Raw genomic sequence first — 288,358 nt, 5'->3', positions numbered from 1 at the left:
ATTCAATCTCCCTGCCATTAAAGAAGATAATCATAATTTCTCTGCAGGTTTGTTACCAGAAGTAAAGCTAATATGTATAAAATGCCTAGATGCTAGTATTTTAGACAATCTTTAAATTGTGACTCTACTCTGTGCGAGATGCATCTCATTGCCATAAACTCATGGAATATGGAAACATGTGTTGTTTTGTTGGGTTTTTATTCTAATGAAGTCCTTTGCTAGAAATTGTATCATCTGCCTTCAGGTTTCTGGGTCAAAATGAAATGAAAAGCCTTAATTTTTGTTTCTCTGATGAGGGAATCAGAAAGTGGGAAAAGAAGTATTCTAGACCAAAATGATGGGGATGGAGAAAGAAAAGGAATAAAGCAACAAGTATTGCAACACATCTTACCACAGAGATCTGGAATCTTTCTGGTCTACGTGGAAACTAGACAACTTGCTTTTCTAGGAGTATTTATGTTGTTTTAAGTAATGAGGGCTGAATGTGGTGAAAATTGTTCTAGGAGGCAACAACAGAGTGGTAAAGAGAACAGCTACTGAAGTCTGACTTCCCAGTGCTAATGACTCCCCAGTTGTGTGGCTTATGTGAACCCAACTCTTCATCCACGAAATGAGGATCAAAATAGTCTCTACCTCAGAGAGTTGTTGGAAGAATTAAATGAATTAATACAAGGAAAGTATTCAGGATGGCATTAGTAATACACATTAGTTATTACTGCTGATCAACCAAGCACCAAAAAAGAAAAAACTTTTCTATCTGGGGAAAAACAGGCCCTGAAGGGAGGAAATTCAGAGTCAAGATCAATCCTGAGAGTGTTGCAGGTCCTGGCTACATCTCTTTATAAGCTGATTTTCCCCTTCTCCAGCATTTTCCTACAGGTTAAGTCAAAATAAAACAAAAACTAAAGATAGGCTTAAATAAGTCAATTAAAATGCATCTAGAAGTTTGAAAGTAGTAAGTGAAAAGGAATTCAGGGCCCCATTTTTGTCGCAGTTTGCATTTGCCTTATTTGCCTTGTTTAGTTATTGACTGTATCTGTCAGCTTTTGCTGCAATAATGCTGTATAAGAAACAGTCCAAATTCTTATTGGCTTATTAACTAAAATTGTTCTCATGTCTGAGTCTGTGAGGCAACTACCCTGACGATGCTCCAGGTCCATGTCCGTCATTCTGGAATCTACAATATCCCTCACAGGCTGATACACCTGTAGCTACCTAGGATAAGTTCTTCTCATGGCAGAGGACAGAGATACAAGAGAACGCCTCATGGCATAAACAAAGCTAAAATATTACTTGAACAGAAAGTATGTCATATCTGCTTACATTCCATTGGCCAAATCCAATATCATAAGCTGAGCCAACAATTTTGGAACAAAGAAGTAAACACCTCCTGTGCAGGAGTCGTTGGGGTGAAGGTGGTATTTGCTGAACAATAATGCAATCTGTCACACGTGCCAAACTGCCAGAGTCCTATCAAGTTCAAGACCTAGGCTGAGCACTTCAATTCATCTCTTTCTAATAATGTGCGTCTCAAATGTCAAAGTACATCAAAATCATCTGATGACCTGTTAAAAATATAAACGACTGGGCTCTGCCACAGTGATTCTGATTAACAAATTTGAGAATAGGGCCCAAGGAGTATTGTCACCAAGCTCACCAATAATTTCATCATACACCAAGGTTTGAGAATCACTGGGAGACGCCGTGCCTAGAGATCAGAGCGAGTCACTGCTGAGAGCAGTTGCCTCCCTCTTTGTCTTGCTATCCCAGTGGAGAAGGGAAGATAACACAATGACAGCATTCCTGCCTGCAGGGAAAAAAAAAAAAATTGGGGTTTCTGGCGGATGGACTATTGGCTCTCAGTTCTTTTTCTCTCCAGGTTTCCACACCCCTGCCACTTGACTTTGCAGGACCTCCTCCTAAAGTTTCCTACCTCATTAATGTTACCCCTAGCCATATGACTGACTTTGGCCAACAATACATGGGATAGGGTGGCAGTTTCCAGTTCTTGCTTGCCCCCCTGAAATTCACCTTGAGGAGAGTGTCCCCCAGTAGCTGCTGCCTCTCATATGCGGCCCTAGAATTAACACTCATTGACAGATCTAAGTGTAAGAAAGAATTCAGGCCCAGCTGGACCCAACTTGAAACAGAGCTGCCCAGCCAACACCTGCTGGATCAACCAACCTCCACCTGAAAGTTGTATTTATGCAAGAAAAAAAAAAGTATTGCTGTTTTGAGCCAATAACCATTGGGGTGGTTTGTTATTCAGAAAGGCTAATTTACACAAAGTTTAAAAGTCACTTTCTAAGACACTTTCCTCACTTCCCAATTCCAATATCATTTGGGTAGCAGTAGTGGAAACTCAAGCTCCCTACACTGAAATGACGTTTTTTAGGCAAAATAATTCTTGCTCAACAATAATGCAAAATAACATTTTAATTTTTTTGAAACCTTAAGAATTTATACCACTAAAAACATTTTTATCTGAATTTATACTATGTCATTTATTTTAATATACCTGAAGAAGAAAGCAGATGGATGTAGATGAGTGAAATAAAAGAAGAATATTTAGGTCATACAATAGCGCCATTTTTTTTTTCAAAATAGAAACAGATTGTTGTACAGAATCCAGAAATTCTGGTGGAAATACTCTGCAATGGACGCATGTTTTCCATTAACTTAAATATTGTGTTAACCTCAATCAAAAATACACTTTCTTAAGCTGAATACAGAATTTATAGTCTTGAGAAAGGGTGCCTGCCATCTAAATGTGCAAAGGGTCTGATGCAAATGATTCTGTCCCACGTGACTAAGAAGAATTCCTAGTTTATTTTGTTAAAATGAAATAAAAACCTAAAGCAGCATTTATTCTCCTGCCCAACCAAGCATTTTAACATCTTTGAAACCTCCAGAATGTATTTTCCTTTCTTGCTGCTGTCTACTGTCTCAACATCTTAAAAATATGATTTCTCTCTGTTCAATAAAACTATTCGTGATAACTTCTCAGATATAGACAGCCTCGCACCTCTCAAGACTCCTGGTGGTTGGCATTGGATGGCAGTGAACTTTCTGCTAAGCTAGTTGAGTCTTGGACGTGTCATGAAAGATCTGCACTGTTAGAACTTGCCATGACAAGTTGTAGTTTGGGTCTGAGATGCATGCTGGGCTTTGGGGCTAGTGGGAGCACCTCTCTGTGGAGGAGAGAAATGTATTCTACTGAGCAAGGTGGTGCCTTCATGGAGGCTTCAGAGACTGCAGCCAGCTCTGGGTCTTGTCAGTGAATCCATTATTTCTCATGTGCTTCATCTTTGCCCTTTGAAGGGCCAAACAAATGTGAGAACCATTAATCACATCTTGGAGAGAAATGAGAACACACCGTGGAGGGAGGGAAGTAGAAAGCTGGAGGAAGGAAGTGTAAAGGCCCAAATAGATCTTTTGTGAAAACTCAAGGCAAGTAATGAACCCTAATTATTATGAGAAGAAGGTTTCAGGTTAACACTACCAGCCTTCCTCCTTTTGCAGCCAAGCTCTTCCTTTGGTTACTTGCAAAAGGAAGAGTCCCCTACAGATACCCAGGCTGGAGGTAAACAAAGACCAATCTATATTCATTCTGTATGAAATCAACAATTTATGGGATTAGATGAAGTTATTTCCCAGCCTAGAAGGCCATGATGATGAATACAAGCCAGATGGCTGGCAGTGGGTGTGAGAGGTAGATTACCTACTGCGTACAGTGTCTTCAGAAAACTCAGAGTACTTAATGCTAGTTCCCAAAAGACCAAGTTTGGCAGAACAATGCCAGGGTCCTCGTCATTCCATAAATCTCATTTATAGCCTTTAGTCACTAGGACACTTGGCTTCTTTAATTTGACGGTTGCTTCCACAACTGTAAACATAATCCTCTGAATCATTTCCACTCTGAGGGAATGTTGTTTTTAATGCTACCGTAAATTCTACCATAGTACCAATATTTATCATTTAATTTGCAAAGTCTTTAGGCCAACATATGGTCTTTTGTATCATTTCATTGGAAAGCCCAAAATTGTTCAAGTCGGTTGACTTCTTCCTTCCACAGTGGACCCTAACAACTCTAGGTCCATCGATCATATGAATAGTCCTACCCATTTTCTAAAGGGCACAGTGTTTTTCAAGCAGCAGGCACAAACATTAGAGTAGTCCCACTTGCAAAATCTCTCAAGATAAAAGCGTAAGCTCACATTGTTGCTGTTCTCATTACTATTATGCTTTAAACATTTCTCTAGTTCTCTTTCACTTTTTAAAACAAATGTTAAATCATTCGGAATTTTCTTTTGTTGAGTCCTTCTTCCATGAAGTCTCTCCCTCTGCCTCTCTCCCACCCTCTGCCTCACTCAGATTAACAACTGCCCCACGTACCAATCTCTAAGGGAAATGATGTATGACTAGGGTGCCCCTCTGGAGATGAACAAGAAGCTTGCTCCATGGTCTAGCTCAGGGGTCCTCAAACTTTTTAAACAGGGGGCAAGTTCACTGTCCCTCAGACTGTTGGAGGGCCGGACTATAGTTTAAAAAAAAAACTATGAACAAATTCCTATGCACACTGCACATATCTTATTTGAAGTAAAAAAACAAAACGGGAACAAATACAATATTTGTATTTGCATGTGGCCCGCAGGCCGTAGTTTGAGGACCCCTGGTCTAGCTCCTTCCTTATCCACATGGATTTTTTTTTAGTCATTTTTGTCTCCAGGAGCTAGAAAGCATTGATGAATTATGGAAAGTTTACATGCTGTGTATGACTTAGCACATTTAGCTTCAAAACAACTGGCTTGTTCCTCTATGTCTACCACATGCTACAAACAATATAATTCTTTAAATATGATGTTCCAAGTGAAAAATGCATCAACCCCAAAACATTAAAAACTAGGTCCTAATTGGTAGGGGTACCAATTACGTCAGGCAGGCCACAGTCTGGTTCATCCCCACCCAGTGTCCCTCTTTTGAAAAACCCATGATTTATTTAACTTTTTTTAAGTACATTAAAAATCCAAAATGACTGCCAACAAGACTCAGGGACAGGGTATTCATCACTGACGATAGACAGAGGGCAAGTTGAACACAAATATTGCATGATAGAGAGACACGTAGCACAGCCCAACCTTGCTCTGGATATGACTTTACCAGGGGTCCTCAAACTTTTTAAACAGGGGGCCAGTTCACTGTCCCTCAGACCATTGGAGGGCCGGACTATAGTTTTAAAAAAAACTAGTTGGCTGCTAAGCAACACGCAATGGCAGCAAAAACACCCAGAGGGCCGGATAAATGTTTTCGGCGGGCCGCATGTGGCCCGTGGGCTGTAGTTTGAGGACCCCTGCCAGACTCTAAGAACTGCCCTGGCAGAGTAGCTAAGTTAGTTGGAGCATATTCTCAATGCACCCGGGTTTGGGGTTCAATCACTGGTCAGGGCACATGCTGGAGTCAACCAGTGAATGCACAGATGAGTGGAACAACAAATCGATGTTTCTCTCTCTTTCTCACTCTCTCAAATCAATTTTTTTTTAAAAGACTGTAAGGACTGATGATGTATATAAAGGCATTAGGGGTAATTTTCTCCTCTTGATCCTGGGATCAATTTGGTGTTTATCAACTGCTTGCTTTCCAGGTGATAGGCGAATTTTCAGGGATGGATGATCTAACTGGGAGCTGGGAAAGCCACCAACCTGGGGCCCAGCCCATAACTGAGGACTGAGAACAGAAAGCTGAGAACGCATTTGAGCTCCTGCGGTATCGGAGCGTGTTTTTTTAACTTGGAGCGAGAGAAAGTTTTCCTCACCTGCAGAGAACAGAATAAAAATAATCCAGAATGTTATATCTCTGTTAGCTCTTTCCTGCAGGGCCGGGGGCGGCTTCAGGAAGCTTCTCATTTGTGAATCTCAGGCTCTTTCTTTTCTGAAGCCAGCTCCTCCTGCAGGACCAGCAGGGCACTCCACTGCCTTCTGGAACTCACTCCAATGCAGAACAGAATGTTTTCAGGCATCTCCAATGCTTAATCCCAGTTCCAGCGTGTGAGCCTTCAGAGTCAGGGCCAAAGCTACAGCAACCGATAAAGGGGGTAGAACCTGAAACAAACTGACCCAGTGTATCAGTTGGCTAGGGCTGCCGTAACAAAGGACTAGAGCCTGGGTGGAGTAAACAATAGACCTTTATTGTCTCACAATTCTGGAGGCTGGAAGTCTGTTGGCACCGTTGAGCTTTTTCTGAGACCTCTCTCGTTAGCTTGTAGATGGCTATCTTCTCCCTGTGTCTTTACATGGGCTTCCCTCTGTGATTATCTGTGTCCTAATCTCCTCCTCTAATAAGGGTACCAGTCCTATTAGATGAAGGTCCAGCCTAACTGGCCTCATTTTAACTTAATTATCCCTTTAAAGATCCAATCTCCAAATGCAATCACATTCTGAGGTACTAAGGGCTAGGACTTCAACATGTGAATGTTGTGGAACACAATTCAGTCCATAATGCTGGGATCTCTGGTGGACCACTAATTCCCTAAGCTCCCAGCCCCCAGATCAAATGTCCAATTTCCCTTCCTGCCACGATAACCATCTACCTGTGGATCAGGCTCTATTTTATAAGGAATGATGCTGGGCCTGACTGATCGTGACCTTTTGTGTTCCAAAAGCAGTGATATCAGCCGGGGAAGGAAGCAGAAGGATAACAAGTCAGTGACATCACAAAAAGTCACAAAGAGCCATAGCAACAACTCCCTCTTTCTGGTAAATTTAACAAAAGGCAAGAAGGGAACACTAGCCCGGCTTGTGTGGCTCAGTGGTTGAGCGTGGACCGATGAACCAGAAGGTCACGGTTTGATTCCTGGTCAGGGCACATCCCTGCGTTGCAGGCTCAATCCCCAGTAGGGGGCATGCAGGAGGCAGCCAGTCAATGATTCTCTCTCCTTTTCCCTTCCTTTCTGAAATCAATAAAAATATATTTTTTTAAAAAAAAGAAAAACTACATCAAGTGCTCAGGAGACTTAAGACCCTGCTGACTGTCAAAAGGAGACACAGCCTGTAGGTGAGGACTTGCCTCAACCAGTTCGGTCATGCACACTTGGGTTCTTTTAGAGGCCACCAAAGAAGGTTAAGTTGGGGAGAGCTTACTACTCTCCCACAACCTGGCTACAAGATATTAATGGAAACAAAGGTTAGTCCAAATTCCCTCATACAGTCAGACGTTTATTAGCAAAAACGTATAAGCAAGAAAGCCTCCAAGTGTTTATGCAACTTGTTCTACACACTGGATTGTGGTCTGGGTTGAAAAGTTTACCTGAAGCAGACTCAGAAAGTTTCTGAGGCAGGATCCTGTGCCTTGAAGGCACCATGCCGTCAGAGGTCCCTCCAAACCAAGTCTGGACTGAGAACCAGGGTATAAGACCAGTACAGGCCTCTTATACCCTGCCCAAAACAAGAGTAGACGCCAATCCATATGTTCAAAACGTTTCATTTCATCCGTGAGAGCTACAGCCTGTTTCTAACATCCGTCATGCTAATGAACAAACACCAGATCCAGCAATGGAATCCCAAATTTGGAATCAACATGTTAAGTCATAAAGCAGCGCGGTTAGTCAAGAGGATGTGGAACTGTAGAAGCTGCCTCTGCCGTGGCTCCGTTCTCACCAAATGCCGACGCCACCCCTGGACGGTGCGGTCCTGCCAGCGTCGTGTCGGACCACACAAACTTCAAAGCCTAACTAACGGGTACATACCAGATGTCTCAAGGGCTGGACGTGTGTACTGTAAAGTTAATCAGAGGGATTGCAATGCCTGTCGAACACAAAGTCAGACCATAGAAATGGAGGACACACTGACCCGGGTTTAGGTATCCTGGGCCGGATTCTAGGGTGGACGTGCTGGACATACCTTCTCTCGGGACTTCACTTTCCTCATTCAGAAAAGAAAGGATTGACTTAGATCAGATGTCTCAGATTTGTTCTGCCTAACCTTGGGGTTTCTGGAGGAGCTCCAGGAATCCTACGAACTTGCCATTTATATTTTTATATAGTTTAGCCATTTGTAATGTATTTTTTAAAACAGAAAGGAAACACCATAGATATGTAAGCATCTACCAAAATGGAGCAGACTAGAAACTAGTGCTACCAGAAAAGCTTGTATTTATTCAGATCTTGGGATAAAGGTTCTCTTGCCATATCGGCAAATGATATATAAATATATTATAAACGTGTTTGAGGAGATAAACTGTAGTTCCACATTTTTTTTTATTTAGGCTTATGCATGTCAACGCATGTAAAAGTACGTGAGAAAGGACATGACTGCAGGACACATGTAATGCACTCAGATGCCAGGAAAGGCTTAAGGATGGATGCACTCATCACAGCCTGTCAGTTACACAACACAAAACTAATGCTTAATACTTTGTGAACTTATTGTAAGTTCTGGTTAAAGTTTGACTCTTTTAATGTTCATTATAGAGTTATTGTAAGTCTTGGGGTCTTTTTACCTAACTTTTTCTTCTCCCCGGGTAAGAATAAATTCCCTTAAAGACAAAAATAAATAGGCATCACTAGTTAAAGTTTCAAAGAAAATTCATTGACGGCTATGGTGAATTAATGAGGCTCAAGTTAAAATGTGCAAGTGTCCAATTATCACCGGCGGGTGGGTTAAGTAGGGAAAATGTCAATCACAGCATGGTCAAGAAAAGCAACTTGAAGCTGTAACTTGAAGGCAGTAAAGTGTGATGGTACTTTGCCCACGTCTTCCGTGGGTAGCCTAACGCAGCTGAGAGGCTCCTGGCTGGTAGCCAGCAACGAAACAGGACCCTGAGGCCTGCAGCCACAAGGGACTGAATTCTACCAGAAGCTTGAATGAACTTGGAGCCTCCAGATAACAGCCCAGCTGACCAAGAACTTGATTTTGGCCTTGTGAGACCCATAGCTGAGAATCCAGTCAGGCTCATCTGGACTTCTGACCTACAGAACTGAGATAATAAATAGTGTTGTTTTAAGCCATTAATTTTTTCAGTGACTTGTTATGGCAACAATAAAAAACTAATACAACGCCTTTGAAATCCTCACCTGAGTCAAGAAACAGAGCTTTGCCTGACACCCCGAGCCCCCCCATGTGGCCCATCCCAAACACAACCACCTCTTTCCTCACAAAGAAACCACTCTCTTCCTTTACAGTAATTGCTTCATTGCATTTTGTCGCCTTATGGCTGATAGGATAAGCCCCAGGCAATATCTTTAATTTCATTTCACCCAAGTTTTTAAAAAATCAACAGGTCTGTGAAGTTACTTTCAGTCCACAGCGCCCTCTCCATTCCCTTCTTCTCTCTTCAGTGTGTCTGTGTAGAGCCCAGGCTATTTAACCTGCAGAGGACCCTAACCTGGATTTTGTTAATTGCATATTCACAGATCACCAAGTTTCTCTGCCCTCTAATTCCTGCAAATTGGCAGCTGGGTCCAGAGCCTTGATTAGTCTCTGACTTGATCCCTTTGGCAAGACTATAGGTGGAGGTGTATTCTTTCATCAGGAGACACCGTGTCTGCTTTTCTCTCTTGTGATGTTAGCAGCTCACTGCCTAGATCTGTCTTTCACATGTGTTGCAAAATGGTGATATTATCATTCTACTAGCTCTTTTTATTTATTCACTGGAATACTATTTTTTATAAAGAGTAGCGTCTCACTTACTATTTGTTACCCAGTGGAACAGGTCTTATGGAAATGACACAGTAAGTGCTAGGTTCTGTCCCTTTTAAAAAAATCAGTTTCAAGACAAGGAATTGATCCTATCATCTTCCAGAAAGTACTAGTTGATTTTTATTTCAAGAAAAGTGATTTTAAGTATAATAATGTTACATGCAATAAAAATTAATATTTCAAGAAAAAAATATTTTAAATATAATAATATTACCAAAACTGTACCACAAAAGTTATAGGAAATATTAAAAATCTGAAAATAACAGGATTATTTCTATTATATTCTAAAATATTTTTTTCTCTGGCTCTATTTTGGTTCATCAGTTTATGTTGTTCATTATATTCCACAAATGAGTGAGTCATGTGATATTTATCTTTCTCTGACTAGCTTATTTTGCTCAGCATAATGCTCTCCAGGTCCATCCATGCTTTTGCAAATCAATTGATTTTTTTAATGATGAATTTAAGGATTTAAATACATCTGATGGTGTCCACTTTATTAAAGCTCAAAGCATGAGTTAGCCTTACCAAATCGACTCCTGGTGGTCTCTGGCCCTAATGGCTTCCTTGAAATATGGCTGGCAAGTTGCTTTAGGCTAATGTTGTGTATACCCTTCCCCAGAACCTGGAATCAACCATTTCCCCAAGAAGCCCTCGATTCCTATAGTGGAGATAATATTTCAGCACCACAATCTAGGTGCTAGGATTAATGATGTTTTTAAAAACTGGAACAAGCTCAAGTTAGCAATGTACAGTGAGTGATTTTACTATGATTGAACAGCAGGGAAGGTGTCAACAATGATGTTAGAATATGAAGTTTGGACCCAACATGCAAACAAATACATTTTACTCTTTTGAAACTACCTGCGAATATCCAACAAGACGACACTGGAGATAGCTGGGATATTTTTAATGACTTTGTTGAACATTTTGCAATTTCTGAAAATACGTGTTTGCACCAGTGAAGTTTTAAACGGGTTGAAAAATGATTTACTGACTCTTTTCAAATTCCAAATTTTATTATACAGTAATCCAGAAAGTTGCTAAGTATATTCATGATTTGACTTAGAAACAAAATTTCCTATTGCTCTTTTTTCAGTCTTCCTGAATGGTTTACTCAAATAATATAATACACTGGTTAAGTATATAAGTTTAAGAGCCAAAAGTATAGTCATTGGTTAAATTCACTTTTAATTAAAATACTATAACACTCATGTTACTCACGAATCAGTAGACCCTTAAGATTACTTTTAACTGAAATTCTATGACTACCTCTATATTATAAATTCATCTCAGCAAATATTTGTTTAAAAACTACTATTCCAGGTACATGCTAGCTACTAGTGGAGTGGAAAGAAAGGCATAAAATAAAAAAATAAAGCAAAGTAATTGCCCTCAAGAATTGTAATTATAATGTATAGACATATTTAAAATAAATATGAGGTGTATACAATTATTAAAAATCCTAGAAATTATATATATGTGTATAATTTTATATATATATATATATATATCATATAGCCCTGCCAGCATGGCTCAGCAGTGGAGAGTCAACCCATGCTTCAATTACTGGTGGGTGCACATGCCCAGGTTGTGGGCTCAATCCCTAGTAGGGGGCATGCTGGAGGCAGCCAATCAATGATTCTCTCTCATCATTGAAGTTTCTATCTCTCTCACCCTCTTCCTTCCTCTCTGAAATCAATAAAAATACATTTTCTAAAAAATAAAAATATATATACCATATATTCTTTACTATAGGGAAAGTAAAGTAAAAATAGAATTTAGAACAGTATGCAAATTTTTATACAAAAATGTGTTTTTATAATGAAAGTAGGCACAGAACTCTAAAACAAGATAAACCAAAATGCCATTGTATGTTTTTATGTATTTTAAATATTTTACTGTTGTAGTAATTTTTAATAAATATTAACAATTTCTAATTTTAATAAAATGTATAGCATGTTCCACACAAATACTTGTACATGAATGTTTATGGCAGCATAATTCATAATACCCCAAAAGTTCAAACAACTTAAATAGTCATTAACTAATGTCTGGATAAACAAAATGTGGTATATCCATAAAATGGAATAGTATCCTACATAATAAAAGCCTAATATGCAAATCAACCAAATGGCAGAATGACTGGTGGAATGACTGGTAGCTATGATGCGCACTGACCACCAGGGGGCAGACGCTCAATGCAGGAGCTGCTCCCAGCCCTCAGGCCCCAGCTCAGCCAAGGCAGGTGCCAGCAGGGCCTCCCCCCCGACCCCCTCCATCACCCCGCTGGTCACCCCACAGATCGACCCTGATCACCAGCCAGGCCTAGGGACTCTACCCATGCATGAATTTCATGCACCGGGCCTCTAGTTCTATAATAATAAGCAATATGAATACACACTATAACAGAATGAACTCTGAAAACATTATGCTAAGGAAAAGAAGACAGTCACCACTGGCCACATTTTGTGTGCTTCTACATACATGAAATGTCCACAATAGGCAAATCCACAGAGGTAACACAGATTAGTGGTTGCCAAGGGCTGAGGAGAGTGGCTGCTAATGGATACTGGGTTCCTCTGTGGGATGATGAACATGTTCTCCAATTAGATTGCTGTCATGATTGATCAACTTTATGCAATTGCTAAAAACCACTGAAATATACACTTTAAAGAGGGGAAGATTTCATGGTAGTAAATTATATCTCCATTAAAAATGAAAGAATATGCATAACACGAACAGGAACAAAATTCATTCCACAAGTATGTTGCTTTTATACAGATCTATACAAATGAGAAGGTGGGAGGACCAGGAGAGTCTTTACAAACAAGATGGCATTTGTCAGGGGTCTTAGATGTAGAAACATGTCAACAGCCACCCAAATTTGGGCAAGCATAACAAATTATTCAAACTAATGTTACCATAGCAATGAGGGCTTGGCTAACAGGATTGGAACATTTTTAACCTAACAAGGATTCACTTTTAAGTCAGATCAACTGGAGGCTAAAAAATTCTGCCAAATACCAGGTATTGATAAGCCCCCAAAAGAAAGGAATTTTGTAGACTGTATGTGTATTTCTTAACCAAAATTCTGATTCTCCTTCAACACTTCCATCGCTGCATGTTAAAATGATACCCATTAAGCACGCCACAGCCTGCCAAGGGTAAGTACATTTTTATCTTTTGGAAATCACATCATTTTTTATGTGGAGAACGTGCAGAAAAACATGCCTTCTTCTTTCTCGTATTAAACACCGTGAACCCTCATCAGTCCAGCTGATTTACATAATGTATCTTGCCTTGAGCATGGCAGTTACACATTTGCAATCTCAGTCATCTGAGATGCACGTACATCAATCGCGTTTTACACGCTGCTGGAGAGAATGACAAACAGATCTAATTTTGTCTTTTTTTTAACCAGTATTTAACTGAAATTAAAATGTAACATGGGTTTCCCACTCCACTGTTTATGCAATCAAAGGAGAATTGTTTTCGTCCGGCCGGTGTTGCTCAGTGGTTGAGCATCGACCTATGAACCAGAAGGTCACAGTTTGATTCCCGGTCAGAACACATGCCTGGGTTGTGGGCTGGCTCCCCAGTGCGGGGCATGCAGGAGGCAGCTGATCAATGATTCTGTCTCATCATTGATGTTTCTCTCTCTCTCTCTCTCTCTCTCTCTCTCTCTCTCTCCCTCTCACCTTCTCTCTCTAAAATCAATAAATACATATATATTTTTAAGAGAATTGTTTTCCAAAATCTTTTCAGGAAATATGCTCAATTAAAGATTTACTTACAAATCCAGGGATAGTGAGTGGTATAAACAAAACATTGAATCGTTATCAAATACATCTGCTCAGCTAATACGAAGTAACTACAAAGGCACTTCCAATGGTAGATTTTCTGTAATCATTGGTCTGGCCAACAATTTCTTGGACAATTTCATTCCTCAAGCACATTGGATGTTTATATGTACACTCTACAGTTCATTTCCTGTTTTCTTTCCATTCTTTTAATGGTTAATGTACATCTTTGCCTTGATTGTAGTCTGTTCAACATACAGAATTTACACTGACCCTAATTAGCAGGAATGTCTTCTAGAGCTATGAACTACTATCCCATTTAACTAACATACACATCATCTTAGAATGCTCTAAGTGCCATAAGAAAAAACAACAAAGGGGTGCTACAAGAAATCTTATAGGATAGCGCTGAGACATCAGCATTACAAGTTCTTCTCCTTAAAGTTCTCCAAAGCCTCCTTCCATCATTTCTGGTTACATTTTCAATCCTTAGCAGGTACAAAACCAGTCATCATCTGGCCTCCTGAGGGGAGTGGGCTGCAGGATCAGGCAGAAACCGGCTCTCGGATTGGGGTCTCAGATTGCGAGAGGGTGCAGGCCAGGCCCAGGGACCCCATCAGTACACTATCGGGGCCAGAGAGGGACCGGGGAGATCTCTAGGGCGTGTCCAGCCCATCTTGCTCAGTTCTGATCAGCCAGGTCCCAGCAGCCAGCTAACCTACTGGTCAGAGCATCTGCCCCTGGTGGTCAGTGCACATCATAGCAAGCGGTTGAGCGACCTTAGCATATCATTAGCGTATTACGCTTTGATTGTTTGAATAAACGACTGGACACATTAGCATATTAGGCTTTTATTATATAGGATACGTCCTGTACATTATACTTATTGTATATATCACTGAATAAGCAAATAGCTAGAAGCAGATGACACATCGTAACTGTTATAGACTGATGCTATAGGGAATAGAAGGTAAAAACAAACACCAGGTAAGTCAGGATCAGTGATATAATTGTGCAATGAAGCTAAATGGAAGAGCAAATCAACACATCCCAGATCAACCGAACTCAGGAACGTATACTTACAAGGAGCATGCTTGCTTTATGCTAGAAATGTTCTCTTAAAAATAATTTTTCAAAACAAAGAAACTTAGGAAGTCAAAGTCACTGGGTGTTTACCACAGAGAATTCTAAAGCAGTAAAACAAAAACAGATTATGATGGCTGAGGAAATACTGTAGATCACTCTATAACCACATTAAGGGAGAAAAAAAAATGCACTGAGATTGTCCAAAAAATATTCTGAAGATAGTTAACTGGGCCAAAATGCACAGCTAAGTGAATCATCCTGCTGAGTTTGCATATTTTTAGTAGCATTAATATGGGCCAAACAAAAATAAGAAAAGACAAACATGGTTTTTATAAAGTTTCATTTTTATAAACCTCATTTCGAGGTTTGAGGAAGATAAAGATAAAATCGCATACACTGAACTTCAGTCCTGTTTCAGGTCTTATCAAATTTAACAAAGATTTGTTTGCCAAGAATATATGATCAATAGAAGGACCGAGAGTCAAAGACAGGCACACACGTCCCCCCGGAAATGTATTTAGGGAGCGCGTGTTCAAGCACAAGCCTGTCCCTCTTCCTTTCAAGTCTGAGATTGCTAACACTGTGCAGAGGCAGAGGTTCAGGCCGGGTTTGTCATGCCCAGTGGAACGGGAACAGTAAACACTCCGTTGTGCCAAGGATCCTCACGCAAATAAAGTTCATCATTTTACTGTCAAATCTATTATGGCAAAATTCAGACCATAATACTGAGGTTTATCCAATACAGTTTAATAGGCGTGTCAGCAGCTCCTGCGTCCCTTCTTGCTCTCAAGCGCTGACCCTTTCCCATCCTCCCTCCCCAGGGGACCGGTGTCACCTCCACTGTGTAGCTTTCCCCGACTTCTTCCCCACACCCCCACCCCCATCAACTTTGTCCTCATAAGTGTGCCTCTGTTGCAGTTCTCCTCATCACATCAATGGCATTTGAAGTATTGGTTATACTTCAGATTTAAAAAAATAAAAATAAAAAGCCCGTCAGGTGTAGTTCAGTGGTTGAGCATCAACCTATGAACCAGGAGGTCATGGTTAGATTCCAGGTCAGGGCACAAACCCAGGTTGCAGGCTTGGACCCAGTGCGGGGGCGTACAGGAGGCAGCCGACCAATGATTCTCTCTCATCATTAATGTTGCTATCTCTTTCCCTCTCCCTTCCTCTCTGAAATCAATAACAGTGTTGTTGTTTTTTAAAAGGGAGGGTGGGTGGATAGCCCTGAAGAACATCAGGTGAGGTGATGGGAGTGTTTAAGAAAAGGAGGAAAAGGTGAAGGAATTGAAGACTACAAATTGGCAGTTTCAAAACAGTCGCAGGTTATAAAGTACAGCATAGGGAGTACAGTTAATAATCTATACTAATAAAAGGGTAATATGCTAATTAGACCAGGAGACCTTCCAGACGTCCTTCCAGACAAATGTTGGCAGGGCCGAGGCAGAGGCAGTTAGGGGGCAATCAGGCCAGGAGGGGAGAGCAGTTGGGAGTGATCAGACCCGCAGGAGGGGGCAGTTGGGGGGAAACAAGCCAGCAGGGGGGCAGTTGGGGGCAGGAAGACCAGCAGGGGGTGCAGTTGGGGGTGATCAGGCCAGCAGGGGGTCAGTTGGGGCAATCAGGCGGGCAGAGGGGTAGTTGGGGGCAAGCAGGCTGTTGGGGGGGCAGTTGGGGGCAAGCAGTCTGGTGGGGGGAGTTGGGGGGAGCAGGCTGGCAGGGGGGTAGTTGGGGGCAAGCAGGCTGGTGGGGGGGCAGTTGGGGCAATCAGGCCAACGTGGGGGGCAGTTGGGGGCGAGAAGGTTGATGGGGGGCAGTTGGGGGCAAGCAGGCTGGTGGGGGGGCAGTTGGGGGCGAGAAGGTTGATGGGGGGCAGTTGGGGGCAAGCAGGCTGGTGGGGGGGCAGTTGGGGGCAATCAGGCCAGCAGGGGGAGCAGTTGGGGGTGAGCAGGCTGGTGGGGGGGACAGTTGGGGGCAATCAGGACAACAGGGGGGCAGTTGGGGGAGAGCAGGCTGGCATGGGGGGCTGTTGGGGCAAGCAGGCTTGTGGGGGGAGCAGTTGGGGTGAACAGGCTGGTTGGGGGGACAGTTGGGGGAGTAATCAGGCCAGTGGGGGGAGCAGTGGAGGGCCATCAGGCCAGCAGGTGGGGCAGTTGGGGGCAAGCAGACCATCAGGGGGTGATCAAGCCAGCAGGGGGGCACTTGGGGGCAAGCAGGCTGGCAGGGAGGCCAGTTGGGGGCAATCAAGCTGGCAGGGGGGCAGTTGGGGGCAAGCAGGCTGGTGAGGGGGCAATTGGGGGCAAGCAGGCCAGCAGGTGGGGGGGGGGGGGCAGTGGGGGCAAGCAGGCCAGCAGGCAGAGTGGTTAGGAGTGATCAGGCAGGCAGGAGCCAGCAGTCCCAGATTGCGAGAGGGGTGTACAACTGCCGGTTTAGGGATTGGGCCTAAACTGGCAGTCGGACATCCTCCAAGGGGTCCCAGATTGGAGAGGGTACAGGCCAGGCTGAGGGACAGCCCCCCACCCCCGCCATGCACAAATTTCATGCACTGGGCCACTAGTCCTATCTAATAATAGGCAAACATGGTAATTAACCATAGCTCCGACACGCTTCCCATTGGCTAATCAAGGCGATATGCAAATTAACTGCCAACCAAGATGGTGGCCGGCAGCCAGGCAGCTGAAGCAAACAGGAGGCTTGCTTGCTCCAGTGAAGGAGGAAGCCAAGGTTCCCCGCCTGCCACTGCCAGCCTCTGAGCTGCAACTCTAAGCAACTATGTTGCAATTATAGAACCTAAACAAACTCCAGAAACCTGCTTTCAGCCATCCGGGCTTCAGCCAGCAGGATCACAACAGTGTTACAATTATAGAACAAATCAGATCCCTGCTTTCAGCAGCGGAGGTCTCAGAGCTGCAGCCGGGCCTCAGATCTAAAGCCGGCTTTCAGCTCCAGTGACAGCCATAGAAGGTAAATAAATCCCAGAATAAAAAAAAAGAAAAAGAAAAAAAGGAGAAGTTGGGAGCTTCAGTAGCCCACCAGCCTGAAAACGGCCCTCAGCCCCTCACCCAGACTGGCCAGGCACCCCAGTGGGGACCCCCACCCTGAAGCAACAAGATGGCGGCTAATTTGCATACAAAGGCGGGCAGCAGCCAGGCAGCTGAAGCAAACAGCGGGCAAGGCTGCCCACGGTCCAGGACCAGATCTGTGACCCTGCGGGTGGGGGGGCAGCGCTTGAGGCTGTCTGTGGTCTGGGACCCAGATCCATGACCCTTCCCGGTGGGGCGGCAGCTCGCACAGGGGCGGATAGGCCGGGGTTGGGCAGGGCAGGATGCCTGGCTTCTACCCAGCCCCAGGCACTCTGGGCAGGTGAGCAGTGCAGAGAGCCTCTGGACAGGGGAGGCAGGCCGGCGGAGGGCGGCCTGTACTCCCCACATGGCAGTGGTGATAGCTGTGAGCACACCAAGCGGAGCCTACAGGCTGAGCTGAAGTAGCGCCTGCAGGCCATCAGCGCCCAGGAGTGGCTGCACAAGATCCGCCTCCTGGCCCAGAAGGTGCAGGATCACAGGGACAGCCACTGTGGCAGGCCAGACTGACGTCCTCCTGGCCGCACCACGGGGGTTTGCAGATCTGCAAAGCCAGAGGCCTCCGGTGTGCACATCTCCCCCTGGTGTGCAAACATCCCCCAGCACACTGTGACCCTCCTGCACCTGCAACAGTTGCAAATCAAGGCGTGCACAAGTTCCCCCTGCCTCTCCACTGCACTTCCATCAACCCAGCATGCCTAACACCCCCACAGGATGTGCACACATCCCCTCTGATGCACTCACGTCCTTCGGAGAGTGTCTGGGTGCTGAGGGTGGGCGCCTGTGAGATGACAGTGAGAGGGCAGAGTGGTGATGCCCTGTTCCCACGGTGGCCAGTGCAGCTATGAGATCACCTCTAGGGGGTTAATGCAGGTGCTGAGGCGGGAGCAGATGCAGACAGACACACCTGGTGGGCGTGGGCGGCCCTTGCTGAGGTGCCTTTGGTCAGCGTTCAAGATCAAGAACCCAGAGGTGGAGAGGAATTCCGTCCTCTCAGTGAAACAGTGGGATAGTCGGGGCGACTGTAGAGGAGGAATGTGCACTTTGGGTGCCAGCACCCATGAGCGAAGGCTGCCCTGAGTGAGCCTTGCTTGCTTGGGGCCTAGCGCACTCCTGCCAGGCAGAGGGTGACAGGATGTGCTTTTCCAAATTAATGAGGGGAAACGTTGATTCTCCTGCTGCCCACGAAGGTGGAAAGTGAAGTGGGGAGACATGTGGGGAGGGAGCGAGGTTCCCTGTCTGGGGGTTCCAAATTTGTTGTTGGTTTCTTTCACCTCTGACTAGAGATATACAGGGTGTCCCCCCAAAATGTATACACACTTTGAATACCTACTAATTCCAATGGTTTTAAGCATAAGAAAGAAACAACAATGGAGCTGTTATCTGTTAAAAGTGTGGGCACAAACAGGTAGTTGGACATTCCCTGAGGGGTCTCAGATTGGAGAGGGTGAAGCCAGACTGAGGGGCCCTTTTCCCCCCTACCCCAGTGCATGAATTTCGTGCACCGGGCCACTAGTCTATAATAATAAAAGCATAATATGCTAATTAGACCAGACAGCCAAATGACTTTCCTGACATCATTCTGGACATCATTCCTGATGAAGCTGTGGCATCGGGGACAAGGCAGAGCGTTTAGGGGCAATCAGTCAGGCAGGTGAGTAGTTAGGGCAATCAAGCAGGCAGGCGAGTGGTTAGGAGCCAGCAGTCCAGGATTGTGAGAGGGATGTCCAACTGCCGGTCATCCCCTGAGGAATCCCAGATTGGGAGAGAGTGCAAGCGGGGCTGAGGGACCCCTCCTCCCCAACCCCATGCACGAATTTCATGCACCAAGCCTCTAGTAATAACTATGTATGATATCAGATGGGTACTAGACTAGCCTAGTTTTCTAAATGAAGCCTCAGGAAAGAATAAATCTCACCACATTAAGCATCTGTGTGCCAGGTAGCCTATGGGATGTCTTGCTTCCTTTTCCTAATATAGTCTTTTCAATAATGCCGAGGGTAGGTGTTATTAACACCATGATTCAGAAGAAGAAACTCACATGAGGAATTATTAAATACAATATTCCTCACACACACACACACACACACCCCTTACCCACAGTGTCACTTTCTGAGGTTTTAGTTATTCACAGTCAACTGTGGTCCAAAAGTATTAAATGGAAAGTTCCAGGTATGAACAATTCGTAAGCTTTAAATTGTGATGAAATCTCAGGCGGGCTCTCTCCATCCCGCCCCGGGTGTGAATCACCGCTTTGTCCAGCGCCTCCATGCTGCAGGCTCCCCAGCTGTGAGTCACCCAGTAGCCCTTGGTTGTCAGATAAACTGTCACAGATCACAGTGCCTGTGTGCAAGGAACTCTCATTTTACTTAACGGTGAGTGGCCTCAACGCGCAAGAGTGGCGATGCTGGCAATTGGGATGTGCCAAAGGGAAGCCGTATGTACTTCTTTTAACTGAAAACGTGAGTACAGTCCAATAAGATATTTTGAGAGAAAATGAGACCACATTCACATAACTCTTACTACAGTATGTTGTTATGACTGTTCTGTTTTCTTATCTATTATTGTTGTTCCTCTCTTACTGTGCCTAAATTATAAATTAAACTTTATACAGGTATGTATGCATAGGAAAAATCATAGTATACATAGGGTTTGGTACGATCCACTGTCTCAGGCATCCACTGAGGGGACCACTCTACTCTGCTCATGCTTTCGCTGAGGTAAAGAAAGGCCAAAATCCAGGCCCCCGACTCCTGTTCCAGTGATCTCTCCATGGATCCAAGCTAAGTCAGCACTTCCCTGTGGCGGCTCCCACCTCACCTCACTTCTTACGTTCCCCATTCCCAGCATTTTATCAGCATTCTCTGGCCCAGGAAAGAACAGGGTTTATACAGAAGTACATTCACCCTGTATAAATTTATTGGATGCTCTGATTCAGCGTTAGTTACAGAAAAAAGTCACAGTGAAATAACATTATATGTAATGAGGTGAAACATTTTTCCATACTTCTCTTGATATTTTAGACATTATTCTCTGAGGTCAGAACACCACCATTGTACCCTGTGTTCATTGGTTGGAAGTTTATTCGATCATGGTTAATGCAAATGGGTAGCATGTACCTATGACACAATGTCTGCCAATGTCACTTTACAGTTAAAATACTGTCTAAAGCAGTGATGGCGAACCTTTTGAGCTCGGCGTGTCAGCATTTTGAAAAACCCTACCTTAACTCTGGTGCCATGTCACAGATAGAAATTTTTTGATACTTGCAACCATAGTAAAACAAAGATGTATATTTTTGATATTTATTTTATATATTTAAATGCCATTTAACAAAGAAAAATCAACCAAAAAAATGAGTTCGCGTGTCACCTCTGACACGCGTGTCATAGGTTCGCCATCCCTGGTCTAAAGTATTATTTGGGACTTTAAGGGACGGGAGAAATAAGACCTACAAACATTAGTTGTGAGATGAAATTCATGGAAACTTCTGGAGCCTTGGGAAATTAACTAAATGAACTCAGTCTTCCTAGACCAGTAGGAGGAAGCCAGGAATCATTACAAATGCTGGCTTTCTATAAGCTAAACGCAGCTGGGGGGTAAAATTGAGACCACATAGAAAACTCGTTTCCTTCCCATTCTGATTGCTTTTCACTCTCCAACTGCATAGCTTTTGCAATTAAACCTCCTTATGCTCATGAGGCATTTTCTAAGTGCCCTGAGACTTCAAATAAAATGTGCAGCTGGTTAAAAGTTTGCTTTCCTTGTCTCCTGATAGAAATTTATATCGGACTTGGGGCACCCTCTGGGTAAGACACAAGTGATTACGGTGGTAGCTCTAAACTTCTTGCTGAGCAATTTTACTAGATGTTATGTTCTTTTTACCGTGATGTTCAGCATGTTCTAGGAGGTTTGGGCAAATAGGTAGTCCCTTTCTGCTAGGCTTATGAAGTGTAGGTAGGCTTTGAATGGACACAGTGGGGGAAAAGTTGTCTAAAAATCAAATTCTTTCAGGCAAGCTGAATCCCTGCCCCTCCCCCAACTTCCAGCTGTCACCTCCTAGGAAAACAGTTGGCCCTAAGATGTACTAAAATTACTCTTCAGGAATTAAAGCCAATCATTTAACACAAATGATTGGCTTTAAATAAAAATCAGTGACAACGTGTACAAAGTTTCCAAATAAAAATGCCGAATGTAAATGTAACTGAGATTGTCGGGTCCCCATACCAGGGGAAGGAAGCATGTAAAGGCAGCAGGCGTTGATGTTTTCATAGCTTGGCACACTTCCTGGCTGGCTTCTAAGCGCTCTGGCACTTCTAATTTTGCATCCAGAGTCCCTGCCTTGTTCCCTTGCCATGGCTGCTATCGTTCGTACATTCTGGTCTTTCCTCCAGGCACCTCTGGCCCGAAGTCAGCAGCATTGCGTAAGGGGGAAGAGACAGAAAGTGCTCTTCTCACTCCAAGCAGCTTAGCAAATGTGGGGTGTGTTGCTTTGTGGGATTTTTTTTTTAATTTTTTCATGTCCCACCTTGACCTTTCCCGTATCACTGTCATAGTATTAGGACAAGGCTTTAAAAATTAACAACAAAAAAATGTTAACATTTCTTTGGACTCACTCTCTTCTGTAAACTAAAATTTATACATCTATGTACCTTAAGCACAATAAACTATACTGTTGATTTAAGTAATTATTAAACCTTCACTACTTCTCTTCCTCTTGTCCACGAAAAGAAGAGGCAAGATTTTGGAATGATTTCCCCAGGAAACTGCCTTCCTACCTCATTCACTATTGAGCCCAAAGACTTAGAAATAGATTCTAATGGGGTCCTCACGAAAGAAATACAAAAGCAACATGTGCCCCACTAACTGCCTAACTTATTATTTGGTCAACTGATTTAGAGAGCATACACCCAGAATCAGTGCACTGGAAATGAAATTGAAGGGCTGGGCATTGGGTTATCAATTTCAATCCAGCTGTATTCACTTTCTGCCATAACAAATTACGGTAAATTTAGTAGTATAAAGCAGCCTAAATTTATTAACTTGCATTTCTTCAATTAGAAGTCCAATAGGGTCTCATTCCTTTCCAGAGGCTCTAGGAATAAATCCATTCCCTTGCCTTTTCTGGGATCTAAAGAACACCAACATCCCATGACTCATGGTACTTCCCTCAACCTCCAAAGCCAGAAACGTTGCATCTCTAACCATGCTTCTTAGTCACGTCTCCCTTTCTCTGACAACAGCCGGAAGGTTCTCTGCTTCTAGGAACCTTTGTGATTAAGCTGGGTCCACTTGGATCATCCAAGAAAATGTCCTTATCTCAAAGTCCTTCCTAACACATCTGCAAAGTCCTTTTGCCATGTAAGGTAACGTATCCTCAGGTCCTGGGATGAGGACACAGACATGCTTGGGAAGCCATTACTCTGCTCACCACACCAGCTGTCAGAGCTTCATTCCCTGTGGGCAGACTCGTAGCCTCGTTGCTTTACTTTGCAGTAAATCTAACATCTCATGGGAAGGCTCAAGTCTGTCTCTAGATTCCATCTGTTTCCATCTAGAAGAGCTCCTTGGTATGGGCTTGGTTTGGTTTGGTTTTTGTTTTGTTTTGAGCATTCAAAAGTAGTTGGTTGCAACTACAATAGCACTTAATCGGTTTCACAATTTGTTTTCCACTTGAAAGATCATCTCAAAAATCCACAGGACCCGGCTGTATGTTCTGAGAAACTGCTGGCCCCTGCTAGATCACAGTCAAATGTTGCCGTGTCCTATCTCACATGCATCTGGAGGAGGAGTGCTCGTAAGATACGAGATGGCGCCACGGCCGGCAACTTTACTCATCTTGGGAGCGGGATGATGTAGCTGGTTTCATAAACTTTCCTTTCTTGTAGTGTTCAATTCTCTCTAAAATTTGAAGGCTTCTCTCTTACCCATCTTTGAAAGCAAAGAATTTCCTAAACTTTTTAAGAACTAGATGACTTTCCCAGACTTTACACTTATTTTTTTTTCCTCTTCATAGTCACAACCACCACAGAAAAAGAAAGCCTGGACTTTCAAAATAATAACCCCAGTTTACAAAGTTATTGTCTGGAAGCTAAATACTGAATTTTAGGTACTCACTATGAACCACAAAAATAAGTAAAATTGACATGATTCTCCATATCATACTATCACTACTGTATTTTCTTGCTGTTATATGTCCTTTATTCTACCTTGGGACTCTATGCCAATAGGAAACTGCTTTATGCTTTAAGATAAATATAAATGCCCTAGAGACTGAAAGAATAATACAGGACCTTTGAAGAAGTAAATAATCATGTGCACAAAGAATGTGGAAATGATATTTGGATTCTCCAAAGTCTGACCATTCCCAAACTTCTTGGCTTCTGCATCCCTTTACACTCTCAATAATTATGGAGCATCCCAAAGTGCTTTTGTTTATATGAGTTACATCAATTGATATTTCTTATTAGAAATTTAAGTTGAGAAATTTTTAATGCTTATTTATTCATTTTTAAATAGCAATAATAAACCCATCATACGTTAACATAAATAATATTTTTATGAAAAATAACTATATTTTCCAAAAATAGTTTATGAGAAGAGTAACATAGTTCTATATTTTTGCAAATCTCAATTGTGTGGCTTAACAGAAAGCATCAGGACTCTTCTATCTGCTGCTGCATTCAATATATTCAATCTGCTGCTTTGGTTAAAAATATGCTAAGAAAATTCAGATATTTAATTAAGAGTAGGAGAAGTATTTTAATAATCTTTCTAGTTATTTATGGATATTCCTCTTTGGTACTACACCAAAACTCAAAAAGTGGTAGTCGTCAAAGGTTAGCTGCAATGAACATTTCCGATTCTGAACCCTCATAAAGAATGTAGACAAAAGAGTAAATAATATCTTGCCACTATTATGAAAAGAGTTTTGATTTCACGGACCCCATGACTTTATCTCAGGAACTCCTGGAGTTCCCCACCCCCTGCCCTCTAAAACCCACTGCTATGTCTGCTAGGTGAGCAAACTCAAGCTTTCATTGTGTGAAACTCCCTTAAGTCAAATTAAGTCAGGACAGACTCACTCACTTGTAAATAAAGTTTAGTCAGTTATCTCTTCCCAATAAAATGTTCTACCACGTAATATGAAACTTATGCATGGCGTTAAAGAGCTTTCGTTAAAGATCTTTTGGAAATCAAATTTTACTTTGATTTGGTTCCTCATCCTACAAGTGGTTTTGTCTTCCTCTCAAAGGGTACCTTCTCCCACCCATTATGTTACCCATGCTTATACCTTATCTTAGAATTTCCATCAGGGTGTTCCTGGTTATGATCCCCAACCCTGATTATAATCTCCAGGGTATGGAGAAAAATAGCAAGTCATCTTTCATGTGGGTACAGGCTACGCAGGTGCAACAAGGAGTTCAAACCATATTTCCAGAAGGATAGTTACAGCCAAAGAAAATGCGGTAGAAACCATTACAGTGTGTTTTTTAAAGACATTTGTCCCTTGGAAAACTGTAACAGCAAAAATAATACTAGGTAATTAGCAAAACAAAACAAAAAAGATGCTAAAAGTAAATCATAAAGTCTGCTGTTCCTCCTGCAAAGCTGACTCACACACCTGGAATACTGTGACTAATTCTGACAGCTGTATCGCAAAGAAAACATAGCTGAGCTGGAGGAGGTCCAGGGAAGCCAACCAAAATGCTGAAATGAACGGAGGCTTCTCTCAGACAGGAGACACTGAAAAAGGACAGAGGGTTACAGTGATTGAAGCCTTTGAAATCATGAAAGGCGTTAGCATTTAGCATTATTAACCAAATCTACGAATTCTCAAACCATCTTTAACTTGTGGAACTCATGAGTGGCACAATTTTAAATATAAGTAGGTTCAGGAAGGATTTCTGGTGGAAGAGTCACATGGAGGGTGGGACTCTGGAATGCATCTCTCTAACTCAGGGTGGCTGTCATGAAGGACAACCATGCCTGCTCTTAATAAAGTGTTCCCTGGCCCTGGCCGGTGTGGCCCAGTTGTTTGGAGCATCGTCCTGTATGCCTAGGTTGTGGGTTCTGTTCCCCATCAGGCTACATACCAAGGTTGCAGGTTATATCAATCCCCAGGCAGGGCAGGTACAGAAGACAACCAATCAATGTTCTCTCTCACATCGATGTTTCTCTCTCTCTCTCTCTCTCTCTCTCTCTCTCTCTCCCCCCCCCCTCTCTTCTTTTCCCTCTCTCTAAAATCAATAAATGTAACCTCAGGTGAGGATTAAGAAAACAAATAAATAAAACAATACCCCTTGGTGCTGTCTGATAAAATATTTTCCTGTGCTTGTATTTGTGCAGTTAAGTGCAAAGATTATTTTCTAAGGATCCCTTGCTTTCCCATTCTTCTGACCTATGAAGGGTTCTAGCTTTGCATACTCTGTCTTTCTCTCTTCCCCCTTCCAAGAAGCTCCCACTTCTGCCAGGCCGGCTCATTTAGGGTTTCTCTGGGATGTATCAGGCGTATAGAGGGGAGAAGAGCATAGGAAATAGAAAGCTGGTGCTAGGGGAGTTTTCTAGGTGAGACATTTGAAAACTAATGGCCCAGATACACCGGCAGAACACGCCCGGTGGATGGGAGAGAAGTGGGAGGAGGCATTTTAAAAGCATTGCCTCTGAGAGATGTGAGGTATTTAAATTACTTTGAAGCACATGTTGGTTGAGGCGCTGTATTCTTTTGACCAGGGTGTACCCCAGGCTTAACCACACCAGTCAAGACTCTACCAACATTCCCCAGGTGGGCTCCTCTGGTAATGCTCTTCGGGATTCCTTGCTAAAACTCCTGGGATTCTCAGTTTATATTCCTGCTCGACCACATGACACTTTGCAGTATAAAGTGGTTAAATTAAACCCCTTGGAGGACCTCCGAAGGTAGGTAATTGGAGCATAAGAAAGAATCTGTCATCAGATGCCTTTCACTAAGTTCATTACAGATAAAACCAACGCGAAGTGGTTAGAAGCAGAGGTTAAAGTTTCACTCTCTTGGACTTGGTATAATAATGAATTAAACTGCTGGAGTGGATGGCGGTCTGCTAAGAATATGATTTGGAAACAGGAAAACCAACCAACATGCGGTTTAAAGGTAAAATAACACAAGCCTAGCAACACTACGCCTCCCTCTGATTTTATCATGTTCTTTGTGATGGGAACTGTCAGGTGAGTGAGAGAATCTATATACACCTTCTCAAGCAGAGATACTTTCTTGATATATGTGTGGCCAATGAATCACCAAAACACTCGATAACTCAGGCACTGTGACCGCAGCTCAACACCAATACATTTTCTTGAAGAATTAGCCTACTCCACAGATCCAAAAATCGCTCAAAAAAGCAGCCAGTACTAGGGAGGGGGACAAGGAGCCGACGTGAAGAGCGACTCAGAGGACAGCGGGAGCTACAAACACTGAAAACGGAATGGAAAGAAGCCGTTTGCTGTTTTCCCTGTTGGGAAAGAATCCGCTAAGCCTGCTGGGATGCATGTGCTTCGCGTAAAATGCATTTGCTGGTTTTTAAGACTCCGGGTAACATTCCTAAACTAAGAAGCCGCCCAGATTCCGCGTCCTTCATTGAACGGGCTCTGCGCTCTGCGGGGTGGTTTGCGAGGAAACCCTCCTGGCTTAACCGCGTGGCTAACCCACCCGTGTTCCGTGACAAGGTTTTATGGCCCTTCCTCCCGCGGGCGGCGCTTACTACGCCCGGCCAGCCCCAGGGCCTTGTTATTTTTTCACGTTCCTTACAGCCGCTATAAATCCTAGACCCTGGTTTTTAATATGTTCGCCGTTAAAATGTATTAGCTAAAAACCCTAGGTACATTTAATAAAAATCCCAGGCCCTGCCACCCTCCCCTCTGGTGATACGCGCCTTTCCTTCTCAAACCCCACCTTCGCTTTATGGTCTCGGGGGAGGAGGGAGACGCTTTCATTACTGCGTATGACTTCAAGTAAAAAATACTCCGTGAGAATGATCCCTGCAGATGCCAGCGGTGTGTTCGGCTCTCATTTTCCTCTGTTCACCCGGAGCTCTCGGCTGCAAATACCCGCAACTCTCTGTGAGGGAGGGGCCTTCTGGCTGCTGACGGTATTGGCCCCGTGGATCAGCCCTCAGCCTTGGACTGACTGACTGATGATGGGGACTAACTCTCCAGCGTCCTTGCCTTCAGGTGCAACCCTGAGGCATGTTCTACAGCGCCTCTCGGGGGTCCCAGAGGGGGGGAGCCCGGGCGCTGCAGGGTTACCTGCTCAGCGCTGCACCTGTCCCAGCTCCCTCCCCTTCCCTGTCTCAGTGCCCACTCCCTGGAAGGCACTGCCTGGGATTCCCTCCCCACAGAGATTAATTACTTGCACAAAATCCTTATCTCAGGATCTCCTTCTGGGGGAGCCCAACTTGAATCAGAGGGTAAACTGAGCAAGATTCTCTGATGGGAAGGAAAAAGAATCAGCCCAGCCAGTGTGGCTCAGTGGTTGAGCATCGACCTATGGATCAGGAGGTTACAGTTCTATTCCCCGTCAGGGCATATGCCCAGGGTTGTGGGCTCAATTCCCAGTAGGGGGATACAGGAGGCAGCCAATCCATGATTCTTTCTCATCATTGATGTTTTTATCTCTCTCCCTCTCCCTTCCACTCTCTGAAATCAATAAAAGTATTCTTTTTTAAAGAATCAAAACAGAACTTTAAAAACAATTCATCTAAAGGAGGAAACTGATAGGAACAACTTCACTTTAATTCAAGCCTGTCTGTGATATGAACTCACAACAGAACAAGGCAATTTACAAACATTTGACAGGGATCCACAAAAGCTTCCCTGAGGAGATCATGTTTCAAAAAGGTCTCAAAGGATGACTGCAAGTTCATCTGGGGCAGACATGTTTAGAGGACATCCAAGGCCGAGGGACAACAGACTCAAAACCAAGAGAACACAGTGCCCTTGGGGTGAGGGGACTGGAAGAGGTGAAGCAGGAAACTGCTCAGGGCCCTGAATGTGATGCTAAAGCCTAAAAGCATACCTTTCATCTTATGGGAAGAAAATAAATGTTTGATCAGCAAATGAATACTTGACAGTTGTTTAAAAACATAGGAGCAAAGCATATAAGACAGGTTTTTAGAAATAAGAACAGTATAAAACTTTCAAATCTTATACATACATATATATATAAAACCCTAATATGCAAATAGACCAGATGGCGGGACAACTGAACAACCAATCGCTATGACATGCGCTGACCACCAGGGGACGTGTGCGGCACATGTTGGGCGTCGGCAGCAGGTGGCAGAGCACGGAACATGGTGGGCATCGGCCGCGGCAGGATGGTGGAGCAGGTGAGTGGGGGCGCCAGACCAAGATGGGGCGCTGGTTGCTGTCATCTCGGGGAGCCTCTGCTGGTTACTGAAAAGTCTTTGCTCCCACGCACCGCAGTCCCTGCTGCCAGTGCCCAGCACTGGCCCTGACTGCTCGGCGCCATCAGCAGGTGCCGGCCTCATTCACACCTGCTGCTGGCGCCGTCCCCAATTGCTCCGCGCTATCAGCGAGTGCAAGCAGGGCCGGTGCCATCAGCTCATGGGAGTGGCGGCAGAGGGAGCAGGGCTGCCAGCAGACAGGGGACCAGGGACCCAGTAGGAGGGGCCGGGGGGTTGTGGAGGATGGGTAGAGACCCACCCCTGTGCCTACTGCAGCCTCACAGCCCACAGTTCCTTTCAAGGTGCACAAATTCGTGCACTGGGCCCCTAGTTTGTAATAAAGCTAAGTAAAGGCTTTTACTGGTTTAGACCAATTGTGGCAAACCTAACATTTCGGTGTATATGTGTTTGCATAGATTTATACATATGAATATTGACATTTCCCCATAAATAAAAGTAAGTTTTTAGGCAAGATGTATTCCGTGGCCTTAGATTTATAAAATATGTCAGCATGTACTGAAGAACAAAGTTGATCTGCAAAGTTGGTACTTTCCAGCATTACCTGTTACAGTGAATGTTCCATTTCCAATCCAGAAGATCTGGACTCATCCTTAACATCTCCCTCTTTCTCCTCTGCCATGCCCAGCCCAACGAAATCCTACCAATTTAACCTCCTAAACATCTCCTGAGTGTCTCCACTGTTCTCAAGTGCTCTGTCACCACCCAGTCACAGCCATCATCAGCTCTCACTGTGAGGACAGCCCCTTACCCACTTCATTCAATTCTCCCAGCAGGTCACGTCCCTCCACAACTTAGAGTCCTATGTTGGCTTCCCACTGCATCTATATATATAAAAGCCTAAGAGACTGTTGTGACCAGTAGACCGAAGGACTGGTTGACGGGTCGCTATGATGCACACTGACCACCAGGGGGCAGACACTCAATGCAGGAGCTGCCCCCTGGTGGTCAGTGCACTCCCACAGCCAACCTCCCACAGTTCCTCCCCCACCCCCCGTCAGCCGGCTGACCCTGATTGGCCCTGATCAGGACTGGGCGAGACAACCTTGATCAGCCCTGATCACTGACCTGGCCAAGGTAACCCACCTGTGTGCTAATTCATACACCAGGCCTCTAGTTTACTATAAAGGCCCAGAGTAATGCAGCCTCTCCCCGCCCATTCAGCCCCAGCCTCATCTCTTGCAAGTCACTCACTCATTCTCAATGCTCCAGCCACGCCCACACAACTTTAGTTCCCCAGAAAAACCCATAATCCCCAATATCCTGGGGACTTTGCGTGTACAATTGGGGATGATGTGTGTCATAGGCAAGCCACAATTATGGGACCGATATCAGGGTGGTATATTCTTTTTGACAATTCATTTTCCTACAAACCACCCCTTCCAACCACCTACGGTTGCATTTACAGCAAGAATTTATCATCCAAATATTAACAGTAATGTTAGCATTTGTCTCAGTGGTCTAAGATCACAGTGGTCTCAGGCTTCAACTATTTCTAAAATTCTTTTAGGTATTGGATCACTGCTCTGTGATCCAAATCCAGATGACCCCCTTGTGCCAGAGATGACATGGATCTTTAAAACAGACTGAGACAGGTACAACAGAATATCTCAGGAATGGACTCAGAAGTATGCCTTGTGATGCTAACCTCAAGTCAGATTAACTTGCATTATAATTGAAGTAAACTCTAAACTACTGTTTAAAAATCATTGTGTGTGTGCCCTTTCCCAGCTCCCTCTCCTTTACCTATTTAACCCCCAATCCTCCTCTAACATCACTTTCTCAGGTAACCGTCCCTGGCCCCAGATCAGCCCAGATCCCTCTGTTCCATGTTATCCTGATGTTCTACTATTTTCCTTCTCCAGCTGCCGTTATCTACCTGTGTGCTGATTTGATTGTCCACCTTCCTCTCTAGACCACAAGCTCTGTGAAATACATGTAGCAGGGGCTTAAGAAATTATTGTAATAAGTTAACTTGCCTCATGTATTTTATTAGTCACTTTAGATGCATTATCTATTTAGGACCGTGTATAGCTAAAGAATACTAAAGCTGAGAGAATCTTAAATAACTTGCTCAGTCGGTAATGACGAGCCTGAACTTTATTCTAAGTCTGTCTGACTTGAGCTGACACTCCCGACCACCACCCTATTCTGCACGGGAGAATAACAGGTGACGTACATGGACTTGTGTTAGTGTTAAGTGTTGCGAGAATGTTTTTCTACTCAGTATTTTCTGTTATATCATTGCCTTAATATCCCTTCAACAAAAATGGTCTTCAACATGATAGATAATTTTTTCTGAGCTTTATCTTATACAGATTCTAATTTCTAATTAATCTCTTAGCATCCTTCTCCAACTTGGTTATCTGGCTTCCTGCTGTACTATATTATGCCATTCCAGATATATTTTTCCTACTTTATGCCTATGTTTTCCTCTAACTTTTACAAAGCTAGAATAAAGAGGGAAAATGCACTACCATTATGGATTGTCAATTTTGTTCAAAGTATAAATGCATTTTCCGGTACAGGTGGGGTATGGAAAGTGTTTTTAGAATAAGGCAGGAAGGGACGATGAGATGAGGCTGAACTCTATATAGAATCAAGACTAGGAAAACTCAGTTCCAGTTTGGAAACAATGAAACCAGATAATATTCCCAGTTGAAAAAGCAAACATGTTTGAAGAATGCCTACAGCATCATGGGATTGAGAAATATGCAGAAGGCTAAACACAGTCTTTATTTTAAAAAGGAAGAAAATTGTTCGATAACATTTACCCAAAGGAGAGTTCGGTGTGATGGATAAACTTATATAATAACAGAACGACTATGTATTTTCAATATGCTGCTGTTTTGTTGATGAAAGTAGAAGCATTTACGATATACACATACAATTGTGTTAGCTTCAAACAAAAAGTGATTTGAAGAAAGAGAAAATGGGTGAAGTCCCAGTGAATTAAGAAAATCAGGTCAACTTGATTAATGGTAGACAAAGCAGTAGATGAAAATACCAACAATTCTTGCATAATCTGTCACCGATGGTTGGCAACAAGCTCAGGCATGAGCCGTGGGATTGTCCTGGCCCACAATCCTGTGCCTTTTCCCAGAGAAATCTTCTTCTGCCCCACACAGCCAGCTCCCCCCCCCCCCGACCCAGTTCCCCCAAAAAAGGCAATTCTGGCCCTGGCCGGTTTAGTTCAGTGAATAGAGCATTGGCCTGCAGACCAAAGGGTCCCAGGTTCAATTCCAGTCAAGGGCACATACCCGGGTTGTGAGCTCGATTCCCAGTAGGGGGCGTGTTGGAGGTAGCCAATCAATGATTCTGTCTTGTCTTTGATGTTTCTCTCTCTCTCCATCTTCTTCTCTGAAATCAATAAAAATATATATTAAAAAAATAAAGTAACCTATGATGCATGTCTTGGTTTAGATGCCCCCAAATGCAGATCCTGAGATAGAATTGGGGTGCAGTTACTTTATTTGGGAGATGATCTCAGGGAGCACAAGTGGGTCAGTAGGAAAAATGAGACAGGGACCAGGGACAGGAGATAAACTAAACAGAGTGTAGTAAGGAGATGGGTAATGGCTGTGGGCAACTAGGCTTCAGACCCAGAGGGTCACCAGGAGGCACCGTATGAATGGGACTTTATGAAATCCCACACAGCCATCTCTACGCTCCTATACACACACCACCTGCTTCCCAGGTGTTGCAGACTAGCGTGAGGGCTTAGGTTCTGCCAGTTCTCAGATTGGACTCTGCAAGTTCTATCATTCCCAGCCCCAAGCCTCACCTACTATCAGAGGCCAGTCTATTGTTCTGCCAAACAGTACTATCCAGCTACCCCCTGCCTGCAGGTGATTCATCTGAAATCTTGCTTTTCAATCATTATGGATGATTTTTATGATCTGGTCTTCTACCCTTTTTTGTCCCTCTGTTTCCTAAAATAATTTCCAAAGACCGTGTACCTTCTACCTAAGATGACATCTATATTTTTTATCATAAATTTAAGTAGTTGCTAGATGTGACTTGCAGAGAGCTGTAAATATTGAAAAGTGAAATAAGCCAGTCAGAGAAAGACAAATACCATATGATCTCTCTTATATGTGGAATCTAATGAACAAAATAAACTGACAAACAAAATAGAAACAGAGGCATGGGTACATGGAACAGACTGACAACTGTCAGAGGGAAGAGGGGGAATGGATGAAAGAAGGTGAAGGGATTAGCAAAAAACATATGTGCCTAACCCATAGACACAGACAACAGTGTGGTAATGGCCAGAGGAAAGGGGTGGAGGGGCCTGGGTTGAAGGTGGGCAAAGGGTGGGGTAGTTGGGTGGGGAATGGGGACATCTGTAATAGTGTCAACAATAAAAATAAAGTAAAAAATAAAATAAAATAAAACTGTTATCCACTATTTTTAATATTTCCAATGAAATATAAATCCTAAAGGAAACTGATACAATTGCCCATTCAAAAATATAAACAGACAAGTGTATCTTGTTTTATAATGTTCCCTGAAGTCATATTTTCATTTCATTTTCCTCATAGAACTTTATCTTAAATATAATAACATATTATACTTGAAAGAATTTTGCTAAATAAACCTACCTCATAATTGACTGGAAAAAAAAGGATGTAAATTGACATTTATTTTTTAATTTCCTGTGACCATAGAGGTTCAAATGTTTTTAGTTTTTTTCTTTTGAGAAGATATCATTATACTTCTCATTTAGTATACAATTAATTAAAAAAATTACAAATATGTTTAAAATATTGTTAAATAAACATATAAATCCAAATTCTACCAGAAATTCAGTTCTTAATAAAATGAACAGGACTGGTTTGTTTTTCCTAATTATTTCATCTCTTCATGAAAAAAATATTATTTGTTGCTAGAATGGGAAGAGGCCATAATTAATGTCATTCCTCATTTAAAGTAACAGCACTGAAGTTAAAGGGGACAGAGAGCAATCAATTTTTAAATTAAAAAAAAAATAGTAGCTGGAAATGGAATAGATTTTGTAATAGTAACGTCTTTCCATTCTTTGAACTTTTTCAAAGTCACATCCAAATGTAGCACAGTGGTCTGTCATCAGGGATTACTCTGATTAATCCTGAGTAGGTCTTCAGTTCTGTTTAGAGCAAAGACTTTAAAAAATCATCTGAATTATAGGCGGATGTGTTCGCCAGTCCGAGCAGTTTGCTTTCTCAATATCATTATTTCACAGAGTCCCCTGGGTTGGCACTCGGGGTTTATTCACCACAAAAAGAATAGGAGTGAATAAGGAGGGGAAATGGGGAAAGGGCAAGTGTGAAAAGAACACAAGAAGAAACCCCACAGATCTTAAGTGTAGGGCTGGTCCATAGACAAATCCAGTTGAGAAAAGAGGACATGGGCAATTGGACACTGATTTGCTTAGCGCTGCCCATGTCCCAGCATATCCCCTGGGAAAGCCTGAAACCCCAGGGTACGCGCACACACAGCCTGTTCACAGTTCACTGGCCTTGGAGTAGACTGTGACCCCCAAGTCCTTGGGAATCTTGCCTTGTGCAATTCAAAGGCCAGGCTTTTGAAACCTAAACACTGAGAATGAACTCTTAGGTTTGGCCATGCCGTCCTTTAATGAAACCCTAATGTTCTGGCAGCTGCCTGAAAAGGGAAGGAGGAACATGGGGGCAAATAGTTACCCCCAAAAAAACAGTGCATTCGTTAACATCTCAAAGTTGCACCTGGCCACAAATTAAAAGAGCCTGCTCAAAATAACAAGTGCACGGCATGCATCCTGGGTGTTACAGGATTCCCCAAGTCCAAATCATTTGATTTGGGCTTTCAGTTGAGACTTAAGATCAGCATAGAAGAAACGGCAGAGGGCAATAAGTGGGCAAAAATAGGGGTGCTGGAAATCACCAGGATATTCAGGAAAAAAGTGGGACCGTTTTTGTGATGTTCATACAACAGGCAAAGTGGGGGAGGACAACATAGAGAAGTTAAAGGGGACAGAGAAGGATCAATGGAGGGGTCCACACAGATGAAGCGCCTGCATGGCCATCTGTAATGATCTTTAACGTTCACTAATGGCGGAGGCAAAGACCAACAGTCGTTAGCATATTAATGTGAAAAGATATTCAGCAGGACTGAAAATCAACATAATATTGCTCTTCTGTTGGCCAAATGGCTCAAGGCAATCCCCTAAACTGATAATTCTTTTACTCTTTTACCAAACTTTACCTTTGATATGCCTGTATGCATTCCTAAAGGGCAAATGTGTATTCAAGTGAATAAAAAGCAGACGGGACCCAGTTTCAGAAAGCTTCTCCACTAGAGGGAAGTTTTCCGCCTGGCCCCCCATGCCTTCTAAATTCGTATTTCTTCTCTAGTGCTTTCATTTGTGTGTGGCCCCTTCTTCAGATCCTGAACCGTAGCCGTAAGTGGATGCAGCATTCACAACTAAGGCAGAAGAAATGTGGACGGGTCATCAGGACTCTATGCCATTGGAAGTATGTCAGGAAAGTAAATAAAATCCACAGGTAGATAAACTCATAAGAACAGCCTGGCAGGTCTTGCCTTTGTGGAAACTTTCCAGTGATTGGTTTAGATTCGCATGGGTGTTAAGTGTAGCTTTATTTGACATGTAGTGTGTGTATGCTTACATGTGATCATCTGAAACAGCCTACTGCTATTTAATTATATAGCAAGAGTGTGTGGTTTCACGTGGTCTAAACCAGTTGGTTGCTGATGATTTCTCTACTGATTGGTCTATTTATTAAATTAAGAGTTATTCCTTCTATCGCAGGGCAAAGGGGCACACCAAAATGGGCTCCGTTTGAGTTGAATCACCAAAATTTTACCTAGAAATGTAAAAGAAAACAACACTAAAATTTGTTATAACTTTTCTAAGCAATAGCAATAACAATGATAAGGACTTTGTCACATCCTGGCCTTGATATCAACGTTCAGATAGAGATGCTGGGACTCATATTATGACACTGAAGTAAATGTTCTTCCGCAGATGCCTGTGGTGAAGAGAAGAATGCCCCCTCCCCCTGAAAGATGTCCTCATAATTCATCCCCAGACCAGTGAATATGTTGTCTTCCACGGCAAAAGATGAGATAAATCAAGGACCTTGAGACAAGGAGGTTTTCCTTGATTATCTGAGTGAACTCGATGTGACCACAATGGATGTGACCACACGGGTCCTTCAAAGTGAAAGAAGGAGGCGTGAAGGTCAGAACCAAAGGAAATGCGACGGCGGATGCAGAGATTGGAGCGATGTGGGGCCACGAGTGAAGGATGTAGAAGCTGGGAAAGGCAGGAAAACTCATCCCCCAGAGTCTTCAGAAGGAACCAGCCCTGCTGACAACTTGAGTTCAGCCCAGTCAGACCCATTTCAGACGCCTGACCTCCAGAACTGCAGGGTGAAAAATTCGTGTTGTCTTAAACACTCCGTTTGTGGTCATTTGTTACAGTAACAGTAGGAAATGAACATAGTTCCCTAGTTAAATAACAGGTATTCTTACAAATTAACAGTGTAGACATAGCACATATTAACTACACATTAAAATGCAATCCTTTTTAACAATTATCACCTATGACTTTTGATTACCCTATGTAATCTAATGCAGTTATGAAAATAAGTATATTACTTAGGCCCAAAGGAAATTGAGAGAGGAGGGTAGCAGACATTGGGGTTATTAGAAATTATGGACCTCCCTAAAGGGTGGGAAATTTATCAACTGTGCTTTTCTTTTCTACTCAAGAAGTTTACATATGTTTGCCCAAAAATCCAAGAAAATGAAAGCACTCTAAGTATATCTTCAGTGGACAAATACATGCTTTTGGCCTAAATTCATGATGTAGAGAACAGATCAAAGGCCAGAGGTCACTGGAGAAAGGAAAGTATCAGATTTTAAAAATGGATATAACCCAAATAGCACGGGCCAGCTTGAATTTTGGTGAACCTAATGATTTTTTTGAAAAATATCTGTTAGGACTCCTCTCCATGCCAGGCCCCAGGGTAAAACCACAAGCAGGAATTAATCTGTTGTACTTTGTAAAGTCCAAGTGCTGTTTTCCTGTTTTTAACTTAAAAAAACAAAACAAAAAAACAGAACTTGAGCTAGGATGTAAGAGAAGAGATGGAGACAGCACATTTTAACCTCTTCAAGCTGCCAAGCCACGATCCCCCCTCTTTCCCTCCAGAGGGGGTCAGGCAGTGCCCACGCCCCGCCCTCTGGGAGCTGTGACTCCTAGTGAGGGGCAATGCACACAGTGTCCCCTCCTAGACCATGTTTGAAGAATGTCCAGGAGTGGGCAACGCTTCGGGATTAAGTGCACACTCATTTAAATACACTGACCTACACTCATCAGAAAGAATATATGCACCCCTATACTCGTAGCAGTGCAATTTACAATAGCTAAGACTTGGAAACAGCCTAAGTGCCCATCAGCAGATGAATGGATTAAAAAAAAAAACTATAGTATATTTACACAATGGAATACTACACGACAATTAAAAGGAAAGAACTCTTACCATTTGCAACAGCATGGATGGACCTGCTGTTGGATGGAAAGTATTATGCTGAGTGAAATAAGCCAGTCAGAGAAAGATAGGTATCATATGATCTCATTCATATGTGGAATCTAACGAACCAAATAAACTGGTGGTCAAAAATAGACCCAGAGACGTAGAATCATGACAGACTGTGGAACCTCAGAGGGAAGGCAGGGGAGGATGGGTGAGAAGAGATCAACCAATGAACTTGTATGCACATATGCATAAGCCAGGACACAGGCAATGGGGTGGTGAGGGCCTAGGGGCGGGGGGGGGGGGGGGACAGGAACGAGCTGGAAGAGGTTTAAGGGGGGGGGGGAACCTACGTAATACTTTCAACAATAAAGATTAAAAGAAGAAAAAACATAAATACACGGAACTGAGAAGGAACAAGTGAGAAGACCCTAAGGGTGCCCAAATAATCGTAGCCTCATTAGTACTTCCTGGAAAGTCCTTGACCCTTAATAACACTGTTGGCTTCTCTCTCCATTTCTCCCCAAAGTGGCATGGGCATGCCGCTATGATCAGATGGGAAAGCTTGTGCTCCTTTTGAAGTCACCTCCAAGTTCAGCAGCTGCTTACGCCCCAAAATTCCTCCTACACGGCGGTCATCCAAAGGTCCAGCTGAGTGAAGACTGGCTCCCTGTTGGCGGCTGGCAGGAATTAGCTCCTCGTGGCTGTCGGACTGGGGGCCTCAGCTCCTGGCAGTGGGACCTCTCCTTAGGAAGCTTCTAGCATAGCAGCTGGCTTCCCTCCAGAGCCAGGGCTCCAGGTGGGAGAGAAAAGAGGGCGCCAGAAAGATAGTCACTCTCTTTTTGTAACCTGACTCGGGAGCGATATCCCATCACTCCTGCCATGTTGTGTTTGTTAGAAGCAAGTCACCAGGGCCAGCAGAGGAGAGGAGACCACACAGGCCATGAAGATCAGCAGGCAGGGACCAGAGGGAACCTCCCAGAGGCAGACCCCCATGACGGGCAAGTCCTCCTCCCTGGGAGCAGCTTGCCCCCAGGAGAATTGGTAGCAGTGGGGTACACTACACGTGCTCTTTCACACCCGCCAACTGGGTAAATAAACTGAATGAGTGAGGGAACAGTGGAGAGAGGAGCTAATGGGGAAAGGTGAAAGGGAAATAAGAAGGTCTTCTAAATGGAAAGGAACATCAAGAATAAGGAATGAGCAGTCCCCAATACTCACAATACCCTGTTTATACTACAACATCCATTTTACACAGAAAGAAAGTGAAGTGTGGGGAGACTGAGTAACCCACGGTCACACAGATACTGTGTGATGGAGCCTGAATCTTTCAGCACCCAACCCCTGAAAAACTGCCATTCTCTGTATTATAATTATAATTGTACTTCCCCGTGGTCAGAATCTGCTTGGAAACAACCATTTGATTAATTGGACATTGATACTTGCCAGTGAAAATATCTCATTTCAAGAAGGGGAGTAAATTATTTCTTCTGTGTCCTTAAATGTCCCCCAAACGTGAAGTTCTATGACAGGGATGGGACGATCGCTCTGCCAGGAAAGCAGGTGCACACCTGGCTTGGAAGCAAGCGGTCACCGGAGCCGACCGCTGGCCCTGGAGATGCAGCAGAACCCTGCGCGGTGCGGCCGGGGCAGTCAGCCCAGGGCCTGCCAACAGCCTGTAGCACAGGCAGAGGTGGTGACGTCCAAAGGTCTGTCCGGAGCCCGTGGGTGGGATGTGTGCTCCTGAGAGCATGCCAGGTCGCAAAAGCACTGCTTTGAACTTGAAACAAGACACTTGCTTTCATCGGCTATCCGGTCTCTCCTGCCCTTTGTTCTGTGACATCCACTATAGATCGGAGATGGTGACACTGGGCCGCCCCGGCCTTTGAAGTGCAGGGTCTGTACAGCAGCTATTTCCAGTCCTACGTGCTGCACAGAAATATCAAGCCTAGGGACCTTTGTCTCGTCACGATTTTGCAAAAAATTGACCAAAAAACAAAAACATTTTAACCGAAGTATTATGATAGGTGCACTCTCAGATTTATTCACTGGATATTTGAGTGCCCACTGTGTGCCTGGCACTGAGAATAAAACAGAGGACTCATGTGCCACGGCTCAGGATAAAGGAACTGGTGTGAACGTTTCCCGGAGAGACAGGTATAACGAATGTGCCACAGAAACCTGTTTCTCCCTCCAGATCAAATTTCGCTTGTTGGCAATACACAGATTCTTCTAGAATAGGGACTATGCGAGATTGAGGCTCTACGGGGGTCAATTTGCCCTCCGTGCATTTCCTCCCCTGGCAAAAAAATATAGTACAAGTGAGCGGCACGAGTGTTTGTACAATTCACACAGTCTTCACTGACCTGGACACGGCAGAGTTCCTCTTCGGTAACATCGGCTGTTTCCTACCTAAGCATCCTCAAGAGTCTCCATCCGAACGTCCTGTCCATCACATGAAGCATCTAGCGGTCAGCTTTCCCTGGGACATGCGGGCAGGTCGCTGTGGTATTGGTGAAACCAATGAAGCACTGACAGGCGGTTGAACTTGAATTACTCATATCCTCCACCCCTGTCTTACATTCTGTTCTTCTTTTCTCTGTGAGTTACCAATGTTTTGAATTAAGTTCCCTACCCACTTCCCACCCCCAGTTTCTTCACACACAGATTTTTTTTCTTTATCTGACCTTTTAACGACCTCCTTGTTCTCCGCAAGCCGCTGTTATTGTTCTGCCACAGCACCTCCCTACCCAATCCACCAGCAACGGCAGCCCTACTGCTGAACTCTTGTCTCCCTCACGCTCGTATTACAGTGACCTCCATCCACAGATGTCTGCTCTCTCATTTCCCGGTGCGTTTGGGGGCTGGAGACAAGCCATCATCACAGCTCTTTGAAGGAGATATTAACATTAGGTGTTAGAGCAGTCTTCCTAATACTAAAATATTACAGGAGTTGAGATTTCTACATCCCTATTGGGAGTTTAAAATGAAATGGAGCCACCCACATCTTTGTTTCCCAGACCTACCTGCTCATCGAGGGAACATAAAGCAGGTTGTGTTCTGCTAAAGGAGGGACCCACGTTTGCAAAAGAGCCTCCCTGAGTTCAGTGCGGACACTTCAGACCCTCATGCAGAGACACGGTGCATTTATTTATTTTTTTACATATATTTTTATTGGTTTCAGAGAAAGGAAGGGAGAAGGGAAGAGAAAGAGAGAGAGAAAGAGAGTGAGAGAGAGAAACATCAATGATGAGAGAGAATCATTGATGGGCTGCCTCCTGCACACCCCACACTAGGGATCGAGGCAGCAACATGGGCATGTGCCCTGACCGGGAATCAAACCGTGACCTCCTGGTTCAAAGGTCGACGCTCAACCACTGAACCATGCCAGCCAGGCTAGATACATTGCATTTACTTATAAACTAGAGGCCCAGTGCACAAAATTTGTGCCAGGGTAGGGTCCCTAGGCCTGGCCTGTGATCACGGCCGATATTCCCCAGCTGCTGGCAGCCGGTCCAACCCCGCCACGCCCACACTGTCCGCCCAGGCAATTGGGGCCCCAGCACCGTCCACGTCCACTGCCACCCACCCCCAGTTTCTGGTTCCCCATCGGGCGATTGGAGCCTGCTGGCCAGGGGAGGGACCAAGAGGTTGACCGTTCCCACCCGCTCACCGGCCCTGCCCCTGCCTTCACCAGTCGTCCTCTGTGTGTGGGGTGACCAGTGGGGTGATTGGGCCACGGCGCTGTCCAAGTCTCTGCCACTACCCACCCCCGGTTCCCGGTTCCCCATTGGGCGATTAGGACCTGCTGGCTGGAGGCAGCTCCTGCGTTGAGTGTCTCCCTCCTGGTGGTCAGTGCACGTCATAGCCAACAGGTTGTTCCACCATCCAGTCTATTTGTATATTATGCTTTTATATATACATAGATGTCTGTACAACTTTCAGCTCCGACAACATGAGCACACCACTGAAATCTTTTCATCTCCATTTTTCACGGTTGTCTGCCTCAACCTGTCTGCTTTTAGCCATAATCAGGAATTTGGCAAGACAACTTTTTTTTTATTTTTTTAATATTTACAATTTTGAAAATTTGGGTTGTTAAAGTAATTTACCCTGAGCTTCTGCTTATAACGAATATTTCTAAATTATGTACCATGAATTGGAGAGGCAATGAGGAATTTTGACATGGCCTCTGTAATAATTCTGATCAACACCATGCCACAGTTCTCATCAGCGCTAAGCGATCTGCTGCCTGAATATCTCATTGAAATGAGATCTCAGCACTAGGCAGGGAAAAGCTTCATCTTTTCAGCCCAGTCGGTTCCATCCTCTCTATCTGTGACAACCTACGTGGTAGCATTAAGTAAAGGCATCAAACGTGTGTGCCCGCTCATGAAGATGGCTAGTGTGTCAATTAGATGCTGCTATGTAACACACCACCCCACAACATAATGGACCAAAACTAACCATCATTCATACAGCTCAGTGTCTTAGTCCATTCAGGTTACTATAACAGAATTCCACAGGCTGGGTGGCTTGCAAACAGCAAGTATCCTCATAGTTTGGGATGCTGCGAAGTCCAAGACCATAATGCCAGCAGATTTGGTGTCTGGGAAGGGCCTGCTTCCTGGTTCACAGGGCCACCTTCTTGCTGTGACCCCACATGGCGGAAGGGGCAATGGATCTCTCTGGGGCCACTTTCATAAGAGCATTAGTCCCATTCATGACAGTTCCCTCTCAGACCTTAATCTCTTCCCAAAGGCTCCACCTACTAATACCATCACATTGGGGGCTAGGATTCAACATAAGAATCTGAGGGGACACAAGCATGTAGACCGTAGCACTCCTGATTCTGTAGGTCAGCAGCCTAGACTAGAATAAGCTGGTGCTTCTACTCTGGGCTGAGCCACCCCAGGCATCTGAGGTCACCTGTGGCGTGGTTATGTGGCTCTGCTTCCAAAAGTCAGCAGGCGGTCAGCAGGGTCGCTCAGCTCTGCTCCATGTGGTCTCTCCTTCCCCCACAGGCTAGTCTGGGCGTGGTCTCATGACCTTGAAAAGGCCCTAGGAGAGAATGGAAGTGCACAGGTATTTTGAGACTGTCTTCGTTTTCTATTTCTGCACAATAACTACCATGAACTTAGCATCTTAACACAACAATCATTTATTAGCCCACAGTTCTATAAATCAGACCTTCAGCACAACATGACTGTCTTCTCTGCTCTGGGTACCACAAGGCTAAACACAAGTCAGTCTGTCTTATCTAGAGCCTGGCAGGCGGGGGGATATCTGCTTCCAATCTCATTCTCGGTGTCGGAAGAATTCAGTCCTTGTGGTTGTTGGACAGAGGTCCCTGTGTCCTTGCTGGCTGTCAGTCAGAGTTCACTCTCAGCAACCACAGGCTACCCACACTCCTTACCACAAGGCCGTCTCCCAGGCAGCAAGGGCACTCCAAATCCTTCCCATGCTTCGGGTCTCTGACTTCCTCCGGCTCTGGCCTCTAGATCCAGCTTCAAGGACTTACAGTATGCGATTAGGTCAGGCCCATCTGGATAATTCCTTGATCTTAAGGTGAACTGATTTGGAAAGTTACTTATATCTGAAAAGTCCCTTCTGTTATGACATAGCTCATCCTATTCACAGGTGCTCACGGAGGTCAAAGCAAGGAGATTACACAGTCGGGGAGGATCTCTAGGGGTCACCTTGGAATTCTGCCTTCAGCAGAGGCTGGACTCCCCCGGCTCATCATCACTTCTACTACATTCTGAAGACCAACGCAGGGGAGCCCGAGTGCAAACTGTGGGGAAAGAGACGCTACCATTTGATGGAAGGAACTTCAAGTCACCTTGCAAGTGGGCGTCGACACAGGAGGTGGAGGATGGAGACCTTTTGTTTTTCTGCCATCAGCCATACACCGTCCGCCTGAGACTTGCTTTCAGCCATGCCGATAGTGGGTCTTGCTACAACGAGGTGACCTGGAGAGCAGGCCCACTTCTCAAGACGAGGATGAGGACATGGACAGGCAGGCAGTAAAGTCAGGCGCACACTGCCCCTAGGATAGACCAGCCTCTTTTACTTCCTGATCTCTGCCTCCTGCTCTCTCGTCAGCAATAAAACGTCAGGACGCTTTCACGCCACACTTCAGGGGGCTCCAGGGGAGGGACCTTGCTGTTCCCAGCCGGAAACCTGAGCACGTTAATATCCTTTCTAGAAACCCTGCTGACTCTGTTCCCAGAGCAAAGGATGAGAGAGGCAGGTGCAGAGGAAATAAAAGCCGGTGGGAAAGTCACAATGGGCAGATGGGTTTCCTTTCACCTGCTGATATTTCAAGATTCCTGGGGTTTTTAAATGTTACCTTTATCATACGTCCTAGTTCTCCTCTCCCCTCCCTACTTAAGATTGAGGAGCTGGGAAGGTTTACAAGAAGCTCCCCATCAATTCTGCAGTAGAAAGAGATGAGTCCCAACTAATACAAAAAATATATATATTTTTCTTCTGTCCTCAGTGAAGTTATATCTGTTCATTTTTAATGTTTTTGGGGCTTTGGAAGCAAGGCCAGAGAAAACAACACTTCAAGTATCAGCCTCCTTTTTATTTTATTTTTACTTTTTTATGATTTTGGAAGCGTTGAAATCATGGCCTATTTGTGTTTAAATGGTTTTTCAGAGCTTAATTCGTCCGTAGAAGGTTTAAAAAGAAAAAATATAAGCTGCTCTATGATTTCTGGGTTGCCTTGGAAATATGCACCCACTTTGAATGAAAGCTCGTAGGGGACATTTTTTATTTTTTTTTAAGAACTCTCACCAGCTGTATAGAATCGTGCCTTTACATACATCACTTTACTGCTTTCACATCTCAGCCAAATGGGCCACACTTACCCAGCTCTGCATTATTTCACAAGCCCCGTCTGCCAAAACTCTCACAAGTTTCCACTGCTGATTGGAGTCTAGCCAGTGATATGCCCCTAACATTCAAGAAGGGCGAGAGCGAAGCTCAAAATAAAGAACCATTTTCAGGGAGAAACACAGTCAAGAGCAGGTTGAGGAGAGACACAGGGCAGGGAACTGCACTGCAATGGTATCTGTTTGGAGACAGAATCATAGGGGTGCTTGAGGATTGTTTATCAGGTTCTTCACGTGACATTTACTAGTAGGTCATTGTTGCAGGTGGAGAGCTCAGAATAGCAGTAACTTTCAGGCAAATCTGAGCCCCTCTTTACATATTAATCTTTTTGTCACCTTCCATTTATGTATGTGTTAGTGAAGTAGCAACAGACGTGTTTAACTTACTTTTTCAAAAAACTATTAGCTTAGCCGGTGGTCTGTACTATTTCCACATTTAAGCAATAAACCAGTGTTTCTTTTTAAACACCCGACCTTTCTCAGCTAAGTTTGTTGCCAGATCTCCCCAAAAGACAGCTAGTTTATTAAATATGTTTACTGCTGTTATTTAGAGGAGGTGTGGCAACCTTCTGAGTGGGGCGCAACGTTGCTGGTGTGTTTGTCTTACAATGGAAGGCTAAGACAAGATCAAGGGAAAGGAATAGGGACCCGGGTTTTGGTGTGGAGCTGGGGAACGACTCCCCTCTCCCCACCATCGTGCTACTTTCCATCAGTCAGAAAGCCGATCATCTCCTTATAGAGTAACCCTCTGCAGGGACACATGGGTCAGCCTTTCAGAAGCCTGTCTGTGATCCAGGAGACAGCCGCGCGGAGAGACCGGGGCCTGGGCCCTTATTCTTGGGCTTTTTCATCCAGTCACAGCCTGACCCTCTGGTCCCCAAAACAGTAGGGCCTGGGGCCTGTGAAAATCATCCTGATCCCCAGTGTTTCTAACTTATATCATTTCTCACCCCATCATAATGCCCGAACTGACTCTCACATTTAAACAGACCCATGCAATAGAAGCCAACCGCAGCTCAGGCACTTAGGGGACACTTGAGTTTACACTGGGTCAAAACCAACAGCGCCCTCGGGGAGTTTGCTTCCAAGTAATTTGAATGCATTTTTGCTTCCAATGTGTTTTTCCTGGTAGAATGATCAGAAAATGATAATATAAACTAAATATAAAATGTTACCCATAATTCCTCAGAATGGGGGGAGGAGGTTAGCAGTGTTCATGAGAGCTGAAGAACATGGGCGTGAAGGTGCCTTCTTCATGGAATCCTTTTTTAAAATGTCTCAATTGGAGGAAAACGAAGTCTTCAATACTAAAAAGAACTTTGTAAACAAAAATTTGATCTGTCACCCTCTAGAACAGATCAAATCGCACGTTCTGTGACAATGAAAATGAAAATGGTCTATGTCCGCGCTGCCCCAATTAGGTGGCCACTAGCCACATGTGGTTATTTAAATATCAATGAACTAAAACTCAATAAACAACTCAGTTCCTCCGTCACAGCAGCCATATGTTAAGTGTTTTACCGCAACACGAGACTAGCGCCTCCTACAGGACAGCACAGTCCCAAAATCTAAGATGTTTCGGTATACCGTGCAAATACTTATTCAAAGTTTGCCAAATAAGGATGGAAATGGAAAGTGTTCCCCAACAAACCTATAAAGAGCATAAGAAAAAAGTCCACTTTGTGTCATCTGAAGGGTTTTTTTCCCTTTCCATAAAGTTTCAGCCAATAAGTAAACCAAGTTAGCAGTACTTTTCATCCCCACGCCTTGAGCAAACGCTCAAGTCCTCCCAGGAGGGCTCCCTGGATATGCGTTTACGCAGCCTGTCCACAGAAAGCACACTTTCCAAGCACCCAATGTATGCTTTTCATGTGAACTCACCCTTCTGGACCTTGGAGTATATTTATCATGGAAATTCCCCTACACAAAGCCTATCTATATCTTTGCAACCACACTTTCCAAGGCTGCTCCCTGGAGCAGGTTTCTCTATTTAGCTTTGTCTATTTCTACAACCCAGACCAAGCAAGAAAGATGGAAACAGACAAAGTCCTTGATTGTACCGGGCAGCCTCCGGAAGGCCTTTACTTCTCCATGAGAGCTGACATAAAGCAGGGATTCAAACGAGCCCATGTCAGTGTCTCAAGGCCCACCACAGACTTTTGCCTCATTTTCAGTCAATGGGTATCATAGTCCACATACAGACAAGAGAGTTTATTCATAAAGTCATTCATACCAATGTATTCGTACAAAGTGAGGGGATCTTGTGTGACAGAAGAGGTGCCTTTATCCAGCCTCAGTTTCACCCTCAAGGGCTTCCCTCCTATAATGTTCTTATAAGTTTAATATTAAAGTGAGACCAGAAGCTATCAAAAGCACCATTCCGTCTCTCCGTGCCCCTGAAGTGTACCAGCGGACACAATTTGCTTTATTTGCCTGGGGGCTGCCCCAGTGTAGAGAGGTGGGGAATCCCCTAGCACCGTGGTCAGCAAACTGCGGCTCCTGAGCCACATGCGGCTCTTTGGCCCCTTGAGTGTGGCTCTTCCTAAGCCTTAGGAGTACCCTAATTAAGTTAATAACAATGTACCTACCTATATAGTTTAAGTTTAAAAAATTTGGCTCTCAAAAGAAATTTCAATCGTTGTCCTGTTGATATTTGGCTCTGTTGACTAATGAGTTTGCCGGACCGCTGCCCTAGCAGGTCGATCCCCTCAAGGGAATATCTTCAAAGGTAAACCGGTCTGAGGTCGCCAGGGCTCCGTGTGCCCCGAGGTGGCCTTGAGGAGCTCACAATTGCTGGTTTCCGCAAGCTCATCAGCATTATCTAAGTCCGGACCATCTTCACCAAGAGAATTGACATTGTCAATGGTCTCAAGTGAATCACATTTGGAATTAGCCCCTGGGGGACTTGCTTATTAATAAATGCATCATCTCCTTGAGAACTGTTTCATGTATTTTGTGACACACCGGGCACTGTTCATAAATGTATATGTGCATGACCACTAATATAATTACTAATGTAATTTACTCCCTGAGCTGGTTGTTCATTCATAGGCACACACATTACCACCAGGTACTTGAAAAGCATTTGCCCCATTACCTCCATACTGACTTGGCCAGTTCCAAGCACAACCTCCAGCCTAAACCCTTATGACCAAGGTTGAGCCCAAACCAGATGGGGCATGGGATGAACTCAGAAAAAATGAGATATGCCCAGACTCATCCCCAGTATCAAGCTCAAGAGTCAGTCTCCTACTCCACCCAACCAAACATTTTACCTCCAAAAGCAGTAACACAAGGTCATGCTTGAAACATATGTGGAAATAACAGCATTTGAGGAGAAAACCAAAAGTGAGGATGGGCAGAATGTCTATAGAAGAGTTCAAACCTGATGCAGAGAGAGTCTTTCTCAGAGGGACAGCAAGCCCAAGTTTAGAGCAGATGTTGGCAAACTATTGCCCACAGCCAACTCTGCCTGCCTGCTTTTATAAATAAAGTTTTATTGGAACACAGCCACGCCTATTTGTGTCCCGATGGCCTACAGCCGCTTTCCAGAAACAACTGCTGAGTAAAGCAGTTGCCATAGAGACTGCATGGCCCAAAAAGCTGAAAATAGTTACTATGTGGGCCTGTGCAGAAAGTTTGCTGACCTCTGGTTTGGGGTTTTAGATTTTTCTGAAAACAGTCATTATTGGAGTTCCCTGAAGCAACAATTTTTTTCTGTTAAGAAAAGAAATGCAGGGCAATTGAACTGCATCTGTATGTCCATTACAGAGTAACATGCTTGCCTCAGTCTAACAGGCAGTTCTCAGTCCCATTGCCCGGTTGCCCTAAGTTCTGAGAATAATTACTTCTCTGTTAACATTTGGTAAACTTATCTTCAGAAAATTGAAAAAAGGCTGGGAACATCTCTGAGGCTTAATTTCAAAATATGTTTAAATCTAAAGCTGGGATTCTCCGAGTGGGTAGCAAGAATAACAAAGTGTTTGCCTAAAGGCTTTTCAAGGGGACGTTGCTGATTGGTACTTTGTAGTACAGGCCACAGGAGTGAACTTGAAAAACAGGCATAATTGCTTTTCCAAGTTTTCACCAAAAATAATCATTTTTTAAAAGGTTCCAGTAACTTGCCCGCTAGGGAAAGAAGAAAAAGGGGGAGAAAAAAGTAAAGAGGGACAGTGACACAGTGGTTTTGCTCTAAAGTGATCATTCGTGATGTCATGCTGCCATCTACAGGATTTCAGAATTTTTACCCGAACATGGGAGCTGCTCAGCCATGCTGGGATCCGCTGTCTCACACTCAGCCGAAAGTAGCACTCGCCGCTCTGACTCCGCAGCGATGGAGTCAGGCAGCAGCCGTGGTGAGACCTGAAATCCGAGAAAGCCAATTTGTAAAAAAACTGGTAAATTTGGGGGGTAAATAATCTAAGGGCAGTGCTCACTGAGCAGCACGTATAGTAAAACTGTAACAATACAGGTAAGATTAACATGAGCCCTGTGCAAAGATGAGGCACAAATTCCTGAGTGTTCCATATGTAAAAGGAAAAAAAATATATAAGAGGATGGATTAGTTTGCTAGGGCTGCTGTGACAAAGTACCACAGACTGTGTAGCTTAAACAACAGAAAAGTATTGTCCCACAGCTCTACAGGCTGGAAGTTCAAGATGAAGGTGCCGACAGGGTTAATTTTTTCTGAGGTCTTCTCCTTGGCTAGTAGACGCCTACCTTCTCACTGTGTCCTCACAAGGCCTTTCCTCTATACTGTCTGTGCCCCGATTTATTTTTATAAGGACATCAGTCATTAGATGAGCGCCCACCCCAATGAACTCATCTGATCTTAGTTACCTTTTTAAAAACCCAATCCCCAAATACAGTTACTAGTACATCCTGAGGTACTTGGTGTTACGATTTTAATGTATGAATGGGGGTGGGGGGAGCACAATTCAGTCCATAACAAGAACTAATAAATTAAATAAAGTACTTGCTTCTAATGTTTGGGCCTAAAAGGAATGGAATACAGTAAGTAGCAAAGCATTAGGATGTCAAGAAAGAAAATAGAGACGAAGGGAGGAAGGAAGGAAGGAAGGAAGGAAGGAAGGAAGGGAGGGAGGGAGGGAGGGAGGGAGGGAGGGAGGGAGGGGGGAGGGAGGGGCAGAGGGAAAGAGGGAGGGAGGGAGGGAAAATCTTGATGAATGACTAGAGCCTAAATTGGTCCAAACAAGGTCTTGCTTAATTAAGGAATTCACCCATTCTGTGCCTACTAGGAGGAGGAGGAAGACTAAAACAAGAAAAGATGGTAAAAGTTGGATGATTCCAGCAGATAAAACCACTAATCTTGGCCTGATATGCCCGCATCATTCAATAGCCATGTATCGTCCAATTGTGTCTTTTTTTCTTTCCTTATTTTTTTTTTTAAGCATTACAGATGTCCCCTTTCATTTAATAGTGTCTTAAAGCTGCAGTCACATGGCTACCAGGTGCTCTATTGCTCTGAGGCTATCACAGAAACCATACACAAGGCAGATCCCAGAAGAAAACTGCCCCTTAAAGTGTTCTTTTAAATTTACACTGAAGCTTTACCCCAAATTGAGCAAAACAGGAAAGTATGAATTTGCTATTCCTGAAAGGTATTAATGGTCATTTGCTGAACGCTGGTCTGCGTGTCTATTGAAGGGTAGAAGCCCCGGTTGTTTATATGCCCTGGCACAGCCGGGGAGGGAGGCACAGAAGACGGCGCACCGTTCCCACTAAAGCAACGGCCTGCTGTTTCACTGGCCGCTCCTGAGCCCGCCATAACAAACGGTTGCATTTACTCCTCATCTATCATTTCTTCTTAATAAGTGGGACAACAGCCTCCATTTCTTATGATCCCTGCTGTGCAGGAGGTTTGTGGTAGGTCGTCTACGTACATTCTCTTATTTGATAACCACCTTAGCGATTTTTTCAGCCACATAAACGCATTGGACAGAGATCTTTTTTATATAAATGATTATAAAATATGTAAATTACATAGACCACATTTTGTAACCATTTTGTTTTATGCTTTTAGGGAAAATCCACAGGCTGCAAATCCAAGAATTACAAACTGAACAGTGTCATGTTGTTTTTGTCTTGCAATGTGGCAGGGTCGGTATATTCTGGCTGCGGGAATATTATACATCAACTCACATACTGCTTAGATTTTGTTTGTTTTTTTACTAATGGTGTTGAATCATAAAATGCATAGAGTCACAGACAATACAACTGTTAGTCTCCCATTTTCCTAAGACAATAACTGAAGTAGACTAAGCACCACTACTAACAATAACAACAAATGTGGCATTATTCATTTATGGGGAAAGTGCAAATATAAGATAATGCTTACTATGTACAGTTTCAATTGCTACTGCATTGGGAAACGCATGTGATTGTAGTACTTTTTAGCTACAAGATTGAACTTTTGGGTGCGAGCCTTTTGTGGGGCAACACTGCCATCTGGTGGTTTAAATGAGGTATTTCACAGCCGTTGGAGAGAGCGACTCCCAACCCTTGAAAATGTTCGGGTCTCCTTTTTCCCAGGATCTGTAATAGAGACAGCGAATCTGATCTGTACACATCGCATGAGGGAATCTACATGTCATCCAAAGCGTATGCATGAGGTTGTCCCGGCCTTCACTGCCTGAGACCCGGAAAGGGGGGGCCCTGTTCTGCGCCCGCACCTCCCCATTTAGAGGCCTCGGCTCTCCCTGGCTGCGGCCCGCCCTCCAGATCCAGGAGTCCTGGGGCCACGGGACGCGCCTGCCCAAACCCACGCCTTTTTCTTCCTGCTGCCTCGCCCTCTCCCTCACCTCCACCGCCGGTTCCGCTCCCCTGCCTCCTATTAATGCGCGAATGCTCTCATTCCGCCTGAGGTTTTAGTGAACAATAGCTGGCTCCCGCTTCCCAGATATCATTTGCATTAGAGCAGCTTCCCGAAATATTCCGACACACCCCTTCCCGGCAACAGTCACAACGAAGGGGAAGTTCGCAGCGCAAAAGCAGACCCCGGGGACCGCCGCCAGTCTCCCCCTCCCCGGCGCACATCCGCCTGCCGGAGCCCGGGGTCGTGCCCGAGGCGTGGAGCTCTGCTGCCACCTTCAGAGCGCTCGTCATCGCAGCACGTCCTGCGGCTGCTGTTGACGTCATCAAAAACGTCCCCCAAAGCTCCGGCCGTACCAGGTGCGTGGCTTGTAGAGATCGGCTGTGCGCCACCTGCCTACAGGTAGCCATGCCGCGCTGGGCACGTGGAAACTTGTTAAGGGGAAGACCCATGCGGAGTCTTCTTACGATAAGTAAATAAAAGCTATTTAAGTGGGAAGAGGGGGAGGAAGGCTGTCAGAGGAGGAGTCTGTCCGAACCTGGCACAGAGGCAGCTACGACAGCAGTGCCCGGCGTTTCACTTGTGCCATTTCACCCGCCTTGTGGCACATTTTATTTGCTCCTTTATCAAATAATAAAAGTAGCTAACACGCCCTGGCCGGTTTGGCTCAGTGGATAGAGCGTCGGCCTGCGGACTGAAGGGTCCCAGGTTCGATTCCGGTCAAGGGCATGTATCTTGGTTGCGGGCACATCCCCAGCGGGGGGTGTGCAGGAGGCAGCTGATCGATGTTTCTCTCTCATCGATGTTTCTAACTATCCCTCTCCCTTCCTCTCTGTAAAAAATCAATAAAATATATATATATTTTTAAAGTAGCTAACACTCTGTAATGCAGATATATATGTCATAAAAGGTTATAAATGTCATGTTTTACATACATAACGAAACCAGATGGATATACGTGATCTACAACCACCCTACAGTCAGAGCAGCTGGCGCTGGCAGGCGGGTTCTGGGTCCTGCATCACGGTTGCCCTGCTCACACACTCCACTGTCTCATCATCTCCGCGGTGGGTCCTATGATCAGCGCCGTCTATTCACAGAAGGGGAAACGAGGCTCGGAGAAATGGGCCTGTCTGGAGCTCCCCGGCTAGTGCATGGCTGGGCTTGGACTTCAGGCTTGTACATCTGCCTTCGGAATACTAACAGAGAAAAGAGAGAGTAGAGACAAAAGGCGTAAGAACAGTAAAGAGAAATAGAGAGAGAGAGAGAAGAGAGAGGGGGGCAAGAGAGAGAGAGGAGAGATATAAGAGAGGGGAGAGACAAGAAAACGGGAGAGAGAGGAGAGAAGTAGAGAGATGAGAAAGAGAAGACGAGGTGAGAGAGAGGAGAGAGAGAGAGAGAGAGAGAGAGAGAGAGAGAGAGAGAGAGGAAAGAAAGGAGTGAGGAGAAAGAGGAGAGAGATAGAGAGAGGAAGAGGGAAGAGAGAGAAGAGCAAAAGGAGAGATGAAAGCAGAGTAGCTGGAAGCTGCATCCACTCGCTCCCAGATTCAAACTGGATTCACAGCTAAATTACAGAGCAAGCAACTTGACGAACAGCGTGAAGTACAGCTTTTCAGACATATGACCGAGGAGTGCAGAAGCCACAGGAAGGGCCAGCCCCTCACGCAGGCGCGGCAGCTGGGAAGCCGGGGGGGGGGGGGGGGGGGGGTGCGGGGGTGCGGATATTGAGGCTACAGGACTCCTCACCCCGTGAGGACACCGGCACTGGGCAGAGGGAGCCTCGGGGATTGTTGATTCTGACGGATCAGCCAGGACACGCTTTATTGCGAGGAGCGGGGCCTACTTGCTGGAGTGAAGTAATAATTTAATTCTAAGTGGTGGGAATAAATTAACACTTGCAAGAGGCGAGTTTCAGAGTGGGTTTGGGCCTGGCAGGTCCAGGTTCTCACTCCGGCGGGGGGACCTGGTCCCTCCCCAACCCTCCATCCTGCGTGCCTTTGGGCGCCCCACCCACAGGCGCAGTCTCCGCCTCCCCGGTGCCAGGCCGACACCTGCAAAGGTTTCTTCTCCCCTTGGCCTGGCTTGGTCCGTCTCATTCTGGAACCCACCAGAGCACCCAGAAGCTGGATGTGGGGTTGGCTAGATGTGGGGTCAGGACTCAGGAACCGTTTGGAATGGAAGCAGGAGAGACGTCTGTCCCAAAGGGAAGCTTAGGGGCTGGACTTGGGCGTGAGAACAGATGCGGGCAGGAAAGCAGCAGGTTCCACATCACTGGTGGCCCACTGCATCGCTGTGGGACCCAGCCACAGAGAAAGGGGTTCCCCTAGGGCCACGGGCTGCAGACACCTGTCCGGGGCTCTTGCTGTCCCCCCATAATGGCAGAAGCAGCTCCCCTTGCGGGAAAAGCTCTGCTGCTGTTGGGCATCGGGTCCTTGCATCGCAGAGACTGGCCCAGAATAGCCCATGTGCCCGGGGAAGGCACACAGACCTCCTTTGTGCCCCTGGGAGATGGGAGCCCAGAGGTCACACCTGCCCCGGCCACATTAATCAGCCATCCCTGAAGAACAAAACGGCTCCTTCCGGTCTAAGACTAGGGTGCTGGGAAATTCTTGCTCAGTGAAGCAGCCGGAGGCTCAGGGATTATTCCAAACCGTGGAATCCACAGCTTCCCAGAGGCCATTCGGGCTGGAGCATGGGCACCTTTGGGTCTCAGAGACCATGCGGCCCAGAGTGAAACCTCCTGTTGGGAGGTGCAGGTGCTCCCCATCTTCGACTCGTTACCTCTCTCGGCAGGCTGAGGCTGCGAGGGAGGAGGTGCTTGTCTCAACATCCTGGGTGTTAGGAATTAAAAATTCCCAAGGAGCTGCCTCTGCTGCCCAGGTAGCTGTTCGATTGCCCAGCAGCACCGCAGGCTTGGCAGGGCCCGGCTGTGCTGAGCTGCAGGACTGCCCAGGCCTGCCTCAGTGGCTGTCCTGAGACCTGCCTGCCTACTGCTGCCCACTCAGATGGGATGAAGGATCCAGCCAGTCCCAGGAGGAACCACCAGCCCTCAAGAAGGTTGCACCTGGCCTCGCAGGATGGCTCAGTGGTTGAGCATTGACTTATGAACCAGGAGATGATGGTTCGATTCCTGACCAGGGCACATGCCCGGGTTGCAGGTTCGATCCTCGTGTGGGGTGTGCAGGAGGCAGCCGAAACCGGCAGTCGGACATCCCCCGGGGGATGTAGTAGTGCACCAAGCGGCAGGCGGCCAGGGAGGAACCGGAGCCCAGGCCAGGCGCCACACCACGTCCGCTCATCCCGGCCCCACTGCGCCTGCCGCCTCGGCTCAGTAGTGCTGCCGCGGGCGGGAAAGGCTGGCGCCACCACAGCTGCACTCGCCAGCATGAGCCCAGCGTCTTGCGCCTGTCGATCAGCTGAGCGGTGCTCCTGCTGTGGGAGCGCACTGACCACCAGGGGGCAGTTCCTGTGTTGAGCGTCTGCCCCCTGGTGGTCAGTGCGCATCATAGTGGCCAGTCAACCAGTCGTTCGGTCATTCGGTCGTTTCGGCTTTTATATAGATAGAAAGTTCACTAAACATCAAAACAACACACACAAAATGTGGATGTGTACCTACTGGCATGGAAGTTTCTTCCTAATACCAGATGAGGAAGGTTACAAAGCAATGCACGTAGTACAATCCCATGCTTGTGCAAATCAGGTACATGCACAGAAGTAGGATCTACACGAACATTCGTTTATTTAAAAATATTTATTGAGATGTACTATGTGCCAACACGATTTATTTGGAAGACATCTCTACAAGGTACTACCTCATGCAGAGCCCAGCGCATGCACTGCCACCCCAGGTCCTGCACGGCTCTGTGCAACCCCACGTTCGGCATGGTGAGTGGATGAACTGAGGGCAGTAAGGACACCAGTAACACATGATGCACGAACAGTCACTTCACAGGAGAACAAGGTTGACGCGCGTCCTATGAGTGCGGAACTAGACCTAGCTTAGGAGCACTGTGCCCCAGCCTGTCCACAGGTGGGCACTGTGGACAGCACTGTGGACACCTGGAAACACAGCTACCTCTAGAGGACAGACACGGGCCGTGACTGGCGGGGCAGCCCGAGCGTTTGTCGTGGGGCCACAGAGAAGGGTGTGACCGCCTGCAAGACAGAGTGAGCGTCCGCAGGTTTCACAAGAAGGAGTGTTCGCATCGGGTGTGAGCTCCTCGCTCTGCTTTCCTCCAACAAGCTCACACTGCTTCCCAAAGAGAACTTCAACTGTCATCTCCAGATCGGAAAGACTTTTTCTCCAACCTGAAAAAGACAAAGAAAACAAGTCAATCAAATAGCTAATCATTAAAGTTTGATTAACACGCAGTATTTCCTAGTAATAATTTAATATTGGACAAGAGAGTGGCATTCAGGTGCAGAATTTTTTTAAATGACAAACTTTTTAACATAAAGTTACCGAAAAGCAAAGCACAAAACAGGAATCAAAAATAATGAGAGTCCTAGTGGGTTTCGCTCAGTGGATAGAGCGTTGGCCTGTGGACTGAAGGATCCCGGGTTCGATTCCAGTCAAGGGCACATGCCTGGGTTGTAGGCTCCATCCCCAGTAGAGGGCTTGCAGGAGGCAGCTGATCAATGATTCTCTCTCATCATTGATGGTTTTTTCTCTCTCTCTCCTTCTCCCTTCCTCTCTGAAATCAATAAAAATATATTTTTAAAAAATAAACAATGAGAACCCATGTGATGATTTTCTTTTCCCTCCTACATTAAGCCCAGGTCTGAAGAAGAGAATCCATTTCTCAATGGCCTCTGAAGCGTAAGGCCCGCCAACTGCACTGTTTCACTTGTGGGAACAATGGCTCTTCGGTCCTCAAACTGCCACCTGGTCAGACCATGTCCCTCACGCCGCACAGCTGCACACCCAGCGCCTGTGGGCACCACGTGTGTGCCAGGCTGCACGATGGCTCAGCCCTCGGCCCCTTCTCTCCACCCATGGCTCCCGGACACAGAGCGGCAGCCCCAGCCAGTCTGGGCCTCCTCTCACTGACCAGCTGTGTCACAGAACAAACCACTTACCTGCCTGCACCTCCGTTTCCTGTTCTGGAAATAACAGCATCCACTGCCCATCATGGGAATGAGAAAACGATGCGGACAAGGCGTGGCCGTGGCGTCTGGCCAGGGCAGGGAGCGTCCGCCACGGTGGTCACCGCCGCCCACCCCCCGCCCAGCGCCACAACACACGCCTTCACAGCTGAATAGCTTACTCTCTGCACCGTGGGGTCCTGTCTGGAGGTGACAGACCAGCTCAGAGCGACGGACATGTGCCTCCTCCACACTGGGTTTCTCTGCAGCACAATCGAGCCTGTGAGCACATCCCCTGCGTGGACGGGGACGGGCTCGTCCATCATAAACAGCACCTGCTTCCAGTGGGTGGTCCTGCAAGACACAGGGGTGGCATTACTGGAGCCCTCCCTGGGCCCGACTCAGGGTTTCCACAGGGCAGACACAGCCCAGCGAGGACACGGCTGCTGGACACTGCTCAGATCCCGGGAGTGGGGAGGGCGGCTCACCCTGGTGGCCCCGGGGACACTGGGGTGCTCAGGACGCATGGCCAGACACGAGATCCCCGTATGGTGCCTGTTCCCCAGCCCCTCAAAGGGTCAACCCGGCCTCCATATCCCGACACAGCCAGTGTCCACCCCAAGTCACCCAGCTCTTTCTCTGAGCCACTGATGCCCGCGGTTCTAGTTTCCGCAGCTAAGAAGAAATACACACTGAGGTAACTGTCCAAAACACGCTATTTCTGTGAAAGTCAGATTGCTGCGTACAACACACTGTGACATCTGGGGGGAACAGTAACACTCTGGGACCCTTTAAGTTCTGCAGGCTCATCCCCTGACATGTCCTCTCCCCGGCATCCAATGTGGCCCCAGATCATGCCCAGCTGAGGCAACGCACGGGCCACCTCCCTCCGCCACCATGGGGGTCTCTTTCCCTGGCCCTTCAACGAGCTTGAGTCCTCTGGCTGTGCCAGGCCCACCGCCACCCTGTCCCTGCTACCGCCTGCGTGTAGACAACCCACCGCAGACACTCAGGTGGAGACGGGCCCAGGCACACGGCGCTCACCGCTGGCTCCTAGGTGAGCGCTCGCATCTGTGCCGGGCCCCAGAGGACTGGCTGCAGTCCCAGCCCTGCAACCTCCACAGGGCATTCTGGGCAAGCAGCTCTCGGCCTCACTCGCCGGGTCCTTCAGGCCTCAACAGCATAACCACTCCCCTCCCTCAGCCTTGCTCACTCCTAGCTGAGCCCTGTGCCTGAGGGCGTGTCCAGGCAGTTACTGAAAGCCCCACGAAGGCAGCATTTCCACGGGCTGCTGGGTCAGCACCATGAGCAGACGTCGGCCCCGGTGTGGGCACAAGTGTGCGGCCACAAAACGCTGTGTCTCAGGAAACACCTGCCTTCGGCAACAAAGTCTGAGTAAACACCCCTAGAACGCTGCTACCTATGAAAAGCTGCAGCAGCCGGCTGCGGTGGCTCAGCGGTTGGGGTCGACCTATGAACCAGGAGGTCACGGTTCACTTCCCAGTCAGGGCACATGCCCAAGTTGTGGGCTCCATCTCCAGTGTGGGGTGTGCAGGAGGCAGCCCATCACTGATTCTCTCTCATCACTGATGTTTCTATCTCTCTCCCCACCGCCTTCCTCTCTGAAATCAATAAAAATATACTTAAAAAAGAAAAGCTGTAGCAGCGTTTAGGGCAACTGAGAAGACAACGCCTGCTCAACCCCGAGCCCCGCTCTGTTCATCCAGGGGGCCCAGGAGCAGCCTGAGGAAGCCAAGTGCAGGGGCGAGTAGGGGCACAAGAGCCCAACTCACCTCCACCAGCCTGGGCCCCGGCGCCCACCCACTGCACACCTGGCTCCACATGGCAGCTCCCCAGCCCAGGGTCAGCTGGTCTAGAGATTTTAAGTCAACGTTCACTATTACTCGATCTTTAAATTCATGACTCTGTCGTGCTTTTTGTCAGGCCAATAACTTGAAGGCAAACCCTTACGCTCCACGGGCACCCGTGCGCCAGCGGGAGGAGCAGACACTCACGGATGGAATGGTCCCGTGCTCAGCACCAGCTGTGGCTCCTCCTCCTCCAGGTTCTGAAAGCGGACACTGAACCAGGCCGTAAATCCATGCAGAGTGCCGGCTTTCTTGATATCAAAGCACAGCTCGCCTTTCATTGTCTGTGATCAGCCAAACAAAAAGAAAACGGACATGGGTTCATAGGCCCGTGACACAGGCTACCTCAGCTCTCTCTGAGCGAGACTTGGCAACCTCTCCCTCCGCTTGGGCACATTTCACAGATCCCACCACACTGCCGGTACCACCCATCTCAGCAACTATGAAACAAACCTGTCACTTGCTAGTTTAACTGGACACGTCAAAAAACCATTCCCTAATATCCTCCTAGGGAAAGTAGATACTAAAACTTGCATTGTGAATTCAAATGAGCAGATAATCAGAAAAGGGTTCAAGCAATCTGGGTATCATTTGCCTAATTTTCTGCCCCAAAATTCGTGAATACCTTCTCTTCTCAGTTCTTTGCATAAAAAGTTCAAGGCTGGGTCTCTACAATTGTAGCTGAAACTAATTTAAACCTCAAAATTTCAGTTTGCATACTGATTTACCATCTAATTCCCAGTTGGGGTTTGGTGAGGGATGGTTGGTTGTGTTCAAACATTGTCTTCCCCAAAGGGATGGTACTAAACCTACATATGCCCTTATGACAAGAGAAAGTAAGTAAAAGAAAGAACTAAATTTTGTCAAGGATAGCTAAAAACACTTAGAAAAAAATTTTTGTTAAAATTCCATCATGAGCCAAGCCAGTGTGGCTCAGTGGTTGAGTGTTGACCTATGAACCAGGAGATCACAGTTCGATTCCTGGTCAGGGCACATGTCCAGATTGTGGGCTCAATCCCCAGTGTGGAGCATGGAGGAGGCAACCAATCAATGATTCCTTCTCATCATTGATGTTTCTATCTCTCTCCCTCTCTCTCCCTTCCTCTCTGAAATCAATTTAAAAAAATATTTTTTTAAATTCCATCATGAAATTGGATATAATTTATTTGAATCTGAAGATGCTGATATTAAACTTAAATCTTTAAAAATAATGGAAGATGTTAAAGAGGTTAACTAGAAAGAAAATAATGTAAACATATAAAAGAAAATCAGAATAGACCATAAGAAAAAAAGACTATGGGAAAATCAATAGCAAAAAGCGTATAAATCTGTTTCCTTCTATAACAGGTTTCCCGCGTGTGTGCACCAATTGCACAGCCTCACCTCCAGTTCAGCAATCTGCACCGTTCTCATGTCCAGCTGTAATATAGTGCACGGCTCAGAGAGACAGTCTTCTGGTTTCAAAATGTGGTTATACTTGGGCTTCGAAAAAAACTCCTTAATTGCTAACGATCTGGGGAAAAGGTCAGAGCAATTACTCAAAGCCATCACCAACAGCTCCGGTTCGGACACACGTGACAACAGGACATGCCTTTTCTCTTCTGTATTAGCAGGAACTCTACACCACTGTCTGCAGCCCTGAAAGCCCAACTCTGGGCCCCTCCTCACCCCCCGACCCTCCCCACAGGCCAGGCAGCCTGAGTGCAGCAGTGGGTCCCTCCCCCTGACCATCTGCACAGACCAAGCAGCCGGAGTGCAGCAATGAGGCACTTCCCTTTTGCCCTCTTCACAAGGTCTGAACACATAGAAAGCAACCTTCACCATATACCCAGGATACACAGGGTACAGTGTGTGTGTGTGGGGGGGGGGGGGTTTAGAATCTATCCTATATAATAAAAGGTTAATATGCAAATTGACCAAACAGCAGAACGACCAGTTGCTATGACACGCACTGACCACCGGGGGGCAGATGTTCAACACAGAAGCTGCCCCCAGGTGGTCAGTGTGCTTCCACAGGGAGAGCACTGCTCAGACAGAAGCTGGGCTCACGGCTGGGGAGCGCAGCGAGCCTCTCCCGCCTCTGCAGCAGTGCTAAGGGCCCCTTGGGGGATATCCAACTGCCTGCTTAGGCCCACTCCCCTGAGGGCCTAAGACAGCAGTTGGACAACCCCCAAGAGGTCCCAGACTGTGAGAGGGCGCAGGCCGGGCTGAGGAACTCTGCCCCCCCCCATGCACAAATGTCATGCACCAGGCCTCTAGTGTTATTATAAAATACCTTTCATGGATCTTCTATTATACAGCAAATAAAAAATATATTCCTGTTCTAGGTTATTCCTTAATAAATGCAGTGAATCAGCAGGACTGAAGGCACCCTCTTGGGCCTGACTCTCAGGAGACACTGCTGGATCTCCTGCACAGCCCTTTGCATGTCCTTCCCTAACATTCCATTTCACAGGCTGAACCCTGTGTTTGCCAGTAAGTAATCAGTTATTCACAGAAATGTTTCAAAAATTAAGGACAGCAGTAACTTCTGAAATAGCAAATAACGGTAAACATTTTAATAAAGATTCCACTATATGTACATATTTTAATAGTTTTATCAGATGATAAAAACAGGTATGCACTTATAAGGATTAAAAATATATGGCATATTAACACAAAACTCTCAAATCCACACAGAATTAGGTTTTAATGTGTGGTGTGAGAGAAGGGACAATCAACTGTCCCGGGATAACTGGCTGCCTGCCCTCACGCCCACCTCTTCCATAGGCTACAGCTCTGTGCAGCTTCCTGTCCTGTTCTGCTCCTCTGTCTTTTCTGGGCGCAGAATCAAACTGCTTTAACGACACTATCATAGACGTTAATACCTGGCAGCATAAGAACCTCCTCACTGCTCTTTTCATAACCTACCCAGCCCTTCCTAGATGAACTACAGAACAACTCTGTCAGACCTTGCCCCTCCATTCCCTTTGGGCTCAGGGTTGAGGATGCAATGATTCAGTGTTAACTAAGAAAGATTTCATTCGTATGCATTACTATTGTCAACCCCAGGAAGAATATACCTGCTAAGAGCTCCTTGTGGCTACTTGGGCTCAAATACAGAACCAAAGTCTAGCAGTCATTGCTTACAGGGGCCCCTCATGCACTGTGCAGGGACAAGTAGCAGCCTCCAGCACTGCGCTCCTGGGACTGAAACTCAACCAAAGGGCTGAAGACTGCCCCATTCAACGAGAGCTGTGCAATTCTATTCTCATTTGTGTCTTTACTGGCCAATTAGAACTCATGGAGCTGACCACTCAGAACAGTGCTATTTGGACCAATCAAACTACAAATCTGGATTCCTCATTTACATGAAAATAGACCAATAAGGATGGGGGGGCAGAAACCTCTCTCTGTATAAGCCAGCCTCCCTCTGTGTCAGTGGATCACTATGGCTGTGTTTCCCTGGTTGGCAAACTGAGCTGCAACAGGAGCTGTGTTCCCAGACAAGCTGTTTCACTGGATCAAGTCTCTCCTGTACGGCACCCCAAGTTGGGGACTCCTGTTGGCATTGAATTGGCAGCAGTGACCTTCAGTTGAGACTTATTTTTCTTCAATTTTTTAATAAAAAACAAAAGGCCCAGAGGCCCCTGTCTTGCCATCTACTCCCCATCTGCATGTCTAGCAGGCATCCAGGCTCACCTGGCCCTTGCTACAAGAATGGAAGTTTCTTGCAGCTTCTGACAAAGGGCCCTCACCTAACTCCCAGGGCTTAATTACCCTGGCACTCTCAGAAGCAGCAGCCAGCTTACGTTGCCATCCTTCCCCGAGGAGGCAGCATGGCAATGTGAAGGCCTTACCAGGAAATCAAACCTGAAGCTCAACTGTGCAAGTGTGTCATGTTAAAAACCAGGAAAGCAAATGTTCTGATCCTTATTTAAAAGTTATAGCTCTTCGTGGGAACATGTATATGTGTTTTAATGGCCCACGGATTTATAAAGGCCTCATCTGAAAACATTACATTATTTTTCCCATTATATTTGGGACCTTAGATGGCAGAAGACAGTGCAATTCCCATCACAGCTGTTATCAGTTTAAAGGCTTTAAAGGCAACACGCAAAATTCGTAGGCACATGAGTAAATTTAGATAGTTTCGTGGCAAGTTCTGTAACAGAGTACATTATTCTGCCTAGAAACGCCTGCAGCTCACACTGCGGGGGGCCCAGGTGTGCCTGCGGGTGCCTGGGCCCCGGACACTCACTTGAGAGCGCTGAGGTTGAACTCATAGGCGTTGTCCCAGAAGAGAACCTTGCTGCGGTAGTCTTTGTCGGCGCTGCAGGGCACGAGGTGCAGTGCGGCAGTGGTCGGCCAGATGATGCCCCCCTCCTTCAGCCATGCATCCCGGGCGTACAGGATGGACTCAATCATGAACTCAAACTGCATGGGAGGGAGAGACACATGGGAGACGGTCTGGGATCTTTACCAGCTTAACCCTCAAGAGTATTGCCAGCCAACAGGGCTCGGAGGATTTCTTACACCCACACATCAATGCTCACCCCCTATTGCAGCTTGGGTTGAGGTCACATCATTTTGAGTGAGAATTCAGAACTGGGCGTGGCTAACGGTCAGACTAAACCTTCACTCTCGTCCCACCTCGGTCCGTCACTCAGTAGTTACCACGACATGCTTACCCCATGTCGCCTGGACCTGAAGCTTGGTCGTTACCGCATGTGATTTTACAAACAAAACTGGAATCCTATAGCAATTATCTTTTAGTGCTTTTTTTAAAACCAACAAACTATCACCAACTTTTCTCTAAGTTTATCAAGAATCTTCCTAAAGCCTAATTTTTAACGGCCACAGAGTATTCTCTTATATAGTAGACTGCCACAGTTACTAGTATTTGTACTTTTCCCAATTTTCTTCCATTTTAAATGGTGTCATATACATTTTTTAGCATAAATTTATGTAAAAATCTTAGAATACCACTTAAATATTTTCAATGCCTTGTTTTCCTTCAAAAAGCTGTATCAATCTATACTGCCAATAAGAGTCTGACAGTTTCCCCAAAATCTCAATGACACTGGCTATCATGAGCTATTAGGTGATTTCTCAGCCAATTTGATATCTCAAAAATATTTAAGTTATCTCTTTGATTACTAGTGACATTAAACAACATTCATATGTCTGATCTTGTGCTTTTTCATGCCCCCTGGCCACCTGCTTGGAGTTATTTACCTCATACTTTTCTTACTGCCTAGTGGAACTCTTTATGAAACACGGATATTAGCCCTTTGTCTTATAAGCTGCAATTCTTCAGTTTCACTTACCTTTTAATAATCTATAGGTTGGTTATTATAAAGGACACATCTCTGGCCAAACACTTTATTCTATAGTTTCTTTATGGGCTTTGCTTTTAGAAAGACTTTCCCATCCTAACATCAGATAAAATTTTGAACAATTGTTTTATGTTCACTTAAAAAATGCTTAACTCTGTAACCCATCTGGGATTTATTTTAACCTATGGTGTGAAGAAGGACCTAACCATTTTCTGCAAAATAATCCATTGTTTCAGCAGCATCTTCAGACAATTACACATCCTTGCCTCAGTGACTGAAACCCCCCTTATTATAAACTAAATGCATTTATATTTGGGTTTGATTCTGAATTTCTTTGTCCCATGATCTCTCTGTCTCATCACTGTAATCACAACAGAGTAGGAAGATGGGCGGGAGAGGCTGGGGACCTGAAGTCTGAGGAGCTCTGAGAACAGGCCGGGAACCCGAAGAGGATGCCAGGAGGGCAAGAAGTGCAGGAGAGGGGCAGCTGCAGAGAACAGCGGGTTCTGCCTAAGGACATGGGGACATTACAGGTGGGTGAAACTGTGACAGCTCCCAAATTCACAACCTCTCTGTATCAGCGTCACCAACCCTGGGCCAGGCCTAGACCCCACAGGGACCCTTCCTAATAGGATGTCCCCAGGCACCTGCACAAAGCAGCCAGGCCTCCCAGGGCTCTCCACCTTCCAGGGTCCTGTCCTGAGTTTGGTGCCACCCAGTTTGTACTCACTCCTGCGCTCAGTCAGGGTCTATGCCCTCTCTCTCCTACCCCCCAAATCCACACCGCCTCCCTGGAATCCACACTCCCTTCCCCCAACCCAGTCAGAGGCCCCACCTGGAATCCACACTCCCTCCCTGAAACCCACACCTGCACCTGCACCTAGAATGGAGCTGCCAACCCCACAAGTCCCCTGCTGGGCCCCACCAACCACCCCTTCCCTCTTCCCACACCCCCCAGCAGCAACTCCCAGGACCCAATCTGGCCTCCTCTGTCTGAGAGACTACAAACCAGTCAGTGGCTCCAGAGGACAGGGAGCTCACCAGGCCCTGCGCCCTCCCCCACCCCCCCGGCCAGTGGGCCCCTGCCAACACCCCCAGAACACCCCTCCTAGTCTTCCCCTTCTCTGGCCCCTTCCCCTGCAACCTCCCATGGACCCCAACTGCCCTCCCCGACTCTGACACCCCCAGCACCCCTTCCTCAACCCCTAGACCCTGAAGACCTCACCAGCACTGCAGTCCCACTGAGGAATCCCATAGATGACTGATTTCTACTTCACCCCTTAAAAGTCCTGGACCGCAGCTGGCAGCCTAACACATGCACAGAGCACCTAAACCCACCACTGGATCACAGGGACACTGAATCCAGGCCACTGCCCCTGCCAGAGGCTGCTCCATCCCTCCTCTCTTCTCCTCCCCACTTCTCTTCCCTCTCCCCCTCATCCTCCTCTCTCTCTCCCCTCCTCCTCCTCATGTCTCCCACACTGTCCCACCTCCAGTAGCAGAGCTGGATGCTGGCAGCCAGGCATCCCCTAACTGCACTGGGCATGTGGGCGCATCTCCACCACAGGCCGGCTCCCCATGTCCCCATGGCCAGGAGGGACTCAATAAACACTAACTGGTGTTTGGGGGGCAGAGGCCAATGTCCACTTTATGGGTTATCGATGTAGTGAGTCCCTTGCCCCCCATGTATAATCTTAGGAATCCACAGATGTTATTAATAAGCCAAATTATATCATGGATGTTGAGTCTATTTACACTTTATCTTCAGACATCATTTCAACAGGGCTAAAGGCCCAATGGCATTGGCTGACATTTCCCCCAATCTTTACAAGCTATAAGAACTAGTAGCAACACTTATTTAAACGGATCTCTCGCTGGAAACATCAGCCACATTCCCCTCACGGTCACCCAGATGTTATTTCTCTGGATTTTTACAGATGCTAAATTTCAGATTGGGGTGTTTCACTTTAATGTCTTAAATCCTGAGCCAGAAAAGGGCTAGGCAGAGGGTCCAAGGAGAGGGAGACATGTAGGCCCAGCTCCCAGACCTCTCACTGGCCTCCAAGTTCAGGGTCTGTGAGCACATAATGCACTGTGCAGGGGAGGGGGTATATAACCAGAAAACTGTCCACTCCCACCTGGGAGACTCAGGGAGCACCAGGCCGGGTCTCACTGCCGCTAAGCAGGGGGCTGCTGGGAAAAGAGACAATGATGCTGCTTGCATCAAAAATCAGCCTTGTACATTAAACACTGAATATTCCCAGGTTCCCAAAGAGAACAGAGTTTATGTAGATCACTCATGAAAGAAAGAATACCAGATTCTTATAAAGGCATTTTTTTAATCAGTTAAAAATAAGGCACTAAGTCAGGGGTGGGCAAACTTTTTGACTCGAGGGCCACAATGGGTTCTTAAACTGGACCCAAGGGCCGGAACAAAAGCATGGATGGAGTGTTTGTGTGAACTAATATAAATTCAAAGTAAACATCATTACATAAAAGGGTACGGTCTTTTTTTTCAATAGTTTTATTCATTTCAAACGGGCGGGATCCGGCCCGCGGGCCGTAGTTTGCCCACAGCTGCACGAGGCCAACGTTCATATAAAAAAATCCATTACATCTGACCTTAGAGAAAACGTCAAAATTAATCATGATTTGTGAAGAAGATTCCAGAGACCAGCCCAGCCACTGCCCCGCCCTTACCAGCAGGCAGGTCCCCATCCACTCGGACACCAGCACGTCCACCTTCTCCGGCAGCACCACGTCCTCCACCTTCTGCTGGAACACGGTGATGATGTCGGCGAAGCCATTCTGCATGACCAGCTGCCCCGTGTGCTGGGCCATCTCGCTGGCCTCCACCGCGTACACCTGCATGGGGCAGAAGCACCATCAGTGCATGTGCTGGCACTGCTCAGCCTGTCACCACCTCGGCTGAGTCAGAACCTGCATCGGAGAATCGGGCAAACGGCAGGGACAGCAGGAAGGCAGTGTGCCCACGGCAGAAGGGCCAGTGTGCTGCCTGTACAGATGGAACCCCGGGGAGGGAGCTGCATCCTACTCTAACCCCACCTTCTACCTAACAGACCTGGGGCCGCAGGTGAACAGAAGCCTCTGCACCCACACAGGGCCGCCTGCCTCAAGGCCTGCTGGGTAAGGCCAGAACCCAGCTCCTGTTCAAGCAGCAGTAATCCCTAACCGACGCAGGAGGTTCTCGGCTCTCATCTGAGGACAGCCCGACTTTCAGGATACCAGTGGCTTCTGACATCATTTCAATCCAGGTTCTCCACAGAGGGTCCTGAGCACCATGTCCTGGTTCCAACAGGATCTGAACTCAGGTGGTCCCTGCACTGCAGCCTCACCTGTACACTAGGACTTCACATCTGCCTGTGCAAGGGGCTGCAACTCTGCACAGCCCAGGCATGCTTTAAATAAAGAGAGTGAGGTCTGTCCTGTCCCTGCCGAGTAGCCACTGCTCAGGGTAGGGACGACACTTGGACAGTGACCTATACATGTGGGATGCATGTGTTTCTATATTCAAGGGAAATAAATGTTTCAAAAAGCTACACACCATATGCAGCTCACCGGGACATTTCCTATCTGTCCTATCACACCCTGTGCTGTTTGTGGCTCATTAACCAGTGTCATGCCCTCTGACGGGCTCAGCCTGCAAGGATATGCTGCCAACTTTGTCAACACGATGCCTGGTACACGAAGGACATGTCACCGAGACTCGTTCCTACTCACTGCTCTGGGCTGCGCATAATGTGCACAGAAGAGGCTGATGATCCCGGTCCCACAGCCGACATCCAGAATCACTTTGTCTTTGAGGGACGCCCTGTTCTGCAGGATCACGTGGTGATATTTAGTTGTTCGTGGCTGGTCTGTCAACATCTCCAGGTGAAGTTTCTACAGGAAAAGCAGAGTGCGAGTCATTGCCTATAATTAGAGCTGCACCGAGCTGTGGTTTACGGTGGAACATGGGGGCCTAAGTTAACCCTCTCAACCCCACATGTAAACACATGAGCAGTCAAAAGACTAAAATATGCCAACAGAGAAAGAGTAAACAGTGAAGGAATAAGCTGGAAGTTTCTGGACTCCTTCAGCCTCAGTGAGGTGCCTGCAGCTTCTCCTTGCACCGCCCAGCGAGCCAGGTGAGCGAAGAAGCAGACGTGGACCACTAGCAGGCAGAGCAGGCGTCACCCTCCTGATCACGGTTCCCACCGGAGACAAAAGGAACTGCCACATTCCCAACCAGATACAACTTGGCTGAGTACCCACCAAGAAAGGGCGTGGACAAGCCATCGGGAGAGATCCTAGAGGAGAAACACAGGGCCCCACCCCAGAATCCTCTTCACACAGGGCCCAAAAGTCACTCCCACACATAAATCTGTCCCTCATTTGCTTGAAGAGAGTAGAAACTGTAGTTCTGGAGGGAGGTGACAACCCTACTGATCCCTGGGGGTTCAGCTCAAGGCTCTCAGGCATGTACAGAGGAAATAAAACATCTGAAACTCAAGGACACACCCCCTGGGAACTGGGCCAATGCCCAGGAAGGTAGAGGAAGACTCCTCCAGATGGATCATGAAGCCAGATGTCAGTCAGAGCCCTGACTGCTGGAGAGGCTGCACCCACAGCCCCATCCCTGTGCATGAATTTCGTGCACCGGGCCTCTGGTAAATATATAAAAATCTTTTTTTTTAGAACTTTTGTGATTCCATTTTTACAATGAAATAGTTAAGTCACCTGGAATTTACTTGTAAAGAATAAGGAAAAATTTCGACTTGATTTCCCCATAAAAATCCAGCTGTTCCTGTATCAGTTATTGAACCTCCTTTTCTGTTGATGTAGAAATGTATATTTATCTGTTAAATTTCTAGAATCTTTCTGGAATCTGTTGTTTCACTGAGCTGCAGAAAACCCAGCCTACAAACAGCATCGCTTAGAGGGAGACACACAGCCAGGCCACCCAGACTGTTAGGACAAACAGGAGGTCTGAACGGGCCTTCACAAGCCCACCTCGGCTCCTCACAAAAACAAAGGGACGGACATAGGGAGATGGTAGAGTGGAGTCAAGACCCAGCTATCCTGCCGGCAGCTATCACCTCAAGAGAAAGTCAGAGCTAGGATGCGAGGGTGTGCTGGTACCAGGGGAAGGAAACTGGGGTAGCAGCATTAATATCAGAAAAAATACATCCAGAGCAAAGAATGTTTCCAGGGACAAAGAGGATCCATTCATAACACAGGATCCACTTCAGCAAGAGGATATAATTCTAAATACTTTTGTACCTAAAAACAGAGCTTCAAAATACACAAAGCATAAACCAACAGAATGTAACAAGAAATAGACAAATTCACAGTGATGGTCAGACCCTTCTCTCAGTGATTGATAGAAATGGACAGAAAATCAGTAAGGACATAGACTTGAACAACACTATCAAACAACTTAGCCAAACTGATATTTACAGAATGCTTCACCCATCCGTCTACAACAACAATACATAAAAAATATCTAGGAACAGGTTTAACAAGAAAGGTACACAACCTTGTATTATCAAAACCTTAAAACTCTGAGAGACATAAAACAAGGCTTAAGAAATGGGGAGAGTCAGCATAAAACAAAGTTGTCACTTCTCCTTAAATTAATGTACACTTTCATGCAATACCAATTAAAATGCCAAATAATTTTAATTATTTGGGAGGAGAGGACACAACAAATGATAACAAAATTTGTTTCTAAAAAATACACAGCCAAAGCTAGCCATGACAATGCTAAAAAATAAAAGCTGCTCAAGGCCTAGCTCTCCCAAGGTTAAAAAGCTACAATAATGAAAAGCATCTAGAACTACAGAAGAAATAAACAGATCAATGAAACAACAGATTCCAGAAAGATCCTAGAAATTTAACAGATAAATGTGCATTTCTACATCAACAGAAAATGAGGTTCAATAACTGATACAGGAACAGCTGGATATTTATGGGGAAATCAAGTCGAAATTTTTCCTTATTCTTTACAAGTAAATTCCAGATGACTTAACTATTTCATTGTAAAAAATGGAATCACAAAAGTTCTAAGAGAAAGATTTTTATATATTTACTAGAGGCCCGGTGCACAAAAATTTGTGCACTGGGGGGGGGGGGGGGGAGGGGGGTTCCCTCAGCCCGGCCTATGCCCTCTCGCAGTCTGGGACCCCTCGGGAGATAACGACCTGCTGGCTTAGGCCTGCTCCCAGGTGGCAGAGGGCAGGCCCAATCCCTAGGTGCAGCCTCTGGTCGGGGTCAGAGCAGGGCCAATTGGGGAGTTGGGGTGCCTTCCCCTGTCATGCACAGAGCAGGGCGGATCGGGAGGTTGTGATGCCACCCTGTCACGCTCAGGGTAGGGCCCATCGGGGGGTTGGGGCTCCATACCCTGTCATGCACAGAGCAGGGCCAATCAGGGGGTTGGGGCGCTGCCCCCTGTCACGCACAGAGCAGGGCCCATCAGGGGGGTTGGGGCTCCATACCCTTTCACACACAGAGCAGGGTCAATCAGGGGGTTGGGGAGCTCCCCCCTGTCATGCACAGACCAGGGCCGATAGGGGAGTTGGGGCACCGCCCCCTGTCACACTCAGGGCAGGGCCGATGGGGAGGTTATGGCTTTACCCCGTCACACACAGAGCAGGGCCTGTGGATGGCGGGGGGGGGGAGGTGGGGGGGGGGGTTGGGGTGCCGCACCGTCACACACAGAGCAGGGCCGATAGGGAGGTTGTGGCCCCGCCCCCTGTCACACACAGAGCCGCAGGGCGATCAGGGGGTTTGGGCACGCTGATCCCAGTGCCGGGAGGCCTCGCGGCTCCACTGATCCCGGTGCTGGGAGGCATATTACCCTTTTACTATATAGAATAGAGGCCTGGTGCACGTGTGGGGGCCGGCTGATTTGCCCTGAAGGTTGTCCTGGATCAGGGTGGGGGTCCCCACTGGGGTGCCTGGCCAGCCTGGGTGAGGGGATGATGGCTGTTTGCAGCTGGTCACACACCCTTCAGGGTGGGGGTCCCCACTGGGGTGCCTGGCCAGTCTGGGTGAGGGGCTGAGGGCTGTTTTCAGGCTGGGACTGAAGCTCCCAACTGCTTCTTTTTTTCTTTTTTTTTTTTTTATTCTGGGCCAGCTTTAGCTCTGAGGCTCCAGCTCTTAGGCCTCCGCTCCTGAAAGCAGGTATCTGGTTTGTTTCGGTTCTATAATCGAAACTCTGTATCAACTCCAGCTCTGAGATCCCAGTGGCTGAAAGCTGGTTTCTGGGGTTTTGTTTAGTGTCTATATTTGTTACAATGTTTGAAACTGCAGGCTCAGAGGCCGGCAAGGCAGGCGGGTAACGTTGCAGTCCTCCGTCATTGAAGCAAGCAAGCCTCATGTTAGTTTCAAGCTGCCTGGCTGCCGGCCGCCATCTTGGCTTGCAGTTAATTTGCATATCTCACTGATTAGCCAATGGGAAGGGTAGCGGTGGTATGCCAATTACCATGTTTCTCTTTTATTATATAGGACTAGAGGCCTGGTGCATGAAATTCGTGCACGGGTAGGGTCTCAAGGTCTGGCCGGCAATCAGGGCCTTCCTTCTGGCTGCCAGCTGCCAGACGGGGCCTTCCTTCGTTCTACGCCACCCCCTGGTGGTCAGCACATGTCATAATGAGCGATTGAACTCCTGGTCTCTCAGTTGAACTCCCGAAGGGACACTTTGCATATAAGCCTTTTATATATATAGATTTTATATATATATATATATATATATATATATATATATATATATATATGATAGTTATAATCTTGCAGTGAAGAAGGTCTTTAAAACTCACAATGAAAGGAAAGACAAATTAGACTACATAAAGATAAAAAGTTTCATGGGGGGAAAGAGTGGCAAGAGATAAGTATAATACATAAATACAGTCTAAACTGCTTATTTAACATTTAAACCAACAGAAATCAAAAGAGAAATGGGAAAATTGTATGAAAGTTTTCCCAAAAAGGAATACAAAAGGCCAATCCTATATAATAAAAGCCTAATATGTAAATTGACTGAACAGCAGAACGACCAGTTTCTATGACACACACTGACCACCAGTGGGAAGAACCTCAATGCAGGAGCTGCCTCCAGCCCGCAGGCCCCAGGCTACCCCTGCCCTGATCACCCTGCTGGTTGCCCTGCAGAGGGAGATGACTTGTGGCAGCGAGTGGCACCAGGCTGGCCAAGGCGGGTGCCAGCCGGAACCCCCCAATCGCCCCGCCAGTGGCCCAACAGATCAGCCCTGATCGCCAGCCAGGCCTAGGGACCCTACCCATGCTCAAATTTCATGCACCAGGCCTCTAGTAAAATATAAAAGCTGATCATTCTCACTTTTAAAAATGAAAATCAAAAGCATGATACCATATTTCACCTCTAAAATAAAAAACTGTTTCCCTGGAGGGGTCAAGGGGGCAGAGGGAACATATGCAATACTTTCAACAATAAAGGTTTTTTTAAAAATTGCTTCCCCTTATTTGTCGTAGCAACATCTTTACCAATACAGCTCCTAGGGCAATGGAAACTAAGGAGAAAATAAACAAATGGGACTATATCAAAATAAAAAGCTTCTGCACAGCAAAAGAAACCATCAACAAAACAACAAGAAAGCCCACTGCATGGGAGAACATATTTGCCAATGTTATCTCTGATAAGGGTTTAATCTCCAACATTTACAGGGAACTCATACAACTTAACAAAAGGAAGATAAACAATTCAATCAAAAAATGGGCAAAGGACCTAAATAGACACTTTTCAAAAGAGTACATACAGAAGGCCAAGAGAGATGAAAACATGCTCAAAGTCACTCATCATCCGAGTGATGCAAATCAAAACAACAATGAGGTACCATCTCACACCTGGCAGAATGGCTATCATCAACAAATCAACAAATGACAAGTGCTGGTGAGGATGTGGAGAAAAAGGAACCCTCTTGCACTGCTGGTGGGAATGCAGACTGGTGCAGCCACTATGGAAAACATTATGGCGTTTTCTCAAAAAATTAAAAATGGAACTTCTATTTAACCCAGTAATACCACTTCTAGGAATATATCACAAGAAAACAGAAACACCAGAAAGGATATACTAGTATGCACCCTATGTTCATAGCAGTACAATTTACAATAGCTAAGATTTGGAAACAGCCTAAGTGCCCATCAGCAGATGAGTGGCTTAGAAAACTGTGGTACATCTACCCAACGGAATACTACGCTGGTATAGAAAAGAAGGAATTCTTACCATTTGCAACAGCATGGATGGAACTAGAGAGCATTATGTTAAGTGAAATAAGCCAGTCAGAGAAAGATAAATATCACATGACCTCACTCATTTGTGGAATATAATGAACAACATAAACTGATGAACAAAAATAGAATCAATGTCACAGAAACACTGAACAGACTGTCCAACCTATGAGGGAAGGCAGGGAATGAGGGGGTAAGAGATCAACCAAAGGACTTGTATACATGCATATGAGCAAAACCAATGGACACAGATAGTAGGGGGCGGTGAGGGCATGTGCTGGGGGGTAGGAGCAGTCGGGGAGAGGTCAAAGGGGGGAAAAGGAGACTTATGTAATACTTTAAACAATAAAGAATTTAAATTTTAAATTTTAAAAAATTGCTTCCCTTTGATGCTGTGTGGTAGTGAAATAAGTATCCACACACCACTGGTGGGTGTACAATCAGTAAATCTTTTGGGAAGGCGAACTGGCAAAATCCACCAAAGTAAAAAACATACACACCCCCTATGAATTTACCCAATGGAAATTCTAGCAACGTTTAGCAGTATTCGTGTAGGAGGACATCCATCACAGCTCTGCTTGTCATGATAAAAAGCCATTAACTAAGCACAGTCTACCAACATGGTCTTTTTATAAGCAACACAATGCTCTGTAGCTGATATAAAGAACAGACCTTCAAAATAACATAGCTACGTGAAAAGAGCAAAGCGAAAAGTGTGTGTGGAATATTCCTTTTCTGTATGTTTAAAAAACTAAAACTGATATAGCTGAGACCTGGAGGAAGCATGGGCACTGCAGCTGAGAGGAATCGCAAGGTACAGGGGCCTCTCTAGGGTGCGGGTGAGGACCCAGACTCTGGATTTCATTATGTCTTTCGGAAGAGACTGAAAGCTCTAACCATGCAGTCATGCGCGGGATCCCTGCTGAGAAATGCATTGGGCGATTCTGTCGTTCACACATCACAGAGTGCACCAACCCAAACCTAGAAGGGTGTGCTGCTCCAGCCCCCTGCACACCTAAGCCACATGGTACACCACCATCACATACGTGGCCCGTCATTGACGGAAACATCATTATGTGCCACGTCACTGTACATATGTTAACAGTTCTTCATTGAATTTAGCATTGTTTATTGTGAAACATGGCATACCTACAAAAAGTTTATCAAATTCAGTTACAGAGCAACCAACACCAGAACACTGCTAGCACCCAAACGTTCCCATCCCAGCCTTGCTGATCAGAGACCCCGATGACCCACAGCACCCTTCAGGTCCTCAGAGCAGCCAGGTCCCTGATCTCCTTCAGAGTTTCGCTATTGCGTATACTCATCATAAGCAATACCTTTTAATTTTATATAATTGAATCAAACGTTAACTGTTCTTTGATGTCTTCCTTCTTTCACTCCACATTAGGTTTGTAACAATCGATCTGCAAGTATCAGTTTTGATCTAGTTTTGAAATATAAATGGGGTTGTCTGGACCATAGGATTATGGGTCTTTATCCATATTGAAAAAAAAATAGACTAACACGTTAGTTATTTAGAGGTATTATTATTATTGTTGCTATACCCAGTATATCTTTTTTGTATTTTCTTTTTAAAGTAAAATTGATAACTTTTTAAAAATACTGAGAAAGTTCATAATCTCATTGCTCAGATAATATCCCTAAACCAGGAGTCAACTAACACTACAGTCCATGGGCCAATCCAGCCCACCACCTGCTTGTGTATGGCCTGCAAGCTATGGATGGCTTTTACATTTTTAAATGATTTTTAAAAATCAAAACAAGAATATGACACATAAAAATTATATGAAATTCTTGCCGAAACCGTTTTGGCTCAGTGGATAGAGCATCGGCTTGCGGACTGAAAGGTCCCAGGTTCGATTCCAGTCAAGGGCATGTACCTGGGTTGCGGGTACATCCCCAGTAGGGAGTGTGCAGGAGGCAGCTGATCGATGTTTCTCTCTCATCGATGTTTCTAACTCTCCATCTCCTTTCCTCTCTGTAAAAAATCAATAAAATATATATATATTTTTTAAATTATATAAAATTCTAATTTCCGTGTCACAAAGTTTTCTTGAAATACAGCCATGCTCGCTTCTTTATGTTCGGGGACTGCTTTCACACTACGATAGCAGAGCTGAGTAGCCTGGGATCAAAGCGTGTGGCCTAACAAGCCCTGCTCTCAACTGAGATGAGTGGAAGCCCAGAAATTATTTTGACAAGTTAGAGCGTGGCCAGCTGAACAGGCGATCGGAAAGCAATACCAGGGTTCCGTAGCTGCCGAAGTACTCCTCATCCTGCCAGGTGTCCTCGGGGTCACCCTCCTCCAGGTCCTTCCCAAGGTGGTTCGCTGGAATGTACCCACAGTAACCGGCGCGCTCGCCCCACCACCAGTCAGCAGTCGTTTGTCTCAGGATGAGAATTTTCTCTCCTCTCAGAAAACTGAGCTGGAAACACATATGCAGAAGGGAAAATTCAAGAAAAACTTGTAGCTGTCATTTCAACTGTGACTTTGTAATAAATCCCCTATCACTGGGGCCCAAATCCCAGCATTTCAAAAAGAAGTCAATAGGCAATTATACCAAGTGACAACTTACGAAAATGGCGCCAGGATTTAGAGATTTTTGTGGCTAATCTATCTACATGAAAGAAAAGCACAGCTTAATTGGTATTTTTTAAAAGAAAGATTAAACATTTTCAAATGACTTAGGACAGAAATTCTCAACAGCCTCTCCACTGTTACTCAGCTATGGGATAGCCGATGATGTGACTGGAGGCTTCGGCTAGGAAATTCCTGTTACAAAGTAACTTGAATAGGGTGCTTTTATTTTATAACCTTACTTTTCAGTAGCAAGGATAGGTTCTTAATCACAGCTGCCAAGCAGAAACTGAAGCAGGTAATTCCTCCCCCATTCCTCACACAGGTATCCTTCACATCAGGCTTGGGATCACAATTCGTTAGGCTGGGAAGGAAGGATCGACCACTCACAGGACTCACGTGGCTCTAAACATCTGAACACTTCTTTCACTTTAGCATGACTTTCTGAAAAACTGCCTCTGTCATTTCACTAATTCCAAGCATGCTGGAATCCACAGAACATGGACCTGATGCACGCGCTACCTGTGTCTCATCGGTGGCAGAGTAGTCCGCGATGGCCACGAACTCCTCGGGGTGCACACCCTCTGGGAGGTGCTGTTCACAGTGTTCCACAGGTTCTTCTCTCCCCTGCTCAAAGCCAAGGAGAGAACAAGGAAATTATTACGGGCTTCTCTTTCTTTTTTGGGGGGATGGGGGGCGGCGCGGGGGGGGGAGCTCTGGGTTATTAGGATGGTTTGATGAAGATTCAACTGACCCAAGTTTTTATCAAACAATCGGGTGATCCTCACTAGCAGAATTGAGGGGTCTCACCTGCACTCCACCTTCACCTCTTATCTCTAGTACAAAATGATCTGCAACCTCAACAGAACATCAAAGAGAGAAACAAGAAAGAGGCATTTTTAGTGTCTATGAAGCCTGACCATCTGAAAGTGATGCCCAGCCCCAGGAGAAAGAAGTCCCGTCTCTGCCTGTCGCACTGTGGGGACCTCACGGGGCTTGAACACAGCGCTGGACAGGCCTCATGGGCCTCGCTGAAGGCCTAGGGAAGGAGCTGGTGACCTGGCACCAGGTATGTCACCTCACTGGACAGCACTGCCACTGACACATGCTGCTCAGGACCCAGAGGAGGGCCTTACACCTCAAGGACCTGCATGCTGCCCAGCTCCACTTTACAGCACCTGGGCCTGGCCTGGAAGACAGCGCCAAAGGTGGCAGAACCTCCAACTGCTGTCCAGCTCACTGCACCGACTCCATCCCAATATGTACATTTTTAACAAATTTTCCTACACATAAATGTAACTCCCGTGAATTTCCTGTGACTCTTTTGAAAGCACAGGAGTTCACAGTGGAAGATTCAAACTATCTGTAATCTCCATCGCTGGTTAGAGATAGAAACAGTTAACCCATTTATATCCTTCCAGGCTTTTTATCTAAAGTATACCTTTAAACACATGCAGACAGGGTGTTTATTGGGATCATACAATTCTGTCTTGTGACATGTTTCCACTTATTAAATTCTGAATATTTTCCTTCATTATTAAATACACTTCTAAACACATTTCAATATCAGACAGTATTCCATTCTATGAATTTTTAAAACTTATTTATCCAATCTTCTAGTTTTGAACATTTAGACTCTTTTCACCTTTTTACTATTTTGATAGTATAAAGAAACAATATAATTTATTGTGGGATTTATAACATATATAGAAGTAAAATTGTTACAGTAGCACAAAAAATGGGGACTGGTAAATGGAACCAATTTGGAGGATTCTTACATTGTGAAGCGGTCCCAAAAAAGGCTGGTCTAGGTTAAAGATTCATAGTGCAATTTCTTGAGTAACCACTAAAATAATATTTAAATGATACAGCTTAAAAGCTAATGGAAGAGATAAGAAAGAATTACAGGGAAAAAAATGTTACTAATCCACAAGAAGGCAAGAATGGAGAAAGGTACAAAGAAAAAATGCAACGTAAAAAAATAAAAAATAAACACAGCAAGATGGTAGATTTAATCATACCAGTCATCATGTTAAATTTTAATGGACTCAATACTCCAAGTAAAGGGTAGAAATTATCTGACAGAAGAAGAAAGACACCACTATAGGAGAAACACTTTAAATATGAGGAATTAGATAGGTTGGAAATATAAGTATATATTTGCATGTGTGTCATGAAACACTAACCATAAGAAAGCTGGTATAGCAATATTAATATAAGACAAAATAGATACAAGGCAGAAAGTATTAAAAGGTAAAAAGAGACAGATTTCATAAAAATAAAAGGACCAATTAATCTAGAAAACAAAAACTAATCCAAATGAATGCACCAAATAACAGATTCAAAATATATAAAGCAAAAAGTCATAGATCCCAAAGTAAATAAACAAAAAAACAGACAAATCTACAATCACAGCAAAGATTTCTAAAGCTCATCTCTCTCAGCAACTGATAGAACAAGTGAACAAAAAAAAATCAGAAAGGACATAGAGATTTGAATAATACTAATAACCCATTTGTCCTTAATGACATTTGTAGAACACTACACCCAACAATTGCAGAATATGTATTCTTTGCAAGTGCACATGGAACATTAACCAAAAGGCCTGTATGAGTAGGCCATAAAGCAGACGTGAATAAATTTCAAAACAATGGAAATTTACAAAGTATGTTTTATTTTCTGACAACATATAATCAAACCAAAATTAAATAAAAGATAAATAAAACTTCATAAGTGTTTGGAAATAAAACAGTATGTTTCTAAAAAGCCCAGCAATTTTCTAATTTCCATTGTGATATGTTAGAAAGTATTTTAATGGAACAATAATGGAAATACAACATATTTAAATGAGTGAGGGGCAGCTAAAGCAGAGATTAAAAGTTATAGCTTTAAAGCATACATTAGAGAAGAAAGGTTTAAAATCAGTGATCCTAGTTTCCATCTCAAGATGTTATAAAAAGAGAAAATTAAACTCAAGTAGAATAGACTAAAGGAAATAAAAAGCTGAAATCAATGAACAGATGAACAAAGAGAAAGTCAACAAACACAAACTGGTTCTTTGAAAAGATAAAACTGATAAAACCCTAAAAAGATTGATCAAGGAAAAAAAAAAGAGATAAAACACAAATTGTGTATATTAGGCATCTGTTCTGTAATGGAGGGTGCTATTATATTACTAAGATGAATATTACTGAAATAAATTTCAATGCTAACTTAAATGACAATATTTCAGTAAGTCAAATCATGACTCACAAGTAATCAGAAAACTAAAATAACAAGATACCATTTCTAACCCATCAGACTGACCAAAATTTAAAAGCCTGATGCTCTCAAGTGTTAGCACGCACTGTGGACTACGGGCAGACCATTGATCATTACCTAGTAAAACTGAAAACATGCAATCCCTTCCATCCTGCAATGCCATTATTAGAGCACGTGTGCACAAGGAGACAGGTAGAAGGATGTTCACCGCAACACTTTTTGAAATAGAAAAGAACTGGAAAAACAAGTGTCCAACAAAAGGGAAATAAATAGGATGCATACCTGTGGGAAGCCGCCCATTATCTTCACTAGCAGAGAGGTGTGGACTAGAAGCCCAGAAAACTGGTGAACCTTGGGCCCTGGCAAAGGTCAGAGCTATGCACCCACTGTTTAGTCACAGTCGAGACAATGGTAACTGGAGCAACTTCCTGACCAGAGAGTCATGTAAATTGCTACTGATAAGATAGTCTGTCTGTTACTGGAAATTGCCTGCCTAAGGGCTATAGGTGTATCCCACACTGAATAAAAGGATGGCAAGGCCTGAGCACAAGGGAAGTCCTTTCCCTTGCATTGGGCTTCCCACCTGGCCCCCAATATTTCCAAATTATTACTTCTTGTCTCAGCTCTGTCATTTGCACATGGCCCTTCTCCAGATCCCAAACCCTGAACCACGCAGGACGTGGATTCACACGTACCTAATACACACAGACCTATATATATATTTATGAATGTGATACATTCTTATAAGGAACACACTACAGGAGCATCCTAAAGGACTGAACTACTTCTATACATACATTAAGAACAAATCCCCCAAAGTAACATTAGTGGGGAAAACAAGCTGCAAGGTGACACACAGACTATGTCACCATTTAGGTAAATTCTAGAGATGCCAAGATAAGTTATAAAAAGTATAAAGCTGGTGCAGAAGCACAATATCCAATTCATAATTCTTAGTAGTGTTTGCCTCTGAAGGCAAAGGAAGATTGGGCCTGGGGTTGAGAAATAAACTTCATCTGTGGTTTCGTTTTATGTGCTGTATGTGTGTGTGTATTCTAAAGCAAACATGACAAAATGTTAACAAATTTTCACTTCTGAGCAATATGTACTTGATGTTTGCAATCTTACTCTATAAATGTTCAAGTATTTTTTTATATTTCTCAAAAGAAAAATGAGACTACCAAGGAATTAAAACATTTTATAATTGCCCGCCGGTGTGGCTCGGTGGTTGAGTGTGGATCCATGAACCAGGAGGTCCCAGCTTGATTCTCTGCCAGGGCACATGCCAGGGTTGCAGGCTTGATCCCCAGAAGGGGGTGTGCAGGAGGCACCTAATCAGTGATTCTCTCTTATCATTGATGTTTCTATCTCTCTCTCCCTCTCCTTTCCTCTCTCTGAAATCAATAAAAATATATTTTAAATATTTTATGATTAATTTTAAGAAATAAAATGACTCAACTATAAATAAAATTCCTATATATAAAAACCCAAGCCCTGACCAGGCAGCTCAGTTGGTTAGACTGTCGTCCTGATACACCAAGGTTGTAGGTTCCATCCCCAGTAAGGGAACATACAAGCAACCATGAATGCATAAACAGGTGGAACAACAAACCGATGTTTATCTCTCTCTCTCTCTCTCTCTCTCTCTCTCTCTCTCTCTCTCTCTCTCTCTGTCTCTCCTCCCTCCTTCTCTCTCTCTCTCAAAATCAATAAAAATCTTTTTTTTAACCTTAATGAAATTACAACCATTAGAATGCAAGGGAGAAAATGTTAAACTTGACATCACAAACCTGAAATTAATTTCTTTATAAACATTTATTAGAGAATTAATTTGGTGTTTAATTTTACATAATCAATATTCCTTGAAATTTAAGGTGATTTTTTACTGCTAACTTGAATGAAACTATGTGTGTCCCAGGCAAAAAGCAGTATGAGTACACAAATCTTTTCTAATGTATCTGACCTGTTTTAACATACTATGCCTGAGACTTTATTAACAACTAAGAAAATGTGCTTGCTTTACCAGCACCGGTACCAAAAATGGAACCCTAGGTTCGTGGGAAATGTTTACAGTGCCCAATTCAGAATGTCAACTGTAACTCTTACAGACACTGCATTTCCTGCATTTAAGCGCACCATAGTTGGTGGCCACCTTCCTAAATCCAAGGAAAGCGCTATCACTCCTGGCTGATCTCAGCTCTCTGTAATGTTCCCAGTGTTTAAGTACAGGTTCTTACAGACCAGAACTGAACTTACCTGAGATTCACTTCCGGGGCAGTCACCTGATGTTGCCATAGTTCTTTTAGGATCTGCCGCATAGCTGCCACTTTTAATGTTTCATCTTCCTCTCCATTTCTACTTTAAAACAGAGGGAATGAGACAATGATTTGTTACATTGCACAATAATTGAGTTCACCTCCCTTCTAAGGTCCATGAAAAGGTCCTCCACCGCGTGGAAATAAAACGTGTTATGCGTAAAGAATGAAACAGAAGTAAAATTTACAATCGCAATTCGTTACAAAAACAACTGAAAATTTATGAACTTCAAAGAAGTGTGTGTTTTCTTCACCAGTTTGCAAGGTGTTCATCGTATCCACTGGCCAAACGCAGACTGTCAGTTTCTGTCCCATCACTGGGTTGATTGAACACACAGCGCTGTAAATGGGAATCTTTTCTTGGAATGCTGTTGGCTTTCATTCCAATTAAACTTCCCTACCTGCGGCTTCCGAGTATTCCCACTCACGGGAACCAAGGTCTGCATCCTCCGAAGGCTTTTCCTTCTCGTTCTCAATTCTGATTTTTCCAGCGCCAGTGTAGTCCATATTAGACACTGAGGCTGTTTCTTTCAATTCTGTTTAAAATCCGTGCCTCACTTATCAATCAAGACCTAATAATTATTTTGTGACGTTTATCATTACAAATACTAATATACATACGTTACATTTTCATTGGAAAACACTGCACTGGGACCAGGGTGGGTCAGGGCTGGGCGGGGCCGAGTTGAAGGGGCGGGGCCGGGGGCGGGGAAGGGGGCGGGGCCTGAGCCGGGCGGGTGGGAAGACGGCCCCGAGGACCAAGGCTGGGGCGGGGCCGAGTGAAGGCCAGTCCTGCGAAGGGACGCAGGCTCCGTGCGCTGTGGGATGAGTGGCCCAGGATCGTGAGGGGCAGGTGGCCAACGAGGGGAGGCGTGAGAAGAGGAGGGAGTGAAGGGAGGAGGCGGGGCATAGGTGCCGCCGATGAAGGAGTAAGCGGCAAGAAAGTATGACGTCGGCTCACAGCGGGGGGCGGGGGAGGAGGTGAAGGGGGCGCGGAGCCAAGGGAAGTGGGCGTGCCACCGCGAGAGGCGTGGCTCGAGAAAAGGGCGTGGCGGGGGGCGGGGCCCTGTAAGGGGCGGGGCGCCGAGCTGGCAATCGGCCCACACAGCGCGAAGCCCTGAGGTGGGGAAGGAGCCGGGTGGTCTCGAGATGGGGAGGAGGCCCCCGTCCGCTGGCTACGCACCCGCCAAGCGAAGACCTCTCACTTGGCGTGTCCTGCCGATGCGCGGTCCAGCGCCCCGCGCTGCCCACGGAAGACCTACCTCAGCCGCGTTCTCCGCTGAGTTCAGTGTCCACACCGCTAGCTCTGAGGGGCGGATGGTGCCTGGCAGGAGCGCGAGCCGGAGCCACCGCCCTCAGCCCGCGCAGGCGCGATGCGCGCAAGCCGTCAGCGGAGAAGGCCCGCCCCGCGGATGCGCATTCCCTACGCGCCCCTCGGACCCGAGAAGCGGGGCCACGGTCCGCGGCCTGCGCAGGCGCGGTGCTCTCGGGCGCGGCGTGAAATGTCCGGCTCCGGGCGGGAGCCCCACGCAGGCGCACTTGGCGTGTCGTGACTCCCGCGGTCGCGCCAACCCGGGCGCGGCGCCCCAGCCGTGAGGTCCGGTCTCGTGTCTGCGCGGACCCGAGGCTCGGGGGCTGCCCGCCCGGTCGGGAGACGGGGAGCGGGGCCTGCGGGCCCGGCTGGCCCGGGATAGAGACCCGTTTCCGAGGACGGAGATGACAGTCGCGCCTGGACCCAGGACTCCGGTTCTCGTGCTTCTCTGGGAGGAATTCAGTTCGTCTCCCCGTGGGCGCTGTCCAGTGGGAATCGTGTGTCATTCTGTCCACTTGGCGAATGGGAGCAGAGTGATTACGTCTTTATTTCACCCAAAGGAAGTTTTCGATTAAAAGAGAAATAGATGACGTGAGCGTGACTTCGCGATGGCCTCGGGCTGCGGGGCGCGGGGTGTCAGTTTTACGAAATGAAGAGAGGAGCGGAGATGGGAGCTGGCGATGGGTGGGCATGATGAATGCATGGAACACACTGCACTGTGCACTTACAGAAGGTTAAGGTGGCAAATGTGATGGTGTGTGTATTAAAACAGGAACAGGGACACAAAATACCAATATGAGGGATGAAAAAAGAATTCATTGCAGATTCTCTACATTTTTAAAAGGTAATAAACATATTACAAAACTTTTGAAAAAGCTGACAAGTTCCACAGATTTCTTGAAAAACAAATTACCAAAACCGAACAAGAATATTTAGAAAACTTGCATGGTTCTGTGTCTGTTAAAGGAATTGATTTAATAATATGATCTTCTTACAAAGAATACTTCGGTCCCAGATGGTATCACTAGTAAATGTTTCCAAACATATAAGGAGAAAACAATAGCAACAGTTACACAAATCCTTCCAGAAAATAGAGAAAAGTGAAATACTTCCTAGCTGGTTCTATGATGGCTATAAAATGTTAGCAAACACAATCCAGTGAGCCCAGCGGGTGTGGGGCAGTAGCTGAGCCTCAACCTATGAACCAGGCGGTCATGGTGGGATTCTGGTCCAGGCAGATGCCCAGGTTGCTGGCTCCATCCCCAGCAGGGGGCGTGCAGGAGGGAGCCAATCAATGATTCTCTGTCATCATGGGTGTTTCTATCTCTCCCTTCCTCTCTGAAATCAATAAAAATACATAATTTAAAACAATAATAATTCAATGATATATAAAGTGATTATATTTCATAACCAAGTATGGCTTATGTACTATATCACTTAATGAATGTGTCATTTTAAAAAACCTACCCACAAAGGAAGTCCAGCCTCAAATGGTTTCACTGGTGAATTCCATCAAATGTATAAACAAGAAATAACACCATTAGTAAACAAAATTTTAAGAAACTATAGGATGAGGTGGGTGGGAAGAGATTAACCAAAGAACTTACATGCATATATGCATAACCCATGGACACAGACAATAGTGTGGTAAAGGCCTGGGGTGGGGGCGGAAGTGGGCTAGAAGGAGTTAAAGGGGGGACAGGGGACATCTTTAATACTTTCAAAAATGAAGATAAAGTTTTAAAAAATATATGGGATGGACACTTGCCAATTTGTTTTATTAGGCAAACATAATTCTAATACAAATATCTGACATACAGGAAAAAAATTACATACTAATATCCCTCATAAAAATAAATGCAAAAACCCTTAAAGCATTAGCAAATCAAGCCCAACAATATATACTGAGGGTAACACATTATAGCCAAGTGGAGTTTATCCCAGTAATGCAAACTGGGACTAACACTTGAAAATTAATGTAATTCATCATATTAACAGAATAAAGGAGAAAAATGCAATCATTTCAATAAATAAGAAAAAGGATTTGACAAGAACTCCTTCTATCTGTTAAAAGGCATCTATTTAAAACCTATCACTAAAATCATATTTAATGTTATATTGAAGTTTTTATTAGAAACAAGGCATATGTATCCACTTCACTTCTATTCAACATTTTGCAGATGTTTCTTCATGGCAAAATTATGCTCAGAGACTGAGAGTATCTTTGCCAATTATTTAACACTAGAGGCCTGTTGCACGAAAAGATTCGTGCAACACACCTTCCCTCCCCCTGGCTGCCGGCACCGGTTTTCCTCCAGCACCCGGGACCCAGGCCTTCACTCCAGCTGGAGCTGCCTTCAGTCTTCGCTGCTCCGTCCGGAGCTGCCTTCCAGCCCACGCTGCTCTGGCCGGAGCCACCTTCAGTCTTCACTCCGCCGCTTAGCGCCTATGTATGCAAATTAACCACCATCTTTGTTGGTGGTTAATTTGCATACCTCACTGATTAGCCAATGGGAGGCGTAGCGACGGTACAGTCAATTACCCTGTTTGTCTATTATTAGATAGGATAAGTTCACTGCAGAAATTGTAACATAATAATATATCACAAGCCAATACAGGATAATATGTCCTCATAAGTCGATTAAAAAAACATACTCCAGCCCTAGCCAGTTTGGTTCAGTGGGTAGAGCATCAGCCTGCAGACTGAAGGGTTCTGGGTTCGATTCCAGCCAAGGGCACATGCCTGGGTTGCAGGCTCAATCCCCAGCATGGGGCATGCAGGAGGCAGCCAAGCAATGATTCTCTCTCATCATTGATGTTTCTATCGCCCTTCCTCTCTGAAAGAAGTAAAAATATATTAAAATATATATGTATATATTAATATTATATATATTATATCCTATATAATAAAAGGGTCATATGCAAATAGACCAAAAGGCAGAACAACCAAACAACCAATCAAAGTGTAATATGCTAATGATATGCTAAGGCTGCTCAACCGCTTGCTATGACACGCACTGACCACCAGGGAGCAGTCGACTGGTCAACCAGTTGCTATGACATGCATTGAACACCAGGATACAGATGCTCTGACCGGTAGATTAGCTTGCTGCTAGGGTCCTCCTGTGGGAACTGAGCAAGATGAGCCGGACTCGCCCTGGAGCCCTCCCGCGGTTCCTCCCCAGCTTGTGCACCAGCGGGGTCCCTCAGCCTGGCCTGTGCCCTCTCACAATCCAGACCCCTTGGGAGATGTCAGAGAGCTGGTTTCAGCCTGATCCCGCAGGCCACTCCCCTTGGGAGGGCACCAGACACATAGCTCATGGCTAGCGAGCGCTGCTGCATCAGCACGAGCGGGACTGATTGGGCACGAGCCCGCAGCAGGCACAGTAGGGCCAGGATGAGCTGGAGCGGCAGGTAGGAGCTGCAGGCAGCATTGGACCGCAGGTTTCAGTCCAATCCCGCAGGCCACCCAGAGGGACCCCACCTGTGCACAAATTCGTGTACCGGAGTGTATGTGTGTGTGAGTGTGTATACATATATATATATATATTCCAAACCAATGATTTGGAATTATTATAATTTAGATTAATAATACTATTATTCCAGGCAAAGAGGGGATGAAAGAAATTAAGTCCAAATTTAGTTAAAGTAGACCTTTCTACAAGTTGGTTCTCAGAAGAGTTGGTTTGGCCAGCCAACGGCTGGTGTCCAGCTGCCAGCGCTAACTGAAAGTCCCTTGTCACTAGAGCAAGATTCGAGTGGAACAAAGACACCGGTGTTGGCGGGCAAGATGGTGTCTCCTTCACGGGCCGCTGCAGTTTTCATCACTGCTGGCATAGAGCAGCCTGGCCACCCCGAGGTCTTCACAGAACTATTTAGATCAGCAAAAGTAGGCTTTTCCAGACTGAACACTCTCGGTAAGTCCTCACAGACTCTTGGAATTAAAGTTTAAATAAGTACATCATAGTCGCTCCTCCACAACAATTTTGATGACATCATCCTAACACAACCCCATCATGTAAACAAATTCACCCTTAGATCAAAACCACTTCACTTAAGCCATAACAAGGAGATGTGAAATCATAACAAACCAATATACAACCAGAGGAAATCCTGGCTAGCACAGCAAGGCAAGTAAGTCAATAAATAAGTAAAAGGAATAACTATTAGGAAGGAAAACATAAAATTATATACTACTAGGAATGAGACTTACTGATTTACATGTCTTTATCTTTCATATTCTCTATTTTCTTTGGTACCTTTGCTATTTAAATCTCAAAATAATGAATTCATTGCCACCTCCTGGATCATTCTTGTAGGATGGAGATGGCTCAACCTCACAGAAGCATTTTTTAAATCAAAGTGTATGAGTCAGCGCGTTTCCGTAGTGTAGTGGTTATCACGTTCGCCTCACAAAGTGTATGAGTCCTCATTAGTTCAACAATTTTAACACTCAATTGATTAGGTTTTTGTTGTTGTTCATTTAGCTCAATGTGGTTGAATACTGTGTACTATTCTGGGCCCACAAGAGGACAGAGTTATAAAAATGTGTGATGATTACAGAGTAAATTAAAAAATGTTCCCATTGAGTAAAAGAGCAAAGAGGCTAATATAGTAATTTTTTTTTTAACTCTAAACCTGACATGATTTTATGGCAAATGTCCAAGAGTCCTTAAGTTATAAAAAGTATACTCCAGTAAGCGTTCGCGACAGAGTTCCACCAAAGGGGAAAACTGGTTTTTCCTTTTGATGCCTTTTCCTGGCAGCATTCCCTGGGCAAGAAACCGCACACACACACAAAGCAAGGCTGAGGAAAGTGTGCTCCCTGTGCTCTCAGCTCCAGCTCCTTCTCAAAATGTAAAAGAAAAAACAAAAACAAAAACAAAAGCCCTGCTGTTTTGAGCTGGCCCTGACGTTGCCATGGATCCAAAGCAAACCCCAGCAGCTCTGCTCACGCTGGGCTGCCCTTCTGAGAGGGAGCAGCGATTCTGAAATGACTGGTTAGCAACCAAATGGATTCATGGAATTTGGTGTGGTATAAAAATAATAAAACACGATACTCACAAAATACAGATACGCCATCACCACTGGCCGCATTGGGGGCCTCCTGGACTCAGAGTATTCTAAATTAGCCAGTGAGTTCATTCCACACTTCTGGACCGTCGTATGCTGGCGCAGAAAGAAATCTCTGTCCTGTTCTTTGCTTTGCTTTGTCTGCCTTCTGACCCAGGAGTTCACCTGACAGGTCCAGGATCTGTTGTTGTTGTTATTGTTGTTAATCTCACCGGAGGATATCGTTTCCATTGACTTTTAGAGAGAGTGGAAGGGAGGGGGGGAAACAGAGAGAGAAACATCGATGTAAGGGAGACACATTGATGGGTTGCCCCCCACCCCTGTCCCCACCAGGGCCAGGATCTAGCCTGCAACCAAGGTATGTGCCCTTGACCGGAATTGAACCCGTGTCCTCGGGCCGACGCTCCAACCACTGAGCAAAACCAGGTAGGTCAGGTCCAGGTTCTTTTGATAGACAAAAGTATTATCTTTCATGATAACAATGGCATTAACTGAATGGATTAGGCACTTCACGCTCTATACATGTGCATATGCACACGCATGTGTGCAAAATTTCATTTACTCCACCCCCAGTCCTCTGAAGGGTACCCGCTTTTCCACTTTCACTGAGGCTGAGACAGGTTAAGCCGTTTGCTAAAGGTCTCTTCAGAGGCAGGATTTGAACCCAGCCCCTCGACTCCAGCCACAAGCCCTGACCCTTGGCCTCCTGCGGCTGGTAACAGCCTTCTTTAGAACAGGAAAGACAATTGATTCTCCTCGCCTCCACACCAGCAATTACTACAACAGAAGCCTTTGTCCCTTCTCCCACGTCCTTCTAGGACACAGGCGTCCTTTTCTCTCAATGGGCTGGGGTCACTGTAACCAACCTCGTGAGCAGCTTGGTGGCGCATGGCAGTCCTTTGTGCGAGAGAACAATGTTGCTGCCCAAGGCCTTTCTTTCCTCCTGGAAAACTCAAACGGAATGGCTCTTCCTGCCCCCTGAGCAGACCCCCGAGGCCGAGGTCTGCTTACTGAATTCAGCAGCGAAGGTTTGCTGGGTAGACGGAAGGTGGGCTGAGGGAGGAGGAGCCTCTGAGGGGCAGGAGAAGACCTTGGCAGAGGCGTTGTGCCCACTGCCTGGCTGGGGAAGGCACTGCTGCCTGGGAAGTGGGCCCTTTCCCCCCCATGACCAATGCGGACCCCCCACCCCACCCGGCCCAGCTCGGGGAGCCAACCCCTCAGTAGATCTTACCATTAGGCCTGCACGAGGTGCCTTTGGCATTGAGGCAACTGTGGCTGAGACGTGGGAGGGGCTGAGCCTGTCATCTCCTCCCAGGCATCCCCAGCTTTGCAGATGGGAATGCTGGGCGTTTTCCCAGTGTCATGAACACTGACCAAGCAGATGGCTCTTGACCACAGAGACGGCAAAGCCAGGGTCAGGCCGCTGTCACTCACCACAGACACCTTTGTTCCGAGGTCACACACAGCCAGGCAGTGATCGCTATCCAGCAACCAGCCTCTGTCGGTTCTGTCTCCCTAAGCTCTTTTATTATTTGGGAAATAGTACCTATACCTCTTCTGGGTGGGCTATGTCCATTTACAATGTCTTATTATACCACGTGATATTGTGCTATAAGAAATATATATTTGGTCTTCATCCTGGGTCCTAGCACAGCGCTTCTAAAACCTTGTAATTCCCTGGGTGATGGGGTGAAAGGAGCATCTTCTGTTATTCTCAATGAGCCCCTTTCAACCACATTTGAAATGATGCTCATGAGGTGACTCTGTGGGCCCCTAAAGAGCTTCAGGATGGGGTCTGGTCACCAGGGAAACCAACGTTGTGATTAGAGGGTTGGACCTTTCAGCCCCACCCCAGACTTAGGGGTGAGTTACTCACCAATGGCCAGTGACTTTATCAGTCATGCCTACGTATTGGGCCCTCCATAAAATCCCCAAAGGATGGGGTTCAGATAACTCTCAGGTGGGTGAACACATGGTGGAGGTGCTGGGAGAGTGGGGCCCCCAGAGAGATCAGATGCTCCGCCACCCCTCCCCCTGAACCTCACCCCACGCATCTCTTCCATTTGTCTGTTCCCAAGTTACAGTCTTTATGATAAATCAATAATAGTAAGTAAACTGTTTTCCTGAGAGCTGTGAGCTGTTCTAGCAAATTATTGAACCTGGGGAGAGTGTTATGGGAAACCCCAATTTACAGGCAGGCAGGCAGAAGCACGTGTGGCTCTGGACTTGCAATTATGTCTGAAGTGGAGGCAACCTTGTGGGACTGAGCCCTCACCTGTGGTGTCTGCATTAATTCCAGGTAGATGGCGTCAGAGTTGCACTGAATTGTAGGACACCCGCTGATGAAGGAGAATTGGTTAATGTGAGGGGGGGAAACCCACACATTTGGTGTTGAAAGTGTTCTGTTCGTCAAAAACAAACAAAAAACAGATCATAGTACATCAGTTTGGGGATTTTATATATTCAAAAAATAACTACTGATTTCAGACATCAGCACTACTGTTTTCCTCCATTTTGTTCCTGCTGCTAAGTTTACATTTTCCATATAGTATATTTTTAATGTTTTTCTTTTGAAATCATTTTAGACTAACAAACGAGTAGTTAAAAAAAAAAAATAAACCCTTTTATTTTTCTTGTTAACTAATGTATCAGTCTGGGTCCAGGAAGAGACAGGAACCACAGGGTAATTTAAACAGAGCAACTTTAACGTAGAGAATCATGAAACTGGGACAGGACAGTGACTACACAGAGAAATCTCAAGGGCAGCCTACGGTTGAGGAAGAATAACCCAGGGAGAACAGACTCAGAAGGGGCACCCCTCCCCAAGCCTGGGGTTCATACCATGATGAAGAAGCTTGCTGTCTGCCCAGGCCAGAGCTGGTCCACAGGTGCGGGCAGCAGGAACACTTGCGGGGGCAGGAAACCCCCATGGCCCTGAGTGTCCTGAATGTTACTGCCAGGCATTTCAAGAATGCCAGGCCCTTGCCAGGCTTTATCCAGGCTCAGGGCTGTTGCAGGGAGCAACCCTGAGAGAGGAGGGCAAACGATGAATTCATCACCACTTGGTGTGAACGCAGCGAGACCCCCAGCTCAGTGTGCCCCCCTGGGACACGTGCCCCGCATGTGCACGCCCTCATCCAGGCCCATCTGCCTGACAGCCATGGACTCGGGGAACCAAGGCCAACAGGGAGCTCTGGCTACTGGTTCTTCTGTGAGTGAACTCTGACCCAGGAACCTCATGCCTCCTGCCAGCATCTGGAAAACAAGAGCATGCCAACTGGTTAGTGTGAAGCAGGTGAAAGTGCAGCCCTTCACAGCTCTTGACTCAACCCCAGAGAGCACAGGTGAGCCAAGGCAGGGGGTGGGCGCACAAAGGGGGCTGGGGTGCCAGTGTGCATGTGAGCCTGGCCTTGCAGTGACCACATACCAGGAAAGTCATGAGAAACAACTTCCAGGGCACAGGCATGCTGAGGCTGGAGGATGGACATGCAGAGAGAGTGGGGAGCTGATGTGAGTGCAAGTTCTGGACTGTGCTGTGTCCATATCAGAAGAACCAGGGAGAAAGGGCCACTGGGCCCAGTCCAGGCTGCAAGGTCTCCAAGGGCTGCCCTCTCTGGACATGTGGCTGGGGCAGAGCACCACCAGGTGCTGTGAAGGACTGTGAAGGAGTGAGACAAAGCAAAACATGGAAGGAAGCCCCTTCCCCCTTCTAACGCCCTCACTACAAAACTTCACAGCACACTCACTGTAAGGAGTCCCAATCAGAGAGTCTAGTCCAGCCGTGGGCAAACTACGGCCCGCGGGCCGGATCCGGCCCGTTTGAAATGAATAAAACTAAAAAAACAAACAAACCATACCCTTTTATGTAATGATGTTTACTTTGAATTTATATTAGTTCACACAAACACTCCATCCATGCTTTTGTTCCGGCCCTCCGGTCCAGTTTAAGAACCCATTGTGGCCCTTGAGTCAAAAAGTTTGCCCACCCCTGGTAGTCTATGAATACTGTGCAGGTGCTGCAGCAGAAACTCAGACCTGAGAGGTAATACACCCATAACAGCCCAGTCCACTCTTTGGCTACTCAGTGTCCATCAGTAAAATTTCACACACATGTGGACTCCCTTACAATAACTAAATAATTCTATTTCTCCCCTAAAAAGACACAGCCATCTTGTGACACGTGAAGTTCTCCCTCAAATGAGAAGATGCACAGACCCAACAGTCACGACACCCCATCGCTATACTTGGTCCTCAAATTCAGTCATGGCTCCATTGAAAACTCAGTCACCTAAAGATTAAACCAAAATGCTAACCTCCAACAACTTGTTTATAAAAAAAAATTGGGAGGAGAGAGGAAAATGGTTAGGAAATAAACACATGCATATAACAAGCAAAAAAATATACCAAGCGGCTACAGTCCTCATTTCTGTAACTGGTAGTGAGATGAGGTTGTAGGTAACAATCAGGCTTCCTTCCTCAGCTGTCCATTCTTTAGCTCCTTTGCCCTCAGGTAGAACCTGCTCTGGGTACCTTAGTGGGTCGAGTGACCAAACCCTTCATTTCTGAAGGACCTGAGTCTTCAATAGTCTTGCTGTATTTTTTTATTTGTATTTTTTGGTGGTGGTTGTTTTTCATTAACTTTTACCACTGGTCATGAAAGTATTAAGAGATGCCCCAGTTGCCCAGGTGACTCTGACACCATAGTCCTCCTAGCCCCCATTGTGTTGCAGTAACCTACCCCCGCTCCCCGCCTTGGTAATTGGGATCAATCATTCAAGCCAGTAGATTAACCCTTTTTTTTTCTTTTTGTCTTTTTTGGTTTTGTTTTTTGTTTTTTTTTTGGCCTGCTGGTTCCAAGGCGTAAGGAGCCCAAAGTGGCCAGGTGGCAATTTCAGCCTCCAATTCAGTGGGCCCATTACTATGACACCTAGTGGAAGCATTCCCCTCTGGAGACTAAGATCTCCAAACCATTTCAAAGTTGCCAGGACAAGAAACAAAGATTCTGTGAGTAGGTTAGTCCATGTTCTAGTGAGAAGGGCATTCTGGCTGTGGGGACATAGCACCACGTAACGGCCCCTGGTTCAGAGAGTCTATTGTACCCGGTAATATAGAATCCCTTTCAGGACGCTGCCTCCTATCTGGCATCATAACTGACTCTTCAGGAAGCTATTCCACCTTTCAACCACTTCTGAGTTATGGGGCTGAGATAACACCACTCAGTTTCATGGGTATGAGCGCACTGCTGCACTTTCTTTGCTTGAAGTGAGTTCCTTGACCACATGCAATGCTGTCCAGAATGCCTTTACAGTAGCTAAGGCTTTAGTGCGGTCATGGATGCTGGTGCTTCCAGAAGCAGGATGGACAGGGAAGTCAAATCCGCACCCAGAATATATGTCTATTCCAGTGAGGACAGATCTCTATCCCTTCTATGATGGGAGAGGTCCAATGTAATCAACTTGCCACCAAGCATCTGGCTGGGCACCACAGGACTCATCGCTGGTCTCGGCTGCTGGGAGCTCCAAGCCTGGTCAGCTTTGGTGAGTGGAAGGCCATGATGATGAGCACATACACACATCCATGCCTGCCACTTGATCACTTCACTCATGGACACGGTGAGCAACTTCTGGAGCAGAGGCAGTCAGAGCTGGCTGAACAGAGCACTTGGACAAGACATGTCTAGGCACTGTCCAGCTCTGACACAGGGTCGATCACTTTCCAGCTGATTATTCAGAGCCTCTTGGGCAGTGTGTGCCAGTGGATGGCTCTTCCAGAAGCCAAATTTCCAAGTCTGTTCCGTCCAAGTTGCTAATTACTAGTAGCCTTCCCTGAATTAATATACATCCATATACTGGGCACTTCTCACGCCAAGACAACCCAATGTGCGTCTCAAAGTTCAGTCCCTGAGAGGACTTCCCTTCGCCACTGTTTGTAGGGTCCCCTTGAGTGGGGCCATAGTGCTGTGTCTGTCCACTTAGGGTGGGATCAGCATGTCCTGCAGACCCACCTGTGAACAGAGCTCACGTTTTTTCTTCCACAGTCAACTGGTTATAAGAAACAGGCTGGGTGTTCAGGTGGCGCACGGCCCAGAGCATCCTGGAGAAGGAGGGTATGAGCGTACTGCTGCACTTGAAGGTGTTATGTGGGAGGACTTGCCAACAGGGGATCAGGAAGGACAAGGGAGGATTACATCCTATTTCAAAGAAAAGCCAAGAAATACCCCCATCTCCCCCACCGGTACTTCCAGGAGCGTGGTCTAGAGTCAGCCACCACTCTCCAAGAGCCAGCCTGCACCCCTTTGACCTTCAGTTTGTGATTAAAATTGCTTAAGAAAAAAAAAAAAAAAAAGGCTGGGGGTCCAGGCTGGGACAATTCAGGTCCCAAGGCTCACAGCCCCATGCTATTTATTTCCAGGCTATGCTTCTGGGTATTGAATAGACAAGAAGTTTCCAGTAAAACAGATGACAACAGAACAACTGTGTCCACAGACATCTTTGTGTACTGGATCCGTCCGTGGCCACTGTGAACCTGAGTCAGAAGGGCCCTGATTCTGGGTCAGACATCTTTTTATTACTTCAAAGCCAACGTTTTTTGAATTATCACCTAAAGGAATGCATACCTTTTGGGTTTCTGCTTGGAAATGTCTCGGGTATGGTGCTGTTGGAGATGGTGGTGGGAGGCCGGGCCTGGCTTCCCTGTGGCTGGCTGTGGGCCTCAGTCCCACAGAAACTGTACCTTTGCGGAACAGAGTAATTGGACAGGACGTGTCTGTGGCACCGTCTGGCTCTGAAAGCCTGTGACTGTGCGCCCTGGGATGAAGGAGAAGGCCTTGGAGAGTGCCTGGCATGGGTCCTCAATCATATTAAACAAGGACTTTCCCCTAAATGAACCAAGTATCTATTTTGTCCCTGCTGATGTTGAGCTCAGTGGCTTCGTGAGGCAGCCCTGCTTAACTCAGGGTACAGATGTCCACGGGGCATCCTGCCAGCTAGTGGGGGCCAGGTGGGGGGAGCTGGAGACAGGAGAGGGCTCAGGGCCTCTCCACTGGAAACCAGCATGGTCCAGCCTGCACTTGGACGCTCCAAGTTCTTGGCTGAACATTTGTGTTGTTTGAATCCATTAATCTGTCTCTCTCCTCTCCCCACCACCAACCTTGCTTTTAGATGATCATTAATATTCATGTGTAAATTTAAAATAGCACAAAAAGCTGACTCCCCACTTCCTGCCCTGCAGGCCGTTTCTTCCTTGGCCCAAGTGCAGTCCCCGGGTGGCAGCTTGGTCAATGCCGCCCTGTGTGCAGCCACCCCCACCCTGCCCTCGGCCCCCATTGGCTGCCTGGGCCTGCAATGGGACTGCACAAGGGACCCACGCCCAGAGGAAGGAATAAAAGGCCATCCCTCCCCACCATTCCTGCCACTCAGGACGCTGCCGCCAGGAGGTGACCGCGAAGAGCGAAGAGCCACCAAGATCACACGTGAGGGGGGAAAGCCTGCTCTTTGGGGGGCGGGGTGGGCAGGGATCCCAGAAGGTGGGTTGGAGAACTGGGTGGTAGTTCAGAAAGCCCCTTTAGGATAAGTGCAGCATTTCAAAGTGTGGGTTTTACTACTGCGTTGTGGACGTGACGGCCCCAAGCCTAGACAGCGAGAGGTTCATTTTGCCCATGTTTTTATTACCATAAATTGGAGAAACCTCGGGTCTGGTGATTGCTGACAATTCCCCAGAAGTACTGCAAATATCGATTCTCTCCTCTTTGAAGAGGAGGGCTTTTGCTTCCGCAGGGCTGAGGACGGGCAGCCTGATGCTGGCTTAGCCCTCTCTGACAGATGAGTGTTTTCTCCCCTTGCTCCGGCCCCAGCCCTGGGCACGCACTGCTTCTCACTGTTCCCGTTTCCCTCAAAGGGAAATGTCGGGGCCTCTGGGCACCCACTCAGAAATTCCATGAAAACTGAGAGGTCTTTACAAGTGAATTATAAATGGGGTCAAAGAAATCGGGGTTTATGGTGGGTTTAACTTTCATCAGTCCGATCATTTCTCAAGTAGGTAGGGCTCCTTCCTTAGGGGGAACCCTGACATCATGTGCGACGTGGTAAAGCCCAAAACTTCTCTTGTTTTCGACATAAAAAGATTAACACAGGAATAAGAGGCTAATTGAAGCAGGAGTAACATAGAACGAAGTGCAAAAGGAACATGGATATTTGATTTCCATTTCTCTTAAAAGATGAGCTTTACACCATCAATTGTTTCTTAGTCAACGGGAAGAATTTAACAGGGAACATAAATTAATTAACTTCTAGAATGGTTTTAAAGAAAATCACATTTTATGGAGTTTTAAAACATATGAAGTATATTTTCCATGCTTTTCCTTTTAGAAAAATCCCACTAGTCATACTTCATACACACAAAAATAATTTACCTTCCTCTTCCCCCAAACATCATGAATTTTGAGAAGCATCAGGATAATATAAAAGGTTTGGTTTTGTTTCTTTTTATTATTATTGATTTTAGAGAGAGAGAGAGAGGAAAGGGGAGGAGGACATTGATTTGTTGTTCCACTTATTTATGCATTCATTGGTTGATTCTTGTATGTGTCCTGATTGGGGATCAAACCTGCAACCTTGACATATTGGGACAACACTCTAACCAACTGAGGCTTGTTTTGTTTTTGTTTTTGTTTTTTTTAAAAAAATCAATAATTGAAATTTGAGTGCAAAGGATAAGAAAGCAGGAAATGTTAAAGATTTTCATCCACTTGAATTGTCCCATCTGTATATGATATATCTGATTATTAGGGACTTAAAACAAAGTATAATGATAATTAATGGTGTGACTTTAGCAAAAACCAGGCCAAGATGAAAACCCTCATTTCTCTTTCCCTTGGGAAGTCAGAAATAAAAATTTAAATATTTTATTCCAAGTTATTTTTAAGATGTGACATACTCAACATGGGAATGATTTTTCCACAAGTAGATGTAACTCTTGTATTTATCTTTCACTACAATGGTACTAGGATTCTGTAATAAGAAGAATTCAAGGTCTAAAGTTGGTAAATTCCTCTGGCCGAGTGTCTCAGTTTTGTGAAACAACTGAAAAACTGTCCTTTGTAAAATGTGCCTAACCCCCAGGTTTGAACAGGTACTTCTTCAGTTTACGGGCCGTGGTATAAGCTGAGTGCTGAGGGAAGCAGAAGTTTCTGACTTTGGCAACTGCAGAGAAACACTTACGAGGGAATAAGCGGCCTTTCCCCCATTCGCTTGAGGCAGCACCTCCCTGGATCCTAAAGAAAGACCTGGCGGTGGCTCCCGCTGCACTTGCCTGTTCCTGTAGCGGAACCAGCTTACCTGTATAACCTGATAATACATTTTTGTTTCTAGTAGGTCAAAAGTACCTTTCATTGATCTTCTTTTTCAAAAAATGTGTGGAAATTCTACCATATTAATTTTTCCAGTAGATTTTTTTTTATTAAAAAATGAGTTAAATGTACATATTCAAGGAAAGCAAATTCCTACATTTTGTGATCTTTAAAATCTTTTGAAAAGACCTACATTTTTCATGCTACAAGTATTCCTAGTAATACGTATGTGCTGCTGTGTGAATGGAATTCTCCTCCTGTCTTCCAATTGTTTATTGACAGAATATAAGACTACTATTGATGTTTGTACCCTCATTTGGCTCCTCGTCACCTTACTTCTTTCTTATTAATTCTAACAGCTTGCAGCTCTGCTCTGCTCAGCTGCACTGTCACTGACGTAGGGCCCTGCCAGGGCAGAGGGTGCCCACGGTAGGAGGCAGGGATCAATCCCAGAACTCCTTCACTGCTCTGCCTTCATATTTTTAAAAGATTTTTAAACTGATTTTTAGAGACAGAGAAAGGGAGAGAGAGAAACATCCATGTGAGAGTGAAACAGTGATCGGCTGCCTCCTGCACACACCCTACAGGGGATTGAGCCCCAAATCCAGGCATGTGCCCTGACCAGGAATTGAACTAGAAACTTTTCAATGCACGAGACGATGCCCAACCAACTGAACCACATGAGCCAGGGCTGCCTTCATATTTTTGCTGGGGTTTCCCATTGGCCAAACCCAATCAGAAGCCAGAGGGCCTGGCAACTTGTCCAGGTAGCCAACAGGGGCAGAGAAAAGGGGCAAAGCGGGAAGAGTGGGTCTAAAAGGTGGATGGGAGACTGGTGGCCACTGAGCAAGTTCCAAGCTGGACATTGGCGGTGAACCAAGGCTGGCCCAGCCCCCTCCTCGGGGTGGATGTCTGCATAGGTAACATGTTAACTGTTCTTGGTGAAACAAGGCAAAAAGCATGAGAAGGCATCTTTCCTCTGTGGACCCCTAGGATGTCTGAGCTGGAGAAGGCCGTGGTGGCCCTCATTGATGTTTTCCATCAATATTCCGGAAAGGAGGGCGACAAGCACAAGCTGAAGAAATCCGAACTCAAGGAGCTCATCAACAACGAGCTTTCCCATTTTTTAGAGGTGAGTCTTTTTAAAATCGGCAATTTATGCATTTTTCCTCTCCACCTCTAAAACCACCTGTGCACTTCCTCTTCCAGGCAGACAGGCAGGCGATTCTGGGTCTGTTTCAGGACCCCTAGGTTGCTTCTGGAAACTCATTTGCACCCCGTTGTCTTCATTTTCATTGGTTTTGTATGTAGTAGGAACATCAAGAAAAAACTGCTGTCTCAAAGGCAAAAGTACAGATTCCAAATAATGCCGACATTTCTCTGAAAAAATCTAAGGATTTACAGCAGTGATGGCAGAATGGATGGAAAATAGACTCACAACTTATCATGGGCCATGTGCATATAAAGAAGACGTTAAAGATAAGTTTTTGTTTGGGGGAAAATCACTATTTTAGCTTTAGCTAGATGTTTAGCATCCACCTAAGTCAGTGGTCGGCAAATTGCGACTCGGCAAACCGTGGCTCGCGAGCCACATGCAGCTCTTTGGCCCCTTGAGTGTGGCTCTTCCACAAAATACCAGCTCTTCCACAAAATGCCGACTCTGCACATGGGCCACGAAGTTTCAATCGCACTGTACGTGCGCGCCCGCACATGGTATTTTGTGGAAGAGCCACACTCAAGGGGCCAAAGAGCCGCATGTGGCTCGCGAGCCGCAGTTTGCTGACCATGGACCTAAGTGATAAAGATGCCGTTCACTGAGCAAATATTTAGCGACCACTCATTATGTTCACTACTGGGGAGACACAGGCCCAAGGACATGGCCTCTGCTTCGGAAGCACACAGGCTGGCACATCCATGAAGGACCACAACCTACTTGACTGAGCGCAGGAGGCCTGGGGGCTTGCAGAGGGCTTCATGGAATAAGAGACATTGGAGAGGACCCTAACTCAGGAAGCTACATGAGAACTCCTAATGAGCCCTCCTCCCCCACACAGGTCCCATTCTGATCTGTGGTAAAAGAATGCCCAGACACCTCATGGAGGACTCGCTTCCCTACCCACTAGCTCCTGCCCTTGGATCAGCCACCCATCATCTCTATCGCACACCAGTCTTACACCCCCAAGGCAATGAACTGCAATCTGCCTGGTGCCTGACCTCCCCGTAGCACCCAGAACCAAGGTTCTGAAATGACCAATCACACACAGGGAGAAGGCCAGCCAATGCACCAGTGCACGGATGTCTGACCAGGAGCGAATTCCGGGAAAGACACCAGAGCATCCTGAGGGATGGTGATGGTGATAGGGAGCCACCATCCCAGCCAGCTGAGCCTCTCGGTGCAGGACGAGCCCCAGGTTCCAGCATCAGGGCAGCACCCATTGTCTGCAGCTGGCTTGGTTCTCCTGCCCCACCTCCACTCAAACACTCCAAGGCTCTGAATGGCACCACCAGAGCAGAGGAAGTGACTTGCAGGCTTGCTGGGGCGGGGGGGGGGGGGGGGGGGGGAGGGGGAAGGGGGTAGAGGAGGCATCCCCTAGTCTGATTCCGGGACTGATTTCTCAGGCAGTCAAGTCCAAGTGGCAGCTGCCTCACTCACATGTTCAATTATTCAGTCCCACCAATCCTGCCTTCTAACTTAATCGAAGTCCCAGTTACTTCTGTAAAAAGGATTGTTGTGAGGATGAAATAATAGTTTTTGTCAAGTGCTTAACATACAGTGAAAGTTCAAAAACCAGTTAACTGCTACTGATTTTAAAATCTTAACACGTGGTAACCACAATTTATAAAAGATAAGTAATTCAAGGTAAGTATGCCAAGGTGTCATGAACGTTTGTTGGCCTGGCTTTATCAAGGTGATTTTGGTTAGGAGGCAAACCTATAGTATAATTGAAATAATGCACTGCTGCCATCTATCTTCCAACCTATGCTTATAGGTCCCGCCCAACCCCCGCTGGAATCTCAGTTTTTACATGTTTTATTTTTAAAAATATATATTTATTGATTTCAGAGAGGAAGGGAGAGGGAAAGAGAGAGAGAAACATCAATGATGAGAGAGACTCATTGAATGGCTGCCTCCTGCATGCCCCACACTGGGGATCGAGCCCGCAACCTGGGCATTGCCCTGACTGGGAATCGAACCGTGCCCTCATGGTTCAACCACTGTGCCACGCCGGCTGGGCTCAGTCTTTTACATGCTTTAGATTGAAGGCAGCCACTGAACACTACACCAGACTTCCTCAGGCCAACCTCCGCTGCACTGGGAATGGTTCTTCTGAACAGCCTGCACTGATGCTCTTTTTCAGCGAAAATGCCACATTCTCACATAGTTATGGCCCTGCACCCTGTTTGTTCCTCAGAGACTTTGTAAGACTATTCACTTGGCTTCTGTGTTGGGAAGAACTGTCAGAAAATGTTCCATGACACCTAGAAAGCAGCTCAAGTGGCAAAAAGAACACACGGAGTTCACAAATTTAGGGCATGCTAAAGAATTACTTCAACAACAACAACAACAACAAAAATTCAAAACATAAAAATCCATGGAAACCTTCATTGTGGGGACTGCTACACACAGAAACTGACAAATTTAGGGGGGGGGGCAAAAGTTCTTTTTTCCTTTCAAGACGTTTTCCTATAATATTCTCTGGCTGGTCGATATGCTATTCTTCTTTTTTTAAGTATAGTGATAACAACCTGCAGGTTTTCAGATCTTGGTTGTTCCATTCAGTCTTCAAAAATAGCCCAGGTCCCACTGGACCTAAAGTAAGATAGAAAAGGCACAGGCCCCTGGACAACAGTCCTCTGGTCCCAGGAGAAATCTTCCTGGTATTTTGCATTTTATATCTTAGGTTGTTTCTGATACAGATTTTTTAAAGCCAGCCAACTTTTAATCATGTTTTGATGGCCTTAAATTTCATTTAAAAACAAGCTGGGTGACTGATCTCTCGTAGGAAATCAAAGAGCAGGAGGCTGTGGACAAAGTCATGGAAACACTGGACAACGATGGAGATGGCGAATGTGACTTCCAGGAATTTGTGGCCTTCATCGCCATGGTTACCACAGCCTGCCATGAATTCTTTGAACACGAGTGAACTAGAGAAAGCAGCCGCGCTGTTCCTGTAATAGAGGCGAAGGTCACACAAGGAAGCAGAGTAAGGGCTTGCAGGCTAGTAGGAGCTGAGCTTTCTGGCTGTGTTCATAGCAATTAGGAAGCTTCATTTGCTTTGTGAATGAAAAATTGAAAATCTCTTTCCAAGGGCTGTTTTTAATGGCCCCCATCATTACTTCTGCTATATTAGGCATACGTGCTAGCTGACTGGTCCCTGGAACTCCTGGTAATATCATGTAGGAAAGTCAATTCTCAGTCACAAAGCCTAGGCTATACAGAATCCTAACCCAGAAAACACAAAACTGACTACCAAAAAGGATTCTGGACATTTGTGGTTTCCTTACGTCTCCACTTCATTGGAAACCACAAAGCTCTATCCAACCTTTGAAAAGGCTGCCATTTCTTAAAGTTGTTCATCATCAGTGCCAATGGAGCCTAACGTAGTTACATGGTGTGAAAATCATGGTCTCATTTAGGTCCCTTTTGCTGTGGTGAGCTGTGATTACTGAGTAGATATTTCATGCTAACAGTTCTAAATGGGAAAACGTGTCCCATAAACCAACAAGTACTGAAACCTTAGCTCTAATCAACACTGAGAAGCAAAATTCTACCTTCCGTGGAATTCTCCTGATAGGCTCACACTTTGCCGGATCTGTGGGACGGGCGTTTTGCAGGAGGATGGGCAGGTCCAGGACCAAGGTTTGAGACCAGCCTCTCCGGAGATGAGTGCACTGCAAGTAACCTAGCCTCTCGAGCCTCCTCTCCTGTCTGTGCGATGATGGGTTACTACTGATGTGTCTGGTCTGTTGGTGAATGTCACTCCTAACTTGTTTGTGCTGTTGGCAAAGTCAGTGTACTTGGACAGCTGAACTTTATGCTCCTGTATCTACGAATTCAAATAAATCAAGTTTCAAAGAATCGTTACAAATACTAAAAATCACTTCCAGGAAAATTCACATTAATCTTATCCACCTCTTTTCCTGTTCTGTTTTATTTAAAGACACAGACTTCATAAAACCATTGATCGCTTGTATTTGCATTTAATAAAAGAGCACTGTGCTAAGTCTCCGTAGCCGTTAAACATGAAATAAAAACGAAATACCTGCAAAATGGGAAGAGGAGTAAAGTCGAGGGGGCCTGGCTTTCCTCACGGCTGCAGATAGTGCGTTCACCAAGGCCAGGGCGGGTGCACCGGTGGGCACGGGAGACGCGGACCTCACGAAGACTGCGGGGCGCGGAGGGGCGGGGTGCGCAGAGGACAGCGTAGTGGCGGGGGCGGGCGGGGCAGGGAGGAGAGGGAGAGGCGGGGCGAGGGGAGGGGGCGGGGCGAGGGGAGGGGGCGGGGCGTGGAGGGCGGACGGGGCGGGGCAGCACATGGGTCCTCCTGAACAGCTGGGACGACCTTCCCTGGACCAATCGCCACGAAGGGGAGCTGCGATTGGTCCTGCCCAACAGGAACAGGTGGGCTGTGGCGCTCGGGCTGTGGCGCTGGCACTGAGTTAAGGTCTTCGGGTCGCTCCGCCGCTGGCTCAGCTATGCCCCCCAGGCCGGGGTCCCCGTGGTCTCCTTGCCGGAGTCTGGGGGCGCGGGCGGGGGGTTCGTCTCTGTTCTGGCGGGTTTGTTCCCGCGGGGTCACCCTCCAGGACCCTCGGTCTTGCCCGCAGACCCTGTAGAGAAAGCTGGGTGGTGGCTGCCGTTTCAGAAACCCCTCGGGGGTGTTGCCTGCTGGCTGGACTGGGCAAGCTGCCCCTCCGGGAGACCCCAGCTGCCCCTCCGAGGAGACCCCAGCTGCCCCTCCGGGGTGACCCCAGCTGCCCCTCCGAGGAGACCCCAGCTGCCCCTCCGGGGTGACCCCAGTTGCCCCTCCGGGGAGACCCCAGCTGCCCCTCCGAGGAGACCCCAGTTGCCCCTCCGGGGAGACCCCAGCTGCCCCTCCGGGGTGACCCCAGCTGCCCCTCCGAGGAGACCCCAGCTGCCCCTCCGGGGTGACCCCAGTTGCCCCTCCGGGGAGACCCCAGCTGCCCCTCCGGAGAGACCCCAGCTGTCCCGCAGGGCCCCGCAGACAGCCTTCGGCCGAACAGGTGGAGCAGTGCCCACAGCCCAGGGGAAACGCGAAGCCTGCGGTGGAGGAGCCCCTCGCACGGGACGTAGCCAGGGGAGGGCTGGAGGCACCGCCGGAAGTGAGGGCCCCCAGGGCTGGGATGGCTGCAGGTCAGGGGCCAAAGGAACTCGGCCTTATCCCCAGGGGCGTGGGGCCCTTTTGTTGAGCAGAGGAGCCCATTTGTTGGTTCTGCCCTGGCAAGTGCTGTCAAAGGGTCTGAGCCCTGCAGGGGGCGCTCCTGGGCTTTCCAGCAGAGGCGGCAACAGCAGGGGGTCTCTGGAGAGATGGGGTCGGCAGTGAAGAAACTTGGGCCAGTCTGGGAGCTGCTCAGGAGGACCCCAGTGTGAGTGGAGGTCCGGGGCACCATCCGCCGCTCCAGACGGGTCAACCTGGGAGGACCACGGGCCCACGCTCAGGTCCACTCTGCTGTTGCTGCCTTGAAATATTTGGTAATTTATGGACGAGGGGCCTGGCATTTTCGTTGTGCGTTGGGCCCTGCAGATTATGCACCCTGTCCTAGGCCATGGTGGGACACAGGAAGGGGAGCAGGCTGGGGAGGCCAAGAGTGAGTCTGTCGGACTCAGCCCGAGGGCAAGCATAGATACACCCTGTGCACGGAGGGGTCAGGGAGAGGGACGTGGGTGGTAGGTTGGCTCTGAGCTGTAGCGTGTGGGGTGTCTGTACCTGGCCAGCTTGCCTTCAGACCGCGTCTCTACACGTGCTTTCATCACCAGAGGACAGCCCTGCTGCTTTAGCCAGAAATTGAGTAGGTCCTTCCTAGTACCTCCCTTGTCCTTATTGATCCCAAACATCCTAAGATGACTCAGTTCCCAGATGACACCCTGCTTCCTAAGCAGAGGAAAGAACTGGAGTGTACCGGCCAGCAAGGGGCCTGCCGAGTGCAGCTGCTGTGTTTGCCTTCTGACCCCACATCCAGGGGATGGTGTACCTTTACCCCAGGAAGAGACTTCCTCTGCACTGCACAGCCATCCTCAGGGACTCCTGGGGGCTTCCTGGCACAAACTCTGGTGAGCTCCAGGTTGTAAATGTCCATCCTCCTCCTCTGACCTGTCCTCAGCTGAGAGGGACCTGCTCTCACCGAGAGGCACTGTCTGGTTCCATGAATGGGTGGTGATGGTTCCCACATGGGCCACTGGGCGCTGCCTCAGACATCTCTAGGGAGAATCAGGTCCCTATAGAGGGAACTCTGCATTTAAAATGATCTCTATTGACCCAGCTCAGCCACACAGAATTCCCTGTGCCCCCTCAGTTATTTTAATCCACAAGATAGGGCCAAAGTAGCCCAGAGAATGTCCCTGACAGCCGCATTAAGGCTCTCAGGCCAGAGGCGGAGACCGAGCAGAGGATCCCATTTGTTGGTCCTGCATTGACAAGTGTTGTCAAAGGGTCTGGGGCCTGCAGGCACCCAGCCTCCACTCAACCATGTGGACCATCCCAGCATGTACTGCTGTCCCTGCTCCAAGTCTGGGCAACGCAGCTGTCAGACTTTCCTGCCACCGAGAGGAGGCATCCTCATCTCTTTATCGTGAAGGGGGAACATGTGGCCTGGGGTCTCCACAGAGAGCTCCCAGCATGCACAGGGACTTCAGGAAGGCCCTGGATTCCTGAGCCCTGGGCCATTCTTCCCTCTTTCACCCTGGCCCTACCCCGGGGAACAATGGGGGAGGGGCACTGAGGTTGGGCAGGCCAGGGCTCCACCTGCCCCCCTTGCCTTCTCTGGCCCTGGAGTCTCCCAGGGGCCTCTACCAGCTGGCCCTCACGCACAATTGTAGATCATCACCTCCACAGGATTGGTCCTAAGCAGACCATGTCTCCCGCAGCCACCAAAGGAAGTACATTTTCTCCCAGGCCACCTGGGGCCCCACTCTGGATGTCTTCCTTGTGGGCAGTTAATATCCCAGCAGGACACCCCTGCAGCTCCACCCTGCAAGACCCCACCCTCGTCTCCAAGGCAAGAGGGGCCCTTCAACTCTCACACACCAGCTGAGGCCCTGGAAATAGTTCTCAGGAAGCTCTGGGAAGGCCCATAACTCTGTCCCATGAGGCTCCTGGGTTTGATTGCTGTTGTTTCAGAGTTTTTATTTATTTTTAGTTCAAATTTATCAGATTCAAATTCAGTAAAAAAGTTTTGATGAATACAAAAGGTTAAAATTAGGGGTTTAGATGACAATCACATGAGCCTCAGTAGCCAATTTACATGTGCAATTTCTTATTGGTTGCATAGTGTTGAGATTTTCTTGATCAGGATGTTTAATTTTGGAGATTTCATCCCTCTCTGACCCAGACATAACTTGGGTTCTTATCATTGCCTATCTGGCCAGATGAGATTCTGGCACAACCTTTTTCCTCTGTTTGATGAGAAAAGGAGTGGCTTCTTAAAAGAGTGTGAAAAATAAACATCATTCAATCAAGTTGGCAGGAGGCAAAGCAGGGAGGGTTGGGCACAGGCTGGACATGGGGTAGAGCCTAGGCTGAGGCCAGCAACCTCAAGAACAAAGCCCAGTGCCCCAGGCTCTCTTGAAGACCCCCTCACCCCAACCCCCGCATTGAACATGCAGTCCCTGGAAACCTTTCACACAGTGAAGACTGCCCCTGAAATTTTCCCCTCTGAGGGGCTGGGGATAGACACTGGGGAGGAAATGCTGAGTCACATGGGCCCCACAGCTCCTTCCACACAAAACTCTACTGGGGGCCTGTTAAATATCCCAAGTGACAGGTCTCCCAGATCTGGGATGGGGCCGTGTCTGGCTGGTGACTGTTTTAACAAGAACTCGGGTGATTCTCATCCTCAGGAAGTTAGGAAGCACTGGGTTGGTAAGGCAGAACTGTCTGCCTATATGGTCCTTACAGAGGAATTGTGCCCGCCCTCTCACTTAGACTTTGTGCAAGGCATTGGATAGGGAAGACCTCACCATCTTGGGGACCCCTGAGCAGGGACATCACAATTTATATAGTCTTATAATTTACCTTTTTACCAGTACTGTTTTTTTCATGTGAATTGAAATTACCATCTGAAATCACTTGCTTTCAGCCTGAAGAACTTTAGTATTTCTGATAATGTAGGTCATCTAGGAACAAATCCAATCTTTTTACCTGAGAATGTTTTATGCCTCCACTTTTGAAAGATAGCTTTGCTGGATATAAAGTCTTAGTTGAGGTGTTTTTTTTTCTCTGAGTTCTTTGAGTATGTTATCCCCCTGCCTTCTGGCTTCCATTATTGCTGGTAAGAATTCAGCTGTCGATTTACTGGAGTTCTCTTGGCAAGTGATAAGTTGTTTCTCTCTTGCTAGACCCAGGCATCTCTGAGTGACACCCCTGCTTTAGGAGCTGAACACTCCTAAAGTGGAGTGGGGGGCAGTAGCCAGAGGTCTTCTGTCTGCATCTCCTGGAATGGCACCACCAACTTATGAGCTGGACAAGGTCAGTCAGAGCCCCTGTATTCTTGGTGACACTTCATCCAAGGTAGAGGCTGCATCCCATGAGTAGAGGCTGGATGGAAGAGATCTTCTGAGATCAGTCTTGGTTGAGATAACAGATTCTTGGGTTTTTTTACTGAACTTTCATGCAAAGATGTTTTTCATTTGCTGTATGCCTTTAGCGCCATTTCCAAAGGCTTTAAGTGGTTGGCTTTTTAACAGTGATTTTCACCTGTTATTCTGAATAGCATGTTCACAGAGCTTCTCAGGCTGTCGTGCCAGAAACTGATCTTTCCCTACTTTTTAATGTAAAGTAAGTGCTAAACACTGCTCATCTTTGAACTTGTGCTGCACTGTGTCAGCATGCAACAACAGCTGATAGGGGGCCTTCATTCTCCTGCTCTCCATCTGCAGCCTATGGCAGCATCTGGATGTACCCACCTGGAAGCCCAGCTCACTGTTGCTGGGAGTGGCAATGCATCTTCCCTCAAAGCTTCATCTGGTCCCTCATTATCTTTTTCCAGCTTCTGCTTTTAAGTAGTATCTGTAATGATCATTCATTTGGCCTTTTCAGTCACTTGGAGAGTCTGGGGAACAAGATACCCTATACTTAATTGGCACTTAGAATTAGTAATAACCTCTCAGTTTCTCACTTTGCACTGCCCTTGGAAAACTCCACAAGGTCCTTCCTAAACATTTCAGACTCATGTAAATAGATTCCCTCATTAAACTCTGAAAGACAGAGCTGGATGCAGAAAACCGGGGCAGTGAGCACCCAGAGCTTCAAGCCTGGCATGAACTCTTACCCCCACTCCACCTATAGGAAGGAAACCTGAGGCAGGAATTGTAACTGCAGATGTGCACACACACATCTGGGAGGAGGTTCACTGCAGCACTGTTGAAAGAACTATGATGGACAACAGCAATTGAGCAAAAGCTACCTTTAGTCATGACACACCTGTACAGTCATTAAAACATGTAGAAGAATATATGTAACAGATTAAAAAGTCTGTAATTTATTAAGTACAAAAGCTGATTATAAAAGTATATGATTCTAATTTTGTAAAATATGTTAAAAGGAAAAAAATCCCCAAAAGGATTTACGTCAAATACTAATGCTGCTATATTACTCAGAGGTAGGATTATAGATTTTCTTCTTTACACTTTAATGTGCTTTGTAGATTTATTCTGTAAGCATAAATGTTTTTATAGTCAGAAAAAAGTAATGCACAATAAAATCCATCCTATTTGGTATCATTTAAAAAACTTTTTCACACATTTCAAAATGCAGAATTACAAAATCAATAACTTTTATTAACATTATGATATAAAAAATTTTAGTGTGATATACAGAATTCCCAGAGAGTAATCTTAAAACATTTTAATGTGCTTCTTAAAGTCTTAATTTACAAGACACCTTGTTTTACTGACACTGACCTTTCCATACAAAAATTTTACAATATTTGCTACAAAACTACTACATTAATATTAGGGTTAGGTAGTTCTTTCCCCTGCCGGCCATTCTATTATAAGGAATATTTGTTATCTGTATGTCAAACAATAAGTTACACAGACTATGTACATAATTACAATAGATATTACAATTTCAGTATGTTGGAACATAACTAACTGCAGTCCACCACAACAGGCAAACAGAGCACCTGCTACAATGCACCTGCTATTGGTAGCCAAATAAGAGTAAAATGTGAGAGTTAGCCTATTTAGCCAGACCTATTTGGTGCAGAATTTTAAATGGTAGAGAATTAATAACAGCTTTGTTAGGCACTGATTCAGGCTAATTCCAGAAAAACCTGGTTGTTTCTATGAAGCATGCATGATCCATAAACTTTCCCATCCACAGTTCCCCCCAAAACCCAACAACTTCATAACATACTCTTTATTAGCTATATAAAAATACTCTATGTCTTAGATTTGAGCTTCACTTCAAATTCTTAGAAGTTTCTAAAGGATTTTATATTCTCTTTGATTTAGGTTTACTATAATATCACTCCGTTTAGTCATAACTGAATATGGTTTGGCCAAATTTAATAAGCATACAACTCAAAATGTAAAAGCCAGGTTGAGGGTAACCAGGCCCACCTTCATCATGGGGTAAGGCTCTCTCTCCCCAGAGCTAAACTGCACTGAGGATGTGACAACCTCAGACACTGTCATCAATGCTTCCAAATCTGTTAATTTGGGATGAAAATAACTTCCATGTATTGAGAAGAATTTACATTGTGACGTTATGAAAACAAGCATTTAACTAAACAGCATTAAGTTACAAACCTAGGAAAGTGGTTTAAAACTAAATGCTGGTTTATCTTTCCGAAACAGAGTATCTACCTTGACAGCCCCAAATGCACTTACTGAACATTAGTGACAATGTGTGCAGACAATCGGGCACACCTGTTTCAATAAACTGGGAGAGAGGAAGCACCTTGTAACTAGAGTGCCTGGTTTCGGGCCCAAGAGCCAGGGTAGGAGGAGTGGGCAGGTCTTGCTGCCCTTCCCATCAGCCTCTTTGGGCTCTGTTCCTCCCTGTGAATCAGTTGTACTGGGGCCTCAAGTCCTTACTAACTTAAATTCTACATATAAACTTGTCATTTGAAGTGGGAATAAATAATTGCATTTTTTAAATCAAGAACTATATTTTTAGTCTAAAAAGTGCAAACTTGCAATACAGTAGAGAACAAATTGCACACCTGCAATTCCTCATGATACCCATGGCCAGGCCTTTCGTTTCCTTTCCCAGTCACCCTAACTGTTAAAATACTGACATTTATGTTTTTGTAAATGTCCTTGAAGATTAAAATATTCCTTCAAATAATTCAGGAAGTGGCTTCTCAAATAAGATTTGGGGAACTTTGAGACGAATCTCTAAAAGTAGGGTAAGGGGTGCAGTATTTCGTGATGACTGCAGTCCTTTGTCCTGGTGGCTACAGACACACTGCAGTGTCTTCACATGTTCTAACACCTTCACATGGTTCCAACCCCTGGAAGCCTCACATTGGACAGAACCCTGGAGCTGGTGAGAGGTGCTCACATGTTGTAGGCAACATAGATTGGATCCAGCTGGTCAGCCAGGAAGCCATCACGCAAGTGCATGCGTTGCTTCTCACCCCGAGAGTTGATGGGGATCACGCCTGGGTCGACAATGACCACCACACCGACAACCAGGTGATGCTCCTCCAGCACCACATTTGTCACTAGGGCCACTAGGTCCAGTGCGTCCTGCTCCAGCCCGTCCAGCTCCACCACCACAACCAGCAGGTTGGTCCAGGTGAACACGGCACTGCAGGGAGAAGACAGATGGCATCACAGGGCATGGACATCAGCTTCTGAGGACCAACAGATACATGGGAAATGATGCCAAACAGAGGAGAGTAAAAATACAAGTATATTTATTGACACTGCGCTGCTGCTGAACATCGTTCACAATTGAAAGGCCGTCTAGGACTATCTATTCTAATGAAAGTTCTTGCTAAAAATTAGAAGCATTCATTATTTGATGTTGAAAACTGAGCCTCTCCCAATGCAAGCTCCCTACAAAGTGAAGAAATTATGAATCACAACCATTTAAATGAGAAAATTCACATTAAAAGCAGAAACACCAGGAAAACTGTGGAGACCTCACACTTTGCCTGTTCATTCAGGGTCAAACGCTTGGTTTAAAACTGACTAGGAAAAAAGGAAAGCCCAAGCAAAACCAAAGGGCTGCACAAGGGGTCTCTGGTGCGTGTTTCCTAGAGCAGGTCTGGAGAGCCCAGGGCCAGCTCTGGGAGAGGAGGCTTTGCCAGCATGTGCCTGAAATTGGGGTCTGCTAGAAACGTGACCAGGCAGATGGCCCTCAGTCCCTGGCTCTGCCCCAGATGAGGGCCTGGGAGGGACTTGCCCTCCTCTGGGTTCTTACCACTCGGCGATGCTCCTGTGTGCTCGGATCACAGACGTCTCGATGTCGATGGGGTGGTACCGCATGCCTCTCAGCTCCAGTGTTTCATCCAGAGACCCAACCACATAGAGTGCGTCATGTCGCTCTATGAAGGGCACAGTTTGCACACCTCAGAAAGGCACAGTGCAATCTGGGCACCCTCCACACATCTGTGTCAGCCTGAGTCGGGCTCTCTGGAACAGGGAGCTCACTATTCCAACATCACTTAAAACCAAGCTTCCAAATGGGTGAGGCGTGCAGCAGAGCCTGATAAAGGTGCTGTCCATCCCCTTGATTCCAAAGAATTACGTCAATGTGTGAATATATATTTAAAAATAATATTTACTATTTCTGGAAACAAAACAGCATCTACAGGGGCTACCAAAAGTTCTGACTTGATTTGGCTGGCCTGCTGGGGCCTAAGGACTTTGCAGTTATGACGGGTCGTGTGTGGGGAGGGTTACCCACAGCTGGTGAAACATGCAGGTGGCTCTGCCTAGGGCTCTGCCTGGGGAAGGACTTGACAGCATTACCAACAACCCCACAAATTCAGCAGAGGCTGAGGGTCCAAGAACAGTAAGGACGGTCACAAAGGGAAAAATAGTAATTTTCAGAGAACACCACTGCCAGAGCTCATCCTTTACCCCACATCCAAAGATACAAGCTCCTTGCAAGGAGTATGGTGAGTCAGCAGGAATCCCTGAGATGCTGCACGTGCCTGTCAGGCTCACAAGCTGCAGCAGCAGACCCTGTGGGCTGTGGACAGAGCCCCTCACCCCCAACAGTGCTGACACGGGGTCACCATAACCCCTCACCTCCACTGGCATCAGTGAGCTCCGTTCTCCGAAGGAAGCCCAAGTAGCCAGTCCTTGCCCAAATGGTCTGGGTGTCTCCAAAGCTCAGTCGAGCACTGAAGTGGTCAGCATGAAGTGCTTCCTCTCCATGGACAGTGTAGTAGCCTGTGGCATTGTGGGGGCTGCTAACCCAGATCTGTGGGGCCCAAAGGACAAGAATGAGCTGAGCACAGGTTATCATGAGACATCCACTCGCCAAGAAAACTTAAAACACTGCAAAAAGGCAGGGCATTTTCAGTGTCGCTTATCCTGTGAACTAAGTTAAAATTGTAGGTACGGAAAGCAAACAAGTAACTTTCCTTCAAATGGAGCGTTCCTCTCCAGGACTCTGTGATGTAGATGCGCTCACAGGGTGACTCCCGCTCCTCACATCAAACTACTGTTGTCAATGAGGACGGGGAGCGATGTACAGGTCTACATGGGCAAGAGTGATGGAGTGAGGCTCACTGAGTGGGCAAACCCTGCACCAGACTTACCTGTATATGTGTGAATTTATATACATCCATATACTCTCGGGTGCACACATGCTAGCAGTACCCAGTGTATTGGGGCCCCTTGGGGTGTCCTTCTAAATACAGAGCCCATCCAGGACCCACAGTCACCTCCCCAGATCAAGCACCTGGCTCCAGATGTCCCCACAAGGCAGCATCCTAAGAAGAGACAGGGAAGCTGACAGGGGCTTCTGCCACAAGGGGTGGGGCCCAGGTTTGCACAGACCCTCCATGACCATCTTGGGGGCACCATGTTACCCTAACAGGCCTAGGTCCAGTGGCCAGAAGGGAGGCCCCACACCGACCCCACCCAACCCTGGGACTGGCACATCTTCCCATTTGGACATCGAGCAACCCCTGGGAGTCCCCCAGGCTCACTCACACCCTTGTCTCAGTTAGACTGAGACTGGGCAGTGTCTGTATGACTGCCCTTGAGTGCCATCTACCAGGACCCTGGAGGTTGTCCACACCAGAGACCCTGATGCCAGGACATAGGTTCCATGGCATGTCCTTAGGGCCTGGAACTAGGAAGATAAGACCATTCCCATCATAACAGAACCAACGTGGGCACTCAGGCTGTGACCTGCACTCTCCCTGCCACCCTGGCCTCCGGTAGTAAGTCCCACCTGCCTTGTTACACTGGATACATATGCATAAATGCCCATATGTCAATACAATGATTCTTGCACAGCCTGTGTGTGTCCAGGGGACGTGTCCTCAGGAGTAGAGGACCCCGCCTCCCATCTCAGTGCTTGTGCCGTGCCAGGCCCTCCTTCGGGGCTGTGGCTCCTGGCTTGGTGCAGGAACTGTGTTTTAAGACACAGCTGCTTTCTCCATGTTGCGGGTTCCTTTGTGGCTTCTAGGGTCTCCAAGTACCTACAAAACTCAAGGTTTCTCTCTGCTGGTAGGGAACCTGGAGTGGAGACTCATCCCATGGATCCCCGAAATCCTACCCAAGTACTGGGTACAGGAGCACAAATGTGCCTAGAGGGAAAAGGACCAAAGAGCTTGGCAGATGGGAAGAGGTGGAGGAGCAGCTCCTGAGGTGCATGAGGCTCCAGAACCCAACCCCCAGCCTCACCTCTCCCAGGTGTGAGTCTCCAAGGGGCCCTTTGGTCTCAGTGTGTGCGATGATGACTTTCACTCCAGGGAGGATCTGGAAGGAAAACCGTGCCCATGTCAAAGACAACACAAGACTCCAAACTCAATGACATTAAAACCAACAGCCCTCAGAAGCTAATCCAAACAACACAATGTGTACATGTAAGTGATCAGATTTAAAGCCAACCCAAATTTGAATCTGAACAGAAATAAGACTTTAATTGATAAAAATATATGTGAATCTTAACAAAATGACCCTAGTCCCTAAGAATGGACCTTATTTTGGATGTTGTGAGAGGCAGAGAGGCTCTATATAAGCATCTTTTCTACTTGGGATCTTTCAACAAGGCCACTCGAGGACTGCCTGCCTCTTGTGGGGCACACAAGTGCAGAAGGCCACCCAGTCCCACAGCTCAGCTGCGCCCCAGCCCAGCCATGCAAGGACTCTGTCCATGGGTTTCATCAAGCCTCCTAGTTCTGGGCTGGAACTCTAACCTTGAAGAACCCTTCCTGCCCATGACTCAGAGTCAGTCCAACCCCTGGCCACCTGCTCTGTGTCGACTCAGACAGACAGAGGCACCAGCTCATACCCAGGAGCCATGGAAAACATTCCAGGGCAGGTGCCTCAAATCAGGGAACCCCCCCACACCTGGTCCTGGGGAGACTTCACTGGGCTCAGGTCAGACCATGTGGCTGCTCCAGGCATGGTCACCTGTTCTGTGTCCTGTTTCCTCACATACAAAATGATGATGACACTGAGGTCCCCCAGGCAGGTGGGAAGGGATGAGGGGTCAGTTACAGGAAGGGCGTGAGTTTAGGCTGCTGCCTACGGTCAGTGCCAGACCCTCTTCTCCTCCCACTGTTGTTGCATCCTTGCCACACACTACCCGTGGGACAGTCCTGTTTTCCTGAATGCTGCTGGAGCCTCTGACCTCTCTCCATGGGGGCCGCCCCCACCTGAACCCTAAAGCCAGAGCTTTTTCCAGAACACAAATCCCTCAGGCATAACTCATTTGAAACTTAATAATACAGGGGCAATATGCTGAGCGTACAAAAAGGATAAGCAAAGCTGTCCACTGAGCGTGGGCTCCAGCAGTGTGCTCGGAAAGAGATCATTGCCCATATTCACCATTCAGCTGGTCTCCTCCAGGTGATGCTAAAGACAGGCAGGCACATGGGAGTGTGCTTCCACAGCCTTGCACCTCCTCCTCTTCCCCCAGCTCGACTGTAGCTATGCTAGTCTCCCTGTGATGATGCTCCCTCCCCAGGATGTTTGACTAGCTGAGCCCTCTGCCCTGGGTCCCTGTGGCTGCTCCTCCTCTTCCCTAGTACATGCACACGAGCTCCTCTCCAGGCACCTTGCTGCCTCTCCAAAGGGATCTGTAGCCACAGGAGTGTGTAAGCAGTCTTACACAGTCAGGTAGCCCTGTAGGCTGCATGGATTGGGAGCTTCCTGTTCCTGGCCATGCTGGGCACACAGCCCTGCCCACTATCCTGCTGTCTGCTGGCCATGGCACACCATCTTCATCACATGGCGTCATCGGGCCTCCCCTGGTTCTGAGGATGCCTACTCCCCTGGGTCTCTGTCTGCTGACCCATCTCATGGTGCTCACATTTCTTACCTGGGCACCCTCAGATGGCCTCACTCCTCCCACCCCCATCCCTCCCAACCCCTCTATGGGCTCCCAGTCTTCTGGACTGGCTTCAATGGAAAATTGCAAGATGGCTCTAGGACTCCACCCACTGCCCAAGGCCCTGGAGGGAACCACTTTCTGGCTGTCACCTGGGCCAGGGCCTGAGTTGGGTAGCTGTGCTGGTCCTTGTCCAAGACTGTGAAGACACTGGGCCCTGAGCCAAGGGGCCCTATGGCCTCGAGCCCCAGCAATGGGAGTTCCTTCTGTGTTTCTGCACCCGCAGTCCTCCTTTCTTGGCTTTGTGCTTTCGATGTGTGTTGAACTAAGACTTAACCTAGTCCTTGTGTGTGTTTGCAGGGAGGAGGAGGCCTCCTGCGTTAGCCCAGCCCAGCCTGACCACAGCCGTCTGTGTTCATCAGGAGAAGTGCAGTTTCCACTACCTTTCCAGACTCCGTCAATGGCAGACTGTGCGGAGAACCCCGTTCTACCAAACGTACCCTAAAAATTAACAAGGGAAAATTTTCAGAATAAAATTTACTATATAGGTAATGACCTCTAAAAAGGCAACTCATAAGATAATCAGAAATTATCACTATGACAGTCAGTCTCTTGACAATGACCTATTGTAACCTTGGAACAGTGACTTCAGGTGCCCTCGACTTGTCTGGCTCACCTGGCACAACTCAGGGCAGAAGCTTGTTCTAAGTATTTGGGGGGCCGTCCCCAACCAGCTGCCCTGTCCACAGTAATCTGTCTACCTTGAACTGCAGCATGGCCACATTTGAGGGCTCAGACCAGGATCAGAGCTTCAAAGCTGAGAGGGACCCGGACCCCCAGCACATATTTATTGATGTAAAAACTAAGTCCTGTCTTAAAATGGTATTGTGGTAAAAAGTCCTTGCCATTAGTTGCTTTACTTGTCCTCAACCCCATTAAAAGCTAAATGCAAATGTTTGGTCACTCCTATCACCCTGATCACAGGAACAACAGATAAAGGGACATGGACTGAATCTCGAGGACACAGTGACGCAGAGGGAGACCCAGGTTCCCCAGTAGAGTTTAGCCAGCCACCTGCTAGTCCAGGTGCCAGGAGGGCCAGTCAGGGCAGACCCAGCTGCACAACTTCACCAGTGGCGTTACCTGTCGTGGCGCAGCGCCCTCATGTCCACGTAGACTGTTGTGGGGTCCGGGCCAGCCGTGCCCTGGAAGAAGAGCAGCACGTCTGCATCTACATGGCACAGCCACCTAACAGCTCCTCCCGCTGCCGCCGGAAGGCAGCATCTCTGCTCTAGCAGAGAGCCTGCCCAGGGACACTGATGCCTTCCATCCAAACATTACATGGCTTGATAACATCGAGTGAAACACTAGTGACACTGAATGAACATGCCAAACTGTACAATTTTACATGTCAGTTCTCACAGCTGGTCTCTATGTTATGGTGAAAACACCATCACAGGATTTGAGGGCATTTGCATCCAGCTATCGGTCAGGCTTGGCCTCTCTCCAGCTGACCTAATTCTGCTGAGGGCTGAGCACAGCAGAGGCTCAATCAGGGTCAACAGAGTGATGTTCTCCCTTTCCTCACTTCTGACATTTGGGCCCTGACTGAAGGATGTTATTTTCTGTTTTATTAGATAAGGAACATCAAGTTAAATGGACACTCTGCTCAACATCACTCTCTGAAGATCCCAGACAACGTAACAAAAACTGCTTCATTGAGATTCAACAGCCCTTCCCTCCAGAGGCAATGCTATGAATGTTAAATTTTTTAAAAAACAGTTTTGCTTAAATTTTATTACAGAGGCATTTTATAGTATGTAAAATAATATTCAGTGTGAGCAAAGTCAGACAGCAAAAGAAACACGTATTTGTCTGAAGTTGAGGAGAAGGCCACAGGAACTCATGGGGGAAGCACAGAGGTACCTCGAGGTCAAGGTCATACCTGCTCAGCCAGCTTTCCCAGCCTGTTGGGCTGACAGAGGCAAAGGAGGCCAGCAGAGTGAGACAGGAGGAGACGGCCACAGGAGACAAACAGAAAGCAGCAGGCCACGTGAGAAACACACGATAAGAGACAGCAAAATGCGTCACTGCATCTCAAAGGGCAAATGTGATTATCTCATTAAGACTTCTGCAATCACACATGGCATCCCACATGCCAACAGAGAGAGGAGATAACCTTCAAATATCGAGTAAGGAGGACATGCCTTCATTTACAGCTGCTGACTACACACCAAGAGCCTGTCGCTCAGTCCTACTTTCTACAACAGGAGGGTATGAGGAGGGCACCCAGCCCACTTCCTCCTGCCACATGGCAAGGGTCTGAGGCGTGGAGTGGTAGCACAGTCTTCTCACGGTTGAGAGGACATCAGCATAAGGGGGAAAGGATGATGGTCCACAGTTGGCCCATGACAGGAGTGCTCTGAGATGAGGGCCCAGCTGAGCCAAGGCTCCAGAAACAAGAAACAGCTCTACCGGAGCCCTGCTCTGGTTCTGATGCTGCCTTTCCCTCTAACAAGTCTTTTCTATGTGGGTGAGCAGGCATTTCATATAGTTTTAGAAAGAGTGAAATTGAGATACTAGTACAAAATCTGGAAAATAACCAGAGTCACCTAAAGAAGCAGTAAACAGCACTGCAGTTAGCTGTTCAATTTCTGAAACTTCATGTAAATACCTTAAGTAAAATACCTTAATGTCTCAAATATAATTACAGGTAATACAAATTATCACAATAATGTTTCAATTTAAAATTACTAGGTGTCTTAAAACAGTATTGTTGTTTTAAAAAATTAAATGCATATTTTATCCAACTTAGTGAGATTCTTCCAGATAAGAAATAGTCATTTCAAAAATAATTTTTTTTCCAAATAAGCCTTGTTTGTGAAGAGAATATCTTTTAAAAATAGAACCCTCATAGCTTTCCAAGATAAACTGGAAATGAAACATTAAAGGCTCAGAGAATGAGAAATGGATGTAGCCGGCACAACAAGGAACAGCGACGATTAAAAAACTGTCTGTGTTGGGTGCCCGGCCCAGCCACCTTACCTGGAGGCAGATGGCCACATTGACCCTGCACCCGAACGTGGTGCTCACGGCACGTGCAGGCAGGCCCAGGTCCTTGAACAGCTTGGAGAAGGACTGTGTCAGCGCGATCCGAGGTCGCTCCTCAGCAACCACCATGCATGTGCGCACACACGACAGGTTGACCCCCTTCATCTGTGGGGAGGAGCAGGGTAAGACAGGCCCTGAACACTCCTTTAGGAAGCTCCTGAGGGGACCCATGTGTGACCTGAACATACACCCCACCTCCTCCGCTGCGGTCTCATTCTACAGAATTCTAAGTATGGAGTTGCTAGAGGGTACCCATCTGCTCCACATCCACACCAGCCAGTCCTTCAGTTCATCTGGTCACAGCTCCACAGGGCTCTCCCCGATCCTGTCCCAGGTCCTTAGGACCTGACACTTCCAAGATGCCCCCAGTGCTAGTGTCAGACCTGCCCCTTCTGCATGCTCCCTCATGCCCCCCACCCATGTACCTGCCCAAGCCAGCCCCACACGCCTGCCCACCCATACTCATATCCTGCCACATGGGTGTGTGGATGAAGGGAGCAACTACCTACTACAGAGGTATGGTGGGGAGTGAGTGAATAGCTCCCAGCAGGGTGGGTGCCGGGAAGAAGGGACATAGAGCCAGCATGACTTGGTGCCTGGTAAGGGTTTTCTCTGTTTCCCCAACTGCTTGGAGCTGTGTTGGGAGTCTTTTTTTAGATTCCAATGGCCCGGTTAAGAGCCAACCTAGAAACCCCTGGTTTGGGCACTTCCTAAAAAGGGATGAGGACAGTAGGGCACAAGCAGGCCTGGGCACAGACACACTCACCCTGAGGACACCTGTCTGTGCACCCAGGCCCTTGGTGCACATCTCCATCACCGAGTAGGAGCAGAAGGTAACGCGGGCCTTGTACTGGCTCACGGCTGACAGCCACAGGGACACATTGCTCTCCAGCTCCAGCGGGGGCACCAGCACGGACTGGTGTCCAGAGTAGACACTGTGGGGCCACGAAGGGTCAAGTCAGCTTCAGCCGCTCTGCCCAGGTGTGTCATCTGCGCACCTCAGGTACCTTGCCTGCCTGCACCCAATGGGCCTGTTGTGGCTGCCTCATTCTTTTTCCAAGGATAGAACAGGGGGACAATTCTCCCTACTGTACAGAGTTTTGGTGAAAAAAAAACTATGGGCGGAGGGGCATGATGCACAGGGAGTCCTTGTGTCCCTTCAGCACTTCATAAGGACCCAGAGTCACAGTTAGGGATAGGGTCTGGTGGCTGGGGACTCGGTGTTCTAATTCTAAAGACCTGTCGCTACTTCCTAGTATTTGATGGAATTAAGTAGTCTCTCCCTAATTACTAGTAATGGGTAATGTTTGTATTTTTTAAAAAATGTATTTTTACTCTTTTACTCAATTTCAGACCCATACTCAAACCCACTCCACCCCCAAACAAATCCACTCACAATTGTATCTTTGACTTACTGGCCTCAAAAATGCATCTTAGAATGTTAAAGTTCTAAAGAACTACATACACTTCCAATCAAGCAGGAGGGTGCAGCAGCAGGAGTACCTGCACTCACCTGCACACTCTTCCTCCACTCACCTATACACTCTACCTGCACTCAACCATACACTTTACCTGCACACTCTTCCTCCACTCACCTGCACACTCTACCTGCAAACTTATAGGCACATTCTTCCTGCATGCACCTCTGCCTGCACTAACCTGCACACTCACCTGTACTCTTTACCTCCTTACTTGCATACTTACCTGTATACTCTACCTGCACACTCACTTATAATCTTTACCTCCACTCACTTGCATCCTTTACCTCCACTCACCTGCAAACTACCTGCTCTCTCTATCCATTCATCTGCATGCATACCGTATCTGCACACTCACCTGCACATGTACTTCCACTCACCTGCAGAGGCACCACAGGGCAAAGCCAAGGCCACAGTAGGGATCAAGGCAGATGGCGATCTGCCTCGAAGGGTACAGCTCACACTGCAGCTTTATGGAGCGGCACAAGGCACTTGTGGCTGCATGTGACATCTTAGGGGGTAAAACACAAGGTCTGTTCAGTGATGTGCAGGAGGAAAGGGATTAACAACAGTGCCTGCTGTCCGCAGTGGCCAGACACATTTATCTCCTTAAAGGACGACTGGCTCACAACCCCACATAAATCAAATAATACTCAAGAAATGGCACATGAAAATACTTCTACATGAGATTTCAGGATAATAAAGAACTTTAATGAAGCACTTGGCTCCCAGTAAGGATATGGACTCATCAAAGCCACTTCTCCTCAAGGCAAGTCAGCCATAAATCTGAAAGTTCAGGTATTACCATAAAATACCGAAATATGCGTTCATCTCAGACTAACCCAATTTTGGAGTTTACTGGTATTAAACACAAACTTTAAGGAACAACACTGTTGCTTCAGGCTCTGCGTGAAAAGGGACTGTACACACCCGCACCTAACACCCCTTCTACCCACCCGTGTCAGGGGCTGAAGCAGTGGGAACTATGATCAAAGGACCCACCTTCACACCCGCTAAGATCCCTGTAGTTGACACGCTGAAGTCCAGATAGGCCAGCACATCCGGGGAGGGAGGCCTGAACACATTAGCCACCTTCTTTTTTGGTATATCATCTGTTAATGGGAGACGCCTGTTAACACTACTTCAGGCTCTCACCAGGAGAGATGAGACCATTTCTACCAGGGAGTCCTGGAGAGCATGCTCAGAACAGACATTGGGCTACAGGAAAGCAGACTGTATCTCAGTGGGAAAGCTTATTTTAACCTTCAAGGACAGGTCACATGGCTTGGACCTACCAAGACAGTGCTGATGCTATGGGACAGGGACAGTGGGCGAGGTGAGTATGGAGGGGAGGACACAGGCCATAAGAGCTGCAGGAAAGTCCTCTGGTCACCAGTGAAAAGGTCAGAGGAGTGCACAGGTCACAGAATCTGGGTTGAGCCAGGATCAACAAAAACTCTGCCCAGTGAGAGCATCATGGACATGCTCCCATGCCTGTCGATGAGTATCAAGCAGGTGGTCACAGACAACACGGATCCTGACCTCCTCTCAAAGGTGGTGCCCTGGAGCACAAAGGCACATAAGGATTGGGTCAAAAGGACTCCAGTCTGCTCACTGCCTGGCATTCATGTGGCTGAGTACCTCATCACCAAAGGAGCCTGTGCAGTGCTGCTCATTCGGGGTGTCTTGATAAGGTACAAGGATGACACTATCAGCCCTAGGCTGACCTGACGGGCCAAGGCAGAGGGACAGAGGTTTTCAGCCCTTCTCGTTGTCATGGGGTGAGGCAGCACTCACCAATAACAGGGATGAGGGATAGGTGTGTGTTGGGGCGTGCATATGCATGCACACATACTGCGGGACTGTCCATATCCCCACAACTGCTAACTGCTTTGCAGGCATGAGGCAGTGGCATGAGCTACAGGCCACAGGCACACAGGTCTTGGGCAAGGATCTTCGCTTCCCCCTGACAGTAGAGACCCTGCCATGACGTGAGCTATGCTTCATGTCACCCTTCATCCTGGGTCCAACTTTAGTAGGTGGACACGGGCTCCTGGGAACCAGTCAGCAGGCTCCTTTTAGCAGCCTCCTCACCATTTACTTCAGCTGTTCTTACCTAACGTATTTTGGGTGACAACAATGCAATCCTTGCAACAATGAAAGGAAAGAGAGGTTTGTCCTGGTGGGGACCCGTATGCACACCAAAGGCGCTGAAGACACGTACCTGTGTCTAGAATGGTGGGCCAGGTCCGGACGTCTACAGTGGCTGCTGCTTCCTTGGACTTGAGCAGCCGCATGATGGCCTGTGTGGTGAGGACACATGCAGACTTGCTGACCTGCAGAGCACAGGGATCAAAGGTGCAATGAGACATGATGCCTGGGAGCAAACCCCTTTGTGGGGCCCTGAAGAAATAACCAGACCCTGGGAGGAGAGGAAACCCTTGGTCCGACCAGCACCCAGGCCCACAATCAGGTCTGCCCTGTGGGGCCACCACACACACTCACCTCCACAATCATCTTGACGGTGGGAAGTGTGGTGGCGAGGTTCTGGGGATGTGGGGGCCGCACAGTGACGGGCACACAACCGCAGTACAGGCAGCCGTAGAAGGCAGCAATGAGGTCCACCCCTGGGGAGACACGGGGGTTAGCGTGGGGTTGATTGCAATGCACTGCGTCTAGTGCCATGGAACAGCGAAAAGGACACAGGGGCACAATCTGTTTTACCTAGTAAAGCTGCTACTACCCCAACTAGTGAAACATTTATCGAACACAATGTTGTTAGGGAGTGACAGAAGCTATCTCTACTGCAGGGGACTCCCCACAGACCCTGGAGGCCAGGGAGGAGCGTGGGTGCAGCCTGGGCCTACTAGAACAGAAGCTCTGACCACCATCCCTGTGAGCGAGGACTGCAAAGACCTTTGAGGGCTAAGCTGTCCACGAGAGAAGACAGGAGAACACAGGAGCCAGGGCAGCACACATGGAGGCCCTGTACCTCCTTGCTGCACATCTGCAGGGAGGTCCACACCCTGGGGACAGGCCAGGATGTCCCTGCATCGCTCTCAACCACACGATGTAACACAGAACACCATACTGTTCCTTCATCTTTTCTTTATGTTTCAAATTCCCCATAATTTAACACTCATGGGGAATCATACTACATTTAAAAACCCATTTTCTCCTCTTAAACTCAATCAAACTTGAGGATACCTGTGCCCCACACACCCTGAATGCCTTTCTAGTTGCTGCCCTCAAGTCAGATAAGGCCCCCACCTGGCATCCTCAGGCTGTTTCAATTCCAGAGTCAAGATAAACATGCCACATTTAACCCAGTTTGTGGGTTCCACCAGATTACAAATCCCAAGGCTCTACCAGTAACTAGGAATGTGACCACTGGGGCCAGGGGCAGCTCAGCATAGCAATTAGCAGGGGCTGAGCCCACCCACCATGCCAGACCAGGCTAGTTCCAACAGGTATTGCTGCCATAGGACCACACATTTGCTCTGTGCCTATCGGTGGATGGGAGGATCAAGTGAGGGCCACACTGAGGGCCAGCATACAGCAGTTCCAACACATGTGAGTGTTCTCACACCCAGCATGGTCACTCTGCCAACGTGCCACAAACACATCATCAAACTGAACACAAAAAGGTACCAACGGGAACTCATTTCGTGAGCAAGCATAGCTCCTGCTGTCCCTGCAACCAACCCAACAGCAGGCAGGGCCCCCAAAGGCAGAGACACAGCTAGAAGGGAAGGACAAATTGAGGATGTAGGGGCAAGATAAGGGACAAGAAGGAGAAAAGGCGACAGATGGCAATAAGACTGGGGAGAGGAAGGGACAGGGTCAGGAGACCTCAAAAAGCTGGCCACCACATGAGGTTAAATTTCCACAAACTTATATAGACAAACAGACAGACAGCAGACATAAACTGTAATCATCTATTTTAAAATGAACTAAAATACATTAAGAAGATGATATAAAAAATAAAAGAATAACAGAAATCAGAATTAGAAAAAATCAGAAATGAGGAGAGAACTAGACATTATGAAAAATCATTTCAAAAAATGAATATGAAAGTAGAGGGAGCACAAGAGCAAACAAAGACAACAGACAAAGCCTCAGTAACAGGAAGGGAGGGGACTGTTAAAAAGAAATTTAGTAAACAGAAACATCTCAACGGAAAATGACTACTAAAGACAAAGATCTAACACATGAACAGAGGAGGATGAAAGGAAGAAGATCAAAGCAAGGGAAGAGAAAAAATAGAAGAAAAAAGTGATTCTAGAAAACTTTCTTGAAGTTAAAAAAAATGAAGCTGCCTATTTAAAAATACCTTCCTTATACATGAGATTATTGTCCCATAACAACTAATATCAAGACTACATTCTGGACTTTAACAAAAGGAGAAAATCCTTTAGGCCCCTGGACAAGAACAGCAAGAATGTCTAGCGATCAAACTATAAACAAATGGAAGAAAGGCGACTCCAGAAGTCTGGACAGAGACTACTTTTGAGAGGATGGAGGAGGCTGTGGTTGGGACGGGAAGGCAAAGGGACTACTGGGTACTTGGCAAAGATCTATTTCTTGACTTGGCTGGTGGTAACAAGGGTGCTTGCTTTATAATAATAAAATGTAGGGGAGAGACAGGGAAAGACCAGCCAGATAAAAAGCAGAAAGATAACAAAGACTATACTACTAAAAAAGTCTGAGTCTAATCACAACAGATTACAATTATTGACAAGGGGGTACAGACGTATTAAGAAACTAACTGTAACAACTAAGACCCAAGGTTAATCCTTGGTAGCTGGACTGTTATGACTGCAGTGGTGCAGGACTGCAGCCAGGAGCCCACCAGAGTCCCTGCAACAGTCCATGGGAAAGGTGATCATGATACCAGCACCACTGGGACTGTCCCATGAGAGAAGACCCAACAGATGTGGGTGTGTGTGGAGGAGGGACCCAGGTGAGTTTTGGGAGGCCTCAATGTGCTTACCTGGGGGGTAGACCAAAGCCACATGGTCCCCAATGCTCAGTCTTGCCTTCTCCGTCAGAGCAGCGGCCACCCTTTCAGCCTTTCGGTGCAGCTGGACACAGGTTGCAGTGCTCGTCACCGTGCCCTAGGAAAGCCATCATTGAGTCACACTGAACTGGGGAGCAGAGCGTTTGCCCACAGGTACCTCAGTATACACTGTGCACGCTCCACTGGGCAGCCGAGACAACCTCACCTTGGCATTCAGCAGCAAAAAGAGCGGGTGGTCGGGAGTGGTGTGGGCCCGCCACTGTAGCACATCAGGCAGGAACAGGAACTGCGCAGAGAGGTCAACTCAATCCTCCGCAGCCTCACAAGAGAGGTGCCCTCCTCACCCTCCCAGGCACTGGCCCGTTACCTTCCTGGCCTGGTCGCTGTCTTCCAGGTGGGCCAGCTCCCGCCCGGAGGCCTGCGCAATTCTTTTCCCAGCAACCAGATTCCCAACAATCATGGAAGCTGGTCCAACCTCTAGAAAACAGGAAGATGCTGATGACTTGTACTGACATGTCACACTCTTTATTTGATTTAGGTATTCAACTCTTCACTATGATATAGATGTTCAGGAAACCAGTTACAAGGTTTATGCTAAATGACAAATAGAATAGAATCTCTCTTTAAATATAAGCAATGCCAGATTGAGAAATTTACAATATGGCACATATCTGGGGGATATGATTTGACCTCAGCCACAGCTAAACTCTTAATTACTTCATTGTTATACTGTATTTTATGTATAAAACAGGAAATTACACCTTCCTGATTAAGTATATTTTATTTAATGATATTTTAGTATTCAATAATAATAAAAAGAAAAGTCAGCATTTATTAAAAATTTACATAACCAAAAGAATGAAGTACTGTATATCATAGTTAAACCAGGGAAGGAAAAGTGAGTATTTGTTGAGACCTCCCAGGTCTCATGAACCTGTGGCTGTGGTGAGTCACAAGGTTAAGGGGAGGAGCAAGCATGCCCCTGTCCTGGCTTGGTGTGGCTGCCCATCATGAGCACTGCAGTGACTGAAATAGGCTTTTTAAGCCCCGAGCTCCACGTCTGCTCTTGGGCAGGATTTCTACTCCCTGGGAGCCACTGTCTCACCATCCAAACCTAAGAAGCCAGGCTTGAATTTAGCCATTGAGATGGACTGGAGGAAGCCACATACTGGTGACGTAGTAAAGTGTTGTCCTATATAACTCAGTTCCAAGGAGGAAGGAGCTGGTGACTGGCCTGGTATGCCACTCTGGCTCTTAACCCTGGGTTGCACCGTTTAACCATGATTATGGCTGCCACCCATTTTAAAGCTGTTATGCACAACTAACCTGGCTGTTTCTGGCGAGGTTTGGGAAGGTTGGTGACACAGGTGTGCGGGCACATTAGCACATTGCACGGGTGCAGCATCCCCTCCAGAAAGCGCTGCTTGGCTTCAGAGACGTGAACCCCTCCGAGAGGAGCCTTGGGCAAGGTGTTGGCAGGAACCAGGGCCAGACAGTACACGCCCACCTGGTGGATGCTGTCAATGGCCTGGAAGGGAGGATACAGGACAGGAAGGACTTCTGAGACCCGACACACTGCATAGTGATGTCGGAGCACATGCTGACCAACGGAAGGTGGCTAGGAAGATAAAGGCTGGGCACTGCACTGGGTGAGGACTTTACAACCCAAAGGTCAAGAAGACAGAGTGACATCAGAACATTTTGTTAAATGAGAAAACAAGATGGATGCATGTACACTTTCTATCATTTAACACTTGCACACACATGCACACATACATACACACAATGTGTCTATATACAGGTCCATAAGCCTGTAACCACTTATAGGCCAAAAGACATGTTAAATGACCTCCTGTGGGAGGAGTGAACAAGCAAGGGCACAAGCTGAACTCCTCTGAATGTACTTTGCTTTCAGATTTTACTTTGGAACCACATATCTTTTACATACAAAACACTTAAAACAACTGAAAGTAAAACAAAACAAATGAACTCAAGCAAACTAGAATCAGGTTGGTGGCACAGCCCCATAGAGAGTGTCTATTTAAAGTGACTTTAAACACGGTGACTTGAGTCTCCCCCAAGTGGATATGTCCTGTGGGCAGAAAGAATTGAAAAACAACTTCAACTGCTCTCAAAAATCTGTTTTAGAGGCAGTGCACAGGCTGCGGTTCTATGACTACAGGGTGGGTGGAGTGGCCTAAGGTGAAGGAGGACTCTGTTCGAGTCATTTAGTGTGGGAGAAAGGAGATCAATAAGTTAAATAAAAATTCTTCAATCTTGAATCGGAGTTAAAACTAGCAACATAAACTCATGATGTAGGTAATCTTGCAGACAAAGAGACATCATTTCCTACTCTGTCCACTGAAAAAAGCCCAGAAACAGTAACTAAGCCAGTAACATCAAGTGCCCAGATGGTGGTCCCAAATTCCATTTCCCCTGGAAGGCAGCTGGGGTCCCAGCCCCGACAGGTATAGGACAGGAAAGGCGCCACCTCTCCAGGCAGCGGAGCCTTCTGCTCTCTAGTCTGGCCTCAAGGAGCAGGGGTGTTACAAAAGGCCTCACAAGCCAACCTGAAGAGGCCCTGACTGACCACTGAAAAAATAAAATAACTATAATAATCTGAAACAATCCAGTATGTTTAAATCCATTAGTTCACAATGAAAAAAATAAAATAAAACCCAGTGGTCACTTTTACTTTTCTAGGAAACCAGCTCATTCCTCTGAAATCAATCCCTGATCTTGTTTTCCTGCATGGCCTGCCCTACAAGTCCCCAGGGAATTCAACAGGACAGCACTCTTTCTAGAAGAAACTTCTACCGCTGCTCCTGTGAACGATGAAGAAGGAATAACAGCATCAAAGAAGCACCACTGTGAAGTCCTAACACATCACTGGGTACAGGAGTGCTAAACAACCAGGCATCATGTACCACCTTCTATGAAGGATCATTGTCAGAAAACCAAATCTGAGCATGGTCAAACTGTTAGATCTAATATCAACATGTAGGAATGATAGGACAGAGGAGCACATTAAATGATACTGCAGAGGTGCAGTCATCAGAAGTCAGGCTAGCGAACATACTGGACAAACAACCTGTTTTTGTCAATAAACAAATTGCAAGAAAATGATGACAGAGGAGGAGTCTAAAGATTAAAAAAGATTTAAAGACCTGTCCCTTCCAAGTACAATTTTTTTTAACCCCATTTTGATCCTGAGACCAACAAACAAACAAAACATTAATCAGGTAAATCTGAATTGTGACTAGATATCTATTTACATCAGCTGTTACTGTTATGATAAAACTCAACAAAGTGGGAATTGAGAGAATGTGCCTCAACAAAATAAAAGCCATACATGACAAGCCCATTGCTAACACCATATTCAACAGTGAAAAGCTAAAAGCTTTTCTTCTAAGAAAAGAAACAAGACAAGGATACCTATACTTGTTATTAAACCTAGTACTAGAAGACTTAGCCCGAGCAATCAGGCAAGAAAAGGAAGAGAAAAAAAAGAAATAAAAGACATCCAAATTGGAAAGCAAGAAGTAAAATTGTCACCCTAACTGGTTTGGCTTAGTCGATGGAGCGTCAGCCTGCGGACTGAAGGGTCCCAGGTTCGATTCTGGTCAAGGGCATGTACCTTGGTTGGGGGCACATCCCCAGTTAGGGGGGTGTGCAGGAGGCAGCTGATCGATGTTTCTCTCTCATCGATATTTCTAACTCTATCCCTCTCCATTCCTTTCTGTAAAATATCAATGAAATATTTTTTTTAAAAAAAAATAAGTGAAATTGTCTCTATTTAAAGATGCCATTATATTATATACAGTAATTACTAAAGACTCCACCAAAAAACAATTAGAAATATTAAACACATTCAGTAAACATATTCAGGATACAAAAGTGATATACAAAAATCTGTTGCATCTCTATACACTAATAATGAACTATCAAAAAGAGAAATTAAGAAACAATCCCATTTACAATTGTATCAGAAAGAATAAGATACCTAGAAATAAATTAAGCCAAGGAGGTAAAAGACCTGTACACTGAAAATTATAATATATGTATATATCATATATTTTGTTTGTTTAGAAATTTTGTACACAATGTTTATTTACAAGTCTTGTGCAGACAGAAAAGTTCAAATGGTAGGACCTTTCCATCTCTTGCCTGAGCTATTAAATTACCCTTGTTATACTTGTCTCCCTCTGCCAGTCCCGCCACTCCTCAAAACACACTACACTAATCCTCCAGACTGGTTTCCCTATGTCATGCTACTAACTTTAACTTTCCATGTTTCCCACTGTTGACAAATGGTGCATTTCTTCGACTGGTGTTCAAGGTTCTCTACAATCTGAATCCAATCAACAGTTCCCAAAACTCCCTGTTCCATCAAATACTTCTGGATTTACAGCTTCCTAATACCATGTACCTCTGAGCCACATTCTTTCCTGCCTGTCAAAATACTAGACCTGTAATCTGGTAGTGTGCATTTTTTTTTTTTTTAATCAGCACAACCTTGAACCAGGTAACAGCACTTTTAGGAAAATTAAGTCAAACATTTAGAGCATACACAAAGATTTTAGTTTTAAGAACTTTCCTTTAGAACATTGAAAACTGGCAATTTAACCTAAATGCCCAACAATAAGGAACTTGTTAAGTTAGAGGACATCTATAAAACAAAATAGTGTAACCCCTTAAAATTAAAATGAATTACCATAGATTTTTATGAATCTTAAAATTTTAGGGATCATATATCAACTCATATTTCTAGGGTGTATGCAGTAAAACTAGTATGGAGGGTAGACATCAAGGTATTCACAGTGGTTTTCTCTGGGTGATGGCTGACTAATGTTCTTCCACTTGCTTCCTCTAGTTTTTAAAGTTAATATATTTTGCTCTATATCAGCGGTTCTCAATCTGTGGGTCGCGACCCTTTGGGGGTCAAACGACCCTTTCACAGGGGTCGCCTAAATACATCCTGCATATCAGATATTTACATTACGATTTATAACAGTAGCAAAATTACAGTTATGAAGTAGCAACGAAAATAATTTTATGGTTGGGGGTCACCACAGCATGAGGAACTGTATTAAAGGGTCGAGGCATTAGGAAGGTTGAGAACCACTGCTCTACATCAAGAGGTGAAAATAAAGAGAAGCAAACCCATTTTCACGTTTCCAGGCCCAGTTTAAAACTATTTCCTTCCCCTGGCCTTTCCCGGGCTCTTCTCACTTCCTACAGCACAGGATGCTTCTTGCTGGTGGCATTTATTAATTCCTGACCCGCACAACACCAGCGGTACATACCCTCTCTCTCCTATATAAACAAAAACTCCCTAAGAAAGAGCTGTTACACTGGATGTGGCTATTTCAGCCATCGTGCCAAGACCAGGCAGACCTCAGTTACCAAGAAACATGAGATGACGTCATCCGCTCACCTAGACCCTGGGGATCAGCTCACTCCAAATCTAGGCGGTATTTTCATTTAAAACCATTCGAGTTGACAGCAGCTTCATGGTGCTGCTATTAGATAATAAAGGCACAGTAACCCTTGTACAGATTTCAGTTTCAAATGCTATTTCCTCCTCCTCACAAATTGCGTGTTTATGTAGTGCCTACTGTGTGCCAGGCAGCACAGAGTGAAGAAGGGATCCTGGAAGCCATGAGTCTCAAACAAGTCATTCCCACAAGTAAGTGTGGGGCAATTGCACATCTGGCCTGCTCAACATGGTTACAGAAATGAGAAGGTATTGCAAGCACAGAGCGGGAGGAGGGACTCACCGCCTACTCTGAAAGAATGAAATGGGGAATGCTAGGACAGGTGGACTCGCCTTGAACCACACACCAACAGACAGGCAGAAGGAGTGTGCCTCCGCGCCCACCTGTAGCACGCGGCTCATCCACTGAAAGCTGTCCTCCTCGGAAGCATCCGGCCGCTGCTCGGCCACGAGCACAATCCGGTCGTCATGCAGCACCCTCACGGAGAACACAGCGATTCTGGGGGAGGACAAGGGCAGAAATGACCACCCAGCAAGGGATGCCAGAAGGGATGCAGACACCTCTTCTCTCTTGAAAGGATGATGCAGAAGTGCTAGTTTAGAATCAACTGAACAATGGGCTTTAAAAAATAGCCAGTCTCTAATCTTGTTGAGAATTTAAAAAGTAACGAGTCACTAATTTCCTCAAATATGACTGAAAATTCACCAAAACAGGGAGGACTCTGGTACAAATCAAAACCACCAGGTGTTTTTCCTTAATTGTGATGTTAATAACATGACACATTCTTTGTGCAAAAACCTTTGTCTCTAAGTTCTATGAGACATTTTTCATCCAGCAGATGAAATCTATCTCTCACTGAATTAATCTGCTTGTGTTTACTGGACCTGTTTCTCCCATCTTACTTTAAGAATTTCAACATGTTTTCTGTGTCGCCTTTTTCTTCTTTTAAACTTGAGATTATATACCTTTTTCCTAAAAGGCAAGGTGCTGGTTTCCCCATCAAACCACCATGCATGACTAAGGTTCTAATTTTGGGCCTTTATGGACATAACTTCATTCTTTCCTTTGACTAGTGTGCATATATGTACGTGTGCGTGTGTGCACACACACATACACACATGATTTTTTATACAACAAACTTTACCCAGTATTAAATTTTCCCTACTTCCTTTTTTTTATTGATTTTAGAGAGAGGAAGTGGGGGAAGAGAAAGGGAGAAACATTGATGTGAGAAACATCAATTGGTTTCCTCCTGCACGTGCCCTGACCAGGGATTAAACCCACAACCTGGGTATGTGCCCTGATCAGGAATCGAACCTGCCACCTTTTGTGCACGGGACAATGCTCCAACCAACTGAGCCATACCAGCCAGGGCAAATTTTCCCTACTTTCATACATCTTGTAGCATTTCCTGAGTATTTCTTAGTACCTCATCTGAGAGTATTTTCACAAAAAGGATCTTTTGGTAGCCAAACTTCTAAAATTTATAGACCCATGAATATTTTTATTCCAACTGCACAATTAAGTGACAATTTGGATAAATACAAAATCCAGGCTAAAAGTTCCTTTTAAAAATTTAAAAAATATTACTGCACTGTCGTTCTCTTGTACCAGCCCTAGTACTCGCTGCCTGGTTCTGTATGAGCTGGGGAGACATTGCCAAATCAGCCATATGGGCTCTACTCAAGTCGAGAGCACTCCAGCCTCCTGCTTTGCAATCACTCCTTCTTCCTCTCCCAAGTGTGATACCTAGATTGCCAGCCCTTCTTCTTTTCTTCTCCCCATCTCTGTTAATTTTTCTTTAAAACTTTCTATTTCTTTACCTCTAGAGTAGTTACTCAATTTGACTTTCCAGCTTATCAATTCTTTCTCTAGCTGCATCTATCCTACTATTTATTCCATCTATTATGTTCTTTGTGTAAACTGTTATGGTTTCTTGATCTCATTTCATGTTATTAATACCCCAGTGGCACACACATTCAATCAGTTATAGTTCTATTTCAAAATGGTTGTGGTCCTCAAGCTCTTCCCTGATGGGGACAGGCAGACTATGCTGACTACCTGCAGAGCAATCACCCAACAACCCCAGCCTATCATCCAGGCTGGCACTGCATCATAGGGTACCTGCTCAGAACGGGGACTTTACTTCTGGGCACCATCAGGTTCTGGTGGCCATGCAAGGAGTCAGTCTCTATAATCCACCCTAGGAGAGGTATGGGCTACCCTGATGTTACCCCATGAACACCTGTACCAGCAGTATCCCTGGTTTCCACTGTGAGGACAGGCAGTGATGTTCTGGGACAGTCTAGGCTGCATGCACCTACAGGACTGCCCTGCTGGTCTCTCCTGGGCAGTTATCCCACACCCATCATCTTTTCCTGGGGGAAGACCAGCAGCCCATGCTGACCCACCATTTGGCAGAATTCCCTAATGACTTCTTTAAGGTATATTTAAAGGCAGGATCTGGCCAGGTTCACAGGCAGGCACCATAGTTTGAATAATAAAAGCACTTCCTGAGAAAAATAAAAATTTTAAATACAGCATGCTGAGTGGATCAACTAGGAGAAGGGGCTGCTTCCTCCAGGACAAGGTGCTCAGGAGCTGGACAGGGCTTCCCCTCCTTGCCCCCAGCCACTGGGGCTAGGCCAGAGGCCCATTCATTTGCTCAATGGAGATGAGAATCTTTAAAGTCTTGCCTAACACATTCAGAAAGTTGGACTGATTCTATCCCAGGAGCAAGGCAGGGTTTCTGCATGTCTTGCTAAACCTTAGGAGAAAAGGAACTGGCCTCTGCTGGCTGCACAGAACATGGTATTGGCTGTTCCAATGTACACCTGTGAGGTCATGCACACGGCTCCCTCTGTGGTGTTGGGGCTGGTCCCTGTGCCAGTTATACATTCAGATCGCATTGTTTTAAAGGACAGCGTGAGCTCTGGGGACAGCGAGGACACTAACTCTGCTGTCCATGCTGCAAGTGCCATCCTTTTCTTTCTGAGGTTTCTCTAATAAACAGGAATTTTTAGGTTGGTTTGTTCAAGTCATTGGGCTTTTTTCCACTGCAAACAGACTTCTCCAACCTTAAGTGGAAAAAGGATCTAAAGCCATAACATAGGGACCCGCAGCGCATCACCTGCCTCTGTAGACAAACTTCATGGGCTCCACCGCCAGCGCAGTGGCCACGATGTCATCCGCATTGTGTCTGCGAACTCCGACCACCATCAGCCCATCCAGCTTGCCCACAATGAAGACCAGGTTATCCTGAAGGCAAGGAAGCTGGTCAGGACTCAGGACACACAAGCCGGTCCTATGAGTCAGTCCCTGCTACAAGGAGATGGGAGCACCATGTCCCTTACATGATGACAGGTGAAACTCGGGGCAAGGCAACTGTGGGATGAAGGGGCCTTACAGACCAGTGGGTTCAGGTTGGGGCAAAGGGGCATGCAGGGACAGAGTTGGGAGGAGAAAGGTCAGAGATAGAAATACAGTTGTGGGTGAAGTTTGTAAAGAATTCTGAGTGCTATAGGACATTGGCAGGGTTCCCAAACTTGGCACCAGTGATGTTTTGGGTTGATGTAGTGGGCATCTAGAGTGTCCTGTGTACACTCTAGATGCCCACTATATATTGGCAGCATACCCTCCTGAGAGGTGAGCACAAGAAGGACCCTGGTCCTGGTGGCGGGATTACTCACAGGGCCGATGAAGCCCAGCAGCCCAGTCCTGGTGAAAGGCCTGTCCGAGATGGGTGCTCCTCCTGCAGTGACCGGGACAGTCTGCACAGAGCGGAGAGGGGAACGGTCAGACTATGGTCCACAGATAATCAACCAACCGGCCAGGGGTGGGCAGGCAGGTGGAAGAGCTCAGCACTCACACTGCCTGACAGCCAGGGTGTGGTTCCTCAGATAGGGCTGTCACCCGTGTTTACGGAGGGAAAGAGGCTACCCCAGGACCAGAGTCTCTGCTGGCTGAGGAGATCCTCCTCTGGCCCCTGTGCACAGCATGACCCCCACAGGCTTTGTTCCTGCTTTATCATGTTACTTGGTAACTCTCCTCCCACTGCTCCCAGTGCCTGGCCCAGAAAAGTGGGCACTCATTGGGCTCTCCAGACACCCCAACAACTCTAGCATACAGAGCATTGGCTTGCCTGGGCAGCCTCAACTCCCCTGAGCTAACTTAGCAGAGCAGGTGCCAAGGAGGTCGGACCACCACCCACTGTGCCCCATGGATGCTCTCAGAACTTAACTTCAACATAAGTACAAACCTCAAAGACATTCTTTGTGATCCCAAGTAGTCCATAATACGCTGTGCCTGTAGCATTGGAGTCAACACATATTTCTCCAACCTCATCGGTTTTACAAAGATACGGGGCACCATCTATCTTCACAACACATATATTAGCTATAAAAAGAAAAAAATAACAACCTCAAAAGCATAAATACATTGATCATTCACAAGGATATATTTCTATCATGTCTATAGCTATGGAAACAAAATATTACACATGTAATATGTTCTTACAACAAGCTTTCTGACAGATGTCACAGACATTCTATTTGCTCGTGACTTTACATTTAATACACACCAAGGTGAGGCGATGGAACAGTTCAGCACGATCTCCCTGTGATAAGCAGACTCACAGGCTCTGCATGACTCTCCCGCACCCACATGAGATGTCGGCTGACCTGGCTGCCAAAGGCACCATCTCGTACATTTGCTCAGAGGCTCGCTCCTGCTCCAAAGCCTGACGGACCCCACTTGTACCGGGGCTCATCCTGTCACGCAGGCCCCAGCCTGATCACTCCTTTTCTGTTTTCACTAAGCAGCACACCTTCCTGATGCTCCTGCCTGCTGTCTGCCCCCCTGCACAGGGGACCTTGCCTGTATGGTCACTGCGGCCCAGGCCCTCAGCCCTGCCACAGAGCAAGCATCAAGGAACAGCCTCCAACAACAGAGCAAAATACACACCAGAACATGGAGTGGTCCATCAAACAAAACCCGGTCACTCAGTATGAATTAAATAGCCTGGGCCTTGTCCTTCCTTCAGCCCTTCTTGAGTGTTTTTCCAAAGTATTCTCATCTTCAAAGATGTGATCAAGGCCCGGTCATTTAATTCCATTTGTGCACAAATCAGTCAAAGCCTCAGCAGAGAGAATGTTGAAGACATTCACTAAAGGAGGTGGCATTCATGTATCTTGCTGTGAAGGTAGCCCTCAGCTCACACTCAGACACTCATGTGATGACAGACACCCCAATTTAAATTACAAAAAGGCATAAAAGGACAAAATCCACTGCACATCATGGTCAATGAAAACCCAGTAGGATTAACACAGTGGAGGTTGTACATCTGCTAAAAGCAAACACCACCAGCCCTCAACAAGTCAATCAATCTTCAACTGTTCTGGCTAACAGAACCCACCTAGGGGAGCACTGTGCACACTCACACACCTAGGGGAAAACTGTGCATACAGTCCATCCTGGTCCATGTTTTACCAGTAAAAAACGAACATTACTATGAAAGTCCCTTATTTTTTCATTCGGAAAAATCACTAAGACTATATTTTACCAATCTTTTAAAGAGTTACTGGGCTCTCCTCATAACTACTAAAAATATGTAAGATTCCCAATCTTTGTTCTTTGTAAAATGTTTCATCCTCATATTCAAGTTACCAAAGGACCAATTAATCCATATTTATAGTAAAATTATAAAAAGAAAAAATACATTTCATATTGTATTTTATTTCTATAACTAGAAATAAAATTTGAACTTCTAGTCTTGTTCTAAGAGTTCCAACTTCTCCACACATGCAGGGTCAGACATCCTTGCTATGGGCTCTCCCTCTGGAGTGCCCTGGCATCAAGTTGAACAGCACAGGCCCTTATGCACTGACGACCTGTGGAGGCAGACCTGAAAACACAAGGACCAGGATGCTGAGCAGCCTGCAGACCCTGCAACCCAGATACAGCAGCACTGGGATAAGGGTGACTGACTGAAAGGTGAGAGCCTGCCTCTAGAAGTCACCAGGGTGGGTCAGGACAGCTGCCCGTGAACCACAGGAGGGCCAGCATGGCGAGGAGGGTTCGAATAGAAAAGTTGTGGGGTTGCTACAATGAGGGGTAACCGCAGAGCAGCATCAATAGAGCGTTCCCCCACTCACAACTGTCACCAGGGCCTCCTGGGCCTGACTCTGCTCTTAATTTTCTATGTGAAACTTTGCACCAGCATCACTCCATGTGGCCTCGCCTGCAGAATAGCAGGAAGACAGTTCCATCACCCTCTCATTGCTGCACTGCCCGGTATGTCAGGGAAGCCTCTAATAATTTAGGTGTTAGTCAGGCCCATGGGGCCTGATGTGCAGGATAGCTCATCATGACCTTTCTGGAACCTACAGGAATTTCCGTGGACCTTAATTTAAGGTCATACTCCTAACATACCCATACTTTCATGACTTACTGAAATAATCTATCATTATTCAGACATCCTGGGCCCTGGGGTCTATGCCTCCATATATGTGAAGTATGAAGGCTGTGCCTGGCAGCAATGTGAGCTGTTGTCACCATTATCCCAAGTACTGGAACCAGAAGTTGGGTTCACAGCCATAAACACACCTTTATATTTTAGCTCAACTTTAAACTTAATACAAAAGAAAGCAAAAAAACCTGGAAAATGTTATAAATTAAAATCCTAATTTACATGGAAAACCCATTTTAAGCAATCTTTTACTTGTGTGCTTCCAGATCACTCCTATAAAGCCTGGGGCTAGTATGACTCCTTGTCATGTTAATCAATCACTGGATAAGACACACTTCAGGTGCATCTCTTACCTCCAGGCATCACCTGACCAACGTCCTGAACAGTAAGGACTGACAACTTTTCTTCAGTATCAACTCTGATCACACCATAACTAAGGCCGTTCATTGATAGCACAGCTTTTCTTGGAGGAGGTCCTCCCAGGTCAGGCGGCCTAGAAAACAAAACTAGATTAACTGGCAAAGCGTAGAGTTCTAGAAAGAGGAGACCTATGGCCTACCTGCCTGCAAGATGATGTTGCGCCCCAGGCTCTGCTCTGAATCATACTGTAACCTCGAACCCTGACACAGCAGCACTGGGATAAGGACTGCAGGACTGCATGTGGCAGACTGCATCCTTGAAGTTGCCACCATCTTTCCACCCCATGCTTTCTTCTGCAGTGGGGCCTCAACACTTCTCCCTTCATCTGGTGGGCCTGTGATGATGGTGGAAGTGATGCTAAGTGACTTTCAAAGGAGGACATAAATGGTAATTCAGCTTCCACCTGTTTGTCTTGGGAAACTCACTGGGAGCCTTGGGCAAAGCCAGGTAAGCAGAATGACACAGTATGAGGAAGCCCAGAGCAGTCCACTCCAGGGACCAGCAAAAGAGGCCCTGAAACTGCACACAGGAAGTCATGTCTACAGCTCCCCCAACCCTAATCCAGTCCAGAGAGCATCCAACTGCAAGGCAGCACCAAAGTCCCGACCATAGCAAGTATGAGAGATATAATAACTGACTGTCACTGTTCTAAGCCACCAAGTTTGGTAGTAATTTGCCATGCAGCATCAGTAAATGCAACACTAAAAACAAAGGTCAATATTTTTCCCAGTAAGAAAAACTACACTGACAAGCAAAAGATATCACCATAGAACAAAGAAACAAAGACTACCTCATGGTTTGTGAAGGATAAAGATGTTATTTTAATGCTAAGTTATCATTAACATTTAGGATTACTTAATGTTTGCACATAAAAGCACACATTATTTATGGACATATTAACATACATAAATGATGCAGGACTACAACTGACACTAATTTTCTAACAATGGAGTTAAAAACTCCATTGCCTTCTACCCCGGGATGGTGCCGGAGCAGCTGCAGACCAAGAGCCACAGGGCAGGCAAGAGATGACCCAGGCAGGAAAAGTAGACCATAGGTACACCTCTACCCTAGGATGGCACTGGGGCACCTATTAGTGCTCAAACAGCTTGGGAAATTGCCACAGGATGGGGCTTCATGATGGCTACTGCTCAGAAACAAATTAACAGCATTTGATACCGCAGGTAATTCAAGAGTAAGAGTAAAAATTAAGTCTCTACAAAACGCAAGCAATTAAGTTACCTGCGGATGGCAACCGTTAGTGCCTCAGGAGAACTGGCACAAGGACAGATGACCTCCGGCCTCAGGCCTCTAGACTGGAAGACGTTGAGGAAGGCATCACAGGAAGATATGGACCCTGCATGAAACAAAGTGGGACATGAGAATAAATGCAAGGCTGATGGGTACGGGGGAACAGCAGAGAAGTGAGCAGCACCCAGGCGTTTTAGAGGCAGGATGTAGAGACCCTGCCGAGCTCAGGTGTGGATGGAGGGAACGAGAGGCTTTGGGGTGCTAGGTTACGTGATCTCCCGAGCAACAAGGTACCCAGGAGCACAGGAACACAGGGGTGTTAGGGCCTCACTGGACAGCAGACTAGCTCATACGCCAGACTCTGGTCAATGGCTCTGTGCTGCAATGTTCCACTCAGACTCCCCAGAAGACACCTTGCGGGAGGCCCTGGACAGCCCCCAACAAGCAGCCACGCGCAGGTCCCACAGAGTCTGGGGTGTGCAGCAGCACACTAGGGGAGTTCTCACTGGGAGGATGTAGGGTGGCTGAGACAGTGGGGGCGAGATACAAGGCCAAAGGGCAGGGGCTTCATGAGGCTCCCAACCTGTATCTATGTTCTGGTCAATGCTTAAGAAATATGACTCTTTTTTAAAAATATATTTTTATTGATCTCAGAGAAGAAGGGAGAAGGAGAGAGAGACAGAAACATCAATGATGAGAGGGAATCATTGATCAGCTAACTCCAACACCCCCCCCACTGGGGATCGAGCCCACAACCTGGGCACATGCCCTGACGGGGAATTAAACTGCAAACTCCTGTTTCACAGGTCGACACTCAACCACTGAGCCATGCCAGCCGGGCAGAAATATGACTCTTTTAGGCATGTATGTACCTTCTCTCAACTGTATTTAAATCGCTTCCAAAAAAACATGCATGAGATATAACAATGGGTCACCAACAAGAAGTGACATGTTAGAGACAGTTACAATACACTCACTTTCACTCTTCTGGGGACACCAGGCTCCAGCCCTGGTCAGGAGGTTACTCACATGGGTTAGCTCCGTCGGCCACGATCAGCATACGCAGTGAGCTGAGGCTGACGTCCCGCTGACCTCGCTGAGCCAGGAGAGACCAGTGCATGTCACGGGACTTCACCAGCGCTGTCTGGGCTGCAAGGGGACACAAACGTGAAGGTGGCACTCCCACATCAGACTGACCCGCCTGCAGTGCTTGCTGCCAGTGCAGTCCACACGTAGGACCACAGACATGCATCCTATGTTTCAGGCCACACGTACTCTGCAGCTATGTCTCATTCATAGTTTAACTTACCCTAACCTGTTTTACTTAAAATCAAACATAAACTCAGATCCATTTTCCACTTTGATTTCTCTCAGAAGCTCTATCTTGTTCTTTCCACATCTGCGTATTCTGTCTCATCCAGCCCTCCCCCAAGCTGCTTAGGCATGCAACTGTGCGGCCAAAGAAGCCTCAGATACAAGGGCTGTGAGCAGATAGACTCAGCCACCAACCCTGAAACAGGCTTCAATCTTCCTCAGTAAAACAGAATAAACAGAGACAGCTACTCCCTCTAGGCTGCCCTGATGACGTCACGTCAGAGCACACGTCTCATGTCCACATTCAGTAACTGGCAGTACCGTCAGCACAGGTAGACAAGTAAAGAGGGTACCCAGGATTAGTCAGTCTTAACAAAGACCCTAGGCCCAGGCTCAGAAGATAGTGAAGGGCACCTTCAAGCTACCCCAGAGGAGAGTCACAGAAATGCCTAGAGTGACTGCAAGGGTGACTGACTGAAGGTGGAGGACGGGGCAAGGTCCCACGGGCAGCCCCATCATTCGTGGACAGCTTCATCTGAATAAACTGCTTTGCTGCTGGTGGCTTGAAAAGCCCTAACTTCATATTAAAACCATCTCAAATACTAAGAATTGATGTGATTGTAAGGAAAATTTCAAAAGAGTAACATTAGGGGCCTATGGTCCTTGCAGAAAAGAGTTGTTACTGAACAGTTCTCCACCAAGCCTTGCACACACACCCAGGCCTTGCACACACCCAGGCCTTGCACAACCAGGTCAGGCTTTGTACACACAGGCCACAACAGCTTATAGCCCAGCACTGGTGAGTCAGGACCACCACAGATGAGCCTCAGAGCTGGTCATGGCGCATGCTGGCCATCAGGGCTCCTCAGGCCACATCTACAGTTTTGCATGTTGCCTTTATTTTTTCTTAATCACCCAAGGTTAATTCAAAGAGACTTCTTTAGTGCAGGCTGAATCAAGAAATGATGCTAATTCCCTTACCTTTATACAAACACACTTTCTGAATCCAGGAGAGCGGGTTCACCTTCATCAGTGCATACGGGATGCTGATCACGTGCATCTTGTTCATGACACTCTGTGAAAGACATGGGTGCTCAGGGCAGGCTTCACTCCGCATCCAGACTGCAGAGCTCTACACCACGCCGAAAGCGACAAAGGTAACGCCAGTGCTCACAACACTATTTCAGTTCAGATATACTGGTCAGGTGAATCAGCAGAACTAAGGATTAATTATATCATGTAAAAATTAGGGTTTGGGGTCATGTACTGATATAAAACATTAGAAATCCCTCGTTCCAACAATTAGATCATTTAGCATCAACACTCACTGTTAACACTCCATGCCACAGACCAGCATCCCTTTTGAAATCCAGCACATTTGTTAGTGTTTCAGCTGAAAGTGGACAAAGATGGTTAAACTGCTGAGTGAACCTCTTCACAAGTCACATGCACTTTTAGAGAAACTCTGAGATGAGCACATTATCAGCATTATAAGAGCTTTAGGAAACATACAGCATTTCCAAATACCATGCACTAATTTACCAATAATCTTGGTTATCTACTTAAATTACTGGAAAAACAACAGTAGGTCATACAATTCTGGATTACAACAGAGAACTATGCTGATCATCAATCTGAAACCAAAGCAACAATCTCTAGTTAAGAGGCTGAGTGAGGCTGTTACATTCAGTCAGACTGTCATGGGTGCTCTTCTCAATTTTATATCCGGTTCCCCCATTTCTCACACCCAAGGCCATTACCCTGCATCTTCAAAAAATATCACAGGCTGCTCATGTCACTTCCCTTTAGAAAGGTGCTCATTCTCTCCTGCCCATTTTCTCCTCCAGAGGGTATGACTGGTAGGTATTAGGAAGCAGGAGCAAATCAAGAAATGATGCAGGAGTCCCCAGGCTTCCTAGCACATCCCTGTACTCAGAGCGTCTGGCGGCACCCTCTGAGGGACCTGGATCCAAAGGGCAGGGAACAGAGCCTGAAGCTAGAAGCAAATCTGGTCCCTCACCAAAGGCCATGGCAAGCCTACTGCGCCCCACAGGAGAAACACCCCTGGTGATTACAGGGAGCTGGGTTGTGTGCCAGGACACTGCTGCATTCTGAATAAGCATGCTGTACAGGCTCCCTGGTCAGCTGAGGATCCAAATATGGGTGACGTATGTAAGGTCAGGACTAGGTCTGAAGAAAAAACGATGGGACTTGACTGATAGGTCTAATTTCTTTAAAAATTATTCAGGCCCTTGAACATATCTAACATCCTCTTCCAAATTTCTACTGAAATCTTCAGCTATGCCCTACACTACCCCTTACATTTAAACACCCATATTGTAGATATTTAAACATACCACTCAATTTACTTTTTAGTTTTGTTCAAGTATTGCAATGCGAAAACAAACTTCCATGCATACATTTTTATAGTTTTTGGAATAATAGTTCTCTAAGTTAAATATCTAATATTTATCAGTACATGTGGCACTACCAAGAGCCAACCTATGACCATAACATTCCATCTGTATATCTGTATGCAGGACAGCTTAAGGCCAAACCAGAGGCATATAAAATAGTAATGGAAAAGTGAGTGCCAATAACATGGTTTTCCATATTTTTAAAATGTGAAATGCACTGCCCCTCAGCTCTGTTGCAGGTTGAACCAGCCAACTGGACATTGATGAACTGGTGGGATACGAATTTCACACTCTAGAAAATCGACATACACATAAGTTTACTGGAAAGGGCCCACTCATCTACTGCAAGCAGAGACCCAAGCATGCGGCACCTGGAACACCAGGTTAGAGGACAGGTCCTATACAGGACTGGGTCTGACATCTGCAGCGACAGTTCCCTGTTGCCCTGTGCACAGCTGGAAGAGCTGCCCCACATGCCCTTACCTTCCAAGTAGCCACATGCCTGGGTCAGAGCCCGGCACTGCGCCAGCAGAGATGCATGGGACACCGTCACCCCCACTGTGCTGCCTTCTTTGCTGGTTTTATACTGAAAGATTTCAAGAAAAAAATTCAATTATGTGATGTTTCTGGAGGCCACGGCAGAGAGAATGGAGACCGGTAGATTTTAGAGAGAAGAAGCTATCAGCTGTCTCTCCTTCACTAACCAGCCCGTCAGACTGAAGAGCATTTTATGCCCTGACCCTTGAGGTGACACCCTCGGATGAAGTCAGGACTCATCCTGGGCAGGTGCTAAGGGCAACAGTACATACAAGTTCCCTCATAATTGTCTGCATCCCCAGGGTAGCCAGTGAGGGGAGATTAGGTAAAAGTAAAACTGAAAGGGTCTGAGAAAGTTTCCAAATGACAATTCAACATAACTTTTAGCCTGTAAACTAAAAAAAAAACTCAGTAGCTCAAACTCATATGAAAACAAGACCTAACCCGTGGGGCCTGCTTTAGCATACTGTGTTAGAAGTCATCACCTCAATGTAGGCGGTCCCAGCTCCTTCGTCCTGGGCCAAAGGATGCCAATCCTTGGGGGGCTTAGTCAGATGCTTCCCATCAATTACCAACCAGTTGAGAGGGGGCCAACCTGTGAGGGTGCAGCCAGGAAATATGGCACAGGTGAATGTCAGAGGGTCTCTGCTCCCCACACTCAGGGCCTAGCCACTGAACATGCAGCTCTAGTTCCTGAGTGCCCAAGAAACAGATATCTCAGTCTCATTTAATTCTTACTCAATTCATATTAAACAGCGGAGACCCTGAACCAGCTGAAAAGTGAGATTCAACTTCAGCCTCTGTAAGTTTAAGTGCTGGAAAAGTACGGGAGGACATAGTTTAACTCATAATGCTGACTCCCCTCCCCCTCAGAGGCCCACCTTTGAAAGTTGCCACCTCTCCAGTCTGTGCTTTAGGCAGGCCTTTCTGACAAGCGTCCGTGGTCAGGGCCAGGGTGACACCACAGCTGCCCAGCAGAAACCCGATCTGCTGGCTGCCAGCATCCTGAACAAGACAGAGTAGGGTGGAAGTGAGGTGCTCCTGGCAGCTTCGGCTCAGGACCTTTACTCTGCAGGCCCACGCACAGAAAGAAGAGTGTTTTGTCCACCCCTTTTAAAATTTCTAGAACAACTCAATTCTATATACCAGCAATTTTCAATCAGTGTGCCACCAGATGTTTTAAAACATTCAATACCTGACCTCTTTTCCTTTAAATTGTCATATAAAAATACGACAACAGCCAACACAGTAATAGCCATTTTCAGATCAGCAAAAAATAATATACTTTAAGTATTTTAGTAATTATACTTTATATTTTAACTAGAAGCCCGTTGCACGGAGATTCGTGCAATAAGCCTTCCCGTCCCCTGGCTGCTGGCACCGGTTTTCCTCCGGCACCCGGGACCCAGGCCTTTGGTCCGGCCACAGCGAGGCTTGGCTTCTCCGCTGCAGCTGCAGCGGAGAAGCCAAGCCTCTTCAGTCTTCAGTCTTCACTCGGGCCAGAGCCTTCAGTCTTCGCTCCACACCTGCGTATGCAAATTAACCGCCATCTTTGTTGTGTTAATTTGCATAGTTGCTCTAATTGGCTGGTGGGAGTAGCAAAGTGACACCAATTTGCATGTTTCTTTTTTATTAGTGTAGATAATTAGTGTGCCATGAGATGAAATAGGTTGAAAATCACTGCTATATACAGTATTTTCATGAAAATAAAATACAATTGTTTTTAAATTTAAAAGATATATACTTTTTGCAGTGAAATATAAAGTGCAGATAATGGGCTAATTTCCCAAAGTTTTTTCTTGCAAATGACATTTAGCAGCATTTTAATATACTCCCAAAATAACAGCATTAAAATTTCCACTTGATTTGTGTTTAACAATACTAATTTTTTCCATATAGAAATGCACATTTTGTTTTAGTCAAGTCCTCTTTTATATATGTCCCTCTGTGAAATGCTACCATTTTCTTTTTGAAAGCGTGACTAATCTCTAGTTTTTCCCTAAGAATCCCTATATTCAAATATCTGTTATCATATATTATCTGTGGAAATGTTCTTATTTTATTTGAAAACTTTATTTTTGAGATTCTTGAATATTTGTTGCTGACAATTTTCATATTAGCAGCTGCCTGAATACTGGGATACAATAGAAAACTCTGAGTTTCTAAAATACATGCCCAGTCTACTCCTAAAATAATTTTTTCAATAGTTAGATTACTGACATTTATACATAAAATGAAACAGCTGCCTAGACCATCAGAACTCCCACAGTAATCATGTCAGTAACAAAAACTGCCTGATGTGTAAGCAAACAGAAATGCAAAACATTTCCATCCCATATATTCAAAAGTATCACTGAGAAGTGAGCTGTAATAAATGACTGTAATGATTTATCCCCAAGAAATGAAACTTATTGTCAATAAACACATGGTGTTGAGAACAAGTTTAACAAAGTCTTATCAAATTTCAAATTCTACTTATCAGAGGAAAAAATGCTCATCGCTTCAAACCTTATGAAACCTGAACCCATGGCCCAGGGCCAAGTTTGCTACCTTTTTTGTTAATGGCACTTCTATGGGGACAGGAACCAGTTCTGCCAGGAGACACCCATAAAATGCAACCATGAACATCACAGGGTCACTGTTCGGAAACACCAGCGCCACCTACAGCAGCACAAAGAACAACCATGGAATCGACTGGAGAATGACTGTCATCTCAACTTCTGGAGTATCTGCTAATGATTAGATGGAATTGAGACATATTTTATTATTTTAGAATCTGGGATTTAATTCTTAGTCCTTAAATTTTCTCAACCATGTAACTTTTTAAAAATATATATATATTTTTTATTGATTTTTTACAGAAAGGAAGGGAGAAGGATAGAGAATTAGAAACATCGATGAGAGAGAAACATCCATCAGCTGCTTCCTGCACACTCCCTACTGGGGATGTGACCACAATCAAGGAACATGCCCTTGACCGGAATCAAACCTGGGACCCTTCAGTCCGCAGGCCAAAGCTCTATCCACTGAGCCAAATTGGTTAGGGCTCAATCATGTAACTTTTAATAAATAGTTTTTAGGTTGAGGTCTCTACTCCCCATACAACAAAATAACTTTAAATTTCTGGATTTAAAGACAGTTCATCTGGGTGGCAGCAACTCAGGGATGGACCATCACCCGCCATCAATTAGCCCAGGTGAAAATCACCTGTATCAACACGAAAAGTAAACAAGAGATCATATTACATCTAAAATATCTTCCAAAAGAAGAAATCCTAACGCCAAAGTTTTAATTGAACAGATCTCCACTCAAGACTTAAGTATATTCACAGGGAAGGATGGTGGGTACAAAATCCTCAGTTGAGATCCCTACAGCTGCTTCCGCCGAGTCCCTCTTCCCACCTGGTTAGCATGCTGCTACTGTTTATATTTTGTAATTCTATTTTATCTATCTTACATTTTTATTTTTGTCAAATTTTTAAAACACAGAATTTAAAATGAACCAAAAAAGCACTAATGAAAAACAATACCACCCCATGCTCCACACTTCCCCACTCCCTAAGGCAACCACTTTTTAAATATTTTACATCTTCCTTTTGCTATTTACTCTCATATTTTCAAATATTTTGCTTACAGTTTTCTCTTTTGAAAATATTCAGGTACTAATTTTATTTCCTGTTGTTGTAGATGAATATTTAGCTCTCCTCTCCCCCCTTTTCTTCTTCCATCACCCCAATTTCCATTTCTTATAATAATCTGGTTACATGAAAAGCTATTTATGGAAAAAGTATTTTTTAAAATATATTTTTATTGATTTCAAAGAGGAAGGGAGAGGGAGAGAGAGATAGAAACATCAGTGATGAGAGAGAACCATTGATTGGCTGCCTCCTGCACGCCCCACACTGGGGATTGAACCCACAACCCGGGCATATGCCCTGACCGGGAATTGAACTGTGATCTCCTGGAATAGGTCAACGCTCAATCACTGAGCCACATCAGTCAGGCTGGAATAAGATTTTTTTTAAACCCCAAGTAGTGTAATAAGTGTGCTTGAAACCATAGTGATGAGTCAGAATATTATTTGAGCAGACTTTTAACACAGGCCTCTGAACACAGAACAATGGATAACTAATGAATAATTCTCCTCTTTGTAAGGCAAAATTCAAACTGTACCTATATTTATTCTGTAAACTTAATCAAGTTTCTAACAAGTTAGTTTGTTGAAAAGCTCTCCTTCTAAAGTTGATGTTAATAGAGACTGTTCCAGAACTGAATTATAGCCTTGTGACTAGATGTTTGGTATAGAAAATATGTTTTTAGAGAATCTGTTACAAAAGAGTTGTGTTTGTTCACTTTTAAAAGTATATTAACACAGGAGGATGAATTTGCCACCCATCTCTGATAATTAACTCACTGTGATGTTGTCAACCTTTTTATAATTATGTGGATTCTCTAGCAAGTCAAGACAGTATCTGTAAGTCTTTGTCCTTGCAGGAATTTTCTTCTAGAAAAATAAATTACTGATTCTTAGGTTCATTATAAATCAGGGATTCTTTCAGACTCACTCTAAAGCACAACACATTGAAGTATCTTTCTAGTACTGTTGCACTTTCACAATCAGGTACACATCTCCTTTCTTTCTGATGGTGACAGCTACCAGCATTCATACTGGTTCCGCTCTCTACATATACATTAGCCAATCTAATCTAAAATATCCCACCGCATGTGTAAATACCTATCAATAGTATTCTCCAAATAGCCAACCAGGCAGGTGAACTCATAAGTTTTACCAGCTGTGGACTAGCCCCACCCACACCCTGGGCCATGTGTCCTCCTCCTGCTAGGCTGCTCCTGGGGGACTGCCTTGTGGCTCTCAGGTTTGGGCTCCACTCACTCATTCCACTGAAGCACTCATCCTTTAGGAACCTCCCAAGAAAGAGTGCTTGGGAGTCAATTTTTTTTGAGTCCTGTGTGTCTGAAAATGGTTACGTATCTTCACATTTGTTGAATAACTAAGAATAGAACTGTAGGTTAAAATCAGATTCCCTCTGAACTTCTGAAGGGTCACACTGGTCTCCCCCAATTTGACTGCTGACCCCCTGTATACATCCTACTTTCCCCTTAGGCTCTGCACCCTGGTCTTGAGCAGTAACATGCTTTTGTGCTCATGCGCATTTGTGGAGCTACTGTGTTCACTGCAGTCTTCACTTTAAAGCAAATGCTCTCCAACTCCAGAACATTATTTTAAATTATTATCACTGAAAATTTTGTATTCTTTCTCTTTTCTCTTTCTGAATCGCTATCAGATGTTGGGCCTTCTTGATCAATTCTAATTTTGGCACTGTTTTTCCTTCCTACCATCCATCTCTTGTTCTTTTATTTATTTATTTTTCTTCATCACAGACTCTAGGAATTTTAATACTAATTTTCTGAAAATTTGTTTTCTGTATCTAGCTTTCCTCCAAGTTCATTTGTTTCTTCTTCCTCCTTTCCTTTTCCTTTCATTTTTTTGCCCTTTGGTTATCTTCTTCCACATTAAAGTTTCCTTCCTGAAATGTCCTTGGCTTCTAGTTTTTCAATTAAAAAATGAGGCACTCAAAGAGTTGCCTGAAACTCTATGACAGCTTGTCAACTTATATTTTCATTTCTGACCCTGAGCAACCTTTTTCACTAGTTTACACTGCTAAGTTTGTTGATTTTCACCATGTTCTCCTGTTTTCTCTCCTAGACCTTCTGGTATATCTAGGTTCCTCATGTCTGGTTCAGTTTGCCAAGAACAATGCTGTCTAATAGAATTTTCTACAATAATGAAAATGTTCTATTTCGATCTAGCAAATATGGTAGCCTACTGAGCCCTTAAAATGTGGCTTGTGTGACTAGGGACCTAAATTTTTTATCTTATTTAATTTTGGTTAATTTAAATAGCCTCATATGGCACTGCCAACTACTTGGGACAGTTTAGGACAAAGATCTAAGCCTCTAGCCTCCTTTGCATGCTATTAGGGCTGATAGGTTAAGAGGGGATGGTGGTCCAGGAACCACACCTACAATGACCCTCCTATTTCCAGTGTTTAGAGCATACTGGTTGGTCAATAAATATTTTTTGAATGAACAAAAAATTAAATAAAATTTTTTCCTAAAAAACAAAAACAAAAAGAAGAGAGGATGGTGGCCTTGCCACATGGAATAGGAAGAATATAAAGCACACAGAATTTCAAAGTAAGGTTGTTTCCTCATAAAACTTAAGCTTTGAATATTTAACATTTATTAATATCCGATATAAATATTTTTATTAAAATCAACATATTTGAAGTCAAAGAAAAAAGAAGTTGAAGTATCAGTGGGTAGGCAATGAGAAAAAAAAGAATAATCATTTTATCTACATCATCAAAATTTTTTTCCATATTTAATATTTTTCCATGCTGATTTTAAATCCCTTGTATTAATGCTGTAAGTCTAACCAGCTGATAGAACATTGATTTCAATGCAAAAAATTTTTACAGTCTCTGTTTTTGCTCACTCCAATAGTTACATTCTAGTTACTTACTCTGTCTCCAGGTTTAAGTAGTGGTTCATTCTTACTAGTCAGTTTATTAAGAAGAGTATAAGCTAGTTTTAAACTCCGACTCCAAAGTTTCCCTAAAATGAAATAAAAATACTAAGCAATGTCAAATTTAAGAAACTAATAATTATCATTTTAATATAACAATCATAATACCCCACAATGTACCATTATTCAATTTCTAAAAATTCAGGTAGTTTCCAAATGAAACTACAATGCTATAATAAAACATCATAGTTTTTTCCTCAAAAACAACTTACAAATTTATGTTTCTTAACATAAAAATAATATAGGATTTTATCATAGAAAATTTAGAATATAGAAAAGTCAGCAGAAAAAGGTCAGCATTCTTTGTTACATATGTGTATATGTAACACATATATACTCATACATATGCACACACATACACATATATATATGTATATGGAATTTTCAAAAAATGAGATCATACTCCACCCTGCTTTTTTCAATCAACATTGAATTGTGAATGCATTTTCATGTCATTAACTTTGTCTCAATTACATCCCTTATAATTCATGTAACCTTTACAACAATTCATGAGGTAGGTCATATCTTCATCTCCGCTTTTCACTCAAGATAAGACAGTCAGGGAGAGCCACCAGCTGCTGGAGTAGAGCATCTGGACCCCCAGGATCCAGCCCTTAACCCTATGAGCGCCTGCCCAACACACTTCTCCTGGCATGCAATCTCTATATTCAGCACCAGCCCTATGAATGCTCAGCAAAGAAGAGCTTCTTTGAAAAAGATAAGATTAAGGAAAAGTAAAGAGGATTGAAGGTACCTGGGGAGGTAGACAGAAGCAGGGATGATAATACAGTAGGAAGATAGAAGAATCTCAGTCCATCCCCAACATCCAAGGCAGCCTTAATGTTTACCCTAAGCAGTATACTAAAAAGTCCTAATTCAGTCCCTCTCAAATTCCTGTGGCATAACCCCATGCAGTCTGAGCAGCCATGCCCTCTGAATAAATGCTCAAATTTCATTGCAAATAATATTAAACTCAAGTGCAACATTGTGAAATAAGTGAATTGTGGGAGCTGAGAAATAAATGAGAAAAAATATGTAACTCAAAACACTGTTATTGCTTTTGTCTATATAAATGGTCAATTCAAGATGTCAATAACTAATCCAGAAAGGTTTCCAAACTGAATCCAGCTAGAATATAAAAAGAACAATGCTTCATAACCAAGTTAGTTTTATCCCAAGAATGCAAAGACAGTACAATATCTGCAGAATACTGAAAACAGATAAATGATCACCATCAAAAATGAATATAAAATAAACTGTTGTCAGACAAGCACTGAGACTTTCTCACCAGCGAATCCACAGTAAAATGAATACATACACGGGGAACTTACAGGCCGAAAAAGAGAAATTACGGTGGGAAATTCAGGACAGCAGGAAGGGGACCATGTGACAAAGGAAAAATAGAGTATGACTACTGACTTCAGAGACAATCATGGAGTGTCCCATGGGTAGAAATAAAGTGCAAGAAAAGAAGAATGCAAGGGTGAAGGTGGGTTCTTCAGAAGCAGAGTCAGGCATGAGTAAAACCTGTGAAGGGAAAGGCACATGGTGAGATCAGGCAGGAGATAGTTTGACTGTGGCAAAGTCTGCAGGCCCAGAGGGTGATCCAAAGTAGACTGCTCATAAGGGGAGCCCATGCTGAGCAGAAACCAGGCCCTGAACCACTACCTTGCTTAGTCAGTGCCTAGGGCTACCCAAGAACAGCATAAACCAGACCTGAAAGCTGAATTCAACAGGTGGAGGCCATTAGCAAACCATGTTCCTCCCAGTGGACAGTAAGTTCCTTTCTTAGAGAATTACAAACCAATCTCTCTAATGAACACAGACGCAAGGATCTTTAACAACAGCGGCAAATCAAATCCAGACATTTACTAAAAAGATAAGATATCATAGCCAAGTGGGATTTATTCTAGGAATACAAATATTGTTAACATTTGAAAATTAATCAAAGTAATTCATCAAATTAATGGGGGAGGGGAGGAAAACCATGACTATCTTGACAGAGAAGAAAAAGCACTTGATAAAATTCAATGTCATGGGGCGGGGGGGGGGGCGGGGGGAGGACAATGGAGGGGGAAAAAGGGACATATGTAATATTTTCAACAATAAAGATTTATAAAAAAATGTAGGTTAAGAAAAATAAAGGCATATATTGATGACATCGCCCCCCTCCAAAAAAAAAAAAAAATTCAATGTCAATCCATGATAAAAATTTTTTAGTAAACTCTTAGAAATAGGATTTCCTTAATCTGACAAAGAATTTCAACCATAAAAAAAAAAAAAAGCTTGGCCAGTGTGGTTCAGTGATTGAGCATCAACCCACGTACCATGAGGGCACTGGTTTTGATTCCTGGTCAGGGGACATGCCTGGGTTGTGGGCTCGATCCCCAGTTGGGGGCTTGCAGGAGGCAGCAGATCGATGTTTTTCTCTCATCCATGTTTCTATCTCCCTTTCCCTTCCTCGCTCTCTAAAAATCAATAAAAACATATTAAAAAAAAAAGAACTTCAACAAACATCATACTTCATGACCTAAGATGGAGAATGAGGGGAGAATGCCTGCCGGGAGCCGGTCCATGCTTGCTGTTTCAAGGGACCTGGCATATATGGCATACTGTTCTTAATATGTTTGCTCACCTTCTTGGCACTATGTGTTTTAACCAAGGTATCTGAGAAAGGTTGTTTCCCCAGGTAGGGATTTTCCCCTGAAGTTAGGGAGGGAATAAAACCTCTTAACTAAGTGCCAGGTGGGTAATTAATCACTTTAACTACGAACAATCATGCTTAAGCTACATAATCTTTACTCCCTGGAATGGAGATAAGAAACGCCCTAACCTTTGAAATAGAGATTGATAGGATTGGAATCAACTGGTATAAATACAGATGTAAGAAGACAGAACGAAGAGAGACAGAACCTAGGCACAGAACGTTCTCTAGAGACAGAAGAACTTCGCTGGAGAGAACATGGCAAAAGATCCTGGACAGAAACTGGCCTCAGAACCTAGAGACAGAACCTAGCGAGAGAATATGGCAAAAGATCCTGGACTGAACCTGACTACAGAAATTGGCAAGAGAACCTGACTAGAACCTGGTGACTGAACCTGGCTGGAGAACCTGGACAGAACCTGGTTGGAGAACCTAGCAAGGGAACATGGCTGCAGAACCTGGCTTGGGAACCTAGCGAGGGAGCATGGCTGCAGAACCTGGCTGGAGAGCCTGGAGAACCTAGCAAGAGAACATGGACACGGAACCTGGCTGGAGATCCTAAGCAGAACCTCTCTGGAGATCCAGACCAGAACTTGGCTGGAGATCCTGGCTGGAGATCCTGGCTAGGCTGCTGATCAACTGAACACTGTCTCCGTGTCCTTCCTTCTTCGCCGACTCCGTCCACACCTTTGGGGACCCCTGGACCCGCTGGGGTTGGACCCCAGCAAATGCCCACTGTTCCACTCTGTACTAGAGGTTTTCGCTCATGCAGAAGAAGCAAGAAAAAGAAATAAAAGTGGTTAAGTGCTGGAAAGGCCATAATGACACTGTTATTGTTCACAGAGGTCTGATTTTGAACACCAGATATCCAAAAGATATATGGACAAACAAGAAAATAATCAGTTAGTTTAGCAAGGTACAAAGTCACCACTTAAAAAAATCAATTGCACTTCTATATTCAAGCAACAAAATAGTAGGAAAAATTTTAATTATTCCATTATAACAAGAATAAATAATGAAAGATGCTCAAGACTTCTGTATTGAAAAGTAAAAAACATTACTGAAAGAAATTAAAGGACTTAAAAAAGAAGGAAATACTCTACTCATGAATCAATTTTCTTCAAATTGAACTACAGATTCAATGCAATGCAATCATTATCCCAGCAGGAATTTTTCCAGGAACTGACAGGCTAATTCTGAAGTTTACGTGGAATGCAAAGGGCAGTCAAGGAAATCTTAAGGAACAATCACAGAGCTAATGGACTTCTGCACCAGACACTGAGACTCATAATACTACAGTGATTCAGGGGGTGTGGACAGACAGCACACTGACTAAACAGAACAGAGTCCGCAAACAGAACCACAGGTGCATTTTCCACCCCAATACCTGAAGAACTAGCCTTCCAATAAATGATAATGGGTCATAGATATTCCTAAGGAAATAAAATGGCTCCCATTTCACAAATTAAATTGCAGATGCATTTTAACATCCAAATGTAAAAAGTAAAACAAGTTTTTAGAAGCAAAAGTAGAAAAATACTTTTGTGTCCTTAGGTTTGGCAAAAACGTCCTATAAAGGACAAAAAAAAGCACTATAGTAAAGAAAAAAATAGGTAAATTAGGTTAATACTTCTCATCTATCTAAAGCTATAAATAAAAGTGTTAAAAGGCAATGCAAAGAGTGGAAGAAGATATATGCAAAACATATATCTGAAAAGACGTGTATCTGTAAATATAAAGAAAACATTAGCAATTAAACAGAAAAATGAGACAAAGATTTGGATAGTTCATAAAAGAGAATATTCAAACAGCCAACAAGCATCATTAGTCATCAGGGAAATGCAATTAGCATTTCTTAAAACTATAACACACAAGAAAGGCTAAAATGAATAAACAGACAATGTCAAGGGTTGGCGAGGATGTGGAGCACCTGGGACTGCACACATTGCTGGTGAGAATGAAGACTGCCACTATCACTTGGAAAACTGTCTGGCAGAATGATCTAAAGCTAGACACTGCTCTCTGCATTTCACCAGCACAAGCTCCGACCCCCACAGGTTCACCAGCAGACCCACAGGAGGATGTTCATAGCAGCACTACACACAACAGCCCGAAAGTGGAAACAAACCGAATGTCCATCTACTGCAGAGTGCATGTTCACAGAATAAAATAATATCCATGGATCAGAATAAACTACTACACTTCACACACATCATAGATGAGTCTCACAAACAATGCTGAGCAAAAGAGTGCAGACCCAGAACACCTTTCATGTAATCCCATCTATAGAAAACTCAAAGGCAAGTAGAGCCAGAGGTGTTAGCAGTCAGCACAACAGTTTGCCTTTAAAGTGTGGGAGGACGTGAATGCTGGAGGAGAACCTGGAAATGCTTCTCAGCTGTGTGCTGAGTACATTTACTCTGTGCATCAGGTTATGTGCTTATGATCTGTTACATAAAAACACAGTATGAAACAAAAAGATGCCGAACACAAAAAATACATACTGTACGATTCCATTTAAACAAAGTTCAAAATTAGACAGAACTAAACTCCATTGTTCAGAAATGCATATATAGATGGGAACACTTGAAGCCAAAGCAGTGGCCAGGCACCATCAGTCAGTAAGTGGTCCCCTCTGGTGGGAGGAGGTAGTGGTCTGGGATGGCCACCTGGAGTGAGGCGATGTTCTACTTGTTAAACAGTTGTGTTAGTTTCTCAGGAATTTGTTCTATCATGTTCATCAAGTGTATGTCTATGTTGTTTGTATAAAGAGAGAAATTGCTTTATTGTGACACATGTATTATTTTACAGCTAAACCACAGCCAATTGCCTTCTGTTGACACTTGCCATAGGTGAGGGTGTAGACGGCCTTCCCAGTTGTGTCCAAGGCGGTCAGACAGGGGGCTTTGGGCTGCATTGTGCCCCACCGCTGCAAGGCAGCCAGCAGTGACGGTGGCCAGGGTGTCCCCAAGGACAGAGGTTCCCCTTTCAGCACTACCATCTGGCTTCCCTCAGGCTTTGGCTGATTTGGATCTGGTTGCTGAACTATAAGCAAAATTGAAATTTTAAAATCAACATTTCATAGTATCATGCACACACTGTATTTTTAAGCATTTATATTTTATAATATTGTTTTTCTAAAATACCAATTATAAAGAGGTTAGATTTCCTTATCATTATAACAGTCACAGACCAACTGACCAAAGACAGATGGAGATTGAATCATGAATAATGATGGAGCCTGGTAACCTTAACCCCACATGACAATTCCCCAGGGTGGCAGCAGTGATGGCCAGGTTGTCACAGTGACAACCCTGACGACACCTGAGAAACAGGCACTAGTCCCTGCTTATAAAGGATAAAAGTGAGCAGAATCACCAGTTTGCTTTGGGTATTCAAAACAACTATCACCATGTTTTAGAAAAAATAAAGTTTATTATATTTTCAGTGGATATGTAACCAAAATTTGCCCTAGTGTAAGAAAGACTGCTCTCAAAAGCATTCATACGATTGAATTCTGAATTTGAAATACATTATCTAATTAAAAGGGGAAACAATGCCCTAAAAGCAGTGTCTAATCCTCAAGTAGGACGGAAACACCCAGAGCTGGTCCTCCGTGGGGCAGTGACACTTCACAGAAGCTAAGGGGCTGGCCATGTGTCCTGGTGGCTCTAACACATTTATATGCTTGTATCTTGTACTGGACTTTATTCCTGTTCCTTATCTATTAGCCTACACTTCTATTTCTTGGTAATTTTAAAAAAATTAATCTATATGCTTTCTTCTAAATATATATCTCAAGTAAGAGGCTAAAATTCTGAAAAGGAGCCAAAACTATACTGAAGATATAATACTTTAAAACCTTGGAAAGAGGAGTATTCTAGATTTAAAGTTTAAATAAAAATTTGAATAATGTAACTAAAATGAAACCTTAGAAGTATTCTTATAAAATACTAACCAGTGGGTCAGAGGCATAAGGAAATGGTAAGTGTCTTAACTATAAGCAATGAATTTTCCACCTGTTCAAATAAAGCTAGCAGTCACATGTGATACCTAATTCACAATCACACATGGTGACTACACGGGCTTCCAACAGAGAGAATATCACTTCATTGTGTGATAACGTCACAGAAATAACCCATGTAGGATGTACATCTGCCTGCACCTCCAGATGTAATGGTCACCCAGTTTACACAAGTGAGCCCAAGCCTGAGGATGCTCACCTTCCAACAGCTCCTCCATATCATCCACGAAGAACTCCTTCAGTGGAGGACGCTTCGGCCTCTTCAGGGTATTCAGAAGCTGCTGGATTTTGGAGGACACTCTGCTGTTCACAGGGACACCTGCCATGGGGAGAGGAGCACTGAGGCTAGAACAGGCATAGCCTCTGGGGAACAGGGCGTGGAAATGAGGGCCAGTGACCAACTACACGAAAGAAAGCCCTGGCCCACCAGACAGCCATTTTGGAATTGATTAATTCATTAACAAATACTTACTGAATGCCTTTTAGAAACTAGAACTTATTCTGAGCTAGTGGTTTTCAAAGTGGTCCAGGGGCCCCTGGGGGTGCCTGAAACCTTTTCAGAAGGTTCATGAGGTCCAACTACAATTGAGCCTTGAACAACACAGGTTTGAACTACACCAGTCCACTTATATGCAGATTTTTAAAAATAAATACCTGCACTATTTCTGTCTGTGGATGCAAAGGGCTGACCATATGCATTGATCTATGCCACTTTATATGGGGAATTTGAGTATTGCAGATTTTGGTATCTGTGGAAGATCCTGGAACCAACCCCCTACAGATACCGAGGGATAACTAGTTTTTAGAAAGTCAAGTTATACGCTGATTTTCGACTATGCAGCACCAGCCACTGTTCATGGGCCAACTGTCCTTCCCTAGTCATATTAAAATACCATTTCCCTTTCACTCTCCTCCTCTCACAAGAGCACAGTGGAGTTCCCAGAGACCACATATCATGTCATAGCACAACAGAATGAATGGGGATAAGATACAGAACCAGGTATTACTGTTATGCCAGCCATGAGACCAACTGGCAACAATGGAGAAAAAGTCTATTCTTCCCCCTAAATTTTCGTTTTACAAATGTTTTTCATAAATATGAGCTATTTATGTTAAGCTATAGAGTTTATTATTTTTTAAATGAATATTTTTTAAACCTTTAGTTTTAATTTCTAATATGGTAAATATCAAGAGCTATAATCCACTTAAACTAAAGCTCTTTCATGTCCTCAATAAATATTAAGAAATGCTGTTCTAGCCCGGCCAGGGTAGCTCAGTGGTTGAGCGTCAACCTATGAACCAGGAGGTCACGTTTGATTCCCAGTCAGGGCACATGCCCGGGTTTCAGGCTCGATCCCCAGTGTGGGGCAACAAGCAGTTAGAAAAATATTTAAATACCATTTACAATAGCATAAAAAATAGAACATATTTTGGGATAATTTTAACAAAATATGTGCAATAACTGCATTGAAAGCTATAAAATAGTGCTAAAATTTTTATAAGAGCTAAATAAATGGAAAAATACACTATATCAACTAAAGCATATAATATTATATTTTTATAAGAGCTAAATAAGTGGAAAAATATACTATATTTATCAACTGAAACATATAATATATTTTTGTAAGAGCTAAATAAATGGAAAAATATACTATATTTATCAACTGAAGATGCCAAGTCTTTTCAAATTGATCTAGAGAGTCAATGAAATACCAATCAAAATCTGGCAGGAATTCTGGTAAAAATTAACAAACATTTAAAAATATATATTACAATGCAAAGAAGCTGGAATAGTCAAAGCAAATTATTTTTTAAATATTTTTATTGATTTCAGAGAGGAATGGAGAGGGAGAGAGAGATAGAAACATCAATAGTGAGAGAGACTCACTGATTGGCTGCCTCCTGCACACCCCCTACTGAGGATTGAGCCCGCAACCCAGGCATGTGCCCTGACTGGGAATCAAACCCAGGAACTCTTGGTCTATGGGACAACGCTCAATCCACTGAACCACCACAGCCAGGCTAGTCAATGCAAATTTTAAGTTGAAAAGTAGAGTTGAGAACAAACTACACAACTTCAAGATTTATTATAAAACTACAGTAATCATGATGAGTTGCTATTTATATAAGGATGGACAAATATAGCAATTGAATAGCATAGAGGTCCCCAAAATAGATTCCTCTAATATATTGTCTACTGATTTTCGTTAAAAATGCCAAAGATGCCCTAGCTGGTTTGGCTTAATGAATAGAGCGTCAGCCTGCGGACTGAAGGGTCCCAGGTTCGATTCCAGTAAAGGGCACATGCCCGGGTTGTGGGCTCGATCCCCATTAGGGGGTGTGCAGGAAGCAGCCGATCAATGATTCTCTCTCATCACTGATGTTTTGATCTCTCCCTCTCCCTGCCCCTCCCTCTCTGAAATCAATAAAAATATATATTTTTTAAAAATGCCAAAGAAGCTTGGTGGGAACAGAATGGTATTTATAAATGACGCTGAAACAACTGGACCTCTCTCTTTAAAAATCAATAAAAACATATTTTTTTTAATTAAAAAAAAAAAGTTAAACACAGACCTACTACATCAGTGGTTCCCAAACTTATTTGGCCTACCGCCACCTTTCCAGAAAAAATATTACTCAGCGCCCCCTGGAAATTAATTTTTTTTAAATTTTAATAGCAATTAAACAGAAAGATATATGTATTAATGTTTCTACCTTTTTCGTAAAATATAGTAAAGGTGTAAATTAGAAACATTGAAGTTTGAAATTATGAAACTATTTATTGAACTCAGAATAGAAAGGTAATACAAAAAAAGTTAAAACAAATGCACCTGTGGCCATCACCGCCCTCCTGGATCGCTGCAGCGCCCACCAGGGGGCAGTAGCACCCACTTTGGGAATCACTGTACTACATGATCCAGCCATTCCACTCCTGGGTATTGACCCAAAAGAAATGAAAGTACACACCCACACAAAGACCTGCATAAAAATATTCACAGAAGCTCTATTTGGAATAGCCAAAAACTGGAAACAATCAAAATATATATTGATAGGTAAATAGATAAACTGTTTATCCAAACTGTGCATCCATAGAACAAAATCTACTCCTCAATTAAAGGAATGAACTATTGATACGTGCAAGACCATGAATCTCAAAATAAGTATGTAGAACAGAAGAGTCCAAACACTAAAGAGTAAATACTGTATGATTCTATTTACATAAAATGCTAGAAAATGCAAACTAACAACAGTGCCAGGAAGTAAATCAGTGGTTGCCTAAGGGGAAGCCAAAAAAGGGTGGCAGGAGGTCTGACAAAGAAAACTTTTATGAGGGCTGGATATGCTCAGTGTCTTGATTGTATGGATGGTTTCAGGGTTGTACACATATCTTAAAACTTATAAAATCTCACATTTTAAATATGTGAAATGGATATGTCAATTTTACCTCAGCTAAGCCCTTATTTTTTTAAAAACATATGAAGAATAATAAATCAAAAATCTATCGAACCAATGGAAAGCCTGCTTCATGTTGACTTGGTATTTTCCTTTTGCATTTGAACAAGAAACTAAAAGACTTCAACACAATTTGTCCTATTGCTTAAAAGGATCAAAATACACGATCAAGGCTTAGATCTGAGAGCCCCTGGAGTTCTCTGCAATTCAAATCCAGCACACTGGAAAGAAAACTTCACATAACTTTGATAAAAGACATTAAACCTGTTAAGCAAGACCCTGAAATTGCACTGACAGCACTGGGCCTGCACATCAGGAACCATGCATGCTGCTGTGCCCATTTCACAGGTTGCTGAGAACAGTGTATGAAGACACTGCCATGTTGCAGGCGGGTGCACTCACACTAAGACTTGATCTGCTGAACACACTGTGTTGAAATAAGAGCTTTCCGTGCTTCTCATGTTCCTACAATACTATAGATCCAAACTCCTTTTGCACTCAACTAAAATTTGGAAGTTTTCTCCTCCCTACTCTCCTTGTCCACTGGACCAATTATACAGATATTTCTGATCATTTCTGCACATGGTGCTTTCTGTGATAACATGTACTGCACACACTGTTCTCAGTTTACTGCACTGAAGGGTTATAACTACTGACTGGCTCAGGTTTGCTATAGCGAGTACATGAAGGGATATTCAGTACCTGAAAAGAACCTGTGCTCAGACGCGTCAAAAGGAGAAAGAAAGACATGCTCACCACCTGATGTGTCCAGGAGGCGTCCGCTGCACCCCCGAGGGACGCCTCTCACAGAGGCTGGCTGTGGACGCTCACAGGGCGAGTACTCCACAAGGCCAGTGGTGACATCAGGAGGGGCAGAGTGCAGATCTGCTTTTGAAAAACAAATCCAAAACAAAAGTGTTGTTAATTCAAAAGACCAGTAAGTTGCTGTTTAAACCCCATTTGACTAAAGCTTCTCTTGCTGAGCTCTAAGCAAGGAGCATGGTATGCCAATTAATTTTGTTTTTCTCATTGACCAAGGCACTCAGGGACCTTGTGAACTCTCAGTTCCCAGACATGGTATGTAGACCTGTGTGCATGAGGGATCCAGACTAGAACCACCGACCACAGCACAGACACAGGCACGAGTGGACTCGCCTTCCATATGATGTTTTACTCAGAAATTTCCCTCGATGAAGCAGAAACACATTTCAAATCAATTGTTATTAGACCATTCTTTATTATATTATGAAAAAAACAGACTAACCCACACACCCCCAAAAAGTACGTTGGATGTCCCAAAGACATAAGACTTTGCAGGCTTCAAAGAATAAACCTACAAAGATAAAAACTACCATTATGGCCAGTTCAACACATCTCACTGTTAAGAGACTACAACGTATTTCTTTAAAGACAATTTAGTTACATACAGAAAATTTTTAAAGTCACTCCCTTCCACTGTCTGAATGTACATTTTTGTGTTGAATTTTCATTGTATGGCAGGGACATTGATCTGTTCTGTTCGGAATGCTGGCTGACTGTAAGTTGCTTTCACATTATCGTTACAGTTGAGTCTCCCACTATGAAAGGCACCATGTCTGCACAACTACCAGAAATTGGGCCCTCCCATAACACTAGAGCAAGTACTTGTCCACTTGTGAGATCGATATTAGCTATGTCAGTGGTGACCTATAATCTGTTTAATCTTCTAATGAATGCTCCTGCCATCACAGATGGCACGCTAATATTTTAAATTTTAAATTCTGACAATCTAGCTATCATTTCATAACCTAGAAAGAAATTTTTAAAATATGTAGAAATATGAAATTATATGGAAGGAAAACACAAACTATTTACAGAGCAGAAAACAGCATTTGGAAAAATCTAAATTTGTTTTTTTTTAAATATGTTTTCATTGATTTCAGAGAAGAGGAGAGAGGGAAAGATAGAAACATCAATAATAAGAGAGAATCATTGATCAGTTGCCTCCTGCATGCCCCCCACTGGGGATTGAGCCTATGTGCCCTGAACGGGAATCAAACCGTAACCTCCTGGCTCATGGGTGGACACTCAACCACTGAGCAACACTGGCTGGAGGGAAAAATCTAACTTTAATTATAGAGCTTTCATAACCAATAAAAAAGCTTGATGTTTATGAAATCAGCCATTTAAAGTATGCCTATCATAAAGTTCTTTCAGTTTAAAAATAAATCTCCCCATCTTTCTAAATCTAACAAAAAGAATAAATGATTTTAATAGTACTCATGAAAAAGGCATAAATGGTAATCTTAACTAAAAGTAGTTTTTAAAATAATTGCATAGGACAGGGATGGGCTGGAGAAGGTCAATGGGGGGTGGGGGGGAGAAGGGGGAAGGGGACAAATGTAATACTTTCAAGAATAAAGAATCATCATTGCCCTGACCAGTTTGGCTCAGAGGCTAGAGCGTCAGCCTGTGGACTGAAGAGTCCCAGGTTCGATTCCAGTCGGGGGCATGTACCTTGGTTGCGGGCACATCCCCAGTGGGGGGTGTGCAGGAGGCAGCTGATGGATGTTTCTCTCTCATGGATGTTTCTAACTCTCTATTCCTCTCCCTTCCTCTCTGTAAAAAATCAATAAAATATATTTTTTTTAAAAAAGAATCATTAAATAAGTAAAATAGTTGCATAAAAGTAAGCAAACTACATTAAAAATAAAATTAACTACTATAACTAAAAGTACTACTTTTAAATATATGTATTTATATTTGTGTCCAAATGTTTTATGTATTTGATTTCCTTAATCTAATACTGAAAATAATATATTTTTAAAATTATCTTTACCTAATATATGCTACCTCAAATTTTTTACCTAAATATTCTTGTTCTTTCTGTATTTCTTTCCTTAACCTAAACTGAAGAACTCAATTTAGTGTTGGACACTAAAACAAAGGATGATTTTTATAATTGAGAGAGAGAAATTGAGTATTTTCACATTCAGAAATTCAAGCAACTATATCCAGTAAACATATAGCATATGAAGGCTATAATCACAGTATGGTATCAAACAAAGCCTAAGTTAAAAATTTTAGAAATTATTAGAATTAATCACAGTGTGGATGCAAAGTCAAGCAAGGGGGGTGGGAGACAGACAGGTTCAGCCACACTAGCAGAGGCCAGGAGTCCTCATTGAGAGGTGATGAATCCACCTCATGAATCTTCACAATCAGAGCCTCTCTGAGAATGAAAACACCTCACTCAAACACACTTACAGCCGAATGCTTTGTTAAAAGACCCACAACTGAAAAGTTGAAGGTTGTCTGGCTAAACATTCTGACCTGTGGGCAATTTATTAATACATCAGTGCAAAAGCTATTTTTCAAGCTATCCACTGTCAATCTCCTTGAGGAAAGGTGGGCAGTAACCAGTGGCCATTGGTAGGACACCCAGGAAAGCTACCAAAACAATCTGGGCGGGCTGTTTGTCAAAGGCATCTTTTCGCCTGAAACATGCTGCCCTGCCAGCCAGTGGTCTCTGTGTACTGGAAGCACAGTGTGGCATGTGAGTTCTCATCTAAGACTCACATCACAATAGAAGAGAGATGCTCAACAGAAACGTGCTTCAGGCACTGATGCAACAAATTTTAAAATGAAGAGATTCAGTGCTGTGCCCACAGAGGATGGTGAGACTAAAGCTGTCCGCCGCTTACTTCCAGTCCAGTCAAATGGCCAAGATTTTACATGAAGAAGTTCAGCACCTGAGCCCAGAGCCTGTCCGCTATGACCCCTCTGAAAATACCAGCCTGTCATAGGTGCACCATTTCAGTGTTAGCAGAACAGTATCTAACAGCAAAGAAAATAAAAAGGAATCAAGAAAACTGTCAGGCTGGAAAAACCAAGATGGCGGCATAGGCAAACACCTGAAATTGCTGCCTCGCACAACTATTTCAAAAATACAACTAAAAGACAAAACAGACATCATCCAGAACCACAGGAAGGCTGGCTGAGTGGAAATTCTACAACTAGAAGGAGAGAGAAAAGCACACTGAGACTCAGAGGAGGTGTGGAAGTAAAGTGCAGAGGTACGGAGACGCACGTGGAAAGGGCTGGCAACGGACGCCGGTATCTTTTTCAGTCGGGAGGAGAACACACGCTCCCGCTCTGAACTCCAGTTCCGGGCGAGTCTCTGGGGACCCAGACTCATACAGGGAGAAACTGGACTGTCTGGCATTGGTCGGAACTCGAGGGCGGCTTTCTCTCAGAGGTGCTTACAGCGATTATCGGGACACTGAGACCCGGAGGCCACTTAGGGCAGGACTGAGGATTAGCCATAGCTATTAGCTCCGCCCCACCCAAGTTGCAAGCAGAGGCTTTTGCATATGAATGGGCTGGCCCTTTGCGATCTAAAATTGCCTAACAGCCCTGACTGGTTTGGCTCAGTGGATAGAGCGTCGGCCTGCGGACCAAAGGGGCCCGGGTTCGATTCCGGTCAAGGGCACGTACCTCGGTTGTGGGCACATCCCCAGTAGGGGGTGTGCAGGAGGCAGCTGATTGATGTTTCTCACTCATCGATGTTTCTAACTCTCTATCCCTCTCCTTTCCTCTCTGTAAAAAAACAATAAAATATATTTAAAAAATAAAATAAAATTGCCTAACAAACTGCAGCTGGGTCAGAGTGACCCAGAACATCCAAAAGAAGGCTCAAGGCCCCACAGCAGCTTGCATTGCTTCACAGCTGGGCCTCATCTGGGCACCTCCAAACCCCAAACAAGGAAGAGGAATCTGCAGATCTCTCCGTAGCTCCTGCTGGGTAGCCTCAAGCAGAGGCTAAATTAGCACCTCCTTAGAGATCCAAGAGCCCGTGTACCCAGTGGTCGGATTGGACCATCCAGATTACAACTCCTCAGATCCATAAGGTAAACACTCAGGGGGCAGACTCAGTGAGCACCAAAGCCCCACTGAAGCAAGTCTTGCCTCATAAGGGTGTCTCCAGCACAGAAGCTCTCCCACTGCAGACGCAGCTGATTCTCACAGACAATTGGCCTGGAGGTCAGTTCCTCCCAGTGATACCTACAACAATCAACGCTTAACTACAACAAGACTGTGCACACAGCCCACAAAAGGAGTGCACCAAGAGTGTCCACCTCAGGTAATTGGGGAGGCTGAGCCACTGGACCCTATAAGACACCTAGCATACAAAGCCACTCTATCAACACAGGGAAGCATAAAAAATGCGGAGACAAAGAAACAGATCACAAATGACAGAAATGGAGGAAAGCAAACTACTAGATATAGAGTTCAAAACCACGGTTATAAGGTTTTTCAAGAATTTTCTAGAAACCGCCGATAAATTTAGTAAGACCCTGGAGGATATGAAAAAAGACCAATTAGAAATTAAGCATACACTGACTGAAATAAAGAATAATATACAGAGATCCAACAGCAGACAAGAGGATCCCAAGAATCAAATCAAAGATTTGAAATATGAAGAAGCAAAAACCACCCAACCGGAAAAGCAAAAGGAAAAAAGAATACAAAAATATGAAGATAGCGCAAGGAGCCTCTGGGACAACTTCAAGCGTACCAACATCCGAATTATAGGGGTGCCAGAAGAAGAGAGAGAGCAAGATATTGAAAACCTATTTGAAGAAATAATGACAGAAAACTTCCCTTACCTGGTGAAAGAAATAGACTTACAAGTCCAGGAAGCACAGAGAACCCCAAACAAAAGGAATCCAAAGAGGACCACACCAAGACACATCATAATTAAAATGCCAAGGGCAAAAGACAAAGAGAGAATCTTAAAAGCAGCAAGAGAAAAACAGTTAGTTACCTACAAAGGAGTACCCATAAGATTGTCAGCTGATTTCTCAACAGAAACTATGCAGGCCAGAAGGGACTGGCAAGAAATATTCAAAGTGATGAATACCAAGAACCTACAACCTAGATTACTTTATCCAGCAAAGCTATCATTCAGAATTGAAAGTCAGATAAAGAGCTTCACAGATAAGGAAAAGCTAAAGGAGTTCATCACCACCAAACCAGTATTATATGAAATGCTGAAAGGTATTCTTTAAGAAGAGGAAGAAGAAGAAAAAGGTAAAGATACAAATTATGAACAACAAATACATATCTATCAACAAGTGAATCTAAAAATCAAGTGAATAAAAAATCTGATGAACAGAGTAAAGTGGTGAATATAATAGAATCAGGGTCATAGAAAGGGAGTGGACTGACAATTCTCCGGGGGGAAAGGGGTGTGGGGGGTGTGGGAAGAGACTGGACAAAAATCGTACACCTATGGATGAGGACAGAGTGGGGGGGTCAGGGCAGAGGGGTGGGGTGGGAACTGGGTGGAGGGGAGGTACGGGGGGGGGGGGGGGGTGGAGAACAACTGTAATAATCTGAACAATAAGGATTTATTTTTAAAAAAAAGAAAACTGTCAGCCTGGCTTCAACACTAAGCCAGCTGTGCAATCTCAGGTCAGTTATCAACCTAACTTTCTGTCCCCCCTCCACATCTACAAAACAGAGGGGTTACAAGGACTTATACGCAAACATATAGGCCTAACCAATGGACACGGATAACAGGGGGGTGGGGGCATGAGCAGGGGGATAGGGGGTAACGTGGGGATAAGGACACATATGTAATATCTTAAACAATAAAAAAATATATATTTATAAAAAATAAAATAAAAAGACTGGATGATTTGGAAAAGTTCTATGGATCTTTATGACTTAGCTTTGACTGACATCCCTCTTCAGGTTGAGGGGTTATTTAACCTGGACCTCCTAAGCACAGGGGTTGTTTAATCTGGACCACCCCAGGTATGCACACAAGTAAAGAGCAAAAGCGGTGACAATGTCTAGGTTGCAGGCCAAGGGTGACCATCAGGGGCAACCACAGTCACATCTAACTGACCGTCCACCCTGCACCTGCCACCTGTGCCAGCCCACCCTCCAGAGCAGGAGGAGGCACACAACAAGAAATACCATGCACTTCTCTCGGAAGGCCCACAGGTCACAGTATCCGGGATCACTAAACCACAGAAGCATCAAGAACCACTTTTGTTACCAAAAGCCATTTTCCAGAGGAAAAGGAGAAGTTGGGTCTTGATGGGTGTAGAGGTACCCCTGTCCTACAGGGGCCACAGCAGCTGTTACTAACCTATGTGGGCGTGGGCCACAAGGCCTGCGAGTGCGGCGGCAGGTCTCCCTCCCGGGTGAGATGAGGTGGAAGATGCGGAGGATGAGGTGGAGGAGCCCTGAATGACCCGGTCGAGCCAGGGCTCGACGCTGGAATGGCTCTGGAGCGGAGTGGAGGTAAGTCGCCCGGGTCGCCGTAAAGAGCCCTCATCTTCTGAGGCAGACGACGTGTCTGTGGTTAAAATAACGACGACAGGCATGATGTAGGTATGGGTCACCAAGGAGGGCAGGTTTCCACACTAGCACTCGGGCCTCCCAGCCTGCACTGCACAGCTGTGCCCACACGTGACCAAGGGGTCATCTCAAAGGTCACCTCAATCTAGAAGGGCCTGCATCAACCAACTGTAAAATCCACAGGACCCTATCTGGGAAAGCTGGCTTCATGATCCCAGCCTCTCCCAGAGGAGTTAGTCTCAGGACATAATACACTGGGAGTGAAGACAGGCCCAATTCCTAAATGGCTTCAGCACATCCCTTGGTGGGGTCCCAAATATCAAAGGAGACTCCAAGCCCCACACCACCTTCACATGGCTGGGTACCCCACAGGGAAGGGTGAGCTCAACTCTTAAGGTGAGGGGCTGTGGAGGCTGCACCACACCTCCAGGCCTTACCCTATTCACCTGCATCGCAAGCATGTTAAATAAACAAGGCATGCAGCCTGCCAGCCGGGAGTTTGACGTGCTTGCACGGTAGGAATGAGCTCTGGAAAGAATTCCTTCCCCAAAATAACTGCTTCAGTCAATAAAACTAACTGGGAATAAGGGTCTATCAAGTCTGCATGACTGCATTTTATTATAGGTTTCACAATTATTTTAAAGTTCTTCAAAAACTGGGTAGTATCTACAATTATACTTAGTAGAAAGAATAATTTGACAGCCATTTCTAAGATTTTTTTCAACAGTAAAAACTTTTTCTTTTTTATCAAGTAAACATTACCAGAACCACTGAATTATCTTGTAAATCTGGTGTTTGGCTTTCAGTCACCAGTTTCAAAACTTATATAACAAAATAGGCAGCAGAAGTGCATGGATCTGAAGTCATTAAACCAACACCGTGGGATAGTCTAATAGGAAGCTTAAAAAAAATCACTGATGAAGAGAAACTCCATTTAAAGGTTTCATTTCTAATCATAATAACAACAAAGTAAAATTAAAAAACCCTCTAGATAGCCTTCTACTCTCCCATTTATGGCCTGGTAACAACACAATAAATGAGTGAATAATTAAAAAAAATTTTAATCCAGGAAATCCTTGCATTTCACTGAGTACTCATTTTAGGTTCATCTCTTCCTTAAAGAACATAAAGAGCATCTTAATAAACAAACAAACAAACAAAAAAACACAACTAAAATCTACACAAAATATCTTGTAGAAAGCAATTATCCATTTGGGTAAGAGCCATACTGTGTACACCACAAGTTTTCAGGTAAAAAATACTGCACATATATAAATACTTTTAATCTTCATTTTTCCAGCTCTGTACTACAGGTCAGAAGGATATTCCAACTCATTGGGAAATGAAGTTATGACACCAAGCATGAGAAAAACCTGTGTGCCATTCCCGACCCAGATTTATCAGTACCTGGTGGGGTACAGGTTTCCACAGATGAATGCACAAGAATAGACCGTCTTTTCGAAGGCAGAGGCATTTTCCTCTCTTTGTATTTGGCCAAAGCTGCTTGCACGGCTTCAGTGTGAACATCTACATAGAAAAAACAGTAAAAACACTTTTTATAATATTGGTTATGAAGTCGCAAAATTATGTCTCATGGTTTTCATTGAGTGTACCTACTCGTGGGTCCCACATGTTGTCCTAGGTTTCTTTAAATATTCCTTTGTTTGTAGATTTGACTTCAGAACCATATGAATATTTTTCACACTTATAAATGAAAACTAAATAAAAAAGAAATCCCCCAAATTGAAAATAAGATCAAACAAATGAACTTAAATATGTCTCCAGTAGTCAGCATAAACTACTCTAAACGATTTAACCTGCTCCTCTAGAGAAACATACTAAGGACAAAAAGAAGTGCATGACAGCCCAATCCAGTTTGTCTCAGTGGACAGAGCATAGGCCTACGGACCAAAGGGTCCTGGGTTCCATCAGGGCACATACTTCGGTTGCAGGCTTCTTCCCGGCCGTGGTCAGGGTTCGTGCAGGAGGCAACCAATCGATGTGTTTCTGTCTTTCCCTCTCTCTTCCACTCTCTCTAAAAATCAATGGAAAAATATTCTTGGATGAGGATTTAAAAATAATAATAATTAAAAAAGAAGTACATGAGACCACTTTCGTACATTTACATTTTTTCTCCCACAAGGTGTTTTTAAAATATTTAAGCCCTGGCCAGTTTTGCTTAACATTTAGAGCATCAGCCCTTGGACCGAAAGATCTCAGGTTCAATTACCAACCAAGGGCTTGGTTTCAGGTTTGTCCCTGGCCCCTGTTGGGACACGCGCAGGAGGCAACCAATTGATGTCTCTCTATCAGGTTTGTCTCTGGCCCCTATTGGGACACGTGCAGGAGGCAACCAATTGATGTCTCTCTCTCACATCGAAGTTTCTCTTTCTTCTCTCTCCCCCTCCTTTCTTTCCCCTTCATTCTAAAAAGTCAATGGAAAAAAATATCCTTGGGTGAGGATTAAAAAAAAATAAAAAGAAAAAATATTTTAAAACCTTACAATGAAATGGCTGATAACGTGCTAATCAAAAAAGATGAAAAATTCACACCTAGACATACTAAAATAAAATTTACAAACATCAAAGGCAACAAGACAATTCTAAAAGCTTCCAGAGAAAGAGTAAACCATCTTGAAGGATCAAAAAATAGAGGGACATTACTCTTGTAGAAGAAGGTGCTTGAGGGAGAGAAGGTGCTTGCAAATCCAGGAGCCCATACAATAGATACAGAAGACTATGAGCACACACTTTAAACTTGATTAGTATCTTAGAAACAAACAAAAACAGGTAAAATAACCCAGAACTAAAAATCTAGACAATATCAACACAACAGAGGTATAAATCAACAGATCCAAGAAACTCAGCAAAGCACAATAAACATAAAGAAAACTACACCAAGACACATCATAATCAAATCACTCAAAATCAGTGATAAAGAGAAAAATACTAAAAGTTCCAGAGGAAGAAAGACACATTACATACATGGGATCAAAAACAGGAACAAACTTGGAAAACTAACACTACTGATTTCAACAATTATTATTAAGTTATAATCATTAAGAAATTGGTTTTCCATAAAGATGGACGAATACATCCATAAATAGAACAGAGTCCAGAAAGAGAGCCATCCGTGCATGTGTGACTGCATTTAGACAAAGAACAAACACTATATGCTCCATGCAAAAAATAAGCTTTGATCCATACCTTGAACTCATATGAATATTAACTAAAATATAGATTATAGGCCTAAAGGTAAAACATTAAACCGATAAAACTTCTAGGAGAAAACAGGTGAGAATCTTTATGACCCTGGATTAGGCAAAGATGTCTTAGATATAAGAACAAAAGCACTATCCACTTAAAAGAATTAAAAAGTTAAACTTCATTAAAATTAAAAACTTTTGCTCTTCAAAAGCCACTTTAAGAGAATGCAGAGATAAGACAAAGCTTAGAAGAAAATATTGGCAAACCATATTTATGATAAAGGTCTTATATTCAAGTAAATAAAAAATCAGAACTAGAATAAAGTTCACAAGAGCAGAAAACAGTTTATTAACATTAGCAGTTACATGGAACTGGATAGTGGGGAGAATGGGGGCAGGGAAATAAGGAAGACAGGAAGGGGAACAAGACCCTTTATGTGATCCCATTCATGGACTACGTACATGCATGTGCATATATTTGACTCCAGGGCTGAAGATGGTATTCAGTGAAATACTGAGAGCGGTTGTCTTGGGATTCAGAGACTTCAGGTGATTTTTATTATTGTCCTTACACTAGGTGTAATAACTTTATACTACATGTAATATATATATATATATATACTAGAGGCCTGGTGCATGAAATTTGTGCACGGGTAGGGTCCCTAGGCCTGGCCGGCGATCAGGGCCGATCTGTGGGGCGACTGGCAGAGCGATTGGGGAGACCCCACTGGCACCCGCCTTGGCCGGCCTGGGGCCTGCCGGCTGAGGGCAGTTCCTGCATTGAGCATCTGCCCCATGGTGGTCAGTGCGCAACATAGTGACCAGTCGTTCTGCCAGTTGTGCTGCTGTTTGGTCAATTGCATATTAGGCTTTTATTATATAGGATTATAAGAAAAGAACAAAGTGTTTTTATATTAAATTGGTAAGAAATTATCTGATTAAAAATGTCTCAAATCCCTTCATCACACATCCTATTGATATAACATTTAAAATGTTAATGATCTTTCTAGATATTCTTAAAACAAAATGGCCATTTAAAAATTTTTTTAATTTTATTTTTCATATAATTTACATGCAATATTATTTTGTAATAGTTTCAGGGGTACAGCTAGACAATCATAAACATTACAAAGTGTTCCCCTGGAATTTTCCAGTACCCACCTGATACCATACATAGTTACTATAATCCCTGTGCTATACTTTACATCCCTGTGACTATTTTGATTCTACCACTTTGTACTGCTTAATCCCTTCATCTTTTCTACCCAGTCCCCCAATACCTCCAACCCCCGGCAACTATCAGTCTGTTCTTTGTGTCCATGAGTATGTTTTGATTTTGTCTGTTCTTTAGATTCCACATATAAGTGAAATCACATGGTATTTGTCTTTCCCTGACTTATTTCACTTAGCATAATACCGTCTACGTCCATCCATGCTGTTGTAAAAGACAAGATTTCATTTTTTTTTTATGGCTGAGTAATAATATATACCACTTCTTTTTTTTTTTTAATATATTTTATTGATTTTTTACAGAGAGGAAGGGAGAGAGATAGAGTCAGAAACATCGATGAGAGAGAAACATCGATCAGCTGCCTCCTGCACATCTCCTACTGGGGATGTGCCCGCAACCCAGGTACATGCCCTTGACCGGAATCGAACCCGGGACCCTCCAGCCCGCAGGCCGACGCTCTATCCACTGAGCCAAACCGGTTTCGGCTATACCACTTCTTTATCCACTCATTTACTGATGGGCACATGGGGATTGCTTCCATAACTTGGCTATTGTAAATAACACTGCAATAAACACAGGAATGCATATATTCTGCTGAATTAGTGTTTTGGGTTTCTTCAGATACATACCCAGAAGTAGAATCACTGGATCATAAGGTAGTTCTATTTTTAATTTTTTTGCATTTCCACCAACAGTGCACAACAGTGCCATTTTCTCCATATCCTTGCCAACACTTGCAGTTTGTGGATTTATTGATGATAGGGCATTCTGACAGGTATGAGGTGATATCTCATTGTAATTTTAATTTGTATTTCTCTGATGACTAGTGCTGTTGAGCATCTTTTCATATGTCATATGTCTATCATTCAAGTGAAAATAATTTCTTCAGCAGACATTTTTAGTACGAAAGAAATGACCGAGACAACCAAGATGGTGGCATAGGTAAACACCTGAATTTGCTGCTGCACACAACCACATTAAAACTACAACTAAAAGACAAAACGAATATCATCCAGAACCATGGGAAGGCTGGCTGAGTGGAAATTCTACAACTAGAAGGAAAGAGAAAAGTGCATTGAGTCCGGTAGGAGGTGCAGAGGTGTGGAAGCGTGGAGGTACGGAGGCGCGAGCAAAAGGGGCTAGCAGCTGGGTACGCTGTTGTCTTTTTCAATCAGGAGGGAGATACAAGCTCCTGACTGCTCTGAACTCCAGTTATGGGTGAGAATTTGGGGACCCAGACTCATACAGAGAGAAACTGGACTGTCTGGCATTGGGCCAGAACGTGAGGGCAGCTTTCTCGCAGAGGTGCTTGCAGCGGTCATTGTTCTGCACGGGGCTGCCCGGGACCTCTCCGAGGCAGAGCAGACTGGCAGCCATTGCGGTTTGCTCCGCCCTGGTGATTCCCTGAGACCCCGCCTCACCCAATTTACAACCCCACCCAAGCTGTGCGCAGAGGCTTTTGCATATGAATGGCCTGGCCTTTCTCCACCTAAAAACCTGGGCAGACTCAGTGAGCGCCAAAGCCCCACTGAAGCAAGTCCTGCCCCATAAGGGTGTCTCCAGCACAGAAGCTCTCCCACTGCAGACACAACTGGTCCTCACAGACAATTGGCCTGGAGGTCAATTCCTCCCAATGATACCAACAGCAATCAAGGCTTAACTACAACAAGACTGTGCACACAGCCCACAAAGGGGTGCACCAAGAGTGTCCACCTCAGGTAATTAGGGAGGCTGAACCACTGGGCCCTATAGGACACTTAGCACAGAAAACCACTCTACCAACACAGGAAAGCAGCCAAAATGCGGAGACAAAGAAACAGGTCACAAATGAAAGAAGTGGAGGAAAGCAAACTACTGGATATAGAGTTGAAAACCACGGTTATAAGGTTACTCAAGAATCTTCTAGAAACCTCCAAGAAATATAGTGAGACCCTCAAGGATATGAAAAAGGACCAATTAGAAATTAAGCATACACTGACTGAAATAAAGAATAATATACAGAGATCCAACAGCAGACCAGAAGATCCCAAGAATCAAGTCAAAGATTTGAAATATGAAGAAGCAAAAACCACCCAACCGGAAAAGCAAAAGGAAAAAAGAATACAAAAATATGAAGATAGCGCAAGGAGCCTCTGGGACAACTTCAAGCGTACCAACATCCGAATTATAGGGGTGCCAGAAGAAGAGAGAGAGCAAGATATTGAAAACCTATTTGACGAAATAATGACAGAAAACTTCCCTTACCTGGTGAAAGTAATAGACTTACAAGTCCAGGAAGCACAGAGAACCCCAAACAAAAGGAATCCAAAGAGGACCACACCAAGACACATCATAATTAAAATGCCAAGGGCAAAAGACAAAGAGAGAATCTTAAAAGCAGCAAGAGAAAAACAGTTAGTTACCTACAAGGGAGTACCCATATGACTGTCAGCTGATTTCTCAACAGAAACTATGCAGGCCAGAAGGGACTGGCAAGAAATATTCAAAGTGATGAATACCAAGAACCTACAACCAAGATTACTCTACCCAGCAAAGCTATCATTCAGAATTGAAGGTCAGATAAAGAGCTTCACAGATAAGAAAAAGCTAAAGGAGATCATCACCGCCAAACCAGTATTATATGAAATGCTGAAGGGTATTCTTTAAGAAGAGGAAGAAGAAGAAAAAGGTAAAGATAAAAATTATGAACAACAAAGTGACAACAAATACATATCTATCAACAAGTGAATCTAAAAATCAAGTGAATAAAAATCTGACGAACAGAATAAACTGGTGAATAGAATAGAATCAGGGTCATAGAAAGGGAGTGGACTGACAATTCTCAGGGGGAAAGGGGTGTGGGGGGTGCGGGAAGAGACTGGACAAAAATCATACACCTATGGACAAGGATAGTAGGGGGGCTAAGGGCAGGGGGTGGGGTGGGATCCAGGTGGAGGGGAGCTATGGGGGGAAAAAGAGGAACAACTGTAATAATCTGAATAAAGATTTATTTTTTTTAAAAAAAGAAAAGAAAGAAAGAAAGAACCCAAAGATTTAGAGTAGAGAGTAGAGGTCTGCTGCCTCTGGTCCCTACCTGACCGGAAACGCTCATCCCGTGAGTTGGTGGGCCGTGGCTTCTGCTGCTTAGGTGCTGCAGACATGGTTTGTGAGGGCCCAGGGATCCTAGGCTCTGCTTGAAGGGATGCATCCACTCCTGAAACACAATTTTATACGTATGTCTTGTGTCAACCATTTGCTTTTCCAATTGTTGAAAAGCCCATTTTAAACAGCATACACTATACCAAAAACAATTATTTGAGCACATGCACCCTGTGCTGGCCCTCGCACCCCAAAGACCAAGTCAGGAGATCAAGGGGAAGCCATGAATGCCCACTTCCAGCTCTTTCCTCACAGCAGCCAGGCCAGGCTTGTGTCGTCATCCCCCATTCGCAAGAAAGATGACCATCACACAGCCAAATCCTGAGCCCCATAAGCACCACACATGCAGCTGCTCAGGCAGACTCTCTAGAGAAGGTCCTTTGAAAGGGTATTTCTGCACCATAAACATTTCCTGAATCTGAAATGACCTGAGTCAGTTTTCCTGATACTGTCCATGGTATCAGTACACCCAGTGAGAAACAGCCCACTAAACAATCATGACAGTGGCACCAGTCATCCTTAGACACAGGCAGAAAATAAGTGGATTGGTGGAGAAAGAGAAGAGAGGCACAGATGACAATGATAACAGCAGACCACAGTGCTCAGACTCGGGCCCAACTGCCTCTGCCCATGACACCTGCTCAATGTCTCCACACCCAACTTGCTGATGGCTCTCTACACTCATAGCCAGGCCCACAGCTCTCATGTCCACCGTCCCTGACTACACTGGTCCTCAGGAAACCATGTGATGAGTAAAGGAATGGGGTACAAGTGTGCAGTCATGTACACACACATACATATACACGTGCATCCATTAAACAAAACCTCTGGTGTTGTCTGAGTCCTCATTTGCTGACATTTGAGAACAGCACAAAGAAAAGCCTTCAATTGTGCATCATCAAAATAATCGGCTTACTTTAGCCTTTGGTTCAAAATGTCTCATAAAAATAGCCAGCAGGATTTCAGTCCTCCTGGTGCCTCCAGTCCTTATTGCTCCTTGAAAAGAGGCAGCCTATCCCTGCCGTGGGCCTGGTAGTCAGTGACTGCCCAACGGACACATTGTGGCAGGAGTGATGTTTTATGACTTCCGAGGCCAGTCATGAAAAGCGACACAGCCGCTGCCTGTGTCAACGTGTCCTCTCAGTGACAACACAGAAGAGGACACGAGAGAACAGAGGGGGACAGAAGGGGATAGAGGCAGCACAGGAGCCCTGTGCTTGGTCCCTTGACTCTCCCAGCACTGACACCACAGCTGTGACTGGGGAGCCCCCCAGTATACAGGCTCTGGCTCTGTGGATAGGATGCAGCTGCCCTCCAGCCCAGCCAAACTGCAGATGTGAGCAGAAAGAGGCTGTCACTGTTGGTTTCAAGTCCTACATTTTGGGGTGTCAGTTATTAGCGCTAAAGAATGGGAACCCCTCTGGAAATCAATGTTCAGCTCTTCAGAATTTAACCAGTCATGTACACACACATACATATACACGTGCATCCATAGCAATACTAACCAGTATTGCTACTGGCTTTGTTTCTTGTGGTTGAATAAAATTACTTTACATTCATATTGGAGCTGAGAATGCACAGAACTTTATGCGCTGTGGATTATAAACAGGTGTGTTGGAAGCTGACGTACATGCAAATGGACATCCCTAGACTTACATTCCAAATTATGGGCACTCTGATTCTTTCAGATAGATTCATTTATTCAACAAAGATACAAAACCCATTGAGAAATTAATGGATAACAGAGTAGGTATATTTTTTATTTTAACAGATATCAAGAGGTAACTTTCCAATAAGATTACAGCAATTCGCACTCTCACAAGCAATGTATGAAAGTATCATTTCCCCACATCCTTGTTAGCAATGGATGCTATAAAAAGTTTTAGAATAGAAAAATTGTTCACTTTAATTTTCATTTCCCTATCTACTGCTGAAGTTGAACATAATGCTTATTGCCCATTCGTATTTCCTCTAATCTGAATTTCTATTCATTTCACCCAGCTAATAAGCCCCTCAAAAGAACTGTAGGAAGCCCTGGTCTACTGGGGACACTGCTCTGCACTGAGCTGGTGGTAGGGAGCTCAGTCATTTTGAAATATTTTCATTTCTAGGGAACCGATTATACCAGTTTTTCTTTTCCTTCCCAACATCTAGGTCTCCTATATTGTAACCTCCACTCAACGGTTATTGAAATGTTCTCCTGAATTTTATAGTATCTCATAATTACAAACATATTTAGAGTGGTAGTCCTTCTGAAGTCTATGTTCACTAACAATGGAGAAGAGGATCCCAGCTCTGTTGCCGCCATACTTTGAATGCTCCTGAGTCATTGCTAGCCACCTTTCTGTTTCACTGGTTTTCTTGTACCCCCTGCATCAACACCCTTCTTTTGTAAGAACCAAGTGTACCTAGTCAGGTTTAGCATCCTGAGGGCCAGTTCTTTCTGTATTCTTTTTCAAAATTGTATTGGCTACTCTCGGAACTTTCCTCTTTCAAATGGGTTATTATTTCCAATCAAGTTTGTTTGTGTTTTTAATCTTTATTGTTTAAATTATTACAGATGTTCCTCTTTTTTCCCCCCATAGCTCCCCTTCACCCGGTTCCCACCCACCCCATGCCCTCACCGCCCCCACCCCCACTGTCCTCATCCATAGGTGTATGATTTTTGTCTCCAATCAAGCTTTAAGGGGCCTGGGGGGCAGGGTGGGGCAGGATGGAATCAGCTCCTGGTATTCAGACTGCCCTACATTATGTTCACACATTAATTTGGAAACTGCCTGTTGTATAATATTACATTTTTCCATTTAGGACATTGGTGTTTCTTCTATATTAGTGTTTTGGTTATTTCTTTCAAATAAATTTTATGGCCCCAATATAGGTTCTGTGGCTTCCTTGATAAATGTATTAATAAGCAAGTAAAGTTCACTGCCATTATAAATGTGTTGTTGTTTTTTAACAGAAATCTTGCAGAGAAAAGCTATAGATTCTTGCATATCTGCCTTATATCAAATCCAAATCTCTTACTAATTTTAATAGTTAATAAGCAGTCACCTGAGTTTTCAAGGTATAAAATAACACCATCTATAACTGAAGATGTTTATCCTGTTTTGTTTCCCATCGCACCGCACTAGCAGTGGCCACTAAACAAAGTGGCCTAAGAATGGGCACAGCGAGCATTCCTGTCTCACCCTGCATGGGATGGAAACGCTGCAGTATGTGATCACCCAGTGTGAAGGCAGCTGTCGATGTTTGCAAATGGGCTGTCAAATGTTTCCATCATTTCCTTAAATTCCAATTTTACTGAGAGGTTGTTTTGGTTTTATTTCGGAGGAATGAGTGTCAAAATATAAAGAGACTCCTCACTATTCATTTTGTTGCTGGCTATAAAATATATCACACTGATATAGCTGCCATAAAGCATGTTTTCAATTTAAGAATTATTATAAGGAAACAATCAATATAACAACCGTATTGGTTAAGGGTGGAGGTGGAGGGACTATGGGGGGATAAGGACACATATGTAATACCTTAATCAATAAAGAAAGAAAAAAAAATTTGGTCAAGAAGCCTGAAATAAAGATTTAAAACAAAAGAAAAAATGAAATAAACACTCAAGTGCCTCAGGATACCCTGCAGTCTCACTCCACAATGAAGCAGCATGCTGACTTCAATGAAAACTACTTCCTTGTCTTCTTTACCAACTACTTAAAGGTTCCAAAATAGTGCAGTTTGGCATGTTTTTAACTTCTACTGCCTATTTTCCTTTGCAGTTGTTTCTTTTAACCCCCACTCCCCAATATGTTTATGGGCTTCATCCTTGCTGATATATGTAGGTCTTCAGCTTTCCCCTATATGAATTCTGTTGGTTAGTATTGGAGTTATTGGCAGTTGAATGATACAACATACACTCTTGTGCACAGGCAAACACAAGTGCAAACATTCAAAGTTTCTCGAGGGCACTTGTGTACCTGAAGGAGAATTGCTGATTACCTATGACTTCTTCAACTTTACCAGGTAACACCAGCTGTCCATACTCCCACCATCTGAAACCTTTCCAACAATCGGACGTAGGTTAGGCTTTAATCGGCATTTCTGATGACTCCTGAGGTTGAGCCTCTTTCGTTTACTCGCTGACCATTAGGGTTCCCTTACGAAATGCTTACTCAAGTCTTCAGCCCATTTTTCTACTGGGCTCTTTCTATTTTAATTATGTTGGATAACTTTCTGGTTACTTTTATTTATTTTTTTAAATGTATTTTATTGATTTTTTACAGAGAGGAAGGGAGAGAGATAGAGAGTTAGAAACATCAATGAGAGAGAAACATCGATCAGCTGCCTCCTGCACATCTCCCACTGGGGATATGCCCGCAACCCAGGTACATGCCCCCGACCGGAATCGAACCCGGGACCTTTCAGTCCGCAGGCCGACGCTCTATCCACTGAGCCAAACCGGCTTCGGCTGGTTACTTTTAAATTAATTAAAATTAAATTAAAAATTCAATCTCCCACTACTAGCCATATTTCACACTTCTCAGAGTTCTATGTGGCTAGTACAGTGGACACTATAGCCTCAGAACACTTCCATTATCCCAGAAAGTTCTTTCGGACAATGCTGCTTTTAGTTATTTGTGTCACACTTCTCTTCTTCCATTCAGTGGCTTGTCTATAATCTCTTCATGGTAACTTTTGATAAAATAAAATTCTTAATTTTAACAGAGTCCAATTTACTAATATTTTACTTTATGGTTGCAGCTTTTTGGTAGTTTTAGTGGCTTAAGAAATCCTTCCAATCTCGAGATGGTGACAATTTCCTCTATGATCTCCTAGAAGTGCTAAAGTATTTGCCTTTCACGTTTAGACCTATCATAAACTGGAACTGATTTTTGTGCCCAATGTTGTGTGTCTCACACATGCTAAGAAACTGAGCCAGCATCATGACCTGCAATGCTGTCTTTACCATAAACCTGGTCCGCCACATGCACATCTGTGCCTGGGCTCCATGTTCTGCTCTGTTTATCCAGCTGTCCACTTTTGTACCAAGTCATGCTCTCTTACTGATAAATGAATGCTTTACATTCATTCTTCATACCCTGGTAGGGCAAATCTTCCCACCTCATTCTTCTCTTTTAAGCATATTTTGAATCCCTTGGCCCTTTAAATCTGTATATAAATTTTAGAATTAGCTTGTTAAGCTACATACACACACACAAAAATCTAATGAAATGATGAATGTGCTGACTCTACAGGTCAATCTCAGGTGGGAAGAACTGACATCTTTACAATATTTGTTTCAAACCTAAGTAAGAAACTGTTCCTTACTATAATCATAAAAATAATCGTGTTATGTATTCATGAAAATAAAATAAATCTTACTTTGGAATGAGATCTATACCAAACCAGCGCTGTAAGTTATAATCTATGCCTTTGGATTTTATTATTTAATATCAGACACATTATTCGCCCAGTTCTACTTAATAGGAAACACAGGAAAAATAGGAAACATACTAATGTTAAGTTCTAAAATCAACTTTTATGAGACAATATAATTGATACAAACACTTGAGTGTATTGAGCTTACCTTGAATAAGTGGTATGTAACGTGCAAGCAGCTTTGCCTTTTTCTTTTCATATCCTTTCTGAGTGATGTCACCTAAAACAATGATGAAAAAGAATTATATTTCTTCTAAAGTTCCAAAATATTGTAATTAAAAATTAATTCATAATGGAAAAACTGGAAACACTAATGTCCTTCAACTGGTGATTGGATAAACAAACCATGACACACCCACACAATGAAATACTATTTAGCAATAAAAAGGAACAAACTATTCATACATAGAATAATTTAGATAGATCTTATATGCATATTGCTAAGTGAAAGAAGCCAGGCTCAAAATACCACTTACATGACATTCTGGAAAAGATAAAACTATAAGACAGAGAACAGACAGTGGGATTGCCAGGGGATGGGAGTGAAGGAAAGGCTGACTACAAAGAGGGACTAGAGAATTTGGGGGGATAATGAAGCTGTTCTGTTTTCTACTTACAAAGAAAAAGTTTACTGTAAAACAATAGCCAATAAGCAGTCTCATACATCTCATATTTACCATCTCTTAATTGCATCCTTTCTCTTGTGTGTGATTTAATCTCATGCTGTTTCGTATAGAACAGGCTGTACAGGCTTGTAGCCTAGGAGCAATAAGCGGTACCACACAGCCTAGGTGTGGTAGGGTATACCATCTAGGCATGTGTAAGCACACTCTGTGATGATCTCACAAGGACAAAATCACATGACACATTTATCAGAATGGGTCCCCGTTGTTAAGCAGTGCATGACTGTAATAAGCTATTAGAAAAGGGACCTGAATCCAAGTTTTCTGGCCAACAGCAGAGCCAAGTCCCCCAATACACCACAGATCTGCGGTAATCCTGACCCAACATCCATAGCTCCCAGGCACCTGGGGGACTCTGGAAAAACACCAGGGCCCACCCTCACAACTAGCTTCTCTGGTAGTCTGAGGGATAACAGCTGTTTTTATTAGTCCCCCAGGTCGGCGATTTTCAACTGGTATGCGCAAGAATTGTTTTTAAATGCAATACCTGATTAATCAGGGCACTGACCTCTTTTCCCTTAGATTGTCAAATTTTTAAAAATGACAATAGCTAACACAACAATAGCCATCCAGTATGAACGAATCAAAATTACTCCTTTTTCCCTAGCCTGTGTGGCTCAGTTAGTTGGGTGTCATCCTGCGCAGCAAAAGGTTGTCAGTTAGATTCCCAAGTCAGGGCATATGCTCAGGTTGATGGCTCGATCCCTGGTAGGGAGCATTCGGAAGGCAACCGATTGGTGTTTTGCTTTCACATCTCTATGTTTCTCTCTCCCTCTCCCTTCCTCTCTTCAAAAAATAATTTTTATTACTTTATATCTTTCTTTTGTCACATTGGCAAAAAACGTATTTTTTGGTGTGCTGCAGGATTTTAGTAAGTAATGTATGTGTGCCATGAGATGAAAAAGGTTGAAAATCACTGCTCTAAGTAGGGATACAATGTGTGGCCTCAGGTTGACCTCCACTGTCACAAACCAAGCTCACTCGGAATTACAAATGCAAAAATCCCAAATACAAAATCCCAAATCCTCCATATCCATGGGTTCCACATCCGCAGATTCAACCAACAGCTAATCGAAAATATTCAAAAAAATTATGTGGTTGCTACTGTGCACTATGTAGTTAGGTCTATGATGGTTGCATCTATATTGACTATGTATACTTTTTTACCTTGTCATTATTCCCTAAATAATACAGTATAAAAAGTATTTACACAGCATTTACATTTTATTAGGTATTATAAGTAATCTAGAGATGACTGCAAGTATATGGGAGAATGTGTGTAGGTTATATACAAACACTGCACCATTTTATAAAAGGGACTTGAGCATCTGCGGACTTTGATATATCAAGGGAACCAGTACCCTACAAATACCAACAGAGAACTATAAATATCACCAAAAGCCCCAAACCCATCAACATAATTTCCAAAACCTACTCTTGAAAGCTCAAGAAGTCCTCAAGGTCACAGAAACAAGGGCAGGCAGTGAACACTACTAGTATATGTAATAGCAAATAATGGGAGAAAACCTTTGAAGAAGAAGAAGAAGAAGCGGAAGAGGAAGAAGAAGAATGAGGAGAGAGGAGGAGGGAGGAAGAGAGAGGAGGAGGGAGGAGGAAAGAGGAGGAGGGAGGAGGAGAGAAGAGGAAGGAGGAGGAGGGGGGAAGGGAAGGGGAGGGAAGGGGAGGGAAGGAAAGGGGAGGGGAGGAGGGGGGGCGGGAAGGGAAGGGAAGAAGGAAGAAAGAAGTAAAGATGCTGGCATACCTAATTGCTACAGAATACTGTTGGCCCGTAAAAAATACCATTATTGTCCGGCATATGCCCGGGTTGCGGGCTCAATCCCCAGTAGGGGGCACGCAGGAGACAGCCGATCAATGATTCTCATCATTGATGTTTCTATATCTCACTCTCACTCTCCCTTCCTCTCTGAAATCAATAAAGAATAGATTTTTTTTTTAAATACCGTTATTGCCCTGGCCAGTGTGACTCAGTGGTAGAGTGTGGGCCTGCGCACCAAAGGGTCTCTGGTTAGTTCCCCGCCCAGTAGGTACTGGTTTGTGTAGGAGGCAACCAATCAATGTGTCTCTCTCACACTGATGTCTCTCTCTCTCTCTCTCTCTCTCCCTCTCTCCCTCTCCCTCTCTCTCCCTCTCTCCCTCTCCCTCTTCCTCTCCCTCTCTCTCCCTTCCACTCTCTATAAAAATCAATGGAAAAATGTGTGAAGAGTAACAATAACAAAAAAATACCATTATTTGAGGGGCAGGGATGTGGCTATCACATGGATTAATGATATCACACTGAGAAAAACAGGAAGTTGAAAAACAATGCATATACAAAAATGATCTAACTGGTAAAAATCAACAAAACTATATTTACACACATGTAGGTGTGTATATCTATGTGTATGCAGAAAATATTCTGGAGGGATGCCCAACAAATCACTAATACTGGTTACCCCAAAGAGTGGTTTATTTATCTGGCTTTGGGTAGGTGTGAGACAGATTTCACTTTTTATTTCAAACACTTTTAAATGCTTTAAAATTTTTAGCACAATAAGCATATAATCCTTTGTAATTAATAAAAATGGAAGATGGATGGGTAATGTACTATGGTTATATAAGATGGTACTGCAAAATAACCTAAATGAATTCTTTTTTTTTTTTATATATATATATTTTATTGATTTTTTACAGAGAGGAAGGGAGAGAGATAGAGAGCTAGAAACATCGATGAGAGAGAAACATCGATCAGCCGCCTCCTGCACATCTCCCACTGGGGACGTGCCCGCAACCCAGGCACATGCCCCTGACCGGAATCGAACCCGGGACCCTTCAGTCCGCAGGCCGACGCTCCATCCACTGAGCCAAACCGGCTTCGGCAAATAACCTAAATGAATTCTATGTACTATTTTTGCAACTGTGAGACTAAAATTATTCTAAATTAAAAGTTGAGCCCTAACCTGTTTGGCTCAGTGGATAGAGCGTTGGCCTGCGGACTCAAGGGTCCCAGGTTTGATTCCGGTCAAGGACATGTACCTTGGTTGCGGGCACATCCCCAGTCAGGAGTGTGCAGGAGGCAGCTGATCGATGTTTCTCTCTCATCGATGTTTCTAACTCTATCCTTCTCCCTTCCTCTCTGTAAAAAATCAATACAATATATTAAAAAAAAAAAAAGCTGACTTTCACTGTCTTTACCTCATAATAATAAAAAGTTTAAAAGTTGAATATATAGGAGAGACTATATAAATTGGCTTTATTCCTTTCTTAAATGTTTGATAAAATTTGTCAGTGATATCATCTGGGCTTACAGATTTTCCAGAAGGTTGGTGTTTTTTTCTTGTGTTTTACTTTTTTTTTTTTTAAATATATTTTATTGATTTTTACAGAGAGGAAGGGAGAGGGATAGAGAGTCAGAAACATCGATGAGAGAGAAACATCAATCAGCTGCCTCCTGCACACCCCCCACTGGGGATGCGCCCGCAACCAAGGTACATGCCCCTGACCGGAATCGAACCTGGGACCCTTCAGTTCGCAGGCTGACGCTCTATCCCCTGAGCCAAACCGGTCAGGGCATGTGTTTTGCTTTTTTAAATTAAAACTTTATTTTTTTAAGAGAGGTTTAAGGTTCACAGCAAAATTGAGGGCAAGGTACAGAGAGTTCCCATATATATCCCTTACCCCCAAATATGCATAGTCTCCCCCATTATCAACATTCCCCACTAGAATAGTACATTTGTTACAACTGATAAACTACATTGACACATCATGATTATCCATAGTCCATACGGTTCACTCTTGGTGTTATACATTCTATAAGTTTGGACAGATATATAATAACACGTATTTATCATTATAATATCACAATTCGTGCTAAGGTACAAGCAGTTTTACCAATCTTTGCTTTTGTACCATCAATATAAACACAGGGAAAACAGAAATGACATCTTAGAATTATTTTGAAAATAGTTTTCTCTCACAGGCCCCAGAAAGGATCTCAGGGACCCCCAGAGGTTTGTGAACCATAGTTTGTGAACCACTGGCAGATTATGTCTGGAAAGAAACACAAGAAATAAATACTGGAGGCCACTGCCTCTGCATTAAGGCCAGGGGTAAGAGGGAGACTCACTGTACCCTATCTTTCCTTAGAAATGTTTCGTTTCTCTGCAATGTGTATCTGCAATACTTTTTTAATACAACATTTTGCAAAGCCTTATGATCAATGGAGAAGCAGAACTAAACCAGACCTTTGACAGCCAAACCATTACCTACCCATTGCATACCCAGAAGGTATGCAATCATTACCGGATAAATGAATATATTATATAAATAACAAATACAAAAAAAAAAAAGGCAAGAACTCCAAAAGAGGGAGCAAGTTCGGTGAGAAATTTCAAGAAAGTAACTACATGAGAGATGATGATCAGGAAAGGCTCAAAATAAGAAGGCACTTGGGCTGGGCTTTGACATAGATGAATAGAGTTTAGACTCAAGAACTTTAATTTACCACAAAATATTTAGGAAGCACAGCAAAAGTTTATTGATGTGAAGGCAATGTCAGTCTGTCATTTGGAAAACTAAGAATTATATCACAAATTTTAGAAATTAAAGACATTTCAATAGGAGTAAAAGCTTCGTGAAAGAAATCCTTTCCTCTACACCCACACACAGAGCTTTTCCCCTTTTCCTTTGACACTATACAGTCTGGGGCTCCAGTATTATCAGAATGCAGGAAAACAAAAAACTAAAGTTAAAGCTAGGGAACCGATCTATTAACCAGAATAAAGAAACAGGAGTGGGACAAATGTAGCCTATTGTGTAGGGATTTCCTCTCTAAACCACTGCAGGCCACTAAACCAAAAAACAAATCTTGCACCATTGTCCACATTTTAAAAACAGTTTAGAAGCAATAGCCCCAAGACACTGCACAGTACCAAAATCAGTTGTGGTATATCTAAGGTAATTTGATAGTAAAGCCCATTATTTGGGAATTCTTTTTTTCCCCCCTAAAAAGTCAGGTCACCCAAGGACATCCTAATATGCTTCAAAGAGCCACATACATGAATTCTTCTGAGTATGTTCATGGCGGGAGGGGTAGGGTCTGGGGAAGAGTGGGGTTCTCTGCCCTATGGATAGAAATCAGTGCATTCTAAGACCAGACCCTTCCCCAATGACAACGGTGGATGACAAGAATCCAGTGAGGATGTTGAAGAACAAGGCCACATATGAGTTATAATAAAGGCAGGAACATACTTTCAACTAGTCACTGTTGATGTACAGGTTGAGGGGAAGTAGTGCAGGATTTTCCAGATTGTTCAGATACCAATCAATCATCAGCTTCCATGTAGGCAGCATTTTGTCTGTTAAGTTTCCTATTCTCTCCAATCTGCCAAGCAGTGTCAACTGTAACTTTTTTAAAAAGTATATTATTGCCCTAACCAGTTTGGCTCAGTGGATAGAGCAGCCGTGGGCAAACTTGGGCCCGCGGGCCGGATCCCGCCCGTTTGAAATGAATAAAACTAAAAAAAAAAAAGACCGTACCCTTTTATGTAATGATGTTTACTTTGAATTTATATTAGTTCACACAAACACTCCATCCATGCTTTTGTTCCGGCCCTCCGGTCCAGTTTAAGAACCCATTGTGGCCCTCGAGTCAAAAAGTTTGCCCACCCCTGGGATAGAGCGTCGGCCTGTGGACTGAAGGGTCCCAGGTTCGATTCCAGTCAAGGGCATGTACCTTGGTTGCGGGCACATCCCCAGTAGGGGGTGTGCAGGAGACAGCTGATTGATGTTTTTCTCTCATCGATGTTTCTAACTCTCTATCCTTCTCCCTTCCTTTCTGTAAAAAATCAATAAAATATATTTTAAAAAAGAATGCTGGCAAATATTCTAGAATGCCTAGGAGAGTCCCCTCCACACACACACAAAAAAAGTATATTATTATTGATTTCAGAGAGAAAGGGAGAGGGAGAGAGAGATAGAAACATCAATGATGAGAATCATTAATCAGCTGCCTCCTGCACACCTGACACTGGGGATTGAGTCCACAACCCAGGCATATGCCTTGACCAAGAATGGAACCATGACCTCCTGATTCATAGGTCGACACTCAACCACTGAGCCATGCAGGCCTGCCTCGACTCTAACTTTTAAGCAATATCTCGTTTAAACAAATGTGAGTACTGTGAAGTTATCTTATTTGACATTACTTTATTCTGAATTAGAAGTTTATCTCCCCCCCCAAAAAAAATTGGGGGAAGGAGGTGGCACAGGACAAAGTGAATCCCACTTTTTACTTTTATGTGATCAAAATATTAAAATAATGACAATGGAAAAAAAATAATGACAATGAAACTACCTTTCGTTGCTTTAGGACTGTGCTTCATTACTAAAACCTTCCTTGAATTATATAAATAAAACCTTACCAGTTTCAAAGAACTTCCACATAAACTATCTGACTAAATCTTCGTAAGAACTATAGGACATCAATATGGCAGGTGTTCACCTCCTTTTACAGATGATCAAATCCAAATTAAGAGATGTTATAATTCAGTGGAGATTCAGGGACACTTACCAGACACTGTGTGAAGATGCCAAAAATCTCCCTAAGTCACAGTCCCTATCGCAACGCATCTTTAAGTACAATAGAGAGGCCCCATGTCAACAACAATCACAACACAAACTAAAGAAGCCAGCATCAAAGGTGTGGAAGCACCTGGGAGCAAGGCCAAGCATGACTGTATCCAAGTAATCACTGACCTATTTGGGCCAAAAGAAAGGTGTCAGGCCAGTGAAGAGCTGGGACAGAAGCCAGGGCTCCTCTCGCCTTGGCTGCAGCTTCACTGGGCTGTCCCTTCCCTTTAACACCTCGTTCACCCCTTTCTCAGCTTAAGCTACATTTCCAGGTTCCTTTCCACTTATATATACGTATGTATAAATCATCCACATATGTCTAAAATGACAAAAGTATAAATAGATTCATTAGACAAGAGGCATTTCTTTCACTGAAGTACTTCGTGTGTGTTCTGTCACACAAATTATGAAGTGCTTTGAGGAAAGGATCTAATCTTACCTAACCGTCAACTCCTAGAAAGTACTCAAATACACACACACACACACAAAATTAGAGAATAACGAATACATGGGCACAAAAATTAGGAGCAATCTGCAAAAACATATTTCAAATGCATAAAATCTAAACTGCACTGACATGATTTTCCCTGGTAAAAAGCTGTAACAAGCTCTAGCCTGTTGCTCAGTGGATAGAGCATCGCCCTCCAGACTGAAGGATCCCGGGTTCGATTCCAGTCCAGGGCACATACCTTGCTTGCTTGCAGGCTCCTCCCCGGCCCAGGCCCTGGTGCAGGAGGCAACCGATTGGTGTGTTTCTCTCACATTGATGTTTCTCTCTGACTTTCCCTCTCTCTTCCACTCTTGCTAAAAAATCAATAGAAAAATATCCTCAGATGAGGATTAACCCAAAAAAGAAAAGCTATAACAAATTCAAGACAAATCGTTCCTGACAGAACCATTTCTAATTGGAGTTTTTCAGACTTCCCAAAAGCATCTAATCACCAAGAATTTTCAAATCTACCCATTTCTTACTGCACTTCCAATAAAAAAAAAAAAAATGTGTCCCATACCACAGATCTTTAAAAATTTGCATGTTGAATTCAAAACAATTGCCAGTAGGTAGGTGTTGTATTATCTATGAAACAAAGATAACAATAGCACCCACCTCCCTAAGGTTGGCAGGATTGAATGAGTGAGTACAAGCCAGTGCGTATTTATTAGATGGTAGTAAGAATTCACTAGCCCAACCACCACGAAACATATCACCCTGAAACCTAAAGTAAGAATATTAAGGCTATGAACTTTGAAGGATTCTAAAAGCTGAAGATGCACTTAAGTTTCAGAAACAAAGTCAGACATGAGGTGCTCTTCTTCAAGCAACGACACCAAACAGGACAATCAGGACACAGGCTTGGGGAGCAGTAACCTAGATGGCTAATGCCACCCGCCGCCACTGAAGCCGAATCACTCCAGTCTTTTTAACAAGCAAAACACCACTTATGGAACTTTTTTTAATTTCTGAAAATTCTATTAACGGGCCAACAACCTCGTTTTAAGTGCCTCCATAGAGGGAGATGCCGTTCTAACCCACTTTCCAGGGGAGGAAACTGAGGCACACACGCGGAAATGGGCTCCCAGCCGGCGGCAGCTGCCTGGGTACAGCCACGCTCGCGCGTGAAGCCGGGCCCGCGGCCTCGGGCGGACCACCACCGCCTGCAGAGCAGTCCCTCCTGTCCGGGTTCCGCGCCAGAGGTCAAACAGCCCACCCCCGCCACCCGCTGGGCCCCCAAAGGTGCGAGAAACCGGAGGGGCCCGGGGACCCGAAGATCCCGGTGTGAGGGACCAGGCAAGCTCCCCGGGTGACGGCCCGGCGAGGCGGGGGTCCCGGGTCGGGGGTGAGGGGCGGGGCGGGGTGTCCGGTGTGAGAAGCATGGCGGGGGTCCCGGGTCGGGGGAGAGGAGCGGGGTGTCCGGTGTGAGAAGCATGGCGGGGGTCCCGGGTCGGGGGTCGGGGGTGAGGGGCGGGGCGGGGTGTCCGGTGTGAGAAGCATGGCGGGGGTCCCGGGTCGGGGGAGAGGAGCGGGGTGTCCGGTGTGAGAAGCATGGCGGGGGTCCCGGGTCGGGGGAGAGGAGCGGGGTGTCCGGTGTGAGAAGCATGGCGGGGGTCCCAGGTCCGGGGTGAGGGGCGGGACAAGGTGTCCGGTGTGAGAAGCATGGCGGGGGTCCCGGGTCGGGGGTGAGGGGCGGGGCGGGGTCCCGGGTCGGGGCAGGGTGTCCGGGTGTGAGAAGCATGGCGGGGGTCCCAGGTCGGGGGGTGAGGGGCGGGGTGTCCGGTGTGAGAAGCATGGCGGGGGTCTCAGGTCGGGGGTGAGGGGCGGGGTGTCCGGTGTGAGAAGCATGGCGGGGGTCTCAGGTCGGGGGTGAGGGGCGGGGTGTCCGGTGTGAGAAGCATGGCGGGGGTCCCAGGTCGGGGGGCGAGGGGCGGGGTGTCCGGTGTGAGAAGCATGGCGGGGGTCCCAGGTCGGGGGGCGAGGGGCGGGGTGTCCGGGTGTGAGAAGCATGGCGGGGGTCCCAGGTCGGGGGGTGAGGGGCGGGGTGTCCGAGTGTGAGAAGCATGGCGGGGGTCCCAGGTCGGGGGGCGAGGGGCGGGGTGTCCGGTGTGAAAAGCCTGGCGGGGGTCCCCAGTCGGGGGTGAGGGGCGGGGCAGGGTGTCCGGTGTGAGAAGCATGGCGGGGGTCTCGGGTCGGAGGTGAGAGCCGGGCGGAGCCCCGCGCAGGGCCGCTCACCTTCCGACAGCTCCAGCTCCAGTTCGGCCAGGCTCTCCCGCACCTCAGCGGGCAGCGGCATCGGCTGCAGCGGGCACCCGCGGTCGGCCATGGCCCCCTCGCCTGCTCCGGACGCGCCCCGCGACTGCCAGGCCGGCTCGAGCCCGGGTGGGTCCGGGATCAGGGTCGGGCCGGGGTCCGAGCGGCGGCGCGGACGGAGGCTACGTCGCTCCCCTCAGCCCAGCGACCCGCATCGGCCCGGAGGGCAGCGCGGACAGCAGGGCAGGGGCGCGGCCCGAGCGGCTCCGCACCGCCGCGGGCGCGGGCACGGGCACGGGCACGGGCACGATCGCGGGCAGCACCTCAAGCGCCGCCGCCGCCCCGCGCGCCCCCGACAGCTCAGAGGGACCTACGGCGAGTGCGCGTGCGCGACGGGAAGGGCGGGAGGGGAGCGCGCGTGCGCATCGGGTCGCGGGCGGGGCTGGGAGTCCCGGGCCCGCCCAGCAACACCGATGGCTCTCTCCCATTGGCCCCGAGGACGCGGCGAGGTCTCTCCGAGCTCCTATTGGGAGAAGCGGGAGAGCGTTACTCCCGGTAGGCTCTGCGCGGGGTCCGGGTCTCCTTCTGATCTGAATTCTCAATTGAGGCTCTTGGCGCGGGAGCCCCCCAAGGGCGAGGCTGCAGTGGCCCCCACACCTGGTCCTGGGGCCAGGGAGCCTGCCTACCACGTGTGCCGCACTGCCGGAGCTCCTCTGGTTCCCGGCAGCCTGCTGGGACACCCTGGGCACAATGACCGTCCTGGCGTGGCGTTGCTGCGGGGGTAATCGCGGAGGTGTGGGCCAGGCGTTTTCCTCAGGGTTTGGTGTAACAGCCTTTGAAGGTATAATAAGGACCACAGAGGAGCTAGGGCAGCCATTCAGATCATGAGATAACTTTGGGAAGTGCAAGGACAGTTGACCCATACTTATCTACCACAGATCTCGTCCCCAACTTCTAGTTGTTTTCCTCCAGACCCTGAACAGAAAGGCGCACAGGATCCCCAGGGAGCTGGACCTCACATACACACGGGATGCGTATCTGCACAGGGGGGACCTGTTTGGTGGTCATTTCCCCGGTCCCTAACTGAATAATTGGCATTGACATTCTGGGCAGTTAACACTACTCTCACACTGAGTCCCTGACCTGTAGGTTTAGCAATCACAATAGGAAAGGCCACCCAGAACCCTCTGAAACTAACCCCATACCTACCAAGATCAGAAAATATCACATCCAGATAGCAGAGGATTGGTGCCACTTTTAGGGATCCAACGGATGCTAAGCGGTGGTCCCCAAAATCTGTGACCAGCATGACTCCTGCAGAAATTGGAAGGATCCTGGAAGATAACAGGATAATACTACTGCAAACTAAACTAAGTAGTAGCTCTGGTAACAGCCTCTGTGCTGGATGCGGTAGGTGGCTAATGACTTGATGAGTATGTTCTTTTCTGTCCCTATCAGAAGATCAGAAATATTTCACATTTAGGTGTAACAAAGATACAGTTTTGCCTGAAGGCTATGTTACTTCTCATAGTCCAAAGACATCAAGACCACTTAGACACCCTGGATAATGTTTACGTTGTTCCATTATATCAACATTATGTAGGTAAACCTCAAAATTCATGTACTGGTTACATCCATCACATTTTTAGGGGTCCAGTAGTCAGTAGTGCCTTTGTGCATCCTTTCCAAAAACAAAAGACAATTACTGCAACTTGCACCTTCAACCATTCAGAAAGCAGGACACTGTTGGGACTTTAGGTTCTGGAAGCAGCATACTCCACACCTAGAAATACTGCTCTGGCCTAAATATTTGGTGATTTGGAAGACTGCAGCTTTGATAAGAGCTCAGAACAGGAAGCTTGTGTAATAGGTAAAAGCTGTGATGCAAGTAGCTCTCCTGCCTGGACTATATGGCCTAGCACAGTGATGGTGAACCTATGACACCTGTGTCAGAGGTGACACGCGAACTCATTTTTTTGATTTTTCTTTGTTAAATGGCATTTAAGTATATAAGATAAATATCAAAAATATGTCTGTTTTACTATGATTGCAAATATCAAAAATTTTCTATATGTGACACGGCACCAGAGTTAAGTTAGGGTTTTCCAAAATGCTGACACGCTGAGCTCAAAAGGTTCACCATCACTGGCCTAGCAGGTGGTATGAGTTATTGGTGGCAGGGAACAATGCAATGTGGAGTTTCTGGCATGTCCCAATAGGAGATCCAAATGCAGGATCCTTAGGTTCTGCCATGCCACTGGGAGCAGAGAATTATGTACTTTTTTTTTGGGGGGGGGGGGGGGGCGTGTGGAGAGGTATCCTGGTGTGCTACTGTGTTCCAATAGAGAGAGATGGAACACCTGAACTGGAGACACCAAATAACCATGCAGCTAAAACCACCCATTATGAGTGGGTTCTGTCAAACTCACCACATCATAAGGTTGGTTGGGCCCAGCATTAATCCATCATAAGATGGAAGTATTCAAGGCTGAGCATGAAAATGTACAGCAGTCAAAGGTGAGTGCAGAATAGGTATCCTAGACCCATATGGCATCCACTGCAGCTGTATTAGAGCCTTCTTTGTCATTTCATACGTATGACCACATGGGGGAGAGTTATGACCAGTTACTTGACAGAAGAGGAAAACTCAAGCTGGGTTCATAGATGGGTTGGCTTGATATGTGAGTTCAAAAGGAAACTGGAAAGCAGCTACATTACAGCCTTACTTAGGTAACCTTGAAAGATACTGGTAAGGGCATATCCACCCAACAGAGCTCCTAATCATTCACTTTTTTGTGTAAGAAGTGGCCCAAGAGGAAACTATATATGGATTCATGGACAGTGTTGTGTGGGCTGGGTGACTGGTTAAGGGTCTGGAGAAAAAGAATTGGAAGTTGGGGACAACGAGACCTGTGGTAATAATCTGTAGGTCAATATACTGGAATAGGTTCCAAGTGGGATGATCTTTGTATAAAGTGCTAATGCTAATGCCCACCACAGAGCATCCATGAAATATTTTAAAACCAAGTGGAATGACTCACACAGTGGACAATGGGCAGCATCTCATTGGCAAATCCAGTACTGAGTACAAGGACAAAATGGCCAAGATGGTGGAGTTGGAGGCCATTCATGGGCCCAACAGTGTAGATTCTCTGACCAAAGCTGACTTAGCTCCTAGCAGCCACTGGATGTCTAACCTGCTAGCAAAAAGACCAATGCTGAGCTTCCAATATGGCCCTTTTCATCAAGAAGCCCAACCAAGTTTACTATATTGAAACTCTTTCATCCTGGATGAGCCAGCAGTTCTTTCCTACAGGAATAGATTCATATTCTACATATAAGTTTGCCTTTTCTGCTCACAAGTGCCACCAGCAAGTGCTTCAGGAGTACTTGTTTCACTGACACAGGATCCCATATGGCATCACATCGAATGAGATTCACTTAGAAAAGGAAGTGCAGGGATCATGAGATCCACTGCCTGATAGAGCATTGGGACAGGCAGCTAAAGGCACAGCTGAAGCACCAAGTTAGAGGTCACACTCTGTGAAGATGGGATGCCATTCAAGACCTTTATATGGCACTATGCTCCCAATAGGGAGGATACATGAGTCTAAAACCAAAGGGTGGAAACAGGAGTGGCCCCATTTATCATTCCTAAGAATCCCCTGGGAACATTGTGCTTCCTGTCCTCCCAAGTTTAGACTCTGCCAGGCTAGAGGTTATGGTCCCCAAAAGGGACACTCACCAGGGACACCAGAACTTATTCCATTAGGTTATAAAGTATGGATGATGTCTGGGAACCTTGGAGTCCTTGTATCTAGGAACCAGCAGGAACAGGGAGGAGCCATGTCTTGGCAGTGGAGAAGGTAGGGCTGCTATTACATGCATTACACATAGGGAAGAGTATGTGTGGAACCCAGATGATCCACATGGGAGGTCTTGGTCCTCCTGTGCTCAGTGGTGATTAAGACAGTAGAGCAGTGGTTCTCAACCTTGGCTGCACATTAGAATCACCTGGGAATCTTTTTAAAATCCTGATTTCTGGGCCTCATCCTCCGGAAATTGTTTTTTTTTGTTACTAATGTTGTAGCCCCACCTTATAACAAAGAAACAATTTCTGGAGAATGAGGCCCAGAAATCAGGATTTTAAAGATTCCCAGGTGATTCTAATGTGCAGCCAAGGTTGAGAACCACTGCCTTATAACGTTTTTCTCAATACCAATTAGGAAAGGTGATTAATGCAATTTCAGATATCAGAGACAGGATTATACTTTCACTACCTTATCTTAGGGCCTTTGTTTAGACATTGTAATATCATTTTGATCCATTACTTTATAGACATCATAGTAACTGGTCCTAGTGAGCAGGAAATGGTAAGCACCCTTAAGCCTTAGTAAGATGAGTGCTGGATGGTAAGAGATGAAAAATCAGGGGCCTGCCATTTTGGCAAAGTTCTAGGAGTTGAGCAGTCTGTGGAATGTCACAGTATCCCTTCTCTACAGTAGAAGACAAGTAACTACCCATTACACAGCCTACAACTAAGTCACAAGGCTTAGATTGTTTGGATTTTTGTATACAACCATATTTGGGGGTGCTACTCCAGTCTATTTACTGAGGAAGTCATAGGCTGTTAGTTTCAAGTGAGACCTGGAAAATAGATTTCAATGATGCTTAAAGTGCCTTTGCAATTAAGGATAATGGGTGGTGCCTCACTATAAAGCCCCATTACAGCAGACTTCCAGGACCTTGACACAAAGCCTTGACTCCTTCTAACTCATTCTCCGTTTGAGAAACATCAGTCCTGGCAGAGACCAAACTCCTACCCATGGGATACCAAGTACTATACAACATATACTGGGTTGCTGTCTGATCACTATCAGCCAGAAGGAGCACACCTAATAGAGAGTGGAAAGCCTACCTTCTGAAGATGCACTTGTAGTGCCATTTCTTCCACAGCCACAGAAGGTATATGAGTCTGGAAGCCCAAAGGGTAGAATGGCCCTTCTTAAAGGAATTTTTGCTTCCCATCCTATGACTTCGGCCTCTGCTATCCCAAGATATGATAATGGTTTCTTTGAACGAGTGAGACTCATCTGAACCAGCAAGCAATGATGGGGTTACTGTACTGGTTGGTGCAATTGATCCCAATTACTGAGGGGCACTCCATGAGGACAGGAAAATCTGTACCAGTAACCTGTTCCATGGGCACCTCTTGGTGCTTAGTTCTTCCAAGTTTAGTTGTAAAATAAAAAGTTCTCCAATAACAAGATTAAGGTCTCAAATCTTTCAGAAAGAAAAAGTTTAGGTCGCCCACCCAGCCAACGTGTTCGCTCACTGAGATTCAGAAACAGGGACCAGGTGATGGAAGGAGAAGGTGATGAACACCAAGTGGAGCCTTATGATCACTTATGGAAGCAGGGACGTAGCACTTTTTACTTTAATGCCTGCCTTGCACACCCCCCTTCCAGTTGCCTATTTTGTATGACACGCCGGGGTGCATGAACTGTACAAATCAGTCCTGAAGGATAGTCTGCACCATTGAAATATGACATCCAGGGGGGCCTTGGAGAGAGGGTGAAGAGTACTTGCCTCACACCGGGCAGGTGCAATAAATCACATTCTGGTAAATAAATTTGGGTGAGAACAAATGCTGAGTAGTCCAGGGGTGGGCTGTGCTGGCCACCTGCCTGTGTGTTTCCAGTTCAACTTGGCCTGTCTGCTCTACCCAAGCTGCCAGCTGTTGCAAGGATTTCAGCTTCAGCAAATCAGGTAAAAGAACTCAGGGGGGAAGTGGGAAGGTTCTAAACAGTGATCTTAGCCCTAGGCAGTTTGGCTCAGTGGATAGAGTGTCAGCCCACTGACTGAAGGATCCTGGGTTCGATTCTGGTCAAGGGCACATACCTCAGTTGTATGCTTGATCCCCAGCGTACAGGGGAGGCAACCAATCAATGTGCCTCTCTCACTTCGATGTTTCTGTCTCTCTCCTTCCTTCTACTCTCTCTAAACAGTATCTTCAGGTGAGGATTAACCCCTAGAGTGCTGGGGAGCGCGATCGCACTCCTGTCTTTTGCCAAAAAGTGCCGGGAGTGCTATCGCGCTCCTGCAGTATCCAGTTCTAAGTCTGCTTTTATTAGTGATGATATTGCTAAATATGTCAATTCTTGCTGTGAAGATGACGATTTTGTGGAAGATATTGAATATGTAACTTCATTTACTTGCGATTCATAATTTTTTCCTAAACTGCTGTAAAATCAGCAAAAATGCCTTGGCAATTTTAGCATAGTTCCTAGGATATTGGTTGGCACTCAAAGGGTTAACCATAATAAAAAACACACAACAGTAATCTTCTAGCAGTGTCAGCTAATATAACAGAAAATGCAGACATGGACCAGTGTTACAAGCTGCCACTCTGTACTATCACCAAAATAAGTAGTGATTTAGGGGAAAAAATTTTTTTTAATATATTTTTATTGATTTTAGAGAGGAAGGGGGGGGGAGAGAGAGAGAGAGAGAGAGAGAGAAATATCAATGATGAGAATCATTGATTGGCTGCCTCCTGTACGACGCCCCCTACTGGGGATCAAGTCCACAACCTGGGCATTTGGAATCGAACCCGGGACCCTTCAGTCTGCAGGCTGACGCTCTATCCACTGAGCCAAACCGGCTAGGGCTAGAAAAAGGTTTTGTATTAAAACCTAAACCCAGCAGGATAAATGTCATGTTCAAAGGTCCTAAAAACTCACTGAGATGCTTGTAAATATACCTGTGTAGATTTCTAGGTAAAAAATAACTGGCTAGATTTCACGTGGTACAAGTGAGCATCAGTAAAAGGTAAAAAGATCATAGTCATGAGAAGTAGTATAAAGTGGCTACCTCGTACAGAAGTAAATGAGAAACCAAGATGAAGCAACAGGCAGGTGTCTTACTAGGTGAAGAGTACTTTGAGTTCCATTGAAAATTTCTGACTTAAAGCAATTTAACATAAATTCTAAGTCTATGTGTTTTTTTTGGTTTTTCCCCCCAGTAATAAAAGCAAACTGGATAAAACTAAAAAACAACACAAGGGCTATTCACAAATAAAATAGTGTTTTAATTATATTCTCTGTTTTTCTTTTGTATTTTTATTTTTAAACCAAGTTTCTATCTGTACACTTTAAGAAAATAAAACACCAAGGAGCCATTCTCTGCTTACTCTTTTTGGAGGCAGGCAGGGTGGCTCTGCCAACATGCAAAGAAACGGGCAGGTGCCGAGGCTCCTGAGCACACACATTACCTCATGAAGGTAAGGAGCTAAAAGATATTGAAATTACATAAAAAATATTCTATTTGGCTTTGTAGCAATACACAAAGGTGAGAATACTTAATTAATGGCACTCTGAGGCTGGCATCTCAGGCACGTGAGGAGACTGGCACTGCTCAGTATGCCACGCCACACCACACCACAAGCTTTCCTTAGAAAAAGGAAAAAACTATTCTTTTCCTCAAGCAGGACTGCCACTGGTAAGAGCCACAAGGACTTTATTCATTGTTTATTCTTCTGACGGCAGGATTTCTTTGAGGTGGAATCTAAATAAAAATAAAAATGATGTAGCAATTTGTTAGAAGACTTCACATGTCTTTTAAGAACAATTCTGAAACACTAACACTGAATTAATATCTTATTTTTGGTAAAAATATGAGTAATTCAAATATATAGTGGTTTAAATTACAATGATTTAAAAAACACTGGAAAAAGTATATCCAGTGAAACAATCTATGCGTTTTCCAGAAGTGTAAGAGGGAGGATTACAAGGCCCAGCTAGTGATTAAGTCTGGACACTTCTTGATCAAGTACACTGTTGACTTACAATCATTCTTCTAATACTATTAATGACAGCTTATAATTAGGACTGAAACCAACAATTACTAAGCTGAATGCTAATAATCTTTCCCACATTATTTTACATTCCTAGGGTACATTTACATTATAAAAAAGAATCAGAGGACTTTTACCTGGTGGTAGCCCCACTAGTCTTTGCTGGATCATTTCTAAATGATGAATATATTCTGTCAAAGAACGTTCTGGATCTTGAGAAGCAGTCAGGGATCTTTCTGACCTTGAATTTGGAGATGGATTGGACCTTCAGACAAACAAACCCAGAAACAAACAAAACAAGAGTTGAACACAATAGGATGGTGAATGCAGTAAGCACATAAATAAGAAGTGGTGCTGGGTCCTCTGACTGGACACGTTATGGGAAATGAGGTAAACTAGATGGCTGTTTCCTTTATATCTTTTTTTACCGCAAAAGAAAAAAGGATTTCTAAAAAGTGATACACAATGCTTTAAAAACCAACTTCTGTATGTCTCAGAGCTACAATGAGGAAAAACTACCGCATATTATTTTATTCACTAAATCTTCATAGATATGTATCCGCATCCCTCAGACCCATCTTTGTGTCAACATGGGTATGTCAGCTGCCCTTCTTCCTAGTCTCCCGCTGGGACCAGGGAGCTCCATGTGTCACCCCCAGCGTACTCTTCATATCTTACCCTTGTCATCCATACAGAAGAAGCCTTGGCCACATTTATTCTCTCAGTAAATATTACCAACCCGGGCACTGGGCAAAATGCCCTCTCTGAAAAAAAATTAAAAAGCGGGGGGGGGGGGGGGGGCGGCGCTCCCAGGCCCTCAGGGATTCACAGTGGTACGCTCCCAGTCTTGCTCTGGGGCCCAGCTAAAGGCAAACTTTCAAAATACGTTTCTTTGAGGAACCACATCCACTGGTGGTGCATGGTTAGCAGAGGTGATCAGAATTAGATGATGCACAGTGGTGCCTTATGTTTTTGTGTATTGTTTCTCCTGTCAGGGAAACCTTTTCACTTTAATTTTAAACTAAGTTATACTCTATAAAATTGAAAAGGTTTTTTCCCAAATAACTGATCTATAACATTGTCACTGTAACATCTCAATTGTCACCAGAGTAATAAGTATAAAAATACATTATGGGTGCAATAAACCCAAATTCTACAGAAAAAAGATTGAGTTAAGCCAACCAAGGCCTTGCATGTGTGTGTGTGCCTCTGCATAGGGGGGTTTCCCAGGTACATGTAAACCCCCTTACACACACACACACACACACACACACACATATACACACGCACACCTGGGTATCCATACAAATCTGCCCAAACACCCTGCCATGCATGGCCACTTGTCTCTGCACATTGAACCTCTACTGATGATCAGGTCTTGCCTAACCCTTACAATGAAAAAACAGTCTGAAAGCACATCTCACCTTTCCCTCCTGCGTGGGGAGGCTTTTGGCACAGAGTCCCTGGTGTGGCTGAAAGATACGTCCCGGGTTGGTGGGGATTCGCTGGTTTCGGGTGGGGAATCACTGGTTTCAGGTAGGGATTCACTGGTTTCTGGTGGAGTCATCTGTTGCCGTGGCACCAGGAATCCTTCCCCCAGAATTATTCAACAACAAAGGGATTATGAAAAATGACAAATGCATTTTAGTAGGAAGGCCCATCTACCAAAATTTAAAATATATAAGCTTTAAGAGTTTGCATGGCAATTTCAAAACATTTTTAGAGTACCCAAGTTATAAAAATTATATTTTAAAAAGCTCTGGGAGGAACATGAGTGTTGATCACCTTATAGCCTAACCCAGCCGTGGGCAAACTACGGCCCTCAGGCCGGATCCTGTTTGAAATGAATAAAACTAAAAAAAAAAAAAAAGACCGTACCCTTTTATGTAATGATGTTTACTTTGAATTTATATGCCGGGATCCGGTCCATCCTTGCTGTTTCAAGGGACCTGGCATATATGGCATACTGTTCTTAATATGTTTGGCTCACCTTCTTGGCACTGTGTTTTAACCAAGGTCACCTCTCTGAGAAAGGTTGTTTCCCCAGGTAGGGATTTTCCCCTGAAGTTAGGGAGGGAATAAAACCCCTTAACTAAGTGCCAGGCGGGTAATTAATCACTTTAACTACGAACAATCATGCTTAAGCTACATAATCTTTACTCCCTGGAATGGAGATAAGAAACGCCCTAACCTTTGGAATAGAGATTGATAGAGATTGCTGGGCAGGGGGAGCTTGGGCTGGGGGCTTTCCTCCACTCAAGTGAGGAGTGGGCTCAGGAGGCAGGGGCAGATACCCTGAAGAATACCAGCCTTGGAGAGGGGCAAACTTTTCTGAAGGCTGAGCAGGCATTTTGATTTCAAGAAGTAACAAGTGACAGGTGAAAATCAAAGATGACTGGCACCAATTTCCACCACCCCTCCAAGCGGCCACAACCCTGTGCTGAGGGGGAGGAGGTTGTCTGCCAATGTTTCCCCAGGGCAGTGACCTGTCAAAGGCCTGCAGTTGGTGGCCAGTGTGCATCCTTCAGAGTGCGAGCAACAGCAGAGAACCTTAGACACAAGACCTGACTGAGAAAGTAAGCATGGTGCTCTCAGAGCAAAGATGCGGCAGTCTGAAGAACTGCCGGGAGCCGGTCCATGCTTGCTGTTTCAAGGGACCTGGCATATATGGCATACTGTTCTTAATATGTTTGCTCACCTTCTTGGCACTATGTGTTTTAACCAAGGTCTCTGAGAAAGGTTGTTTCCCCAGGTAGGGATTTTCCCCTGAAGTTAGGAAGGGAATAAAACCTCTTAACTAAGTGCCAGGTGGGTAATTAATCACTTTAACTATGAACAATCATGCTTAAACTACATAATCTTTACTCCCTGGAATGGAGATAAGAAACGCCCTAACCTTTGTAATAGAGATTGATAGGATTGGAATCAACTGGTATAAATACAGATGTAAGAAGACAGAACGAAGAGAGACAGAACCTAGGCACAGAACGTTCTCTAGAGACAGAAGAACTTCGCTGGAGAGAACATGGCAAAAGATCCTGGACAGGAACTGGCCTCAGAACCTAGAGACAGAACCTAGCGAGAGAACATGGCAAAAGATCCTGGACTGAACCTGACTACAGAAATTGGCAAGAGAACCTGACTAGAACCTGGTGACTGAACCTGGCTGGAGAACCTGGAGACAGAACCTGGCTGGAGAACCTAGCGAGGGAACTTGGCTACAGAACCTGGCTGGAGAACCTGGCCGTAGGAACCTAGCAAGAGAACATGGACACTGAACCTGGCTGGAGATCCAGAGCAGAACCTCTCTGGAGATCGAGACCAGAACTTGGCTGGAGATCCTGGCTAGGCTGCTGATCAACTGAACGCTGTCTCCGTGTCATTCCTTCTTCGCCGACTCCGTCCACACCTTTGGGGACCCCTGGACCCGCTGGGGCTGGACCCCGGCAAAGAACTCCACTTCATTTTGGAGAAGTGACCTTGTAATTAAAAACTAGAGGCCCAGTGGATGAAATTCAAGCACGGTAGGGTCCCTAGGCCTGGCTGGCGGTCAGGGCTGATTGGGGCCTTCCAGCTGCCAGCCAGGGCCTCCCTTCGTTCCGCACCGCCCCCTGGTAGTCAGCGCATGTCATAGCGAGCGATTGAACTCCTGGTCTCCCCATTGAACTCCCGTGGGGACAATTTACATATTAGGTTTTTATATATATATAGATAAGTTAGTAGGTCCAGCTGGGGTTGCTCAGTGGTTGAGTGTCAACCCATGAACCAAGAGGTCACCGGTTCAATTCCTGATCAGGGCACATGCCCGGGTTGTGGGCTTCATTCCAGAAAGGGGGCAAGAGGCAGCTGATCAATGATGCTTCTCATCGATGTTTCTCTCTCTCTATCCTTCTCCCTTCTTCAAATCAATAAAAACATGTTTAAAAGATAAGTTATTAGTCAACATATTTATCACTTCTATATTTTTCAATCATTACGCTCCTCTGAACCACTTTTACTCATTAGCATTAACTACATGAACATAAACACTACTTTCCTTCAAAAACCATTTTGCCTCTGCCAACTGCACTGACTGAATTTACCCATTTATTAGTGTGCTTCATTACATCCCCATTGAGCCCTGAAAATGACCAGATATTAATGAAATGTTACAGCAAGTGGAAGACAAGTTGCAAAGGTGAGGTTAAGGAGTCTCTGCAGGCCCACCTGGTTGAGGCGCTCTGCTTTGCGCCAAAGCTCCTTTCCGATCTACTTCTTGCCATTTCTTAACCAAAAAACGTAATCTACAAAAAAAGATATGAAACATTGAAAACTAGAGGACAACAGCAATGACAAAAGCAATGAAAATCCAGATGTGACCAACAGCTGAAAGGGTTTTGGCGGCCAATTTCACCAGGGCAGCAGATACTGCACAGTGACAGGGTAGCTACTTCCAATCCTGTGCACAGGGCCCCTTCCCCACCCACTCCCAGTCCCATCCAGCCCCCATGGAGGCCCTGCCTTGCCCCAACCCTGACCACTCCCAGACACCCAGCTTGGGGTCTCCCAGACTCCAGTTCAGAATCAATCTGCAACACCTGCTCCTTCCACTACCAAGACCACAAGCCAGTGGGTGGGGTGTTGGGGTGACTGGAGGACGGTGGTATGGGCATTAAAAATGCTGCTGCTTGCCCTGGCCAGTGTACTTCAGTGGTTGGCGTGATATCCTCTATTACTGAAAGGATGCAGATTGGACTCCCTGTCAAGGCACACACCTAGGTTGCAGGTTGGATCCCCAGTTGTGGCACATACAGAAGGCAACTGATTTTTGTTCTCTCTCACATCAATGTTTTCCTCTCTCTCTCCCTCCCTTCTCCTCTCTCTAAAATCAATAAGCATACCCTCAGGTGATGATTTAAAAAAATGCTGTTTCACTTAGATGATTCTCCCTCCTGGACAGGAAGGCTGGAGGCGGGTTTTGGATCTGTTTACCTGCCTCCATCCAGTGTCTAACCGGCTATCTGGCATGGCTGTGGTCAGAACTCAGAGGTGAGGGGACTAAATGCCCTGGGGCTGGAGGAAGCCTCCCTCCCCACCCTGTGTGGGACTTCCACCCATTCTGTAGCACAGTCTGGAACCAAACAGCCTGTCCTACAGACAGAGACCAGCATGCACTGGACAGGGCACCTCTACAGGAGTCACAGAGCTGCACAGTTCTTAGTGGGATAACCATTTTTAGAAATTCAGCAAAATTAAAAATTATAAAATAAAATGGATCTCATCACTATTAATTTTGAAATGATCAAAATCCCCAATCAACTAGAGAGTCACAGCCCTGCTCTAACAATGACACCCTGTGCACACAGTGGTTGGGGAGAATGAGCAATACCTCTGGCTGGGGGTTGGGCAGGGCTGGGCTAAGCAGACACACAGTGGAGGCTGAAGATGGAGGGCCCCTTGCACCCTGCAGTAGGCTCTTCCTCCCCTCCCCAATCCACAGGCAAAGGCTGGAGAGTGCCTGTGCCATAAATGGCCACCACCCTGGGTGGATCACAGATGTGTTCTTATGCTCTTGGCCCCTATTATGTAACACATTAAATTTGACTAAGATATAGGAAACAAATGTGAAGAAGTGAAATGCAGTTTTAAACTTGATCAGACATGCCGGTCATCAAAAACAACCCTGGCAAGAGACCCATTAAGGGGCAAGGCATTGTTTTATTATAAAAAGGCACCCTTAAATATTTTCTTTTTAGAAAGTAAGTTTTGCACATTATGATTTCCTGAAGACAAGTGTCATCTGTATTTTCTTTAAGGTCAAGTGCCATTCATCTTCAAAGAGAATATAACTGTAGAGTGTCAGAGACTAAAACCACTGAAACGTGCCTCCCACTTGTGAAGACAGCAGTGGCACACGCCTCCTATTACCTTGAAATGGCAATCACCACCCTGACAGCTGTTCGGAACCTGGTGAAAGGCCGGGATGTGGTGATTTTCCTATCTGCTTTGGAAGGAAACACTCCTAAATGAGCGATCATGGAGAGCGTCTCTTGTTCAGAGTCCTGGAATCCACCGATCAAAAGTAAAAGATACTTCTTCTGATAAATCAGAGCTTTTCTAAAGCTCTCTGCTCTCAAATAATGCAGGTACAATTTTTCCATCTAAAAAAAAAAATTGGAAAATTTAACATAGAACAGCTGTCTTGCTGACAAATCTGTAAAACATGTTTGCACTGTTGTGCTTTAGAAAGAACCAGATCACTTTTCCTTCAGCAAATCATTACACAAGTCAGCCGTGTACATCTGTCATCGGGAACAACTTGCTGTTTAAAGTTCAGTTTTGTTTAATAGACAAAATGTAGGCCACAAGTCCTTTCCACAGCATCAAAGCAGCCCCCTGGAGGGCGCCGTGAATCTGACCACTAAGCCAGGTCCAAACTGAGGCTGGGTGGGGCGTTTCATCATGGGTTCATGGGCGTTGGGGTGGGAGGAACCCCTCAAAGTGTTGGTGCCCATATCCTAATTTTTCCTTCATGAGAGAACCTATCACTTGTTCTACACATTGTCAAAAATGATGACAAGTGAATTTGTTCAGGTTGCAGAGACTTTACCTAATGACTCAAAGCATCACACATTTTGCCCCTACTCATGAGCACAGAAACGTGATGTCTACACAAAAGTAGGCCAAATCTCAAATGAAAGTTCATTGTCTTTAGCTTCCCTTATTTGTCATGACTTGGCCACTCGAACCACCATGTGGTCTTCTTACTGTGAACACACACACTTGCTGGCAATGATGCCCAGGCAGAGGAGGACCTCCAAGCCGTGAACTGTTTTTACTAGTTAAAAGCATCCTGTGAAAGGGTGGAGGATGAACAGGCAGAGTACAGAGGATGTTTAAAGCAGTGAAATTAATCTGTATAATACTGTAATGGTGAACACATGTCATTACACATTTGTCCAGACCCAGAGAGTGCACACCACCAGGACTGAGCCTGATGTAAGCTGTGGACTGTGGGTGATGATGACCTTATCAATAAAGTTTCATGGATTTTAACAGATGTGCCATCTGGTGGGGACACTGACAGTGGGAAAGACTGAGTGTGTGGGGCAGGGTGTATATGAGAACTCTCTGCCCCTTCCCCTCAACTTTGCTGTGAAGCTAAACTGCTCTAAAGATATAAAGTCTTAAAAACAAACCAAGAGCAGCATCCCCCCGATGCCTCTATGCTGCCATAGGAATGGTCTTACCTTGACATTGCGGGTGTTTGCTTCCTCCCTGGAAGCTGGAGCAGACAGTCCTGGGTCTGCAAGTCCTGGTGAGCTCTGCAGGACGGTCCTGTCCCTCCTCCTGTCTGACCTCTGCAACGACCACAGAGAGTGCATTACAGAGCTGTTCTCATAAAAACATCATGAGAAAATTGATCCCTCCCTACCCCAACTCTAGGAAAAAGGTCATGCCCAAACACTTCATTCCTTCCCCAGCTGTCCCCCAGGACCTCTGCAGGGTGAGGCCTGCCTTGGGCAGAGGAGAGCTGGGACCCTAGGAGGCTGGGTACAGGTGTTCCCAACGCTAGGACACAGGCCACACCACCATCTCCCTTCAGTATCTTTTCAGCAGTGCTCAAGTTGTTACGTGACATTATTAACCAGGTAATTAACACTTATGGGATGATTATTATATGCCATTTACTGAAGTATGATTGCATTAAAAACAAAAAAATCAAATATTTGTAAAATAATCCCAAATTCGAAGCTTTAAGCATATTGAAAACCCTCTGGTCCTAGAAATTAGAAGGAAGATACAATATCTAGTTCTGCTATAGTAGCATCAAATTACAGTCCTGGAGACCTCGGCAAGCACCCCACACAGAAGCCACTTACACAAAGGGATGGGCACCGCCAGAGCTCCAACAGGGAATATGCTAACAGAAGGAGGAGTCCACAGTGAGGGGAACAAAGGGGCCACCCACAACAGACATCGAGGCAAAAGAGAGCTTAAAGTACTCCCAGGGCCATATGGTCAGTGGCCTCCGCCCAGCAGTTTGGAAGAGGAATCAAAAGCCTGGTCACGCCACCTCACCACTGCAGAGCAAGGCTAAGAGGAGGGCGGGCCTGTGAGAAGAAAGCCTGAGTGGGTCCCACATATCCTACGAGGCAGGAAAGACCAGTGGTTTTCCTGGTTCTAAAGCACAGCTGGGTCATTCCTAGAAAAGACGCTCTAGGAACACATGTCATCTTGGACATGAAGGAGAATACTCCACCATACGCTTTCTGTCTACCTTTGGTTTTCTCATCAAGAATGTTCATTTCCACCATAGACAGTTTGGCTCAGTGGATAGAGCATCGGGTGGTGTACTGAAGGGTCCCGGGGTCGATTCCGGTCAAGGGCATGTACCTCAGTTGCAGGTTCCTCCCAGGCCCGGGGCCCTGGTCAGGGTGCGTGCAGGAGGCAACCAATTGATGTGTTTCTCTCACATCAATGTCTCTCTCTGTCTTTCCATCTCTCTTCCACTCTCTAAAATATCAGTGGAAAAATATCCTCGGGTGGGGATTCACAACAACAAAAAAGAATGTTCGTGTCTTAGTTTCTTTGTTAACTTTCATAAAGGAAAAAAGCACTCTCCTATTGACTGCATTTTAGTCCACACAAGCTCTTAGTCCACAATGGGGTGCCTTACACAAGGAACCTTGAAACACTTCCTGAGTTAAGTCCCAGAGAAGCAGTTGGGGCAGCCATCCTGGACAACACCGTAGCATGGTTAATATAGACGGTAAACACCCTGGGCTTTTATATTCAGAAACGAAACTTATGTCCACACACATCCTGTACACAGTGTTTATAGGAAAATTATTTTTAACAGTCAGAAACTGCAAACAACCCATATATTCTTCATTAGGTGAATGGTTAAATTGCGGCACATGCATGCCTCAAATGCAGCTTGGCAATGAGGAAGAATAAGCTATTAAGATCAACACCCAGGTGGACCTCAAATGCACCATGAAGGAAGTGAAGAGCCTTCAGAAACCACAGTTCCAACTTACAAGACATCCAATGAAAGAAAACCATAGGGAAAGGGGCAGAGCACAAGAGAAAACTCAGGTGACATCACACTAGTATGGGGCAGATTTTAACATATGTAAATTACAATAATTTGCACGAACTTTTCATTGTAAAAAAAGTGAAGAAAATCACACACACACACAAAAAACACCTAAAATATAAAGAAGAAAAAAATTAGGCATTCCAAAAATCAACTACACAAATCAGAAAAATTATAAATTCTTTTCCTTAGTTACAAGTGAAATAAAATTCTCATTTCATCAAATTATTTATTACATTCTTAAGTCAAAATTTCCGTTTGTTGACATGTATCAAACACCATCTTGGCCATGTATGAAAGTATGTGTACATGTGTCTGCCCTGTGAACCAGGCAGATAACCCGTTAAAATGTTAAATAAGATACTCTGGCCGTTAGGAAGGAAGGAGCCCAGAGAAGCTAACTATAAAGAAATGACACTGCCCCAGCCAGCCAGCCATAAGGAAGCCCAGCTCCTTTCACCCCTCAACTCCCGCAGGAGTGTGAGTGACATACACTGAGCGCACAGCCCTTCAGCAGGTGATGCTTGAGAGTCCTCTCCAGCCGGGACGCTGCTCTGCACAGCTCTGCCTTCTCCTGGGTCACAGTGCTGAGAGCATTAGTAAGAGAATCATTTTCTTTCAGCAACACATCCACCAGCTGGACCTGGACCTCTGCTGTCATTTTTTTCTTGAGAAGAAGAAAGCAAAAATAAATATATAGGATTTGTTAAAAGGCATGCACACTATTTGTGTGTTTTTTTAAAATTCTCACCAGAGGGTATTTTCTCCATTGACTTCTAGAGAGAATAGAAGGGGGGGAAGAAACATCGACATGAGAGAGACACATCGATTGTTTGCCTCCCGAAAGTGCCCCTACTGGGGCTGGGGAACCTGCAACCAAGGTATGTGCCCTTGACCAGAAATCGAACCCAAGACCCTTTGGTCTGAAGGCCAAAGCTCAAATCACTGAGTCAAACTGGCCAGGGCTATTTGTGCTTTTTATTGTTGGTTATTTTTAGGTATTATTTTAAATGTTTTTGGGGTTCTGTGGGAAGCCTGTGGAGCTGGAAAGAGTTGTCCATTTGTGGGACAGGAAATAATAAAAGTTTTCAAATCACATTTCTTTCCGATCCTCTATGAAACAGACTTGACACAAAATGGAGTTATATGACCAGAGCAGGCCTGTCACAGATACAATGTTCTTTGACACCACAAACAGGCAGCATCCAAGGTGACCACGGAACATCATGTGCTCATCCCTGAAGCCCAATGAGTAAGTCCCTTAAAACAGGCTCATTATCTTTTCTCATAATCAGAGGAACCTTCAGCCTGCGGCGGGCCCAGAAGGCATGGTGTCCAACAGACAAGAGGGCAAGAACACACTGCACCCATCCACTGACTGCGCTCAACGAGCACGTCAGAGGGTGAACAGGTCCAAGGGTGAGCGGGTCCACATGCATGCTGCTCTCAGGTAAATATCAAGATTTCATAATTTTCAGAGAACGCTGATCAGTAATTTGTATCAGCAACTTGAAATGCCTTCGATGTAGCTGATGGGGAGTGCAGTGCTCCCCGAGGCAGTCTTAGAGACCCAAACTGCTCTGGCTCTCAACACAAATGCTCAAGGAGCAGGTTGCGCGGGAGCACGACAGACCACCAGGCTGAGAGGCACCAGAGAAAGCGCAAGTGAGCACCTGGCCCCTACCAGACACAGGAGGAGGCACATGCTCACTCATCCAGACTGCCAACTTGAAAAATGAGAAGGAGGCAATGAGGGAGGAACAACCAGTCACAATAAAAAAGAAACCAGGCCCCAGGTGGCCAGAGGAGGCAGGCCATGGAAGCTGTCTCTCACCTGGAGGAGCTGGGTTCTCACCTGGGGAGAGCCAGATGTGCTCAGCTGGGACTTGAGGTCTTCTAATGTCCGAAATAAAGATGTCACTGCTTTCTCATTTGATGATGTCCAATCATTAACTGTCCTATAAAAATAAACATTTAAAAGGTTCATATGGATTCCAACCGACTGTCAACCAAGGCCACAAAGATGAGCTTGTGAGCAAGCTCACATAGACCACCGGTAGCATGCTTGCCAAGCATTTCATCAAGCCATGTTCTGTCCACAAAGGTGGCTGCTGGGAGCCCCTCTAGTGAGAGTGGCAGCCATGAGGCAGTGCAACCCTGAAGTGGACAGTCGGTAAAGCTCAAAAACCTCCGGCCACTGACCACTGGGGCTCCCTCAGCACTTCTGCCTCCTATTGCTGCTTTCTGCCGGGATCTTGTCCATTACTAGAATAGTGTCCTAAACAAATCTTTAGTGTTCTATCAATTAAACCCAACCATAGATGGAAAACTGTGTTTACTTGGTTTCTGTGTATTCAGAGAAGGGCAAATGTCAATATTAACTGTTCTGTTCAAACAAAACACCTATGTCTTGGCTAGTCAGCCATGAAACAAATTTTGGTAGCGTGAATGGCAGCCCCAGAGCCTCAGGTAAGACAGACATAGCAGATACTGGCTCTTCCCAGTTCAGTGGGCTCAGGTGGGAGCTGGCATCGGGTCTGGACTCTCTGGATGGTGAATAATTATAAAGGGGTGTGGGACAAGACAATATAAAAGAAACCTTAATTTTCTGTCATATTAGAATGCAGGAGAGTGCTGTCCGTAACTCATTTTTAGGTATTATTTTAAATGTTTTGGGGGTTCTGTGGGAAGCTTGTGGAGCTGGACGAGAAATAAGAGTCAGTTTCATTAAAACATGGACCTAAAACTGCAGGCACACCTAAAGCTCAGAACTGTTCACAGTGAAAGGTGCAGGGTCACACAGAACTTGCTGGTTCCCCGTGACTGACCTGTCTATGGTCTGGTTGATGAAGCTGGTCAGCAACCCTGCCGCACAAAGCAGCTGCTGCCGAATCGAATCCAGACCCTGCTGCTGCTCTCGGAGATGCTCCGACTCCGGGGACAGGTGCGCCGCCTCCCTGGCCTCCAGCTCCCTCATCTTTCTCTGAAGCTGCTTGATCTTGTGCTCGTGGCGCTGGCGCTGCAATTCCAACTCTCTCTGTTGTCAATGCAGAGCAGAAAAGACCATCACACACAGTCCAGAAACCTAGCTCTGCACCATGGGGCTCCGCCCAGTGTCGAACCCAGGGGCTGGGCTGCTCTGCCCTGCACACCACCCCCAATGGGACATCCACACTGGGCACTCCACATGTGACATGGGGTCAGAATAGCTCCTGCCTCGGACAGCACAATCCCACACTGCAGTCTCGGGGCTGAGGTTTTGTGCTTATTTCTGAGAATGGCCAGGCTTTACAGGCCCAAGGTAAGCAGCAGATACAAAGGAGAGGGGCCAGGACACTGACATACACAGGATGAAGCCTCACAGGCCCGAGTTCTAGTTCCCCATTATCAACATACATGTATGTGTACACATGAACACACAACATGCACAGACATAGAAGATGCACACGAGCATGCACACCATGAATCTGGGGGTGCCCTGGGGTCTAAGTGGGGGGAAAAACCCCTGATACAAAGCTCTCCACCAAGGAGGTGCTGAGAAAAGTCAGTCAGCAAGGATGCACTCACTGCCAAGCACACAGGACCTGCGTCTCCACTGGGAGTGACCAGAGAGGGCAAAGGCAGTGTGGCGAGGAGAGCGCAGGGTGGAAGGGCCTCCTCATGGGGAAGAGAAGTCTGTGTAACTGAAATGCGCAGACAAGAGCTTAATTCCACTTGCCTCCACAAAATAAGTGGGGACGCCTCCTGGCCACACTCTGACCACTCTCTGTCACACCTCCAAACTACTCCACTTTTCAAGATGTCTGGCGATAAAACACTACAACTACTGTAAAGATTCCTAATGGTATTTGAGCTGTAGCTCAGTAAAGCTGTTAAAAATATTAATTACTTCCCTCATATTAATCTACAAAAATAATTTTATAGTATTTTGGAATATGATTAATCCTTGTAGCATTTAGAAACCTAGAATTTGGTTCTTAGAAACACATTAATTTCTTAAGTGCTTCATGGCAAGCTAACTACTATAAAGACCAGGCCATTCGTTTTCATTATGCATTTAAAAAAACATTTTGTAATTTGCAAATACAGAAATTGTGAACGTTTTTTTTTCCCCTCCATGTTTTTAGAAATTATTTCTTAAAAGGCCGAAGTAAATGTCAATGCATGAGAAACAAAGGCTTTTGGTTGACATAAAATGTATCTAAAGTTAAGGCCCATCCGAAAAATAAAAGAGGTAACACTTCAAATCATCGTGTTATCTAAACCAAAGATACCACAAATAAATAAAGCTGTAGACCAATGTCCTGTATAGAGAGAGGCAAAATCCTTATCAAAATGCTAACAAACTGAATCCAGCATCATATAAAAAGAATTACACACCAAATTAAGTGGGATTCATCCCAAGGAATGCACGGATGGCTTGCCATATGAAAAGCAATGCAAAACACCACATCAATAGAATAAAATGCAAAAGCCATAGCTCTTAAAAGACACCATGAAAAACAAATCCAATACTCTTATGATTAAAAATCATAAAGATTGCTCAGCTGGTGCGGCTCGGTGGTTGAGTGTCGACCTATGAACCAGAGGTCACGGTTTGATTCCTGATCAGGGCACATGGCTGGGCAGGTTGTGGGCTCAATCCCCAGTGTGGGGTGTACAGGAGGCAGCCTATCAATGATTCTCTCTCATCATTGATGCTTCTCTCTCTCCCTCTTCCTTCCTCTCTGAAATCAATAAAAATGTGTTTTCAAAAAATAATAAAGATTAAAACAACTAGGAATAGAAGAGCATTTCCTCAGATAAAGGGCATCTCAAAAATCCCATCATACTTAAAGTGAAAGACTGACTGCTTGCCCTACAATCAGGAACAAGGCACGACGTCCCCTCACCACCTCCATCAACGCTGCACCATTAGCTTTGGTCAGGGCAGTCAGGCAGCAAGAAGAAATAAAGACACAGGATAGAAAAGGAGGAAGTAAAACTATGCCTATGTTAAGAGGACATGATCGTGTACATGGAAAATCGCAAAGAATCCATTAAGAAATACTGGAACTAATGAACAAGTGCAGCTAGGTTGAGGGAAACAAGATCAACATACAAAAGTCAAATGGACAGCTGTACACCAGTGGACAGTCTGAAGTAAAACTAAAATTGTAATTCCATTATAGCAGCAACAAAAATAACAACATATCTAGGAATGAATTTAACAAAAGAAGTGCAAAGCTTATCATCTGAAAGTTATAAAACATTGTTGAAAGAAATAAAAGACCAAAATAAATGGAGAGACCTTCTAATTTCATGGGTGGGAAGACTGAACATGGTTGAGGTGACAATACTTCTCAAAGAGACCTACAGAGTTGGTACAATGCCTATTGGGATCCCAATAGAAAAAGCCAGTTCTTGAATTGCGTGTAGAACTGCCAGGACCCCAACATCTAAACCGTGAAAAAGAACAAAGTAAAAGGCTTCCAGCCTTGCCACGGAGTTGCAGTAGTTACTTCTTCCAGCATAGGACTGACCAGGCCAGCCGAGCAGAGGGACCAAAACAAGCCCCCGTCCCGTGGGTCATCCTAACCCTACCAACGTCGCTGCTAGGCGCTATCATTGGCCGAGGGCGGCTCTCACCCGTTTCTCCTTGTCTCTCTGCCACTTCTTCCACTTGTCCGTGTCTGCCCGGCTCTGCCTTGTCTCCACTCTTCTGCTCATGTCCTTGAGTCCTTCTTGCTCTGCCAGCCTCGTGTGTAACTGCTCTAACTCTGCCTGCAGCTGTGTGGGCTTCTCCCTCTCCCTGTCCCGATCACAGCTCAGCTCTGGTTTGGGGGTCCGCAGGGCCTGCACAGTGGACCTCAGCCTGGCACTCACCTCCTTCTCTCTCTCGAGCTCTGCACAGCGCCTCTGCACCTCAGCCTCCAGCTGCTGCTGGGTGCACATGGCGTGCTGCTGCACTTTCTCCAGTGCTGCCTGCAGCTCCGCCACCCGGGTCGTCTCCTCCTTCAGCTTCCGCAGCAGAGCACGGTGTGCCTGTGTCTCCTGGTGAGCACAGGCCTCCTGTGCCCGCCGGCTCAGCTGCTCCGTCAGGACTCGCTCGTGCTGCAAGGCCTCAGACAGCTCCTGCGAACGGCCCTGTGCAGCCTCCAGGTTCCGGAGTAGCTTGGAGAGCCGGCTCCGCTCCTGCGCCAATAACGCCTCGCAGCGTGAGGACTCAATTTGCAGCTCCTTCTGAAGGTTGTCCTTTGCTGTCTGCTCGTGTTTTAATGCTACACACAGTTGATTATTCTGAGCGTATTGCTTCTCCAAAGATATTCTTAACTCCTGGGTCAGGGAAATGTAAGATGGAAAAATTAAAACTGGAGAAAAGTATCTAAACAGTTTTTCCACCCAAGTTTCTGTTGCTAACCTTCGACCAGCAATTATACCTTTCGAAATTTACCCTGTGGATGAAAGAAGTATGTATGGCTGACCCTTTAACCACGTGGGTATTCGGAGCGCAGACCTCTCTCGAAGACAGAAATCTGCATATAACCACAGTTAGCACTCCGCATATGCCAATTCCCAATACGAAGTTGACCCTTAGAACAGTGGTCAACTGAAAGAATCCACATATAAATGGATGCACACAGTTCAAACCTGTGTTTTTCAAGGGTCAACTGTATACTAACTTTTGTTACCTTTTTGAGTAAACACACATACACATCTTGGGTTCATTCTCCCTTCCTTAGAACCACAACACTGAGGACACTAAGAGGACAGACCACACACACGCAGTTTGAGCTGAACCAGGGTCTGTGTTGTTGAGAGACAGCTTTGTCCTAACTGGGGAACTGATGGTCAGCTTGCCCAGGACTATGGAACACCTGCTGGACACGTGGTCATCAAGCTGCCAAACAAAACACGGATTCACACATATACTGTACATCTCGCACAGGAGCTGGGTCACTACAGTTTATCTGGTTGACACCAGCTTCTGAGGCTGTGCCTTGTGTGGAAGGAGGCAGTGTCCACTCTGCAGAACCAAGCTCGCAGAGATGGTGGGGACCATGTGGTGCAGCGCTGGCATCACATGGTCATCACACCCTCTGTCACTGCAAAGCTGCTGAGTGTTTTACCTGAAGACGCAGCCCTACCTTACTGCCCCAAAACCCTGCCACCTGGGCTCACCATCCACAAAAAGAATCAGAAGCAGCATCAAAGAGAACGGCCTCCCAGCTCCCATCCTGGCCCCCTTACCTCCAGGGCCTTGGAGTCCTGGCCCTCCCTCTGCAGGTGCTCCAGCTGCTCCTGCTCCAGCCGGCTCTGCAGGGCGCGCTCCTTATTGCGCTCGCTCTCCAGCTCCTGAAGTGCGGCCTTCAGGTCGTTCTCCTTGCTGTCTAGTACAGACCTGTGTGGGGAGAGAGGTAGTCAAACCCCACGTTGCACAACGCTCTGAAGGGACACAGTCCTACCCTCAGGGGCCGGGAGCTCCCAGGACGAGGCAGGTAGGCCCTGCTGCTTCCTCATTATCTACACACATGCTCAGTCCCGCCTTCTCGCTCTAAACACACGGGAGCAGGACACTTTTGTCTAATACCTACTGCGCATGCAGCACAAGTTATGGCACCGAGGCTCCATTACTTCACTGCCAAGAATGATGTGGTGAGAACTATGTAACTTTCATTTATTCTACCAAAGGTCTGATGACAGCCTGGGGGCTGGCGGGCAGTGTATCACGAAGGCAGTACCATACGTACCTCAGCTGGAGAACCTCCCTCTGCACGTCATTGAGGGACTTCAGCAGCCTCTCATTGTCCTGTTTACACTCACAAAGTTCCGATTTCAAAGCTTTGACTGCATTCTGCTCCGCTACTAGCAGCTTTCGGGCGTTATTTGCTTTCTGTTGTTCTTCATTGAGGGTTTTCTGTAGATCACTCGCTATACATTTTTCCTGCTCAACCTTATATGCCAGTAACTCAACTAAGAAAAAGATTAGAAAACATAAAATAGCATTATTCATGAGTCCAAAGAGAGTTGTACAGACGATTTAATTACAGACAAGTCAGTTAAGGAAACAGGGAGAATGAAGTTTCTTCAACCTAAAAGGCATTGCTTCTGATGGTGCCAGAGGTACATTCCATCTGCCTGTTGCTGGTTCCTCCAACACACACAGCACCAGGCCTCAACACAACATGGTTCCCGGGGTAGGCCACACACCCCTCAGCCCCTGCAGCAGTTCAGATTTAGGGTCTCCCTGGAGGCTGAATTTGGAGCTAAGCCGAGATGGACCTGCATGTGGAAGGCTGCTCACAGCCCTCCCTGCTGGGGGCAGGAAGGCCAGGTGTGACCATCCCTGTGCTCTAAAATGTCATCCCATCTGTCACTCTTCTGCTAAACCTCCCAACAGAGACAACTCCAGCTCAGAAGGCTTCACTGGAGAATTCTCCCAAAAGTTAAGGAAAAAATAAACCTAGTTCTATAAAAACCCCTCTGGAAAACAGAAGGGGAGTAGACAGATGTCAGTCCTCCACAAAGCTGGCGCTCCTCCAATGCCAAAACCAGAAGAACACTACGGACTAGAATCCGCCATGAATGCAGATGCAAAATATGAGCAAACCCAGCCCAGAAATATACAAAGGATAATGCACTATGACAAGGGGTCACAGCCAAAATGCAAGACTGCTGCCACTAGACCAGCGGTTCTCAACCTGTGGGTCACGGGATTAAGAAGGTTGAGAACCACTGCACTAGACAGACTTAGTTGGCCATCATTCAGCTTCCAAAACTAAGGAGAGAAGGGACTTGCCAGAGCTAACAGAGGGTCTCTGTGAGGACCACAGTTATCATCCAATTTAAGGGTAAGACATGGAGTGCTTCCCCTGTGGCCAGGAGCAGGGCCAGACACTCCCTTCACCACGTGCTCCAGGGCCTGACCAGTGGACAGCGAGAAAAGGGGGTAGATGGGAAAGAAAAAATATATATTTTTTTAATTCACAGGTGACATGAGCACCTCTATAAAAAATACCCAACGAATCTAATTAAATGTACAAACCATAACAGTTACTTAAGCCCAGTGCAAGCTCCAGAGACTCTCCCAGACTAGGTCCTGCTGGCACCCAGCATATCTGCTCAGACACCAGGCCCCTCACCATCTGCCAGCACTCTTGGCAAAGCCTCTGCGTTGACTGGTCTCAGAGTTCTATGAACTGAGAAATATTCCAGCCACCATATTCTGATGACGAGGCTGACATTCCCTGCACTCAGGGACCTGAAGAAACCAGGATGTCACTGCTGCCACCAGATCCAGCTCTGGTCAGTCCAGAGGAGCTTTGCTAACCTGTGTGCCACCTTACCCACCAGGTGAACCTCAGGTGGGCACATTTCTCAGGGGTGCACCCACCCTGCCTGCGCAGCTGGTGTTCTTGCCGGCTCCCATGGGCCTCCGCACTGGTCAGCGCTGCGCACAACTGCTGCAGCTTTTCCTGGTTCTGCAGGTGCGTCAGCCGTAGCTGGGCTCGCAGGGCCTGGATCTCGGACAGCAAGCTGCTTCTGTCGGACTGACGTAGGTGCTCCAAGGACTTCTCCTGCAGGTCCCCCTGGAGTGGGGCAAAAGAGGGACAGCAGTCAGATAGGAAGGCTCCGCAGGGATGAGGAGCCCACCCACATGGGGAAACAGGATGAGAAGGGAGCATGTTCCAAGTGCTGGTGGCTCCAGGCAGAAGCAGCACACCCTCTGCACACACCAGCCTCCACTACTGACTCTATCCCTGGCTGGGAGGTAAGCATGCACTCGCCGAGGACATGAGTGACCCTCACCCCCAGCACCTTGGGTCTCGTTCTCGGGCCTGGCCTGTGCCTGGGGGCTGCTCTGACTAACCTCACACCCTGACTCTGGACTCAAGCTCATAACCTGGGGCTGGGCAATCTGAAAATGCTTTTCCTTTCAAGGGAAGGCCAGTTATCTCTAGAACAGAGTGAGGTATAAAGGAGGGTAGAGGCACATAACTTTCCTTCTGTGTGATAGAATTCATGCAGAAACATGCAGTATTACACTTGGTGTGTAGCAGGGTTTCCCCTCAGTCATGGGCATGTTCCCAGGTCAGCTGAAATAGGGGTAAGCTCTAAGGTAACCCAGGCCCAAGCTTACCTGCTCCTGGACCACCTTCTGCAGTCTCTCCACCAGAGCACCGTGGGCCTTGGGGTCAGAGCCGCCGAGTTGAGGCTGCAGCTCCACCGTCAGCATCTCTCTCTCCTTTTCAAATGCCTCCTGGACTACCTGTAGGAATTCTCCTCTCCAGTCAAGGCAGGTGTCAGAAAGCTCCTAAAATTAGAACAAGAAGCTCAGTGTTTGCAACAGATGCATCTAAAGGCTAGAACAGGAGCTACTCCAACAGGAAAGGAGACACATGAGCACCCCCCGGACTGCCCAGGGCAAGAAAGGCCAATGCTGCCATCCAAGCAGAGAAGAAACCACTGAAGACGATGGAAACAAGGTCAAGCAAAGTCAGCAGGCAAACCTTTTTCCAACACCAGGCCTGCGTCTGCGGTAGGCCCAAGGCCAGAAGTGACGTTGGTAAGTGCATGCCCGAGCACATGACTGCACAGGGTAGAGGCTTGGGGTCATGTGTGTGCATACACAGGGTGTGGACGTGCACAGGCAGCCACCCTTAGGCTACCTGCTCTGGACCTCTTCCCTACAGGTTCAGCCTAGTGTCCTTCCCACTATTCCCTCAAAGCCATGGCAGGTTGGTTTCCCTTGGACGTAGTTCACATTTGGCCCTCACCTCTGCACTGCCCCCTCCTGGCCTCCCTGGCTCCTTGTCTGCAAAGTGGACACTGAGACCCTGTGGGCTAAGGCCTGGCCCCCTCACATGTGGCTGGTGCCCATGAATGTGAGTGAGAGGGTTGCTAGTCAATATCACAGTCTTCTTGCCACCATGGACCACCTCTTGTTTCCTATTCCTGCTTATTTGGCAAAACAATTCCAAATTTTTATTGACATCAAGAGGAGGCAAGTTGTCAGTTTCTTCACCATTACTGGAACTACCACTTAAACTGTTTTCTAAAACAAGAGAAAATACCTTCTCTGCCTGTTGGGGTGCTGGGGTCAGGTGCCCCCTCAGAGCTGGCACTGCCTCCAACAGGCCCTGGCCAGCCCTCAGGTAGTGCTTGATGGGTGTGCTTGGCTCGCCCTTGCTGAGTGCGCTGGGGTATCCATGGTATTCGGACAGGGCCAGGATGTGGTGGCTCTCGTCATACACCATCTGCAGCAAAGCCTACAAGAGCACACGCATTTGAAAAAGGAGGAAAAGCAGCTTGAAAGCACTCATCCATTCACTGTCCTGCCCTCGCCAGGAACGCTCGCTGGGGCCGCCTGCACAGTACTCGCATGGCCTTCATCAAAGAGCAGAACCTACTGTCCTGTGAGGTTTTCAAACTTTCCTCCACCATAACCGTCAGAAACAGCAGGGAACTGGTTCTGAAAGAGTGAATTTCTATATAAGCCCCTCCAAGGATGACTCCATGATGGAGCCATCCCATCGGTTCCTGCACAGTGAACATCATCCTTCCCCAAAGCCTGAGAGCAGCTCAGGGGAGGGCCTCAGGCCAACTTCTATGGAGAGGTCATGAAGACTCCGAAGACTCCATGGACTTTCCTGGCTCTCCTGGGACCACAGCTGCCATACTATGAGGAAGCCCCATGGGAGGTGTGTACATAAGTCCCAGCTGATGGGTGATACCTTAGGGGACAAGGTGCCTGCAGATGGAATAGCTAAATCATGGGGGTGTCCCGACACAGGGTGCAAAGAAACAGTTCCAACAGATTGGCCCTGAGTCCCTGCCCACAGGTCTGTGAGAACAGGAGAGGGCCGTTTACTATAGAGCAGCGGTTCTCAACCTGTGGGTCGTGACCCCTTTGGGGGGTTGAACGACCCTTTCACAGGGGTCGCCCAAGACCATCGGAAAACACATATATAATTACATATTGTTTTTGTGATTAATCACTATGCTTTAATTATGTTCAATTTGTAACAATGACATCGGGGGCCACCACAACATGAGGAACTGTATTAAAGGGTCGCGGCATTAGGAAGGCTGAGAACCACTGCTCTAGAGCAATGGGGAACTGGGACACGCATGCTGGCCATCTATGTCCTGCCCAAAGAGGCTGAGCGAGGAGGAAGGCGGCACCCCAGAGCTGTCCTCGTGGAGAAGCTGGTGTTAGGATCAGTACACTCCTCACATGAGGCACAAAGGTAGGACAGAGCTGAAGCTCAGCTCTCTGAGCAGAGCATGATCCTCATGCAACACTCAGAGGCCAATGGCGCAGAGTGGGCCAGAGATGGAGCCCATCAGCGCACCTCGCCCTGCTCCCACCACCCATTACCTTAACTTGTTTCGGGTGGACTTCCTTCTCCTTCATGGCTTCCAGTGGCTGTTGGAAGCTTCCTGAGGCGGGGGACGGCACTGCAGGACTAACAGTGGGAGTTTCAAGTCCTCCTGAACCTTGGTTTAGTGTCTCTCCACACCCGAAGCCATTACCTAAATAAAACACCACCAAATCAGTGTCTGAAACTGCAATTCTATCAGGGGCATTCCTGGGGATGCTCTGCAGAGTGCTGAGGGGGTGTCAGACCCCCCACTGGCCTGTGCCATGTGAGGCTGCGCCTGGAAACACCCAGATGCCTATAGCTGCAATCTTCTCCCTGAAAAAAAATCAATGAACCACAAAGATGGTAAAAATATTTTAATAAAAACTTCAGATGAGATCTACATACATTAAGAAAAAGTGTCTTTTGCATGTTTAAAATATTAATGTTCATGATTTGAACATAAATCTTCAGATATTTCAGTCACTTTCACACAGATGTTGATGTGTGTCTCCTCATCTCTGAGAGACAGAACCCACAGGACTCTGCAGAGCAAGTGCCACAGGCAAAAGACACACACAAACCCAAGGACAGGGTAAAGGCAGGTAAGAACCCGGACACTGAGGATAAAGAGACAGGACAGGAGGTAGAAGATGCCAACAGCAAGGACAGGTTGGGAGCAGGTGGACAAGCAGCAGATATCTGGGTAGGAAAAGCCCTAAAATCAGCCATCAGGGCTGGGGAACCCTGAACCAGGTCTAGAATTAGAGGCTCCCGGAACCTCTGTCAAATGCAGGGGTGGGAACCTTTTTTCTGCCAAAGGCCACTTGGATATTTATAACACCATTCGTGGGCCATACAAAATTATGAACTTACAAATTAGCCTGCTATATTTGGTTAAACATTTAATTAACTCGCCCCTAATGCCTTGGCAGGGCAAGACCAAGTGATTTCACAGGCCTTATATGGCCCACGGGCCGGATGTTCACACCCCTGATCTAATGGGAAGGGGTCCTCAAATCAGAATTCAGAATCTTTCAGAAGCTCATAGGCCCCAGACCCATTCCTGAGCCCTGCAACGAGCAGCCAGTTCAGGAGGCTGGAAGCATGAGCTCTGCAAAATGGAGGGGGCACCTGATGGAAAAGCAGCTTCCGACCTTCTGTCTGCTCCTTCCCACAGCACCCGCGTGGGGCAAGGAGAACTTCGGGGGTGCTGGCAAGGCCTTTGGAACTGAGCTTCCTGAGAGCGTGCAGGCTAAGTCATCCAGGTTCTCAAACAGGCTGAGCAATGTTCAAACACAGAAGACAGAGAGAAATAGAAATAAAGGAGAAAGATAGGCAGTACACACAGCAAACCAGGTAAACGTCAGCACTGGGGAATCTGTGAAGGATATGCAGGAATTCTCAGTGCTTTTTGGACTCTGAAACTGTAAAAATAAATAGTTTTTTAAAAAGATGAAGAACTCACTGTTTTCACTTCCATTGCTTTTGCCTTCTAACCCAAGAGGAGATGATCTTGACTTTTCTTGAGAATCAAGAGACGTTATGATAAAATCCTCAACATCTTTCTCCTATTCAAATAGGTAGAATTTTAAATGATTATAAAATAACTTATTACATCATGGAATTGAACTTGCCTGACAGAAACATTCTGAGGCCTGAATTTATCATCTTCCCACAAATAATCCAAATAAAAGTGTTTAAACCTTATGTATATATTTGAGGTCACATGCTTCTAATAATGTAATCAAATTCACCCACAGTGCTCTAGGAATAGTTTAAACAAGTCATTAACAAATATTTCAGATTACGCCCTAGCCGGTTTGGCTCAGTGGATAGAGCATCAGCCTGCGGACTGATGGATCCCAGGTTCGATTCCGGCCCAAGGGCACATGCCTGGGTTGCGAGCTCGATCCCCGGTGGGGGGGGGGTGCAGGAGGCAGCCGATCAATGATTCTCTGATCAATGATTCTCTCTCATCATTGATGTTTCTATCTCTCTCTCCTTCTCCCTTCCTCTCTGAAATCATAAAGACATATATTTAAAAAAAAAATTCAGATTAAAGTACTTTTGTATGAAATGGTAGAATATGATACTCCAAATAAAACATATATCCTAATTTACTTTTTATTTGATCTAACTCAAGATAAAATACCACGCCCTAACCGGTTTGGCTCAGTGGATAGAGCATCGGCCTGTAGTCTGAAGGGTCCCAGGTTCGATTCTGGTCAAGGGCATGTACCTTGGTTGCAGGCACATCCCCAGTAGGGGGTGTGCAGGAGGCAGCTGATTGATGTTTCTCTCTCATTGATGTTTCTAACTCTCTATCCTCTCCCTTTCTCTCTGTAAGAAATCAATAAAATATATTTTAAAAAAAGATAAAATACCAAAACCGTTAGGAAAGATGTAATCTAACAAAAATAATAAACTGAAGTGTTCCTGAAATTAATTAGCATTACACATGGAACCTGTTAAATATGCAATACAACCAAAAATAAATCTAAAAAACATTCTAAATAAAAAACCCATATGCAAACTACTACAGTGTATGACTGTACTTCTCAAAATCAATATTAGTTAAGAAACTTAGTGTCCCCCCACAAGAAAAAAAAACTTAGTCCTAACGATGCATCTCACATACTTCCAAAAATCACCTAAGTGTCTCAATGTTCACATTACAGTGGATTAGGGTTAGTCCAGCAGAAAGCTGACCATCCCTACACACAGCTGACCAGGGGACTGTGAGGAGCTCATCCACACCCGGCCCAGAGGCCTGCAGGAGGTGAACCAACAATGGCTGCCGCTGTGACACCACGGGCCATGTAGACACAGTCCCATGGGAACACACTGGGGCCCTGGGCACCATACAGACACTGAAGCAGGACAGCACCCACAGCACCCAGGGAAGCCAACCTACCACAACCATACGATGCACATGAGGATCAGCGGAGGGAGCCCTGTCTGCGGCCAACGAAGACTCTGCCCAACAAGGGGCCTTTTCTGGTGCTGACCCACCAAGGGAACAAAGCAGCCCCGACTGGTCAGCCTGGAGCATTGAGGCATTCGTCCTTTCCCTCAGGGAGATATCCAGGCTGTGCTGGCTCAGGACGTCCAAGCAGGGTGTCAGGGGCAGGCTGGGTGATGGCTCGAGCATTGAGTCCTTCCTGACAACCTCAGGGGAGCTCCAGGAGGACAGGTCCATCGCACTGAGTGCATTCTTCAAGGGCTCAGCCTCCTCAGTGTAGGTTAAGTCACAGGAGCTACTCGGCAAGCTCACCTGTAAACAAAGTGACCCATCCTGCAAATCTACCTTGTCTTCCATGGGAACATTTGGCATTTCATTTCTTATCAATGAGTCCTGATTTCCAATAATGTCAATTACATCCTGTGTAATTTTATTGCTATTAAATTCATCAACAGGAGGCAATTTCTCAGTTTCTTCACCATTACTGGAATTACCATTCAAACTGTTTTCTAAAACATGAGAAAATGCCAATGGCTGTTGAGAGTTGAAATCCTCTGTCTCAATGTTCTGGAAGTTCATAGAATATACCAGACGGTTCAGTTTTTCTTGAAGCTGTTTCACCTGAGTTATGAGATCAACTTTCTGCAGCTTAAAACACTCCCGTAGTTTTTCTTTATCCTACAAGTGAGATAGAACAAGCATACAGAAAAATAACTGCATTATATGCTGTAACATTTGTCTGTCAGCCAGTTTTATGAGCCAATTTCAGAGACTAAGAAATTAAGCATGAGATTCCATGATGAGCCCTTTGGTCCCTCTAGACTGTTAAGATTTCAAATTTTTAAAAAGACAGAATCAAGGCTTAAAGCTCTGTGCCTAAAAGGTAACTGTTGGAGACGATTCTGGAAAGATGGCACAGCAGAAAGTACAAGAGTCTATCTCCCCACCTGGACATCAACTGCACTGGCAGGATCTTATCTGATGTAATAAAGTCAAACCTCAGTTCTTAAACATCTCCTGTCTCACAATTCACTTCTCAATCCAACAAACCTTTCATGCTCCTCCTTATATGATCAGTCACACATCTCTCAGGTGACAAAGAGAGAATGCACGAGTGAATCAGTTTACCAGTAAATCTCAGGTTAACATCTCAATACAAAGGAGACAACCAGTATTCAAAATCTTCCAATGAAACAAAGCTGTGATCTGACAGCTTCACTGGTGAATTCTATCAAACATTTAAAGAACTGATATTAATCTTTCTCAAACGTTTCCCATAAACTGAAGAAGGAGCACCAGGCTCAGAGGGCTTCACTGGTAATTCTACCAAACATTTAAGGAAGAAACTATACCAGTTCTCTACAGTCTCTTTCGTAGGACAGAAGCAAAGGGAATGCCTCTTAGCTCATTCTATGAGGCATTACCTTGATACGAATGCCAAACAGTACAAGAAATGAAAACTATAAACCAATGTTCCTTATGAACATTTATGCAAAAATACTCAACAAAATACTAGAAAATTGAATTCAACTGAATTTTAAAGGATTATATACCACAAGCAAGTGGTATTCATTACTGGAAATGCAAGGGTAGTTCAACATAGGAAAATCAATGTACTATAACACATTAACAAAATGAATGAAAAAAATCACACAATTGATGCACAAAAAGCATTTGACATAATTTAACACCCTTTCTTGATAAAATCATTCAACATGACTAGGAATAGAAAGAAACAACCTTAACATAATAAACACCATACATGAGAGACAGTGAAAATCATATTCAATGGTGATAGACTGAAAGCTTTTCAACTAATAACAAGGAAAGAACATCCACTTTCACCACTTCTCTTCAACAGAGTAGTGGAAGTCCTAGCCAGAACAATTAGGCAAGAAAAATAAATTAAAGATATCCAAATTAGAAAGAAGTAAAACTATCTATGTTCATAGATTATATGGTCTTATATGTAGAAAACCCTGAAGATACCACATTAAAAAAAACAGTTAAAATTATAAAACTCAGTTGCATTTCTCTACACAAACAATGAATAATCTGAAAAGGAAATTAAAAAAACAAATCCAGACTAGTCGCTGTGTGTTCAACCTATGAACCAGAATGTTCGATTCCTGGTCAGGGCACATGCCCGTGTTGTGGGCTTGATCCCCAGTAGGTGGCGTGAAGGAAGCAGCCCATTGCTAATGTTGCGCTCTTATTGATGTTTCTGTCTCTCTATCCCTCTCCCTTCCTCTCTCTCTCTGAAAATCAGTAAAAACATATTAAAAACAAACAAAAAAACTAGCTCCTAGAGTGTCTAAATGAAACGTGTAGGATATTTCAAAGCAAATTTGAAGAGCTATGAGAATATGATAGATTCAGAAGAAAACATGTCACTGTCTACCGTCTACGCAGTGCGTGTGTCCCCTCAACAAAATGCCAGAGAGAATGCCTGTCTCTCCTGAAACGGGCCTAAGTACCTTCACTGTCCCTGATGCTTTGCCATAGTCCTCAGCACTCAAGTGCATTTCATTTTTCACAAGGAGCAGCTCAGACTCCAGCTGCCTCTGGCAGACCGTGAGCATCGACATCATGCTGTCCTGTTTGTGGAGACCGGTGTGGTTTACTGTCACCAGGGCTTTGGCAGGCTGCAGATCATCTTTCACTGGACTCTACAGTAAGAGGAAGAAAACAATGACCATGCTATAAAGATTATACTAAACACACGGAAGGTCAGAAATGCAGGGAGGCCAGCTGCAGGGTGGCCTCAGCTCTGGGAGCTCTAAAGCGTGAGACCAGAACCATGCTGCCATCCTGCTGTCTGCTCATAAACCACAATGGGACAAGATATGCTGGAGGCTGAGGGCTCCGAGGGCACAGGTGCCAGCTGTGGTAGAATGGGGAGCACTCAACACAGAATCCCAAGCTGATGGGGGGTCAGAACTCTACTCAAACATAAACTGAAGCATGTCCCCTGCCCCCCAAAATGAGCTTGAAACATTTTGCACTGAAAATGCTGATAAAAGGTAAACCATTTGATTCCACATCTAATACATGGTTGAGCTCCATATCACTGAGTGTTCCCTATCAAAAAAAGAAGTGTTTTAAAAAGCTTTAGTAACTTACAGCAATAATAAGTTTAAAATTGTACAAAATAGCAAGACCCAGCCTAATCTCACTGCATACATGTGTCCTAACTTAAGGTTCTATAGATCCTAAATGGCAAGGGCCCCAGTCAACACAAGCTACAGACTCACTTCCCCTCCCAGGCATGAGCCACCCATTGGAAACTGCCCACCACAGAGAGGAGAGTCATCAATTAAAACAGAAACAGAAGAGAAGAGTAAGAAAAGTAATTGTTTCCTCAGAGAACCCCCAACTCCTCCTGGTCCAGCCCAGTGCTCCACCTCCAGCTGCTTGGGTCAGGGCCTCCTGCAGGCACCAAGTACACTCCAGCTCTCTGCACACAGACTGCACCTGTGGGACTACAGGGGAACCAGGCCCACCTGTGGATCATCGCCTTGACCCCGGGAGGCCACAGGGAGCTGCCTGCCACCCACATTCTGTTCCGACTCTTCATCACACAAGGTCTCGTCACTCCTGGCCACCTGTCCCTGGAAGCTGCCGTTTACACGATGAAGCACGGCGGTCCCACACGCCTGCTGCTTATCCAGCTCCTTCTGGCACCTCAGAAACCGCTGGTTCAGTGCCTGCAGCTGGTGGCTGAGGCGGACACACTGCACTCGGAGCCGCTTCAGCTCAGGGGGCTCGTGTGTGGCCCCCAGGGGCTGCTGCTCCAGGGTGCGGCGGAGGCAGGTGAAGGCCAACAGGATGGCCTCCAGTTCTGTGGAGTGGGCTGCGCGCCTTCTGTTTATAGCCTCAATTTCCAAATCCCTCTGGGCAATCTCTGCATCCTTTGCTTTGAGTGTAGCCTCAAATTCTTGAATCTGAGAGGCCAAGCCCTGGACCTCAGCCTCCTGGAGGGTAGCGCTGGACTTCAACTGGGCCAGCTGCCTCGCGGCAGCCTCCTCTGCAACCCGCAGGCGCTGCTGCAGAGCCTCCAGGGCCTGGCCATGCTGGTGCTCCTGCTCAGCCAGCAGCTGGCTCAGGGCCTCCTTGGCCTCAAGCGCATCCTGGAGCTCGGCCTGCAGTGTGGCCTGGGCCTCAGCTCTCTCAGCCTGGAGGCGGCACAGCCCACGCTCCAGCTCACTCTGGAGGTCCTCAGCTTGGCTGTCACTGAGCTCATGCCTGGCAGGTCCCCCGAGGGACAGCTCTTGCTGCAGCTTCTCGATGACCTCGTGCAGTTGCTCAATTTCCTCTGCTTTATCCTTCTGCAGCCGCTCCTGGTTCTCCCGCAAAGTCTCAATAATGGACTTCAGCTCCTCGACTTCAGAGCTTCTACTATACATAACCTGCAGAAAGAGCACATTTCAGAGGCAAACTACATAAATGCCTTCAGAATCCCCTCTCAACTTACAGCTATGAATTTGTTGTCAGAAGTAGAGGCGTCACACACTGTTGATGGGAATGCAAAATGGTACTATGGAAAACAGTATGGCAGTTCCTCAAAAATTAAAAATAGAACTACCATATGATCCAGAAATTCCACTTCTGAGTATTTATTCAAAAGAACTAAAATCAAGATTTCAAAGAGAAATTAGCACCCCAGAATCATTGCACTACTGTTCACAAAAGCCAAGATTCACAACCTAAATGTCCACTGATGAATGAATGAAGAAAATGTATATGCATTCAATAGAATATTATTCAGCCTGAAAAACAGAAATCCTGCAATATATCACCATATGGATAAAACCTGAAGACATACTAATAAGCCAGTCACAGAAAAACAAATACTACATCATTGCACTGATATGAGGTATTTAAAACTTAGAGGCCTGGTGCATGAATTTGTGCACTGGTGGGGCCCAGCTGGCCCGCCCCGATGGGGGCCATTAGGGGTGGGCCAGCCAGGGTAAGGGGATGCAGGCAGTTTGCCGGCCAGACCCTCCCCCGATCAGGGTGCGGGGGCTGCTCGGAGGCGGGGCCAGCCAGGGTGAGGGGCCACAGGTGTTCCAGTCGTTCTGCCATTCGGTCAATTTAAATTTACCCTTTTATTATATAGGGTAGTCACACTCACAGAATCAAAGACTAGTATGGTGGTTACCAGGGGCTAGGAGAGAGGGGAAAATGGGAAACTGCTAATCAATGGGCATACACTTTCAGCTATGCAAGGTGAAGAAGTTCTAGAGATCTGCTGTACAACATTGTGCCTATAGTTAACAATATTGTACACTTATACAAAACAGCTGTAAGAACTAACAACACCAAACAACTGTTAATATATAAAAAATTCCCAAAATGCTGCACCCCAACTATGTAACTATCTCAAAAGAAAATCCCGTTGCTGCTGGGCAGCTCATCAGACACTCCACTTGAGGCTGCTGGGCACTGCCACAGAGTCCAGACATCTTTTGTCAGAATTTTGAGGAAGCTCTAACTTGGCCACTTCTCAGTCAATGACACCTTCATACTAATATTTTGCCACCTTTTAAATGTGTATTTAATTAATATTTAAACAACTCTGATTTGATTTTCCTAAAGGGAGAATTTAGAATTTAGGTGTCATTCTGATTTTTTTAAAATATATTTTTATTGATTTCAGAGAGGAAGGGAGAGGGACAGAGATAGAAACATCACTGATGAAAGAGAATCATTGATTGGCTGCGTCCTGCATGCCCCACACTGGGGATCGAGCCCACAACCAGAGCATACGGCCTGACTGGGAATCGAACCCTGACCTGCTGGTTCATAGGTCGATGCTCACTCAACCACTGAGCCATGACAACTGGCCTAAAAAAAAATCAATGAAAAAAATATTCTCAGGTGGGAATTAACAAATAAATACATGCATAAATATGTTAAGAAAATAATTTTAAAAATCCAAAATAAATAAGGAACTCCTGCAACCAAAACAAACAATCCAATGAAAAAATGGACAGTGGACCTGAATAGACACTTTCTCCCAAAAGACATACAGATGGCCAATAGACATATGAAAAGATGTTCAATGTCACTAATTGTAAGAGAAATGCAGCCCTTATATGCCCTTATATGCAGATTAAAACCACAATGAGATCATCACCTAAAACCTGTCAATAAATCCACAAATAACAACTGTTGGTGGGGATGTGGAGAAAAGGGAACCCTCATGCACTGTTGGTGAAAACGTAAATTGGTGAAGCCACTATGGAGAACAGTATGGAGGTTCCTCAAAAAAAAAAAAATGAATAGTATTAGAGATGCCATATGATCCAGCAATCCCACTTCAGGGTATTTATCTGGAAAAACACACACACACACACACACACACACACACACACAAAAATAGTAATTCAAAAAGATATATGCACCCCTATGTTAACTGCAGCATTTTTTACAATAACCAAGACATGGAATCAAGATATGGAAGAAGGGGAGTATTTGGGTTTTTTTGGTGTTAAGCTGTATGAGTTTCTTATTTATTTTGGATATTAATTCCTTACTGGATGTATGATTTGTCCATCAATAGACGATTGGATAAAGAAGATGTATGTTACTCGGCAATAAAAAAGAATGAAATCTTGCAATTTGTGACAATATGGATGGACCTAGAGGGTATGATGCTGAGTAAAATAAGTCAGACAGAAAAAGGCAAATACCATATGATTTCACTTATATGTGGGATTTAAAAAGCAAAATAAATGAACAAACAGAAATAAATTCATAGATAGAACAAACTGGTGGTCACCAGGTGAGAGGAGGGTTTGGGCTGGAGGGCTGAGTGAAAAAGTGAAGAGATTAAGAAGTACAAGCTTACAGAACAGTCATGGAGATATAAAGTACAGCATAAGAAATATAATCAATAATGTTGTAATAACTCTATATGGTGCCACATGGGTAGTACACTTATCAGGGGGATCACTTCAAAAGGTATTTAAATGCCTAATCACTATGTTGTACACCTGAAACTAATATAATACTGTATGTCAAATATATTTGAAAAATAACATTTTAATAATTAGTTGCTGGTTTTAAAGGCATTCCTCAAGCCTGGCCAATGTGGTTCAGTGGTTGAGCATCAACCTATGAACCAGGAAATCACAGTTCGATTCCCAGTCAAAGTACATGTCCAGGTTGTGGGCTTGATCCCCAGTAGGGGACATGCAGGAGGTAGCTGATCAATGATTCTCATCATTGATGTTTCTATCTCTCTCTCCCTCTCCCTTCCTCTCTGAAATCAATAAAAATATATTAAAAAATAAAGGCATTCCTCAAAGTAACACAAAATAATATTCTTAAATTTTGCCAAATATATACTAGTAAGATACCAACACAGATCATTAATATCTCAATAGCCTCTGTCACAGTGAAATTTGGAGACACAAAAAACTGCAGACAAAACTTCTTTTTACTCTAACAGCTGCCTCAGTCCGTATACCCTCTATCAAAATTAATCGGAAAAGCCATTATACACTTTATGTAGTATCACCCCAGAGGTCTCTGTTGATCCAAGATCACACTTATAAACTATTAAGAACATAATGCCCAAGATGCCTTCACGCCAAAAGGACCACCTACCTCGCTGAGAGCGCCACTTCCCATCCCAGCCAGCTGTGCCTCCAGCTGCTCACTCATACACAGTATCTCCTTTTCTTTGTTTTGCAGAAATGCCTATTGAAATGATAATAATAAAAAAATAATGGCGCCAACAAAGCCTTACTATGGAAACAGTCCCCAGGCCTTGCAGACATAAACTATCCTAATAAATAAGCCTGTAGTTTCAAATACTAACACTCAATTTGAAAATGTTTTTCTATTAAAGTGATTTCTATTTAAAGTGACATATTAGTTTGGTTTTCTAAATTTAGTTACACATTTCTCCAGGAAAGTTGTTTAAAGCAAGCATGTCAAACTCGCAGGCGGCGGGTCGTATGACTCGTATGACTCGTTTAAATGTGGCCTGCCAGCCGCAAGTTCCACATGTTTGGTTTAAAGCAACCACCAAAGAGTAAGTAAAGCCCGTTCTTATATGCTCCTCATCTAGTAATTAAGGATGAGTTCCCACTGAGACGATAAGCAGTGATTCTAGAACCGGCCTAAAACTCATATTCACTGAAGATATTCTAAATTGTGCAGTTGCAAGCCTTTGGGAGGATTAGGCACAAATGACACAGACCTGAGGATTTCTTTCAATGCTATCAGTTCACTAATCAAACAATTGCCAGGTTGGCATCTAGGACACTATTTTAAACTCAATGTATTTCAAGGCCATCTTTTAAGATTATGTTTACTTTACATCTTTGATTATCATGTCCACTATATAAGGGCTGTTTTTCTTTTTTGCTTGAAAAGCACAATTACATTAAGATAACAGAGAAGATTTAAAAACAGACATTTTTCCATCCTGAGCGGGCACCCTGGTAATGGCCAGAGCAGGGCCACAGTTCCCAAGTTATGATTTGTTTCCTGGGCAGTTAGGGAAGTGCCTCTCCTACACGCAGCCTTCAAGACATGTCTGTCATCAGTGCTGCAAACCAAAAGCAAGAGTCTGGTGTGGAGGTGAAAGCAGGTGAACTTCCCCAGTCAAGGTGACTCTGGCTTTCCACTCACGAGTCCGAGAAGCCTCCTCCACACTACACTTTCTCGAGCTGCCAACCTCAGTACAGACACAAGTCAGGCACTTTCTGAAATCACCTGCCAGAGCAGGGTCCTCTCTCTTTAGAAGGAAGCCTCACGTCTTCTGGGAAGGCCTGAGGTACCCATGTAAATGATGGTTCCCATGTTGGGCTGCAGCACTTAACCGAGAGAAACATAGATGACAAGGTGGGTCTGGTCACATTACCTTCAAACTGGCATTCTCTTCTTGTAGTTCTCTGACGCTGATGGCAGCATGGCTGTTCTGCAGGTCTAATTTTAAGTTCAGATGTAGTACTTCTTCATTTTTATTAACTAAGTCATCTTTAATCTTTTCTAATTGTTCTTTTAAGTCCAAAACCTTTCAGTGAAACAAATGAAGGTAAACATTAAAAATTACCTAATATTCTAAATGATTTAATAATAATTAAAATCATGCTAAAAGATTTGAAAGTACATGCCAAAAAAATTACTACTATCCTATAACCCACATAAAAATAATAAAATAACAAAGAATACGCAGCAGTTACAAACCCACTGAAGTTATCATTTGGACGTCCTGCCCTTTACACAGCAGTTCAGAGGACACGTGTCAGGCACTGAAGAGAGGAAACCACCCATCCGATCTCTCCATCCCCTTACCTCGCTTTCCCGCTGCAAGAGTGCCCTCTGCACAGCCTCTAACTGGACTTCTGGGCCCTCGGGGCAGCTGTCCACGGGAGGCACAGAGCATTTGCCCTCGTCTAGCTTAGACTGCAATGTGGACACCAGAAGCAAGTGACTCATCTGCTGCTGCTGTAATGCCTCTTTATCCTATTTAAGAAAAAACGAGATTTATTTTAGGCAAGTATTTTAAGACAGCATCAATGTGCTGTCTATTAAAGTGTAAACCATCCCCAGCTCTTCCTGCACACACCTGCACATACCACACCTGATCCCCAGACCCAGCCATGCTCCAGAGTAGAGATCTGCTTGGTGAAGGATGCAACCCCAAACAGAGAGCCACTGGTAGCCCTTGATTACACTGGAGGAACTGATCCTTAGTAATTATTCAACAAGGTACAAAACAGTCTCTAGACCAGGAGTGGGCAAACTTTTTGACTCGAGGGCTACAATGGGTTCTTAAACTGGACCGGAGGGCCGGAACAAAAGCATGGATGGAGTGTTTGTGTGAACTAATACATGTTAACACTGCTGCTGGTGAAGGAGCGGAGGGGAGAGCAAGAGAACCCTCCACTCTTTTGGCTCAGCGGGCCGGATAGAACAGCCGAACTGGCCGGATCCAGCCCGCGGGCCGTAGTTTGCCCACGGCTGCTCTAGACCAGGGGTGGGCAAACTTTTTGACTCGAGGGCCACAATGGGTTCTTAAACTGGACTGGAGGGCCGGAACAAAAGCATGGATGGAGTGTTTGTGTGAACTAATATAAATTCAAAGTAAACATCATTACATAAAAGGGTACGGTCTTTTTTTTTTTTTTAGTTTTATTCATTTCAAACGGGCTGATCCGGCCCGCGGCCTGTAGTTTGCCCACGGCTGCTCTAGACTGTTAGCAAATATAAAAAAAACTGAAAAGAACTTGCCAAAGTACAGGGCAATGGGTGACAATATATGCATACAAAGAATATTAACAGTCTGTTAAAAAGTTTTCAAAGAAAATTTAATATGGATAAAATCGTTACAGCCCATTGGCCCAACTTTGTGTAGGAAAAAAAGGCATTTCCTATACCCCGGCATCTAATAATTCGGTAAATGTTTACTTCGTGGGGGGCGGGTAAGGGGGGTAGGACAGCAGCTTCGAGGAACTGTCCCCAAGTCAGCACCAAGTACCACTCCCCTCCAAGTGATGAAAGGAAGTGAAAGGAGGTGAAACTGGCCGGGTTGGTGTCCTGAGGTAAGAGCCAAGCTTGACTCCTTCAATAATTTTCATGGGCATTTTCAAGAACCTAACACACCTGATAAAAACTAGCCTCCTTGAAGCAGGATTTGTGTTAGGACAAAACCAATGATTCAAAAATAAAATTTCTCAAGGAGCATCTCTTTTCATGTAACTTTTTCTTTTTTTAAATATATATTTTATTGATTTTTTACAGAGAGGAAGGGAGAGAGATAGTTAGAAACATCGATGAGAGAGAATCATCGATCAGCTGCCTCCTGCACATCTCCCACTGGGGATATGCCCGCAACCCAGGTACATGCCTCTGACCGGAACCGAACCTGGGACCTCTCAGTCCACAGGCTGACGCTCTAACCACTGAGCCAAACCGGTTTCGGCTTCATGTAACTTTTAACCTCCAGCTCATTAAATAAATGAAATGTCAGAAGTCTGGTTGCCTTTGAGGAAATGCTGAATGACCAGAAATGCCACAGGTCTCCTACCCTCAGCACAGCCCTCCAGCCTCATCCTAGTGTTTAGATACAAACAAAAGCATCCAAACAACACCATGAAAACTCACTGGAAGCATCTTCACTGGGGGAATTGACATAGTTACTAAATTCAAAAATGAAAATAACTGTAACTAGCACTAAGTATTTAATGAAAAACTTTCTTAAACCTAAAATCTTTAATATTTACTTTATGAAATTACTAAGGAGTACTATAAAAATTGTTATAAAATGCTATTATAGTAAATATGATATTGTGATTTATAATAAAAATATATATTGGTATTCATCTGATTCCTGGCACAGAACTCCTAAAACTCTTGGAATTATTCCTGAGTGATAAGAGTGACAAAGGTGTTTGATATTCATAACAAGCCCCTTCCAGCCACTCCTGAGTTTATGTTACTGAGGTGGCTTTTAGAAAGCCTCAAGGTCACCTAAGGATGGTTGCCAGGGAACCAACAATGTGATTAGAAGGTTGGACTTTTAGTCCACCCCTAACCTCCAGGGAAGGTAGAAGGGCTGGAGGTCAAACCAATCACCAACAACAAATGATTTAATCAATCACACCTAGGTGATGGGGCCTCCAATAAAAACCAAAGGACCGGAGTTCAGAGAGCTTCCAGGTTGGTGAACATATGAAGAAAAGGAGACAGGGGGCATCTGGACAGGCACAGAAGCCCCGTGTACCTTCCCCCACACCTCACCCAGGGGGTCTCTTCCATCACCTGTCCCTGAGTTATATCCTGTATAACAAACAGGTGACCTACTAAGTAACATGTTTCTCTGAGTTCTGTGAGTGACACTAGCAAATTAGTAAAACCAAAGGAGGGGTTGTGGGGACCTCTGATCTATACAACCTGGACCTGGGATGGGCATCTGATGTGATAAGGGGTGAGAGGTTGAGCCCTTAACTTGTGGGGTCTGACGTTAACTCAGGAGGAAGGTGTCAGAACTAAGTTCTAAGACACCCCATTGGAACCTGCTGAGAACTGAACACTTGTTTGGTGTGGGGGAAACCCCTACACGCTTGGTGACCAGAAGTGTCACCCATGAAGTGGTGTAGCAGAGGACTAATCGTGCAGACCTACGAAGCATTTTTCCTTTAGAGCAAATAAAAGCCAAGAGGTCAGAGGGAACTCCGCCAGCAGTTGGTGTGAGGTCCTCCCTAACACAGTCTTCCTCGTGAAAAGGAGGGCCCACCTCGCCCGCCTGCCCCAAGCACCTCAGCGTTCTCAGAGTGATGAACCAACAACAGGGACCCGGACAGAATTCCACACAACATAGGGTGTTACCTGTTGTAGTTCTTTCATAGCTTTTCTTTGCTTCTCCAGTTCTTCCTGGAGCTGGATCACTTTCCTCTTGGTATCAGCATTTGTCTCCTCCAGATGTTTTATTTCCTCTTCCTGGATCAACACTTGTCTATCTGCTAATTCTTTCTTCAACACCAATTCATTAAGTTCATCTGATTTTTCTCTCAATTTTTCCTGTAACAATTCAACCTAAAACAAAAAAGAATGCTTGAAAAACACAATCGTTAAAAAAAAACCAACCATCTCCCAAATAAAAAAGTACCCAAGGCAATTCAGAGAAAGCTGATCTTTTACGTGGCTTTGTAGACCTAGGCTGCAGAGAGAATTGGGCAGTCTCTCAATAAAACACATAAAAATAAAAACATAAAATTTGTTATTAAAATGAGTTTTGATAGTGAGGAATAGACTGCTACTCAGCAATAAAAAACAAGAATGAAGCAGAGATACAGCAACAACCTGGATGAATCTCCAGGCTGAGTGAAAAGCAATCCCCAAAGGCTGCCCACTGCGGTCCATTGTGTAACCATGCGGAAATAAGAAACCATTACAGGGATCTGCTTGAGAGCCCCGTGGGGCTCATCTGCACATCAACGTCCTGACTGTGACCTTGGGCTGGCTTCTGCAAGATGTCACCACTAGGATAACTGGAAGAAGAGCACACAGAATCTGTGTGTCTTAATTCTCACACAACTGCGATTGAAACCACAGTTTTCTCAAAATAAGTTTAATTTTAAAAAAGAATAAACAAATTGACTACAACCACCCCGGACAAGAGGAAGCAGACAGTTCCAGACTAAGCAGAAGGATGTGAGAAAAAGCAGCAAGACACAGAAGCAGGTGGGCCGCCGCCCATATGTCACATGCACCAGCCATGCAGGTAGACAGGGCACCGACAGAGGACACATACCTCCTCATCCAGTTGTGCCTGCTGTCATTGCCGTGTACATGGAAGGCAAAAATATTTTTAAAGATAAAGTTTAAAAACACTGTAACGAATCGCTCCCCCACACACGCTTGTAACCCATGGCAGGCTGACTTACATCCCTGTCGCGGGGGCCCCGGGCCTGCGGCTGGGCTGCCCGGTGAAGCAGCTCCTCCAGCCGCTGGATCTCCTGCTGGAACTCCTCCCGCTCATGCTCCCTCTCCACGGCCTGCTCCTGTCATGAGAGGCAGATTGTGGGGGTTGCTTACTGTGATGTCACTTCCCAATTGCACCCACTTCCCTCTGAAGGGAACCACTGAAAGGTATGAGATGGACAGAGAAGGCTCCAGGTCTGATGCTACAGCCTGAGCTTCCATTTCATACACATGGCCACTGCCCAGTACAATAGGCCCCTCGAAAGGACATTGTGGGAAGGAGAGCTAAATGAGGAGGAGGGCCTTTCCAGGGGATGAGGGGAAGGCTTCTGAAATATTGAAAGGAAGAAAAGTCAGAAAGGGCAAATAGCGCAGGTCCAAACTGGCGCCAGGCACACAGGGCCTATAACTCACTGCAGGAGACTCCTGCCCAAGCCACTGAAAGGAGTGTGGCCACAAGACCAGGGGGTGTTCCCTCAGAATCCCATATCACAAATGTTGACAATGTCTGAACTACCTACCAAGAGACAAGGACATGTGAAGGTCTATTATACATTAATCTTCTCATTGGGCCATAGAAGCTTAATGACCTGGGAAGGGCCCAGGCTGGAAAGATGACTTTCAGAGAGGCAAACAGAATTCAAGGAGCTCTTACATCCATGAACTGCCGCTGGCTGCGCAAGTGCTTGTCCAGGGACACCATCTGCTGCCGCAGGGCGCTGAGCTCCTCGGCCTGTGAGGCGCATGCTTGATGGCGTGAGAGCTGCTCTTCCAGCTCGGCCTCCAGGAGCTTCACCTGGGCAAGCAGAGTCGCCCGGTCTTTCTCACATTGCTGCCTGGTCTCCAACCGCTCTGTGGTGGCAGCTTCCACTTCCCTCCGAAGAGCTACAGTGGCAGAGAACAGAAGGGGAGCCTACAGCACGGGGCATGGCCCTGTGCTGCACCAGGAACACCAACATGTGCTTACTCACAGTGACGCTGCACAGCACAAGCCCCAAAAGGCACCATGGCCAGCCTCCCTGGCAGCTCGAGACCCAGTCCTAGCCAGGGACTGGAGCACAAGGTCTCCAGGGCTTCCAGACTCCCCACAGATACGGCACGGACCTAACCTTCGTTCCCTCTCCCCCTGCTGCACAGCCACCTCAAGATGAGGGAACGTATATCCTGCAAACCAACATGGGCCTGTGTTCTGTCACACACCGAGCTCATGTCCTAACATAGCCGCAATGTAGCCAAATACCCACTGAAAATAAACTCAAGCACATTTGCAAAAATAAATACATAAAATTTTAATATTGCAACCTTTACATGAAAATTGACTAAAGTAAAAAATTTTCAAGAAAGCCTGAGAAGAATCCATCTTGGTGTTCCCAAATGACAGTATCAGGTAACTTTCTAGGAATTACACCTTCACATATAATCCCCAAATAGGGAAAAATAAAATGTAACTTAGGAGTCCTGCCCGAGGCCCGGCCAGTGTGCTCAGTGACTGAGTGTCGACCTATGAATCAGGTGATCATGGTTCAATTCCTGGTCAGGAAACATGCCTGGGTTGTGGGCTCGATCCCCAGTAGGAGACATGCAGGAGGCAGCCAATCAATGATTCTCTCTCATCATTGATATTTCTATCTCTCCATACCCCTCCCTCTCTTTTAAATATATTTAAACAAAAAAATCCAATGCTTTTCTCTTTTCTCTTTTTTTTCTTTTTTAAACCCAATGCTTAAAAAAAAAAAAAAAAAAAAAAGTTCTGTCTGAGGGGACACAAGCCCTGATAAGCCACTAGCAGTAAAACACTCACTATGTGCCCAGGGCTGGGGTAGGATCTTGAAGGAAAAGGGTGACGTCCTCAGTGAATCAAAAGCCAAATTAAATTCTGGGTGCGGCCCTGGCTGGTTTGGTTTAGTGGTCAGCCTACGGACCAAAGGGTCGTGGGTTCAATTCCCAGCCAAGGGCACATACCTTGGTTGCAGGTTTGGTCCCTGACCCCAGTCAGGGTGTAAGCAGGAGGCACCCAATTGATGTGTCTCTCTCATGTCGATGTTTCTCTCTCTTTCCCTCTCCCTCCCTTCCACTCTCTCTTAAACAAACAAACAATGGAAAAAAATATCCTCGGGTGAGGCTTAAAAAAGAATAAGAATAAAATAAATAAATTCTGGGTGCGACGGCTAAGGCTGCAATTCAAGTGGAAGCTATAAATCAAGCAGCATCTAAAAGGAGGCTTGCCGCCCTGACCGGTTTGCCTCAGTGGATGGAGCATCAGCCTGTGGACTCAAGGGTCCCAGGTTCGATTCCAGTCAAGGGCATGTACCTTGGTTGCAGGCACATCCCCAGTAGGGGGCATGCAGGAGACAGCTGATCGATGTTTCTCTCTCATTGATGTATCTAACTCTCTATCCCTCTCCTTTCCTCTCTGTAAAAAATCAATAAAATATATTTTAAAAAAAATAAAAAATAAATAAAAGGAGGCTTGCTTCTGTGGAACCCTGAGTGTTTAGACTACCCCAAAACTGAAATATTAAGTATTTACATTTCACCAGCTTTCAAAGTCTAATTATTCTGGTTTATAAAAATCTGTCGATTATTTATGACAAACTACCGTCACCACTAACATTCTTAAGTAAATGCTCATGCTAGTAAGTTTGCAATTACAGTAAATTAGCCTTAAACATGCAGTTAGGTCAATGTCATTCACAGCCCTTAGAGACACAAAACAAAGCTCACATGTCACTGCTGTGACAGTCAGTGGTGCCTGACCATTCACCCAGACACCACCACCTTCAGGGCTCTGTGCTGCAGAAGAGACACTGGCTGCCAGCACACACGGCCTACATGCAAGCGGGACCGAGGGGAAGGCATCTGCGTGGCTGCCAAGGCAGAGAGCAAAGGAGCCCCACCAGGCCCACCCCTCCCCAACCTAGGACCCCATGGCCCCTAGCCCTGCACAACAGCACACACTGTAGCTCAGTTACTGCCGTAGGCATCACCAGAGGAAGGCATGCCCATTTATACATATGATATTGAAGGCGAAAAGTTATTTTATTTAATAGTTTGCCACAAAAGCTCTGGAATATCTTTTGCTCTTCAGTAAAATATTTGCAGTCTGGTGCAAACACAGCATATGGCACATAAATCACTTGTTTGTTTTCACAAACCTGAGTCCTTGTGCGCTATAGTAACAGGAACGCCTACAAATGAACACATAGCACTTTCAGAGATGAAACAGGAGAATGTGCGACCTAGAATGTGACCATTAGAAACAAGAAAGAGGACAGTGACAACACCGAGAAATGTCTTTGGCCCTGGACAACCTCTAAACCTCGTGCACTTCCAAACGACCACTGCTTAGGGGCCTAAATGTCTGTCTCCAAAAACCATATGTTGAACACTGACCCCCAATGTGACAGCATCAGGAAGCAGGGCCCTTGGGAGGCAGGGCCCTTGGGAGGTAGAGCCTTTCTAAACGAGACCCCGAAAGCGCCCTGGCCCTTTGGCATGTGAGGACACAGTGGGAAGACACTGCCTGTGACCAGAAGGCAATCATGCCAATACCCTGACCTTGGAATTCTAGCCTCCAGAACCATGACAATAAATATCTGTTGTTAATGAGCAACCCGTCTCTGTTTTGTCACAGCAGCTGAATGGACTGAGACAGGACTTTTTGCCCAGGTGTCAGAGCAGGTTCTGGCTCCCAAAGGCTTTTAAAGGAGACAAACAGAAGAGACAGAGCTGAATTTCCCCATGAGATGCCGGGACCTCCCAAAACTCTTGAACAGCTCACACAGGATGGCCAGCACTTTTGGTTTGACATGCCAAGTCCCTAGCTGGGATCGCACAACTGTGTGGCAGGGTGAGGGGAAGGGACAGAGACCAAGTGAGAAATTAAGGCAGGATTAACAATGTGAAAATGAAAGCAAACCCAGACGATCCCAAATAAAGTATAAGAATTTCCTGGTAACAAAACAAAGCAAAAGAGAGACTGGTCTGGGCCCAGGAGAGAGTTCCATGATCTTTCCCTCCCTGGCCCAGCTCTTCTGTGAAGGCACTGAGGGCACACAGGTGGAACAGGCCTCTCTGCAAGATGGGGCACAGCCTTGGGAAGAGCCAGGAAGGAGCCAAGCCAGGTGTGGGCAGAGATGATGCCACAGAAGGGCTGAACCAGGGGCAGCCAGGTCCAGGTCCAGCTGAGCCAGAGCCACTTGGGTTTGGCTAGCCAAGACGAGGCTGTCCCACGGCCTAGGGCTGTGTGGCCCCTCAGATGATCCCGCATCTGTGTATCCCACAAGGTCCTAACTCTTAGGTCTGAACCTGCAGGAGGAGGAGAACGGGCTGGAGTACCAGTGCTCACGGGGTAACCATGAGTCTGGATGGACAGGGTGTGGGGCCAGTCACCCCTGGGAGGAGGATGGGCCATCACACGGACTTGTAGGCTGAGACATAATGGGTCCCTGCACAAGGAAGGTCTGTCCCACTGCAAAGTACGGCCTATGAGGAGCTCCAGAGGGACCGAAGAGAATGAGAACAGAAGAAAAAAAAGTCTGAAGAAACAATGAGTGACAAATCCCCAGATTTAAGAAAAAATGAGACAGAACAGGAAAGATGTGAAAAACCCGTCCTAGTGACATGTAAGAACATCAAAGCAAAGAGGTATTTCTAAAAACCACCTGCAAACAAACAAGATAAAAACATCTCAGTAAAAATACTAGATGTAAAGAAAGGTTGGGTGATAGCCTCACATTTTAAATGAAAATAAATCAAATCTAGAATTATATATTTCCAGCTACAACTTCATTTAAGGATGACGATAAAATAAGGTAAAACTCAGGTACTCAAGGTCTTAGAGTTCTCCTTCTTTGAAACCACTGAGTTGAGGAGAAAATAACCCACAACTTACTGCTGTTAGATGGCAATTTGCACAAGACACAGAACACAGAGAGCTCATGTGCTCTCGTGTGCACACGTGTGCACAAACATACACACAAATGCGGGCAAAAGCCTTGCCTGACAGTGGCATGGCATGGCTGGGGCCGGAGCGGAAACAGTTGAGACAAGACAGGTTTCAATGTTGGGGAACGAGGGAACCTGAGGCAGAAGGAACCCTGGACACATAGCATTCGTCAGTAGAAGGAAGGTCTGTCTGTGTGTGTATGGAGTGGGGGTGGGAGGTAGGCGGGAGTGAGGGCGGTGACAGCACCCAAAGGAAGTGTGGAAAACAGAAAAGAAGGCAACAGACCCAAACAGCATGGGCACAGGAATAAAACCTGGCTAAACAGAGTAAAAAAGAAGCCCACAGCTGAACTTTTTAAAAAGTCATTAATATGAGACAAGTATAAGAAAAAAGTGAATATAAAGGAGTAAAAACTGACATACAAGGGGAAAAAGAGAAAGCTAGACTAATTATTTAATACCAAAACGTTCATCTAAAAATGAAAAAGGGACAAAAAGCATGCACGCACACACAAAAGAAAGCTGAGCAAGAAGATGAGGTCTGGAAATGATTACAAATACAGTTTAAAGTTTTGCTCACGAATGGGAACCAAGAACAGCCTAAAAATCACTATTTGCTTAAAAGAAATGGCAGGTCTGTGGGACCTGAATGCCTTCCTAGAGCAGGGGAGGGGAAACTTTTTTCTGCTGAAGACCATTTGGATATTTATAACATCACTCAAGGGCCATACAAAATTAACTTAAAAATTAGCCTGCTATATTTGGTCAAAGACTTAATTAACTCACCCCTAATGCCTTGGCAGGGCTAGACCAAATGAATTCTTGGGTTTTATATGGCCCGCAGGTGGGACGTTCCACACCCCTGCCCTACAGCCACAGGTCAGCCTGAACTGAGGACCCATCCACAGGGCTCCCAGAACTAAGAAGGCAACAAATAGCAGAGATGAGGGCGCAGTCAGTTACAGAGAAGACAAGGAAAATGGAAATGGTGAGCAAAACCAAAAGCTGGTTATTTATTGAGAAAAGTTAAAAAAAAAAAAAAACAATTTGGGGGAAGAAAAGTTCCTATACAGGTGACAGTGGCCTACGCATGACCGAGGCTCAGAGCACAGGCATGGAGCTGCAACCAGGTGAAGGTAGAGACCTTGTGGACACGGGAGGTAGGAAGCTCCGCCCACCCTGACTAGCCAGCAGCCACACAACCTCATTGGGGAGCAGCAGACACAGGGACAGACAGGTCCTGAAGTCAGCACGGGGAACAGCTCTGGGAAAGCTGAACTCACACAGGATTGTTACAAATCTGCTACTGAGGACATGGCTACCTGCAAACTCCAGTTTACGCTTTTTACGTTTTGACTGTTTTTAAATATTTTAAAGTCTGAAATACCCTTCATTAAAGTTGTTTTTGTAGTTAAGGTTAACATTAGGAATTTTTTTATTTTAAATACAATTTTTACATCACCTTCACTTTTTCATGGTCTTGGCTGTTTATCTCAAACAAGTTGGCAACATTTTCCGTGACCTAACTGCCAGAGGTTACTCTGGCCTCACGGAGACATGAGAACCAGGATGATAGGTGGACGCTAATCTACCCTCACACCTCTCTCAAAGCCACACACTCCAAGGTTCCCTCTGAAAGGTGCTGCCGTCTTTCCTCTCCACCCTCTAGAAATGGCAAACTTCGCTTCCAGAAAAGCCAGCTATGCTGCTGCCTGTGCTCTGCCCGCCAGCCCTGGAGACAGCCTTCCTTACCAGCCTCTCTCTCTTCTGCTTCTGTGGCCACCACCTCCTTTTGGTGACACAGGACAGCGTTCTCCTCCTTCAGCTCTGCCTGCTGCCGAGTCACCCGCTGAAGCTGCTGATTCAGGCTCTCCAGCTCAGCCACAAGGCCCTGCTCAGACGTCTCCTTCTGGACTAGTGCCTCCTGCAAGTTGGCCTTCTCCACTTTGAATCCCTCAATGATGCCTGGGGAAACAGGAGAGACACGGCTGCTGAGGTCCCTGGAGCAGCAAATAGAGCAGCCACAAAGGGCTGCCACGCACCAGCATGAGCTATGTGGTCACACCTGTGTCCAGGTCTTATAGATGGATGGCACAGGGCTGACCCCAGCCCCAGGCAGGGTAGGAACTTCCAGACAAGGCAACACACCTGTGAGCACCCACCTACACACATGCACACCCTGGTGCCAAGTACCCAGAACACATGGCCACTGTGAGCACCGGACACCAGGGTCTCAGGGGTTGGAAGCAGTCACGGGGGTGACTTCTTGGGGCACTCACTGCCCATTGCCTGTGATGGGAAGACGAAAGTTCCCATCTCGCCACACACTCTGACGTCGTCACCCTAAAGATCAACAGGTAAGTGCCAAGGGATAGGATCACCCCATGAGCCTGTCTGTTGCAACCATGATCCCCAAAGCTACTGCATGTAGTTCTTCAAAGACGATTCATTCCACTGAGAAAAGTCAGTAATATCTCAAAACTGACTGCTTTATTTTACTTTTACATTTGTTTTAAAATATTCTGTGCTAATACTTGCCCTTAGCAACTCGATGCCTGGGTTCCAGCCCATCCTTGCCAGCCCACTGGCTTCTCACCTTCTGCCTTGTGCAGCTCCAGTGTCAGCCGAGTCTTGGCCGAGTTCTCCTCCTCCAGGCGTTCCAGTAACTCTTGGTGTTTTCTAACAACCTGGGCTGTCTCCTCATTTTTACAGCTAAATTCTTTTTCAAAACGAGCATGAATTTGACGTGCTTCCTCCAGCTGAAAATTTGAAAAATTGGAACTACATCTCAAAAACAATAGAAGCTTACATTAATCCCCATTACAATTCTACTTGCTTAGAATTCTGGTGAAATCATCAATATTCCATAAGAAACAAGTTTCCATGCTTGCTGTTATGATTAATTAATTACTAAATAAAGTTGCTCATTAAACAATTTTCAACAATGAACAGTTCTGCACACACAGCACCACAAAAACATGCACTTAAGAACCATGGAGTCCTAGCCAGTTTTGCTCAGTGGATAGAGCATCGACCTACGGACCAAAGGGTCCCAAGGTTCAATTCCAGTCAAAGGCACATATGCCCAGGTTGCAGGCTCAATCCCCAGTAGGGGGTGTGCAGGAGGCAGCCGATCAATGACTCTCTCTCATCATTGATGTTTCAATCTCTCTTTCCCTCTCCCTTCCTCTCTGAAATCAACAAAAATACATTTAAAAAAAAAGAACCATGGATACACGCAAGGCAACATTGTTAAGGACACATGATAGGAAGGCGAATACCAAGAACCTGGCACCTGAGAAGGAATGAGCCACCAGCTCCATAGTTGGAAAAGGAGATGGGAATGGTCACAGGTGTGGGAAAAGCAGGCTTATGGGGCCAGTCACCACACTGGGCAGGAAGCCTGATAGCCTCTACCTCCCTGACTAGTCACCACAAGGCCCCTCCCTGGCTTCCTTGGATGACCCCACTTCCTTGCTCAGCCCTGGACCCCAATCTTCCTTGCCTCCCCTGCTTCCCTGGCAGCATGTCCATTCTGAGGCTCCCAGGCCACTACAGGCTGAGTGGCTCTGATTAATTTCTGAATTCAGAACAACTACTCCCAGCTGTCCTGACTGATTCCTCAACACCTAGCCTGGGCCTCCCATGTACTTGATGCAACTCAGCTGCTAAGTAAATCTACTGGTTTTATCTTGAAAACAGCCCCCAAGGCCACCTCTTTTCATACTCTGCCATGGGCCACCTCCCACAGTTTCTATCCTCTCAAAACACTTGCCCAAGCCAATCAGCCCTTGGGCAGCCCCACCACTGACCCTGGCCCAAACAGGGAGCCCTCACTTCTCTTCAGCCACTGCCCTTCCCACCTCCCACAAGGCTCTACTCCACTAACCCCTCCCCCAAAACCTGCCCTGCTTTCTCTCCCACACAACCCACCTTCTTTCTCCCTGCTGTGGGGATGGCCGAACTCCCTGTGGAACACACTCAATGGGGTAAATTTCTAGGGAGCAGAACACAGGAAAAGCAAGTGTGGGTCCGCATCAGACAAGGGCACCTAGTTGGACACCAGGCTGGGGCCACAGCTGGGTGATACCCGCAGATGCCAGATGCTCACAGGATGGCATCTGTTTCTGTGGAATGACATTGGGGAGGGCATGGGGCACAATCAAAAGCACCTGATGACTTGTTTGCTGCTGCCCAAACCTATCCAGGTTTTGAGAAAAGACTAGAGGTGAGGGGGGGAGGGAAGGGGGATGAGAAAGAGACACCGCAAGGTCTCGACACTGTTGCTCTGCCCACCTGCCCTGAGGAGGGAAAATTACTCAAGTATTTCTGCAATGTGAACAGTAGAATTCCACATAAGAGTGCTTATGGGGGGTGGGGGGAATGTAAAAGACCAACCAAAGGACTTGTATGCATGCATATTAGCATAATCAATAGACACAGACACTGGGGCGGTGGGGGCTTGTCCTGGGGATTGGGAGTGGCTGGGGAGAGGTCGATGGGGGAAAAAGGAGACATATGTAATACTTTAAACAATAAAGAAAGAAATTAATAATAAAGAGTGCTTATTATTTTTTAGAGAGGGAAGGGAAAGGGAGAGAGAAACATTAATGTGAGAGCAAGATATCTATCGGCTGCCTCCTGCATACCCCCTACTGGGGATCAAGCCCACAACCTGGGCATGTGCCCTCACCAAGAATCAAACTGGCAACTTTTTTGGTGCACGGAATGACGCCCAAATGACTGAGCCATTCCGACCAGGGCTAGAGCGCTTATTTTTTAACTGAGTAAACTTTGGAAAAAAGAATCTCTTTACTACTTTTAATTATTCCTATGTAATGTCTTTCCTAATTGTCTAAAATGTTCTAAAAGGTTAACAAAAATAATTCCCTTTTTCAGTGATAATCTCTGAATCTAAATAATGAATGTGAAATTAAAGTTCCTGTGGGAGGTGGGAAGACAGCGGCGGAAGGGGAGTACGTAAAGAAAAGTAGAAGTGGGCTAAATTACACGTCATCTAAGGATGCTGAGGTTTTAGTTTTCTTTCACAGCAAATCCACTATCTCAAGAATTTTGGTTCAGAAAAGACTCCTCAAGCGGACCCTGGGAGGAAGACATCGCTGGTAGTGACCTGGGAGGAGGCAGGGGGTGTGAGCACCAGAATCAACAGTTTCAGTCCCCAAACGTCAGGTGCTGGAGAAGACAGAGACCGGGTTCACCTCGAGAATCAAAGCGTCCATCCCCACCCTGCAGGGCTGGTGAGAATCAGAAATGCCCGGTGAAGGTCTGCCAATCTACCTAACCTACTTACTCATTCACCCACAGCCCTTCTCTGAGGCAGAGCATCAGCACATAGGCCAGAATGGAGCCACAGAGCAAAGAATGGGTGGCGAGTCTGGTGCTGAGTGGGCCACGGCTCACCTGCCTAGAGGAGTCCAGAACCATCTCCAGGAGGCCATCCACTGCCAGGCCAAGGCTCCGGTAGATGCTCCTGACGGGCTGCTCACACTCCAATGTACTTTCCGGGCTCATGAAAAAGCTTTCACAGATGTGGCTGCTGATCTCAGCCATGGAAGACACCTCAGTGCATTCAGTCAAAGTTCTATCCAGCTCCGGCGGGGCCACATCAAGCCCAGGCCACGTCTCATCCAGTGCTGGCCCTACAAAGTGAGAAAACACAAAAGCCTGCACCACGGAGACACACACTGACCCTGACCTAGGCATCAGGGACAAGCATGCCCACAGCACTAGGGACAGCACCCCATCTCAATAAGGAGTGGGCTCGCCAGCGCTAGCGGGAGAAGGGAAGCAGCCCAGGGGGCACCTGGCACCCTGGGCCTGAGGGCTGTACATGGCCCGTCCCGTGCTCACCTACAGACGGGACCTGGCCCTCCAGCCTCGCGTCGGGTGGACTCTCGTCCTCCAGGCAGAGCCCCACGCGCTCACTGATCCGGCTCTTCAGGGAGATGGCAGCCTTCACTGTCTCTCCAAATAGGCCCAGCAGCCTCCGAAGGGCATCCTGGAGCGCGATCCTGGGAAGGGAAGCACAGCGGGCGCGGCCTTCAGCCTGGACCCCAGCAGGGTGGCTCTGCGACTTGTCGCTGTAGCTCTTCATTTTTAAAAGATGCCATTATTGTTTATTCAAGCATGTTTCTCTGGAATCAGCCTCCAGTCAACCAGCAAAGGGCAAGGGCTTCAGGTAGAATCATCCCCGCAGCTGCTCTCCCCTCAGATAGGAACGCACAAGCCTCACCCATCCCCATGGCACAGCCTCTCTGACCCTCAGGGCCCTGCCCTTATTGAGACAGGTGATCACACCTGACCCACAGGCCAAGGTTCTCCCGTGCCTCTCCCTGGGGCTGCACAGACTAAGCAGGTTAGTGTGGTTTGTTCTTCACAGGACCAGAACTCAGCTGCCCTGTCTCCAAGCTATACCCTTCCAGCAGGGGATCCTCTATCACATGACCCTGCCTAGGACGTAAACTGCTAGGGCAAACTGATACAGCTTGTATGCAAGCCAGACAAGTCACATGGAGCCGAAGTGGGCAGGACACAGGCTTGCCCACCCCAACCTGTTCACGCACGCACTCCCTACCAATGGGCCCACACAGGCGCTGCTTCCAGCACAGGGAGAGAGACACCACTGAGCAAAACAGACAAATAGCCACACCTTGCAGAGCTAACATTCCCAATGAGGGACATAAGCAGGAAGTGCAAGGAGAGAAGGGGAGACAGTGGGCAGACTGCATGAAGCACAAAAATCTGGAGGGGAGGGGGGCCTGCTCCCTGGCTGCTGCCCAGGCCCCTGCAGGTGGCTACCAAGGACACAGGGAGGATGAACACAGCATATGCAAAAGCCTTGGGTTTAGTGTACAGGAGGAGAGAGGATAATCACAGAGATGGTAGGTCAGGGAGGGCAACTGAGGAGTCCCAATCAAACCACAACCGTAGCTACAAACAAGTGCCAGAAAAGCATGCACGTCTTCACAGAGAATTACAAAGTTTTCAAAAGAATGAAAGGAGACCTGGCTCAGGACCCTGTGCAGTAAGAAAGTCATGGATCCCACACATAGAGCTCAGGAATAAGGCAGGCCTGTCTACCCCACCTTGTCTCTCATGCATTCATTCATTCATTCATTCATTTATATTCATTCATTCAATGTACAGGCCACATACAATTGTATTTTATTATCAGGATTCCACATTTACATAGCTTAAAAGGCTCTGGTAAAGGTGCAAGCTTATCCCAGTGTTATAATTTTTTTTTAAAAGAAATGAAACAAGTACTTGCTTTATTGATATACCAGGCTTAGAGCTGTGTTTAACAAGCCAGCCTAAAATAGCACCATGGTTAGACTATAGCCTGCTTTTCAAAGCCTTCATTTTACAACTTATTAAGCAAACAAGGGATCAATCATCTCTCATCCACCTGATGTGATCCTTTTTTTTAATTATTTATTTCTTTATTGATTTCAGAGAGGAAGGGAGAATGAGAGAGATAGAAACATCAATGATGAGAGAGAATCATTGGTTGGCTGCCTCCTGCACAACCCCTACTGGGGATCGAGCCCGAAACCCAGGCATGTGCCCTTGGCCAGAATCGAACCTGGGACCCTTCAGTCCACAGGCTGACAGTCTATCCACTGAGCCAAGCAGGCTAGGGCCTGATGTGATCTTTTTATACACATACTCCTAAATCTCATTTTGAAACAGCTGAGAATCTTTTTAAAAGTTTTGCAGATGAGCTCACGAACACAAATTTCACCAGGTAAGTTAGGTCGAACAGAAGGAACTCAAAACAAGTTGTTGCCCAATCAGAGTTCATTATTTGTAAATCATCAGCCTGCTCCCCGCTCCCTCCCCAACCGCCCACCCCCACTGGTCTCTCTTGACCCTTGAGGTCAGCACAGGCCCTGGGCAGAGACAAGCTGGTGGGCACAGCATAAATGGAGGGGCCCAGAGAAAGGCCTGCTCACAGGGATGCTGAGGAACTAATCAGACAGACAAAAACGAATTTCCTGACATCAGATGCAAATAAAGAATTGAACAGTTCAAGACGCGCTCCAGACCTATATACAGGAAAAGAAAAACTAAAACCGAGAATATGGGGGGGGGGGGGGGATCTGTGTGGCGTCAGAGTGAAAACCTATTTCTCAAATGAAATCCCCAAGCAAACAGGACAAAGGGACAGATTACTAATGGTGCCTGCATTACAACATCAAATTCCGTAATTTGGCAAATGTGAGGCTTTTGGCAAAGCCGAAATGGTGGATATGCAGGTGTCTGGACATTACTCAGTACTTTTCTCAATGTTTAAAATAGTTTTAAATGATAAAAATCATGCAGCACAAGGGCCCCTTTTCCCCATCATCGTGCTCAGGCAGCAGCGACAGAGGAGGGAGCTGACCTTTCACTGTGAGAAAGGTCCACGTCAGACTTGAGCATCGAGATGAGGTTCGTGCCTTCCTGGTTCTCCCTGTCTCGCCTTCGCTGTAGTGTCTCCAGTTCTGAACGGTGCTCTTCTATCTCATGACTTAAGGATAAAATTTGGTCTTTTAGCTGTTGAGAAAAAATTGTTAAAGCTTTAGTTAAAACAATTTGGTTAAAAATAAACCTCTAGTCTGGATGGAGTGGCTCAGTGGTTAAGCATCGACCTATGAACCAGGAGGTCACGGTTCAATTCCCAGTCAGGGCAATCCCTGTGTTGTGGGCTCAATCCCCAGTGAGGGGTGTGCAGAAGGCAGCCGATTATTCTCTCTTATCACTGATATTTCTATCCCTTTCTCCCTCTCCCTTCCTCTCTCTGAAATTAATAAAAACCTATTTAAAAAAACAAATAAACTTCTGTAAGGTACTTTCACCAAAACTTTCATCATCCCACTTAATATGGCAAAAGATGAAAATTATTTTTTAATACATATTTTATTGAATTTTTACAGAGAGGAAGGGAGAGGGATAGAGAGTTAGAAACATCGATGAGAGAGAAACAGCTGCCTCCTGCACACCTCCCACTGGGGATGTGCCCACAACCAAGGTACATGCCCTTGACCAGAATCAAACCCAGGACTCTTCAGTCCGCAGGCGACGCTATATCCACTGAGCCAAACCGGTCAGGGCAGATTATTAATAAGGTCTTTGCTCCACTACTCTCTGCCTACAAAAATGAAACATATAACCCTCCCGGCCTGTCAGTCCAGAGGGGGAGAGAGGGACCAATTCAGAATAAAAATCAGTTGCCAATCAAGTGAACATCCCTCTTACAAAATTCTCTCTAAAAACAAAAGTCAATCGCAGAGTCCTAATGGGCTGGGTGGGTGGGTGGCACCAGCTACCATGAGCTCCTGAGCCATCTGAGCAGCTTAGAGAAGGGACTAGTGCAATGATGGCGAACCTTTTGAGCTCGGCGTGTCAGCATTTTGAAAAACCCTAACTTAACTCCGGTGCTGTGTCACTTATAGAAATTTTTTGATATCTGCAACCATAGTAAAACAAAGATTCATATTTTTGATATTTATTTTATATATTTAAATGCCATTTAACAAAGAAAAATCAACCAAAAAAATGAGTTCACGTGTCACCTCTGACACGCGTGTCATAGGTTCGCCATCACTGGACTAATGTCTTCCAGCAACAGAGCAACCTGAGCACCTGAGCCCTCTCCCCTGAGCTCATTGCCAACAGTGGTGACTTCTCAGTTTCGGTCCAGTTTACCAATGAGAACATGGGTGTCTTCCCAGAGCAGTGGTTCTCAAGTTTGGCTGCACATTAGAATCACCTGGGAATCTTTCTAAACTCCTGAATGAGGCCCAGAAATCAGGATTTTAAAAAGATTCCCAGGTGATTCTAATGTGCAGCCAAGGTTGAGAACCACTGTCCCAGAGGATGAAAGAACAGAGGACACAACAGACCACACACGTGCCCAGTGGGGCCACCAGCACCCCAGTCCCACCTCCTTGGAAGACAACTGGACAACCCATGGCTGCAAGGGACCAAGAGTCTGATGTGCCCATGGCCTCGACCAGGATGAGCCAGGAGGAGCCACCAGCAGGTGGAGAAGCAGTGCAGGAACAGCGCCACACTGCCATGGATGTCCCTTCATCCAAGAGCAGGTTTGTAGAGTGAAAAAAATGAACAAGGGAACACATGCATGGGACCCATAAAGTAATGTTAGAAAATACAAAAATAAAGCACAAGCCACAGGAAAAAGAAGAGTGTGATTTTGAAACCAATTTACTACAGGGAAAACCAGCAAACTAAACACAGTTTCAATGTTGTGCTTGGAGGGAAATTAGAAAGGAACAGGGATTCCATAAACCACTGGTTACATCAGACTGTCACCTAGTAGCTGGAAAAATTAAAGAAAATGAAACAGAATTATAAGTTTCAAGGTGGCAAAAAATGACTCAAAATGAACAAAGATTCAGAAGATGAACCGTGTACACCAAACGCTGCCAGCACATGGACCTGCATGTCCAGACCACTCAAGGCCAAACTGTGGCCCCGGCTGGTAGAGTATATAGTGGATGGCAGTCAGTGGATGGTGGACACCCAGGGCCTCACTGCAGTGAGCCCCATAGCCATGACTTTTGGGTTAGCCACACCCATGACTCGTGGCCAGGGCACACAGGCCATCAGGATGGCGGGTTCTATTCAGAGAGCCTGTGGGACAGCAGACTCTCCTCAGCCTGTCCTGCTCCCTCCCCCTGCCAAAAGTGGGAGGAAGTCCTAATATGTGATCAAGAGGAAGAGAGAGGCCAAGCCGGTTTGGCTCAGAGGATAGAGCGTCAGCCTGGGGACTGAAGGGTCCCAGGTTCGGTTCCGGTCGAGGGCGTGTACCTGGGTTGCGGGCATATCCCCAGTGGGAGATGTGCAGGAGGCAGCTGATCGGTGTTTCTCTCTCATCGATGTTTCTAACTCTCTATCTCTCTCCCTTCCTCTCTGTAAAAAATCAATAAAATATATTTAAAAAAAAAAAAAAAAAAGAGGAAGAGAGAAAAATGAGCATCTTAACAAAACTGACTAGAGAAAATAGTTCTATTAAATTTTAAAATTTAAATTGTTATTTTAACATCCCGCCCCCCCACCCTCCAGGGAGACATGATCTTGTTAACTATCCCATAATCTAATCCCCACCTTGTCTTTTCCCACCTTCATGTAATCTTCCTCATATTCCCTCCTTAATTCCAAATGCATAAAAGGAACTACAAACTGTTGATTCCCTGGAGGATTTGAGATCTTGCTTCTGGCATGTAGTCAGTTTGGCTCAAATAAACTCTTTATGAAAATTCTCTACAGATTTGATATAAGTTCTTATATCAACATGCATACAAAGGAATATTCAGCCTTAAAAAGAAAGAACATTCTGCCCTAACTGATTTGGCTCAGTGGATAGAGTGTCGGCCTGGGGACTGAAGGGTCCCAGGTTTGATTCCGGTTAAGGGCACATGCCTGGGTCACGGGCTCAATCCCCCGTGGGTGTGCAGGAGGCAGCTAATCAATGATTCTCTCTCATCATTGATGTTTCTATCTTTCTCTCCCTCTCCCATCCTCTCTGAAATCAATAAAACCATTTTTTTTAAAAAAAAGAAAGAACATTCTGACACCTGCTACAACATGGATGGGCCCTGAGGACATTATCCTCAGTGAAATGAGCCAGTCACAAAAGGACAAATACTGCATGATTTCACATAGTCAGATCATAGAGACAAAACGTAGATGGTAAGTGCCAGAGGCTGGGGGAGAAGGTGGGGAATTAGAGTTTAATGGGGACAGAGTTTCACTCTGGGAAGATGGAAAAGTTCTGGAGATGGATGTAGTGATGGTTGCACAACAGTGTGAATGTGATGACTTAAAAATGGTTAAAGTGGGAAGTTTCATGTTATGCATATTTTACCACACAGACAAGTACTAAGCAGCAAATACTATCCACACACCTGCAGAACTTGTTTGCTTTTCTCCTGAAGCTGCAGGGACAGAGACTCCTTCTCTTTCTGGTGAAGAGACTGCGTTCGCTCCCACTCCAATCTGTGCATCTCCTCTTTTTCATGCAAAGCAGCCTCCTTTCCACGTTCAAATTCACCCTGTACAAAGATATGATTAAAAACAAAAAATGCTGTCAGGGCACATACCAGAATCAACCAATGAATGTGAAGCAATGCAACACAAGGGACCCTCAGCAGATGAACACCCAGCTAAATTCTCCTCATAAAGCAGAGGTCAAGAGGCAGTGAGATGACATATTCAAAGAGCTGAAAGAGTAAGACTGTCAACCAAGAATTCTAATCCAGGAAACTCTCCAAAATGAATGAGAAATTAAGATATTCCCAGATAAATAAGAACTAAGAGAATTCATCACTAATGAGCCTGCTCTGAAGAAATACTAAAGGGAGTTCTTCAGGCTAAAGTGAAAGGACATTGGACAGCAACTTGAATCCACGTGAAGAAATAAAGAACACTGGTATAGTTAACTATTCAGATAAATATAAAAGACAAAACAAATGTAGTTTTTGTTGGTAACTCTTTTTATTCCTATCTGATTTATTTCTTTATTTTTGTTCATCTTAACCAAAGGATATTTTTCCCACTGACTTTTAAAGAGAGTGAAGGGGAGGAAGAGAGGGGGGATAGAAACATTGATGTAAGACACATTAATTGGTTGCCACCCACATGCACTCCAACTGGGACTGGAGATGGAACCTGTAACCTAAGTATGTGCCCTCCAGGATTGAACCTGTGACCCTTCAGTGCGTGGACCAACACTCTAGCCATGGCTCTCCTATCTGATTTTAAAAACACCTGCATAGAGCAATGAGTATAAAATGTATACGTATGTACTTTGCACAACAACATTAGCACAATGGAGGAAGGAATGAAGTTATATATGTAGAATAATTTTTTAAACTATTAACATTAAGTTGGCAAAAAAACAAAGAACCAGCCCCCAATGATGTCAAGCCCCTTCCTCGTCTCACCCGTGACACAAAACTGCAATTCCTAAAAGCAGTTGAAAGCTAAGCATATCACTTATTTTTTAACCTTCACTTTCAGGAAGGGTTTTAAGGCAGTTGACAGACATACACAAAGTCTAACAAGACACACAAACTAGGCAGAAGAGCAGCAAACTCAAAGCCCCATGCCAACTATCCACTTATGAGGAGCAGTGTGCCTGTCCTGCCTAGTGTGCCCAAGCTGGCACAGGACCTTGCAGAAGTGCACCATGAAGGAGGCCAAGATCAGACGTGGCAGCATTCTGGAGAACATCCAGAGTCATGTAGGAGCCAGGAGAGGCCGTACTGAGGGTGGGGAAGAGGGGGCCCTTCCAACCCGTGCAGGAGGGTAGCCAAGGCACACTCAGGAAAGGGTGCAGAGAGCACTCGATGTGCAACCTCAAAGGCCCCGTACCAGGGCTTTGGATATTGGGCAGGAGTGCACATCTTTAGGCCACCCTGGCATGAATGCACAGAATCAAAGAAGGTTCGACTCACAAGACTATCCACTCATCAAATCCCTTACTGACAATCACTTCTAGTTCCAGACTTGGGTAAAATTCTGTTTAATTTGCCATGTTTTAATGTTAAGGCCAACATAAGAAAAATATGTTCTTGAGTTTTTCTAAAAATCCACAGAATTAAAGGGAAAATGTCATATATATAAATCATTAGGAAAACACAATAGAGCCTTGTCCAGAATGCTGTGCTGAACACTGAAGGGTCGTGGGTTTGATCGCCGGTTGGAGCACATATGGGAGGCAACCGAACAACGTTTCTCTCTCTCCTTCTTCCTTCCTCTCTCTCTAAAATCAATAATAAATAAAAATCCTCGGGTGAGGATTAAGAAAAATATTTTAAACAATAGATATGCCTGGAGAAGATAAAAAGTAAATAGTACTGCACAAAGAACATCAACATAGTAATAAAGACATTCAAACTATATCTAAACTGACCACAGTTTCTCTTAATATTTTCAAAAATTATCATATAAATAGATTTTTTTTAACCAAGAAAAGATGAAATTGCCTTGAGCAAACAGTACTGGTCACACTATGGTTTACTTCTCTTTCCAGACCCTGCTTGGTGTTACCACCTGAGGAAGGGTCCTTCATGGAGGGACATCTCCAAGAAAAGGAAACCAAGCTTACGTTCAGAGCACTTTTCTCACAGCCACACCCCAGAGGGAGGGAACCTGGAAAGTGACCCAATCACCTCACACATTAAGTCAGTCTTCTGATGAGTGACACAGCTTTTCAACAGGTGCAATATATTTGTAGCCCAGATAAGACCTATTCACAGAGGAAGAACAGTGTGTCCCAGCTATTTTGGGGATGATGATCCTGGCATCCCAAGAAATGCCCAGCAAGGCTTTATGTAATATCTGTTTGCAGTAAAGCCTGAGGAAAGACCGCAGGAGGAACATGCCAATACCTACAAGAGTTCGCATCAAGTCATGGACCTGACTCCAATCATTGTAAGGGTCTGCAGGCATGTTTACAGGGAATAGGGGGAAATGTTAGCCGACATCCCAGGAAGCAATAAAAACAGACCTAGTGCAAATGGGACCATGTGTGCATCCTGACATGAAAACCAGAGGAAGAGACTGCAACTTGGGCTCGATATGGGATGAAATTTAAAAATAACTTGATTTTTTAGGTTAGAATGGATTATGATTGTTACATTGGAGAGAAAAAGACCTTACTTAGTAGAGAGATACGTAAAATACATGACATATGGAATTTGCTTCAAATAATTGGGGGTCGGGAGTACTGATGCACTATGATTGCCACCTATTCCACCGGGTAGCCAGATATGAAGTTTTACTGAACTGTTCTATTCCTGTGTATGTTAAAATTTCTTCCAATAAAACATTAAAATAGGAGCAGAAACAGCATGTCCCATTGTTTTCCTCCTAGAAATAAAAAATAAGCTAGACAAAAGGTCACTTCAAGAGTACCTAACACTCACATCCTTACTAGCAGAGTAAAGGGATAACATTCTTGAACTGGTACCACAACTGGAAAAATACTCCCCAAATGCCCTAGGAGCAGACAATAGTCAACACGAGTTTAAAAAAACATAAATGACAAGCAGTCTCAAAGTGTGTATGGCTCTTCATGTCGCCAACAGATAAAATGGGCAAGGATGTGTCAGAGATAGAACTCTTCAGCGGGAAGATGGTAAGTCAGAGTCTGAGACACCCTCAGCGTGTCTGTAGGTCTCAGGGCAGCACCTCAGGAGAGGGGGACAGCTGTCCACACTTGAGGTGCTAACCCACCCAGACACGCTGTGCCTGGATCTTGAACTGCAAACCATAGCTGTGCAGTGAGGTTGCAGGGCCTGCCACCCAGGTGGGTTCCAGCCCCTTGGACACATGGGGAAGAGTGTCCCCCTCACACATGAGCTCACAGAACCTGCCAGCACCCCACTGTCACATGCCTTTTACCAGAGCAACTGAACAATAAAGGTAATGAGAGGTCGATGGCTTGTCCACCTTACAACTTCCACTCTTCCTCGCTATAGTGAAGCAGCTTCCCGGAGGCCGTGTAACCCTCTGTGATGGCCCCTCAGGACAGCAACTCAAGGGGCTTGGGGACACTGAGAGAGCTGAAGGGACACTGAAGAGGTGGAGGGGAACCTAAAGGAACAATGAAGGGGGTGAGGAGACGCTAAGGGGACAAGACCTTGGGGGGGGGGGGGGCGCGAGTTGCGGGAAGAGAAAGGGCTGGCCCCTGCATCAAAGCCCCTCTTGACCAGCTCCCGCTCCTGGGGAGGCCTCGGTCTGGATGTTGCTCTGGGCCCAGAGATGCAACAACAAACAGAGCAGAGGACAGACAGGACAAGCACAACCTGCCACATACTCTGCTGGGAGACAGTGCTGTGGGGCCAGAGGGGAGGAGGTGGGAGACAAATTAATCAGTCAGGGAAAGGCTCATTTAGAAGGTGATTTGATGAAAAGAAGAGAGAGTAGGAGTTTCCATGCAAGGGACAAGGACATGTTCAGAGAAGAGTACCGCTGGTATGTCATAGGAAAAGCAAGGTAGCACGTGGCCATGAGAATAAGCAGAAGCACAGGAGCCAGGAGCAGAGGGCACATGTGGTCGGAGTTTGTGGGGAGCCATACCCCTGATCCAGCCACAGGCCCTGGAGTCTTAAGGTGTGCTATGGGGTACACAAGGCAGGAACCGCTCTGCAGAGAAGAGACTGGTAGCCAGGCTCCTAATAGATCCTGGATCCTCTTCGCATGTCCAAGGCCCACCCAGCAAGCAGCCCCACAGGCTTCACCAATGCCCTGTACCATCTACAAGCAGTGTGCATTCCAATAAGAAGCCCCAGGAGGCCTGGCGATCCCAGATTCCTCTTTTACCCAAGAAGGGGCCGCAATGCACACTCGGAGCAGCTCACCTGCATAGCCCTCTCCTGCAATGCCTGCTGCTCTGCCCACTGCCTCTGCATCTCAGCTGCGTGAATGTCACCAAGCTCCTGCAGGGTGGCCTGGTGCTGCTGCCCCAGGAGGAGGACCTCAGCATGCACCCGGTCCAGGGCCACACTCTTTTCCTCCTCCAGCAGGCGCCTCTGATTCAGCAGGGCTCCAGCCAACTCCTCCTGCCAAGAGAGTCCACAGGACACTGCACCCCACCCACCCTATCTCAGCACCCACACTGTAGAACTGAAGGCACACGTCCCACCCTGCATGGGGCAGTACCTGACACAGTCTGCCCCTGGAGGCCTGACATGCCCAGCTGGCCCACAAACTGGGCAGTGCAGCCCCATCTACTGTGATGCTATAGTTTTAGGCCAAATACACATATCCTATTCAAGACACACAGATACAGGTTACAAAGATGGGTGCCAGCCCAGGGCTCCTGGGCTTTCTCCAGAAATTCCCTTTCTTTCTTTCTTTTTTTTTTTTTTTTTTAATATATTTTATTGATTTTTTACAGAGAGGAAGGGAGAGAGATAGAGAGTTAGAAACATCGATGAGAGAGAAACATCGATCAGCTGCCTCCTGCACATCTCCCACTGGGGATATGCCTGCAACCCAGGTACATGCCCTTGACCGGAATCGAACCTGGGACCTTTCAGTCCGCAGGCCGACGCTCTATCCACCGAGCCAAACCGGTTTCGGCCAGAAATTCCCTTTCATACCAAACTTCAAGGCACTGCTCTTGACACATGACAGAGGGTTAATTTTATGGAGCACCCACAAAGGAAAGCCAAGGGTACATATGCACAAGAGCAAAACAAAGCTGAGGCCCTGGAATGCCAGGCTCACAGAGAGGGCCAGCACAGACACGAGGAGCACTCTGAGCCAGTGAGATCATATGCACACTTCCCTAAGCCTTCCCAAAAAGTCTGTGATCATGTGAACAAAGAAACCCTTAAAACTCACTGTTCTAGACCTACCTCATGAGGAAACCAAAGTCACCACTGAAAGGAACAGTGAGACATGCAGACATGGGCTTGCACAGACACTGACACACTCGTGTAGGTTCACACTCATGGACACACAAGAGTGCAGTGAATCACACAGGCCACTGGAAGACACCTGTCCTGAGACAGGGAAAGGGCCCGGTCCTCACCTGGTGAGCCCCCTGAAGCTCTGCAGCCAGGGCCCTCAAACTCTCAGTGTGTTCAGTGCTCAGTTCAGCTTTCCAGCTGCCCTTTGCAGACTCAAGCTCTTCATCATGTTTCCGCTGAAGTTTCTCTAACTCCTGAGTCAAAATCATTTGGTGAGAAGAGTCCTTTTTCTGCAGTTGTTCCTCAAGGTCCCTTCGCAACAGTTCTAGGGCCCGCCCGTGCTCATCCCGGAGGGCCTGAATTTCAGACAGGTAACAGGACTCCACAGAGTCCAGCTGTGACAAATGTCTCGTCTCCAGAGCATGGATTTCAGCAGCATGTTTTGTCTGCAGTTCAGCCACACGAGCTTCTGAAAGAGCCCACTGCTCTCTCTGAAACATAGCCTTTAGCTCCTCGACACTGGCCTGGTGCTTGGCCTCGAGTTCTGCTGTCAGGGACAGAACGTGCTGCTGGTGTTTCTCCTGCAGGAGCTGGAGCTCGCTGGCGTGCTTCTCCTGGGCCTCCCGTAGGAGGGCATCTTGTTCTGCAGTGAATTTCTCTGTGATTTCTTTACGTTGTTCTAAAAACCTGAGATGACATGCAAAGTGAACAGACAGCAAAACATGTAGTCGTAAAAGCAGCAACCTCTTCACATTTCCCGCAGGAAATACCTCTATTGAAAAGGTCATCATTCATGGGTCTAACTGTCCTTACTCCTCCCTCTGCCACAAATGGCCTGAGAGCACACCACCAGCAGTAAGTGGAGTAAAGGGGCCATATGAAGCCGGAGGACTCAGAGGCCAGAGCCCAAGCTCCTGGCCGCTCTGCAGAGACTCGTCCCCAGCAAGGCACAGCCTGAAGTGGAGGACACAGGACCCACAGCAAGAAGCCACATGTACGCTCCCAACAGACACCACGGAAAAGCAGGCATGACTGTTACAAGAGAAGGATCTCGACAGGAAAGGGGCAGCACGACCACTCACAGGAGCCCACATGCCCACAAAAAGCATTCAAAAGACCTCAGAAACACTCTTCAGTTGTGAATTAACAGACGTGAATTAAAAGAGCCGCAGGAGGCGCTGGCTGGCAAAGCGGAGGCAGGAAGATGCCTTCTCATTAAAGCACCCAGAATCCCACCAGGAACAGGGAGGAGCCTGGAACCTCTACTGGTCCACGTTATGTTAGTGGCACGGCTTGGTGAGTTCACAAAACAAAAGCTGTGACTAGTTTTCCATGCTGGTGTCTACCAGATTTGAAAAAGGCGTTTCCATGGATTACCCCACTTAACCTTTACCTGAGAGCACTCAGGTTTCGTGCCCACATGATGCATCAGGATTGAACTCAAGTTCTCAGACCCCAGAGCAGAAGCTCTTGCACCTCCCTCATGATGCTGGGGAGCAACTGACACACGAGAAGCAGCAGAACCAACAGCATGTCCACTGACCCCAAAACTCACGAAAATCCTGACATGATAGGCCAGGTTTACAGAAAAAGAACCAAATCACATTCTAAATCTATTTAAAACCTGGAGATATACATATTTTAGTAAAAAAAAATTTTTTTTTATATATGTTTAAGAAAAACACAGAAAACTTATGTGAACTACATATCCTTATAATAAATTAGGTCTACAGTTGTGCTACTGAAATTTTAAAATGTACGAACAGAACAAAAATGACATGTCAGCACACCTTGTTTACAGAGCCAAATGTCCCGTTCTCATTTTAGGATGAAGAACAAGTGTTCAGGACTCAGGACATCACTGAGAGCGTCTTCCCAGATCTGCCTCCCACCCTCTACCAGGTGTCCTGGGTCAGGTCTCTCGTGGAACCAGGCAGATGGCGCCAAACTAACAAACTGCTACAAGAATGTCACCCACCTGTTCTGGGCCAGCATCAGCTGAAGGGCACAGTCCTTCTTCAGATGTGGGGGAGCAAGCTCCAGGTCTTGGTCCTGGTCCACCAGGGCCAGTCCACTGCTCAGCTCCTGGCCGCTCTGCAGAGACTCGTCCCCAGCAAGGCCAAGCTCCAGTTGCCGCAGGCGGCCCTGCTGCTCCTTCAGGGACCCCTCCAAGTCCAGGATCTGGGCAGCCTGCTGATCCTGGAGTTGCCTCATTTCAATTTCTCGAAGCTCAAACCCGTTTATTATTGACTGTTTCTCCAATTCAGCCTGTTCTCTCAGTTCAAGGAGCATCAGGGTTAACTTCTCTTCAGCTTCTCTCTTTAGGGCTTCACTTGTATCTTTCCACCCTGCTTCTCTTTCTTTGAGTTCTTGTTTCATTAGCTGAATCTGCTCCTTAGCTTTCCTCAGTTCTTCCTGATGATCTTCAACTAAATTATGTTTTCCCTATAGATAACAATTATATTTAAGAGGAAAGAAGTTAAAAATTATTGGCAGCAAAAATCAAAATCCATCTCTGAAGACAGAGAAGCTTCCACAACATATAGGCATTGTGCTGAGCAGAGCAATGGGACTGCTTTGTGTGTTGATGGGAACAGAATAAACCTAAAAGGAACAAACTTACACTACTTGCTTAAGTAAAAGGTATCCACATGGAACCAACAGCTCTGTCTGGAGTTGGCAAGCCTGGACAAAAACTAACTGAACTGAACCCAAAGACGGGCTGAAGACCTTCTCTGTTGCACCTAGACCAGCAATAGGGAAAAATCTGACATATCACAGGTCATCTGTTGATAAAAAGGCCAACTCGACCCCTAACAGAGCTGAAGCACCACCAGCAAGAAGAATAGAAGTCTGAGGGAGATGAGAGCAGCAGACAGTGTCAGGAGTTCAAGTCTTTGGACTTGCACAATTTATATTCCAGGATACTATACAGGAACCTGAGCAAGAGGCTGATGAGCTAAAACTAATACTTTTAAATGAGGTATCTTGTGAAACAGAGGATGAATCAGAAAGCGGTAGGCAAATATCCTGGTGTGTGGTTTTTTTTTAAAAAAAAGGTCAACTAACTACTAAACATAATAAAGAAGTAAACAAAATCAAAACAGATATGTAAGACTGACTTCCACTCCTTATTTAAAAGTTATTTAAAAATGAAGTTTAGGGCCCTGCTTGTGATGATGGTTGAGAAGTCCTAATGAGACCAAACTTCCCAGAGATCACAACTATAAACTCTGGATAAAATATAAGAAACTACCTGAAGGCCCAGAGAGCATCTGGAAGAAATGGCACTAGGTGATTTACTGTGTGTGCTGTGCTCACAGGAATCCCATACATAATCTTACTTATTTGAACAGAGGGGCTGGAAAGTGAGAGAGGAAAGTGATTTAGGACAGAGCCAGAGACCAAGAGCAAAATCTGGAATAAACCAAGCCCTAAATTTAGGTTCTTGCCTGACCCCCATGTGTGGTGGCAGACTCCAAGGGCAAGCTGGCAGAAACTAAATGAACTGAGAAGTACACTTCAGCCCAGAGGAGTGTGCAACTCTGAATCTAGGCAGGTTAACTGCCTACTGAAACACAGAATCATTACTCTTCAGAGGAATATAACAGAATCCAGACTCTCCACAATGTCTAGGACCCAATACAAAAATAGCTAACATACAAAATAAAGAGAAAATATGACCCATGCAGGAGTCCCCAGCCATCATTCTTCTCATTAACATACAAGACCTAGTACAGATGCCAAGGGTTTTAAGCAGTTATGTCAGTAGTTGAAGGAAAAGAGCATGTATTTATTTATATTATACATATGGACAGCATATAGTTGGGTATTTTAAAAATCCATTCTGACAAACTTTGCCTTTTAATTGGAGTGTGTAGTTCGTTATCTTTTCATGATGTTATTGACAAGGTTACACTGAGGGCTGTCATTTTATTACTAGTTTCCACATGTGGAAAAGACTTAAAAGTTCTAGTCACCTTAATTACAATATTCCTACAAAGTGATAAAACTGTGCTGCTGTATAATGAGGCCCTTCAATAACTCAGCGAGTCTATGTTTGTGTTTATCAGCCTGCACAATGGTGCAGCAGCAAGCTCATCACTCAGGGTCCCAGGAGAGCCTGGGGGTTCGAGACACCTCCACTGGAGGCACTGGGGACAAGACTTCAAGTTAGCTGTGGCTCAAGCCCCGTCCTCTGAAGACACCCAGCAGCTTCCTCAGCCCCTGAGCTCTGGACTCAGCTGGGGAGCAGGCTCACTCCCACTGAGGGAGACACCAAACCCGCTCCTAACCGTGCACATGTGTGGCCTGACATCGTATCCATCCTCTGGCCCAGGCCACTGCTCCCACAAGGTCGCAGTGGAAGTGGCAGTCATGCCTCGCCATAAGGACTCACAACTCACTTTCTCCAAGTCCTCTTTCAGGCGGATTTCCCACTGCAGCTTCTCATGCAAATTTCGGTTTTCTATTTTTAACAGATTGATTTCTTCCTGGAGCTCTGTTTGAAGCATTGAGAGTTTAACCTCCGTTTCCAAACCCAAGGTTGTTGTTGCCACTTTGGTCTCCACCTCCACAGCTGGGCCCTGCACACCCGGAAGATGCATGCAAGCAAGCTCTACGAGGAAGGAGACAGGAAAGACAGGCATGACCCACGAGGACACCCACGTAACAGGGACAGGACACTTGTATTCAGATGCCTCAGACAACAGAAATTCCGATTTTAAAAACTCCTGTGTGCTGGTGTCAGGAGTGGACACGACCGGCGGCCCAGCAGTCAATGTGCAGAACCAGACCCGATGTTGCCCCTGCGCAAACCCTGTCCCGCCACCCACTCTGCTCCTTCAGGTCGGGTACAGGTGACTGTAACCAGATGTGTCCATCATGCCCAAGGACCATAATGTGCTGCACGGTGGCCATGGGGCACTTCTCGCGCAGGAAGGAGAACCATGAGGAGTAGATGTCAAGTGTGGCGTGAAAAAAAAGAGTGTGGCATGACCTCAGCTGTCAGGGTTGTGCCCCCTCTCATCTGCTCCACAGCTCTGAGGGAGCCTGAGCCAAGATGAGTACTTGTGCCAGAGTAGCCAGAGGGACTCTGAACCCACCAGACCCTCATATGGGACTCTCTGCCTCGCCTCCTGAGCTCTATGCGGAACACAATAGTGCCCACCCCCAGGGCTGTCCCAAGCTAGCACACCAGGCCTCTGGGCTGCCCAAGCCCTTCTGGAATCTGTGTCTGGCCTTACATCCACTCTCACCACAGCAAGGCCACTACCTGTTCCCACCTGCCACACCCCTGGGATGACCACAGCTCCTCCATCTGCCACCTCCTGGCTGCCACAGCCTCCTGTTAGCCCTGATGAGACTGCACAGTCAGGCCCTCTGTTGACACACCTGGGCCCTGTCCCACCCCTGGACTCTAGGACCCGTGTGGGGACACCCATAGCCGACCACCAGCACTGCAGAATAAAGGGACAGCATACCCAGATGACTCAGGCAGTCGATCATGGTGAGGCTCCCAACCTCCCCACAAATCACACATTGGCTGCTGAGGGACACCCACCTGGGCCGGGCTCTTCCAAGAGCCCCACACGCTGTACCAACACCTGGGTCCCCACAAGGTCCGCCTCCTGTTGGGCTGCCACTTGGTGCTGTGGGCTCTCTTCTAACTGAGTTTGCAAGCACAGGCCCTCCTTTGGGGAAGTCACACAGAAGAAACGTTTCAGTGAGCCTCTGCCTGGTGGCCTCGTCACTGCCCCCAGGTATGCCCCATGAGCGATGCAGGCTCATGCAGTCTTCTTGTGCCGCCTATCCTGTCCAGACGGAAATAGCTGGCTGCGGCCCTGAGGAGGGCAGGCTCTGCTAAAGCGAGGGGCCCACAGTCAGGGAGTCCTCCTCATGCTCACAGAGCCAACATAGGACACCAGCCACAGGAGCGCCAGGCTGACCCTGCCCAACAGACCCCCTGCCGTTACCTCCCCTTCCCAGGGTCAAGCCTCACCTGTTCCCCCTGCCCCATCCCCATCCTTCACAGGCCACTCAGCCTCCCTGACCAGCCTCATAGGCCAGGGCCTCAGCTGAAGGGGTCCTGCTCTGATATGGGGCTCCCAGGCTTCTGCACCCACTTATTCCTGAGCCTCCTCTGCTCTCCTTGCCCTGCACTTTCCCATCTAGAGCCGGTGCAAGGTCTGGTGCTGGGCCTGCTCAGGAGTTTCGGGGAGAGGAGGGCAGAGTCTCTGATTGCTGCTGTTAGCAGCCCTGACAACAGGCCCAGCCAAGCATCCTTATGGGGAAAAGAAAAGCAGGCAGGCAAGGAGACAGGCTCAACGCTTTCATACTTCCTTTTCCCTCATAATGCAACCAGTAAGCTCATTTTCCTTAAAAAAATCACTGAGGAGTGACATCAACCTAAATTTCAAGATTCCTGCCCCTATGACAATTGAGCACACAAAAGGGCCAAGTTCCAAACTGGATGAACAAATTGAAGGAGTTTGTGGGAATGGCTATCATCAATACATTAACAAACAATAAATGTTGGCAAGGATGTGGAAAAAAGAGAACCCCATGCACCGTTGGTGGGAATGCAGACTGGTGCAGCCACAATGGAAAGGAGCATGGAGTTTCCTCAAAAAATTAAAAATGGAATTGCCTATGACCTAGCTATTCCACTTCTGGATAAAAACACTAATTTGAAAAGATACATGCACGTCTATGTCCATTACAGCGTTTCTTTACTGTAGACAAAATATGGAAGCAACATAAGTTGCTATCAATAGATGCATAAAGAAAAGGTGATATATGAGTGCACATATATATGCAAATATTATTCAGCCATAAAAAAGAATCAAATCTTGCCATTTGTGACAGCTTGGATGGATCTGGAGGCTATTATGTTAAGTAAAACAAGTCAGAGAAAGACAAATAAGATATGATCTCCCTTATATGTGGAATCTGAAAAAAACAAAACAAAAAATAGAACAACTGAACTCATGGATACAGAGAACAGACAGGTGGTTGCCAGAGGGCATGGGTGGGAGAAATGAATGAAGTGGGTCAAAAGGTACAAAATTCCAGTTAATAAGTAAGTCCTGGGATATATTGTACAACATGGTGGCTTGTAGGGAAAGTTGCAAAGAATAAATCGTAAAAGGTCTCATCACAAGAAAAAGTATTTGTAACTAACTGTGTGGTGATGCTAACTAGACTTACTGCGGTGATCATTTCACAATATGGACAAATATTGCATCATTACATTGTCACCTTGGACTAATACAATATTACATGTCAATTATCTATATTATAAAAACCCAGTGGCCCTAACACTGTAACAACCAAAGACCAGTCACCAGGAGGCTGTGCGCCTGGCGAGCGCGGGTGGGCGGGGCTGCATGCATGGTGCAGCAGGGTCTGGGGTCCCGGGTCTCACGCTATTTCCCGCGGGTCTGGGTCTCGCACTATTTCACGCGCTGGGTCACTAGTACATCAATAAAACAAAACTGGCCTGTCACCTCATGCTGCTCCAGATGAAAGCTGAGCTGATCGAGGTCGTCTCTTCTTTCTTTTTCAGAAGTCTCTTCTAAAACCGCACTGGATGAACTAAGAGAAAATACATCCTGAAAACCTTACACATAGCACTTTCACATCTGAACTCTGCTCCGTCCCTGGGATCTGACCACTTGAAAGAAGAAAACCCTTCCTGCTACTTCCATCACAAGCCTACTTGCATCAAGAACAGGACACCATTGACTGAAATATGTGTCAGTGACCACAGCTGGTGTTTTAGTGACAGGGACCCTGAGGCAACATAGATCCCCACTGCCTGAGCCCACCTCCACCAGCTGCACATCATCTGCAGCCAGTCCTGTGAGTCAGATTCAGCTTTTAGCTCTAAAGTTCTCTGAGTTTGGGTCCCAAACATAAAAATGTGTTAATAGAATACCAGGCTATTCATCTCCATTGGCATGAAATCACAAGCAAAATTAGATTTCAGGAGTGGAACACACAATACAACATATAGATGATGTATCATAGAATTGTGCACCTGAAACCTATATAGTTTTATTAACCAATAATATCCCACAAAATTCAATAAAAATAAATAAAAAATTTAAAAATTTGCTTAAATATATATAGTATCCTATCCTATCTAATAAAAGAGAAACATGGTAATTAGCATACGACCGCTACCCTTCCCATTGGCTAATCAGGGCGATATGCAAATTAACTGCCAGCCAAGATGGTGGCCAGCAGCCAGGCAGCTTAAAGTGAACATGAGGCTTGCTTGCTTCAGTGACGGAGGACTCCAATGTTCCCCGCCTGTCGCTGCAGGCCTCTGAGCTGCAACTCTAAGCAACTATGTTACAAATATAGAAGCTAAACAAAACCCCAGAAACCTGCTTTAATCCCTCGGGCTTCAGCCAGCAGGATCGCAACATTGTTTCAAATACAGAAGGTAAACAAAGGCCAGAAACCTGCTTTCAGCAGCGGAGGCCTAAGAGCTGGAGCCAAGCCTCAACGCTAAAGCTGGCCCAGAATAAAAAAAGAAAAAAAGAAAAAAAGGAGCGGTTGGGAGCTTCAGTCACCCGCCAGGCTGAAAACAGCCCTCAGCCCCTCACCCAGACTGGCCAGGCACCCCAGTGGGGACCCCCACTCTGAAGGGTGTGTGACCAGCTGCAAACAGCCATCATCCCCTCACCCAGGCTGGCCAGGCACCCCAGTGGGGGCCCCCACCCTGATCCAGGACACCCTTCAGGGCAAACCAGCCGGCCCCCACCCCTGCACCAGGCCTCTATTCTATACAGTAAAAGGGTAATATGCCTCCCAGCACCGGGATCAGCAGAGCCGAGAGGCCTCCCGGCACCGGGATCAGTGTGACAGGGGGCAGCGCCCAAACCCCCTGATCGCCCTGCGGCTCTGTGTGTGACAGGGGGCGGGGCCACAACCTCCCTATTGGCCCTGCTCTGTTCGTGACAGGGGAAGGCGCCCCAACCCCCTGATCAGCCCTGCTCTGTGCCTGATAGGGGGAGCTCCCCAACCCCATGATTGCCCTGCGGCTCTGTGTGTGACAGGGTGCGGCACCCCAACCCCCTGATCGGCCCTGCTCTGTGGGTGATAGAAGGTGGCGCCCCAACCCCCACCCCACGGGCCCTGCTCTGTGTGTGATGGGGTAGAGACATAATCTCCCCATCAGCCCTGCCCTGAGTGTGACAGTGGCAGCGCCCCAACCCCCTGATCGGCCCTGCTCTGTGGGTGATAGAGGGCAGCGCCCCAACCCCCTGATCCGCCCTGCTCTGTGTGTGACAGGGGGCGGTGCCCCAACTCCCCTATTGGCCCTACTCTGTGAGTGACAGGGGGGAGCTCCTCAAACCCCTGATCAGCCCTGCTTTGTGCGTGACAGGGGGCAGCGCCCCAACCCCCTGATTGGCCCTGCTCTGTGCGTGACAGGGGGTGGCGCCGCAACCTCCCCATCAACCCTGCCTTGAGTGTGACAGGGGGCGGTGCCCCAACCCCCTAATCGGCCCTACCCTGAGCGTGACTGAGGGTGGCATCGCAACCTCCCAATCCGCCTTGCTCTGTGCATGACAGGGGGCGGCGCCCCAACTCCCCAATCGGCCCTACTCTGAGCCCGACCAGGGGCTGCACCTACGGATTGGGCCTGCCCTCTGCCACCCGGGAGCAGGCCTAAGCCAGCAGGTCGTTATCTCCCAAGGGGTCCCAGGCCGGGCTGAGGGACCCCTCCCACCCCGGAGTGCACAAATTTTTGTGCACCAGGCCTCTAGTCCTACATAATAAAAGGGTAATATGCAAACTGACCCTAAAGGCAGAATGACTGGTGGCTATGACATGCACTGACCACCAGGGGGCAGATGATCAACACAGGACCTACCCCCTGGTGGTCAGTGCACTCCCACAGGGGGAGCTCCGCTCAGCCACAAGTCCGGCTGACGGCTGTGACGGCTGCAAGCGCAACAGCAGTGACAGGAGCCTCTCCCACCTCCTCCACAGCAGTAAGGATGTCTGGCTGATGGCCTAGGCCCGCTCCCCAGGGGAATGGGCCAAGCTGGCAGGTGGACATCCCCCGAGGGGTCCCAGACTGCAAGAGGGCACAGGCCGGCTGAGGGGCACTCCCCTTCCCCGCAAGTGCACAAATTTTCATGCACCAGGCCTCTAGTTGAAGAATAAAGGAAGATAAAACTGTGGAAATATTAAAACTATACTGTCAGAGAGACAAATTCTTGTGCCTTTTCCTTGGGAAAGGCAATGTCTCTCAAGTGTAAGGTCAGGGCAGCTGTAATCAACTTTCATGACACATATACACTTATTGTACTTTGGTGTTTGAAGGGAAGCTCAAAAAAACAAAAACAAAATACACCCATAAACTAGATTTCGGTTTCAGCTCAAGGTTCCCATATTTCAAATACATATTCAAGGTAAAAACTGATTTATGTACCTGATCTCTGCAGACTCCAGAAGAGAGTCTTCCCTCACCTCCTGCAGCCGCTGCTGTAACAGAGTCAGGTCTTCCTGGTAATTTTTTTCAGCATCCCTCAATTTCTTTTCAAAGTAAAGTCTCAGCTGCTCCAGTTCTGACTCATGCTCAGTTTTCTCCCGTTGCTGCTGCTGCTCAAAGTCTCGCTGCAGGTGTTCTAATTCTTCCACGTGAGACGCTCGAGCCAGGAGCTGCTCACGTAAGTCTTTAATGAGATGAAATTACACCATCACCTTAAACAGAAACACTTGGGAAAAACCGGGAGCTCCTGAAGGTCCTGGTGCAGGGGGCCGAATTCTAAAGGCCCCTATCCCAGAACCTGTGACTGGCTAATGTGACACAGGAGGATGACCTGTGCCCAGCGAGATGACCGGCTACCTCAGTGTTCTCAGGCTGGAGGGAGAAGCCAAAGAGACGAAACATGTGAGAAGCATCCCATGTGCTGCTGAACTCCGAAGATGGAGGGGCTGCACAAGGAGGAACAGGGGCAGCCTCTGGAAGCTTCGAGTGGTGGCTGACAGCCAGCAACAACACAGGACCTGTCATACAGCCACAGGGACTAGATTCTGCCATCCCTGAGTGAGCCAGGTCAAGGGATAGCCCAGCAACTCAATTTCGGCTATGGGTGACCCTGGGCAGAAAGCCCAGCCACGCTGCCAGAGACCTTTGACCCACAAATCTTCAAGCTAAGAAGTGGTTTGAGCCAACAAGTCTGTGATATTTTGTTAACGGCAACAGTAACACAGACCAGAAGAGAATGGGTCACTGTTGTTTTGATCAAGAGAAGGCTGCCAGCTGGTCAACAATAAGTAATCAGCTTTCAAATAACATAACAAATAATTCATTATCCCAGAGATTTCAAAATCAGAGTTCCCTGTGAGGGTCCTTACATGCAAGGGTAAAGACTTCCCGTAAACATGCTAGAGCTGGAACACGTGTGTGAAAGCATGCATGAAGTCATGTACACATTAAGTCCACCAGTGCCACCTGTGGCCTCCATCAATGACACACAGACCAGAAGGAAAGACTGAGTGATGGGTTGACAGGGTGAGGGGTGACAGAGACACAGTCTTATTCACCACCATGCAGCAGACAGGCTGTTTCTAGTCCTTTCTCCTAACTCTGGTCTTTGTTCCCAATAACACTCACCCAGTAAAGACAATCACTAGTTTAAAAGGCTCACTCTGGAGATTAGCAGCAGAAAAGCACACATCTGTGTTTCCCCCATTGTATCTCATGACCTCCCCCATCTGAAGGTGCCACTAGGGAGCAGAGGCCGCTCTGACATGATTCCGTAAGGCAGTGGTTCTCAACCTTCTGGCTCTTTAAAACAGTTCCTCATGTTGTGACCCAACTATAAAATTATTTTCGTTGCTACTTCATAACTGTAATGTTGCTACTGTTATGAATCGTAATGTAAATATCTGATATGCAGGATGGTCTTAGGCGACCCCTGTGAAAGGGTCGTTCCACTGCCAAAGGGGACAGGTTGAGAACCGCTGCTCTAAGGGGACCCAGGTGAGCTACGCTCAGTAATGGTGGCTGCAGTTACCAGGCCTGGAGACTCGGGATCACCACCCTCCAACACCAGAGGTTGGGGCAATGGGAGTCTACACCAGGTGAGCTCATGGGAGCCACAGAGAAGGCACACCTGCGACCCCAGATGCCAGCAGTTTCTAATCTAGACAGAAGCACGCACACTCAACAGGTGTCTGACATCAACACAAGCAAACACTCATGAATAGGCAGCTCGCTTAGCATGAAACCAAGGCTCCCACCAACAAGCAAACTCCACACACCCATGTTCAGGAAGTACACAAATCACTCTTTGCACTCGCTACAGTTGCTACATCCTCATTTCAGGGTCCCACAATTAAAAACCCACAGCTTCAGCTTTTGAGACTCTGAATCCTCAACGTGAAACTCCTCACCACTCAGTTCCTGTCTGTCAGTCCTCGTGGACTCAAGCTGGGACCACAGGCGCCTGACTTCCTCTTGTGAGTGAGCCTTCAGCTCTTCATAAGATGCTTGAAGGTTCTCCAACTAGAAAAGGAAGGCGACAGTGAGACTCTGACCGAGAGTGAGCCCGAGACTGACAGGCATGAGAGAGCACATGAGTAAAAGCTCAAATCCCAAACATCCAGCCTAGAGAACACCAGCAATGGCGGCACCAGAGAAAAACTATCGTTCACCATGTCTAAAGGTGCCATTTCCCAATCGCAGTCCTATGAGCGCCTGGTATTTCTCACAGATCACCTGCTCAGGCCCTTGCCTTTTTCCCTGCAGAGACCACCACTTCTCACTGACCAAGGACGAGACTTTCTCTGTTGCCCTCTAAGTCAGGGGAGGGCCAATGGGTGGGTGTTCAGGGACTGGGCCCCATGAGGAGGGTGCACAGGCTCCCTCCCAGGCTGCCAACTGGCACTGACCACATGACTCAACCTCCCAAGAGGTCCCCCCATTGTCGACTTTAACGTGCTCTGCACAGGGGCCTTTCCTTCTCATTAGTGATCACAGACCTCCCTCATCCCTTGGTACGTTTGGGTTTTCTCTGCATTTCTTGTTCAACCTTCCTGGAAAGCAGCTTCTTTCAGGGCGAACAAAGCTAGCACACCAAACCTGTGCTATATGCCAGCCACAGAGAGAGAGAGAGAGAGAGAGAGAGAGAGAGAGAGAGAGAGAGAGAGAGAGAGGAGAACCAACAAAGCTGGGAACAGCTCCAACCTGCTTATGCACAGAGGCTCAGGGTCAGCATGTTCAGTCAGCCTGAGAGAGGGCAGCGCTGGCCCAGAGGCCCCTGTAGCCTTTTCTCATTCAAGGCACAGGACAGAAGGTTACCTCCCGTCATCTCTTTCTCATCAAGAAAGTGATGTGTACGCCAGCCCGGCCCTGGCTCTGCCCGGCCATCATGGCCTCAGTCTGGAGGAGAGGTGGTGGGAGTGGGTGTGAGAGCTGCAGGGGACAGAGATACAGGCTCCCCCTGGGCTTGACCTCCTCCCCCTCCTCATCTGTAAACCCACGCACAGGCCATGACTGACTCAATCCCTGGCTTACTTTCTTTTTAATTTCCTGAACCAATGCTTGGGGGCATTGCTTGCTTCTTGGGTTTGGTGACAGAAATACTTCAGGTCTCAGTAGATCTGGCCACATCGCCCCCATCCTGATATGCAGTGTTTCATTGGAAAGAGTTTTGAATACATAAGCAGCAGGAATGTTTCTGCTCTTTTCTTAGAAATGTCTTTATTGAATTGTGGTCACAGCATACAGCCCTCCACCCCTATTACCTGAAGTCTGTAAGCATCTCAGGGGGACTTGTAAAGAATGTGAATTCTCTGTATCTAAGGCTGAACATATAACTGTCAAATCAACCTTACAGACTCTGTACCTCACCTACCAGCTCCAGCAAATACTGACAATTGTCTTAAATTAGTACTTATACAAATAACAGAATATGAAACGATCTCCATCTTAAACCTTCCAAGTAATTAAATAATCGCCCACCTCCAGCTGTTTTTCTCTTTCCTTCTCTCTGACTCTCAGGTCCAGGTCCTCCGCGTGCCGGCAGCGCTCAGACTGCAGGTCTTCCTGGAGCTTCTTCACAGCAGCATCATGCTGAGCCTGCAGAGCCTGGAGGGACACTGAGGAGCAGAGACGCTCAGTTTACAACGGCACAATCTTCTTCCTCAGCAGTACCATCAGCCAGCCCGTCACAGTGGTAATGACAGTTAGCACTAGGAGGGCCACCTCCCACTCAAGGCCCCCAGGCTCCTTGCAGGCCCCTTCTCAGCACCGCTGCTCCCCTCAGGAGGGAGGGAGGGAGGGGTCCAGGCCAGCTGACCAGCACACAGCTGTTCTGACAGGTCGGGTAATAGGCAACAACCTCCATAAAAAATGAACAATCCCAAAACTACTGTTTGGGTAGCAATATAATAATGAAACATGCAAAAACTATCTCTAAACGTAAGTTTCAGGAAGGTTTAGGGAACTTGTAGTCAACAAGGGGAGACCCCACAGCTGACTGTCCTGAGGCAGCCCTGCACTTCTGTCAGCTGGGGGTGTCACAAGCACTGTTATCTGGCATTTAAACACATAAACAGTTCATATTCACCACAAATCTGGCGAATCATGGTGTTTATTCCAGAATTTCACAGGAAAATTTGGTCCCCCTGTAAGACCTGCTCATCTTAATTAAATACTCACATTCTGCCTGATTTTTGGCTTGAAAAATCTTCTCCAGCTCAGTCTTCTGTTCTGCCAATTCTTTCTTAAACTGGCTTTGTAAATTCTCCAATTCTGACTGATGCTTTGCAGATAATTCTTTGCGTAGGCTTTCTAAGCATAAATCTCTTTCAGACTCCCAGTCTTGCTTCAGGGTCTAATTTCAATAAGGAAAAAGGAGAGTATGACCAATAATTGATTACCTGTCATAAAAAATTTTAAATCCTAAGTTTGAAAACTAGGAAGTCACTCCCTGCCTAGACCAGACTGTCACCATCGGAAACCAGCTCTGAATGTACAGGCCCAGAAGTATCCACAAGGCAAACTGCAAATGAAAGGAAACAAGGCCCACCTGCCCAGAAACAGGACACACAGCACAGGTGTGTGGTCACTCTCAGAGATTCATGTGTCTGGCCCCACAAAGACCTGGGGGGCAGGATGCTACAATGATGTTAATGACATCTGCGGGAGGGCCAGGCTTTGTGCGAGGTGCCCCGAGGAACAAGTCCCCACTAGCCAGCCTAGGGGGTAGGGGTTGGGGCACAGGCCTCCAACCCAGGACAACCATATTCCACCAGTGCCTGACCAGAGCAACCAAGACAAAAATGCCCACGTGCCCCAATGTCACACATCTAACATCACCCATGTTCCCTGATGTCACCCATTTCCTCTGCCGTCATCAGTGCCAATGGCCCCTCCACAAATGTAGCTTTCAGAAGGGGAGACATTATGAGAATCAGAAATTCCAGTGAGAGACTGCCTCAGAAAAGAGCGAATTCTGTTATCCTCTAAAACATAACTCTGTCTCAAAAAATGGGGTGTGAGATGGGAACAGCAGGACAGTAATGGCCATGCCAGTGCGGTCAGCACTGTGAACAGAGCAAATCATGGTGCGCGCAAGGCAGACACCCATGACTCACTGCTTTGCCCTTGAGGCACAGCTCTTCCCTGAGGTTCCCTGCAGCGCCCCAGAACCCACCCTGCCCACACCTCAACTGCCGCAGTCCACACCTCCCTGCGTGAGGACAGACGTCTGTGTCCAAAGCACAGCAAGGGCCAGGACACAGCAACCGCTCAGAAAACCAAACTTGGGATGGAAGAGCCTCATGTTACACACATTGTTCTGACAAAATCAACTTGTAAAAATAAAAGACCACTTTGCCTCTGAAAGAAAACAAAATACACCTAGACCAACACAGCCCACTAAAGCTCTGACTGGGTTTGTTTAATATCAAGGTGAGGGAGGGGTATTTCTGTGGGGATTTTGAGTGGAGGGGTCAACCTGATGGGATGGGCAGAAAAGGGAAATCATGCACACACAGAATACAGATACCTCTATTATCTGGACATTTCTCTCCATTTCTGATTGTAACTTCTCCTTTAGCTCAGCTGCAAGAAAAACATAAAAAGTCGTTCAGATCACTGAGCCTCAGGTTATTCCACAATCGGACACCGAGGAGATAAGGGGCTCCTGGCTCTTGCTGGCTGCTCCACGGGCACCCACCAGCGTCAACAGAAGAGGAGGCATCTGTGAGGGAGTAAGAGTATGATGGTGTCTGATTTAATTAACAAACCATATGCATGCCCAAACCAAGGAGTGCAAGATTTACACCCAGCAGGACGGTCTGAAATGAGCGGGCAAGGCTGGCTCCAGACTGCATAGTCACTGAGAGCCTTGAACCCACTCTTCCTCTGGTAATGGGACCTGTCTGCTCCGCACCAAGCCAGATTCCAGGCGGTGCCGGAAGAAAGATAAAGATGTTCTAGGACCCAACAACTCCCAACCCTGAGAGGGAAGAAGCACAAGAAAAGAGGAGTAAGTGCTGGGAGGTGGAGGAGGAAGACGGGACTGGACCCATGGGCACAGCCAAGTTAGCACGGAGATGTGGGTGCACACCTAGAGATCAGGGTGCCAGGTAGAGATGGCAGGAGCCTCAGGAGAGGGCCAGGGTAGAACTGGGGAGAGGGGGTGCCATATGTGCACCGTGAGGGTGGCCTCAGCAAGTACAGAATTAAGGCAAAGGGCCAGGAGCCACACTGAAGGCCATGTCATGGCAGAACCTCACAAAACAGAGGTCAGACGTGGGCCTCTTTATAGACCTGCTCTTGGATGCCATGAAAACGAAGAGAAAACATCTTTGGGAGAGGCCTAAGGCAGAGCATGTTTCATATTTTAAAACCCTGGCCAGTGTAGCTTAGTTGGTTGAATGTCATCCTATGCACTAACAAGTTGCCAGTTCGATTCCTGGCAGGGCACATGCCCAGGTTGGGGGTTCAATCCCTGGATGAGGTGCATACAGAAGGCAACCTATGTTTCTCTCTCACATCAATGTTTCTTTCCCTCTCTCTCTCTCTGTCTGTCCCTCTCTCAAATCAATAAAAAGATATTTATAAAAGGAAATGGAAAAAAAAGAAAAATCACTAAAAAAATACATATACATACACACATACACAGGGATATATATACACACACACACATATACCTGCATCATTTTATATATATACACACACTATACATACATCATTTTATTTCCATATACATATACATACATATGGGAGTAAAATGAGGTGTTTGCATTTGCTTGAATCTAGATCAGTGGTTCTCAACCTTCTGGCCCTTTAAATACAGTTCCTCATGTTGTGACCCAACCATAAAATTATTTTTGTTGCTACTTCATAACTGTAATGTTGCTACTGTTATGAATCGTAATGTAAACATCTGATATGCAGGATGGTCTTAGGCGACCCCTGTGAAAGGGTCCTTTGACCGCCAAAGGGGTCGCGACCCACAGGTTGAGAACTGCTGAGAAGACACAGAGACAGCACTACAGGAACCTGAGAAGAGCCCGGCCCATGTGGCTCGGTGGTTGAGCATAGAGTAGGAACCAGGAGGTCACAGTTCGATTCCCGGTCAGGGAACATACACAGGTTGTGGGCTCGCTCCCTAGTAGGGGGTGTGCAGGGGGCAGCCAATCCATGATTCTCTCTCATCATTGATGTTTCTATCTCTCTCTCTCCCTTCCTCTCAAAGCAATTAAAAAATATATTTAAAAAGGAACCTGAGAAAAGACCCAGAAAGAAAAGGACTTCTCAACACACCTGGAGCCAGCATGCTGCTTTTTCATTCCAAATGAAAAACCCAGCAAAAGGGCAGATAATCAGGTGCTCACACCAGCAGGAAAGTGGGATGACTGCCAGGGATGTGGGATTCCTTTTTGGGTGACAAATATTCTAATCGCAGACAGTAATGATGTCTGCATAACTCTGACACACTCAAAGCCACCAACATGTACACTTTAAATTGGTGAATTGTGTGGTATGAGAATTACTGCTCAGTAAAGCTATTATTTAAAACACGTTTACAAAAAGTGTGACTAACAAAAAAATTAAAATTAGAACACAAAAGTATATTTTAGACATACGCTCAGTCTAGGCTAGAGAATCAGGAGATAAAGAGGCTCCTGGGCTGCCCATCAGGAACACCGGGGCCCCACTGGGCACAGAAGAGTCTGTAGGATGAGGGAGTCTGTGTCTAGGAGCATCTGGTCGGGCTGGATAAAACATGGCCACAGACACAGTCCTATCAACGATGCAGACGTAGAAACCTCAAGCATGTAAGCAAAACACCTCCAACGATATCATTTCAAAAGTTAACAGAACCCCATTGAAGAACTGGAAAGAGGCAAAGGGACAGAGAGCAGGATAAAGATATGCAGAGCTGGATGCACAACCACCAGCCAGGAGGTAAGCAAGGGCCCAGCGATGGTCAAGGACAGGTGCCCACACATGGAACACACCACACAGCTCCCACATGGACAGGAAGATCAGAGCATGAATGTCTCACCTTGGAGGCGCCTCTGATAGGGTCACCTGCTTCCCCAGATACCAGAAATGAAAGCCCATGCCTGGCCCCACACACATACCTGTCTCACGGCTGCATCGCAGTGCCGCCTCCTCCCGCTCACGTGCATGCTGCTCCCTAACAAGCTCCAGCTCCAGCAGCTGGCGGTTCTGCAGCAGGGCCAGCTCCTGGGCATGCCGGCCATTAAGCATGTCCCGCAATTCCATCAGTGCCGTCTCCTTCTCCCTCTGCAGGTTGGCCTGCGTCAGCTCCAGCTGAGCTGTGTGCATGTTGCTCAGACTCAAGCGCAACGCCTCCAGCTCCAGGGGCGGCATTGGCTGCAAGGAGAGAGGCGGTGCTGCGGTGGAACTGGGGAAGCAGCGCTAGCTTAAGATGTGGTTGGACAGCTGCTCAAGGGTGTCGGATGTTCCTGACTGACCAGGGCTTCTTGTCCCTCAATGCCCAACACCGCTGTGTATAAGGAGTATGACTGATCACTGATAGGGAAGTACGGGCTGTGCAATGTGTGTGTCCCTGGCACCCGACCCAAATTGCTGCCACCACTATGCCCAAGTGTGTTCCTCTATTTTCAGTGGCTCCGCATAAGACGTGAAAACAAAACAAACCAGAAGAGTAGACACAGTAAGCCTGCAGTGCACATCCATCCACTGTGACAAATCTCTCCTGCCTGCCAACCTCCCAGATCCCAACCCACTGGGTCGTGGTCTGAGTGACAGCATCTGAGTCACCTGGGTCTGCAGTTGTACCTGCTGCATCTCTGTGGGCATTGACCACTGCTCCCTGTCAGTCTCATCTTCATGTCGGCTCATCAGTTCAGCAATTTCAGGTTTACATTCTTGTTCACACTCCTAAGGAAGGAGAGCAAGAGATGTGACCCAGAGAATTCAGTCACAAAAAATAACGATGCTATACCAGAGAGAACGGAAAACATACATCCTCGTTAAAACATGCCCATGAGTGTTCGCAGCAACACTATTCACAACCGCCAAAAGGTAGAAGCAACTCCGTGTCCACTGATGGATGACCTGATAAACAAATGTGGTGCACCCAACCACGGGATGTCACCAGCTACAAAAAGTAGTGATGTAGGACACATTACATCACTGATAAATTGAGAAACACATTCAGTAAAAAAAGCCAGACACACTCACAGGTCCATTTGCAGGAAAAGTCCAGAACAGGCAATCCACAGACAGAAAGTAGACTGTTGGTTGCCAAGGGTTGGGGAAGAAGTAGGGAGTGATGGATAACGGGGAAAGGTTTCCTTTTGGGGTAACAAAAATGTTCTGGAATTAACTGTGATGGATTCACAAGCTACTGAATGTAATAAAAGTCACTAAAAATGGTGAATTTTATGTTATGCAAATTACATCTCAATAAAAATAATCATAAAAGAATATACAACCTGTTGGAGTAGCTTAGTATAAAGTTGAAACTTCAAACAGAGGCTGCAGGTATTATTATTGGGTGAGCAGAGCTTGTGTACCCCTCGATCACTGTGGCAGAAACTGGGACATTAAGACTGATCACAAGCCCGCCCTCCCGACACACTCTGAGTCCAAGACTGCCTCATAGGGCCATGGTGGAGACCGGATACACACAGCTGACCATGTGAGACAGGGAAGCACTCTGAGGGAAAACATCAGTATGTTATTGCTATCCTCCATGCATGAAAGATGAACTTCTCTCTTTAACATCTAGGAGAAAGGTCAAAGGTCACAGGAGGGCCGAATTGGGCTCGATCAGAAAGTCTGGAGAGACCTTCCATGCGGGGGCAGCATTAAGGACCTGAGACCTGCCCTAGCTGGTTTTGCTCAGTGGATAGAGCATCGGCCTGTGGACTGAAGGGTCCTGGGTTCAATTCCGGTCAAGGGCACATGCCTGGGTTGCAGCTCGATCCCCAGTAGGGGACGTGCAGGAGGCAGCCAATCAATGATCCTCTCTCATCATTGATGTTTCTCTCCCTCTCCTTTCCTCTCTGAAATCAATAAAAATACATTAAAAAAAAAAAAAACCTGAGTCCTGCATGGGCAGCTCTGCCTCAAGCCTCTGTGCCCCAGTTTCCACTTTGAGAGAGAAGGTTCTTAAAAGACTGAGTTGTCTCTCTGATTTAGGTTTCCACAACAGGGAGAAGTCCTCTGACAAGGAACACACCTTAACAAGAGAACCCTGAAGATGCATACCTTTGTGAGGACCCCGGGCTGTTCTGAACCGCCCCCATCCAGCTTCTGCCAGGGCTGCTCTGAGTCCTCTGTACTTGCTCCATCAGGGTTCTCCAGCTAAGAGGGGGAGGGCCAGAGAAGAGCAGTTACTCTAATGACCACGACCACGGCTGCAGCCTCAGGCCCTCTTAGCCCCTCCACCTGCCAGCCATACTGACCCCACCCCACCTGTTCAGAATCTGCACTCTCCTCCTAAACCATTCTCAGGTCTCAATACTTTTTATGCAACTCATTTACCTAATGCTGCTGCTGCCCCTCTTTCTTATGAATTTTGCTTCTTTAAATATTTTCACTGTGTATTTGACACCTAAATTACTAAATTTTAGTTTCTCAACAAATTCTAGTCTTTCAGACCCATGCACTTAATTTTAATTTCCAAGCTCTTAATTTTATATAAGTACAAATATTTTATCTTCAAGATCTCCCCTTTTTATATAGAATTTTCCCTTAATAATTTGTAGAAATAATAAATGAAGGTAAAAAAATAGAAAACTGTTTAAAAATATTAATTTATTTCTTTAAATAATAAATCCATTAAATAATATGTTTATGAACATTTTTCCCAAAAATTATGACATAATTTTAGAAAAAATATAAAACTTTTCATTTAAAATAAGACTTCTTGGAGGATCAAAACTGGCAGCAGAATAAGTGGATGCTGCACGGACATGCTCCCAGGAATAAATTGGAATTACAACTAAAATACAGAAAAACTTCCTGAATAATCAATGGAAAACTCAAAGGAGAAAATCCTAATACCCAAAGACTGAAAGTGGAGACCGCATAGAGCAGCGGTTCTCAACCTATGGGTCGCGACCCTTTTGGGGGTCGAACGACCCTTTCACAGGGGTTGCCTAAGACCATCGGAAAACACATACATAATTACATATTGTTTTTGTGATTAATCACTATGCTTTAATTATGTTCAATTTGTAACAATGAAAATACATCCTGCATATCAGATATTTACATTACGATTCATAACAGTAGCAAAATTACAATTATGAAGTAGCAACGAAAATAATTTTATGGTTGGGGGTCACCACAACTTGAGGAACTGTATTAAAGGGTTGCGGCATTAGGAAGGTTGAGAACCACTGGCATAGAGACTGGTAGGAGGTGCAGAGGTGCAAAAGGGCTGGCTGGGCGCCCACCAACAGCAACTGAAGTCCCGGAGAGATATCTCAGCTGTGGGAAGTTGCCACTGAGAACTCTGGGATCTAATCCCCAAGTTGGGCCTCTCAGCAGAAAGCATCAAAACTGAGAAGGGTACCCACATAACATCTGGCTGTGAAAAGCAGTGGGGTGCTGTCTGCCAGAAAAAAACAAGGAAAGAGAGGTTCCAAAGGACACACTAGATCAGATGGATTTAATTGACATTTATAGAACATATCACCCCAACACAGCAGAATATACATTCTTCTCAAGTGCACATGGATCATTCACAAAAATAGACCCCATGTTAGGACACAAAACGAGTCTCTACAAAGTGCACATGGATCATTCACAAAGACAGACCACATGTCAGGACACAAAATGAGTCTCTACAAGTTCAAGAAGATTGATATCATATCAAGCATCTTCTCAGATCACAGTGGAATGAAATTAGAAGTCAACTACAGTAAAAACACCCAAAAACATTCAAACACATGGAGGCTAAGTAGCACGTTATTAAACAATGAATGGATTACCAACGAGATCAAGAAAGAAATCAAAAACTTCCTGGAAACAAATGAAAATGAACACACAACAACCCAAAATCTCTGGGACATAGCAAAAGCAGTCCTGAAGGGAAATTCATACCACTACAGGCATACCTCAAGAAACAAGAAAAATCAGCAATGAACGATTTAACCCTACAACGTAAAGAACTAGAAAAAAGAACAATAAAAGCCCAGAGTAAGTAGAGGGAAATAATAAAGATTAGAGCAGAATAACATAGAGACTAAAACAAAAATAAAAATAAATAAATGAAACCAACAGCTGGTTCTTTGAAAGGATAAACAAAATTGATAAACCATTAGCCAGACACATCAAGAAACAAAGAGAGAGGACACAAATAAATAAAATCAGAAACGAAGTCGTGAAGTAATCACTGACACCACAGAAATACAAAGGATTGTAAGAAAATACTATGAACAACTCTATGCCAACAAGCTGGACAATGTGGATGAAATAGGAAAATTCCTAGAAAAATATAATCTGCCAGAACTGAATCAGGAGGAATCGGAAAACCTGAATAGGCCAATAACAACTGATGAAATAGAATTAATCAAAAAACTCCCACCAAACAAAAGCCCAGGTCCAGATGTTGCTACTGTTATGAATCATAATGTAAATATCTGATATGCAGAATGGTCTTAGGCAACCACAGTGAAAGGGTCGTCCGACCGCCAAAGGGGTCGCGACCCACAGGTTGAGAACCACTGCCATAAGGCATGCCAGATACATCATTATTTTGCGTCAAATTCTGCCCTCAGCTGCCAGTTTTCCAGCTCATTCTAGCAAACACCTAAATCTGCACCTGCCCTATTGCACACAGTAGGGAATACTCACAGTTCAAGGCCCCTTATTTATAAGGCATACAGGAAGAAGCTCCAAGGAGAGCCCACCTACGGTTGATCGGGAGGCCCTAGGGAAGCCACTCAGGGCCAGTATCCTCAGTACTCTCAATGCCCAAGTCCACTTCCACTCACCGGCTACACCTAACCTTTGCAGCTCTCAGGACCTTGAGCAACAGAATGTGGTGCCTCCTCCAGCAATACCACATTTCCACACCTTCACCCCCTTCCCTCCTCTTCCCACATTCAGCAAGAGGGAAAGGACAAAGAATGACAAGTAGGTGGATTTGAAAGTAGGTGAAGGAGTATTATAGTTTAAGTATCCAAAGAAAACACCTGTTAGAGGGGATGATGCACACAGCCACACCCGATGAACTCATACTTATAAAACTTCCATCACCAAAGCAAGCACCAGTACTGGCACCGCCTTTCAGCAGTCAATCCAAAATTTCTCACAATCATACAAAGATAAAACATTAGGAGCAAAACCACAAAAATATACTCCCCCTTTTTGTAAAGTAAAATAAAACCCTCTTTCCCCACATTTGAGAGGCAAAAACAAACCGAAGACCACCTTTTGTAAGTTACGCTAACAATAACTAAAAGATGAGCAAAATATAAAAACATGATGCTGAGAAAATTTACCTGAGCTGCTGCTGCCCCATCAGGGGTGTCACTGCATGCGGTGGCTTTGCAAATGTCCCCTCCTCCCAGGACTCCACGGTCCTCCTTGGCTACCGGACTCTCCTCCTGGACAGGCGCATCGACAGCCGAGCTCTTCCTCTTCGCCGTCTTTTTCTTCGAATGCGCACAGTCACCTTTTGCTTTTCTCTGTCGGAAGTGAGCAAGCTGTGCAAAAATGTAGAGAAGTAGTACAGACAAAGGTAAGTGAGAAAAATGTAACAGAACCACAAAGTCAGCAGGCTTGTGGGGAACATGAGGCTCTGGGGCTGGCTCAGTCCACTTGGCCACACCTGGCCAGATTCACGTTAACCAACAGATCTCTGTGCCCCACACACTGCCTTCATTAATACCTATGATGCCAGGATCTAAGCTCAGAATTATAGCCAAAGAGTCTAGATTGAAGACTGTTAATTATGCCTGTATACAGACAAAAGAAAGCAAGACAGCCGAGTGACAGAATAGCTTTTCTAGCCACTGGAAATTTACAGAAAAATAATATTTTAAAAAGTACATCTGTTTAAAAAAACTGATAGCTCAATCAAGGCATGTTTAAGGTTTAAAACCATGTAAAATCTAAATCTCTCCCTTTTGCCCCCATCTTCCCCCCAACCAAGGAAATATATAGCCTAGCCAAAATTTTCTAGCCATGGATTCTGAAACCAGGTACAGAAATAGCAAATAATTAATTAAGCCAGGTCAATCTAACATCCTCCTTTATGGAATCAGATGTTCTAGTTTTCATGACACAGCTCACCAAAGCACCAGGGACTCCACAGAATGTCGCCCATCCTAAGGCACAACCCAGCTCATCCTGTCCCTCAAGTCTGGGGGTTTCAGACTCTGTTCACACACCCTCTCCCACTAACACCTTATTCAAAAGGTATAAGATCTAACATCAGTTTTTCACAGGGGGACATCTGTTCCTTCAAATGACAATTGTGCTCATAAGAGCAAATACATTTAACAAATGTTTGTCCACAAGTCCATGGACACAGGAAATTACACAAGCCATTCATGTGAGAAAAGCTGTCTGTCAAGGACAGACAATGCCTTCAGAACCAGCCACATCTATTTAATTTCATTTTAACTCATTTGTTTTATGCCACACTCCATCCAAATTGCCTTCCTGCATCACAGTCCTTGTTTCTGGCCTGTGTTTGCCCAACAAGAGGCGTATTGTTTCTCCTCCAGATGAGGTTAATCACCACCCTCAATGCTCCTTCAAGCACATTTACTAGTACATCTACAAACCATGGCAAGCTCGGGAACACAGTGTTAAAACTTAGGCTCACTTTCATCTCCTGTGTGTGACAGGCACAAGCAAAGGGAACAAAAAACAGGCCACAGATCTCCCTATTCAAATCCTAGTCAGTAGTTTCACCTTCACAGGAAGCCTGAATTGGGCCACTCTGTCCTATGCCTGTTATCCTGCCATTAGACACTGCTGTCCCTGTCACTGCCTCACACCAATCACTGTGCTCTGAATGGTTTCTTTAATGTAGTGGCCCTGTGGTTTCCTCAAGGGAAGGACCTAGCAATGAATACCTCCTACTATCTAGCCCATATGAAATCCCCACGGTTTGGCCATATCTGACCTCGAACACAGCAACTTCATGTGACTCTCGTTACTACTAGCTGGCACTGTACAGGCTCTCAGTCCTTCATTCCTGACAGAGCAGGTCACTTCCAACAGCCAGAATGGGGTGGGGCCGGAGTCACAGCCAACATGCCCAAGCCTGCTGCACTCTAACTCTGAAGCCCAGGTCTATTCAGCATGTGCTGTAATCCCCACAACATGCCCCCAAAACAGCGAGTACCAGAAGGCATTTCTGTGAAAACCTTGGCAGAAGGGAAGTAATAAATGCAAGCCTGGAAACACATGACTCCAGGACCAGTGCGTTCACTTGGGCATCATCCACAACCCTAGGATACAGCACTGCCCCCAGGAGGCTCGGCAGGATGTCTGTAGCTTCTCTAGGAATTGTGGGCGCTCCAGGCACCTCCATCAACTTCACCTGGGCCCAAACAGCAAGGAAGCAAGAACACAAGTTTCTAGCCCTAGCTGGTTTGGCTCAGTGGCTAGTGTCAGGGTACGGACTGAAGGGTCCGAGGTTGGATTCGGGTCAAGGGCACATGTCCGGGTTGCGGGCTTGATCCCCAGTAGGGGGCATGCAGGGGGCAGCGGATCAATGATTCTCTCTCATTGGTGTTTCTCTCTCTCCCTCTCCCGTTCTCTCTTAAATCAATAAAAATATATTAAAAAGAGAAAAAAAGAACAGGAACTTCTGGACCCCAGGAATAAACAGTAGGTCAGCGGGAGGTAGTATTCCACAATGTAAAAGGTCTCCTGGAACACCAAACGGAAACCTTTTTATATTTAAATAATACTGCAGAATTCCAAGTAAGATGAAAATCTGCATGTAGTTTTAAATGGACGGAAGCAGCCTTGAGCCCTAGGAAACGAGCCTGTGTCTCTCAGGACTGCAAGGAAGTCACAGGTCCTAGAAGTCCTCCAGGGAGCCTGAGCCGTGGCGAGGTGGAGCCGCAACAGGTGCAGCTGTGCACAGGTGTGCAGGGGAGCCACACATTGGCTGTCCAGGGGCATGAGGACACACGATGCGGTGAAAGCGCCCTTCCCTCCACTACCCGCCAGCCCTCCACTTTCTGTTGGGGTCCGGATGTGGGCGGGCAGTGAGGGACGCGGAGCGTTTCCAAGCCACTCCTGCCCGTTAGGGCGTCTCGAGACCTGGCGGAGACTACACCGCGAATCCGAGAAGGACCGCCACGCCAGGCTCCCGGGAAACACGGGAGGGGGGCCGGGCAGAGACTCCCACCCACTCGCACCGCCCCTCCCGGACCAACCACAGCCGCCACGCCCCTCGAGTCCCGGCGTGCCCTGCGCTCGGCCTCTCAGAGAGACGCCAAGCGTCCCCCGCCGCTGATTGGTGGCCCCGCGGCAGGGGCGGGGTCGGGCAGAGGGCGGCGGATTCAAGATGGCGGCGGCCAGGAGGTGGCTACCGTCCGAGTGGACGGAGAGGGCAAGAGTGCGGCGGCAGCCTCCGCCTGACCGCGTCCGCTCCTGGCTGGGTTGGTGACGGGCCCTGGAGTCCTCCCTGAGGAGTCCACACCAGGGTAGCGGGAGGAGTCGGCGCTATCGTTTACCTTCGCTCTTCCGGCCTCCACCTTTCTGCGCCGCTGCTCCTGTTCATCTTCTTCCATCTCCCCCCAGGCCTCCTCGCGGGCCTCCCGGGAGGTGACGGAGCCGACGCGGCGCTGCCTTCGCTCTATTTACACTCCCTCCCCCTCGCCCGGGCTCTCCCTCCCCCGCGACAACTGTCACGCAGACGTGAGCCCGCCCCTCTCCGGGCCGGCTTCGCCGCCAATCAGGGGTCACATTCCTGCCCTCGCGCACGCGCGCTCAGAATGGCGCGGCAGGCGTGGAGCTCCGCCCCTGCCGTTTGCGGACCACCGATTGGCGCGGTAACGCCCCAATCAGTGAAGCGCGGTGGCCTCGACTCGCTGTGGTTGGTCCATTTTAAAGGAGCCGAGGCACCGCCTTGTCTGCGCAGTCGCTGGGCCTGCGGTCCTGCTCTGGGCACGGATGCTGAGCATTTGAGTTCTGCCGAATCCCGTGTCAGCTCCTATGCCAAAGCCTTTGCAAGCGCTGCCGTCAGTTTCATCCCAATTCGTCGCTCGGTTGTTAGACGTGGACCCCTGGGGAGTTGAGACCTACCCCTAAAGGATGCGGGGCGCTTGAGGAACCCACTCCACCTTCCTCTTCAAGGAAGGCCGCCCACTGTCGTCTGCATCCGCTTCTACCCCGTGATCACCCAGGGAGCAGTTCCTAGAGCACAGCCCCTTTGCCTGGGAAGCAGTGACTACCCTCAGGGCTGCAGTGGGCGGCTCACGGCTCGTTGCTGCTGCCCCAGATACCCTCGCCCTCGTTACTCGGGACTGAGCCCTGGTCACTGAGCCCTTCTCCGCTGGAATGCTTTCTTTGTTCATTTCACAGACAGCAAAATTATTTGGATCCTTTCCTATACTGTATGTCCCTTCGCTGTTGTATGACTTCGCTTCTACCTCCTGGCCTCGGGGCATCTGGACTGAAGGAGTCCACGTGCCAGGGCAGCCAGTTATGAATTCGGTGGGGATCTGGGTCAGGACCTCTAACCACAGCCCAGAGGTGCAGGGACAGGTTGCCACTGGGACTGTGCCACTCGTGGACCAGTGTATTCTTACTGGAGACAGTGCCAAATTGGGGTCTTTGTTCATGTGTCTACCCCCAGCTTGTAGCTCCTGGGTGATGCAGCATAGGATTTGACTAGAGCGACCCCCAATCATGGGTCCACTCCAGCATCTCTGCCATAAAACCTTCCCCTGGATCAAACAATATTAGTGAGACCGGCCAGTAAGCCAGGACAAGCAGAATAGGGAAACTGAGACCAGATAGTTATACAGCAGTTTGCAACCACCTAGAAAAATCAAGATGCCAAGTAGTTACAACCATCTAGTAAATCCTACTTTCCCTAAACCAGGGACACATAAGAGTAAATGGTTTGCACTTCTCCCCAACCAGAGAGTAAATAGCTTAAATCAGCGGTCACCAACCGGTGGTCCGGGAGGTCCAAAAGGTTGGCGACCACTTGCTTACATCACCCTACTCAGGGAGACAGCAGAAGTCCGATCTGTAGCCAGCGGTATGTAGTGGGGAGGGAAGGGTGCCATGGAACAGAAGTTTTGCCAACCACACCCAAGGACAGATGAAGTTAAGAGAATAAATCTCATTTTGGTACATCAGCATAAAGCTGATGGATGGTCTATTGAAATCCTCCCCTAAGACCATCCCTGAACTCCCAGCCTTTAAAACCCCTCAAAGGTCCCAGTGCTTTGCGCTCTCTCCCAGGAGCAAGCCCATGCCTCTCCCCGCCCACCTCCCCCTTTTCCCACAGGTGCATCTCCTAAACTCTATGGGACCCACCAGGCTTGCAACCAGGGCAGCAATGGGCAGTGGCAGTCCATTCCAGATAAACCTGCTGAGCCTGTCCCTAAGGCCCCCCCCCTTTTTTTTTTTTTACTTCAGTGAGGCAATGCCGACCAGCCCAGGGGCATTTCCCCAGCCCTTCTTTGTTTCATTGTCCACAGCTTTGATAAACGTCCTCTAAAATTCACTGGACTCATGTGAAATTTTTCCTGCACGAATTCAAGAACCCACACACTACAGGCTAGCCCTAGGCAGACCTTTTCAGTCACATTAGGAGGGCCCCCCATGCTGGGGGGGAGTTCTGCAGAGAGGGGCATGCTGCGGCCCTGCAGACAGGAACGGAAAATGCATACCTGTAATGCACAGCTATTGCTGTTAGGACAATCTTTGGTATGAGAAACATCTCTGGATGAGAAACCGGTGCTTCTCTCTCTCTCTCTCTCTCTCTCTCTCTCTCTCTCTCTCCCTCCCTCCCTCCCTCCCTCCCTCCCTCCCACTCTCTCTAAAAAGAGCAATGGAAGCCCTAGCCGGCTTGGCCCAGTGGATAGAGCATCGGTCTGCGGACTGAAGGGTCCCAGGTTCGATTCCGACCAAGGGCACATGCCTGGGTTGCGGGCTCGATCCCCAGTGTGGGGTGTGCAGGAGGCAGCCAATCAATGATTCTCTCTCATCATTGATGTTTCTATCTCTCCTCCCTTCCTCTCTGAAATCAATAAAGAAATATATTTTTTTTAAAAAAAGAGCAATGGAAAAAATATCCTCGGGTGAGGATTGAAAAAAAAAAAAGAATAAGGAAATGAAATGAAGTATGGACTTCAGTTAATGATAATGTATCAATATAGGTTCATTAATTGTAGCAAATGTGTCATACCAATATGAGATATTAATAATTGGGAAGCCGTATGTGGGACCTCTCTGTACTATCTCCTCAATTTTTCTGTGCATCTAAAACTGTTCTTAAAAAATAAAGTTTGGCCCTGGTTGGTTTGGCTCAGTGGGTAGAGCTTCAGCCTGTAGACTGAGGGGTCTCGGGTTTGATTATGGTCAGGGGCACATGCCCAGGTTGTGGGCTCAACCAGTGGTGGTTCTCTCTTCTCATTGGTGTTTCTATCTCTCCTCCCTTCCTCTCTGAAACCAATAAAAAATATTTTTAAAAAAATAAAGTTTGTTTTATTTTAAACTGCCAAACAAGTTCATACTCCCTAGGATGTATATACCCCTGGAGTCACCTCCTTAGCTACCTTGAGTTACTAAGTTAACTAGTTTCTGTACACACTCAGACCTGTTAAAACATCAGGGTATGGGACATATAAAACCTAAAGACTGAAGGGCAACTTAAGGGATTTTAGCCCAATTCCAGCCACCTGATGCAAGATTCTGGGTTGGCTGCATTGAGGAGAGGGCTGTAAGGTGCTGAGCCCTGCTCCTACCCCCGCCCGGACTTCGGTCACCGCTCCCATTTCAAATCTGTTCTATCTCTTCATCCATCCGGTTGACCCATTTGTAAACCTGAAATGGAAAGCCAAGGGGACCAAGCACCACTCCCTCTGCTCCATGGAGCCTGGCCCTCTCTACCACACCACTGACGACTAAGGCCTCCCTGCTGGTCAGAGCCTCCCACTCACACTGCCCCAGATGCCCCCTCCTCATAGCTACCGGACGCCCATCCTGCCCTGGCCGGGTCCCCTCCTGCCAGTCCCAGCACTAGATGCATGTCCTGCCCAGTGGGATGGGGGCCCAGCCTGTGTCCCTTGAGGAGCCAGCTGGCCTGTGGGGTGGACAACCCAGGGAGCCCCTATGGGGGGGTTCTTTGGCCAGCTCCCTGGTGCCCCCCCCCCTGACCCCTGCAGCCCAGAATTTCTTGAAACCCTCAGGTAGCTGGTGCCAGGTCTTTGTCTTGCCTGGAGGGTGCCTAGAAGCAGCCAGGGGCCTGCTGGCCTCCTGGAGGTCATAATGGATGGAGAGTGCAGGCTCCTGAATTAAGGGTAGGTGGGTATGGCTGAACCCTCCCCACA

At 45.8% G+C, this 288,358-nt stretch overlaps 5 protein-coding genes and 1 pseudogene across 8 annotated transcripts; 2 read left to right on the top strand and 4 right to left on the bottom strand.

The window, feature by feature from the left end:
• Positions 1 to 24,606: 24,606 nt before the first annotated feature.
• Positions 24,607 to 30,758, top strand: LOC308517059 (ubiquitin-conjugating enzyme E2 D3-like; annotated as a pseudogene). Its single transcript has 3 exons — positions 24,607 to 24,677; positions 26,392 to 26,577; positions 30,424 to 30,758. The product of its transcript is annotated as a ubiquitin-conjugating enzyme E2 D3-like (transcript).
• Positions 30,759 to 55,102: 24,344 nt separating this feature from the next.
• PRMT2 (protein arginine methyltransferase 2) lies at positions 55,103 to 82,922 on the bottom strand. Of its 2 annotated transcripts, XM_081087857.1 has the most exons (11): positions 82,349 to 82,922; positions 81,028 to 81,126; positions 76,033 to 76,137; positions 75,176 to 75,358; positions 67,383 to 67,544; positions 66,342 to 66,506; positions 62,564 to 62,739; positions 59,707 to 59,836; positions 58,471 to 58,607; positions 56,638 to 56,809; positions 55,103 to 55,678 (listed from the first exon to the last, which is right to left on the bottom strand). In XM_081087857.1, the coding sequence occupies exons 2-11, from the start codon at positions 81,064 to 81,066 to the stop codon at positions 55,646 to 55,648; spliced, it is 1,302 nt and encodes a 433-aa protein (XP_080943983.1). In that variant the 5' UTR covers positions 81,067 to 81,126; positions 82,349 to 82,922; the 3' UTR covers positions 55,103 to 55,645. The 2 variants fall into 2 exon arrangements, with proteins under 2 accessions (XP_080943983.1, XP_080943984.1); XM_081087858.1 differs by lacking the exons at positions 59,707 to 59,836; positions 62,564 to 62,739 and having other exon boundaries at positions 82,349 to 82,464.
• Positions 82,923 to 94,822: 11,900 nt separating this feature from the next.
• S100B (S100 calcium binding protein B) lies at positions 94,823 to 102,042 on the top strand. The gene is made up of 3 exons (XM_081087855.1): positions 94,823 to 94,942; positions 97,811 to 97,949; positions 100,822 to 102,042. The coding sequence occupies exons 2-3, from the start codon at positions 97,812 to 97,814 to the stop codon at positions 100,960 to 100,962; spliced, it is 279 nt and encodes a 92-aa protein (XP_080943981.1). The 5' UTR covers positions 94,823 to 94,942; position 97,811; the 3' UTR covers positions 100,963 to 102,042.
• A 5,841-nt stretch (positions 102,043 to 107,883) lies between these two features.
• Positions 107,884 to 189,585, bottom strand: DIP2A (disco interacting protein 2 homolog A). The gene is made up of 38 exons (XM_081087856.1): positions 189,220 to 189,585; positions 179,333 to 179,404; positions 173,690 to 173,809; positions 167,588 to 167,707; positions 165,969 to 166,178; positions 159,584 to 159,712; positions 155,574 to 155,693; positions 154,198 to 154,395; positions 148,584 to 148,675; positions 144,588 to 144,698; positions 142,919 to 143,042; positions 142,523 to 142,632; positions 141,984 to 142,086; positions 140,412 to 140,476; positions 140,065 to 140,158; positions 138,799 to 138,918; positions 137,761 to 137,875; positions 136,452 to 136,591; positions 133,891 to 134,027; positions 133,322 to 133,402; positions 132,763 to 132,890; positions 130,016 to 130,130; positions 125,461 to 125,662; positions 124,502 to 124,611; positions 124,340 to 124,420; positions 124,108 to 124,231; positions 121,620 to 121,741; positions 121,339 to 121,450; positions 120,117 to 120,226; positions 119,495 to 119,625; positions 118,403 to 118,571; positions 117,571 to 117,741; positions 115,669 to 115,730; positions 114,969 to 115,026; positions 112,875 to 112,949; positions 111,264 to 111,438; positions 110,431 to 110,554; positions 107,884 to 109,812 (listed from the first exon to the last, which is right to left on the bottom strand). Exons 1-38 carry the CDS (start codon positions 189,308 to 189,310, stop codon positions 109,560 to 109,562), a joined length of 4,674 nt encoding a protein of 1,557 aa, XP_080943982.1. The 5' UTR covers positions 189,311 to 189,585; the 3' UTR covers positions 107,884 to 109,559.
• Positions 189,586 to 196,306: 6,721 nt separating this feature from the next.
• Positions 196,307 to 259,532, bottom strand: PCNT (pericentrin). The gene is made up of 35 exons (XM_081085518.1): positions 259,305 to 259,532; positions 251,810 to 251,956; positions 248,284 to 248,435; positions 245,748 to 245,908; positions 245,298 to 245,536; positions 242,473 to 242,635; positions 241,629 to 241,841; positions 238,085 to 238,117; positions 235,585 to 235,814; positions 234,893 to 235,009; positions 234,760 to 234,780; positions 233,835 to 234,041; positions 230,799 to 230,969; positions 230,365 to 230,517; positions 229,101 to 229,193; positions 224,987 to 225,892; positions 223,961 to 224,152; positions 221,436 to 222,161; positions 219,987 to 220,089; positions 218,536 to 218,690; positions 217,229 to 217,423; positions 216,295 to 216,468; positions 215,548 to 215,743; positions 213,905 to 214,127; positions 213,405 to 213,555; positions 211,803 to 212,489; positions 209,003 to 209,211; positions 208,030 to 208,132; positions 206,668 to 206,841; positions 204,322 to 204,432; positions 203,000 to 203,232; positions 201,299 to 201,375; positions 198,517 to 198,682; positions 197,230 to 197,357; positions 196,307 to 196,803 (listed from the first exon to the last, which is right to left on the bottom strand). Exons 2-35 carry the CDS (start codon positions 251,906 to 251,908, stop codon positions 196,760 to 196,762), a joined length of 7,005 nt encoding a protein of 2,334 aa, XP_080941644.1. The 5' UTR covers positions 251,909 to 251,956; positions 259,305 to 259,532; the 3' UTR covers positions 196,307 to 196,759.
• An 8,353-nt stretch (positions 259,533 to 267,885) lies between these two features.
• LOC308515067 (uncharacterized protein) lies at positions 267,886 to 281,616 on the bottom strand (the record flags this gene model as incomplete). 2 transcript variants are annotated; one of them, XM_081085519.1, is made up of 9 exons in its annotated part: positions 267,886 to 268,020; positions 269,747 to 269,858; positions 271,317 to 271,453; positions 272,016 to 272,190; positions 273,367 to 273,422; positions 275,957 to 276,212; positions 276,642 to 276,743; positions 278,079 to 278,174; positions 281,324 to 281,616. In XM_081085519.1, the coding sequence occupies one exon, from the start codon at positions 281,614 to 281,616 to the stop codon at positions 281,413 to 281,415; it is 204 nt and encodes a 67-aa protein (XP_080941645.1). In that variant the 3' UTR covers positions 267,886 to 268,020; positions 269,747 to 269,858; positions 271,317 to 271,453; positions 272,016 to 272,190; positions 273,367 to 273,422; positions 275,957 to 276,212; positions 276,642 to 276,743; positions 278,079 to 278,174; positions 281,324 to 281,412. The 2 variants fall into 2 exon arrangements, with proteins under 2 accessions (XP_080941645.1, XP_080941646.1); XM_081085520.1 differs by lacking the exon at positions 269,747 to 269,858.
• Positions 281,617 to 288,358: the final 6,742 nt, after the last annotated feature.

The sequence above is a fragment of the Myotis nattereri genome, assembly GCF_964212035.1.
Source record: "Myotis nattereri genome assembly, chromosome: 3".
Classification (NCBI taxonomy): Eukaryota; Metazoa; Chordata; class Mammalia; order Chiroptera; family Vespertilionidae; genus Myotis; species Myotis nattereri.
The sequence above is the reverse complement of the archived record's forward strand: the minus strand, read 5'-3'. Positions and strand labels throughout refer to the sequence as shown.

Coding starts and splice junctions, on each gene's coding strand:
- PRMT2 (XM_081087857.1), bottom strand. CDS start 81,066: ATGGCAACATCAGGTGACTGCCCCGGAAGTGAATCTCAG. Junction 62,740..66,341: donor GGATGGGGACCTGCCTGCTG/GTAAGGGCGGGG, acceptor CCTCCCATGCAG/TTTGAGTTCATGATTGAGTC. Junction 56,810..58,470: donor AGCACGGGACCATTCCATCC/GTGAGTGTCTGC, acceptor TGTGTCTTGCAG/GACCACCCACTGGAAGCAGG.
- S100B (XM_081087855.1), top strand. CDS start 97,812: ATGTCTGAGCTGGAGAAGGCCGTGGTGGCCCTCATTGATGTTTTCCAT. Junction 97,950..100,821: donor AGCTTTCCCATTTTTTAGAG/GTGAGTCTTTTT, acceptor GATCTCTCGTAG/GAAATCAAAGAGCAGGAGGC.
- DIP2A (XM_081087856.1), bottom strand. CDS start 189,310: ATGGCCGACCGCGGGTGCCCGCTGCAGCCGATGCCGCTGCCCGCTGAG. Junction 143,043..144,587: donor AAGTGCCATTAACAAAAAAG/GTAGCAAACTTG, acceptor TGTCTTGTTCAG/GATGCTGGCAGCCAGCAGAT. Junction 136,592..137,760: donor CTAACGGTTGCCATCCGCAG/GTAACTTAATTG, acceptor TTTGTTTTCTAG/GCCGCCTGACCTGGGAGGAC.
- PCNT (XM_081085518.1), bottom strand. CDS start 251,908: ATGCACAGATTGGAGTGGGAGCGAACGCAGTCTCTTCACCAGAAAGAG. Junction 197,358..198,516: donor TCCCCACGCAGGAGGGAAAG/GTGAGATGTGCT, acceptor GTTTGTCTGAAG/GTCCAATCCATCTCCAAATT. Junction 196,804..197,229: donor ACTAGTGGGGCTACCACCAG/GTAAAAGTCCTC, acceptor ATTTTTATTTAG/ATTCCACCTCAAAGAAATCC.